At 42.7% G+C, this 248401-nt stretch overlaps 1 protein-coding gene across 1 annotated transcript; it reads right to left on the bottom strand.

Annotated features, from left to right (window-relative positions):
• Positions 1–5481: 5481 nt before the first annotated feature.
• LOC126188322 (neuronal acetylcholine receptor subunit beta-3-like) lies at positions 5482–131516 on the bottom strand. Its single transcript, XM_049929916.1, has 9 exons — positions 131423–131516; positions 117718–117869; positions 106428–106472; positions 106220–106323; positions 88689–88893; positions 72342–72498; positions 37007–37159; positions 30784–30959; positions 5482–7248 (listed from the first exon to the last, which is right to left on the bottom strand). Exons 1-9 carry the CDS (start codon positions 131475–131477, stop codon positions 7090–7092), a joined length of 1206 nt encoding a protein of 401 aa, XP_049785873.1. The 5' UTR covers positions 131478–131516; the 3' UTR covers positions 5482–7089.
• Positions 131517–248401: the final 116885 nt, after the last annotated feature.

Genomic DNA, 248401 nt, shown 5'->3' with positions numbered 1-248401 from the left:
AACTTCCTGTTCCAACAGGACAATGCACGTCCGCATGTATCCCGTGCCACCCAACGTGCTCTAGAAGGTGTAAGTCAACTACCCTGGCCAGCAAGATCTCCGGATCTGTCCCCCATTGAGCATGTTTGGGACTGGATGAAGCGTCGTCTCACGCGATCTGCACGTCCAGCACGAACGCTGGTCCAACTGAGGCGCCAGGTGGAAATGGCATGGCAAGCCGTTCCACAGGACTACATCCAGCATCTCTACGATCGTCTCCATGGGAGAATAGCAGCCTGCATTGCTGCGAAACGTGGATATACACTGTACTAGTGCCGACATTGTGCATGCTCTGTTGCCTGTGTCTATGTGCCTGTGGTTCTGTCAGTGTGATCATGTGATGTATCTGATCCCAGGAATGTGTCAATAAAGTTTCCCCTTCCTGGGACAATGAATTCACGGTGTTCTTATTTCAATTTCCAGGAGTGTAGTTCTGTGGAGATTCAGCGTTGTTCACGTGTCTCGTTATACTGGCAGCCAGTATAGCACCGAAGTCCTTAAAGACAACTATGACATCCCTATATATCTCTGTTCCGATTCGGACGAAGGAATATTACGACTATAACTTAAGGGGAAATATGTCAGCGACACTCGCAAGCGATTTACCTGCTGTTTTTAACAGCAAGTTTCGCTACATGGGTATAAACTCTGGATATAGAGATCTAACGGTTCCTATTACGTTTTAGCTAGCGAAAATAAACGGTAGAACTCTTGAATACGAAAATTTAGTTGTGTGAAAAAACGGATTAAGGTAACTTACGCGTGATGTTCACTGCCGAGTAACGAAGCTCGATAAAACTTGTACCACACATAGAAAGTCCTGCTACAGCAAATCGTTGAATGTAACTGAAAGAAATACGCTACGAGACAAAAAGGAAATGACATATTGATTCACAGACAATTCTTACGCTGAAGTAACCGCTCTTTATGATGGTGTCAAATGGTTCAAATGGCTCTGAGCACTGTGGGACTTAACTGCTGAGTCCAGTAGAACTTAGAACTACTTAAACCTAACTAACCTAAGGACACTACACACACCCATGCCCGAGGCAGGATTCGAACCTGCGACCGTAGCGGTCCCGCGGTTCCAGACTGTAGCGCCTAGAAACTCTCGGACTATGATGGTGTCCTGGATATGGTTCTTGATGGGGAGTGTGATGACCACGGACGACAACGCATGCTCTGCGTTGTGCTCCTATGCTGGCAGCAAGCTGGTAAGGCGTTCTTTTGGTAGGGCGTTTCGTTTCTCGACCAGTGCGGTTGACAGATGCTCGATGGTCTTTAGTGTATGTGGACGTTCTGCACCAAGTGTCCGCAGCAAGTGTCTCATCTGCTCGATGGGATTTAAGTGGGGCAGAATGGGCAAGCCATTTTCCTAATATCCTCTCGTTCCAAGAGCTGCTCCACATACGTAATTCGATACGTTTGCAAAATGTCATCCATAAACGCAACCTTGCAAAGAAGCACGTGGGGAAGAAGTGAAATGTGCATGAACATCGACCGGTAAGTTTACCATGTACAAAAATGTGGAGCTCAGTACGCCCATCCAACATTATGCCTCCCCATACAGTAGCACCTGGAACACCAGAAGGATCATGTTCGACTATGTTCTTGGTAGCATTACATGTCCGTCCAGCATTGTCGAACAGCATAATTTCGGTAGTTAAGGTGTTATTAAGGTGTTACAGTGTCAAGAAACATAATGATGCGTGGTCATACTGACCTTCAAATGTTTGAACATGCTACACTCACTGGCCAAAGGTCTGACTCTGTGACCTTTCCCCCTGTGCGTATTTTCAAGTGTACATTCGTTCCTTACTCAATTTTTATGGATAGCAATGCGCGATCGCATCGAGCTGTGCAGGCTGACAAGCTCTTTGGTCGAGAGGAAATTCGGCGAACGGACAGGAAAATTCTTTCCTCGACTTAAATACCGTCGAGGACGTGTGGATTGCGTTGGGGCCACATATTGCTGGATGTTCACATCCATCAACGACCATCTAGCACTTGTCAATCGCACTGGTGAAGGAATGGAACTCCATACCAATAAGAACTGCATACCAACCTTTTGGTCAGAATGGGAGAACGCATCATATTAAGTACCATGTTCTGCCTTTTGTAATGACTAGAGGAAATTCATGTGTGGGAACTTTTGTGAACAAGAAATTAATGAAAATAAATTCCAGATATTTGAAGTAGTCTCAGTCAGAATAGCAAAACATGCTTTAAAAACAAAAGTATACAAGTACCTAGGAAATCATTCTTATATACGTAACAAAGTGGTCAAATTCAGATGGCGATGTAGAAGACGTCTATGAAGAGTTTCGAAAGTTGATAATTGACAGAAAATCCCACCACAAAATAATAAGAGTGGAGATTAATACGAATGCAGGCCTTCAACCAAAGCATCATTATTCTCTGGAAAATGCTGATAAGATGCAGGAAATCTCGGGCGATATACGATTAGTATCTCGCAATGCATTAGCGTTCATAATTCACTACATATTTAAATATTGTATTTGAAAAGTAGGACTCGAGATAAAGTTTACGATTCCATGAACGCCTGCATCCGTTCTTGAATGTTCAGCAGTCCAAATGTATGGTAATGATCTGGATAGAATACGAACTTTATTTTGACTCTACCATATTTACATATGTTGGGTCGATGTGATCGAAAGATTGTCTGTACTCGGAACTGAATACAGTCAATACTGAATGACATATGCCGGATAAATAGATAAAAATGTCTTCACTGAATCACGGTGGACTGTGACGCAACTCGTGGAGTGAGTGTGCAAGCCGGTATCTGAGAGAAAGCTCCATCTTTAAGGAAGTAGCGAGTCAAATTACAAGAACAAATGTAAACACTAGTAAGGGCCACGAACTTCAAATGGTATAAAAAAGTCAACTTAACTGCCATCATTTGTAAATATACAAAGCGTAACTGAACTGATTTTGAATCTGTTTTCATTTTATTCTCAGTGAGTAGAGTTCTTCCCGAGTTCGGACGCACTGTAAAGCAAGCAGGATATTTTCAGCAAAATAACATACCGCTTGTTCAAATGGTTCAAACGGTTCTGAGCACTATGGGACTTAACTTCTGTGGTCATCAGTCCCCTTGAACTTAGAACTACTTAAACCTAACTAACCTAAGGACATCACACACATCCATGCCCGTGGCAGGATTCGAACCTGCGACCTTAGCGGTCGAGCGGTTCCAGACTGTAGCTTCTATAACGGCTCGGCCACTCCGGCCGGCATACCGCTTGTAAGTGAATCATAGGGAGTCATTAGGAATACCTGAAAGGAGAATGCAGCTCCGGTATTTGATTTACAGCTTAGTGATATCTGATATCATTTTTTTTTTCGTGGCAACAGTTATGTCGCAGTTGAAAATTAAAATTTCCATAAAATACTCCTGAGCAAGAGACTGCATTACCAAGGATCCGGTCACTATTGCAAGTAACCTTAATCTGGTCATTCATTGCTACATGTTAGACTCCCCAAAACTTTGGTACACATTACAACATGAAACGATCGACAACCTAGAAGATTTTAACGGAAATTGCCTCGTACCGCGAAAGAATCGTGCTCATTTCGAGCCGGAATTTATCAGTGAAGGCAATCCACGCCGAAGACTTGAGATTCAACTGCTTGCGTTCGAGCTTTCCAAACCCAACAATGGCTAGGAAGGTCGCCGGATGTCTCCCCTATTGGGAACGTTTGTAGTATTTTCGGTAGGGCCATCCGACCAGCTCGAGATTTTGACGATCTGACGCTCCGATTGGACACAGTTTGCAAGATGTCAGTCAGGCGGATATCGAGCAACGTTGTCAATCAATGCGAAGCTGAATAATAGCTTGCATAACAGCCAGATATGGACCAACGCGTTATTGACTTTCTCAATTTGTGAATCTCTTTCTCTTCATTACATCATTAAATTTTTCTGAAATTGCGATCATTTGTTTGTCTCAACTTCAAATCTACAGATTTCCCAGTCACGTTCGGATAATGCATTCCTTTTTTTTTATTTTGGGGGGATGGGGATCGTCGGTGTATACAGAGACTCGCTCGTCGATTCTGACCAGCATTGCGGCTCGCACTCTTGCCCCACCTCAAACACGTGAGGGGGTGAAGTCACGCAGTTTCTCCAAATGCTTGCCCACTGCAACTGTCTCTATCTGTGGATGATGCCGCTAAGGCAGAGAGCATAGTGTGGTGGCGGTAGGACTGAATTACGACCCTTGAGTATTTTGATGTGTGACGAGTTTCCTTTGAGTGCGCTTCCTCTGTCTGGTGCCTCGGCCTGACATAGTTTCGATGGCCGACTATTTTGGTCCGCCAAGCAGCATTTTCAGCTGACTACCCTTGCTACGCTGAGGTCCATCTAAAGGTGCGTTTGAGTCTGTGTAACTTGCTATGCACATAAGGTGTACAGGTATGCTGACCTAACACTAAGAGGCCTAACGTTGTTGAAAGATTCAATTTTTGAACGTATTCAAATTTGCCTTCTTGTTACATGTTAGTTCTTGGCTTTGTCCAATGAGAAACATTTGCAATTTGAAAAGTATTTTTGTGGATTTCCTTGTCTGTGGTTGGTTTCATGCATGAATAGCTAGCGGCGACGACAGCTAATAAAATAACGCTGAAGTTGTTCTCATTATAGGAATACCTGTTTATACTGTTATATGGGAACTCCGTAACCAAATTTTTGCTGTTAGCAGACTTCAGGCAGTGCGGAAAATTCCACTTCACTACAAAATCTCGCGCGACATGCACCCACTCTTTTCTAGAGTTCGGAAGCTGGAGGTAGACAAAAAAGGAACTAAAAGTCTCACTTAAAAGCCTTTGACATCCATCCCACACACACACACACACACACACACACACACACACACACACACATACACGCCACTGACGGGCTTTCACTGACATATGTGTAAATGGACATGAGTTACCTCACAGCGCTTCCTTTCCATACCTCAAATTCAGAAGTCAACTCATATTCGCATATTCTTGTGCTGTTCACTGTAAACGTTAAGCTGGAAGTAAATTTTTAGTTCTGCAGAGAAGTAACGTTAAATGGTATTCAACCTAGTCACACAGGCTGCTAGCACGAGGTCACGATGAAAAGCGGTATTCGACATACAAATTGGGTTAGAGGTTACTGTCACTAAGTGCAACACGTTTTCTTCTCGGATACCACTGATATTGTCTAATACAGTTTGCCTAGAAATTGTGTTCCAGGTGTAATACTGTCAGATCACTTTGTCATATTGAATAATTGCTGACTCTTAAATAACTTCGGTGTTTCGAGAGCTGTGGAATCAAGTAACTTCAGCGAGAAAGTGATTCGTTTTACCTAAAAAGTACAGTAATAAACACAAATATTTACGAAACAAGAATGAACGTACAGTATACATATTTTCGTATATTCTTCTTTTTTGCAGTTCACAGTTAAATTTGTCTACGTGTGGAATATGATTAAATTTGCAGCTCTGTGAATGAAGTACAAAAAACATATAAAAATAATTGATGGATGTCCATCCTACTGCGTGGACGAGAGACGTCAACTGATGACATATATGAAAAAAAGTACTACCACAGCTATATATTGAGACTCTCTTTATTATCTCCCACGACTAGTTGCGGCGGCACATTACTGCCGTCCTCAGGTTGCATCACTGCCGAGAAAGTAATACATTTCTTTGGCGCATTTATTGTGGAGTCCTAGTCCTAGTACACATGGGCTATCTTTCCTCAAAAGTCTCTATTCGACACCTGGCTGTCTACAATGCCCGCATGTACTAGTACCAAGGGCTCCACAATAAATGGCCCAAGGAAATCTGTTACTCTTTTAGCAGTGATGAAATCTGAAAATGGTGGTAATGTGCCACCGAAACTAGTCATGTAAGACAATAAAGACGTTATCAAGATACAGCTGTGGTAGTACTTTTTCTCATATATTCAAAAATAATATGAAGATTAAGAATTTGTCTTATACAGAGGCGCAAATGTAATAGGCGGAACACAGAAAACACTTTGGAACAAAGATGGAATTACATTATATTAACTTGATTACCTTTTTCAATTTTTTTTATTTTCATTTTCACTGTGAAGGACATTACTCTGACTAGATGATATGGCGTGGCAGTCTCTAATTTCCTTGTGATTATCAATTAATGAAAGTAACAAGTCGATGGATTAAGACCGTGCTACGTTCAAACTTTTCACTTTTTTATCCACTGTAGGCCCAAGATTATCTATATGGCATCCAGCTTGCCACCAAAACTGTAACTGGGAAACAACGATGGTACCATAACGCTACAAACCTGTAAGGCGGTTCTTCATGGCAGTGAAAGAAAGCTGTCCCAGTAAGATACTCAGACTTCTATAACAACTGAAGAATATCTGTGCGTCACTGATAACAATAGCGAAACGTAAAGGATCCTTTGACAGGCGAAAAAAAACGAAAGCGATGCAAAAGTCCACAGTGACGGAAAGTGGACGGGAGACCGAATTTCTCGATGCTGATACACTGAGTACACGAAGTTCCAATCGTGTTAAGGGAGTTGAATTGCTCTACGGAACGGGGACTCGACAACAGGTAAGGTTTTTTTTTTTTTTTCGCATACAGTAATTCTCCCACAGAGCCACTTGACCATTTAAAGTAAGGCAAATTCACATTCAAATTGCCACCCCTCCGTTTGTTCCACAGTTCAATAAATACTGGCCCTCTTCGACAATTCAAAAGGTAGTGGTTCTCTCATCTGGTAGCTGTAGCTGTTGGTTGATGACTGGTCTGAACTTGGAATAGCACTGACAGCAAAGCGTAAGTGTCGACCCTTTGCTTAAACGATCTGCTCAACAACGTAAGACTCACCAAAAGTAAGACAGTTTGAATTCAGACCTGAAGAGGGACCCTTCTCATTGGACGGAATAGAAGCACTTTTCATTTTAGACGTCCGTAAATGCAAAATTATTTTAGGAAGGCAGTCGACGTCCACAGATATCCATATGGGTGGTTAGTATGTGGCAGGGAGGTGAGAGTTAAGCCATGAGTCTGACGGAGAGGGCGGCGACACAGGTGGCTGTCGACGCAACCAGACCCAGGCGGTTGATCAGCAGCGCCAGGAGCGCCGCTGGAGCGGGTGTGGCAGCTGTCACTGGCTCCTCCTCGCTCACCAGGCCCTCAGCATCGTCTTCTTCCTGGAAACAGACCAGCAGGGAATAGGCATTCCAAGCAATATCTGTATAACTATGTACAAAACGGTGCTGAAAAAGGACACCACACACAGAGAAAAGAAGAAAACTATGCACCACTAAGGAAATATGCGAATGGGAAGGAAATCCGCAGATGTGAATTACCTACAGAGAACAAAAATTATTACAATATCAGAAAAACTGGATGATATATTCAGGAGAAGGAGCTTCGCAAACTGAGCAAATCAATAACTCGTTGGCCAATTTCTGACAGTCGCTCTGCTTGACACTGATTGGTATAGTAATTGTATGTCCTCATTATAATTATGATGTCAAATTATGTGCACTTGATACGTTAGATGGTCAAAATCCCGAGCTAGTCGGAGGGCCCTGTCCATAGTGTTACAATCGTTTTCCACTGGGGAATGATCTCGAGACATGTGCTTCGTATGTGATGTGGCAAAACGAAGTTTGTGATGGCAAGTAGTCGACATGGTGTGTGGGGGAAGTTACGAAGGCAATCTACTTTGCGAATCTGGTAACTGTGTTGTCTGTGAGCAGGTACGAACAAAGTCGTTGTGACAATACAGACAAAAGTTCTAACAATGAAACTTGGCGACGACACAATCTATAGCAGCAATTTGTAGTTACAAGAATTCTGCTAACGATTAGTACACTTCCCTATACCAGTGTTACAGTGATACTTAGCAATAATATACAATAAATTCCAATTTATTCTCTGAAGAGGTTGAGAACAAGCTAGTCGATGGAGTGCTGCACAGTAGAAAGACTTGCTCCAGGTCATTCAGCAACAGAAAATTATTATATAAACTTAATTATGTTTGTACAGAACAGTCTTACTCGCACTTATCCGGAGTTCCTTGTTCTGATTAGAAAAATATTTTACCACGCCAAAAATATGTGTTGTACACGAAAATCTACGTAATCATATGGGTGATGCCACATGACACATTGACCGTCAGGCTCTCCCACAGACTAGATCTTAATGTGTTTTCTCCTTCACTTGCTGCTCAAAGAGAACTTCATCAGTCAATCAAGGACATATTCAGGGATGAATAAATGACGTATCTGTCTGTCTATCTGCTCTCGTAACTGTAATTCTTACATGAAGGATTCAGTACGCATGCCAGTGCTAAGGAACTCGTTTACAGAAAGCGTTGTTGCAATGGAATACGTGTCCTCTATGTTGTATGACCTAATTGTCAAGGATCTTACCTATAATTTTATCATATAGAACAGAGTCCATAAGTCCAAGCAGATAGATTTTATTCTTCCGCAAAATCGAGGTAATGTAAATACTGTGCGGCTGATCCCGGCGGAGGTTCGAGTCCTCCCTCAGGCGTGGGTGTGTGTTTTTGTCCTTAGGATAATTTAGGTTAAGTAATGTGTAAGCGTAGGGACTGATAACCTTAGCAGTTAAGTCCCATAGGATTTCACACACATTTGAACATTTTTTTAATGTAAATAATCTCGCTTAAAACGTAACTACTCTAACCAGGCAGCACGAAAAGCTATTATTTCACTTCGATGTTAGCACAATAAATGAGTTTGCAGGTGCAACATGCCGCTTTTGGACAATCAGATAGTAGTCTATTTCTTCTTGCCCTACTAAGACTTCCTCCAGTGAATGTACTAGTCAGCACTTACATTGTGCGTTGCTTGGTCTCAAGTACCCCGCTGACATAGTATCTGGGGACAACAAATACGTTCAAAAAATGCAAGATAAAGCTACCTTTATGAGACGGATACCATATAAGATAGAGAGAAGTCGGTAACCATATGAAAGCAAAAAATGTAACAAAGAGGTCTGTAACGGAAGCAGAGTTTTTGATCATTTGGAATCGTCAGATGGAGAGATGGAAAGACATAGATTTACCTAAGAAATGAGTTGCAAATATACTGTAAGTCATTAAAGAGAAAAGGCACAACGTGAAAGAATTATCCGAATGGGATGGAGGTCTGTAGATGTGATGTACAAGTACAGAAAAATAAATGATTACAGCTTCAGAGGCCGGCCGCTGTGACAGAGTTCTTCTAGGCGCTTCAATCCGGAACCGCGCGACTTATACGGTCGCAGGTTCGAATCGTGAATTGGGCGTGGATGTGTATGATGTCCTTACGTTAGTTAGCTTTAATTAGTTCTAAGTCTAGGAGACTGATGACCGCAAATGTTAAGTCCCATAGTGCTTCGAGCTATTTGAACAGCTTCAGAGAAGCTGAATGATCTATTGAAGAGAAAGAACTTCTCAAACTAAGCAAGTCAATAAAGCGTTGGTCCACCTCTGGCCCTTATGCTAGCAGTTATTCGGCTTGGTATTGATTGACCGGGTTGTTGGACGTCCTCCTGGTAGACGCGTTAGAGCGTCAAGATATCGATATAGTTGGAGGTCCCTGACCATAATGCTACAAACTTTCTCAGTTCGAATATAATGAATCTCCTTGAGACAGAGAAGTTGCTGTCATGCATCAGCACGGCTTTAGAAAGCATCGCTCCTGCGAAACGCAACTCGCTCTTTTCTCGCATGATATCTTGCGAACCATGAATGAAGGGTATCAGACGGATGCCATATTCCTTGACTTCCGGAAAGCGTTTGACTCGGTGCCCCACTGCAGACTCCTAACTAAGGGACGAGCATATGGAATTGGTTTCCAAATATGTGAGTGGCTCGAAGACTTCTTATGTAATAGAACCAAGTACGTTGTCCTGGATGGTGAGTGTTCATCGGAGGTGAGGGTATCATCTGGAATACCCCAGGGAAGTGTGGCAGGTCCACTGTTGTTTTCTATCTACATAAATGATCTTTTGGATAGGGTGGATAGCAATGTGCGGCTGTTTTCTGATGATGCTGTGGAGCACATGAAGGTGTCGTCGTTGAGTGACTGTAGGAGGATACAAGATGACTTGTACAGGATTTGTGACTGGTGTGAAGAATGCCAGCTAACTCTGAATATAGATAAATGTAAATTAATGCAGATGAATAAGAAAACGAATTTCGTTATGTTTGAATACTCCATTAGTAGTGTAGCACTTGATACAGTCACGTCGATTAAATATTTGGGCGTATCATTGCAGAGCGATATGAAGTGGGACAAGCATTTAATGGCAGTTGTGGGGATGGCGGATAGTCGTCTTCGGTTCATTGGTAGAATTTTGGGAAGATGTTGTTCGTCTGTAAAAGAGACCGCTTATAAAACACTAATACGACCTATTCTTGAGTACTGCTCGAGCATTTGGGATCCCTATCAGGTCGGATTGAGGGAGGACATAGAAGCAATGCAGAGGAGGGCTGCTAGATTGGTTACTGGTAGGTTTGATCATCACGCGAGTGTTACGGAAATGCTTCAGGAAATCGGATGGTAGTCTCTGGAGGAAAAGAGGCGTTCTTTTCGTGAATCGCTACTGAGGAAATTTTGAGAACCAGCATTTGAGGCTGACTGCAGTACAATTTTACTGCCGCCAACTTATATTTCGCGGAAAAACCACAAAGATAAGATGCTAGTTGTGGTACGAGGTACCCTCCACCACGCACCGTTTTGTGGATTGCGGGGTATGTATGTAGATGTAAATGTAGAAACATTCTCAGTTGGGGAGAGGCCCGGAGATCTTGCTGGCTGAGGTTGGGTTGGCAATCACGAAGAGTCGTCATGTGCTCGAACAAATTGTGCTGTTCAAATGTGTGTGAAATCTTGGGCTTAACTGCTAAGGTCATGAGTCCCTAAGCTTACACACTACTTAGTCTAAATTATCCTAAGGACCAACACATACATCCATGCCCGTGGGAGGACTCGAGCCCTCGCCGGGACCAGTCGCATAGAGCAAATTGTGTTACTGGAATGTAAATACAGGGTGGCTTTTCTTGAAGGGTAACAAAACGCGTCGCAGAATACCGCAATGTTGTGAGAGTTGCGCGGATGACAACGAAAAAGATTCTGCTATGAAATGAAATGGCAGTCTAGACCACCATTCTTGGTTGTCTGGCCGTACAGAGGTCGATATTCAGGTTGGTATACCACTGCTGTCCTGGGCATCTCCAGGCACGTCTTCGATCTGGAATCTTATTGACTGGAGTCGAAATGTCTTCAGTAATGAGTACGACTTCGAACGGATCCCTGATGACCTGCGACTCCTGCCTGGGGTCATCCCAGACTGTTGTGGGATCCCAACCTGATCGTCGCCAAGAGTGATAGTCTGAAGAGCCATTCCATTTCATAGTAGCATTTCTCTGGTTGTCATTCGAGGCAGCAGTACGTCGACGATATTATGCAACCCTTTTGTTGCCCTTCATGGTAAGCCATATCAAACAATCATCAAACGTTCTGAAAAAATGGCTCTAAGCACTATGTGACTTAACTTCTCAGGTCATCAGTCGCCTAGAACTTAGAACTAATTAAACCTAGCTAACCTAGGACATCACACACATCCATGCACGAGGCAGGATTCGAACCTGCAACCGTAGCGGTCTCTCGGTTCAAGACTGTAGCGCCCAGAACCGCACGGCCACTCCGGCCGGCAAACGTTCTCATGTGGAATATGAATTACATCTAGGGAATACGCACATACTTGAAAAATAAAACTAAACATGGTATAACTTCCAAACAATTTTTCTGACGTTTGAACTGCATCATCTTTGTAAATGGATCAATGTTTCAATGTATAACTTCACATTTTTTTCTTCTGTATAAATGGTTCAAATGGCTCTGAGCACTATGAGACGTAACTTCTGTGGTCATCAGTCCCCTAGAACTTAGAACTACTTAAATTTAACTATCCTAACGAAATCACACACATCCATGCCCGAGGCAGGAATCGAACCTGTGACCGTAGTGGTCGCGCGGTTCCAGACTGCAGCGCCTAGAACCGCTCGGCCACTCTGGCCGGCACTTCACGTTATGTTGGGTATTGTCTATCATTACATACTCTGATCAAAGTCACAAGCAGTAGTGGCCGAAACGGTGGCTTAACAGCACGACACGGTCTGTAAACCATATTAATTTTAGGAATACTCTATTTGTCCACTAAAGCCTACAGACGTACCAGAATATTCAAATCCCGACAATTTAAGACTCTGCTGACCAAACAATAGATGCCACTCTAAGTTACAATAAATTTAAAATACATTTCGGGGTGACACATTCGGTACTTGCCAAGGCCTTTCCGCAGTGGTAACATCGGTTCCCATCAGATCAGCGAAGTTAAGCGCTGTCGGGCTTGACTAGCACTTGGCTAAATTACCATCCAGGTCTGCCGAGTGCTGCTGGGAAGCAGAGTACACTCAACTCCTATGATGCCAGTTGAGGAGCTACTCGATTGAGAAGTCGCTACATCGGTCACGAAAACTGATAACGGCCAGGAGAGTGGTGTGCTGAACACTACATCTGGTGACGCCTAAGGGCTTAGGATGACACGCCGGCCGGTCGGTGCGGTTGGGTCTTTGACGCCTGTTGGGATGGTGTTTGTTTCTATTCCGCTTAGATGGATATAGGAAATGCGATGGAATGCACAGTTTCACATCATCAGCAAAGCACATTTTTAATGACCCAACCATTTCATCGTACTGATATGACTATGTTTTCTCACAAGTTCTTAGGAGGTTTCTTTCTGCCTGTGAGTGGCACATTCTCGCATCCCACTATAGTGGCGTCCACCCGTCACATCTGCACCTGGTTCAAAATGGTTCAAATGGCTCTCAGCACTATGGGACTTAACATCTGAGGCCATCAGTCCCCTAGAACTTAGAACTACATAATATCGCACACACATCCATGCCCGAGACAGGTTTCGAACCTGAGACCGTAGCAGCCGCGTGCTTCCGGAATGAAGCGCCTAGAACCGCTCGGCCATCGCGGCCGGCTATTCATCGTACTACATGTGATATTTAGATTGATTCCGTTGAGATGGAGAATATTTTTGGACTACATGTGGGGCTTTTGTCCTCTAGCATTATGCATTTGCTTTTCCTTCTCTTTGATTTATGGCCCGATCTCTGATAAACTAGTGCAAAATAGGTTCCATCAATAATTCAGTTAATAAAGTCTAACTAAGGTACTGTATATCCACATCATGATAACACACGTAAAATGAATTTGGTGCTCTGGTGCGCTCCCTCGAAGTCTGTACTTCAAATCGTTCTACTTATTTGTGAATAAAGTGTAATAAAACGGGCGGGAAGTATAGGTACAATTATCACAAAACAGAATCATCTTCGAGACAAATGCAGGTCAAAACATAGTAGTACTTTATATACCTTCCCTCCTCTAATCATACGAATCGTTATTGTGATACATTTTTCTATACATCGCACAATTAAGAAAGCGTCCACGTTAAAGAGTAGCGCTGTTCAGGACAATTCTTAAGAGTGTGACCATCATACGAGGTTAGGTAGATACATTTTGTGGTATCGATAGCTACGATGCCACAGCGTCGGTGCAAGCTAGTAGGTTGGCACTACGAGAGCGGACGATCTAGACCGACGGCAGCGCCCCCTAGCGGACGCTGTGCTGCTCTACGAGCGCCGCTCCACTTTTGCCCAGCTCACCAAGAGCTTCACTTTAATCTAGTTTGCTATTGAGACTGTGTACCATCTACGACCTTGCACCTACGTCCTCATCACCTAAAGTTATGTAGTATGTTTGCACATGTTTATACACTAGTAAAGGTACTTTAACTGTATTTGCAGTACCGAACTGCTTTACCTCACGCGCTCCTACTCGCTTCCTTCATTCGGCTTATGTTACAGATAACAAGAGGAGACCCACGTGCCCGGAAGGCGGGATACAAAACATTTAGTAGTAGGCTCCATAGCTGTATTCATTTTATGCGTCGGACTTTCAAGCTCATCGGTGCTGGTACTTATTCCTGCCGCCTGCAGTGCTTTACGAAGACGTAATCCAGCGATAAACGTATTAACGGTAGCGGAATTTCCATATCGGCAATCTATTGGAGATAGCCATTGCAGCGTCGCCACAACGCCTCGGGGAGTCCAATAGTAATATCTGCAGACGCCGTCGGACACCTCAGCAATATTCACGCAGCCTCGGGCAGCTCCAATAATGGCTGCCTACTACAAGTGCAAGAGTAGCTGTGTGCCTCACTTCTTTGCGCTGTATGGCGTTCGACACAGCAGCAGCAGTAGCAGCAGCAGCATGTGGCAGCTACAACTTAACATTCTATGTCTTTTGTGCAGAGTATTTATTTCACATAGTCACTGATCCTTAGACAGTATCAGTTTTAGTAACGGGAGTTGTCTACTACCTAATGGCCTTTGTTTTCCTGTCTTGAACATTTGTAAGCTTAAGGATTTCATGGGTGCAGCTAATCACACCGCATTCTCACATTATAAGAATGTTAGAAGCTACGTGACACACATATGTAAGTACAGCAACGGTAAATACTCCATTACAGTCGAGCACTGTATACAGTGTCGCCATAATTGAGGCCATTTACAAACAAAAACTCCAGAATACAGAAAAAATTGATTTCAACGAATAAATGTTTACAATCGGCAATAAATTTTCAGCTATATTTAATGAAATGGAACTACATGATTCCAGAGACCTTTCCAACTCGCCACCATCTGTTATGTATCTATGCAGACGAAAGAGACCAATGAAAATTTGTACCAAGACGAGATTCGAACCAAGGAATCCGGTTTTCTGGGCAGATGCACCAATCACTTCTCCACGCTGACCTAGCACAGTGGCCTAGAGAGCAGAAGACCCATGTTGAAATACTGGCTTTACCACAAATTTGCATTGTTCCCTCAGTTTGCAGGCATGCATCACGAATGTCTGAGACTTGGAAATGTCTCTGAACTGTATGTTTACATTTGATCAGTGCATCTATGTTTGGGTTTCGGGCAGGATCTCACGTTTCGTTCAATGCTGAGTTACTATTCCAACACAGTCAGAGAGCATGTGCAATATTCTTTGAATGTTGGGGGAGTATCAAGTCGGGTGAAGGGAGAATACGAATTTGATGTGCGGAAGGAATCGTTTTAGGGTAGCCTGTGCAGTTTTGGAAAGCCACTGTGCCAGGGTGACTTAGTGATTATCGCACTTGTCTAGTGGGCTGGAGACTCAGGTTCGAATTCCAATTTAGTACAAATATCTTTCGTCGCTTCAGTCTGCATGTTATAGTGTCACTATCCGCTATTTTAGGTTAAAGAATCAAACCTTTAGTGTCAGTGACTGAAAGTAGCACGGAGGCCGCCTCAACTACTGCGGAACAGTGTTGGCTGTCGGCTAAGATACGTCAACACGAAGAGCACAATAACAAATACGCAAGTGAGGTACGAAGCAACCGGCCGGAGTGGCCGAGCGGTTCTAGGCGCTTCAGTCTGGAACCACGCGACCGCTACGGTCGCAGGTTCGAATCCTGCCTCGGGCATTGATGTGTGTGATGTCCTTAGCTTAGTTACGTTTAAGTAGTTCTAAGTTCTAGGCGACTGATGACCTCAGATGTGCTCAGAGCGAGGTGCGAAGTGGGGACAGGATAGTTATCTGGTCGTGACCACCACCCTCGAACGAATCTCTTTGATATGGGCGATGTGACTAGAGACCAGGTTTTACAGAAACAAACGGACATAAAACGAGGCTGAATTTGAGGAAAAGACGTAATTCGATTCTGGGACTGAGTCATAGCCGAGTAGCCGCATTAAGAGACGGGAGCAGAGGCAGACTGCGAGATGATTGGCAGCGCCAGCAGCAGTAGCCGGTTCGAGACCAGGTTGCGTCTGCCACCGCATTGGGTCCCTCGTGAGACTTGGTGCCACACCACCGCCAGCATGCTGCCTGTGTCTGTTGCTGGTGAAACTGAGGCGCAGAGAGGGACTTGGCGTCACAGCGTTAAGACGCTGTCCGTCGCCTGTACGACCTGCTGTCTCCGCCACAGAGGAACGAAGAGCTGCGGGACCACCACCTGGCGTGTTCCTCATCTGAGAAGCGGCACTGTCACAATTGGCCGTGGCCTTGACTTCGCCGCTGGGTCAGAGTCGTGACACAGCATCGCCGGGCGTCGTCCTAGCAGCCAACGCCCACTGCACCGTCCAGAGGTCACGAGGAAGGGCGTGCATACCTCATGTAGAACTGAAGATTTTTTTTAATCAGTCTTCCGAGTGGTTTGATGCGGCCCGCCACGAATTCCTATCCTGCGCCAACATCTCAGAGTATCACTTGCACCGCCGTCCTCAATTATTCACAACTGGATGTATCTCAGGTCTTCCTCTATAGTTTTTACTCTCAACAGCTCCCTCTAGTACCGTGGATGTTATTTCCAGATGCCTTATAAGATGTCCTTCCATCTTGTAAGTGTTTTTCATACATTACTTTCCTCGCCGATTCCCTGGAAAATGTCATTATTTCTCACCTTATCAGTCCACCTAATTTTTAATATTCTTCAGCAACAACACATCTCAAATACTTGGATTGTCTTGTTTCCGAGTTTTCCTACAGTCCTTGTTTCACTTCCTCGCAATTCTGTGCTCCAAACGTACATTGTCAGAAATTTCTTCCGCAAATTGTGAGTTGTGTTTGATACTAGTACACTTCTCTTGACTAGGAATTATTTTTGTCACTGCTAGTCTTTTTTTATGTCCTTCTTTCTCCGCCGTCATAGGTTATTTTGCTGTCTGGGTAGTAGAATTCCTTAACCTTTTCTGTTTCGTGGCCATCAATCCAGATGTTAAGTTTCTCGCTGTTCTCATTGCTGCTACTTCTCATTACTTTCGCCTTTCTTAAATTTACTCTGAATCCATATTCTCTACTCATTAGAATGTTCATTCCATTCAGCAGATCATGTAATTCCTCTTCACATTACTCAGGATAGCAATGTCATCAGCGAATATTATCATTGATATCCTTTCACCTCGAATTTTAATTCCACTCCTGAAACTTCTTGAACAGTCAGGGCGAAACACTACATCCCTGTCTTACACCTTTTTAATCCTGGCACGTCCTTGGTCGCCCACTTCTGTTATTCCCTCTTGGCTCTTGCACTCGTCTCTCCCTATGGCTTACCCCTATTTTTGTCAGAATATTATTCTTGTCGTCAACTTGGATGCACGAGCTGTTAAGATGGTTGTGCGATAAATCTCGTACTTGTCAGCTCTTGCACTCTTAGAAATTGTGTGGATGACATTTTTCCGAAAGTCAGATGGTATGTCACCAGACTCATACGTTCTACACACTGACGTGAATAATCGTTTTATAGCCTCTTCATCCAATTATTTTAGAAATTCTGATAGGATATTATCTATACCTTCTGTCTTATTTGAAGTATTCCAAAGCTCTTTCAAATTCTGATTCCAATACTGGACTCCCGGTCTCTTCTAAACCGACTCTTGTTTCTTCTTCTATCACATAAGACAAATATTTCCCCTCATAGAGGCCTTCAGTGTACTTTTTCCACCCATCCGTTCTCTCCTATGTACTTAACAGTGAAATCCCCGTTGCACTCTCAATATTACCACCCCTGCTTTTAATTTCAGCGAAGGTTGTTTAGAATTTCCTATCTGCTGAGTCAGTCTTTCCGACAATCATTTCTTTTTCGATATCTTCACATTTTTCAAGCAGCCATTTCAATTTAGGTTCCCTCCAATTGCTATTTATTTCATTCCTCAGAAACTTTTATTTCTGTATTCCTGAAAGTCCCTGAACGTTTTGTACTTCCTTCTTTCATCGATCAGTTGAAGTATTTTTCTGTTACCCATCGTCTCTTCGCATTTACCTTCTTTGTACATATGTTTTTGTTTCCAACTACTGTGACGGCTCTTTTTAGAGATGCCCATTCCTCTTCAAATGTAAGGCCTACGGAGCTATTTCTTATCGCTGTATCTACAGCATCAGAGACCTTCATGCGTGTCTCGTCATTCCTTAGTACTTCTGCATCCCACTTCTTTGTGTATTGATTCTTCCTGACTAATCTCTTAAACTTCAACCTATTATACATCACTACTACATTGTGATCTGAGTCTGTATCTGCTCCTGGGTACCCCTTACAATCCAGTATCTGAGTTCGGACTCTCTGTCTGACCATGATGTGATGTAACTGAAATCTTCCCGTGTCACCTGTCCTTTCCCAAGTATACCTCCTCCCCTTGTCATTCTTGAATAGAGTATTCGCTATTATTAGATGAAGTTTATTACAGGATTCAATTAGCCTTTCTCCTCTTTCATTCGCATCACCAAGCACATATACTCCTGTAACTCTTCCTGCTACTCCTCACCCTAAAACCGCATTCCAGTCTTCCGCGTCTATTAGATTTTATCTCTCACCAAGTACTGAATTGCCATTTAAATGTTCTCTCCTCGTACTTTCCCTGTTTCTTCATCTTCGGCTTGTGATGTCGACATGTACATGTGAAACATTGTTGTCGGCGTCGGTTTGGTGTCGATTCTGATGAAAAGAACCCTATCAATGAGCTCTTCAAAGTACCTCACTCTCTGCCCTACCATCCCACTCGTAATGAATCCTACTTTCATTACACCACTTTCTGCTGATTTTGATATTACCCTGTACTAATCTTACATGAAATCCTAGTCTTATTTCCATTTCAATTTATTGACACCACATTATATCTAGATTGAGCCTCAGCATTTTCCTTTTCATTTTTTATAGTTTCCTTACCGTTTTTAAACTTCTGACATTGGTTCTTCAATTTTTTTTCCTCATGGTCATCTCCCACTGGCAGTCCTCTCCCACAGATCCGAATGGGGGACTGTTCCGGAATCGTTTGCCAATGAAGAGATCATCATGACATTTTTTTCATTACAGGCCACATGTCATGTGGACATACAGCATGTGTCCTTAATGCAGTGGTTCCATTACCTTCTGCATCCTCACGCCCTTGACCATTGCTGATTCCGCCTTTAGGGGCAGTTTAGCACCACAAGGGCCTGAGCAAGAGAGTACCCTTTTTGGCAAGCCCGTTGGCAGGACGAGGGCGATTTCTTATCTCTGACGTCGGCCGCTGTTCGTGACGATTTTTATTCAAAGCTTAAATGGTGGCGTGGTTCGAACCTGCGACCAAGGGCCGTTTCATTAGTAATCAAACACACTTCAGCTGTTGCAAAATTATCCTCAATATTCTGCCCCCAGAATCTATTCATTTCCTTCTTAAGCTCCTAATCTCGTGCGGAACTACTTCTATCACCTCTTGCAGATGCACCTTTAAGTGAAGTAGTTACGCATGAGATTACGAGCTTAAGATGGGAGTGGATAGATCCTGGGGGCACAATATTGATGATAATTGTGCAACAGTTGACACAAGAGAAGTCATCAAATTGAATGAAACGGCAGAAGCCGCAAGGAGGTTAGCAGAAGCGAATAAGGCGATTATAGAGCGGCATTAAACCTAAATTATGAACTTGAAGAGCGGTTTGCTGAACAACACAAACACACAAACACACACACATACATACATGCTCCGCCAACTGATTAGGAAGTCGAGGATTATGCCAGGACTTAAGCTAGTAATCTGAACAGAAATTGTGAGTCAGTGCAAGCACGTATGCAGGTATCAGATCCAATGTAAACTTTGACAAGTTTATTGCAGTCATCTGGGACGCAAGGGTTAAACTAACAAATTTGCAGGAGGCAGTCAATCAGGCACTACATGGTCAATTATGTCATGTATTGCTGTCACCAGAGTAATTTCGGAAGGGGTTGAGATAGGTGCAAGAAGAATAGCCATCTGTTGGAACCGAGTAGCCAGAACTTACCAATTAGTACCATAGTGCAATAGTGGATGTAGATACAGATAGGGCGCGATTATACGTATCAGAAAAAAATACCAGCAGCCGGGAAACACGCAGAATTTAGCTACTACACAATGCACACTTACCCGATGAAGATGGCGACAGTTGGGAAAGTTATGAAAGTATAGGAAAAAGGGGATCGGTACGTGAATTTGAGCACTTTTGAGCTCCATTAAAGTCAGAACGGGGTGGTCACAATGAGCCCAATTCGCGGAGTTGTAACGAGTAGGGACTGCAAGTATTTAAGGGAAAAATGGGAGTACGTCTTTTTCGAAAGTAGTTGATTGAACCAAAACCTTATTTTTGGAGAGCAGAGTTCCGCTTGGTCTATTGAGTGCACAATGCCACTGTGGTGGTCGCTAGTTGTTATGAGCAAGGGAAACTCACGGGGACGAAACGTTTGTAGCTGCGAGGCAGTGGACTACAAATTAACGGGACTAGATATGATATAGTACACACTTTGGAACTCACCGGTGATTACTTGCACTGATTTCATGCGAAGTTTCGCCACCTCCTTCCGCAATGATCGATGGTACCTGTCCGTCAGTACAAAAGGTCTGTCTAGTCTTGGTTTAGCAGTGGTTGTTTCTTTGCGTTTGCACTTCATAATCACATCGTCAACAGTCGCCCTGGACAGCTTTACAGAGGTTTAAATGCTCCTGATGGGTTTGTCACTCTCGTGAAATCGAATGACTAGTCACTGACCTCCTTTCTTTTGTTACTACGAACACAATATTCCCTGCCTCATTTCACAATAGTGGGTCCGCCTCTTGTGACTTGTAGTTATGAATGCCGCATTATACAGTGGTGATCTGTTACTTTTGATGGGGTAGGGATTCGGAATTCAGTGTACAATTCCTCCAGCGAGTTTACTATACAACCATGAGACAGCTGACTCATCCATGAAAAGGATTCTTTCCTTAGATAATCCTAACTAGCACCAAAAATGATTCCTCACATCCTCATAGGGAGTAATGCCTCAGTTCTAGTAAACACCTCTACTCCACTGATTAACACTACACATTTAAACATCTTTACTACTGGACTGACTTTCCAGTGCCACAAATTCTGTTCATCGTATGTTGTGGAGCCAATATCAATTAATTTCATCATAATAGGTAACCTAATAGACGTCTAGCTTCCACTTCGGAATATCAGCAGTTGCTTTTCTGCAAAACAGTAACGTATTAGTGATTATTAATTGGAAAGCTAATTAATCTCTTGAATGTTTCATGTATTTTACAGTCTTGTAACCACATTTGTGATTTATACAAAGAATACTGCAGCAGGAATTTGCAGCTGCCCTTCATTATAATTTCTATTCAATATTTCTCATCAGAGTCACCACAGCATCACAAACAGTAATAAATCTGTGCATTCGAAAAATTTGTTGGAAAACTTCCTACCTGTAGTTCATAGTGGAACGGAATTCAGTATGGAAACTCTCAGAATTGCGAAATATATTTATGTGAGAACATTGTTAAAATTGAATGCGTAACTAAGCACACCTTTCACATCACGGATCGATAGGTAGCTTCATTCACTCATTCATTTATCGTCTTCAGTTAATCGTATCAAATAGGACAACTCACAGAGATTGGCAACAATTTACAGTAGACATTAACAGAAGCCAGGAAATATTAGAAAGTTACCTATATTGCGGTACTACGCGGCCAAAACTTCTGAACAATGGGGTTCCAATTAAGCCGCACCTTGCTATCGTTAGGCATCCACCAAAGCCTTAGAAGACTGACAGGTGCAATTTTCAACTCCTGTGCTTTGGTCTGAAAGGAATATTCCATCTAAACAATGAGTGGCAAAGAGAGATGCTGCCAAGCTCCCGAAGATGCGAGACATATAAGGAGAGTCGTTTAGAGGAATTCCCTTTCCAAATAAACAGACGTGCTGTTGAGTAACAGCCTTTTATGTAACTTAGTAATGTGGAGTCTGCTCATCTGCCTGCGTATACGGACGGTTCTCGACAAAATCTGGCACATTAGCTGATAGGGAACTTGCAGCGTGCAGTGGCTGGCGCACGTTGATGTCTTGGGACTGCCACAGGGACGTTGCCGTGTTCAGTTAGAGTGTGTTCGTCACTGCTAAGGGATTTTTCGAAACTGGATCGAAAAGTTAGTACCTAGTAACCAAGGCTAGCAGGGTGGAGTAGCCCAACACTGATGAAATTGTACACAGGGCCGGACCGGATCTGGGAAGGGGGGGGGGGGCAGTAGGGGCAAACCTGATTATCTGCCCCTTGCAGGAATATTGGGGGCTCCAATTTCATGTTCTCGAAGAAAAAAGCCTTGTTTCACGAAGCATCCAGGGATGTTGGTCTATCTATTGTTCATATGATTTTCGAAACACATTCCTGTTGATTTTTGATTATTTTTGAAAACATTGTAGGGTGTCATCTGAACGAATCATAAGTTGATTTTTCAATGCGTAATGACTCTGCCAGGGGAATCCCCGTCGCATCTAGAGAAAAAAAAAAACGTGGGTCAATCCTAGTGTCCATCCCACACGTCGGCTCTGAGCAGTGACGTCAAACCTAAGACAAGACTCTACACAGAGGCAGTCTTTGAAAGCAACCATCATAATCGTAAACAAAGGAATGTAGCATACGATAAATTTACAATCACAGTTCACGTGATTAATTACTCAGCCACGAATTATCTCGAAAAGATATGAAAGTAAGAAAGTAAATAAGAATAAGAAAGAGGAAGATACGTGTCTGAAATAAATTATTGTTGTAATTTATGCGAGTGAGCAAAGTACAGAGAACCTTTATAGCCATTACAGTGTATACATTGTGAATTCGTAATATTTTGAAATAGCGTTAATTTATTATTAAATAATTATTGAATTAATAGAACTACTGAGGGAAATTGGGGGCTTTGGGATTGGAGAAACTAAAATGTAACACAACAACGGGAAAGATGAAATAAATGATAAAATGTAAGAAAAACAAAAACATAACAGGAGCGTGAAATGCCCAGAAACCGACCCAGAAATCCTAAACGAAACGCCAAGAGACAAATAATGAAAATGCACAAAATAAAACAAATATTGGAATCGGTAACTAGAATTAAGCTACATAGGTCAAATCTAGTTACCGATTCCTACCATCCCACGATTTGTGATTTAGACCATTTCTGCAACAAATGTGTGCAATATAATGCTACATATTTTCTACATTCGGTATTACTCTCTTCACTACTTTTGACTTTGTCGCAGTAGTTCACCGATAAATAAGAACTCTACCAATCCTACAAAAACCGAGTTCACACATTTACTGCAAACGTGTCCAAAATTATGAACCATCGAATGGATGGAATCGGTAACTAGAATTGGCCACCTGTATAGGTCAATGCTCGTTATCGATTCCAACAATTCCATGGTTCATTATTTAAATCGTATATCTAGCAGATGTGTACACCGAAATTTAACAAGATTTCTACGTTTGTAATTCTCTCTAAAATACTGGGAAAAGTGACAAATATTACAATCGGTATCTAACTTTATAAGAGGTCAGTTCTAGTTACCGATTTCAACTAGTGCACTGTTCGTTTTTGCAGCAGGTGTGTGCACTGGAATGTAATAGAATCTCTGAATTCCTGCTCAAAAGTAAGTAATATTGGAATCGGTAACTGGAATTAATGTCAATTCTAGTTATCGAGTCCAACATTTGTTACTTTTTGTGAATTTTGTTGTTTGGTTACTCGCTTTTGTTTTAGGATTTTTGTGTCAGTTTCTCCGGATTTCATGCTGCTGTTTCATATACGTTATTATTTATTTCATTTTCCCGTAGTTGTATTACATTTTAGTTTCTCCCCGTCCTAAACCCCCACTCGTCAGCGGTAACCCCGTTAGATTCAATAAGTATTGTTATAAACTAACGCTGTTTTATAATATTACGACTTCAGCACCCGCTATGATGTAATGAATATTATTTAAAGGTTCTCTGTGCCTGTCATACTCGGATAAATTACAGTACAGTGTTGTACAGTAGTTTATTTCACGCATAAGTATTTCTCTTTGGTTTTACTCTCATTTATCTCCGTTATCTTCAGTCCGTTTCGATATAATTCGTGCCTAAGTAAATAAAAGCTTGAATTGTGACTGTAATTTTATCGTGTGCTACATTCCTTTGTTTACTACCATCATCCGCTGCTTTCAAATATTGCCTCCATCTAGCGTCCTTGCCTCTTGTATGATGTCATTTCTCAAAGCTGACCAGTGGAATCGGACACTAGAATTTATCCAAGAACTTTCCCGCACACAAAAGTGGACGGGGCTATACGAGCTGCCTCGAATAAACTCGAATCGGTTAATGCCAATCGCTTTTTGTTTATGTGGTTGCTTGGGTGTGCGAATGATAAGCGTTGTTATAATTATTTGTGAAATCCGTAGATTCTGACTATGAGAGAGGGAAAACGATTAACAGAAATAACAGGCAAGAAACATTACGTATTATCTTCTCGGTGTATGGAAGAAAATGAAATTTTGATAGAAAATTTTTAGCAGATCACTGCACTAGTAAGGGTCAGTTGTACGGTCCCCGGTTAGCAGCCGCTCAGTTCTATTCTTAGAATAGCGTGGAAAACGCGTTGCACGAACACGTAATAACGCACAACCGGTAAAACAAACGCGGGATAACAGAACTGATGATTCTGACATAGTTAGTGAAGTTAACCGGAGAATACGTTTTGACAATAGTAGGAACAATTATAGAATCAGTGATTCCATGATTGTTAAAACGAGGAAGGTGAAGAAGGGGGGATTTTACACAAATTATATGGAAGAATACGACGATTCCAAATTTCTGTAAAAATTTCGTACTAATACTACTTTTCGATCTCATCCTTCAGAAACTGGAGAGTATGAATGTAATGTGAAACTGTTTCCAAACATAAAACTTTTTGCTTGCAGTAGGCTTAATTGGCATTTGATATTGGTACTTCCCGAATCATATTTTGTAGTGTTATTTATGTAAATGAGATAGATAAAAATGACCATTTGTGCCAAAAAAGTCCCGCTTATTAGTCGTGTCTTACAACTGTAATTTTATAACGGGCTGCTTCGTTTTATCTAGCAGTCCGTGACAAAATAGGCGTAATCAAACTGAGAAACCACACCTGTCCTGGGTACTATTCCTGTTAACAGCTTTTTTAGTACTGGACAATGACATTTTGATTTTTCATGTAGCAAAACGTTTGACGGACATTCACGGGGTAATAGATGCTCTTGCAGAACGAAAAGCACGCCATGTAAAACTGTAGCAAGATTAGAGAGAAAAAATTCTGGGACCTTAAGACTGAAGAAATGTGCACTGTCGTGCTTGTGTCTTGTCTTTACTGATTCTATGTTTTCTGTATTCAATTTTATGTGACACAGAAAGAAAGTTTTTAGTTAATCGGCAGTAAAGAGTGCACATTTTCTGAAGAATTATCATTCTCCCGGTCAGAAGTCATCACACCGAGTATTAATTGTGAGGTTTTTTTTAAAGAAAGTGGGGCTAGGATGTCAAAACGACTGATTGGGCGCAGTAGAGGCACCATAGGACATTTAAATTTTTACTGTCCTGGATATGGGTTTGGTGGCTTCCATTAAAAAATACACACATTTGAATTCCACAGAGCGAAATACGGTGACGTGCTATAAAACAATGCTGTGTGAAGGGACGTGCCACTGCACCTTGGTACTTTGGCGCACTTAAGACAAATAACATGTCTTCCATTTCCTCGAATATATGTTTTATACATTAAACTCCTCAGAAAGATATGTGCTACAAAATGAACACATTTTTAGACATCGATTTTTTTTTAATTTTTGAGGTCCTATCTCAAACGCTCGAGAGGGAGGGGGGCGGCTGACGCCACTAACAAGTATGCGTCCCGGTTCGGAAACATCGTAGCTCCGGGACCGAACAATTGTAAGACAATAGGATGATGAATTGGGCATCCTGAGGGACAAGGGAGGATGAATAAGAAATAAAATTCGAAACAGTGACGTTTGAGAGACTAATGTAGTCGACTGGAAGTCTCTTTAAGCTACGATGTTATTCTGTTTCGAATAGGGTATTCTGATTTTGCGTTCGTGGTGCATGTTCGTCTGTCTTATTCTTGGTCTTCAGACTTCGAGTGTGATTCATGTATTGATTTCGAAGTCTATTATTATTTACTGCCATTCTAATTTTACAGTCCATATTGGACGGTTTTCCTTCTGTTCGGAAGTTCGTCCATGAACATTCAACTGTGTTCACGCTACCTGGCCTACACATCGAAAAATAACTTGAACTCAACTTCTACAGTCTAATTACGATAGACGAAAGATGCTGCATGAACACTGGAGCACGGAGAATGTCCACTGCAGCTGGAATAACAGGGGACCTCTGACCTCCAGGTGGCGGTTTAATTGGAGAGCAGTTAAGGAGGAAGCCGTGGACAGTCTTAGTTCAGCTGCTCTAAAAGTCGCCTCTAAAACCACTGTTACATAGAGATGTGGAGCTAACGACAGTGGCTGTCAATAACGACCACACGACACTTTCCTAACACTCTTGAAGGATTAACATGTCGCTGCACGTCAGACATCTACAAATTTATGCATCACTGATTGCATCATGAGGTGGGATACATTCATCTCTCTATTTACCTGCCAAATACTGAGTCACGTCTACGTCCAATCTAATCACCCCAATGAAATTATTATATGCCGATTGCGCCTCCTTAGAGTCGGCAGGGGCATTTTCTCTCGTGTTTCAGCAGATATTTGCAATTTCGTTTCTGCATTGTGTAACTAGAGTGAGCCAAAATAAATAGGGCTCATCACGTCTTTCATGCGACGCCCCGTATCGACGGATAATGTAGGTTTATTTTCCGTGACAAACAAAATGGTTTTTCAATCGAAATTTTACGTTCGCATTCGATAGAGCGGTCCCTAATTAGTCTAGTTCGGTATTCCTATCCTCGATATGTATTAACAGGGACTGTAAAACACGAAGAGTAAACGGAAGTCCAGCTGCGACTCACTGTCGTTAGTGCTGCAGGGCGGTGTCGTTGCTGCTGGAGCGCTAGTAACTCTTCGAGTTACAAATCCTCTATTAACACATAACGATAAAACAGATATCGCACTGGACTAAGCAGGACCGCTCTATTGAGTGGGTGCGTAAAATTCCGATTTAAAACTCATTTGTTTGCAAAGGGAAACAAAAGTAAACTGGGCGTCGCATGAAAGACGTGTTGAGCGCTGTTTATTTTGTCTGACTCTAGCTACACAGTGCAGAAACAAAATTGTAAGCATCTGCTGGAACACCAGAGAAAACGCCCCTGCCGACTCTTAGGAGAGACACCCTATGTAATCTATATGTGGGAAGCAAAGAAATAAACATAATTATGTTTTATACCCTGCTTGTGTCATTTTATTTGAATTTACAACGTAAGAACGTATCACTACTTTTGCATACTGAGTTATAACAGTATACTACATTAAGAATAAACTATAGCAGTGCAGGTTAGTGCAGTACATGCTTACACAGGCTATATTTAATCTAGTTAACTAGAAACAAAGCTGGTACTTTTAACATATTTGTTGTCTCCTAAGTTATTGCGGGTGGACTGTTTATTTGACGTTAGCAGTGTAATATTACTTGATTAGAATTGTGTTTTTCAAAGGAAAACGTGCATCTGTAAGAACTGAGACCTATTTACAGTACATAAAGCCGCGCAGTCTTAAGAATAAAACTACCACTTGCCAAATAGCTAACTTCATTTTTGAATCCTTCGATCTACATATACAGAGAATTTTGTCGGTTGGTTGATTTGGGAGAAGGGAACAAACAGCTAGTTCATCGGTCCAACATCGGATTAGGAAAGGAATGGAAAGGACGTCGGCCACGCTCTTGCAATGGAACCGTCCCGGCGTTTGCCTGAAGAGATTTAGTGAAATCACGGAAAACCTAAATCAGGATGGCGGGACGCGTGTTTGAACCGTCGCCCTCCCGAATACAAGTCCAGGGTGCTAACCACTGCGCCACCTCACCCGGTCAGAGAATTTGTAGACTGAATGATGTACGTTCTCAAAAAAAATTTCTGAAGAGTTACGGAAGCAAAATTCTATCTTCATATTAGTTGAAAGCTTGTTGAACACCTCTGAAAGTACGTAGCTCCATTCTGAGACCCAGATAAAGATGCCTGTCTTCTATTGGTCATGTGTAAATCAGCTGAAATTAATTTTCATTATCAACGATAAAACTGCTAATCAGTAACTGTATTGGGAGAGGAATGTAAGAAGCCCAACACCCTTCTAACAAATGTTGTTTGTATGTGCTAAATAATGTTAATTACGAGTACTTTTCTCCAAACCCGAGAAAATATGCAAAGTAAGACAAAAATATTGTCTTTATGTCAGCAGAATGGCCCACGCGTGTAAGTGAAAAACTCAATGAACTTAGCTTATTCTTTAATTTATATACAGTCGAGTACACTTTAACTTATCTTACTGGAACGCATTGAACTTTAAGTACAGTGATCCACTTGGCAATGTCTACTTCTGGTGTCTGCTCCTCATAGTAACAAGTCGTTATCGCTTGTCTGAGACCGTGTGATCAGCTTCGAACCACTTGAAGGCTTTTTCAGCGGTCATCTGACTTGTGCCTCCCAAAACTGAGTTTGCACTCCTGATTAACAAGCGTGTGTCATCATCAATCATTGCAGTTGAAGAACCGCTTTTTAAGGACATTTTCTGAAAACGTATCTAGATTATGATCAAGAATGGACCCAATAGCGATTTTTCTGTGACCACCACATGCTATGTTCCTTCATTTTAAAATTAGCTCCATGCATGCGACAGTGTGTCAATGAAACCCTCTGTTTACTGTTCTGAATGTAAGACCCCATACATGGAAAAGAATAGTAAATAATGCCGTAAAACTTCGCTAAGTACAAATTTGTGATTCTCTTTTTGGTGAAGTTATAAAATATGGTTACAGGAATTTTTTTCTTCTTTAGCTCTGCATCGGCCCCATTTGAGGGATCGTGTTTTGCTTTCACTTTCGAGAATCATTCACAAAAGTGAAACGGAGAAGCAGTTAATCGTTCTGCTCATTTAAATGAGTCCATTCCGTATTGTAGGTCACTTTTTCAGTTACTTTTCAAATGACTGGGCGGAATGAAATAAGTCTGTAAACAGAAGTGGGATGTTTATCTTCCAGTTTTATTGACAAGCGTCATTACATAATACTTAAGTCTGTAGGGAAATGTGCTGTGACTCACTCATTGAATACAAAGGGAACTTGAGGGTAACTGTGCCAATTTAGCACAAGCTTTTGATGTTCTGATAGTCTCCTCAAGTTTGCTACCGGATTCTAACGAAATTTCGGCGGTCTATCTATCCGCCATCTTCAGCTGAACGTTGCTGCTGCTTAGTCTCGCTATCAGCTTCCAGTGGCACTCATCAGCAAAGCAGCATTCCCTTAAAGATGGCGGAAAGATGGATCACCTAGATATCGAATCATGTTGATATCACGATCCGGCAGAAAACCTGAGGAAATTATCAGGAATTATTTCGCTGGGAAAGTCTAGGAAGTCATTTTTAATATCCTGTTAGAAACACCACTACAGCCATCCCGTAAGTGATCTGATGAACTTTTTTAACACTTTCGCTGCCATGCGGCTTATACGACTGTTGCACCCCAGCCCAAGAAAGCCAGAAAAAATATTTTTTTGTTTCTAACCATGTACTGAATATTTTATAACGTTGCGAAGTGCACCCCGAATGTATAAAATCTCGAAATGCTACGAATGTAGTGTTGTGGACATGTTGGGAATGTGGATCTCACGGGGAGCGTGCAAGGGATAAGTCCCTGCAGACGCAGTATCCTCTGTGCCCGCGGTGGCTCAGATGGCTCGCCGGCACGGTAGCTCAGCGTGTTCGGCCAGAGGGTTAGCAGCCCTCTGTAATAAAAAAACTGAGCTAATCGATCAACAACGAACTAAAACGGATGTCTTACGACGTCCGCCACGAGCAGATGCAACGAACAAAAGCGAACAAAATGAAATTAAAAGAAAAAAAAAGATGGATAGAGCGTCTGCCATGTAAGCAGGAGATTCCGGGTTCCAGTCCCGGTCGGGGCACACATTTTCAACATGTTCCCAATGAAGTATATCAACGCCTGCTTTCAGCTAGGGTGTCCAATTAATCATCATTTCATTTCTAGCAAAGCTGCATGGTCATTGACGGTAACTGTTCTTTCGGGAACAGATACTACCGTCATATATAGTAATTCATGATGTTCGAACACAATATATGTTCTAAAATCCTACAACATATCCACGTTAACAGTATGGGCCTGTAATTTAGTGGATTACTCATACTACCTTCCTTTTATATTGGTGTGACCTGTGCCGGTTTGCAGTCTTTGGGTACGGATCTTTCGTCGAGCGAACGGTTGTATATGATTGTTAAGTATGGAGCTAATGCATCAGCATACTCCGAAAGGAACCTAATTCGTATACAGTCTGGACCAGAAGACTTGATTTTATTAAGTGATCTAAGTTGCTTCACTACTCGGTGGATATTTACTTGTACGTTACTCACGTTGCAGTTGTTCGTGATTCCAATTCTGGAATATTTACTTTGTCTTCTTTTATGAAGGCATTTCTTGTCATACAGATTCCACTGTGACGGGGTCCGACACTAGTGTGAGTAGCAGTTTTAAAAATGTTAATAAGGAGGTTGGGCCCTGTGAGGTTTACAGTATAGGGAGCTCACCTGCAGCCTGAGAGAGCCATGGGGAGAGCAGAGCAGGAAGCGCGCGGGCCCGGACTCCAGCAGGGAGGGCAGCCACACGGGGGTGTCCAGCGTGCGCAGGCTGCCCAGCCTCCGCAGGCCCACGGCAGCCATGAAGGACGCACACGCCACCACCAGCAGGTCGCGATACATCAGCACTGCCCAACACACGCAGACTCAAGCGTACACTATAATCACAAGTTAGAACACAAAACAGTGGAGATATCAGTGACGTTGTAAAATAACCTGATGGAAGTGGAAGCAAATTATGAGCAAAAAGGCGAAGAAGCGCTACAAGTGATGGACAATAATTTACAATCATCAGTGTCAACTAAGCGGTTGTATCGTGCCTCCTTGCATCTGTAGAAACGAGATGTCATCCTTCTAACTCTACCTCACATAGGATACGTCATTATGATGCACGGATTCTTCCTCCAGTGAGAGGACTCTCCAGTGTGTTGTGGTTGTGGGTTAGACAAAACGATGTCCCTTAGTTCTCTGTGTTATATTGTCGAACTAGAGGGAAATGGAAGATATATATATATATATATATATATATATATATATATATATATATATATATATATATGTGTGTGTGTGTGTGTGTGTGTGTGTGTGTGTGTGTGTGTGTGTCGATGTATAATTGGTTTGTTTTGTAAATATTATTTGTATTTGTACGCTGGATCTGGAATAGGGCAAACTATGCTACCGAACGATTACATCGATAGGTCGTGTGGAGAACCAAAGTGTTTAGGATCATTGGTAGTGTTAACTCTGCCGCATGGCGCGCGAGCAGAAGGAGTCTGGCTGGAGTAGGGTGGTGGAGCAGGTGTGTTGAGTGACGCTCCCGCGAGTTGCCGCGCTTCCGGGGTTTGGAAGCATGTAATTGAGCTCGACTTGCTATGATAGTTTCTGACACGGTGTCGCGGACGGGAAGCATTAGCTGGCGCACATCAAGAGCCCATTTCGCCTGGTGACAGTGTCGAGAAGAAGGCGCGCCAACATCCAGCTTCTGCAACAGCGACGGCCGACAATGGGTGACTGTCGCCACCTACTCGATCGACGACTTCAAACCTTCAATCAACCAACAAGGAAGACTGGAGTCACGTAAAGTTTTAGAACTGTATGGCAGACCTCAGCTTTTAAAACTGTTTCATTTGCCTCACAAAATTACAGCAACTTATCATGAACCTTTGTTGCTCATTGTACCAATTGCATTACCAAGCAGGGTCCCTTCCTTTTCCGGAATGAACCCGAGTGTCGTTGAAATTCAAACGCCAGCATGAAAGGTCGATAAGTGAGGGGGAGGTTACAAATGGGCAAAGAAAGGGAAAAGATGAGAGGGAATTCATGACTTCCAACCACACAGGGCACTTTGGTAATGCAATGCCGAAAGATGAAAATTTGTACCAGATCAGGAATCGATCGCATACGTACTTCTCATGAGCAGTTACCTCAACCGCTCCGGCCGGCCGTACATCGTCCCTGACCAACTCAAATTTGTAATACTGGAATACATTCCCCCTCATCTATTAGCTCTCTGTTCCCAAATTATTGATTCCTGTAAAATTCGCACGATATTACTGTATCCGAACTGAAACAAATGTCAAGGAACTGTTGCGGTCTTACAGGTATTTGAGTGGTGTCTGTTCCAACAGACCCTAACGACAGAACACAAACCACTGATATACAAACATTTCAGCTAACAATAAGAACGAATGTGGTATTATTTTCAAGACTCTTTGAATTGTCTCAATTGCTCCCTAAAGTACCACAGAGGAGTTCGTAATCAGTCAGTATCAGTGTGACTAGCCTATCAATGTGTTTTGCAAGTGACCGGTTAACCACATGTATCTTTGTAGATATTTTAGACACCTTCTTGTACCATCTGTGTTTCAATAGAACGTTTTAAAACATTTTACGAAATTTGTAATATTCTGTAGGATTCGTCAAAATATGATTGTGCTGGTGAACATGAGTGCGTTCGGGAAGCAGTGAAAGCGGTTTTAAATAACGTTATCTTTTCTCTCTTTGTAATTTTTCATGCATTTTAACGATATTCGTTTCTACTTAATTATGGCAGGGGCTTTGATAACACCATCTCTGAGCACCTGCGACTGCAGCGAATATGTTCAGTAGTGCCTCAGCGCACTACCAACCTCTCTGCACGCCTGTGACGTTGTTACACACCAGTGAAGGTTCCAGTTTTCGTCACGTATCCAACTATGTGACTGTGTGTAAAATAAGGAATTTTCTCATTAACGTATCAACTTTATATGGATTCGGCGTCCTGCTAACAGGTAAATAACATGAAATTTATTATAAAGTATGAAGATAGCTGTGTATCTAGTCTACAAATTTGGACAATGGTTTGTTATCTCTCTAGGAAGCTCACTGAGCTCCAAATTCTGTATCTGCCATCCATTATTGGTGCTGGTTTACACTGATGGAAATGGGAAATGTCGCACCATGACCATCTTGACCAACACTAGCAAACTGGCAATACTATGCCTCTGGGATATTTTAATTACAATTCCATTCTTATTTTCAGACTTTTCAGCAGAGGGAAAAGTCATCCTACTGGTTAAGAGTGGTGAGAATACATGGTGGCTATTAAATGTGTCTAAGAGCATGGGGAATTTTCAGGTTGATTCTGAAACACAGCGTTCCTGGAGAAAGTGTTAATTTCGGACTTTTAGAATGATAGAATAATAGGGATGGGGAATATAGGATCATCATATCAGCAGATCACATAGATGGTTGGTTATAAGGCAGTGACGGCAGAACGACTGACTGATGACGAGATGGAAGCAGGACAACAGTTTTGACCCATACGAGTTTGCGTATCGATGGTCATAATGCTCGCTTATCTTTTCTGAGGAAGAAGTGCGACTTCTCTGGCCTGGCGAGAAGGGTACTGATGGTGAAGGCAATTTAAGCGACTACGCCTATTAGCAAAAGGGAGTCTGGCACTGCAGCGAGTGTGATCAGTTTTCTTCAAGACTTCATCACAACATCGGATGGCGCCTTGGGTGGTAATCGTGCGTATGGCCGCGTATCGGCCTTTCATCCACTTACCAGTTGATATTCAAACTCCGCTGGTTATGTGGAATAGTTTTCGAAAGGAAGGCAGACAGGCTTCATTAATCTTGGTCTACGTGTATTAGGAATGTGGGTTGGGTACCATCGAGGAAAACTGTATGTACCGGTCTGTTTTGTGGCTTTATAATTACCGTTGTTTTGAAGGTAATGATGGCCTATTATCGAAGTCCCAATCAATTTCATGTTGGCAGTGTGGGTAAGCTCATGAAAGGCTACTGGATGATTCATGAATCCGACTGAAGATTTTGGATTGTCTGTGAAAGGGGAATTCCAAATTATGCTGAGTGCGTTCTGAACGTTGTTAAAGAAAAAATTATAATAGTTTTACTATTCATCTTTACTTGTTATGGCATTTTCCTTTCAGCTTGCTGCAATTTGGTATTTCGCATAATTGTTTAGTAATTATGCTACGTTTCCTTGGCACTTTCTCTGCACACCTTGTAATTTTGCACCTAACCAAATTTGTCTTTTGAAGTATTGTTTATTTTCTTAAATAGCATTCCTCGTTTACTTGTTATTGCAATTCCAGTGCTTTCTTTCTCATTTGATAGCCTTCAGCGTAATCAGTTATTGCTTATTTTTAATTTTCATTAGCTGTTTAATTTTTTAGATTATTGTTTTTTTAATTTTTTATAAATGTATTGGAACTTATAACGATAGAATCTTGTATGGTGTTACTGGCAAATAAATTTATCCCTGACAGTACCCACTCCAGTTCTCTTCCCCTCTGCCCTTCGCCTTACGAATGATAGCAAGCGCTTATATAACAGACCATACCAGGAAAAGCACGGGATCTGTGATAATTGATTAAAACAAATTGTGATTTTATATTCGACCGTAGAATTGGGTTCACAGGTACGTCTTTTATCATGTAGGCTCATAACACTGAAGGACTTGGGCATCTCAGAAGAGAACAAGTGGCCTATTAATTGAAATTCCTGGAGTGTAATGTTGCCAGAACCATTGCTGAAATGAGTGAATATTTAAGAAGTGCAGTCAGCCGTCTGATACAATGTAGTGTCCTGGCACTCGGCAAGGTAAGTGACACAGTTCTTGTTTGCTGGGAGTCTCTTGCTGGTGGCCAGGCTTATCTAGAATTTTTACATAGTAGTTTCATGTCAATTATTCAGTTTGTTCAGATTAAAGGACGGCTAGACTATATCTACATTGTGTATGAGATATATGAAGGGCTTATTTCAACAGTGGTACAAGTCCATTACCTCCACTTCACTGTCTGTAATTAATGAGCCAAACAAACAGAAAGAAACGTTCTTGTGTAGCAAGAAGCCGCATGCTTGAATATTTCTGGTATCTCAACTGCAGATTTTTCAGCGCTCATTTAACTTTAGGACTCTGTATCTCAATATGAACAAAAGTGGACTGGTACCACTACTGAAATAAGACCTTCATTTAGTAGATTACTGGCGATAAGAGAAGAAATTTCTATAGGCCCATTGAGTGGTCCACGGGCAGTGGGATATAGTGATGTTGACTTGTGGCAGGAGTGTAGTCTTAGAATAGGTTCCTCATGTCAATTCTGCAAGGGCTCCATTTATGTATTAGTGGATATCAGCTTGTTCTTTTTATATTTATCAGTGGAGATGCAGCGAATTTCTGGTTTTGCGTAGAGTGTCTGACGTTCTTTTTTTCTTTTTTTATGTTCTATATATTTACTTCGGCTAAAAGGCGTTTATGAAATATTTTAGAATAGGTAATTGGAGATGAAGGTAGCTTGAAGAAGTTGAGACAAAGTATTGTTAATATAATTTGTCACACAGGTTAAGAAATCAGCTTGTTAATAGAAAAAATCTTTCATGTGCAAGATTGCAAAGAATATCTTTTTCGTTGAGTGTACAGTTTTAAGAAAGCTCATCTTGCCTTTCACATTGAGGCTAGTGAGAGGGAGATGGTTGACGCTGTTCATAACATGCGACATGAGGGTCGCTCTTGAGTGGTATTTACCAACAAACCTACAAGCTTCACTGAACGTAATGAAATCCCTATTGATATTGATAGCATTCATTTTTCTGATCAAGCATAGTAAACATTGACACCTATTGGAAGTATTCCCCAAAGTGAATCTCCGGTACGACAGGAGAGCAGAGAGGATTTGGACAGATTCATGTGCTTTGACTGTGATCTGACTCGTCATTTTGCACACAGTTGTAATACGAGCCGACAAGGACCAAAGAAAGTGTTGTGTACATAGATCCGCCTAGTCAGCGCGTACACAACTTTCCCACTAGAGCGCGCCCCGCTAAGCACAACAGCGCAGGCGCAGCGCTCGTCCGTCTCCGCACTACGAGATGGCGCTGCCATGGAGACGGAGCAAATTCTGCTTCCGCCGATTCGTGTATTAATATGTAACGCAGCCAATGAGACTGCTGCTAACGTAGAATCTTTTCTCCCCGCGGATCACACTGGCGCAGTGATACATGAATGCACGAGGTATTATAACGAGTGTACAGGCCTCCAATTAACCAGTCTGCATTTGTCTGCACCAGTCTGTACCAGTCTGCGTTAGAGTACCAGTCTATAATCAAGTTTCATTCTGCGCCTAATAAGATTACCATATTCCTGAACATAGCCATGAAGATAAATGTATAGACACTTTTTTCAAGTCTCAGAGATATGTGAGAATAAGATCAACGTACCAATACCAAAGGAACTTCAGATTGTCAATTGTAAATAGCATCCAGAACCAAGTTAAGTAATTTTTATGCTTGTTATTATTTTAATAAATGTGTGTGAAAATTAATCAAGTTCTGTTTACAGTTGGTCACCATCAATCTGTTACTCTAAGCTTGCAAGTGGCATTTCTATCGTCTGACCTAACGGCAGAAGATAAACACGCCACGATAAGACCAGGAGACACATTGCTGACACTCGCCTGCTTCGTTAGAGCGACAGGTCAAATAATCTGATGGTGTGTGTACCGAAGATCTTACAGTAGGCACACCACAGAAAGTTCGGCGGTTTCGGAAACGGAGCCTAAATAGAGGGGCGCACAGCGGTTGTAATAACCGTACGGAAAACAGATGACGGTGACAGTACACCGGTCTTTTCCTGTGAAGCGGGCTGGGAACTGCGCTGCGGTACTCACCGACCTGCGGCGCGCTGCGTCCGTCCTCTGGCATGGCGTACGACAGGCTGTCGATGACGGCGCAGTGCAGGAAGACGGAGAGGGTCGCCAGCAAGAGGCGCTCGTCGCAGCTGATCGGCAGGAACCAAGTGCTCACCGTCAACAGGACCAGCACTGTGGACACAACACTGTGAGAGACTTCTGTGTCACGACTTACACACCTCGGTCCACGTATTACTGTAAATTACCTATAGTTTAGGCTGCATTGTTTATAGTTGCTTATTCATCACGTTACTGCCTATTGTCTAACAAACCAACGTACGTTATGTGGTGTCACCGCCAGACACCACACTTGCTAGGTGGTAGCCTTTAAATCGGCCGCGGTCCGTTAGTATACGTCGGACCCGCGTGTCGCCACTGTCAGTGATTGCAGACCGAGCGCCGCCACACGGCAGGACTAGTCTAGAGAGACTCCCTAGCTCTCGCCCCAGTTGGACAGCCGATTTTGCTAGCGATAGTTCACTGTCTACATACGCTCTCATTTGCAGAGACGACAGTTTAGCATAGCCTTCAGCTACGTCATTTGCTACGACTTAGCAAGGCGCCATATTCAGTTACTATAATTACTATTTTCAAGACTGTATTCTGAATAGATAATTTTGCGAACCATGTACCGTCAAGAACGACGTTCATCATTAATGGATTAAAGTTAAGTATCAAACTAATTACGTCCGCTTTCTGAATTCTCATTCCCTGTCATGTTCCAGACCTCACGTCAGTGTAGTTCTTCCCTCGTCACGCCAGCCAGGGTGAGCTAAAACACGTGCATTTCGGCCTCCACTTGTAACACGGTGTTGGCTCTACTGCTAACACAAACCGTTATACAACTCACATTTTTGTGGATGATAATAAGTGTCCATATTAATTATTTATTCCTGATCTTTTCAAACAATGCGAAGAAGAATAGCTAATTCTAGAAAATGGTTACACAACTACATCGTACAACTACAAAACTTGACTAAAATCGCTTAAACACTTACTGAACTACTACTGTTAGTACTATTGATTTTGTTCTGTTTATGTTCATTTATTAGAGTGCATATTCATTGTAGGTGGTTTATTTCCGTTAATTGATCCGCGCTAATACTATCCTACTGCACAGCCATTGTCTGGTGCATTCCTTGAACACAGGACAGCACGTCAGCGGCAGTTATTTCAAGTACTCTGTAACGCCCCAGAATCGACATTCCGGCTATCACTTGCAGCAATCCAATATAAACTCTAAAATACCATTTCGTTCAGTGGCCGCTGACCTCAGCTGCCTCCTCTCCATTTACAGAATGCACTGAGGTGACAAAAAGTAATGGAATACCTCGTAATGTCGTGTCGGAGCTCCTTTTGCCTGCGATAGTGCAGCAACTCGACGTTTAATTGACTCAACAAGTCGCTAGAAGCCTTCTGCAGAGATACACACCGACGATGCCTCTATAGCCGTTTTAATAGAGACAGTGTTGTCGATGCAGAACTTTGTGCACGAACTAACCTCCAAATTGTGTCCGACGTATGTTCGATTGGGGTCATTTCGAGTGATCTGGATGGCCGAATTATTCGCTCGAACTGTCCAGAATGTTCTCCAATTGCCAACATGTGGAGCCCGTTGACACGGCGCATTGCCAGCCATAAAAATCGCATCGTTGTTTGGGAACATGAAGTCCACAAATGCAAATGGTCTCAAAGTAGTCGAACGTAACATTTGCAGCCACTGACCGGCTCAGTTGGACCAAACAACCAAGTCTATTCCATGTAAACACAGCCAAAGTCGTTACGGAGCCACCACGGTGCCTTGTTGTCAACCTGAGTCCGTGGCTTCGTGGGATCTGCGCTACATGTGAGCCCTACCACCAGTTCTTACCAATTGAAAACGGGTCTCACCGGAGCAGGTCACGGTTTTCCAGTCGTCAATTGTCCAACCGATATCGTCACGAGCCCAGGAGAGGAGATACAGGCAATGTCGTGCAAAAGCACTTACATCGGTCGTCTGCTGCCATTAACCATTAACGCCAAACATCGCCATTCCGTCCTAACAGATGCGTTTGTCGTTGATTTCTGCGATTATTTTACGCAGCGTGGCTTGCCTGTTAACACTGACAACTCTACGCAAACGTCGCTGCTCTCTGTCGTTAAGTGAAGGCTGTCGACCGCAGAGTTGTCCGTGGTGAGACGTAATGGCCGAAATGTGGCATTTCCGGTGCATTCTTGACACTGGACTATTGTATTCTCTAACTATTTACGAAATGGAGTTTCCTATGCATTTAGCTCCAACTACCCTTCCGCGTTCAAGGTCTGTTAATTCCTGTCGTGCGGCTGTAATCAAGTCTGAAGCCTTTTCACACGAATCACCTGAGTGCAAACGATAACTGTGTCAATGCGCTGCCCTTTTACACACTGTGTAGACATTACTGCCGCCATCTGTAGATGTGCGTTTTAATATTCCATTACTTAAATCACCTCGGTTTGTAATGCCTAGCTGGGACGGCAGCATGCTGACGTGTAAAGTATTTCTTGACTTTCCTGGATACTGCGGCTGCAGTATCGTCCAAGATGCACCAGGTTGACTCGTTCCTCAGTGGAAAAAAATGTTCAAATGTGTGTGAAATCTTATGGGTCTTAACTGCTAAGATCATCAGTCCCTGAGCTTACACACTACTTAACCTAAATTATCCTAAGGACAAACACACACACCCATGCCCGAGGGAGGACTCGAACCTCCACCGGGACCAGCCCCACAGTCCATGACTGCAGCCCCTAGACCGCTCGGCTAATTCCGCGCAGCTCCTCAGTGGACGTTTGGGATCCAGCATCTTTAATGCGTGAGGACCACTAACCGCTCCGTCTTCGTGCGGGATTCAGTCGCATAGTTTGTGCTATGGTTTGTCCACACTGCCGCAGGCGCAACGATCATTCATGTTTTGACTTTGTAAAGATACATAGCACACGGGTTACAACCGGTCAGGTACTCTATCGGTCCACTCGACGGGTAGAGAAGTCTCGTTTTTAGTGTTCTCTGGTGCCTGTAGGGACCCAATCATTTTTCCTCGGTTGCCATGTGTTATCTTGCATTAACTGAAAATGTTATGGGTGAGACAAGCGTAAAGGCATGTGTAAGACTACAGTACATGATTCACAAAAAACAGAAACAATATAGGCTTTTCATTTTACCTAAGTATCGTTCTGTTTTCAGGTCGTAAAAAGAAACTCAGTCAATGACTAGATCTTGAAAAAGACGATGGCACGTAAATGAGAGAAATGTAGATGAAGCGGCGTAACAGCTCAACCTTTCACGTTGGTAAGGAGAATAATATACAGAAGTGTGAAAGAACATTGAGGATCTGCTAGATTGGATATTTAATGAAGGTCCAGGCACCAGAGGAAAAGGAATTGAAACTCAGGGAGAAGGAAAAAAAACTTTGAAATCTGCCAGTGACATTATAATTTTACCAAAGACATAAATAACTTGGAAGAACGGTTGATCGGAATGGACAGTGGATGTATACGGCCCAGTCACACCGATGTGATGCATGCCACCATGCAAATAACCACCACTCAGGTCGGCGCGTGGTAGCCCTAGCAGTGGAATAGTGCACTCATTGCAGAAAGAGAGCGATTTATCTAACAGAGGGGCATGATCATTAGCTTTCGGTCCAAGCGTGGGAGTATTTCCAAAACAGCTACCGTACGTACGAGATACCGTGCATCGCGGAAATGCGCTATACAAACCGACTTCCAAGCAACTGTGGTGCACCAAGCGCTATAGATGACAGGAATAAACGACGTTTGCAGAGATGTGTACCGGCGAACAGACGTGCAACTGTTGAGCATCTGACCGCACAGGTGACCCGAGGAGGTATCAACCTCAACGACCGTTCAGCGAACGCCTGGTTTACGCACCCATACTGACTGCTATTCATCGGTGACGAAGCCTTTAATTTACAGGCCACTACCGCAACCGAACTTCCACTTAGTGGCAATAGGTGACCTTTTCAGACGAACCGCGTTTTGTGCTTCATCGTACATGTGGCCTTTGGCGTGAAAGACGGGAAAGTCTCAAAGCCAACACCCAGCATTTGGTATGGCCTGGGGAAGGCTTTCGTCTATTCGTCGGGTGATCTCACTACTCTGGAGCCGGCCGCTGTGGTCGAGCGGTTTTAGGCGCTTTAGTCCGGAACCGCGCTGCTGCTACGGTCGCAGGCTCGAATTCTGACTCGGGCATGGAAGTGTGTGATGCCCTTAGGTTAGTTAAGTTTAAATAGTTCCAAGTCTAGAAGACTGATGACCTCAGATGTTAAGTCCTATAGTGCTTAGAGCCATTTGAACCATTTTTGCTACTCTGGAAGCTACAACGGTTCAATAAAAATACGCGTGTCTCCCAAGGGACCATGTCCAACCTTACATGCGATCTGTTCTTCAGCACGATAGCTTCTACCACAGAACACTGCAACATGTCACACAGTTCGCAGTGTACGTGATGGTTCGAAGAGGCACAGGATGAGTTTACCGTACTTCCTTGGCCAGCTAATCCGCAGATATAAATCCAGTCGAGAATCTGTGGGAATACCGCGATCTGGTTGTTCGCGCCATGGATCTTCAAACCAGAATCCCAGCGCAGCTGCAGTCGGCTGGGCTCCACTCCACATGCCTGTCGGTACCTTCCAGACCCTCACTGACTCTGTTCGTGCACGTCTCTTATACAACTTCGGCCATTTCGGCAGTAAAATAATTGATGACGGCCGAAGAAGAGAGGATAAACTCTAAGACTAGCTATGGCGTTTCTGAAGGAGGGCAAACTGTTAACATCGAATTTAAATTAAGTGTTGGGAGGTCGTTTCTGACGATATATTTAGGTAATATAAACCGGTACGGAGGTGAAAGGGGGACAATAATCAGTTTAGACAAGGAGGATTAGAAACGTGGTGCTGTAGAGGAGCGTTGAATATTAGATGGGGAGATCAAGTAACTAATGAGAGGGTACTTGGTTCAAATGCCTCTGAGCACTAAGGGAGTTAACTTCTGAGGTCATCAGTGCCCTAGAACTTAGAACTACTTAAACCTAACTAACCTAAGGACATCACACACATCCATGCACGAGGCTGGATTCGAACCTGCGACCGTAGCGGTCGCGCGGTTCAAGACTGTAGCGCCTAGAACAGCTCGGCCACCCCGGCCGGCGAGAGGGTACTGAACAGAAAAATGCAGGAAAAAAGGCTTTTGTTGCTAAAAGTAACTATATGAAGGGATTAGTTGATAGAACTCAGTCTGAGACATCTAGAGATCATCAGGTTGTTATTGGAGTGAAGTTTGGGGGGAGGTGGGGGTTGGTACAAACTGTAAGGGCGACCAAACCACGAATGCAGTAATTTGGTTCAAATGGATGTAGGTTGTGGTAGGTATTCCTGATGAAAAGACATGTGCAGAACGAAGTAGCCTTGACATCTGGATCAATGTCAGACTGAAGATCACAACAACATGACCAACAGGGAACAACAGTTATACGGCATGAAGAAAGAAGACCAACGAACACAAAGAAAATCAGTGTTTATATTTATGCAACTGAAACTTCTTCCTAAGGCTTCCCAGTAACAATGTCATACGATTTTATTTTAATACTTCCTAGAAAACTGAAACCGAGAATCCTAACGGGCTCGAACGGGGAACATCACTTTTCCCTGTGTAACGCTCAGAACTGAGCTATCTCTTATAACATTTTTGAATTGTCAACTCTATTTACTGTAATTTTCTTGTTTCCCGATTATTTACAGATCAGAAAACTATGGAAGCGCCAGCTCCCCTAAGGAGTCCTCGTATTCACGCAAGGCATATATTAAATAAAATGTTCTGAAATCGGGTTTGCGACTTCCTGACTGAACAAGTAGGTACTATCTGTAGTGCTAAGTCTCCGGCTCGTCCACAGATAATGCGCAGGGTATAAAATGCCCAAGCATCCATGCTGACATTACGTTTGGATGATGAGCAGAAATCACACCCTTTAATTAGTCCATCATTAAATGATATCTTCTGTGGCGTTGACTTACTAATATGAAGGAGTTATTTCTGGTTTCAGTTCCAGCTGTTTTATTTACTTAGTGAAAGTAAGACTATGGGATAAGGGTGCTACCGTATGGCATGCCTCGCAGTGTGGGGATGTCGTTATGAGGAGTCCAGAATTTTTCTCCTTAGTAGGAATTGTGCCTCTGAGCACTTTGTACCAAGTGGAGATGGCAGCTGCCGGGAGTCCTTTGTGATCAACACTCCCTCAGATTCGGGAATAATTACGTATGGGCTCTCACCACAGTAACGGGTATGGAGTAAATGCTCCACGATCTAGTTATATTCGAAATTCGAAGCGTTTGTTGTCGTATGTAACTCACGACGAGATAGTGATACTATACATATTAGAAAAAATGAACTGACAGTCTCACGTTGACGGGCCGACGGGGGCGAGCACCTCGAAAACATGCTTAGGTATCGAAACCTCTACGCTTTCTAAAATCTTATACACTCGCCTTATGTATGGCGCCTCGTAATATGTGCTCGTGGAGTTTAGTCAAAGCCCACATATGCTAAGAGACGCAGTGGTGGTGACTACTTGTACTTTATAAAAGCATTTACAAACCAAATCTGCCAATTCTTTGGGTAACGGGAAGAGAGCGTCAGTATGCTGAAATCTCGTGCGTACGTGGTGGATACCGCGGTAATTTCCCTGCAAGTTGTGTGATGCCATACTGTAGGTCAAGTGTTTAGAACGATCTGTAAACCCACCCGCTCCTGTAACTCCACCGTTTTCAGCCAAGACTCATTGTTGAAGTTTGGGTTCCTCTTCATAGACAAAATGATTTATCCTTGTTCTGCATCTCCTCAGTGACATGTACCTATTCCTGAATAGTCTTGTTTGTTATTTTAATATCCTCTTGGTCTGCGTGGGCAGATACAACCAACTTCATTCCTTGAACTGATAACCCATTTATTGTAGGTCCCAATTTCTTCGTTAATGGATGCAAGGCGATCTCTTGTAACGTGGCTGATAGGGAGCAGCCTTGATGCAAATCTCTCCGGACTGATGGAAGAAAATTTGGAAATTGCAGTCGAGTTCATTGTAAAGATCTATTGAATACACTAGGGATTTAATATACGGCATGTGGGCTTAGTTACAAATCCGCTGTGCAAATAAAAAACGAAACTGATCATTACTGTGCTAACAATTCCGTCCATGATCATTTAACAATTTCTAGCCTGAAAATACATTTACCAAGAGAGAATAAAATATTCTAAAAACAGCATTTTCTGTCAAGGAATAAAACTACACAATAAAATATCCAAAGAGAGTAAAGAGATTTTTAAAAGAGACTTATTTCTAAACGCAATTAAAAAGTGTTTGGTGAGCAATGTATTAAAAATAGTGAAGGATTAAGTAGCTAACATAAATCTGGCGTCTGGTAAAAGAAAGTAACACAAGTGAATAAGATAATCGACAGCATTAATTAAACGTCTGTCATTTCACACAACACTTTCAGAATACCTTTCTTTTTTAGAAACCCTTATTCTCAAAGCTACACATCGCATAACATAGGATAGCGCAGACAAAACTAGCTTGTGTAAGTGTAAAGAAAATGCAGTGAAATCGCAGAAACGAAGAACTGAGGTAGACTTACGATTTATTTACAATGAAAAACACAGTGAAAAATACATTTATAGAAGCTGCTGAACGTGATCCCCTGCAACATCAATACACAGCTGTGCCCGTGTAAGCACAGTATGCGGATACACCCAGCCTAAGTCCGGATATCGAGGGCGGAAACTTCACGGCTGATGTTGTTGTCTTTGAGTTGCTGTATTGTGTGTGGATTTGTTTCATGGGCCTTGCTCTTCAAGCGTCCCTATAGGAAAAAATCATTTGTTGTTAGATCCTACGAACGTGGTGAACATAAATGTTTGCTGACAGTTCGTTCCTTGCCGATAAAATCAAGGACTCGTTCTAGGGAGGCCTTAGACGTGTGGCACGTTGCTCCATCTTGCTGGCAGAAGCAGCGTTGCCTTCCATATTCAGTGAGTTAAGCACAAAATCTATCAAAAAGTTCTATATGTGCAACTGTGTTGAGGGTAGTTCCAAAACATTATCGGTTCAATGACGCGCGTTCCTGTTACAGTGAACCTAACGCCGATTTTTTCATCAGGAAGTACGCTGCTGACACACCATGTTCTGGTGCCTCGTTGCCCAGTATCTCGCGTTCTGTGAATTCAAATGATTCGAAAGATGACAGCATGCTTCATCACTCATGATCCAATAGAAACGGTCTAACAAAAGTAATGTAGAATAATCTACACGTTTTTGATAGTCACCTACCCATTATTGTTGCACAATCGTCAGACGATATGCCTTCAAATTAAGACTTTTCAATATCTGCAGGCAACTCTTCCTACTTACATGCGCCTGTCGGGCCAATTTACGTGTAGACTTCTACGGGCTCTGAGTAATTCTTCGGCGAATGTCTGCAGTAACATCTGGTGTGTGAAATGAAGGATTTATTTGTTGTTTTACGTTTTGCACAGATCAATAGGAGCGCCAGTTTTCATTGACTCTATATTGCTCTCTTTGCTGGTAGTCTTCTATCCGGATAATTGGCTACAAAAATTCCGCGATTTTACTTAATCTAATCTGTTCTTCTATCGAGAAAGTAATTTTGCAAACTGCAAAGAGAAACATCTAAGTTCACTAATTAAATAAACTGAAATGCTGACAAAAGAATGCTAACAATCAATTATTGCATAAAACTGCCTATTGTGGTAGCTTTTACTCTATTTCAGAAGTCGAACTGTTGTATTCACATTCAAAGGGCAGGCCGGCTATTTTTAACTGCGCCACCCTGCATAAGGATACTGATCTAATTTTTCAGGCTATTAAATGGTAAGCTGCATTACGAAAAATGGGAAGCAAACAAGAACGTTATGATCCCTATATCAGCTGACAGTGTATGTAGTGTAACATAATTAAAGAATGTGTGTTTAATGTGTGCGGTGAGTGAGAGTGAGAAATGAATGAAAGGCGTAGTACTAGACTTTTACCCGTGTATCCTCAGTGAAGATCAGTATTTTTAGTGAGGGACAAAGCAAACTGGGCTTGTGTTGAGGAAGCTAGAGTTTCCAAATCTCTTCCAGCCATGTAGATCCAGGATTCCAATGATTTCACTAAGTTACTTCAGTGAAATACAGATAAGGCTTCTACAATAAGGCCACGGTTGATATCTCTCTCTTCCGTGCCAAGTCGTGTAAATGGCTCCATGTATAAAACACGTTTTTTTTTATGGATCTGAAATCATAAAACCACGAAATGTCTATTATCCTTGTAAAAGTGATCTATATATTAGTGAACCTGTCACTACTGCTATTAGTATTTCTAACACCACTCCTGCAGCGTAAATGGAAATGACTGTGCTAGAAACGTAAATCCGTACGACGTCAATACGGACTGCTGCAAACCCAACGCATTCAAAAACTCTGAGACGTTAGGATTTTGAACGCTCGCACAATCATTTTGCAAGTCTAGATAATCCAAGCTCAGCAGGGTGATGATTGTTCAAGACACGCAAACCGGTTACCTAGTGTAACAAAATGAGTTTAACATTCATCCACCAGGAACTGACAGGCAGTCATGACGGAAGAGGTAATTCTCCTCATTCGATTGTTGTTTAACAGTATGTAATACTTGAAGTCAGCGTTCAACAAAGTTATTAACCTGCACGTTTTAGCGATCTAGGTTTTGCCACTAGTAGGTCAGCGACAGAAGTTCATAGCACGTTATGTGAAATCAGTATGCCCAAGTATTTTATAAAATTCCACTAGAATACTATTTATATCATAAGAGTCATTATCCGGCGCAACTATGATACTTTTCAACAACTCTTATGACGTAAACGGCCCCGTGATATCTGCATTTGGCTGCTGCTAAGTTGTTGAAGGAACAACTCCGGATTTTTATTCTGACATGAATAGTTCTGACACACCCTAAGCAAAAAGCTATGTAACATTTTGCTAGGAGGCACTCACCTGACATAACCGTTGTTCCATCCTTGGAGAACAGGGCATGTGGAAGAAATAGTATCGGTAGATGAAGAGTAAACGCAAAATTGTTGTAACTAATTAACTATGGCATACCGTACCAGGTTCACGACCCATCAGCATGTGGCGAAAATTAAGGACTCACGTCCTGTCGATGACGAGGTCGTTAGAGCTGGAACACCATCTCAATTTGCAGAAGAAAGCCGGCAACTTTCTTTACTAAGAACTCTCCCTGGGCTTCCTTCAAATAGTTTAGGAAAGCCATGGCAATCCTAAACATGGATACCAGGACGAGAGTAGCGACCTACATTATTCTGGCATGAGCCACCCATCAACAGCAGCTCATTATCTGATACGTGTTGTTGTTGTTAACTGCAGAATGACCAGTTGCGCTCATATTTTATTTAGTAGTGCTATCGTCAATAATTCTCACTTTAACTCTTTCTATAAAAACTTCAAGGTTTATTCGAAATAATAAGTGTTTATGACGAAATTCGAAAATGTGAAAAACGTAAGCCAGAAATGTAACTGTTTCCAAAACTTTACGTGTCATTTCCATTACAAACGACAATGAAGTAAAGTGTTTTAAATACGTTAACGGAAGTTAATCATTATACATTGGAACAGAATTACGTTTCGTATGAACAGCTATGTTGTTGTTGTGGTCTTCAGTCGTGAGACTGGTTTGATGCAGCTCTCCATGCTACTCTATCCTGTGCAAGCTTCTTCATCTCAATGTACCTACTGCAACCTACATCCTTCTGAATCTGCTTAGTGTATGCATCTCTTGGTCTCCCTCAACGATTTTTACCCTCCACGCTGACATCCAGTACTAAATTGGTGGTCCCTTGTTGCCTCAGAACGTGTCCTACCAACCGATCCCTTCTTCTAGTCAAGTTGTGCCACAAACTCCTCCACAATTGTATTCAATACCTTCCCATTAGTTACGTGATCTACCCATCTAATCTTCAGCATTCTACTGTAGCACCACATTTCAAAAGCTTCTATTCTCTTATTGTCTAAACTATTTATCGTCCATGTTTCACTTCCCTACATGACTACACTCCATACAAAAACTTTCAGAAACAACTTCCTGACACTTGAACCAATACTAGATGTTAACAAATTTCTCTTCTTCAGAAACGCTATCCCTGCTATTGCCAGTATACATCAGTTATTTTGCTCCCCAAATAGCAAAACTGTTTTACTACTTTAAGTGTCTCGTTTCCTAATCTAATTCCCTAAGCATCACCCGACTTAATTCGACTACGTTCCATTTTCCTCGTTTTGCTTTCGTTGATGTTCATCTTATACCTTCCTTTCAAGACACTGTCCATTCCGTTCAACTGCTCTTTCAAGTCCTTTGCTGTCTCTGACGTAATCACAATGTCATCGGTGAACCTCAAAGTTTGTATTTCTTGTCCATGGATTTTAATGACTACTACAAATATTTCTTTTGTTTCTTTTACTGCTTGCTCAATATACAGATTGAATAGCATCGGGGATAGGCTACAACCCTGTCTGTCTCCCTTCCCAACCACTGCTTCCCTTTCATTCCCCTCAACTCTTATAACTGTCATCTGCTTTCTGTACAAATTGTAAATAGCCTTTCGCTGCCTGTATTTTACCCCTGCCACATTCAGAATTTGAAAGAGAGTATTCCAGTTAACATTGTCTAAAGCTTTCTCTAAATCTACAAATGCTAGAAACTTAAGTTTGCCTTTCCTTAATTTTTCTACTAAGATAAGTCGTAGGGTCAGTATTGCCTCACGTGTTCCAACATTTCTTCGAAATCCAAACTGATCTTCCCCGAGATCAGCTTCTACCAGTTTTTCCATTCGTCTATAAAGAATTCGCGTTAGTATTTTGCAGCTGTGGCTTATTAAACTGATAGTTCGGTAATTTTCACATCTGTCAACACCTGCTTTCTTTGGGATTGGAATTATTATATTCTTCTTGAAGTCTGAGGGAATTTCGCCTGCTCATACATCTTGCTCACCAGATGGTAGAGTTTGGTCAGGACTGGCTCTCCCAAGGCTGTCAGTAGTTCTACTGGAATGTTGTCTACTCCTGGGGCCTTGTTTCGACTTAGGTCTTTCAGTGCTCTGTGAAACTCTTCACGCAGTATCATATCTCCCATTTCATCTTCATCTACATCCTCTTCCATTTCCATAATGTTGTCCTCAAGTACATCACCCTTGTATAGACCCTCTATATACTCCTTCCACCTTTCTGCTTTCCCTTCTTTGCTTAGAACTGGGTTTCCATCTGAGCTCTTGAAATTCTGCAAGTGGTTCTCTTTTCTCCAAAGGTCTCTTTAATTTTCCTGTAGGCAGTATCTATCTTACCCCTCGTGAGATAAGCCTCTATATCCTTACATTTGTCCACTAGCCATCCCTACTTACCCATTTTGCACTTCTTGTCGATCTCGTTTTTGAGACGTTTGTATTCCTTTTTGTCTGCTTCATTTACTGCATTTTTGTGTTTTCTCTTTTCATCAATAAAATTCAGTATCTCTTCTATTGCCCAAGGATTTCTGCTAGCCCTCGTCTTTTTACCTACTTGTTTCTATGCTGCCTTCACTATTTCATCCCTCAAAGCTACCCATTCTTCTTCTACTGTATTTCTTTCCCCCATTCCGGTCGATTGTTCCCTTATGCCCTCCCTGAAATTCTGTACATCCTCTGGTTGTTTCAGTTTATCCAGGTCCCATCTCATTAAATTCCCACCTTTTTGCAGTTTCTTCAGTTTTAATCTACACTTCATAAACAATAGATTGTGGTCAGAGTCCACATCTTCCCCTGTAAATGTCTTACAATTTAAAATCTGGTCTATAAATCTCTGTCTTACCATTATATAATCTATCTGAAAACTTCTAGTATCTAGATGACGAGCTACTGCACTACAATTACCGCACCCAATAATTTATTGGCAAGCACGTTTCTAATTCCTTAAGCAATCACTAAATGTGCACGTAACTCAAATTATTGAGTACAGGATCTCAAAAGTACTAGTTACAATTTTTTCCACTTTCGTTGGATATGCAAGGGCCTGCTGGTTCAAAGACAGTAATAAATGAAGCTATTCAAAAGAGACATTTAACTTCGGTCGAGAGGAGAATATGTTATTCGAGAGTGAACGTACCTTGTTTAGGCATGACAACTACATACTTGACAATGAGTCACAACTATTTCACTAGAGTACTTGTTTTTTGGTCAAGAGATATCGTAGTGATGATTCCATGAAATAGAAGGTCATTAAGGACTCTTCTTACTTTTGAGGGAGTCACTTTCGAGCTGCAAGAAAGTTAATTATTTATTCAAACACCAGCAGTGAGGTACGGCTGCGGCTACCTAGATGTAAATTCCAACTGTATTAGTCAAAGTAACTGCCCGTCTTGATCGCTGTTACATCTATTGTCTTCCAAGACACGTTTTAATACACAATTCCTCAGATGCATTCATGCTAGGATACAAACATGACGTTAATGGTAAATGAATGTATCCTACGTATAGGTACATAGTTAAGATAGTTTGCAAAAATCCTGAGCCTTGAACTTGGGTTTTGAAGTACGCAGCTTGCCATATACAGCCTTTGTGTCATACTGAAATCTGATGAAAGTATAACACTAGAACGTTCTCCAACTGGTGTGAAACAAAATAAAACATTTATTCCTCAAACTAAGAGCAGTGCTGAATAACAGATGAACTAATTTAGTGCCACTGTGTTAAAGCTTCTTAAGCTAGGTTGTTCTCAGGCAGTGCACTAAAAACAGCATTATGGTGCGCTTTATAACGTATTATAATCAGATTTGTTCTCATTACCTCTAAATTTTGTTTCATGCTGATATATTCTGTGTCATAAATCATGAATCATAAATTCTTTTACAAGAAAAACATTTAAAACATCTAGATACAGGTAACCTGTCTAATGTTAAATTGTTAATTATTGAAGTCGTAACTGATGCAAAAAGTAATAGTTGAACAGACCAGTGCGGAAACTGTCTCATATTTATCTCTTATTAGTATTCACATATAGTTATCTCAGCTGCCAAAACATACAATGAATATCTTAAGGTTTATATTCTCCAATCGCTCGTCCAACTATCGCGAAGGGCGGACGACCTAGCCTCTTTTATAGATCTTTAAAATTCGGAGAATCACAATATAGGTCAGTGTGCTCTCTAGCACTGAAGCACTATTTCACTGTCAGCCATTAAACAAAAATTACTTCCAGAACGCTAGGCTCTTCTTTATTGCTCTGCAATACAGCTTGATGGTAACACATTAAAAGTTTTACAGAACTAACAGAAGAAACTGGGTCTCAAATGACAAAAATATATGAGTCGAGATCATTCTCACTGGTCATTGTAGCTGTGCGTCTTGACTGCTACTACATCTTTCTTTAAAAAAAATACATTTTAGCGCTTTATGTCCACAGTCCTAATCAGAATTACATTTAATACACTCGATACACTATATCTCGTCCGTCCTCACGTACAGCTATACCATGATTAGTCACTGTACAATTGTATGTGTGTACTGACCAGAATATTGCTTTTACTTCGTTGTCCCTGCTTAGCACGTGAGGACAACGTTTTCTGCAATTTTGAAAGTACACTGCACTTAATCCAATCCACTGCCACTACTGCATTTCGATAAAAAAAGAGTTGTGTCTACAAACATAAATGGTGTGTCAGGTACCCAACGCGCATCGAAGCGATTGCTTCACTAAAATAACACTGTATTCGTACTCCATCTACATTGTTTGGAATTTCGTGAGAAGATTCTGTCGCAACGAAAAATGCTTTTCTTTTAATGATGTCCAACCCAAATCCTGTATAATTTCTGTGATACTCTCTCCCATATTTCGCGATAATACAAAACTTGCTGCAATTCTTTGAACTTTTTCGATGTACTCCGTCAGTCCTATCTGGTAAGGATCCCACACCACGCAGCAGTATTATAAAAGAGGACGGACAAGCTTAGTGTAGGCAGTCTCCTTAACAAATCTGTTGCATTTTCTAAGTGTCCTGCCAATAAAACGCAGTCTTTGGTTAGCCTTACCCACAACATTGTCTAAGAGTTCCTTCAAATTTAAGTTGTTCGTAATTGTAATACCTAGGTATTTAGTTGAATTTACGGCTTTTAGATAAGACTGATTTATCATGTAACTGAAGTTTACGAATTTCTTTCAGCATTCATGTGAATGACCTCACACTTTTCGTTATTTAGGGTCAACTGCCAATTTTCGCACCATTCAGGTATCTTTTCTAAATCGTTTTGCAATCTGTTTTCATCTTCTGATGACTTTATTAGTCGATAAACGACAGCGTCATCTGCAAACAACCTAAGACGGCTGCTCAGATTGTTTACCAAAACGTTTATACAGATAAAGAAAAACAAAGGGCCTATAACACTTCTGTTTTACTCGATTACTTTCCGTCAATTACTACGAACTGTGACCTCTCTGACAGGAAATCACAAATCTAGTCACATAACTGAGACGATGTTCCATAAGCACGCAATTTCACTACAAGACGCTTGTGTGGTACAGTGTCAAATGTCTTCCGGAAATCCAGAAATACCGAATCGATCTGAAATTCCTTGTCAATAGCACTCAATAGTTCATGTGAATGAAGAGCTAGTTCTATTTCACAGGAACGATGTTTTCTAAACCCATGTTGACTGTATGTCAATAGACAATTTCCTTCGAGGTAATTCATAATGTTTGAACCCAATGCATGTCCAAAATCCTGCTCCATATCGACGTTAACGATATGGGCCTGTAATTTAGTGGATTACTCTTAGCACGTTTCTTGAATACCTTGTGACCTGTGCAACTTTGCAGTGTTTCGGTACGAATCTTTCGTTGAGCGAACGATTGTATATGATTGTTAAAAATTCAAATGGCTCTAAGTACTATGAGGTCATCAGTCTCCTAGACTTTGAACTACTTAAAACTAACTAACCTAAGGACATCACACACATCCATGCCCGAGGCAGGATTTTAACCAGCGATCGTACCAGCAGCTCGGTTCCGGACTGAAGCACCTAAAACCGCTTGTCCACAGCGGCCGGCCTGTGATTGTTAAGTATGGAGCTAATGCATCAGCATACTCCGAAAGGGACCTAATTGGTATACAGTCTGGACTGAGGAGGAAAGGTTGCTGGAAATTCTGGGCCTTCCCTGGTATCCAAAATAAATTCGAGTGCTTGTTATGTGCATCACCCGCTGTCTGTTTCACAAATTTGAAAATAACATCATACGAAATCACTTTGTTGTTGTTATGGTCTTCAGTCCTGAGACTGGTTTGATGCAGCTCTCCATGCTACTCTATCCTGTGCAAGCTTCTTCATCTCCCAGTACCTACTGCAACCTACATCCTTCTGAATCTGCTTAGTGTATTCATCTCTTGGTCTCCCCCTACGATTTTTACCCTCCACGCTGCCCTCCAATACTAAATTGGTGATCCCTTGATACCTCAGAACATGTCCCACCAACCGATCCCTTCTTCTGGTCAAGTAGTGCCACAAACGTCTCTTCTCCCCAATCCTATTCAGTACTTCCTCATTAGTTATGTGATCTACCCATCTAATCTTCAGCATTCTTCTGTAGCACCACATTTCGAAAGCTTCTATTCTCTTCTTGTCCAAACTATTTACCGTCCATGTTTCACTTCCGTACATGGCTACACTCCATACAAATACTTTCAGAAATGACTTCCTGACACTTAAATCTATACTCGATGTTAACAAATTTCTCTTCTTCAGAAACGCTTTCCTTGCCATTGCCAGTCTACATTTTATATCCTCTCTACTTCGACCATCATCAGTTATTTTGCTCCCCAAATAGCAAAACTATTTTACTACTTTAAGTGTCTCATTTCCTAATCTAATACCCTCAACATCACCCGACTTAATTCGACTACATTCCATTATCCTCGTTTTGCTTTTGTTGATGTTCATCTTATATCCTCCCTTCAAGACACCCTCCATTCCATTCAACCGCTCTTCCAAGTCCTTTGCTGTCTCTGACAGAATTACAATGTCATCGGCGAACCTCAACGATTTTATTTCTTCTCCATGGATTTTAATACCTACTCCGAATTTTTCTGTTGTTTCCTTTACTGCTTGCTCAATATACAGATTGAATAACATCGGGGATAGGCTACAACCGTGTCTTACTCCCTTCCCAACAACTGCTTCCCTTTCATGTCCCTCGACTCTTATAACTGCCATCTGGTTTCTGTACAAATTGTAAATAGCCTTTCGCTCCCTGTATTTTACCCCTGCCACCTTTAGAATTTGAAAGAGAGTATTCCAGTCAACATTGTCAAAAGCTTTCTCTAAGTCTACAAATGCTAGAAACGTAGGTTTGCCTTTCCTTAATCTTTCTTCTAAGATAAGTCGTAAGGTCAGTATTGCCTCACGTGTTCCAACATTTCTACGGAATCCAAACTGATCTTCCCCGAGGTCGGCTTCTACCAGTTTTTCCATTCGTCTGTAAAGAATTCGTGTTAGTATTTTGCAGCTGTGGCTTATTAAACTGATTGTTCGGTAATTTTCACATCTGTCAACACCTGCTTTCTTTGGGATTGGAATTATTATATTCTTCTTGAAGTCTGAGGGTATTTCGCCTGTTTCATACATCTTGCTCACCAGATGGTAGAGTTTTGTCAGGACTGGCTCTCCCAAGGCCGTCAGTAGTTCCAATGGAATGTTTTCTACTCCGGGGGCCTTGTTTCGACTCAGGTCTTTCAGTGCTCTGTCAAACTCTTCACGCAGTATCGTATCTCCCATTTCATCTTCATCTACATCCTTTTCCATTTCTATAATATTGTCCTCAAGTTCATCGCCCTTGTATAGACCCTCTATATACTCCTTCCACCTTTCTGCTTTCCCTTCTTTGCTTAGAACTGGGTTTCCATCTGAGCTCTTGATGTTCATACAAGTGGTTCTCTTATCTCCAAAGGTCTCTTTAATTTTCCTGTAGGCAGTATCTATCTTACCCCTCGTGAGATAAGCCTCTACATCCTTGCATTTGTCCTCTAGCCATCCCTACTTACCCATCTTGCACTTCCTGTCGATCTCATTTTTGAGACGTTTCTATTCCTTTTTGCCTGCTTCATTAACTGCATTTTTGTATTTTCTCCTTTCATCAATATAATTCGGTGTATCTTCTGTACCCAAGGATTTCTACTAGCCCTCGTCTTTTTACCTACTTGTTTCTATGCTGCCTTCACTATTTCATCCCTCAAAGCTACCCATTCTTCTTCTACTGTATTTCTTTCCCCCATTCCTGTCGATTGTTCCCTTATGCCCTCCCTGAAACTCTGTACAACCTCTGGTTCTTTCAGTTTATCCAGGTCCCATCTCCTTAAATTCCCACCTTTTTGCAGTTTCTTCAGTTTTAATCTACACTTCATAACCAATAGATTGTTGTCAGAGTCCACATCTGCCCCTGGAAATGTCTTACAATTTAAAACCTGGTTCCTAAATCTCTGTCTTACCATTATATAATCTATCTGATACCTTTTAGTATCTCCAGGATTCTTCCATGTATACAACCTTCTATCATGATTCTTAAACCAAGTGTTAGCTATGATTAAGTTGTGCTCTGTGCAAAATTCTACCAGGCGGCTCCCTCTATCATTTCTTAGCCCCAATCCATGTTCACCTACTACGTTTCCTTCTCTCCCTTTACCTACACTCGAATTCCAGTCACCCATGACTATTAAATTTTCGTCTCCCTTCACTATCTGAATATTCTTTTATTTCATCATACATTTCTTCAATTTCTTCGTGATCTGCAGAGCTAGTTGGCATATAAACTTGTACTACTGTAGTAGGTGTGGGCTTCGTATCTATCTTGGCCACAATAATGCGTTCACTATGCTGTTTGTAGTAGCTTACCCGCACTCCTATTTTCCTATTCATTATTAAACCTACTCCTGCATTACCCCTATTTGACTTTGTGTTTATAACCCTGTAGTCACCTGACCAGAAGTCTTGTTCCTCCTGCCACCGAACTTCACTAATTCCCACTATATCTAACTTTAACCTATCCATTTCCCTTTTTAAATTTTCTAACCTACCTGCCCGATTAATGGATCTGACATTCCACGCTCCGATCCATAGAACGCCAGTTTTCTTTCTCCTGATAACTACGTCCTCTTGAGTAGTCCCCGCCCGGAGATCCGAATGGGGGACTATTTTACCTCCGGAATATTTTACCCAAGAGGACGCCATCATCAATTAATCATACAGTAAAGCTGCATGCCCTCGGGAAAAATTACGGCCGTAGTTTCCCCTTGCTTTCAGCCGTTCGCAGTACCAGCACAGCTAGGCCGTTTTGGTTATTGTTACAAGGCCAGATCAGTCAATCATCCAGACTGTTGCCCTTGCAACTACTGAAAAGGCTGCTGCCCCTCTTCAGGAACCACACGTTTGTCTGGCCTCTCAACAGATACCCCTCCGTTGTGGTTGTACCTACGGTACGGCTATCTTTATCGCTGAGGCACGCAAGCCTCCCCACCAACGGCAAGGTCCATGGTTCATGGGGGGAGGAAATCAGTTTATCTTATTATTATTAGTATTTTGTATATAGAATGCGTTAAATACGGATGTATGTTAGATGATCATTTGTAGATGTTACTGTTATTCTGTCATATAAAATATAAATCCATACACATAAAAGTAGATGCGTGTGTGTATGTATGTATGTACGTATTTTCCACATCTCTTCTTAAGCCACTGACTTGAGTTCAAACAAACCTGGTTCACATATACTTTACTGTCAGGCATCAATCGCTGTGGGGATAAGGACCACCAAACTTTCAGAGGGGTGTAGGGATAGGGGTGAAAAAAAGGAGCGTGTCCCACGAAGTGTGAATTCCCAGACTTCAGTAATCCATTATCGGAGAATGACAGCATTTAGCTACTTGTAACAAAATTTACACGTAATTTTAAAATTTTAAATTTTTTTTCTCGCTGACTACCCCTGCAAAATGATGAAAGGAAAAATATTTATGACTTACTATTTTTCCGATTTTCATACAATAAAAGTACCACATGATTACTTCTTGAGGCATGATGTTAGAATTTATTACTTCTTAACTAATATTTTAAGTTGTGATACATTTCACATACCACTGAATGTAAATCATAAATCACATCATTGTACGACACATAGTTCAGGAGGTATGAAGTGATGAAGAAATAGATGCGCGAAAAACTGACACATCATGCTGGACGTTAAAATTTATTCCTTCTTCGCCGCCGCTGAATGTATCTACAAAATTGTATTTTTGCATAACTGATAGTTCGAGCGATATGACGTCATAAACACCAAACACATGGCCAGATTTTGCGTGGTATACTGGTAGATGCACAGCTACACATAAATGCCTGGAAAACGCCGTGTTTCTGCGCTACTATACCAATAATCTCGCAGCTGATAACGTCATTTCAGTTGCAGGAGAGGCTGGCCGTTGTGGCCGAGCGGTTCTAGGCGCTTCAGTCTGGAACCGCGCGACCGCTACGGTTGCAGGTTCGAATCCTGCCTCGGGCATGGATGTGTGTGATGTCCTTAGGCTAGTTAGAATTAAGTAGTCCTAAGTTCTAGGGGACTAATGACCTCCGCTGTTAAGTCCCATAGTGCTCAGAGGCATTTGAACCATTATGAACCAAGTTACTGGAGAGAAAGTAATGAAGATAGTGGTTTAATGTATAGTGGGACCACAAGTTTGGGTAGGATAAATACGGGGAAGGTAGTCAGCCATGCCCTTGTGAAGGAACGTTACCGGCATTTGCCTTCAGCCATTTAGAGAAATCACAGAAAACCTAAATAAGTTTTGCCACACTGGGTCGTCGGAATGGTTGCCTTCCCGAATACTATAATCGTATCACTGCGGCCCGTCGCTCAGCCATTTTGAAGTAAAGTAGGAGAAATAATCAAGTTACATTTTCTTGTGATGTATGGTTCATGGAATAGGTGGAGGAGTAGGAAGAGATTAGTGTTAAATGTCCCGCCGACAACGAGGTCATTAGAGACGGAGCACAAGGTCGGATTAGGAAAAGATGCAGAAGAAAGATACCACACCTTTTATATGGCACAGTCCCTGCATTTAGCTTTAGCGCTTTCGGTAAATCGCGGGAAACCTAAATCAGACCTCCCGAATGCGAGCCCCGTGTGCTGACGACTTTGCTTTTATAATTTAAGAGACGAGAGTCCAAGAAATCGACAGTTTTAGACCAAGGTGTCTCAGTTAGCACAGACTGAGCGACCTACTGCATGAATTTGAGTATTTGTTGTCCTTTTCAAGGTGTTTTCCCCTTCAGCTACAGTCATATCAAGGCTTTTCTAACAGGTCCTCCTGAATTCCAACATATCCAGAGTACGTTAAAAGCACATTCCGGAACGAATTCAGATTCCAGTCCGGCAGACCAGTTTGCAATTCACTAACACAAATCAGCGCTCTCTCTGCTATTCTTGGAAAGATTCATTCTGGAAACAACCCCATGGTGAGTGAAAAGCACGTCTCCGCGATATAGTTTCTTCTACAAGTTTTAGTCTAGCCGTTCCACCTCCGGTAGATGAGTGGTCAGCGTGACAGGATGTCAATCCTAAGGGCCCGGGTTAGATCCCAGGCTGGGTTGGAGAGCTTCTCCGCTCAGGGACTGGGTGTTGTGTTGTCCTACTTGTCATCATTTCATCCCCATTGACGACCAAGTCGCCGAAGTGGCGTCAAAGCGAAAGACTTGCACCTGGCGAATGGTCTACCCGTCAGGAGGCCCTAGTCACACGACATTTTTTTAGTCTAGCAGTGTACGTAAGAAGCCTTCTGTAAAGATTGGAAACTAGGAGATTGCTACTGCCAGGCTTGTAACTTCGATAGGGAGGGAGTGGGGTCGTCTGGTGTACCTGGATAGCTCTGTTGGTAAGAGTATCGCCCGCGGAAGGCAAGGCTCCGGATTCCTCTTCTGCTGCCGCACGTACTTTAAATCTGCCACAAGGTTTGGAAATGGCGCACAACCTGCTGAAAAATGATATATTCATTTTCACTAGGTATCCAAAGCAAACATTTTCAACCTCCCGTGGACGATATTCATTTGGGTACTATTGCTTTCGTCCGTGGAGCAGGTCTCGCTGCGATCTAGCCAGACCGAACATGGTAATTAACATATTCTTGTTGTTTTCATGTACCGAATTTAACTAAATGTTTCCTGTCGTTCTACTGTGTCTGGAAACGAATTAAGAACTACCTCAAAAAGAGTAAATGAAGAAAAAATCGCGTTAAACGATTAAACTTTTAGAAAGAAGAGAGATTTCTGTCTTTGTTCCGAACAAAACTATTTTTTGCTACATCGTCAAAAAATATATTGTTGGACGCACAATATAGCCAGCATCGGCAGAGGCAACGTGTATGAGAAAGTCTATACGACAGTGTCTGTGGAATTCGTAAAAGTAGGGCAGAGGTGCGACGAGGTTGTATATTTACTTCATACAAGCATGTCAAAGAAATTACAGGTATTCCGAGTGAACTTCTGGTTTAGGTTACAGCAGGTATAGATCATCTAGCTTGCTTATATTTAGAACAAAGTAATGTTCTTACAGTATTTTGCTTTTAAACTACACTCCTGGAAATGGAAAAAAGAACACATTGACACCGGTGTGTCAGACCCACCATACTTGCTCCGGACACTGCGAGAGGGCTGTACAAGCAATGATCACACGCACGGCACAGCGGACACACCAGGAACCGCGGTGTTGGCCGTCGAGTGGCGCTAGCTGCGCAGCATTTGTGCACCGCCGCCGTCAGTGTCAGCCAGTTTGCCGTGGCATACGGAGCTCCATCGCAGTCTTTAACACTGGTAGCATGCCGCGACAGCGTGGACGTGAACCGTATGTGCAGTTGACGGACTTTGAGCGAGGGCGTATAGTGGGCATGCGGGAGGCCGGGTGGACGTACCGCCGAATTGCTCAACACGTGGGGCGCGAGGTCTCCACAGTACATCGATGTTGTCGCCAGTGGTCGGCGGAAGGTGCACGTGCCCGTCGACCTGGGACCGGACCGCAGCGACGCACGGATGCACGCCAAGACCGTAGGATCCTACGCAGTGCCGTAGGGGACCGCACCGCCACTTCCCAGCAAATTAGGGACACTGTTGCTCCTGGGGTATCGGCGAGGACCATTCGCAACCGTCTCCATGAAGTTGGGCTACGGTCCCGCACACCGTTAGGCCGTCTTCCGCTCACGCCCCAACATCGTGCAGCCCGCCTCCAGTGGTGTCGCGACAGGCGTGAATGGAGGGACGAATGGAGACGTGTCGTCTTCAGCGATGAGAGTCGCTTCTGCGTTGGTGCCAATGATGGTCGTATGCGTGTTTGGCGCCGTGCAGGTGAGCGCCACAATCAGGACTGTATACGACCGAGGCACACAGGGCCAACACCCGGCATCATGGTGTGGGGAGCGATCTCCTACACTGGCCGTACACCACTGGTGATCGTCGAGGGGACACTGAATAGTGCACGGTACATCCAAACCGTCATCGAACCCATCGTTCTACCATTCCTAGACCGGCAAGGGAACTTGCTGTTCCAACAGGACAATGCACGTCCGCATGTATCCCGTGCCACCCAACGTGCTCTAGAAGGTGTAAGTCAACTACCCTGGCCAGCAAGATCTCCGGATCTGTCCCCCGTTGAGCATGTTTGGGACTGGATGAAGCGTCGTCTCACGCGGTCTGCACGTCCAGCACGAACGCTGGTCCAGCTGAGGCGCCAGGTGGAAATGGCATGGCAAGCCGTTCCACAGGACTACATCCAGAATCTCTACGATCGTCTCCATGGGAGAATAGCAGCCTGCATTGCTGCGAAAGGTGGATATACACTGTACTAGTGCCGACATTGTGCTTGCTCTGTTGCCTGTGTCTATGTGCCTGTGGTTCTGTCAGTGTGATCATGTGATGTATCTGACCCCAGGAATGTGTCAATAAAGTTTCCCCTTCCTGGGACAATGAATTCACGGTGTTCGTATTTCAATTTCCAGGAGTGTATTTCAGAAGCGCAGTTTTGTAGAATAACGTAAAGACTGTTTTCACTTACGAAAAGTTCTGGGATAATCTATGAGGACTAAATAGGCAGAAAATCTATAACATTTCCCTCAGCTATAATAAGCAAATGAATATATGTTTAATCTTTGGTGCAGTTTGTAAACAGTGAGTGGAGATAACAATCAAATGCTGCCCGCTCGAAGAGACCTTTCAAAGTAGATACAAAGGAGCTGCTGATATCTGCCGTCAGATGACTGCAAGAGCATACTTCAGCATTATGACATCCGATTTCGGATGTACTGAGCTAGTTTCTTATTTTACGATTCCGTTATATGTTTCCTTAACTCCACAGATGTGTTTATTAAAGTGCTTCATTATTTTTAACATCGTTGTTTTCCTGGTATAACACGGCTAGCCCATCGTAATTACCGAGCATTTATGTTTACTAAATGGCTGCGGAGCGTTTATTTTATTTGTAGTTTGAATACACATACAACCTATAAAAAAGTTACGTGGTAGCTTCCGATATGATAAGTAGAAGCACATTCGCCCTAGAGTAGTGTGATAAACTTCGGGCGTAATTGGCTTCATTCGCCTTAGAGCCTTATAAACTCTGAGCGTAATTGGCTTTACGCCCTTTTTCCGTCAAAGTGCTTAATCGATACCTCCACATTTGAATTACTCGCTCTGAAAATTTCAGCTGGAAGTCTTTCATGTAGGCTAATAAATCATCTTAAGAAGTCAGTGGATGACAGGCAGTTGTCACCTTGTTTACTTCATATAAGTTATGTTTTGACTGTGAATTGCGCTGCGTGTTACAAAGAGTGAAGTGAGTGTTAATGAATCTGAACATAGCTTTACAGACAAAATGAAGAGAAGAAATGGCGAGAAAATTGGTAGAAACAAGAAAGGAACGGTTTTGCGTGCAAAAATATTTAAGCCTGTACATCGATGTTGCCCAAAAGAGTGTAGTGCAATAGTGACAGACGAGATCCAATGAGATCCTGGCGCACTATTCAGTCTCTTGGGGTGACAAATCTCAACAAGAAGCATTTGTCTCAGGATGTGTGGAGAGACAGGATGTTAAAGAAATAAAGAAGATGCCCAAAACTAAAAACACAGAAAATGTATGGGTACATTCATTTTTTAACCAAGGTTGTTGAGTGACTGTGTGCAGAAATTTGCTCCTTAGTGTGCTGAACATTTCTTAATGGCGCTTAAGAAATGTGCAGAAGATGGTTCAGCTAGGTGATAGCTCTGAAGAAAGAAAGCGCAAGTATGAAAATAGACCCCATTAAATAGATAAGGAAATATGGGAGTGTATTAAGGAGCATTTAGTAACAATTCGTCACGCAAATTTACATTATGTAGCATAAAAATTGAGCAAATTGTATTTTGAGAACCCAAATTTAAATATCAGAGTATTATTAACCCTCATTAAAGAGGCCTACCGGGCAATATATGATAGTCAAGTTAATATGAAGTATCATGCATTGAACTTTACATTCGGACACCAAAGGTCAGACATTTGTGACATTGGTTCTGAAACTACTACAAGACTTGAATGTGAAGAAAACAAGGAACTCGAATATCGTTTAGAGTAGCACAAACAACCTTTTGAGGCCTATTATGTAGATAAAAGCAGGTTATTGGACATTGTAAATCAGATGACAATATGCTGTGCTTAAAATTTGATTATGCACAGAGACTTCCACTACTAAAAGTGATGATGCACGCACAGTTTTGTAAACTCTCATCTGGATATACGTTTTTAATGCACACTGCCATAATGATGGTTCAAGTGCTCTTTATTATTTTATGGAGTTCGAAGATAAGAAGGATTCAAAATCTGTCTGCTCATTGCTCCATGACTTTACATTCAAGAAGCTTTAATACTTAAAAAATATTAGGAAAATTAGCAAAAAAACTTTAAATATGATATCATTCATTTTCCAAGTAGGGAAACTGTACATTCAGTGGAAGAGTATGTCCTAGTCCTTAAACAATACAGAGAGAAACCAGCAAAAACACTTGGAATATATCATACATTTTCCAAGTAGGGAAACTGCACATTCAATGGAAGCGTATGTCCTAGTCCTTAATCAATTCAGGGAGAAACCAGAGCCATTTCAAGTCATTGATGAAAGTGAGCTTATGTAAGATTTGAAGAAAATTTTAATGCACTTCTTCTCATAAGGGCCACATGGGAAATTTCCTTTCCAGTTGCAGTCATTTATGAGGATGCACTTCGGCCGTGATGGCACAATCGGAGATTCAAAATCATATTTTAAGGTCTGTATGCCCTTTAAGTTCATTAAGAAGTCAACAAAACTCTCTGAAGATACTTAATATTTGTCATTAATAGAGAAACCAGCTGTAGGAGCAGCAAAGCTGAGGGACATTCAAGACCTTTTGCGCTTATTTCCTGATATAGTAAAAGGCTGGTATGAAGAACTTCTGGAGAGTGTAAACAGTGAAGAAGCTTCTGATTCTGAACAGGAACATTTGCTATAATGGTGTTGAACATAAAATTTTTTATTATTATGCTGTTTAACTAGATAATAAAGTAATAAAAGCAATACTTCAATTCAATTTTCATGATACTTTGTAGAGGTATCATGGTTTCATGGAAAAAGGACGTAAACCGCTCATTACATTTTGGACAATATATCAAAAATAGAAGAAATATCTTCAGTTGTAAGGAATGATTCTGGATGTTAAAAGTATGGCTTAAGACAGAATTATTACATCATTGAAATATCGTTGTTCTTGAATAAGATATAAATACGCAAAGTTTTAACTCAATCTTACCGGAAACGCATTTTTCGGGCCTATGCCCACAGTCCACCAAATTCCTCTGAAGCTCGCTCACGAACAGAGATTTGTATTTGGTTCTCTGTGCATTAAAACTGTAAATATGTTCGGAAAATGTAGCTGAAATACGTATATTACACACAGATGACAGCCAATATATATTTAATAAACTGTTATTAGCATGGACTGTTATTAGCTCTGTAGCTCTATATAAGGCCCTATTATGAAGCATTCCTGAAATTCTCTAAGAGAGAAATTGGTTGTGAATTAATCTATTTACGATTTCGCTTTTAACTACCAAATTTTACTAAACTGCATTAGCGATATATTTAGAACGAAATACAATTTGTGGCAACTGCCTCCACGATGGATACTCTTCAGAGAACAATTTAAATATAGTGTAAAACTAATAATTTTAGTTAATTAGTTCGGCAGTTGAGGAGTGTTTCACCGTTGAGAACTTCAATCTAATTAATTTTTACTGAATCTTTTAGGTGGGAAATAAAATTGGCGTTATTTGCTGCGAATAACTCACAGGCTCCAGATTGACATTTTCACTCTACAGTGGAGTATGTGCTGATATGAAACTTCCTGGCGGATTAAAACCGTATACCGGACCGCGACTCGACATCGGGGACTTTACCTTTCGCAGGCTACCCTCGGAGGACGCACTATCCATCCTCACCACTATACTTCCGCCAGTAACTCGTTTCCCATCTTCCAGATTTCACAGAAGCTCTCTTGTGATACTCGTGAGACAAGTACTCCTGAAGAATGGAAGGTGGGAGATGAGGTAATGGCAAGAGTGAAGTTGTGAAGACGGGTCGTCAGCCGTTGTTGGGGACCTAAGTCCGGCTGTCTGTCTTCGTCGGCGAAGCGATGAGGACAGGGCTGTTTACGTCCTCGCTGTGGCGCGCAATATCAAGTTGTTTAAGTGATACGGTGGGTTTAGCGCAAGTGAGTGTCTTTCGTTGTAAATGACCAATTTACATCGAAATCAACGCTGAAACTCAACTTCCCGAACGAATGTGCACATCCCAAACATCTCGATGTCGAGCGATTTCTTCGAGGCGACTTGAAAATCTCCGTACTGATCTTGTTGAAATCCTCCTCTCAATTGTGAGAAGCATGGTTTACGTTGATTTAGTGACACGCTGCGTGCAACGTGATTTTAGAGAAGGCGAGGGATGGGTTCAACTTCAGATATGTGGAAGGCAACACTGGTCCAGTGGCTGTGGATCATGTGATCCTCGGACTCAGGACAATTTGCATACTCTAACTCCCATTCGAGGTGCCGGTGAACGATATTGTGGCTGCACTCAAGTCCTAAGGAAAGATTCACAGCCATGCCGCGAGAACAATTTACCACTTCCAGTGTGCAACAGGTATGCACTGAACTAAATGAGTCGTGGTGTCTCTGATCTTGCCGGTATGGCATTCCACTGGCGCCAGTAACTACTTAGTTTGCCGATATCGGTTCGATCGTCTGTCGCGCGCTAAGGTGTTCGTGTGGTGTCACCGCCAGACACCACACTTGCTAGGTGGTAGCCTTGAAATCGGCCGCGGTCCATTAGTATACGTCGGACCCGCGTGTCGCCACTGTCAGTAATTGCAGACCGAGCGCCACCACACGGCAGGTCTAGAGAGACGTACTAGCACTCGACCCAGTTGTAGAGCCGACGTTGCTAGCCATGGTTCACTGAGAATTACGCTCTCATTTGCCGAGACGATAGTTAGCATAGCCTTCAGCTACATTTGCTACGACCTAGCAAGGCGCCGTATTCAATTGATATTGAGATTCTATTAATGTATCATCAAGAGCGATGTTCTACAAATGTGGATTAAAGTTAAGTATTCCAGAAGCTACGTACTTTTCTTTATAGCATTTATTACGTATCCGGTTTCAGACTCCACGCCAGTCTGCGTGGGTTTAAGCGCGCGCCTTTCGCCTTCCTCTCATTGTGTCTAGGCTGTCTTGTCTAGACACAACATATTTGGCGACGAGTCTAAAAAGGGTCTTCTTCTTCTTTCTACTTGCTTACTTTACTTGTGTAATGGCTTCGCCACAATCTCCAGATGTACTGTCCGAATTTTATCGCTTTCAGAATCAGCAGACGCAGGCCTTATTGGATGCCCTTGGACAGCTCGTCCAGGGTCAACATGCACTGCAAAACGATGCGGCCGCCGCCGCTCCACCGCTACAGCAGCCACAACACGCCGTTGCACCACCTTTTCGTCCGTTCATGGCGGAAATGGAAAGCTGGACGGAGTGGTCACGCCAATTTGGATTCCATCTCGCCGCCTACGGAATTCAAGGTAACGAGCGGCAGCCACATCTCCTTTCTTGTGTAGGTGTGTCCACCTACCGTGTGATAGTGAAATTGTTTCCCCGTCGTGACGTAGCAACTCTGTCCTACGACGAAATTTTGTCTGCTTTGATGCCTATTTCAAGGAATCAGCCAATGTCGTTGCAAAAAGGTATACGTTCTTTCGTACAAAACGTACGTCCGGTCAGACTAATCGGGAGTGGGTTGCAACTTTGCAAGGTCTTACAAGGGATTGTGCTTTTGAGTGTGAATGTGGACTCCCTTATTCAGATACTATGGTGCGTGATGCAATTGCACAGAACGTTTCTGATGTTCGTATCCGGGAACAGATTTTGAAACTAGTCAATCCCTCCCTTCAACAAGTGATAGACATATTGGATCGGCAAGACACACTTGACTTTGCTCAGGAATCATTTGCAGCTTCGCCAGCTGTGTGTCACATTAACCGGCCCACCGGGCGAGCCGCACGGAACTGTAAACAGCCCTCGCGCCCTTCCGGGCAGCCACGTGTGCCGCGTAAGCAAGCAACTGCAGTGATAAAGTCATGCCCGCGGTGTGCTACTAGACATTCGCATGAGAATTGCCCGTCACGCCAAGCTATTTGCTTTTTCTGTAATAAAAAAGGCCATGTTCAGAGTGTTTGCCAGAAAAAGCTCCGATCGGACACACACAACAATTCCAGGCCCTTTGCTTTGCGCCGGAATCGGAATCGAACCAAGAATACTCGGGCTCGTGAACCTTCGCATATGGAAATTCATGTAGTTAATGCCACTCCGCCCAGTGCTTCTCCCTCTAACAGTGACTGTGTTCGTCCCACAAAAAGTGTGCGTCGACGTCGACGGAAATCCCGTCAGGTCGCAAGTGATTCTGTACCAGTGTCAGTTCACGTTGCACGAGACAGTCGCTCTTGTTGTCAGCAGGACAATAAACTTTTTTAGACTTGGAAATTAATGGCAACGTGATACCATTCCAGCTCGATACCAGAGCTGCAGTTTCATTGATCAATAAAGACACGTAAAAACAACTGGGCACACCTCCCTTGCGTGCCGCAAATGTTAAGTTACATAGTTATTCAGGACAGCATATCCCTGTGTTAGGACAGTGCAGCCTTCTTGCAACATACAAGGGACAAACTAAACTTGTGTCTTTTTACGTCCTTTATTCTTCTTCTGCAGTGAATTTGTTTGGTTTAGATTTATTTCAGTTGTTTAACTTGTCTATAGTCAATCAGGTCCTAACAGTGAATCCACAACTAGTGATTGCAACTTATCCTTTACCCTGCCCAGAAGATCTTTTTGACAAACTGTGCCCCGGTAAATATTTTTCTAAGTTGGACCTAGCAGGTGCGTACTTGCAAATACCGGTGGACGACGAATCCCGGCGCGTCATGGTGGTTAACACGCATCTTGGTTTGTATCGATTCAAACGACTGCCATTTGGGTGTGCATCCGCCCCTGCATTGTTTCAGCAAACTGTTTGTGCGTCGGTCCCTACTGCAGCAAACTATCTGGACGATATTGTGATCTCCGGAAAGACGGAAGACGAACATTTAGCCAACCTCCGAACATTACTTCTGGTTTTGCGACAAAATGGTCTTCGCTTGCGGAAGGACAAATGTGTGTTTTTTGCTCGTGATTTGCCATATCTGGGATATGTACTCAATGCCCAAGGCATACATCCCAGTCCAGAGCACCTTCGTCCCATCCAAGACTTGCCTTCGCCGCAGAATTTGAAGCAGCTACAGAGTGTGCTGGGTAAAAGAAATTATTACCATCGCTATGTCCCCCATGCCTCTTCCATTTCAGCTCCGCTACATCGCTTACGCCGTAAAGGTGTTCCGTTCGTCTGGACGACGGAATGCGAACGCGACTTTCGCCAGTTGAAATCGGCGTTGCTTTCCACTACTTGCCTTACGCCATTCGATCCCCGGAAACCCCTTTTGTTGATGGTAGATGCATCGGATTTCGGGATCGGTGCTGTGCTTGCGCACAAAGCTGGCTCGCATGATCTCCCTATTGCCTTTGCGTCCAAATTGCTCTCGTCTGCGCAAAGAAATTATTCACAGATCGAGAAAGAAGCATTGGCTCTCGTATTTGGTGTTACCAAGTTTCATGATTTCTTGTATGGTCGTCACTTTACCATCATCACAGACCACAAACCTTTGACTTCGCTTTTTCACCTTCCGACTTTCATCTGTTCGGCCCAAAGAAGGGTGCATCCACGGGAAGCAGTACGTGGTTGATGAGGTTACTGATGCAGCAGGACGTTGGCTCCAACAGCCACCAGTAGAGTTGTACAGGCCCTCCCAGTAACGTGGCGTAAGGACGTTGCATTGAATAGAAATTATGTTGAAAAATAGAATTATTTAGCCAAAAGAGTGGGTGATAGTATGGTATATTGGAATCCTGTATGAAACCAACCTGCTTTCAGAAAAGAAAATGTGTCGTGTTACTTATTGGACGCCCCTCGTATACCTTGACAAATCCCGCAAGTATGAACTGGAGCATTATTATCTCAGTGAGCAGGTCTTTGACTGGGAAACGCAATTTACAACATTGGTAACGTTGGCTGAAGAGGTCCAGAAATTCTGAGAATAGCCATCGAGGAGCAGAGGCAGTGAACCCCCTCCCACAAACACCCACTCTCCCCCAGCCCCCCCCCCCCCTCCCAATTATCTAGAAGCCCGAATCCTACCCGCCAGCCACAAGTGTACCTTCAGTATCTGTTTGGTCACAGTTATCACTGACTAGTCGTAAATGTACTCAGAGCCAATTGTCGTGAAGTATCAAGACTATTTCGCCTTTCGCAGCGAAGTAGTCACCCCATTCTCGTCCCAGTTCAGATCCTGGGTAGGCAACTGCCCAGAATCATGACATAATCAGGCCATCTAGTCTGCTCTTCCAAGTATGATAAGACCACGGTGTACCGGATCACTGATCCCCAGGTATACTTATCAGTGGGACAAAGATACTCACTCAATGCTCCATATTCTTTGTGGGTTTCTACAACGGTAAAAACATACTTTACTTGGGAATAACGTACGTGGAGTGTCTATAAAATAGTGAGACGACAGCTGTAAAGCATTTCATTGCAAAACCGTGCATATTTAGTTATTGTCACCCTCAATACACTCCCGTCTTCTACCTTTACAACGCTCCATGCCAATTTTCCATCGATGGAAACAGTGCTGGACGTGTTCGTCTGTGAGCACCTTGTCGGCGCCTGGCGCTTTATCTTTCACTGTTTCATCGCACTGTAATGTTGTTCCTTTTAATGCAGACTTGATCTTGAGGAACAGATAAAGTCACATGGTGCTAGGTCAGTCGAATAAGGTCGGTGGTCTAGCACTGGTATGCTGTACATTGCTATAAACCTCTTAGCAGACAACGCGCTAGGAGCGGGTGCGTTGTCTTGATGAAGAACCTCTTACTTCTTCTTCCTCAATTCGGCTTGCTTTTTCTTATTTTCTCACGGAATTTAGAAAGTACGGCATCGTAGTAATGATGATTCATAGTTTTCTTTCAGGAGCCCAGTGAAGCTAAATAATTTCTTGACTACCGGAAAAACTGTCATCAACGCTTTCAATCTTCATTTGCTCAATTGAGCTTTTCTCTCGCTCAGTGAGACTGGGCTCCTCCAGTGCATGGACCGGAGCTTAGTTTCTGGATCATAAGTGGAAAAAATGGGAAAACCAAGACCAGTCATGTGTTGTCATTCTTTCCAAGTAATTAGAATCTTTTCACGAGCTGCTTTTTGTTCGATAGTGACAATTTTCGGCACCAGCTTCGTAAACGCTACCCTTATAATAAACTTGTCACGTAAAATTTTCCATTAAGATTCTCTATCAATTCCTAAGGTTTCAGCAATAGATCTAGTAATCGACCGACGGTCAGATCGAATCACATTACCTACTTTTTCGATAATTACTTACGTTCTCGATGGTGAAGGGCGTCCCAAGATTGAGCATCTTCAAAATCTTCAGAGCCTTGCAGTGAACGCTAGAACCAGTCGGAAACTCGTGTACGTGATCAATAGTCTTCAGCATACATTTCTATTAATACACGATAGGTTCTTGTAGCAGTTTGTCTAAGTCTCACATGAAACGTCACGAAAATTTGTTGCTCTTTTTTTTACACTTACCATTTTTTCGGAGAAACAAAATAACACCTCTTACACAAACAAAGGCCACGGCCACAATGATTTGTCGACAGACACCAGAGATGGCGCATTCGACTGATAATGCTTCACGCTTCCCAGCCACTGGTCTTTCATCTTTGGCGTATGTGTACTCACTCTGTGACAGCATCAGTCCCGTTGTTTTATAGCCACACCTCGTAAACGATGAGTCGCCCGACCAGGTAATATTCTCTCAGTCATGAAGTACGCCATTTATATGCTCTTAGTACCAGTCTTGTAAAGGTATTGTGTGGTGTAATCAATAATTTTTGATGCTGATGCTTCGCCATTAAATAATGTCACATTTAATTCGCATAATATCTGTGTTATAGATTCCTGAAGGAGTGAATTAAACTCATTCGTTATCTTAGATGCTGTTGTTTTGTGCCATCTGTCCAAAATCCGCTTCTAACAACTCTTGACATTATCAGCCAGATTCGATTTTCGAAAACTGGCGCTTGGCAGATAATATTTTCCCTTTTAGATGTAGACTATCTTTTAGTCGTTTACGTTACTGACGCCATAACCAAATCTTGACACAACAGTATATTTCGCTTAGACGCTGTCACTGATGATTATGAACTTACGCTAACACATTCTCCTCTCTAGGGAGCAAGCTTGAACACCAGAGAGACAAAGAGTAGGCAACAGATTCTGCAACAGATTTTCTTCGAGTTAGGATCAGTACAAGAACACTGCCAAAATCTCCAACCCCGAAAGGGGAGAAACGGCTTCGTAATACGGTAGAAATACGTAGGGGATGTAGAATCCAGCAAAAGAATCTCGACAACCACAGCTCAGAAATGCACCAATGTGGAGCTTAAGTCATAAAACAACAGCCTATCGACGATGAAGGTGTGGAAGTTTGTGCGTTTTAACTAGCATGTACCAGTTATTCCCTGCTATATTGAAGGAAGCAGTTGCTGGTTAAATTAGTTGAAGTTAATGGCGTCCACTGAACAGTCAAAAACCTAGGCGAAGTCCACTTTCTTATCCATGGCTTATTACGTGAGATACGATGTTTCGGCGATGTTTACCAGGAAAAGATTGACTATTAAATCACATACGCTGGAAGTACAGCAATAACAATAATTTGTTACGTTAAGAAGCTGCACTGCTGAAACAGCAGTGAAAGAAGACAGTCAACTTATGGTACCTAAGGTGAAATTTTATTAACAATCAAATATAATGGCTACACACTTCAATTTTGCTAATGAACCGAGACCATTAACGAATTTTTGTTCTAACAAAAACAAACAGACACCGTCTGAACAGGCTATGATGGATCAAAGGTGCCGACTGGGCGCTTGTCGTCCTCGGCCCGCAGGCGTCACTAGATGTGGATACGTAGGGGCATGTGGTCAGCACACCGCTCTCCCAGTTTCGTGAAAGGTGCCGTTATTTCTCAGCCAAGTGGCTCCTCACTTGGCCTCACAAGGGCTCGGCATACCAGGACGGTGACCCATCCCAGGGTTAGCCAACCTGACCGTGCTTAACTCTGGTGACCTGATGGGACTCAGTGTTACCACTGTTGCAAGGGCCGTTGGCTTTGTTCTAATAAGGCCGGTAAGTAAGGAGCAGTGGAGCACAACCACAGCAGCATACGTTTCTGCAACGCCGTATCAACAGAGCGGTACATTTCGGTTCTGTAGTTTACCTGGAAAATTTTGCTCATTTCGACACCCCCTACCCTCCTCTGTTTTCATGATTAAGTTGTTTTTATCCAATATATGTAGGAATGAACTTTTTGATCCTATTAATTACAAAATTACAAAATATGTAGAATCCTAGTTAAATACGTAACAAATAAAAACACGTTTCTTCAAGTAGCTTCAATAAGAAAGCAAAGTTAACTGTACGTATTGTACATACCAAATGCTGGAGCGACGAAAGCTGCTGTCTGTATCAAGTTATGCCTCTTTAGTTCAAACGATACTACCACGTTAGATCTCCCTCCGACTTCTTCGGTGTATGACGAAAGTTGAAAATTGTCCCAGTTCCGCGAAGCAAGCTCGTAAACGAAAACCACCTGGAATACATAATAAATAATTTGTGACAAGTGCTACGTGTAACAGAACACTGTAAATACAACGAATTTCAGACTTCAGTGTGACTCTAAACAGGAAATGGGAGTAATTAAGCTCAGTACTTGCTGTCCTTCACTGCATTTGGGAAGAACAACTTGCGAGAGATTCACCTCTTTCACTGCATTTTGGAAGAGCAACTTGGGAGAGATTCACCATCACACTTCAGAACGAAAGATCTATCTGAAAACCAATAGAGTTCTAATGTGCTGTTAGTATTAAGTATCTAATTTTTTTCCTTCTTATAACGTTTCTTGCTTTGTATTTGATTACTGTCACTTAATAAGTATAGTGCTGTAAGGAAAGCTTCAAGTATTATAATTCCGAGGCTCATACACATGTAAGATCATCCACATGTTTTTCATCACTGTAAAAGCCATATCAGATTTATATTTCTCTTGGTATGATGTTCACGTGTCTCTTTAACATCAATGTGACCACGAGATTTTTCACGCTTTTACTAATTTCCGCACGTACTAGATCAGTAAATGAGTTGTAGATTAACTTCATATTTTTAAAAAAAGTCAGTAGAAGTTTTGAATGATCGGTCACGAAGTCGTAATCGTGCCTTAAATTCAAATGCAGCAGCGATTACTGTATCGATAAGAGGCCAGAAATTCGTATGCTTTTCCCACACTTACCAAAGTCTTAAATCGCCTTACATTATACGACTTCTTTTGCTGGGCAAATTGATTACATTTAATGGTAAGCGTTATCATATAAACAGACAGTTTACAGTTCATATTGGGAAACTGATGAGTTTTTGCATTTTTTGTAGAAGATTTCAACACGACACTAAAAGTTGTCACGTGTGTTGCATTTATGAAATTTCTGAGTATTGGGCGGTTATAATTAAGGCGCAGCTACTCAGAGAGATCCTGTGTGGGCTGTACATATAGTACGGCAGTGAACCTTGGCAGATGTTCTGATGTGTTAATGCGAAATCGGTTTACGATAGAAAAAAATTATTTCCAACTTTGACCTGAAGATATAAATCTGGTGCTGTCAGTTCAAGAAAGAAGCATAGAAATATACTGTGCTCTTCTTTTTAAAACCAAATCATTTGACGAGATCGCTTTGTTAACACAATTATTGGGTTACTAGTTTCGGTTATATGTATTGTTATCCTCAGATACATAAAACCAGACTGATGTAGCCACTTCATACAATGGTTAAGTACTATACAATATGCATAGAAAAGTCGAGGTATTACAGTGACATGCCACGTGTGCCAGGTGTCATTCTAATGCCTCGACTATTTCATGCATATTGTATAGTACATACGTGACAGAGCCGTGTAAGCATTATATGATATAACCTCCACTACTCGGCTTAATAGACCTGAAGATGGCAATACATACTGTCGAAACTAGTAACCCAGTATCTACAGTAACATGGCAATCTTCATAAATAAATTGGTTTCAAAAAGAAGACTACAGTACAAAATTAAGGATCTCCTCCTGCACTTGCCATGTAGCCACAACGTAAAGAAATGTTTCCACATGCAATGGATTAGGAACTGGACATGGGCAGAAAGGCGAGGAAGACATAAAGTTGGTTTGATTAATAAGCACCGCTTACACAGTTTGTACAGTACGAGCACCGGAAACGACGACTAGACGCTGCATCCGCAAAACAACTTTATCAACAATTGCTCATAGCGATTCCTATACAATGTGAACAACGTGTTCCTGTGTCCCGTTCTTAAAAAAAAAAAATGGTTCAAATGGCTCTGAGCACTATGGGACTCAACTGCTGTGGTCATCAGTCCCCTAGAACTTAGAACAACTTAAACCTAACCAACCTAAGGACATCACACACACCCATGCCCGAGGCAGGATTCGAACCTGCGACCGTAGCAGCAGCGCGGCTCCGGACTGGAGCGCCTAGAACCTCACGGCCACCGCGGCCTGCCCCGTTCTTCAGATGAGATAGAAAATAAACGTGTTCTTTTAGACACCAAAGCCAAGAGTCACATGAATTTAGATCAGGTGATCTTGCAGGTCATACATCTGGAAAACCTCTGGAGATAATGCGTTCTTGGAAGTTAGCGTTAAGGAGATCTTACATGAAAACGGTGGTTTCCACACAGTTGCACTCTTGCAAAGCAGAAATCAGATTCTGTACGTGGAGGTCTCGATAAAGTGCAGATGTCGCGATACACCTGAGAGGCTCTCTGGATGTGTTCTCTTTAAAGACGAACGTGCGAGAAGAGAAGTGCTTGTGAATCCACATCACACAGTCGCATACGGGCAGTGCAATGGCTCGTCATGTACAACACACGGTATAACAGTGTAGCATATTGGGTAGTTCCGTGTATTCACTGCACCCTGTATTGTAGAATTTGCCTCGTCAGTCCATGGAATATTGCCCGGCCACGTGTCATCAAAGTAGACCCGTGCCAGAAACCGAAGAGCAAACTCTGAGCGTTGCTGAAGATCCTGAGGTTTCAGTTCCTTCACTGTCTTAATCTCGTGCGGGTACCAGTGTAAAATAGATCCCTACCCGGTGCCCGTGCTGCATCGCCAGCTACAGCAACGACAACCTCGTCAGTAGTTTCCACCGGGATACGACGGCTTCCTCTTCCGGGTACCACTCCATGCTCACCCGTCTTATCGAATTTCATTATCATCTTCTTTAAACCCGTTAATAACACCGGGAGCGTCCTCAGGTCTTTCAGTCGGCAATACTCTCTCAGTGCAGCACTGTAAATTCTGCCGTTCACAGTAATAAATTTCACTAACAGCCGGCGGCCTCTCTCCTCGATATCCATGTTGTTCACTCACGTTATGGCATGTCAAATGACAGCGTAGATGTCATACAGTCATACAAACTGTGTGCAGTGCCAGATTTGCACCTGGTGGCCCCAATTGAAACTGATTTGTTCTGCAGCGTAAATCTGTTCCGCATTAACGGATCAGCGTATCTACCAGTATTCGCTGCCATTTGACAATAACAGCACAAATTATACCTCCATGCATGGCAGCACTTTAATTATAACCATTCGGTGTTTAAGAGCGTCCAATAACTTTAAGTATCATAAATCTTCTGGGATAACTAGAATATCTAGTACGTAGATTGTTGATGCACATTCGAAGCGAAGCTGGAAGCATAATTAACGTTTCTTTGCAGGCTAGTCTTTCCCTGTTTCAAGAGAAGTTCAAAGAAATCGAAAACTGATTGCCCGAAACGTGATGCAATTTTTACATATAAATACATATTCAAACTTGTAGTGCTCTCAGTGGCCTGACTATCCTGGTGCAGCCGTTCTTACGTGATTAAAAGGAGCACTGGCAGCAGAATATCGGACATTTTTTTTTTGGTCATCAGTCTACTGACTGGTTTGATGCGGCCCGCCACGAATTCATTTCCTGTGCTAACCTCTTCATCTCAGAGTAGCACTTGCAACCTACGTCCTCAATTATTTGCTTGGCGTATTCAAATCTCTGTCTTCCTCTACAGTTCTTGCCCTCTACAGCTCCCTCTAGTACCATGGAAGTCATTCCCTCATGTCTTAGCAGATGTCCTATCATCCTGTCCCTTCTCCTTATCTGTGTTTTCCTCATATTCCTTTCCTCTCCGATTCTGCGTAGAACCTACTCATTCCTTACCTTATCAGTCCACCTAATTTTCAACATTCGTCTATAGCACCACATCTCAAATGCTTCGATTCTCTTCTGTTCCGGTTTTCCCACAGTCCATGTTTCACTACCATACAATGCTGTACTCCAGACGTACATCCTCAGAAATTTCTTCCTCAAATTATGGCCGGTATTTGATATTAGTAGACTTCTCTTGGCCAGAAATGCCTTTTTTGCCATAGCGAGTCTGCTTTTGATGTCCTCCTTGCTCCGTCCGTCATTGGTTATTTTACTGCCTAGGTAGCAGAATTCCTTAACTTCATTGACTTCGTGACCATCAATCGTGATGTTAAGTTTCTCGCTGTTCTCATTTCTACTACTTCTCATTACCTTCGTCTTTCTCCGATTTACTCTCAAACCATACAGTGTACTCATTAGACTGTTCATTCCGTTCAGCAGATCATTTAATTCTTCTTCACTTTCACTCAGGATAGCAATGTCATCAGCCAATCGGACATTACAGACCACTAAGTGATATGATGATCACAAATTTCAGAATTCGAATCAAGAACAGTTGCCAACTTGAGTAACGCAGAAGCAGATACCCTCAGAGTAGAGAAGCAACTTAAATCACTTAACAAGAGCAAGTTTTTATCTCCAGACTGTATGCCAGTTAGGTTCCTTACAGAGTATGCTGATACAATAGCTCCATACTTAATAGCCATATACAACCGTTCTATCGACTAAAGATGCGTACCTAAAGACTCGAAAGTGGCACAGGTCACACCAATATTCAAGAAAGATAGTAGGAGTAATCCACTAAATTACAGGATAATATCATTAACGTCGATATGCAGCAGGATTCTGGAACATATATTGTGTTCGAACATTATGAATTACCTCGAAGGAAATGGTCTAGTGACAGACACAACTAGCTCTTTATTCACACGAAGTGTTGAATGCAATTGACAAGGGATATCAAATTAATTCCGTATTTATGGATTTCGAGAAGGCTTTTGACACTGTACCATATAAGCGGCTTGTAGTGAAATTGCGTGCTTATGGAATATCGTCTCAGTTACGTGACTGGATTTGTGATATCCTGCCAGAGAGGTCACAGTTCGTAGTAACTGACGGGAAGTCATCGAGTAAAAAGAGAAGTGACTTCTGGCATTCCCCAAGGTTGTGTTAGAAAGTATTGTGGGGAAGGTTAACCGAAGGCTGAATTTTATTGGCAGAACACTTGGAAAATGTAAAAGATCTACTAAAGTGACTGTCTACACTACGCGATCACCACAATAAAATATGGGAAACCAAGGTTCGGACGGAAAGATATGAGTGTTCGCTTTCTCCGCACGCTGTACGACATTGTAATAACAGATAATTATTGTGAAGGTGGTACGATGAATTTTCTGCCAGGTACTTAAATATGATTTGCAGAGTATACATGTCGATGAATACTTTCTGAAATATCGCGTTGATGCATAAGTTCGTAGCGTTTTCCCATAAACTGATACACGCACCAGTCGTCAGTAATACTTTCTCCTTCACTGTTTTCAGCAGTCTGACAACGCCGGGGTAACTTTCGTATTCGGCGACTGTAAAAATCACATGGGTTTGAGGCGAAGAACTCGTCAAGCCGTGTTCGGAGAGAGTTTTCATCCGGAAAGGAAATTCCTTGAAGGATGTTCGATAGAGAGCCTAAAAGGAAAAAAAAATCTTAACACGCAAGATCATGTGAATAAGGTGGCTGTGGAATGACCTTCCAACCCAGCTCCTCTGTGATGTTTTATGTCAGTGTAGCAGAATGCGGGCGGGCGTGACCGTGTAGAAACGTCACTTCAAGCAGTCTTCCTGGTCGCTGTTGTCGGACTGCGTCTGCGCCTGCAAGACGTCTTAGTTGTTGACAGTACTGTCACCAGTGAAGGTCACGTGGTAGGGACGCAATCAGAAGTACACCACAGTCTCGCTGTTTGACGAAACGCATAACACTGTCTTTTGTTGACGCTCGCAGGTCTTTGTATGGGGAGTAACTGCTTTTTTTGGGTTTAACCATTCCTTTCTTGTTCCATACGTTAGCATAAAGAGACCACTTCTCTTCACAGTAACGATGCAGGATGTGAATGATCTTCCTCCTTCACGAGCCAATTGATGACGAACAAGCAGAGACGCACACATGGGAACCCGCAGATTTTTCATTTAGGCTTAGACCACGTGATACTCATACACCCGACTTTTGAACCATCCGCGTTGCTCGCATATGATGAAAAGATCACTGATAGCCACATTTACCAGCTCTTTAATGCACCAGAGTGGATCAATGTGTAGTAGTGTGTTTAAACTATCTTCTTTAATCCATGAAGGTCTTCCTGAATGTGGAGAGTCGCTAATGCAAAACGATCATTCTTAAGACGAGAAAAGCATTTTCTTGCCATGCTCTTTCCAATAGCATTATACCAATACATAACGAAATTGTTTCTGACAGCCTCCACTGCTGTCACCTCTCTATTGAACTCAAACAGAAGAATTATCGGGAATGTTCCGATTTATCCATTTTCCGCTCAATTTTCTAGCGTCCACGGCTCCATCCACTATTTCCGAATGAGAAAATGATATTATTTAAACTCAAATCGTAACAGCGAATTACAAATAAAAATAAATGATAATTTATTGAAACCTTCAGCTGTCGGCAGGTGTTGTTGATATACCTCGATGGGGACAGTTAAAATGTGTGCCGCCACTGGGACTCGAACCCGGGATCTCCTGCTTGCATGGCAGACGCTTTATCCATCTTTTTTTATCTTCTTCTTTTTTAAGATTTTGTTCGATATAGTTCGTTGCGTTTGGTTTAGGCGGACGTCACAAGACATCTGTGCAAGTTGGTGGTTGATTTCTTGACTCAGTTTTCTTATTACAGAGAGCATGCAGCCTTCTGACCCAACACGCTTTTTTTTTTTATAAAACCTTTCTTAAAAAAAACAATGTTACACATTCCAAATACATACTAGTTATACATATAACAAGTTATTTAAACAAAACGGTTTGATCATTTCAATTGCGCTGACATTAAGGAAAGACAACAGAAGATTGTGTTACTGACTAAATCACCAGAAAGAATTAAGTTAAACATAAATACTTGAGAATGGCGGAAAGGAGATATATAATAAAGTTGACTAGCCTTCCAACTACACTTTCTGGACATTAATTGAATCTAAGTATTTGAAGTGATCAGATCTACATAATCAGTCTTTCACTGCAATAATGAACAGGGCAATGTGCCAGCCATTGAATATTACATTTATCAGATAGAATCTTATGGTTTTAACCAATCGATAAGGAGATTTCTATAAAAACTGTCTATTTCCAAATTTCTAGTATAAGTCAATAATGCATCTTTCATGTTTTGTGTTTGGCACTATTAGACACACAATCTCTATGTCACATAAGTTCTTTACATTAGCTTATAAATTTCAAAAAACTACTCTCTGAAGTAGAAAAAGCACACATCATAAATATACTGTAAAATCTTAAATAGTATCCTTAAGGTAACTACAATACATCACTGTCAACACAGTGTTCTTTTTTATATTAACCAATGCCCATTCTTTCAAATACAATTTTTAGCATATTACCGAACTTTTTCTTGTGATTCGAATAGCTTTTAATTTTGTGGAACTCACACAGCATGTGTACCTTGAACTCTATGATGCTATCGGATCCTAATTTGTTAAGGACGTAGTTAACAAAATTTCCCAGCAACCAGTACACAGCGTTATTTTTTGCTTCTGGGAAATAGCGTGCTTCAGGCCTGTGTATCAATGACAGCGATGTATACTCAGGGGATGCTCTTGTAATCAGAGCTATTTGCTCCCGGATCCACTTCCAACTATTCATGTGGCCACTGCAATTATATCGATGAACTACTGTGTCAACTAGATGGCATTGTTGACATAAATTTGTTTCACAGATTCCGATTGCGTGCAGTCTTTCATTGGTGCTAACTATGTTGTTAACTGTCTTGTACCATGACGTTTTTATATTAGACGTAAGCACATTAGAACTAATGTTTTTCCAAATCTCAGTCCACTCAATGTTTGGAAACTGTCGTTCGACACGGACATAACTAAACTCAACATAGAAAATCCTCACGTGCTGTAAGCGACTGTTGATATTCTGCACGTCAATCGGGGGAAGCAGGCTTGGAGGTTTAATGATCTCGAAAAGTTGTCTGGTTATGCTTTCTCGCGAGTCTCTTATTAAATTAACTTGCCTTTTGATAAAAAGCGCAGAGGCTTTATCCGTTATATCAGTTAATCCTATTCCACCATTTTTAGGATCTAAAGTGGCTACTTTAGCAGGTACTCTGAACACTTCACCTCTCCACAAAAATTTTGTGATTTTGGACATTATTCTCCTCGCTATCATTCTCGGTATTGGAAACAGCTGGGCAGTATAATAAGCCTTAGCAAGGATGCATGAGTTGATATACTGTGTTCTTTGAACTTGGTTCATATATCGAGTTAAATTCTCTACAATGGCTCCTTGCACTTTATCTGCTGCAACTTTCCAATTTAAAGCCGTCATTTTCATAGGGCATGCTGTCAGGGTGATCCCAAGTGTTTTATGTTGTCGGACTAATTTTGCCCACTCGACGTTGATATTATCAAAACCTCTGAGATTTAATATTTTACTTTTTTCCATTTGCATTGGCTCCAGATGCTCTACAGTACGAATCAATCACTGTTGCTAGCGTGGTTACCGCGTCATTATTCCTTATAATGACCCCTATATCGTCAGCATAGGCTCTTATAACTGTTTTGTTTCCTGATAATGTTAAGCCTTTTAATGTAGCATGGACATGTCGGAGGAAAGGTTCCAGCGAAATTGCGAAGAGCGACATGGACAGAGGACTTCCTTGAGGAACACCTCGTTGTATTTGCATCGGCCTGGATTGTTGACAATTCACCGCTATTTTAGCATTTATTCCAGTTGCTACGTTCTTAATCAACTGTATAACCCTATCGTTGAAACCTATTTTCTTCAATGTCTGTAGAAGATATGCATGGTTTACTACATCGAACGGCTTATAAAAATCTAAGGACAATAAAGCACACTTTATGTTTGTTACAGAAGTTATTGCAATGATATCCCTGAATTCCGCTAGATTTTGAAAAATGGTTCTGCCTTGCGCACAGTTCTGATGTTGACTAATAAATTTATCTGTAAGGCATGAAATTCTCTTGTTTATTATTCTAGCTATTAATTTATAATCAGAATTCAGCAGTGAAATTGGACGAAAATTATTTAAATCTTTGTTTCCATTTTTTTTTGGAACCAGAACAATTTTACTCTCCTTAAACTCAGCCGGAAACATTTTACCCTGAATAACCTCATTTACAATGTCCGTGATTTTCGCACCTACTATTGGCCAGTAACGGATGTAAAACTCTGCTGGCAGACCATCCGGTCCTGGTGATTTTTTTGGTGTTGAGGCGCACAGAGTCTTATACACGTCTTCTTCACTGACAACCTCGAGAAAATTTTCGTTGTCATCTTCCGTCAGCTGTGGGGCTAGGATGTCAAGAAATTCTTCCAAGGAAGCATCACTACTTTGATGTACAGAATATAGCTCGCAATAATAGCGATAAATCTCGTCCATGATATCCTGCTGGGTTCTGAGAATCGTACCGTGTTTTGTTCGAATTTCTTCAATAAAAGTCCTTCTCCCGTTTTTCGTATGCTTCACTAAATGATATAGGGAAGTAGTTTCATCTGCTGACACCGAATTTGCCTTCGATTTTATTTTCAACCCTTCCATTTGACTTCTCTTGATATTAAGTAACTTGGCTTTGACTTTTTTGATGTCTGCTATCCGAAGTGAGGAACCTGCTGAGACTTGATCATATAGATCTCTCAAAACGGAATAGTAATACTCTATAGTGCATTTCATTTCCCTGGCGCTCTGGGCACTGTATTGAATAAGAACTTTCCTCAACTTTGGCTTTGCCATTTTAACCCACCAGTCAATAGCAGTGGCATATCTACTACGGGCTCGCAGGCATATTGCCCATGTTTCTTTAATCAGATCTTCTAAATCATGATTTGCTAACAAGGAAGTGTTCAAATTCCACTGATTCTTGAATCGGCGAACCGGCTGTCTTGTTAGATTTATGCAAGTTAAGACACTTGAATGGTCTGAAAAGTACGTAGGAATGGTTTCTACTTTTGTCACGGAAGTTATAAGATTTTTAGAAATATATAGTCTATCAATCCTGCTACGTGATGTTGCCGTGACATAAGTGAACTCAACAGTGGAGGGGTATTTGATTTCCCATATATCCTTCAATTCTAAATCAGTAACTAATTGTTTTAGTTCACTTGAGCAATTAAAATTAGGTAACTGATCTTTTCGATTTAAAACACAATTAAAATCACCTCCAAGTAATAACTGTCTTGGTGATTTCCTTAACAAGTATATCAAGTCATCTTTGAAGAAACGTGCCCTGTCAGCTCGATGAGAACTTTTTGAAGGGGCGTACAAGTTGATGATAGTCACATCATAGATATTTAGTCCTATTCCCGTTCCGGATTCCAGTCGTTCCACCTCGCTTACTGTAATCCCTTCCCTTACCAAAATAGCTGTTCCAACACTTGTTTCGGGAGACACATTTATGTAACTGACAAAACCGGGAATTACCAAATCCGAAATTAGAACTTCTTGTAACAGGGCAATATCAGTCGCGGATTCGTACAAAAATTCCTTAAGGGCCGATAATTTCAAACCGGTCGTGATTTTATTTATGTTTATAGTGGTGACAGAGTAAGATTGCGTCATTGTGCTGTCACTATGTAGTTGTTTTGTTGAACTAATTTAGTTTACTGTGGTTCAGGGTTCAGTTAAGCTGGAACAGTTTTCTCGGAAGGCTGAACATGGAATAACATTTCAATCAGTTTATTAGTTACTGTCCCGTTTTTTTCTACTTCTGATGTTTTCTCTTGTACCGCAAGCAGACTGATTTCCTGGTAAACTTTCTGATTTTTCCTCCAGTGATTCGTGTACGACCGTTTCGGACTGAACATTCGTTGGGCTTGGGTCGCCCCTATTGGATTTTCCCTTCCCTTGGTTACGAGATACATTCTCATTTGGTTGCGTCGGTATTTTACTTCGCGGCTTATCTGGAGCAGCAGCAGACGCTTTAGCAATTTCGGTTGCCGGCGCCTGCCCTGAGGTGTTGACCGTGATTTCAGTTTGGCCACCTCTTCCTCGTTCTTTATTAATTTCACCCACTTTCTGATCGAGGGAAACAAATAGAGACTGCAGTTTTGCATTCTCTCCCTGAATTTGTTAATTAACAGATAGATTCTGATCTTTGCAATCGGCTACTGCACCTGTTGTTTCTTGCAAATTAATGCTGCTTACACCCCCTTCATTTTCTGGTACCGTATGTGTATTATCTTTCTGTTCATTAGTTTCCATTCGCATTTTGCCTTCAGGTTCCTCTGCCTTCTCATCGCACTGTTTTTTCTTGCGAAGTGAGGGAGTGGGACAAGACAGCTCGTCCTCTGAACAACTATCAGTTATCTCCAGAGGTCGTTTTTTCGGTTGCATTTCAGTTTCACGAGTAGTGGCAACGGGGTTTCCTTTTGTTGTTAACGGGGGAAATTGACTGTTATCGTGAAGGGAGACAACAGCTTGTCCCGCTGCGTTAACATCCTCAACCAGTTGTTCCGGGCTATTCTTTGGTAACAGATCATTTAAGATAAGCTTCTGACGCTGTATCAAATTACTTTTAAGCACAACAGTTCGCCGCGGACATTCCTGTCTGAAGTGGCCGGTTTCGTTACATATATGACATGTAGCTTCCTGACCTGTATAAACAATTTGTGCCTTATACCCACAAACAGTTATGTGAGACGGAATATTCGTCTTAACGTCCATCTCTACACAGCGGACCCCGTTAAAACACTGCAGTATAAAGCGAGGCGACCATCTTTCATTTGCAATTGATTTAACGTCTCCGTAGTTTAAAAGAGCTTCCTTAATCTCATCATTTTCAATTTCAATGGGGAGATTCAAGACACGAACGGTTTTGTAATGAATGTCCGCTCTATAGATGGAAACCTTACTTTTATAACCATTTCTATGCACAAAATTTACTTCATAGCCCCATTTTCGTAACACTTTATCAACAGTCGAAGCACTGATTAACTTGACAAAAACACAGTATTTTTCCTGATCCAGTTGCCAGGTATGAACGGTTTCAGAATTTAGACCAATTACCTGTGTAATCCAGTCATCGATTTCCAGGGATGTCGGCTGAACAGGACGGGATTCCTTGTCAAAAGCAAATACCAGAGTATTCTTCCTGAGGTTTGTAGCCATGGTTAATCCAGCGAAGCAATTTCGGTTAAACAACCGAAATTCCAAGTAGCAGCAGCAAGACCAGAAAGAGCGATCAGATCACAAGGAACAGGAACGAACACGGAAATTAACGGACGGACGGCACTCGGCGAAGCACAAGTACAGCGATGTAAACACGGAAGTGCAGCGCAACAGTTAACAGCGGCCACTCGCTAGCGCGGCTGAAACGGAACTGCTCTGAGCTACCGTGCCGGCTATCTGAACCACTGAGGACACAGATGAGTAGGGCAACTGCAGGGACTTATCCCTTGCTAGCTCCCCGTGAGACCCACAGTCTACAGACGTAATGTACGTAATAAGATATTTGCCCATCCACTCATTACTCGCGCACAACTAAGGTGACCAGTAATAGTTCGGGCAACCTGTGCGCATTCGCACTGACGAAGGTCAATGGCCGGGTAGTCTTTAACTATATATGAAGATAGCAACTGTTCCCTTCATATATAGTTAAAGGCAACCCGGCCATTGACCTTCGCTTGTGCGAACACGTACAGGTTGCCCGAACTATTACGGGAATCTTCACCTTAGTGGGCGCGAGTAATGAGTGGATGGGCAAATATCTATTACGTACATTACGTATGTAGACTGTGGACAGTTGGGAATCTGGTACTCACGGGGAGCGTGCAAGGGATAGGTCCGTGCAGTCGCCCTATTCATCTGTGTCTCGGTGGCTCAGATGGATACAGCGTCTGCCATGTAAGCAAGAGATTTCGGGTTCGAGTCCCGGTTAGCGCACACATTTTCAACTGTACCCATCGAAGTATATCAACAACACCTGCCGGAAGCCGAGGGTTTCAATAAATTAACATATATTCTAACGAAGCTGCACGGTCATCAATGGTATCTGCTCGTCTGAGAACAGTTACTGTCTTCATACCAATAAAAATGACAATCAATCAATAAACTCATGGTAACCAGAAAACCAACATGCAAAACAAAAACGCGGTGATTTTATGCATCAACCTAACATACCACGTACAGAGAAAAGATAAGGGGGAAAAAAACTTCTGATTTTTCTATGCCGCTTTAAAACACACGATGAAAACTACTCGTAATTCGAACTTAGGTTTCCCGGTTACCAGCCGAGTCGAGTATTTTCCATCCATCCACAATATTTCGTCAATTGTCACAGTCTTCTTTCTCAATCTCTTTGAGCGGTAGTCATTTGAGACTTTGTTAGTGTTACGTCCGATTTTTAACCGATCCGAGAGTTTTCGCTCCTGCAACGTCCATTGATGCGAATGTCTTTTTCTGTTACCCCATTATTACTACGTGAACCGCACAACATCTCGATGTTTCCAAGCTGTGACTGCGCGAAAAGGAAATGAAAGCTAGTTACCAATCCGCGCTTTTATTGGTTTTTAGTGGACCTGAAGATGGCATAAGTGTTGATCCGATTCTAGTTGTCTGAAATGAGTTTCTTCGATGATCTGTCTGTGGTAGTGCGTTTTCTTTATTTGTATCATCAGCCGCCGTCCCACATCCGCGAGAACGATGGATTTTAAGAAGTACTACAACAATCATTGGAAGGGTCCAGGCCCCGAAAAAGCCTTATGGTTTGGGGAATTATTACGTAGCTTTCCGCGGGTTATCTCATTATTCTGGATGACACAGTGGATCTACACAAGTACTGTCCTTGCAGACGATGTCCACCGCTGTATGTAGTTTGTTTTTTCTGGTACGACGGTATCTGCCAGGGGAGCAATGAACTCTGTCACACAGGTCGCAGTGTACGTGCGCGGTTCAGAGAGAACCAGGATGAGTTAACTGAACTCCCCTGGCCACAAACTTCTCTGACTTAAGCCCTCTCTAGAATCTGTGAGACCACCTCGATCGGGCTGTTGGCGCCATTGATCCTCAAAAGAGAAATCCAGTGCAGCGGATGACGGCGTGGTTGTCGGCATGGCTGCACACGACTGTGGATCGTAGAATGCAAGCTTTCACGTCCGGAGATATCACAGTTAACGAGCCACGGTGTGAACAGGACACACAAATAAGCGGCGATCTCTACTGAAAATGTCCTCCGCAAATTGGTATGAAACGTAGGGTTTTAATGTGAAACCCATATAACCACGGCATAATTACTCGGAATATTTCATTAACAGTCATGGCTGTTGAGTACCTTCCAGAACCTCACTGACCATCTTCCTGCGCGTCTCGCAGTAGTCCGCGCTGCAAAAGGTGATTAGTCAAGTTTTCCAATCGAGAGTGTAATCGATGTGTTTAAGCGGGCAATACTCAACGCCACTCAGAATCTCAGCGCTTGAACGCAACTTCCACCTGAGAAGAAATACTGTTTGCTCATCCTTGCAGGACATAGCACACCCGTCACGTACCTTGAGTCAGGGGATGTACTTGTTTGCGAAAAGGCAAGTTACCATTTGGGAAATGCGAAGACGTCATGGCATTGCGGATTGTCAGCACGGTGACCATTTAAGTGAATAAAGCCGTATAGATGGCTTCCTGACAAGCAACATGCAATGACCGCACACTCTCTTAGGACAGTTTTTTACATAACTAATGTAGTGACCACTGTGCGGCAGCAGGCAGACGCGCATCGTCACTGCTGCGCCTATAGACGACACAGGCCATTGGGTGCCAGTCGAGTCCCTGATGCCCTTACAGCATCAACACTGAAGTGAAGGCTACGAGGAGACCGAACTTTATAAACTGTATTTGTTATCATTATAAACGCCAAGTGACATGTGTTATGGTGCAAGTTAATATCTCTTCACTTTGTCACATACGCAGAGGTGCGTCGGTGCATGTCAGGGTACGGTGCAGCGAGTCAGTGTGCACATGTTTTCAGACGTTCTAATGGTGACTGTGTGTTGAAAATGGCTCAAAGAACACACATTGATGACGTTATGAGGGGTAGAATACTAGAGCGACTGGAGGCTGGTCAAACACAGAAGGTCGTATCACGGGCCCCCCGTCTGCCACAAAGTGTGATCTCAAGATTATGGCAACGATTCCAGCAGACAGGAAACGTTTCCAGTGGCTACAGTACCGGCTGTACAACACCACAAGAAAACCGATATCTCACCAGCAGTACCCGCAGACGGTCTTACTCGGGACCATACTGCAGCCACTGGAACAGTTGTCTCCAGACACACAGTCTACAGACGACTGAAGAGACATGGTCTACTCGCTCGTAGACCTGCAAGGTGCATTCCATTGACGCCTGGTCACAGGAGAGCCCGTAAATCCTGGTGTCAAGAACACAGTACATGGTCATTGGAACAGTGGTCCCAGGTTATGTTCACGGATGAGTCCAGGTATAGTCTGAACAGTGATTCTCGCCGGGTTTTCATCTGGCATGAACCAGGAACCAGATACCATCTCCTTAATGTCCTTTGAACCTGTATGGAGGTCGTAGTTTGATGGTGTGTGGGGTGGGATTGTGATTGGTGCACGTACACCCCGGCATGAGTTCGACAGAGGAACTGTAACAGGTCAGGTGTATCGGGACGTCATTTTGCACCAGTATGTCCTCCTTTTCCGAGCGCAGTCCCACCATCCTCCTGATGGCTGATAACGCACGGCCGTACCGAGCTGTCTTCGTAGAGGAGTACCTTGAAACAGAAGATATCAGGAGAATGTAGTGGCCTGCCTGTTCTCCAGACCTAAACCCGATCGAGCACGTCTGGGATGCTCTCGGTCGACGTATCGCTTCACGTCTTAAAACTCCTACGACACTTCAGGAGCTCCGACAGGCACTGGTGCAAGAATGGGAGGCTATACCCCAGCAGCTGGTCGACCACTTGATCCAGAGTATGGCAACCCGTTGTGCGGCCTGTGTACGTGTGCATGGTGATCATATCGCACACTGATGTCGGGTTACATGCGCAGGAAACAGTGGCGTTTTGTAGCACATGTGTTTCGGGACGGTTTTCCCAACTTATCACCAATACCGTGGACTTACAGATCTGTGTCGTTCGTGTTCACTATTTGCTTATGCTATTGGCGCCAGTTTTGTGTAGTGCCACGTTGTGTGGCACCACGTTCTGCAGTTATCTTTAATTTATGAGCATGAGTGTAGGACAATAAGGTGAAAGTGTTTCCACATTCCCTTATAGCCTTCCAGCAGCTAGCGAAGTGCGAGCACTACGTAAATGGCGGAAGTACTGACCTCCATAAGTTCGAACTTGAGCTTCTGGATCGGCAACTTGGAGGCGAGCCGCAGCGTGCAGTTGTGCCTGCTGTAGGGCCAGCGAGAATTGTCCGGCTTGCAGTGCGAGCGAAAGTAGACAGGCGGCATACACTCCACGTAGCCAGTAGACGACAGGAAGCACCTTGTGTTGACCAGAGACGATTCGTCTGGGTCGTCCTGCCACCTGCAAAACACACAGTTCCATTGTCGATCAATGTTACAAGCATAAATCACACAACACTCACACGGAGCCCTTCACGGTGGCATTCTGGTACCTCATGGACAGCTTCGTGAATTGGCTGCAAACGTCCTCGTGGAGCTGAAGTTAGTCGTTCAGACCGAAACCGGTTACTGTAATTAATAAATAAGTATCTACTGTGATCTGCCCTGGTTCTTTTCATTTAACCTGTTAAATGCGATCGCTGTCGTTCTGATATGGCATCAGTACCTGTACGTCATTTATACCAGGAACCTTTTTTTTCTGAAAGTAGGTTGATTCCATTCGTGATTCTAATAGAATCAATTTTCGTGCATATGGAGTGTCGTGGCATTGTGTGACTGGATTCGTGATTTCCTCTCAGAGAGGCCACAGTTCGTAATGGTAGACGGTAAATCATCGAGTAGAACAGAAGTGATATCTGGCGTTCCGCAAGGTAGTGTCATAGGATCTCTGCTGTTCCTGATTTACATAAATGATCTAGGTGATAATCTGAGCACACCCTTAGATTGTTTGCAGATGATGCTGTAATTTACTGTCTAGTAAAATCATCAGACGATCAATTCCAATTACAAAATGATCTAGAGAGAATTTCTGTATGGTGCAAAAAGTGGCAAATGGCACTAAACAAAGAAAAGTGCGAGGTCATCCACATGCGTACTAAAAGAAATCCGATAAATTTTGGGTATACTATAATTCGCACAAATCTAAGGGCTGTCGATTCGACTAAATACCTAGGAATTATAATTACGAGCAACTTAAATTGGAAAGACCACATAGATAAAATTGTGGGGAAGGCGAAACAAAGACTGCGCTTTGTTGGCAGAACATTTAGAAAATGTGACAAACCCACTAAAGAGACAGCCTACATTACACTTGTCCGTCCTCTGCTGGAATATTGCTGCGCGGTGTGGGATCCTTACCAGGTAGGAGTGATGGAGGACATCGAAGAAGTGCAAAGAAGGGCAGCCCGTTTCGCAATAGGGGTGAGAGTGTCACTGATATGATAGGCGAGATGGGGTGGCAGTCACTGAAACAAAGGCGGTTTTCTTTGCGGCGAGTTTTATTTACGAAATTTCACTCACCAACTTCTCTTCATAATGCGAAAATATTTTGTTGACACCAACCTACGTAGGGAGATATGATTATCATAATAAAATAAGAGAAATCAGAGCTCGAACGGGAAGAGTTAGATGTTGCTTTTTCGAACGCGCGATTCGAGAGTGTAATGTTAGAGAAGTAGTATGAAAATGGTTCGATGAACCCTCTGCCTGGCACTTGAGTGTGAATCGCACAGTAGCCATGTAGATGTAGATGTAGACCATGTAATTCCCACGCACTCTTTGCTACCTTACTTTATTTTTCAACATAATCTCCGTTCAATGCGACGATGACACATCACCTTACGTGTAGGGCACGTATGCTCACACGGTGCCACTCTGTTGGTAGATTTGGTAACCAACGTCTTGCTGCATCAGTAATTTCTGCATTCCCGCGGAATCGCTCATTCATTGGGCCAAACAAAGGCGAACGGGAGGTGCGAGATCCGGGCTGTAGTCCAGTTAAGTTTTGTGAGCTCCCATAGGAGTGCACAAATTTGTGTGACGCCTTGCTTTCTCATGGAGAAGAAGTTTGTTTGCATTTTTGTGTTGACCAACACGCTTCAGCCGTTTCTTCTATTTCATGAGCATATCACAGTACACTTAAGAGTTGATCGTTGGACCATGAGGAAGATCCAGAAGACCGTCGCTATGGCTTTACTAGCTGAGGGTGTGAGTCTGAACATTTTCTTCTGATGGGAGATGATGTGGCACAACTCTGTCGACTGTATTTTTGTTTTCGGTTTGAAGTGATGAGCCCATGTTTCAGCGCCTATGACTACGTTAGACAAAAAATTGTCACGATCAGCATCGTGACTACAGATGGTCTTTCGCTGCCCTTTATGGTCTTCTGTTAGGCAACGAAGACTCCAGCGGGCACATGCCTTTCAGAACCCCAAGTGGTGGACGAATTTGTGAGCACCGCCAACAGAAGGAAGGAAGAAAGATTGGATTTAACGTCCCGTCGATATCGAGGTCATCAGACAGAGACGAAACACAAGTTAGGATTGTGTCAAGGATGGGGAATGAAACCGGCGGTGCGCTTTCAAAGTAATCATCCCTGCATTTGGCTGGGGCGATCTAGGAAAATCAGGAGAGACCTATATCAGTATGGCTGGACGCTGGTATGAGCCGTCGTCCTCCAGAATGAGAGAGCAAAGTGCTAATCACTGCGCTACCTCACTCGGTTATTACCAACAGGGACGTCCAGCAGAGCAGAGAGGAGCTTGATTGTGAGCCGTTGTTCACCTCGAATGAGAGTGTCCGCCCGCACTTTCCAGTACTGGGGGAGTCACAGATGTGTGCAGCCGGCAGGCACGCGAGAGTAGCGACAGGTTTGCGCGACGTGGTTGAGGTGATGACAGGTGCGTCGAACAACGACTCGCCGTGCTTTTGTTCACCGCCAGATCTCCGTAGACATTCTCCAAGCGCCTATGAATATTTTCAGTGCTCTGGGTTCCGCTAAAGGAAACTAAGTGATAGCACTCTGCTTGGAACTCATTCTTTGTTGCAGACGTCATTTTGAAAGCAATGTACAGTGTCACCAATTATCGGAACTTCGTAAAACTCTACGGGCTGAAGCTGGAATACTCCATGAGGTTCCACAACAAATTCCGCAACTTTTCAGCGAAAACAGGCCGAAAAAATGTATTCCATTCTTATTAAACGCCCCTTGTTACCTTATTTATGTGTAGAGTAATACCTTCTCATCACATCAATATTAAAAAGTCTTTTGACCTAAAAATGCAGTTACTTTTTAGGTCTTTCTGTTTGGTAGCCCCATCAACGGTCCACTAATGCCGACGTGACGTTCGATGGAGAAAAGTGGCCACACACCTTGGCCATGTGTAAACCAGTAAGAATTAGTTACTTCTGTACACCACATATAATACTACAGTGCAGACTGAGCTCTAACCCCTTCCGTAAAGAAAGGTATCATCCATCATTATAAATCTCTGTGACAGTTTTAATTAAATTATTTATATTTATTTTATTTAAAGCTGTTTTTTTTTCTGTGGTATTTGGTTTAATACCAAATTCCGATTGGAAACGATCTGCCGCTTGGAATGGTTTCAGATATGAGGGCATCAAGATTAGTAGAAAATATGTCAGTGAGCCATAACAGCAGACGTGGGATGTAGTGTCATTGGCTGTTACCATATCACTCGCCCTAGGAAGGAAAAAGTGGCCACTATGTAAGCATCAGGAAAAATGGATATTGATCCTGAATCTGCATCAGAATAAATACTCCGCAAGCCGCCCGGAGGTGTGTATAAGAGAGTACTTCTGCTACCTCTAACTGTTTACTAGCGAATGGAGCGTGAGAAGAATGACTGTCCATAAGCCTCTGTATTATCTTTAATTTCTCGTCATGATCACTTGGCGAGACGTATGCCATTCCCCGTTAAATCCTTCCTTTTTGACTTACAAAAATTTTATGCAATACATTGTAATATGTAAATTCAAAATGTGTAAGGGGAAATATTCTACTAATAACCATGATTTCGTAAAATACGACAATGGAGAAAAATTGCTTACATGGAGGAGACGTCACCCAGATACCGTGCAACACCACCGCTACCCTTTATAATTGCGTCAGTTATTCATTTCACCGAGACAAATAACGACCAATTTTCTACAGAGCTCAGATACGTAGAATACAGTGAAGCTGGTGGTTCATGATTAGATTCCGTAGAGCTGCCACTTTGCACGTATGTTGGCTGCTGCGTTTCACCCGTACTTCCAAATTTCTTGTGTTGTTAAGGTTCAGTGATTTAGTGAGCCAGTCAAGACGGTGAAGTTGGCTCTTATCATTTTGAAAAATACAGAAACAGAGCGACACTTCGTTTCTCAGAATTGTTTTCAAACGTCCTGGTTCATATTCACGATAACTTAAATAAGTATAAATGCAACCTGAATAAAGCCGCAAACACCTGTTAACTGATGATTTATTCACGGCCTGTTTCGTTGCCTCAAAGCAGCCTCTTAAGGCGGGCCTACGTCCAAGTCTATATGTATATAGGAAATAAATTAAGGTCAGACAATAAAAAATAAACCCAAATGAAAAGTATTACGGTAGTGTCAATTATACCAGAGAATGGAGACACTCTCAATTTTCGTAGTCACAAAATCAATAGAGGACACTAGCGCCTCCATTCATATGGCTTTACACGTCAGTTTAGTATGCAGCTGACCACCTCCAATGGTCTGATCACGAGACAAACCACTACAGAATTTGTAAATTTCCTGTTGTATTTGTGTATTGGAACGTTCAGGTTATGTTAGGCGGTTCATTAATCGGTTCTTCTGGTTTCCTAGGTTTGCCATTATAAATGGGGTCTCTTATCTGATATTCACTCTCGTTTCTGACTAGTTTGTTGCCGGTAAGTTGCCTGAGATAATATTCATGGCCTTAGAAGATTTTTTAAATATTTTTCGTTATTCATCTGCATTCAATTAGTACATGGATGTACATCTAGGCCCAACAGCTTAATCAACTTCTTGCTTCACGATTTTTGAACTTCTATAACTTTTTCTTTCTTGGGGTGGCGGGGGAGGGGTCTTTTAGATTTGTAGTAACGAGGATGTTTAATTGGTTACTTTTCTCAGAAAAACGCTCCACTGACGGTATTTTAATCAAATATATAGCCCTGCATTCTATGACGGGAGGCCTTTTCGGACAGTTCGGTCTCATCCAGTTGTTGTTACTTATTTAGCACCACCCAGGAGGCACGTGTGACTTAGGGTATGTCACGGACGCGAGTAACATTGCCCCCCCCCCCCCCCCAGAGCTTCAGTTTCGCCACTACTGAAATCACATTAACTGCCGACATGGAAATCATGGACACATACTTCAGGAAATGGTGCCTCCGTCTAAACCCTCAGAAAACTGTTACTTCAGCATTCCACCTACGGAACAGTCACTCTGACTATAAACCAGAGGTTAAACTCAGAGGACAAACCTTGAAGTACTGCAGCACACCGAAGTACCTCGGAATATCACTCGATGGGTCGCTAACTTTCTGACAACATCCCTCCAACGTGGCCGCAAAAGTGAAGACCCGTAATAATATCATTCAGAAGTTTACTGGTACCTCCTGGGGTTGCAGCGCTCAAACCCTAAGATCAACTGCTTTGGCACTATCATACCCTGTCGCTGAATACTGTTGTCCGACTTGGATAAGCAGTGCTCACTGTAGCAAGATAGACGTGCAACTCAACCAGACAATGCGACTTATCACAAGCTGCATATGTAGCACTCAAACTGCATGGCTTCCAGCTCTACGAAGATCAGATGCTCTCCTGGAGATCTGGAGAAAAATTCAGAAGAACCCCCCAGCAGAACATCAGCGTCTGAAGTCAAGAAAACCGCCTTGGCGAACTGCACGACATCTTGAAGCCTCCGACTTTAACATCAACGAAGTATGGAGAAGTCAGTCGGAAGAATCGTCACTGTTCAACTGTCATCTGGTTGAAAACCCTTCCATGAGAGTTCCAGGTTTTACACTCCCCAGAAACCAGTGGAGAACCATCAACCGAATCCGAACAGGACAAGGGAACTGCGGATATCTAAAGCACAAATGGAACTAGGCAACATCTCCAGATTGTGACTGTAGAGTTGCCCTGCAAACAATGAATCACATTGTTGATGATTGCCCGAAACGAGCCTTCGGGGATCAATAAATGACATCCACCGTGCATCACCTGAAAGGCCCAACTGGATCAACAGATTGGACTTAGAAATCCAAGAACTTGTGTAATGAGTACATAATTCAGCATAATACTTTGGACATTTGATTCTGTACCTGAATTTTGCTTGTCATTTCTTACACTGTATACTTCTAAAATTATGTATTTGATCCAAGTTCTGTATCATCATACGATAAATAAATAAATCAAATATATTACATTAACCACGGTTATTTTTGCCACAGTGTCTCATTCCCCGCCCTGTACGCCCCAATGCTCTGCCGATTACCATTTTTTAATCACTTCTCCTCCTCGTGGGGTTGGATCCTGTGACAACAAACGTTGGGGGCGTCTCTGCGTTATAATCCACGTGAAACTACTGCAAGTAATTTCATTTGCCTTTACTTCTATTGGCTGTCCTTAATTTGCTTTTTTAAATATATAGATTACAAGAACTTTTCCTTTTTTTGTAGAATCATCTAATGATGCTGCTTTAATGCAGCGAAAACGGTGGTGACGAAACCATCAATTAATACCTATTATTGGTTTTATTCAGGTTTACCCCGAATTTTAATGAATGTGGCTGCCCATATTACAGAGTTGTATGTTAAAGGATTGTGTTCAAGTTGTGATACTAAATGTACCCCTAACACTCATGTACCTACATCCAGCGAGAAGTAGACCCCGTACACACTGCAACACGAACGTCTCATTTGGCCGTCTCTGCCTTCGATGGCTTTCAGCATTTGGAAACACATATATTTACGAATCGCCCGACCTCACTACATGTCTCCAGACTCGTAACGTCCACTTCGTACATTTTTTTTTATTCATACAAGTCGTGCAGTATTGTCTGCTACTGTAAGCAATAGCCTTTTACGATATTTCCGACGTCTAGTGTGTGTAGATCCCATCCCAATGTTCGTAGGGAAAATGTTTGGGCTGGACATACCTCCATTGACAGCAGCAGTTCATCTGATGGCTCGAAACTTATTGCCTTTCAAAAGCTGTTTCCAGTCTCTTCAGTGAGGAGCCATTTACGATATCTTTTCTTACGCAGTTCCACACTGAGGCGAGTGACACACTGTGGGAGGGGCGTTGGAAAAGTCCGTGTAAAAATAAGAACTACTTTCTTGTTTGGAGTAATCCTTTTTTATTTTCGACATAGTCTCCCTTTAGACTTATACACTTCGTCCAACGCTGTTCTAATTTGTTGGTCCCTTCCGAATAATATGAATTGTCCTAATCTGCAAAATAGCTATTAGTTGCTGCAATCACCTCCTTGCTTAAATAAAATCTTTTTCCTGCCAGCCATTTCTTCAAATTGGGGAACGAATAGTAGTCCGAGGGAGCCAAATCTGGAGAATAGGGGGGATGTGATACGAGTTGGATCCCATTTCCATTAATTTCGCGACCACAACTACTGAGATGTGTGCTGGTGCATTGTCGTGATGGAAAATGACTTTTTTGCGGTCCAATCGCAGTCGTTTTTCTTGCAGCTGGGTTTTCAAACGGTCCAATAGCGATGAGTAATATTCACCTATAATAGTTTTACCCTTTTCCAGATAATCGATGAGGATTATTCCTTGCGAATCCCAAAAGACAGTCGCCATAACCTTTCCGGACGAAGGAATGGTCATCACCTTTTATGGTACAGGTTCTCCCTAGGTAACCCATTGTTTAGATTGTTGTTTGGTCTCAGGAGTATATTCATGTATCCACGCTTCATCCACAGTAACAAAACGAAGCTTAAAGTCCTGCGGAATCTTCCTGAACAGCTGAAAACCATTCTTGCAACGCTTAATACGATTCCGTGTTTCGTCAAGTGTGAGCAATCGCGGAACCCATCTTGTGGATAACTTTCTCATGTCCAGATGTTTATGCAAGATACTATCTACCCATTCATTCGAGATGCCGACAGTACCAGCAATCTCAGGCATCTTAATTCTTCTGTCATCCATTACCATATCATGGATTTTATCAATGATTTCTGGAGTCTTAACCTCCACAGGGAGTCCAGAACATTCAGCATCGCTTGTGCCCATACGACCACTCCGAAAATTTTGGAACCACTTATATACTGGAATGAGATATTCACTCTGCAGCGGAGTGTGCGCCGATATGAAACTTCCGGGCAGATTAAAACTGTTTGACCGACCGAGACTCGTACTCGGGACCTTTGCCTTTCGCGGGCAAGTGTTCTACCATCTTTTTTTTTTTTTTTTTTTTTTTTTTAACAGTAAGGAACTGAAAACTAGTAAGTGCACTCGTTGCGTCGAGTTGGGGACGCACATGACTTAAACCATGCTAATAGTTTGTAACCTCCCCACAAAAATGAAAGAAAATAGTTAATTAAATGTAAATGGACATCGTGCTCAACGCAACCTCCCAGCAAATTCTTACCAGACAATACAAATGTTAATGTGAATAGAGCCAAGTGTGACTTCGCAGCAAAAATAAAAGGAAAAGTCGATGATAATGAAAACGTGCCAAAAGTTAGTTCCCCATAAGATTACTGAATAATAATGACACAAATGTTGTTGAGCTCCCACAAAACATCATTAAATTGAAATAAAAGCGACTGTACCTTCGCTACAAAAATATTGAAAAATAATGGCCCAATGTAAATTCGACACAAAAATTGAGAAATGAACATTCAATTGTAATGATTTTTTTCTTTTTTAATAACGATTGCTTTGAAAACAGAATTATTATTGGGGCATTTCTTGAACAAATTACCATACATTATTAGCTGAGCGCAACGCTGCTTCATTACCTTATTTAACAATATACCTCGTCCCGAACCTTGACCAGAGACCCATGTCGACGCCCGCCGACTCCTCACACACAACTGTACTGACTGACTACTGCAGACAGAGTGCCACTTGCAACTTAACTACATGCTCTCGCGACTCGCTACGTACCACAACTGCTTCTGTCGGCTCGCTACACGCAACTGAACTGCACACTCACGCGGTTAAGCGCAGACTAGCAACGATAAATAACTCTCTGGTCAGAGATTCTGTCATGCCTCGCCATCGCTGTACTGAATACACTGAACACATACGTGTTTTAAGTTGTAGAACAAGGCATAAAGAAAGAGAGCAAAGTTCGGGGCGAAGGAAACCATGAAACAAAACTGAAGGGAGCAATGCATTCCATCCATTAACAAGTGCTACGTCTTGCACCGGATGGGAAACAAAAACTGCGAAGACCTTTTCGCACCGGGGACAAAAAGAGGAAATGTGGCAAATACTGCTACAGAGTGTGAGGTTTCACAACGAAACTCTCCATCTGCTGTATCATCCAGGTATGACTGCTCGTAATGATGAAAGTAGATCCCACGTTGTACCGTGTAGTGTTCTATCATCGTCTTGTAATTTTAGCTTCTCTTACCTGTGATGTTCCAGCTACATGGAGGGTCGTGGAACGCACTCCAGAAAAAATTGGAAAAATATTGTCGATACTTTGGGTTACGGAGGATCTTGCAATGTCGTTCCTGCAAATAGTTCCAAAAGTCTAAAGTGTCCTTAGTGCCGCCTTGAAACAAATAATCCACTGCATGTCCACGAAGCCACGTCATTACATTAGCTTTAGTGCGTGGGTAATACGTCTCATCCGGGAATAAGATAGTCTTGGGGTCGATATGATTCGGCGTTACCCGAAGGAAGTATGCTGACATTTGCCTCACTATGTGCCACACTGTCGTAGACTCGCCACAGCTAAGACGGTGTTCATTGTTGTCTTGAACGCCACAGCTCGTGCACGTGGGTGAGTCTACCATGTGGATCGCATGTAGCCTTGATCAGGCCACCCACCTGCTTACCGTTGACAGTGATATACCACATCGCCGTGACGTCAGTGTCCAGTGTTGCGTGGTGAACTGTCCTCCACACTACTCGCCAGTTGACGTTCGGGTGCTTCCTCTCCACGACGTTATCGGGTCGTCCACGTTGCAGAACCCTATAAACCGTCTTTGCCGTCGCCAGTTGAGTCGCTGGTAAGGCATGTCGAACGTAACTGAGTTCGAGGTAAAAGACACCGATGTAGAAGAGCGAGGAGGGGACGTGGTGTATTGGCACAGGTGGCAACAGGGAGGGCGGTGCTAGTTCTTCTATTAATAAACTCGTCAGACTGTCTGGTCGGCGGTGCCATAGTTTGACTAATGTGCTCACAAATAGGGCTACCGCCCTGTCATGAACGTGATAAAGGCCAAGCCATCCCCGATCCGGGGGAAGGGTGAGAGTCTCATATTTGATCTTGAAAAGCATTCCTGAACTCACGAAGGACCCAAAAGCCGCAAGTACACGGCGAGCTAACATCACCGGTATGGGTAATGTCTGGGCGATGTGCGGAATGCGTGACGCCAAATGTGTGTTAACGTACTGGGTCCTTTGGACGATGTCCAGGGCTCGTAGGCAGTTGTTGGCAATTACAGTCCGAACATTTCGTAAAAGCCGTCGAAAGTTGTGAGCAGCGGTCCGTCGTATATCGTCTGTAAAATCAATGCCGAGGCGTTTCAAACTATCTCTGAGCTGTAAGGAGGTGACACTGTTCTCAGACAATCCGACCCCGATGTTCATCGCCACAGATTTTGCGACGTTGATACGACTACCAGTGGCCATGCCATATTCCGCTATCCAATTCAGTGCGCTAGCGGTGTCGTCACCGTTGCGGATGACAATCACCAGGTCGTCAGCGTACGCTTTACATCGGAAAGTGTGGCCTCGTAACGTCATACCCGTTAGTCGTTGGCGCAGGCCGCAGAGAAGTGGTTCCATGGCCACAGCGAAAAATAAAGTGGACAGAGGGCAGCCTTGGCGTATCGATCGAGAAATGGTGAGGGGCTGCGAAGGTCGGCCGTTGACGATCACCGTGGACGGAGCAGTCGCATGACGACAGTGACGAATGGCTGTGGGTACCGCATATGTTGGAGGACCGCTTCCAAATAGTCGTGGTCCACTCGGTCGAAAGCTTGACTAAAATCGATTGCCGCCAGTGCACCCTTCAGACGACATGCTCTCGCCAGTGAGATCAAGTCACGATATTCACTGAGTGCTGTTTGAATATTATTGTCGCCTCCTAATGACGTTTGATCAGGTGAGACAACATTTTGTAAGGTCTGGCGTATCCGCGCCGCCAACAGTCGAGAAAAGATCTTAAAGTCGCAGTTCAATAGCGTCCACGGGCGGTAGTCCTGCAGTCGTGATCCACCGGACGGTTTGTGAATAGGAATAATCATCCCTTCCACAAGGGCCGCAGGGAGCGGCACGTCCGGGGATAGTAGTTCGCGACAGATGTCCGTCCATCGGGAGGCTAATAAATATTGAAAAGTCCGGTAAAATTCCAAGGGGAGGCCATCAGGACCCGGAGACTTGTAGACAGATCCTTTTCTAATGGCGTCGATCACTTCTTCTTCTGTAATTTCGTCCATCAAGGCCGCTTCCATTGCCGGGCAGACGGTGCCGTAAATCGTCTGAGAGACGTACTCCAGTGCTGTCGGATCAGGGGTCTGAGCGGAATAGAGTTGGGAATAATGATTGTAGAACGCTGTGTTTATGTCTAGTTGCGTGGTGAGGCGACGACCGTCCTCCGTGTCGATGAAGCGTATCAGCGCTCGTTGGCGTCGTTTACGTTCACGAAGGACGTGGAATATTGATGGGCGTTGGCTCGGAATCCGATCCTGCGTCCTCGAGCGGATGACTACCCCCTCTAGGTGGCGTCGCATATGAGCGAGGATCTGAGCCTTAGCATGGTGGACCGCCGTTTGTCGTTCCGGAGACGGCGCCGTAGCATCGCAGTCGCGCAGGACCAGGAAGTAAAAGTCGAGTGTATGTCTTCGCCAAGTAGCGTGGTCGCGACCGTAGGTTATCAACGTTCGCCTCAGTGCCGGTTTGGCGCAGTCCAACCACCAGCGGATCGTTGTGGGATATGGACGGAGGCGATTTTCACACGAATGCCACGTATGCTCAACGGCTTGGCGGCAATCCTGGTACGACAGGTGAGCGATGTTTAATTCCCACGAGCTGCGGCTTCTCCACACTTGTTGCCGCCGCAGGGTGACAGCATAAATGTAAGCTGAGTGGTCCGAGAATGCTGCAGGCCAGAGTTCCGCATCCTGTGTTCCAGCGGCGAGAGAGCGTGAGACATAAATCCGATCGATAGGACTGGAAGAGTGACTCGTGAAGTGCGTGAATCCCGGTCGGTGGCCGTGAAAATGTTCCAAGTGCCCACCATCTACAGGTCTCGAATTAGTTCCGGGCACGGATTATGTCGTGGGAGTTGGTATCTGGGTGCCAGTACGCAATTGTAGTCACCTCCAAACACTAGGTGGTCGTGGCGGCCTTGGAAGAGCGCGGCGACGTCTTCCGCAAAGAATCATGAACGTTCGCGACGTTTGTCCGTCCCGGAAGGTGCGTAGATATTGATAAGACGGACACCCAGTACTGTCAGTGCCATTCCTCTTGCCCCAGGCAGAAACAGAACATCGTCCGCCACTATCCCTTCCCGAAGAAGTACAGCGACACCGCTGCCTGTTGGGGAAGCTAGAGAGACGCAAGCATCGTAACCGTACATGCCTGGGAAGTCGTCGACGTACACTTCCTGGAGAAGGGCTATATCGATGGAAGCAGAGTTCAACATATCCTGAAGCAAGGATAACTTAGCGCGCGTCCGTTAGAGTTGATGTTTATAGTTGCAACACGATAAGTTTGAGGTCTATCCATAGCATCCGTGTTGGCCATCAATACCCTTGCAAGGCTGTCTCGTCACTGTAACTGATGGCGGGAAATGATCAACACTGGTGGGGTAAATTTCCCCCCGTGTCGTCAGAAACGTTGGGCAAGGAGTGTTCCTCACAGTCGTCCGCCCAGTCGCCATGAAATACCAACGGCTGTTGGTGGCTGTTAGTGGCTGCTGCGGCACTCGGTGCTGACTCCATCGGCTCTACTGGCTGGGAATCGGCCGCGGCTGTCTGCTTGTGATACTGCTGTTCTGTGGGGTCGGAGGGGCTGAAGCCGTCACCACGGCGATCTGTTGAGTTTGATGTTACAGCAGCCTCTGTACCGCCGGTACCGCCGTCGGAATTTCCACAGTCCATGTCAGACGATCGCTGCAAACACTCGTCCGATGGAGCACGCCGCCGTCTCTTGTGTTTTCGCGGGGAACGCTGTTTACGGACGTGTGTTTCAGTATCGGAATGTGGGTGAATTTCTTCAGCTGCTCCGGTGTCTGGAAGAAAAGCCGCTGTCGGTACAACCCGTGGGTCAATGTCCATCCTGGCATCAACGCCTCTTGCAAGGTCGGTCGGTGATTGTCTTCAGATGGGGGCGCCGTTGTAGAGGCCGGATCCTGTACTGCAGAATCCATCATGGTCTCGCTATCGGGGGCGGCTATCGGACTAATCTGGTCAGCATCGAAAAGGGTTGCTGCCCGCGTAACTTCGACGTAATTGAGAGGAAGGGTCGTCACCGTAGAAGGAGTCATAGATTCACCTGTCGGGATTTGAGGAAGCCGTCGTCGGAGACAATCCGACCGGACGTGCCCTTCTTGGCCACAACCAGGGCAAGTGTGTGGCTGACCGTCATACATAATGATCGCCCTACATCCGCCGATGACAAGATATGACGGAACATGTTTGGTCAGTTCAATTTTAATCTGTCGTAACCCGTCAAGAACGGGGTACGTTGTAAAGGTGGTCCATTTTTCGGCCATGTGGCTGATCACTCTGCCGTAGGGCTGGAAAGCCGTGGTGACTACGTCCGGTGGTACTTCGAAAGGGAGTTCGAAGACGCGTATCGTACGGAGGCCAAACCCCGCGTGATCGATAGAGACTGCCCCAATATGGCCATCAGAATGTTTGAATTTAAGATCGGTCGCATGTGCGCGCACGATTCTGTTGCACACCTCGTCACGTACTAGCTTGACGTAGACAACACTGCTCGTAATAGAGAGATGGATACCAATTATGTCTCGCGGTTCAATTTTAACGTCGTCACGTAGAAAACGTTCCACTTAAAATGATCGCGGTCGTTCACGATCGGGTTGAAAACTGATCTTGATGTTAGTTTGTCTGTATGAATGTGCCCGGTTGCGTCGGTAGTAGTGATGGACTCTAAACTAGCGACAACGCAGTAGTAAACAACTACGGGCACTCGCGACCGCGCGGACGGGACGTAAACAAGACGTCCTCGCCGCAACGCTGCGGAAAGCAGACTAACCATCTGAGCTACCGAAGCACGACTCACGGCAGGTCCTCACAGCTTTACTTCTGCCAGTATCTCGTCTCCTACCTTCCAAACTTTACAGAAGCTCTCCTGCGAACCTTGCAGAACTTGCATTCCTGAAAGAAAGGATACTGCGGAGACATGGCTTAGCCACAGCATGGGGGGTGTTTCCAGATTGAGATTTTCACTCTGCAGCGGAGTGTGCGCTGATATCAAACTTCCTGGTAGATTAAAACTGTGTGCCCGACCGAGACTCGAACTCGGGACCTTTGCCTTTCTTGTGTTTCACCAGAACGATGTTTTCTAAACCCATGTTCGAACACAATATATGTTCTAAAATCCTGCTGCATATCGACGCTAACGATATTGGACTGTAATTTAGTGGATTACTCATACTACCTTTCTTGAATATTGATGTGACCTGTGCAACTTTCCAGTCTTTGGCTACGGATGTTTCGTCGAGTGGACGGTTGTATATGATTGTTAAGTGTGGATCTAATGCATCAGCATACTCCGAAAGGAACCTAATTGGTCTACAGTCTGGACCAGAAGACTTGCTTTTGTTAAGTGATTTAAGTTGCTTCACTATTCCGAGGATATTTACTTCTTCGTTACTAATGTTGGCTGCTGTTCTTGATTCGAATTCTGGATTATTTACTTCGTCTTCTTCTGTGAAGGCATTTCGGAAGGCCGTGTTTAGTAATTCTGCTTTGACAGCACTGTCTTGGATAGTATCTCCATTGCTATGGAGCTTTCATTAGGAAACACAACAGACCTCTACCCCGCCCTCTAATGACCTCTCGCTTGTGGAATGTACGCTACAGGCAGTCTGGCTCGGAGTGGTCTTTGAAGTAACTGATTTGTAACAGTTCGTTGTGTCACTGTTGCCGTAACTGCTGCTCCAGATACACTACGATGCGCCAGAACGATACGCTGAACACTGTAGTGCCACGTGGGAGTCCGGAGCCTGGTCTTCTGCCGACCGTGTGTTCTCGTGATCACCGCTGTCAGCAGTCATGTACAGTCGCTACATTCCTGCCAAGGCTGTCTGCAGTCTGAGGTTGTGGTGGTCCTATTACACAATCTTGTTCAAACTCTGTGAGGTGGTGGTAATGATGTATTTGTCACCTTAAACGCATTCACGACTAACATCAACTCATCAAGTGCTGTATTAAAGATAATTAATGCACACAACCGATACAACATGTATTTTAAGGAAAACCTGATTTGAGTCCCCATAGTGGCGCTACTAGCGCTGAACTGGGATAGACATAATGTTTCAGAATCAAGAACACGCCTACATACTTTTATTTGTGTCGCACAGCTTCTTCTTGGAGTTGCGATTTTTTTCCGTCAGTGTATTTCTTTGGTTTTGGGTTTTCGTTTGGACTAAGAATAGGGGTTAAATGAGGGCCTAGAGCAGGATTAAAATTCGAAGTGAAAGGATATCAATGATATGATTCGAAGATAACGCTGCTATCTTCAGTGAAAGAACAGAAGAACTTCAGGACGTGCAGTACTGAATGAACAGTTGAACGATTCAGAATATGGGTTGTGAGAAACCGAAGAAAGACGAAAATAATGAGGAGTAGCATAAATATGACTAACGATAGAGTTACAATCAAAATTGTGACTTCGAACTAATGAATTCGGCAACTTATGCAAAATTCGTCATGACGGCTGAAGCAATGAGGACGTAAGTGGCAAATTAGCGCAGGCAAGGAGGTCACTCGTTGCTAAGAGAAGTAACAAACACCGGCCATAATATGAGGAAGGTATTTCTGAGAATGTACATTTTCAGCGCAACATTACATGGCACTTAATCACGGAGTGTGGAACGTACAGGAAAAGAGAAAATCGAAGCATCTGAGAGGGGTGTTGCAAAATGATTTTCCAGGTTTTGTGGTCTGGTATGATAATAAAACAGGAGGTTCTCCACAGAACAGGTGAAGTTAGGAACATTTGAAAAACACTGATTAGAAAAAGGACTAGGATTATATCACATGTGTTAGAATTTCCATGGTACTAGAGGGAGCTGCAGAGTATGAAAACTGAGTGGTGAGACGCATATTGGAATATCTCCAGTCAATAACTGAGGCTGCAGGGTGCAAGTGCTACTCCGAAATGAAGACGATTTAATGCGTCTGTCATCACCATCGCGGTCCACGTGAACCTAATTTGTTTCATAAACTGAAGAGTATATTAGGAGAATTGTTTCAATAAGTGACATCACACTTAGGAAGGAGTTTGTTTCTGTATAGATAATGCTCGTAACGAGGTAAATATCCTTGTCCACGGAATAATATGGTTACTAACGTCAATTAGTATCCTAATGAGAGAAGTGTTTAGTGGTACGATGCAGCTGAAGTTCATAATGGAAAATTTCGCAGGAAGGACAGGAAACGTGCTAAATATGAAGTCGAAGACTCCTGACAGCACATCAACACGCAATGCTATTCTAGTCAAGAATTTGAATTTTGAAACTGCACGGTATTTACAATTCGAACTTTCATATTTAGCAAATATTTCGATTTCGTTTTAAAGACAATAGAAGAAGTAAATAACTAAACTGGTTAATACTCTTGAGAACACTGTATTTATACATTTGGAAGATGTAGTGGAGTTTTTGTTAAACTTTGGTATTAAGTTATAATCGATCAGTTTGTGCGTATGCGTGTGTGTGCGTGCGTGTCCGGGTTCGTATCTGTGTGTGTGTGTGTGTGTGTGTGTGTGTGTGTGTGTGTGTGTGTTTCCTTACTTTTGATTAGTTTTATGCCACTGTACCTATATAGGTGCTAACATGATTGTCACTGAAATTTAACTTTGAGATTATTTACAAATTTGTGGAAAAGAAACACTGATTCCTTCTGTCGAATGACAGCCCTGTACGTTTTAACGGTTGTAGTGATCTACCAAGAGGCCAATAAAATAAAATAAAAATTGAAGCTCTACAGTTACTCCAATACTTCAAACGATACAAAGTTCCAAGTAATTACCATGCTGTAAAACAGTAACGCTTAAAATTTTAACATTCTTTATTTACTTATTGGCTCATTAATGCTGTTTTTTTAATGTCTACCAAGTTGTTAAACGCGGGTTCAGTGAAGCAGTATTGTGGTGCTCACGACTGGACAACATTAACTTATTCGTCTTAAATACGTTTTGATGGTGAGAAGGGTGCATTTATTTTCTACTAGAAAGAGAAAAATACAAGAAATTTTGGAGAAAGGGGATGCACTTAAAGAATATTGTTTTTAGTCCCTCTGTCATTGTACTCACTTATGTAGAACTCCTAGGTCAGGTGTCCAGATCTCGTCGGTATAAACGTAAACATTTTTTACTACGTCACTACCTGTCCAAGATAAGCGTGAGTCCGTCCAAGCCTGTGGACAGAAGTAGTGCACTATTACTAAATCTAACTATGATTTGGAAATGTCAAATAATTACTTACATAATTGAAGATATAAATATTACATGTTCTACTCACAATGTAAATAAGGCCTTCAATCTCCATTACCCGCGCGTATCCATACTGAAACATTATTACAATAAGAAAAATCTGTGGAAAAATAGGAGACACGTCTTAAAATTTACAGCAATTTTATATTATTCTTTATATTTCGTTGTTTACTTTTTAATGGCTACATACTTATGATCAAGACAGTAGATCTACACCGAATGAATATAGCAGAAACATACAACAAAAACCGCCAAGAGCCTATACATACATACTACTTACATGAAATATCGCAACTCTTATTTAAATATTTTAAACAATTTCTTCATACTGAGGGCCAAAGCCTGCACAATATCGTTACGTCACAGAAAATTTATTTGGGTTAACCAGATAAAAATTAACATTTCTTCCCTGGTAATGCAAGAAGTCTTATAAAGGATAAGTGTTAAGCAGTGCCCTAGCGCAGGACGTTGAACTGTCTAGCGCCAGTACACCAAAATGATGTCACAGGGAGAGAGGTTCCGTCACTGCTGTGACAACGCACTCTGAAGTGAGAAAACTTATTCAGAAGTCTAGTACTCTCACTGAGGAAACTGATGTAGCGGAAGAAGCTAGCTAACGCCTCTGAAACGTGTAGTTGTGTAATATTACAGCTCTGGCTTGTTTCCCTCATGAGCTGACGAAACAAGAAGAGCAGAGGTACTTAGGTCGTCGACAGTCGGTGGTGAAGACTACCTAGGTCGACGTACTGCTTTTTCGAGGATGGGGGGTGCTGCTGTGTAGGGGAACTGGCCAGCAGACACTCAAAAATATTCCCCAAATTTCTCATTCTCTGTTTCACTCAGAAGTTCTCAGACAGTCTCCAGGTGTGTTCACAATGCCGAAGTACGCCGCCTGTGCCAGACTCTGAGTCGAAGACCATGCACAATGCATAATGATACAGCCAGTCACCTATTCCGGATTTAGTCTCCGGAAGCATCAGGCATCCACCTGAAAAGAAGATTGCACGCAGACTACGTGGCGTCGTCGTACTGTCAGGTCACCCACTGGCTCACTGTTTCCTGAGAGTTTACGCTCCCTGGTGGAGTGTGTGTTCTGATCGAGACTGATACTTGCCTGCTGTTATATCCTAGCCAGTAATGCCAACCGAGCCCGCTGCCAAAAGGTTGGCAGCATCGAAGTCCGGACGCCGTCCGCATAAGCAGCGCCAGCGATACAGGAAATCGCCGCAAGTCAGCGCGCGCCACCGCTGGCTTCTGGCTTCTTAAGCGCTGGAGTCGCGAGCTCTAGGACAGTTCTGTATTCGCCGCTCAGTTGTATACTCGCCACCGATTTGTGTACTTGCTAGTCAGTTGTGTGTTCATCGCAGCAGAGTTGTTGTTTGTCGTCAGCCGACGCTGACCTAGCCGCTCCGACTCGAACTAGACAGACTTCTGTAGACACGGAGTTCACTACTGTGTTTCTGTATCTTCGTTAATAAAGATAAGTACCGACTTTATTTAATCAGAGTGTTTGGGTTTTTATCTTTCTGTTCACTGTTCCAGCGGACCGGTCGGCCCGCTATTAAAAGTGTGGCGGTGACTTCGTAAGCCATTTCTACAGCGAAGTGTTTGTCGCTACGAACGCCTCCACAGAACCTGCTACCTTTCGGTTTCCCTCCATTCCTGGTGGACCCCCTTGTTGCTGATCTTTGGCCAGAGCAAGCGCACGCCTTCGAAAATGAGGCTGTAGAGGTCGACTGTTTGAATCCTGAGTTGGGCCGGCACTCTGGCCAGGGCTGTTATGCGTCGATGCGCGTTTTGTGCCTCCGTCGGCCTTCTGACGACTATATCGTATGCACGCCGCTGCCCAGGCGTCTCTGTTGACGAAGCCACGCTGGGCTGTCGAGCTCACTACGGCGTCATATCCTCCTGCAGTGACTCTCCTCTGTATCTCGCATGAATAAATGTCTGATTCAGTCACTAATGTACTAGCGGCTCGACGCTCCATTCCAGTAACCACCACTCGCAACCCGTATGAAGGAGCCAGAGTTAGTTCATGACCTTTGCTCAACCGTTTGATCACCATCTGCGGCCTCTAGAATGTTACTCAGTCATCCCATTGGTACTTTACAGGATCTAGCTTAATTGCATGCACTGATTGGTTCAAATGGCTCTGAGCACTATGGGACTTAACAGCTATGGTCATTAGTCCCCTAGAACTTAGAACTATTTAAACCTAACTAACCTAAGGACAGCACACAACACCCAGTCATCACGAGGCAGAGAAAATCCCTGACCCCGCCGGGAATCGAACCCGGGAACCCGGGCGTGGGAAGCGAGTATGCTACCGCACGACCACGACCTGCGGACTACATGCGCTGATCATTTGAAAATCGACATAGGAATTTAAATCAGGTGAACGTAAGGTGAAGGTACTTCTATGTAATAAATATAATAAGATAAACAAGAAATACCACCACCAAACAATTTATTATAATTCTTGCAAAATTTATCTGGATGTGAGAAAAAATAAAACAGCGAAAGGATAGCGAGAAAATATATGAATAGCACCGTACAAAGGTGCACAGCTAAGTTGTCAATTACTGTGCGTGTTACGTTAACTGTCCGAATTTGCTTTAAACTCAGCACGGATACATCGCCACTGTTATCATTCCACAGTTAAAAGACCAATGGCCCCTCACGAGGGGACGGTTAAATCTCGAGAGGTGCAGAAAGTGAGTTTCAATCTTTTCCCTTAATAATAATGCAGCAGTTGATTATCTATTTCATTGAGTAATATCTGTATTGATTCCATCTGCAGCAGTCCAGTACGCTAAGTACAGGGTGTTTCAAAAATGACCGGTATCTTCGAAACGGCAATAAAAACTAAACGAGCAGCGATAGAAATACACTGTTTGTTGCAATATGCTTGGGACAACAGTACATTTTCAGGCGGACAAACTTTCGAAATTACAGTAGTTACAATTTTCAACAACAGATGGCGCTGCAAGTGATGTGAAAGATATAGAAGACAACGCAGTCTGTGGGTGCGCCATTCTGTACGTCGTCTTTCTGCTGTAAGCGTGTGCTGTTCACAACGTGTAAGTGTGCTGTAGACAACATGGTTTATTCCTTAGAACAGAGGATTTTTCTGGTGTTGGAATTCCATCGCCTAGAACACAGTGTTGTTGCAACAAGACCAAGTTTTCAACGGAGGTTTAATGTAACCAAAGGACCGAAAAGCGATACAATAAAGGATCTGTTTGAAAAATTTTAACGGACTGGGAACGTGACGGATGAACGTGCTGGAAAGGTAGGGCGACCGCGTACGGCAACCACAGAGGGAAACGCGCAGCTAGTGCAGCAGGTGATCCAACAGCGGCCTCGGGTTTCCGTTCGCCGTGTTGCAGCTGCGGTCCCAATGACGCCAACGTCCACGTATCGTCTCATGCGCCAGAGTTTACACCTCTATCCATACAAAATTCAAACGCGGCAAACCCTCAGCGCCGCTACCATTGCTGAACGAGAGACATTCGCTAACGATATAGTGCACAGGATTGATGACGGCGATATGCATTTGGGCAGCATTTGGTTTAAAAAATGGTTCCAATGGCTCTGAGCACTATGGGACTCAACTGCTGAGGTCATTAGTCCCCTAGAACTTAGAACTAGTTAAACCTAACTAACCTAAGGACATCACAAACATCCATACCCGAGGCAGGATTCGAACCTGCGACCGTAGCGGCCTTGCGGTTCCAGACTGCAGCGCCTTTAACCGCACGGCCACTTCGGCCGGCCATTTGGTTTACTGACGAAGCTTATTTTTACCTGGACGGCTTCGTCAATAAACAGAACTGGTGCATATGGGGAACCGAAAAGCCCCATGTTGCAGTCCCATCTTCCCTGCATCCTAAAAAAATACTGGTCTGGGCCGCCATTTCTTCCAAAGGAATCATTGGCCCATTTTTCAGATCCGAAACGATTACTGCATCACGCTATCTGGACATTCTTCGTGAATTTGTGGCGGTACAAACTGCCTCAGACGACACTGCGAACACCTCGTGGTTTATGCAAGATGGTGCCCGGCCACATCGCACGGCCGATGTCTTTAATTTCCTGACTGAATATTTCGATGATCGTGTGATTGCTTTGGGCTATCCGAAACATATAGGAGGCGGCGTGGATTGGCCTCCCTATTCGCCAGACATGAACCCCTGTGACTTCTTTCTGTGGGGACACTTGAAAGACCAGGTGTACCGCCAGAATCCAGAAACAATTGAACAGCTGAAGCAGTACATCTCATCTGCATGTGAAGCCATTCCGCCAGACACGTTGTCAAAGGTTTCGGGTAATTTCATTCAGAGACTACGCCATATTATTGCTACGCATGGTGGATATGTGGAAAATATCGTACTATAGAGTTTCCCAGACCGCAGCGCCATCTGTTGTTGAAAATTGTAACTACTGTAATTTCGAAAGTTTGTCTGCCTGAAAATGTACTGTTGTCCCAAGCATATTGCAACAAACGGTGTATTTCTATCGCTGCTCGTTTAGTTTTTATTGCCGTTTCAAATATACCGGTCATTTTTGAAACACCCTGTACATTCCAAAGCAATTTCAGGCAGTTACTACCTATAGTCCCTACATACCACACTACTGGAATAACCACAATGATCACATAGCGTCTTTCCAACTGTTTAGTGTTTTTTGACGGCCCAGAAGCCTTATCAAGGTCGATTAATGGAAGATTCAAGTAAGATCTGTGCACTTCACAACGTCTACTTGCAGTCGGCATGAGATCGACATCTAGAGTAATCTTAATCATCTAAATCCAAGGGATGAAAGTCCAAAATCATTCAACGAACATGTTAGTGTCATCGACGTACATCACACGTTATGTCAATTGTGGCTTCCGTAGAGGGATAGGAGCTCCGTAGAGGGAGCTGTGTTGTGTAATGAGCGTCCGGGATCGGACGCCAGTGCTGAAGTCTGCATGTGGCCCTCGCCAACGTTACGAGCTTGCAGTAGTAAGCGAGGCACAGTACTGGTTCAGGACTATGGTAGCGAGGAAGAGCGGTACAGCAAGTCAGAGTACAGACTTCGTTGGCAGCTAGCTATGCCGACACTTACAGGAGTCGGCTGAGGTGCACACCTGTGGCTCAGCACTTCAGTGGCTGGCGCTCACCTACGATTCAGAAAATAAAACTTGTTTTTGAGTCATCAGTCTTTCAACTGGCTTGATGCGGCCAGCCACGAATTCATCTCCTGTGACTACCTCTTCGTTTAAGAATAGCTTTTGCAACCTACGTCCTCAGTTATTTGCTGGATGCGTTTCAACCTCTACCTTCCTCTCCAGTTTATGCCCTCTACAGCCCCCTCTAGTACCAGGGAAATCATTCCCTCATGTCTTAACAGATGTCCTACCACCGTACCCCTTCTCCTTGTCAGTGTTTTCCACATAGTCCTTTCCTCTCCTATTCTGCACAGAGCCTCCCCACCTTATCAGTCCAACTAATTTTCAACATGCGTCTGTAGCACCACATCTCAAACCCCTCGACTCTCTTCTGTAGCGGTTTTCCCACAGCTCATGTTTCACTAACATACGATTCTGTGCTCCAAACGTACATTCTCAGAAATTTCTTCCTCAAATTAAGACCTATGTTTGATATTAGTGGCCTTTTCATGGTCACGAATAACATTTTTGCCATTGCTAGTCTGCTTTTGGTGTCCTTCTTGCTCCATCAATCATTGTGTATTTTGCTGCGTAGGTAGCCTAATTCCTTAACTTCATCTGCTTTGTGACCATCAATCCTGATGTTCATTTTATCGCTGTACTCATTTCTGCTACTCGTTAGCTTCGTCTTTCTTCGATTTACTCTCGGTCCAAATTCTGTACTCATTAGATTGTTCACTCCATTCAGCAGCTCATGTAATTGTTCATCACTTTCACTCAGGATAGCAATGTCATCAGTGAATTGTATCATTGACATACTTTCACCTTGAATATTAATTCCGCTGATGAACCTTTCTTTTATGTCCATAATTGCTTCTTCGATGAACAAGCTGAACAGTAAGGGTGAAAGGCTAGTTTCCTTACAACCTTTTTAATCCGAGCACTTCGATCTTGGTCGTCCACTCTTTATTTTCCCTTTTGGATGTTGTACGTATTGTATATTACCCTTCTCTCCCTACAGCTTACCCCACTTTTTTCTCAGAATTGCAAACATATTGCAGCATTTTACATTGTCAAATTCCAAGTCGACATATTCTATGAATGTGTCTTGATTTTTCTTTATTCTCGCGAGTGTCCCTCTATAATATGTTAGATTTTAAGCACAGAACGAGGATAAGGTGTTAGTATTACAGATTTCAGAGCTTTGGGAGTAATGTTTTCCACAAAACTCTAGAGCGCGAAAGTGTAACGTGGCACAAGAGAGATTTTTTAACTGTTTACGTGTGTAAAATTTTTCACCAAACCTGCAATCTTTGTTATCCAAGTAATTCTTTGTTGTATAGACTGTATTGCTTAACTGTAAGTTGTTAACTGACTTTTCAAATAACTGTTTTGATAACCTCTTCCATTTCCTTGGTCAATGTACTGTTCAGCTGTGTTCCGTGGCAGAAAATGCTGTTTTTAGTTTCTATTCTCTCTTAGTAAATGTAAGTTCAGATTGTATGCTGTTCCATGGTCATGGACAGGGCTGGGTGTGCAGTAAATGTCGAAGTTATCTTGGTGTTCACAACTGATTCATAGATCTATCCCCATGATGTGATTAAAGCACTTATGTTTTGGGAATATCCTTACAGCGATATCGATTAACATTTTAGGTTGTTACTCTGATGGTCCATATCTGTATATAGAAAACTGAGTTCATATTTTGTGCATTTTTGCACTCGAAATATCATTAGCACAGTATTGACTGTACCTGAATAGTTTGGAACTAAAAGACACTAAGACACTGGTGCCACAAGGCTAAGGTGTAACATGTCTGTGACATGTGTGACTTCAGACCACTCAAACTGACAGTTTGTATTCATTCCTAGAACTTCTGTATTCGTTACGATGTATTTGTCATTTTATTCTTGAACATTAAATTAATGGCTTTTTTTCTTACATTGAATATAATGTTATTGCATATTGGCTGATTGTAAACTTCTTTGAGAGTTTCAGTTCCCTTCTTTGCAAGGAGTTCTCCAGTTTTCTCAAGTACCACAATATTACCGCCATTAGCGAAGAGAATTTTCTACCACTGTACTGTAAGGATGCTCTGGTTGACAACCTCATGTGTCCTGCTATGAAAAGAAGTGGCACCCCAGCCAACCACTGGTGGTTGTAGGGCCATAGCCCGCCACTGTCTGGGGTGTCTCCAGAAACGTCTTCGCTTCTCGTCAGGATTCATTTCGAAGCGGGACTCATCACCGAAGACAATTCTACTGCAAACAATGACAGCTCGTTATTTTGACGATCTAACGCGCCACTTAGACAGGATGATGCACGGTATCCCTCAGGAAGACATCCAACTCTTCCGAACGAGAAATCGATAAATATAGTGTAAAGTTAGGAACATGGTATGCTGTAGTATACAAAGTACAACGGGTCCAGGATGGCTGGTGTGTGCAATAATCCCATTATAGACTGGGATGAAAGACAGGTTGGTTGATGAGGCAGCTGGTACATTGTGTCAGTTGGATGGCAATCGTAAGTCACAGACGTACTGAGGTAACCATATGGTCTTTTTTGCTGACAAAGAGCAGTATGAGATTAGTTGAAGTGATGTCTCGCTGCAGTCAGCACCTAAAAAGTGGTATGTGCTTACCTCACCATGCGACCCCAGACGGTGATCGGCTAATGGAGTCACTCTGGCAGACATGAGCACTGCGAGGAAGTCTGGATGTCAGCACTTCAGTGAGAGTGGCACAGATGCAATCCGGCAGTAGCAGAGTGTACGTGCGCAAGGTTACGTACACTTTGTGATCAAAAGTATCCGGACACCTGACTGATAATGACTTACAAATTCGTGGGGCCCTCGATCAGTAATGCTGGGAATCTGTATGGTCTTGGCCCACCCTTAGCCTCGATGACAGCTTCCACTCACGCAGGCATACGTTCAGTCAGGTGCTCGAAGGTTTCTTGGGGAATGGCAGCCCATTCCTCACGGAGTGCTGCACTGAGGAGAGATATCGATATCGGTCGGTGAGGACTGGCACTAAGCCGGCGTTCCAAAACATCCCAAAGGTTCTGTGTAGGATTCAGCTCAGGACTCTATACAGGCCAGTCCATTACAAAGATTTTATTGTCGTGTAAGCACTCCGCCACAGTCCGTGGATTATGAACAGGTGCTCGATCGTGTTGAAAGATGCAACAGCCGTCCCCGAATTGCTCTTCAACAGTGGGAAGCCAGAAGGTGGTTAATACGTCAACAGCCTGTGCTGTGATAGTGTCACGCTAAACAACAACGGGTGCAAGGCCCTTCCATGAAAAACACGACCAGATCATAACACCACCACCTCCGAATTTTACTGTTGACCCTACCCACGCAGGAAGATGACGTTCGCCGGGCACCCGCCGTACCCATACCCTCCCATCGGATTGCATATTGTCTACCATGATTCGTCACTCCACACAAGGTCTTTCCACTGTCCAATTGCCCAATATTTACGTTCCTTACACCAAGCGAGGCGTCGTGTGGCATTTACCGGCGTGATGTGTGGCTTATGAGCAGCCGCCTGACTAAGAAATCCAAGTTTTCTCATCTTCCGCCTAACTGTCATAATACTTGCAGTGGATCCTGAGGCAGTTTGGAATTCCTGTGTGATGGTCTGGATAGATGTCTGCCTATTACACATTACGACCCCCTTCGACTCTTGGTGGTCTCTGACAGTCAACAGACGAGGTCGGCCTGTACGCTTTTGTTCTGTACGTTTCTCTTCATGTCTCCACTTCACTATCACAACGGGAAACAGTGGACCTAGGAATGTTTAGAAGTATGGAAATCTCGCGTACAGATGTATGACCCAAGTGACACTCAATCACCTGACCACATTCGAAGTACGCGGGTTCCGCGGAGCGCTCCAGTCTGCTCTCTCACGACGTCTAATGACTACTGACGTCGCTGATATGGAGTACCTGGCAGTAGGTGACAGCACAATGCACCTAATATGAAAAACGTATTTTTTTCAGGGTGTTCGGATACTTTTGATCACATATTGCACCATCTATACAGTGAGTGACGCCCAGGTGCGAACCCCATGAAGGCTCAGACGCGCCGCCTGATGTAGGTACTGGTCAGCCAGCAAACGATCCCCAGCTGAAAGGCTGCCATTCTTTTCCCGACAGCGTCATGCATAGGCGCAGTCTACAGTTTCGCAGGCCGCGGAGGCACCATCTATGTAGTAACCGCTTGTTGCAGCACCAACGGTGGGTTGATAACTGTCGCGGAGTACATCTGGGAAGTGATTTCAGACAGTGACAACACTTATAGCTGCGGCGTGCAGTGTTTATGGTCACTCGTGCTGACCCTTTTTTGACAGGACATAATTTCTAAACACGTAGGTCATGGAAGCGGTATAGGACCAAACACGTATGTTGTGTAATACAATTCGGCACTGCGACAGTCTGATTCCTCACACTATGCTTTGGCGACTATATTCCCGCCCTGGAAACACTATCAAGGCTGTATATGAGGTAACCACCCTTTCTCTAGTGCAAGGGTGGTGCCTTCAGTCACAGCAACTGTGTACCATGTTTCCGCCACACAATATTCTCTATAATCTATTTCACATATTCCAGTCCTTATGTGCCACTCTACCTGCGTCTCCTATGCCCTCCAAGTATGACTTCCAAAAGGTTCCAGTGTGTTTTTCGTCATAAGAAAGTCAGTATATATAAGATATCGGGCACTTTCAACGCATTATTTCAATATTTTACTTGACGTACTCTCTCCTAGTGCGTACACCGTTTTTTACCAGTATTCATCACTTTAGAATGATTATCATATTTATCCTCATGTTCTGCAATCACGGGTATTAAGACCATTCATGGCCCTAACAAGCTGCTTTTAAGCCTCTTGTTTTACTGCACACTACTAACATCCCGAAGAATCCCCTGTGATGTCCAGGTGGGTCGTTTTATGAACCACCCCACCGAAAAACCTTGATATGCGAAAAGGAGGCGATTTATATGTCTGTCCTTCTTTTAAACCTTGGTATACCAGGGAATTCCTCACCCTTAAAACACTGTTTCCCCTTCTTGTGTCTTATCAATTTAATCCAAGTTAAATTCAACGGCTATGGTATTTCTACACTGGTTTTAATCAGCTTAGTACTACCTGTTGGCTTGATAACGACACGGTCTCCGTCTTACTTACACTGATCCACATTTGCAGCTTGCTACATCGTGCCTTCTGTTCTTTCCACGCTTAATCAAAATTTTGTAGACTTTATAATTCCCTTACATATATTTCTCCTCCACGTTTTTCATACTTCCGCACACAATGACTATCCCATCTGTTTAGGTGAGAGCCAGTCAATGTCATCGTCGCGAATTTAATTCCATTGAGACATACTAAGTAAATTGGCGCACAGAAAGAGAATACCACCTAATTTTATATGTGAAAACTCTTAAACCATTTTAAATTTAACGAACGTTGTTAGCTTTCCCTATATGTATTACTGATGTCTACATATGTATTTCTCAACATTGTCATCCTGGTGACTAACACATTTCTCCCAACGAGAGACCAGTTTTTTGATACCGTCATTATAGAATGTTTGACTTTGTTGACGAAGCTACAACCTAACCTGAGCTTGCGTCGCTTCATCACTACCGAACTCAAGTTCTCGAAAGCGGTCTTTAAGTTTTAGAAACAAATGACAATCGGATGGGGCAAAGCCTATACTGTACGATGGATGATCAATGACACTAAACCCAAGACTTCAGACTGTTGCAGATGTTGCAGGGCTCGAGTGTCAACTGGTATCTGCCACGCTGAACAAGAGGGTGCTCCAAGCCTGGAGGAACGCTTCACATTCGAATCTCGGTTTAAGCGCGCCATTTCTCAAGCAACGACAAAGTTACATTGCGCACCGGTATGTTACAGCTGCAATTTGTAACTCTCTAGCGGAAGAGATCTGTAGATATCTAGACATGTTAACAACGTAAGTTTTATTTTTTAAAAAAAAAACTTTAAGCGTTTTCACATTAAAAACTCTGAGACATTACTTTGAGCGGGCCATCGTGTTTATGGGGGGAAGAAGAGAAACTGAGAAATGCAGGATATAGTGATCACTACACTGATGTTCCTTAAGGGAGCGATACGGTCCATTTGCAGGGAGCTCACCAGATCCACGTTGAGGAGGTCAATGATGAGTCTCACTTTCAGCTGGTCCCCAGGCGGCGGCAGTGCGCGATCGTAGTTCTTGAATAAGGCAGACCGCACTGCCGCTATCTGGGACGCGGAAGCCGAAACCGCTTCCACCGCACGCCCTTCACCTGTCAAGGAAGGAGTATCATACACTGCTGTGTAAAACATCCCAACAGGTGACATCAATAAGATTAACACATACATAAGCAACTGAGGTGTGTAACGATTTCTGCAAATCATAACGCGAGGAAGGTGTTACAAAAATAAAGAACACAGAAATAGCACCTACATTATTTGATAAATTCTATCTAGAACAACAGAAACAAATTGCATCTGTTTACATTTAGACCAATGTAAATAGGAAAGAACACACTTGTGGCTCCGTGTATGGAGTAGGATAAAGATGGTTAATGGACCTTTTGAAACTGACGGAAAACAAAGAGGGAAAATTAATGTTTAACGTCCTGCCACAGATTAATTGATCAAAAACATGGCAAAGGTTGGTACTGAACACGGTTGGGGAAAGAGATCAAAATGTCATTTTCTAATCAACGCTCTCGGAAATTAACTTACAAGATGTAGGGAAAACAAGAAAAGTGTACATACTGATAGCTGGACGATGATTTAAACACCATTGCTACCTAGCATTCGAGCCTATCTATGACCCCACATCTCTCACTGGATTAGAGTTTATGTTACATGTGTGTCTTAATGAGCTCCTTGTAGTTGGTGATCAAACTAAAGTTCGTTGGGACCAAATTTTTGCAATACAGTGAATGCTCGTAAACAGTTGTAGTTTGTTCGTGAAGCTATGTTAAAGAATCTCAGCATGAAACGAGGATATGTTCGTGCTGATGACTCTAATTTACTGTGTAGTATTGTTGTAATGGAACAGACCACAGATAGTGCAACAACCGCACAAAGTTGCCACTAATAATCTGATGCCGAGAATTTGATATTTACACTACTTACCAGTATTTTCACTGTTGTTGTCAGTCAGAGGGGGTTTAACTTGACTTAATGTTGAACTTTGAGAAGCGTGTTCGTTTGGGACCTAACGAGTCCGGTGAATGCCACTCTAGAAATTATTGCTCGAACCTAGCCAGTTAAGAGTTTTATCTGTAGTAAACACTAATATCATTAAATGTGGCAAAGAAATCTACTGCAAGTATCGTCCGTATAATATTCTGCTTGTCATAAAATTTGTGAGGTGCAGATCTCAAATAGATCTGCTTATCCTAAATCTATTTATGATACTGTTAAAAGATCTCCTCAGGTAAAATGTGTTAACGATAGTGATAACATTACATATCTCATCGATAGTAGCTGATTTAGTACCACCATCTGTAGCGCTTGTTGCTATCTGTTATTCCGCTCGTTGAAAGTGAGTAACGAAATTTTACACATCAGTCGTCAACCAAAGAAGTCAAATTGCGCACAGCAGATACGACTCCACCGAGCTCAAATGTATCTCTATGCTTGCAACAGATAAAATATTGTTTCAGTCATGACCCAGAGCTTTGATAAACAGAAAATTTTATATAACTAGCCAAGATACTGTTAAGAAGTTCATTTTTCTGTAACTAGTTTCGACTATTGCCTCATCATCTGGCAGACTTTACAGCATTAATCAGAGTAAAGCTTACGTATCTGTAGGCACAAACTGTGTTATATTAACACCTAATTTTTTAGAAGCAAGTGATCGCCCCTTTTTTCCACAACATTGACTACAAATTCGGCACATTTTGTGAACATGGATACTGGCATAAATTTTGATTTAAGCTTTAACGTTTTCCAGATAATGAGACATTTGCAACAACAAACAAAAAGACCCAGTAAAGTGCAAGTATGTCATTAACAAAATAAGTAAAAGTTTTATGTGGGCAAATTTATAATTTCGAACGTGTTGTTATTGTAATGTTCTGGAAATATGTGGTGTCAGTTGTATCCTCATCAACAGGGACACCGGGTTTCAACTTATCAAGGCCTGGAAACCATTGTTAAACACTATCAAAGAGCTGCGGCACGAGCGGACGCGAGATCCTTCCGCCACGGCGGACGGAGATGAAGTGCGCCTACCACCGGGCGTGGCTTGTGCTACCCCCACCCCTCCCACCACGCGGCGCCCCGCCGGCCGTCCGCGCCGGGGTACGACTCGGGACCCCGCGGACATAAATACCACGGACACAGCGCCGGCAGATCATTGCATCAGCACCACCTGATGATGGCGGAACGGTTATTCGCCGAAATATCGTGGAACTTCGACGATCGGTTCCGGCTGGACACCCGAGAACCTTGGATACAGCACATTCGCCGGGAAAGCCTCAGATCACATGTGTGTCTGTTACTGATGACAAGCTATTCACTTCACAATTTGTGACGGCTAAGTCATCCTTCCCGAGAATGTGGATGACAGGAACTACATGGTTAAAAGCTGCACACAGATTATCTTAAATGGAGTTTAAGCATTAACTTATAGGAAATGGAGTATTTGTTTATTGAAAGAGTGGGTCAAGTCCTGACGTTATGTTTCCAACCAGTGAGGTCTGTGAAATCTTCTTAATGTTTGGAAGTCATTAGTAACAGTGATGGATCCAATTAAATCAAACTTAAGAACCATACTGGTGAAGGCATACTAGCAACCAACACCTTCAAAATGCCTTCTCCATTGCCAGTAAGTTCATTTTAATTCTTTCTGTTACTTCGTATGTTTCTGCTCTGTACATTGCTATACTTTCTACAATAGTTTAAATATCATAACTTCGTTTGTGATGTAATGTGTGTGTGTGTTCCATAAATCATTGACGTCGTAATTAAGAGAACAGGAAAGTCAGTAAAATTGGAGTAAAACTTCCGCTGTTAAATCTAGTAAAGAGAGCAGATAAGTGAAATGAATACATTGAAGGTCTATACGAGGGGAGAAATTCCTCATAACGTGACAGAAGAAGAAACGAAAATAAAGTTTAAAAATAAACGGACTCCAGTTTTACAGTCAGTGGTTGAGAGAGTTTTGGAAGACTTTCTGTCCAATATAAGAGAAAGTGTAAACAATATTCATTCGAAATTTCTAATTCAAAACAAGCGTTATTCAAATTTGTGTGTAGAACCTGCCAGTCTGTTGTAAAATTATGTCCCACACAGTCCCGAAGGTATCGAAGATCGATAAGTGTGAGAGCTCTCACACAATATGTTTAACAGGTAATGTTTGCATGTTGACGATAAGATTAACATACAGAAAAATGGAAAACAAAATTCAGGATCTGTTCGACAATAAATAGTTTGGCTTTAGAAAAGGAAATGGCAACACAGATGGATTTCTGCCATTGCACTCGGTAACGTGAGCAAGTTCAGGAAAATATAAAACACATTCATAGGACTTCCTGATTTAGAAAAGAGCGTTCAGCAGTGCAAAATGGTGCAAGATGTAAATAATTCTGATACAGTGTTAAACTATAGGGTAAGACGAGTAATATGCAATCTGTATAAGCCCCAAGAGGGAAAAATGAGAAGGGAAGACAAACAACGAAATCCTTGGATGAAAAATAGGGTTAGAACAGAGATTCGGTCATTCTCTGTTACAGTTCTACCTAGACATCGAAGAAGTGGAAACAAACAAGAGGGAATTCCTGGCCAACACAAGTCTACTAGTATCAAATCTTGGTCTTAATTTGAGGAAAAAAAGTGTGAGAATGTATGTTTGGAGCACATTTCTCTATTACAGTGAATTCATGGTGAAAGGATAGCAACAGTGAGATCTGCTGATATCACTGCTATCATCAGTGAAAATGAAGAAGATTTCCAGAACTTGTTGGATTAACAGTCCAATAAATGCAGACTGTGGATTGAGGATAAACAAAAGAAAGGCTAAATTAATGAGGAGTATCAGAAATGAGATATGCTATGAAATTACAGTGACAGTAAGCGACCAAGAAGTAGAGGAAGGAATGATGATGCCTTGGGAGCTAAATTGCACAACGTGAACGAAGAAAGTAGGGCATAAAAAGCAGACTAACACAGGTAAGAGGTAATTCGTGCCAAGAAAAAGTCTGCTAGTATCAAACATTGGTCGTAATATGAGGAAAAATTGTATGAGACTGCGTGTTTGGAGCGCATCGTAGATTGAGTGGACACCAGAAAAGAAGAGGATCGAAGCATTTGAACGGTGAAAATTGAGATGACTAGTATGGTAAGGGATGAGGACATTCTCCACAGAAGAGGTGAAGAAAGATTTAAACGGAAATCACATGACAAGAAGTAGTTATTTGATGATGGGACATGTTTTGAGACATCAGGAAATAACTTCCACGGCTCTGGATGGAGCTGCAGAGGGTAAGAAATTTTTGTAAAGAGAGAGAGACAGGAATAAATAAAGCAAATAGTTGAGAATTTATATTATGAGTGCATCTCTGAGCTGAACAGGTTGACACAATAACGGAATTTGTTGAGAACTTCATCATTCCGTCAGAAGACAAAAAGTTCATCTACGGTCAGTACCTTTAGTGTGACTAGAAGAGTATATGATGTCTTTAAACTAGTTATCCATGGTTTATTTTACATAATGAATTGTTGTTAACGTATGTTCATTATATTTCAAGTACATATAAGTAGTGTCAATATTTTCAACTACAGACTGAAGCTACAGTAAAATTTTCTTTAGGCTGTGGTTCCTGAGTGGCTGAACATTTGATAATGCCATGCTAATGAGAATCCAAGTTAGAGATTTTAGAGCAGGTGACTTACTGCAGTGGTTAATCCAAGCCAAATTAATAAACCACTGAGCTGTAGCTCTCGGTACCCTTCGTCTAATAATACCGTTTTGACAAGAAATCGTATCGATATCTAAATATTAAAAAATCATAGAATTAATTAGTAGCTTTAGTGATAATTCAGCACAAAGTTTCCAGTTAATCTCTGTGCGTTCTTGTGCCTCTCTCATTTTTAGGATTGAGATGATGTCACTGAAGTTAGTTATAGTTCATTGGTTGGAAGCAGTAAGATGGTCATTATCAGATGTCTGCCATTACAATATGGCTGATTTCAAGGTTTCCTTATTTAGTAAATAAATAATTAATAACGAGTTTGTAGCAAAATTTTCCCACTGAAGCAGAAAGATATTTGTGTACCTTATATCCCAGTCACACATCACAAAAGCTAGTCAGCAAGCCAGTTTAATATGTATACGACGAAGCTTTCTTGGATCATTATTGTGACTGTACCATTTTTAGATAACATGCCACCTCGATATTGTTAAGAAACTGTGTCTCTCAGGGCTGAACATGGTCATTAGGGACCGAAATTAATATCCATATATATTTCTAAAAAAGTTTAGACCCGCCAGGGTAACCGAGAGCGCTAACGTGCTGCCTCCTGGACTCGGGTAGGCGCGCTGGCCCTGGATCGAATCCGCCCGGCGGATTAACAAAGACGGCCAGTGTGCCAGCCAGCCTGGATGTGGTTTTTAGGCGGTTTTCCACATCCTACTAGGTGAATACCGGGCTGGTCCCCACGTCCCGCCTCATTTACACGACTCGCTGACATATGAAACACATTCACGCTATTTCACGATTTACGCTAGATGCAGACAGTTGGGGTACACTAATTCCGTCCTGGGGGTATGGAGTGGCGGCAAAAAGGACATCCAGCCACCCCTTAACATTAACATGCCAAACCCAGTTAACCATGGCCGACCCAGCGTCACCGCGGGACAAGGTGCAAGAGATAGAGAAATATTTCTAAAAAGTTTAGTTTTTATGATACGTAAGTGAATGTAAAATATATAAATGGTACACGTGATAAACGATTCACAGTAAGCCTCAATCTGAGCTAGAAACTTTTCAGTCTCCTTCTTACCGTCAATTCGCGAGTTGTGCTATGGAGAAGGTAACAAGTTGCTTCCCTCTTTTTGAGATGCATGCTGTCGGAATTTTAACAGTACACCTGCAGGCGATCCACAGCGCCCCCTTTTCTACCTTCTATCAGCGGAATCTGTAGAGGATCTCTGAGATGTTTCGCAGTTATTAAGAAAAACTGAGAGAATATACCTTTCTCATTTGAGTCAACTCTGTCTTCTATTAATCGTACTTGGCAAGAGTTCCAATCTGACGAACATTCCTTAAGAATCATTAGCAGTTGAATCTTGCAAAACACTTTCCGCGAGGGTGAACTACTTTTCCTTCACGATACTTAGAATTAATCGCATCCTGCCATCTGCTTTTACTACAGGTAGTTTGTATATGGCTGTTCCACTTCAGGTCTTTCGTGAAGAATACTCTTCGAATGATTACAGTTTTCAGTGTTTCTAGCGAGTTGTAGTCTAGGTTGTAATAGAAAGGTAATAGGTAGGTTGCTCAATACGTTACATTTTTGTATGTAGAGGGAAACTGCCAATCCAATCCCAGCACGAGATGTCAACCTTCTGAAAGTTTCCTGTATTTCTTTACGTTTTCCATGTGTTACGACTTTCCTAGATGCAAAAATAAGCGAACGGCGACATGGGGCTCCAACGTGTTTGTCGTCTTGCAGAAAGAAAATGTATACATTATAAATTATATTTGTTTGTCAAATATGTTGCTTCATTGTCTTGATAAGAAAGCTTGTACAAATCACTGATGCACAAAAAACATTCTTACTCCTACCGGGAATATCATTTGCAGAACTCAGTGTTTTGATGTTTTGAACAGTTTCAGAAAACGGTGGAGATATACGTTGCGCAAAGAACATTGTGTTTCGAACAATATTTACTGTGAAAATTATGGCATGCCAAAGAAATATTTACTGGAAATTACGCTAAATTCAAAACAGGTGTTTTGGTAGTCCTACAGAGACCACACATCCGATTTTTCCCTGTAAGTCACATATTTTAAAGCCAGAGAATATGGAAATATTGTCAACGATACGTTTAAATATGGGATCACTATTTCGCCGTAGGAGATCGATCTTCATACGTGAGGGTGGAAAAGAAATTAAAAATCCCAAACCAGTATTGTTAAATTTCACACGTCTCTGCTTTCGTGATTCTCATTGAACCGGATGCAGATAAATCACACTTGATGATAAGAGATTTAGACAGAATTATGTAAATAGAGAAAACAATAGAAGTTTAGAGACGTAGATGAAAAGGTAATTATTTAACAAATGTACTTAGGTTTATGCAAACAGCAAATCCTGGTTGAGAACGAAGAAAGCTAATGTAAAGGCATCTCAAATCGAACAAGCCAGCTGTTCAAGAAAATTCAGGATTTCACAGAAATAGCTTCTACAACATCTTACAATGTGTAGCATTAGCCCAGTTTATTCGTTAATGTCTTCGAGAGAATTTGATAAGATGTAATCAAAATACGGTCAAGAGAATCAACTGAAAACTATTCAAGTATGAAGATAAAAGGTGTGTTGAACATACTCTACATTTCTTCACATAAGATAGCAGATGGCCGAGTAATTAAAAAATGGGAAATTATCCCACTATTTTAATTTTATTTTAAAATGTTTGTACAATTAAGAGATGAATCAGAAACATTATTAGTTCATCACGACTGTTAAGCCATTCCGGAAGTAATGACAGGTGATGGGCGTGTATCTATTTGCGTTGTGAAGAAATGAGACCCCCAAAAGATAATTTCAAGAGAAATACTTAAAGCCAGAGGAAAAGTATTACAAAAAGATCTCGCTATGAACGATATTATACATTGGAGCAATGAATATTAACTGAATTACCAATTTCGCCAGAAATTCATAGAATTTCAGAAATATTATGATTCGTCTTAAATCAAATCGTTACAAACGGTATTTTAAATACAAGGCATTGACTCAACTTGTGTAAACATACAAAATTATATATACGTCGATACTACAGCTTGCATTACACTTCATCAGTGTAACGAAAATTTTGTTACTGACAGAGGAGTAAGGGAAGAAGGTTCTGTTTCCTTGTAACCATTTCCACTGAACCTAGAGGAGCATTTTTATATCCTTCAGCTCAAAACTCAAAGAATAAATACCTTAAATGTGAAATCCCTGAAACACCATCGTTTTCATGACATTATTTTATGTTTCGTTTCTAGTTCAGCTATGCTTCAACGACGAGTCGTGGAGCTGAATAGAGCAAGTTCTAAAGCGGGTATAAGATTCAATTTAATTATATAATATGTACTGTTATATAAATAGTACATTATCAATAAATGGGCAAGAAAATAGTAGAAAATACTAGAATCACATAATTAACTTTGTATTAGCAGCAGCTGTAAACAAATGGTTCAGATGGTTCAAATGGCTCTGAGCACTATGGGACTTAACATCTATGGTCATCAGTCCCCTAGAACGTAGAACTACTGAAACCTAACTAACCTAAGGACGTCACACAACACCCAGTCATCACGAGGCAGAGAACAGCTGTAAACAATGGCAGACTGGATGGCAAAAGAAATAGGTAGAAGAACCCTAATAGCTCTGTGCCCTTTTGGTAACATGAAAAATGATTGAAAAACTAAGATCTCCGTGTATCTAAACTGAAAGTTTTATAGTTAGTTCGTATTTCTAGTTCTGACTTACAGGATAGACACTTTAAGCTGAACACAGTGGGGACTTTTCAAAGAAGAATGTAGATACGCAATCTCGGAAATTACTGGAAGAAACTTAAAAGAAGCGAAACTTAAAGCAAGCGAACAGAGTAGTTGGGAATACGTGATTGTGGCTGTAATGAAAACTAACTGGAGGTAAGAGACATGTATTCAGGCAAAGGGATGGTACAGTTCATTGCCGCATTCCACAAGACAGGGAAGGACAGAGAGACAGACCTAACGGAAGGAAAGCAGGTGACCTTGTAAAATATTGCAGGAGCTAGATGATGGATGCTTTTCCATGTCGAATGGCTGACACTGGTGGTGATGACAGCTTAAGGACTAACTAAGCTAAGACAAAGTTGATGAAAAATAGTAAGAGCTGTTCACCAGTAATTTGGAAAGTCCTGAGGCAAAAGAGGCGGAATAAGTAGAGTCAGATGATCATTGGTGAATGTGACGTTCCTTCTTGTCTCAGATGTACGTTTACACAGAGGGGCCAAAAAATACTAGGTATCAGAAGTAGACTCGAGCAGGAGGAGAAAGTTCTCTTGGGTCAGGGAAGGTCCTTTTGTATCACATCCCGCTGTAGTATCTTTTATTTATTTATTCTTAACTTCTGGTAACGTGTGTGAGTGAAAGTTTTTCTAGTGGATGCCACTTCAGCTACTTTTGTGTCCGTAACCTAGCCGTGTTATCCTACCGAGGAAGTGAACACATAGTTTGATGTGGAATGCTAACCACGTGTTGTTTCTGGCGGCTTGTGAAGGCTACATTAAAGGCAGCCATATTCGATCCCACAACCTCTAGGTTTCCAGGCCCACACTTCATCGCTAGACCACGAAGTTATCGAAAGTAACATGAGGTTTCAGAAGGTGCACGTCATGAGCACAGCACTTAAGGAAAGTGAAACGAAAACTACTAGAAATCCAGCGAAGAAGTGGCTGGAAGCATGTAAAACATAGGGCTGTCAAATAATGTTAGAAAAGAAATGGACAGGAAATGTACGGAAAGATGATGTACTAAGGCTAATACAGGAGAAAGAACTCAAAGGAAAATTCATAACAGAGGAGCTGACAGATTGGCAACAATTATCTACTGGAACCAAGGAATAATTAATTTTTGGCTATAAATAGTAGTAGACGAAAATAATTGGGTTCAAAGACTGAAACAGACAAAATAAAATACATGGAACCATAGGTATAGTAATTTCATAGAAATGAAGACATTTGTTCATGGCAGAGATAGGTGTATGACTAACGAAACCCGTCGAAAAGCTTCAACTAAACAAAAATTAAGGCGAATAAAGGGAGCTGTGCAGAAAATGCTCATTATTTATGACGAAAACCACATCTTAGAAAGTTCATGGCGTTTTCCAATGTAGATATTGCACACTCGTGCTCACTATTGTACAGACACGCAAACTATAAGTCTGCAGTAGTAATATGAAGGTTTCTGGAAAAACTCAGTTATCCAGTTGTATCTTAGTTGAGCATTAATCTGATCCACCTCAGATAGTTTACGATAGTGTGGTCCATATCCTTTACTGCTTAACCTTATTGGATCACCAGTACTGTGCCATACACGTAAGCTGCAATTTAATATTCTTTTGCTGTCATAGGAATCTGAACAGCTGAACTGCAAAGGAAAATAAAACACAACACCATAAGCCTTAATCTATTCCGGAAAACCTAAAGCACATTAATCAGGACATACGGACTTTCTTCAAGGAGTTCAGAAATTCCCGTTACAAACTTCTAGGACTTATATTGTGCTAGGACTTGTAGAGTGGAGTGAGTTCATAATATTTTGAATAGGAACACAAGTCTGGGAACGTAACGTTTCCGACGGTTTGATTTCAGATGTTCATCTCACCACCTTTGATTTAGGAACTGAATTAGGCATGACCCAATACAGTTATTAGGTAACAATTCGAAAGGACACATGAACCATCCATTTATCACTGAAGCACATTTTTTAATAATGTTGCCTCCATTTGACAGTAAAAATTTTTATTTTATTCTCATACGACCCAGATTTCGGTCTTAAACCATTTGCAAATACAAAAATTGCCTAATCCCGAAATCTGAATTGTATAACAATAAAATAGAAATTATTACAGTCAAAAGGCGGCAGCGTCTTAAAAAATTTTCCATGACTGCGACTCCTACCAAAATAAAAATGAAGCACATTTGTTTGTATTTACACTTTAACATTTCGTGTTTACATTATTCCAAAACATAAACGGACCCAGCATACTCTACATACAGATCGGTACACGTGCATTGCAGCAGCTGCTCTAAGTGTGGCCACCAACTTCGTTACAGACATTGTACCTACGAAGCATGTTCTGGTGCACACTCTCCAACCCACGTAGTTTCTCTTCAGTTTCTAGTACAACGCCCAGAACTCATATCGGAGATCTTCCTCGGTCTCTAAAAGGGTCTCGTAAATTAAACTTTCCGCACGACCCCACGAGAAGAAGTCCAAGGACAAGCAACTATGAGACTTTTCTGATTCTCTCAGTAAACGTGAACGCATTACACAGCTAAATCGAAACCGTCACAAAAGGAAACGGCACATTTCAGGATATGTGTTCCTATTGTTAATGTTATTTATTCACCCTCTCTATAAGTCCTAGAAGTTTCTAACGGGAACATCCGAACACCTTTTATAGTGATAGCCCAATGCGCACACCAGTGACCCATCTCGCTCCGTGAAAATACCAGAACGTTTAGGGTGTGGTACTACACTTCAGTTATTTGAGAACATTGCAATTTACGTACGGAACGGTAGGTTTCACTCGTCTGGAGCCTATATTTGCACTAGGCCGAAAACATTGTATTTCGTTCCATATTTTAAATTACACACTGAACACCTCATTGATTTCAGTGAGATGGCGAAGTGACTGGAGCACTGGATTCGGGGGAGAGAGGTTCATATATTGGATCTGTCATCCTGATGTAGATATTTCATTGTTCCACACCTCTGTTCTGCCATGTTAATTCTCGGTCTGTAGGAACTTCCTCACCGAAGTTACGTTAAACGCTAATCACTCTACCTTGACACCGTTACCTCTAGATGACAATCAAGGTGCACTAACTAATTAACATGGCACGCTTCCAGAGAAGACTTCAGTATAATTGTTATTGTTGTGGCGAGAGAGTCTTTAACAAGACGTATGATCGTTATTATTTTGCCAATCATTACTCTCCTTCACACTCGTATTTTGTACGGAACAACCGTTTGACAGGCGGGTAAAGGTGAGTCTAACTTCGTATTTATTCGTAGCGCAGTGAAGGTCACGTGCCTTGTGCTGCCGATTTATTCAAAAGAACTTGCTCCCATTCCAGATCCATACTGGATGTTCCGCGTGAGAGCAAATATTGCCCCGCCTTACAGACAGATGTTACTGAACTCGCACTGCTGTGCCTCACAGGCGTGCAATCCAACGTATTTTTTTAAGTTATTTCACATTACATTTTTAGTTACCTGACTCTGCTACAGCTTAATTTACGTTTTGGTAAGGGATCTGGAGTAAGTAACTTCGATCAGAAAATCACATCTACCGAAGAACACATTTTTAAGGGCGATTTCATTTCATTTCATTGCATCGCGGTTTCCTTTCTTTACCAACTACAGTTTTAGTCGATCGAAATATTTTATGTACATATATACACTGAAGAGCTAAAGAAATTATTACGTCTGCCCAATATCCTGTAGGGCCCCCGCGAGCACGCAGAAGTACGGCAACACGAAGTGGCATTAGACTCGACTAATGTCTGTAGTAGTGCTGGAGGGAACTGACGCCATGAATCCTCCAGGGTTGTCCATAATTCCGTAACAGTACGATGGGACGGAAATCTCTTCCGAAAGCGCGTTGCAAGGCATCCGATATATGCCCAATAATATTCATGTCTGGGGAGTTTAGTGGCCATCGTATATGTTGGTGGCCAGCGGAAGTGTTTAAACTCACAAGAGTGTTCCTGGAGCCACTCTGTAGAAATTCTGGACGTGTGGTGTGTCGCATTGTCCTGCTGGAACTGTCCACGTCCGTCTGAATGCACAATGGACATAAATGTATGCAGGTGATCAGACAGGATGCTTACGAACGTGTTACCTGTCTGAGTCGCATCTGGACGTATCAGGGGTCGCCTATCACTCCAACAACACACACCCCACACCATTACAGAGCCTACACCAGCTCGAACAGTCCCCTGCCCATATGCAGGGTTCATGGTTTCTTGAGGATGTCTCCATATCCGCACACATCCATCCGCTCGATAGGATTTAAAACGAGACTCGTCCCACCAGGCAACATGTTTCCAGTAATCAACAGACCAATGTCGGTGTTGACGGGCCTGGGCGAGATGTAAAGCTTTATCTCGTGCAGTCATCATGGATACAGGAGAGAGCCTTTGGCCCCGAAAGCCAATATAGATGATTGTCGCACGCTGACACTTGTTGATGGCCCATCATTGAAATTTGCAGCAATTTGCGGAAGAGTTGCACCTTTTTCACGTAGAACGATTCTCTTCAGTCGTCGTTGGTCCCTTTCTTGCTGGATGTTTTCCCGGCCGCAGCAATGCCTCAGATTTGATGTTTTACTGGACTGCTGATATTCACGATACACTCGTGAAAAGGTCATACTGGTAAAACCCCACTTCATCGCTACCTCGGAGAATCTGTCTACCATCGCTCGTGCGCGGACTATAACACCACGTTCAAACTCACTTAAATCTTGATAACATGCCATTGTAGCAGCAGTAACCGATCTAACAACTGCGCATGTTGGTTCATACAGGCGTTGCCAACCGCAGCGCCGTTTCTGGCTGTTTACGTCTGTTTGTATTTGAATATGCATGCCTAAGCCAGTTTCTTCGGCGCTTGTGTGTGGCGGCAACGGCCTTGCCGCAGTGGGTGCACCGGTTCCCGTCAGATCACCGAAGTGGCCGAAGTGACCGGCACTTGGATGGGTGACCATCCGGGCCGCCATGTGCTGTTGCCATTCTTCGGTGTGTGTGTGTGTGTGTGTGTGTGTGTGTGTGTGTGTGTGTGTGTGTGGTAAAAAACGATTTCCGTCTAGCCTCAGAGCCTTTCCAACGGTCTTTGTATTTAGCAATTACCTGAGAAGGTCACGAACAACAGCGTCATCACGAACAGCGGCGACGCGGTGTCCATGGCGATGATGCGGCAGCCACTGTATGGAGCTGGCGTCCGCCGCTATCCGTCCGTCCGGCTATCTTATCCCGGAGCCGGTGACGCCCACCGGGCGGCCCACCGTCGCTCCATTCTCCTGCACGCCGCGCGGGTAACACGAGCTTCTGACAGCTACCGCTGACAGTGGTAGCGGCAACATGAAAATGATAACTTTTACACTACTATCGGGTGGCTATAATTAAAGTGCAGCTACTCACTGAGGTCCAGTATGGGCTGTAATTATTGTATTTCAGCGATATTTGGTTGATACGATAATGCGTTAATGCGCTACCGACTTACGATGGAAAGAACAGTTGAAGTGTTCCCTACTAGGTGCAAATATGGATCTGTACTGTTTATATGACGGTGTGACACACACTCTGTCATTTTAGAAACCTTAACAGCGTGACTGTCGAGATGACAGACTTGCGCTGTTAGTGAAACTGTTGTAAGTAAATAGTATCAATTACAATGCTGCACTGAGAGAGTACCGCTTACTGAAACGTCTGAGTAGAGGTCAGATGTCATTAAATGGTTTAAAGAGGATCATAGCGATATTCGAAACCACGGGTGCGTTTGGTCCGGCAGCTAGCGTCCTATCCCGGTGTAAGTTTAATGACGAAATTACTGTTTCTCGAAGTGACCATGCAGCACTCGCCCCGGGAAGTGAAAGTGCTCGTGCAGCGTTACGAGAGTCGTCTATCACACGGTCGACAGTACGAAAGGTTTGCGGTCTATTTTACAGTGGTACCAGGGGGTGCAGTAAGTAACACCTTGAAAGCCGTGGCAATGTTCTGAATACGCTCATCGTTTTCTGGCATTCATCGAAGCTTGTGACAAGTGGACGGGCAATATCGTGTGGAGTGATGAGGCTCATTTTGCTCTTCATTGTGCAATGAATACACAGAATTGCCGGGTTTGGGGCACTGTTAAACAGCGTTTCGTGTGCGGAGAACTGTTTCACTCGCCAAAGTGATTGTGTGTCGTGGATTCACGACCATCTTTATTCTCTGCCCGTTCCTCTTTGAAGAGAATGCACCCATAGTGCGTGTCACGTATACCGTGACGTCAGCGCGTTATAGAGACGACCCTGTACAACACGTGACTTTTGCTTTGGAAGAGCAGAGTTGTGTGGAAAACACTGTTTTTATGCAAGGTGGGGAAACACCTTATGTCGCTCGCGCACTGTAAGTTCTGCTTAATGCGACCTTCCACGAACATGTTATCACTTGAGGTTTTCCAGACACCTGGCGTGCATGACCACCTGATCTAAATTCCTGTAACGTCTTTTTCTGTGGATATCTAAAAGAATGCGTTTGCAAGGCAAATTTTCGGTCTTTAAGGCCAGTGGGCAGGAACACATTCCTCAGATTTCACCGGAAGTGCTGCGAGCAACTGTTGATCATGTAACTAACTTTTTACACCTGTGATTCACAGTCATGTAGAACTTCATAAGACATCATATTTACGCTAGCGACTGTAACTCTTTATCTCAAGATTTCAACTTCGGCCTTAGGCCATTATCAAATGAAGATGTTATAGCTATGCCATTTTCCCGAATCGGCATCTCTTTGACGTTTCAGGTGCAAAGTTGAACAAATTGTAGTTGATAACAAAATCAAAATTGACTTTCTCATTGTTTGACCTTTTCTGACTATATCCAGTGGCACAGTATGTAAGCTTCATTGTGCAACAAGGTAGTAAAAAGTTGTTTCAACACCATGATAATACGCAGTCTCGCGTTGGAAGCTGCATGGCCTGGCCACTGTCTGGAGTACAACCTGATATACAAGGTGTACCGGGTATAAGTGCACATATTTCTATTGGTGGTGCACTGAACAAAATTACATCGTTATTTACGTCATCTGAAGATTCATAATGACGTCTATGACAAGTCGTATATTTTTAGGTTGGTTGGTACCTCCAAGTACATTTTGCAAGAGCAAGCTGTTAATGCTTATTTTTCCCCTGGGCAGCAGGTCCGGTGTTGAAGAGTGGAAGCGTGGACGCAAAGCGATTGGTCTACACTGACAGACGTAGTCCACTTGGCGGTGCAGATACGGTCATGCAAAAAACATCAGGTCGTGAAGTTTGTGATATATTTGTGGGACGACACAGAGAAATAACAGCGAACACAACTGATAAATGCACATATTAAGGTAACACATATAAAAAGTATCTGCACTTATATCCATTACGCACTGTATAAAACTAGTCCTTCCGAACAGGCCATGAAGGCCCAAAGGTACTGACCGGCCGCCGTGTCATCCTCAGCCCACAGGCGTCACTGGATGCGGTTATAGAGGGGCATGTGGTCAGCACACCGCTCTCCCGGCTTCCGAAACCGGAGACGGTACTTCTCAATCAAGTAGCTCCTCAGTTTGCCTCACAAGGGCTGAGTGAACCCTGCTTGCCAACAGCCCGGATGGTCATCCACCCTGACAGAGCTTAACTTCGGTGATCTGACGGGAACCGGTGTTACCACTGCGGCAAAGCCACTGTTGTATAAAACTAGCCATACAAGGAAAATTAATTTTTTGACGTACAGTCCGAACCAAGGTGAAACGTCATATTTTTCACGCATGCAAATCATTGTCTATTGAACTAAGGGGTATTGTTTCAAGACAGCCTAGAAAGGGCTTTTTGACATCACACGAAACTGCTGTTCGAATATTCAATGTTTGAAGGTTTTGAGATTGTTACAAACAACACAATACAGCCACCGAATCAGCAAATTTTGTAGTTAGTAATTTTCATCAGACAATCCTAGACCTCACCCACATCTTCCCTGACAGGGATACATTTAAATATTGGTTTCATAATCACTAATACGGATCCTTCAGTGTCATTAATCTTTCGTGTTGTAAAAGCTAGCAAATGACAGGATGAAATTCTCCATTTTCTGCCTGATTTATAGTGTAAACGCACGCATTAAGAATAGTTAATTTACTCAAGTCGCAGTCTGATCATTGAGCAAAAGTATTATGCCAAACACAATGACATAGTTTAGCGAACGATAAGGTATTGTCGGCGTGTTCTTCGAAACATAGATCAAATATTTTATCGTGCTTCATAATGGTAATGCTTTATTTTACTTACGAAATGTTTCAAGCCTTAAATAACAAAAGAACTCTCAAATAACCACGTTTTTACGTGATATATAATGGAAAAAATGTGATAATTTGACCTATCACTACTCATGACTGTTCTTGGGTAAAAAGGTTTCTTAATGAGCCAATGAATAATTTACTAAACGATGTGCTGTGTATTAGACCACCCTGAACTCGATAGTGTTCTTTGGTGAAAGGAAAAAGGAATCACACCTATGACTCGTACATGAGTGGTATCTAAGGGGTTTTTAAGTAATAATCAACTGTATTTGTATATCTTACAAATCATTTCGAAGTATTAAACGAACTGTAGTTCACAGATTCTACTACTCAAATAATTGTACCTAGCGTGAAAAAAGTACGGGTAGAAGTATTTTGAAGGAAGCGTGTGTGTGTTACATTGATGGATGTCTCAACCAAATTTTGGGCACATGCAGGTATATTAATTCACTATCTGCATAGATTCTGCTGAAATAACCAGCAATCAGTCTAAAGTCTGTATATAGCGAAAACAAGCACATTCGCTAAGGATATTGATATTCTATCTACGATTTTAATGTCCAGAACGACATGGTTCAAATGGCTCTGAGCACTATGGGACTTAACAGGTGTGGTCATCATCCCCCAGAACTTAGAACTACTTAAACCTAACTAACCTAAGGACATCACACACATCCATGCCCGAGGCAGGATTCGAACCTGCGACCGTAGCAGTCGCGCGGTTCCGGACTGCGCGCCTAGAACCGCGAGACCACCGCGGCCGACCAGAACGACTTGAAACGTAGCAATTTTGCAAGAGCTATATCGTGGATAGAAACGTGTTTCGCATTCCTAGTGTTGTTTCTGCACCCTGCGAATGTTTCCTTCGGCAGGGTTCATATGTGTTTCCGCCCCAGAATGTCATAGGGCCTGGGTTAGCGAAATTTACTCTTGTGTGAGAATGTCCTATTATTCACTCTTGCCAGGGTTAGCGATATTTCCTCCTGTGTGAGAATGGCCTATTATTCACTCTTTCCAAGTGTAAGATAATTTTGAACTATTTAGCACAAAATTTTTCGTTTTTCATCAAATATACTGACGTACGGAGGGAGGGTAGACAAAAAATACCTCGTGATGACTGGGTGTTGTGTGCTGTCCTTAGGTTAGTTAGGTTTAAGTAGTTCTAAGTTCTAGGGGACTGATGACCATAGATGTTAAGTCCCATAGTGCTCGGAGCCATTTGAACCATCTGAACAAAAAATACGGGAACACAAATTAAACAAACAAAATACTTACACACGTATGCGGTGAAGAAAAACCGACGTCATTCAAAGCGGCTTCCAGTTGTCTCGGAATGGATAAATACAAGTGCTTTATGTTTTTAAATTGAGTCTTATGCCATTCGCCCTATAAAGTAGTGGAAAGTCCAAGCGACAGTGATGGAGGGCGACAATCCTGTTCAAAGATGGCCGCAAAAGCTCGCTAATATTGAGATCTGGCGGCTGTGGTGTCCAGGGGAGATGCGAAAATTTATCCAGGACGATGAAAACCGTGTGAACAGACCCCTGTCGTCGTGGTACACAGCTTTATACTGGGGACAAAAATCGTACCGTGGCATGGACCTCATCAGGCTAAATGGTCACTTAATCATCAGCAGTAATGTGACCTTGCACTGTAGCAATGGGGCCGTGGAATACCACGATACGGCTCCCAAAATCATCACCGAACCCCAGACCAGTTTCACTCTTATCAGCAAGCAGTCTACATCATAGGCTTGGGGCGGCGTACGCCACACGTGAACTAGGCCAGAAGTTCGAAACAGTATGAAACAAGACTCGTTCAAGCAAATTAATTTCTTGCATTGTCCGTAGTCCGTGTTTTTTGGCTTCGTCACCAAGTTTTCCTGCTACGTGCATTATGCATAACCGATGGGTGGCTTCAGAATTCCACCTCGCCCTTCATTTCCCAGCTTATAGAGCTCCGTTCTTGCTGTTTTGATGTTGACTGGGTTCGCGAGTAGGACACTCAATTTTTCAGTGACTTTTGAAGATGTAGTATTCTTATTATTCGTCACAATCCTCTTCAATGACCGTCGGCACTTACCACACACTTTTATTCACGTTGTCACTTAGCGGATGATGTTCTTCCGCCTGCCGGCATATGGTATAAATCTTTGATATGGCGCCTCGTGAATCACCTAACACGTCGGCTACCTTGGTTACGGAAACAGCTGACATAAAAGCACCAGCAATTTGGCCAATTTCGAATCATTTAGCCCCAGCACGATGCACTCAAATGTACCCAGATCACTATTCAGATCAAGACCACCATTTGCAGACTTGGCTAGCATCTACATAATTCCTTGTGCATTTCTCTTGGTGCTTCCATATTTTTTTCCTACCTGTGTACTTTTCAAGTCATAAGTTTTAATTCCTTTCGGACACAGTGTCTTCGCCTGCTACATCAATTGCTTTGAACAGTTTTAACAAAACAGAACGTGGCTATGCTCTATTATTTACGGCCAGCGGTATTTGGTGAGTAGATGCTTAAATGACAGTACCACTCAGTTTGTTGATTAAGCGTTTCTGATCTTTCTAAATGATATATTCAGTGTAAGTTTATACTGACTGTTTGTCGTATTTCATCGAGATATGTCTGTGCTTATCCTATTAATGCTCCTATTGTTCTAAATCATCAACTGCCTAATAAAACCACTACAATTTAGGAAATACGATGATTGGTCAAAATTCCAGATACAGAAATGCAAATTGCACGACGTGTACACCATTCAGTGACACCTGTTTCACCTTTTCTGAAGTATATCTTAACAAGAAGTGATGATCCGGACGACGCTCCAATTTGTGGAGAATAACACAGAGCCTTTACGACTTTTATCCACTTTTCTGCCACGCTGGAATCTGGAATTGGACTTCATAGTAATATGGAGCAACTTGTCTTGCCGTATCCCTGCTTGGAGTTCATAGTAATGTGGAGTAACTAGTCTTGCCTAATTCTTCCTACACTGTTAGACCAGCTGTTGCATTGTTTGATAATAGTATGTAATTAATATCCCTTTTGTATATAATGCCTGTCAGTAATGTACAACTCTTTTTACCTTTACGAAACTTGACAAGTGTTATTTTAACCCTCCCTGCTCATTCTTTTTAGCCCCATTAGTAACAACCATACTATAGGTCTACTAGTGATACAGTTGTCGTTATATAGAAAGTGAAGTTAAAAATATTTCTAAATTTCAACCGAGTTTTGATTTTTTTCTCTATACGTTTTTACAATTGTTAAGATTATTTATATACTACAGTAATATTCTGGAATTAATCTAATATTACAAGTAGTTGATGTGCAAAATAAATTTTCGCTTTTATATCTTTTTCAGTAGTTACAGGTATTTACAAGTGAACTATTATTCCTTAGTTTTATGCAAAGATAGTATCAGTCCATGGATTTTCCACGTCTTATTTTACTGAGTAAAACTTTAACTTTCTTTATCTGTATTGCGGTAGTTACGCTTGTTAATCTGTATTGTGGTAAACGATTTTTTCTGTCATTAATTATTCTTCTTCTTATATTTATGGTTTCATAAAACAAATACAAACTGGTAATTGTAGTGGCGCAAATGAACCTCTTCCAGCTCCAGCAACTCGTGCCACAGTTAGCCTGTATCTGTCACCAAAAACGGTAGTAGTATGATTACTGCTGAAATCAAAAGCCTTTCTAAAACCAGTTACGGTACATTTAAAAACCTGTACGTCATTCGTTTCTCTTCCCTTTCATTAGTTTACTTAGTGTGTGGAATGTGTTGTACGACAACCAGTAACCGCATGATTTTTTAATAATGGAACTCCCACGCATAAAACAGTGATAAACGTCTGATTGCCTTATAAATGACTAAATGTGTTAAGACCCCCCCCCACCTCCACCCCATGAACCATGGACCCTTGTCGTTGGTGGGGAGGCTTGCGTGCCTCAGCGATACAGATAGCCGTACCGTAGGTGCAACCACAACGGAGCGGAATCTGTTGAGGGGCCAGACAAACGTGTGGTTCCTGAAGAGGGGCAGCAGCCTTTTCAGTAGTTGCAGGGGCTACAGTCTGATCTGACCTTGCAACACTAACCAAAACGGCCTTACTGTGCTGCTACTTAAAACGGCTGAAAGCAAGGGGAAATTACAGACGTAGTTATTCCCGAGGGCATGCAGCTTTACTGTATGGTTAAATGATGATGGCGTCCTCTTGGGTAAAATATTCTGGAGCTAAAATAATCCCACATTCGGATCTCCGGGCGGGGACTACTCAAGGTCGTTGTCAGGAGAAAGAAACTGGCGTTTTAAGGATCGGAGAGTGGAATGTAAGATTCCTTAATCGGGCAGGTAGGTTAGAAAATTTAAAAAGGGACGTGGATAGGTTAAAGTTAGATTGAGTGGGAATTAGTGAGGTTCGGTTGCAGGAGGATCAAAACTTTTCTCAGGTGAATACAGGGATATAAATACAAAATCAAACAGGGGTAATACAGGAGTAGGTTTAATAATGAATAAACAAATAGGACTGCGTGTAAGCTACTACAAACAGCATAGTGAACTCATTATCGTGGCCACGACAGACACCAAGCCCACGCCTACTACAGTAGTACAAGTTTATATGCCAACTAGCTCTGCAGATGACGAAGAAATTGATGAAATGTATGATGAGATAAAAGAAATTATTCAGATAGTAAAGGAAGACGAAAATTTAATAGTCATAGGTGACTGGAATTCGGTAGTGGGAAAAGGAAGAGAAGGAAACTTAGTAGGTGAAAATGGATTGGATGTAAGAACTGTAAGAGGATCATAGCTAACACTTGGTTCAAGAATCATGAAAGAAGGTTGTATACATTAAAGAAGCCTGCAGATACTAGAAGGTATCAGATAGATTTATATAATAGTAAGACAGAGATTTAGGAACCAGGTTTTAAATTGTAAGACGTTTCCAGGGGCAGATGTGGACTCTGACCACTATCTGTTGGTTATGAACTGTAGATTAAAACTGAAGAAACTGCAAAAAGGTTTGAATTTAAGGAGATGGTACCTGGATAAACTGACTGAAACAGAGGTTATACAGAGTTTCAGGGAGGGCATAAGGGAGCATTTGACAGGCATGGGAGAAAGAAATAAAGTAAAAGAAGAATTGGTAGCTTTGAGGGATGAAATGGTGAAGGCAGCAGAGGATCAAGTAGGTAAAAAGTCGAGGGCTGGTAAAAATCCTTGGATAACAGAAGAAATACTGAATTTAATTGATGAAAGGAGAAAATATGAAAATCCAGTAAATGAAGCAGGCAACCAGGAATAGAAACGTCTCAAAAATGAGATCTACAGGAAGTGCAAAATGGTTACGCAGGGATGGCTAGAGGACAAATGTAAGGATGTAGAGGTTTATCTCGCTAAGGGTAAGACAGATACTGCCTATAGGAAAATTAAAGAAACCTTTGGAGAAAAGAGAACCACTTGTGCGAATATCAAGAGCTGAGATGGAAACGCAGTTCTAAGCAAAGAACAGAAAGCAGAAAGGTGGAAGGAGTATATAGAGGGTCTATACAAGGGCGATGTACTTTACGACGATATTTTGGAAATGGAAGAGGATGCAGATGAAGATGAATATGAAATGGGAGAAATAATACTGCGTGAAGAGTTTGACACAGCGCTGAAAGACCTAAGTCCAAACAAGGCGCCGGAAGTAGACAACATTCCATTAGAATTACTGACAGCCTTGGGAGAGCCAGTCCTGACACAACTCTACCATCTGGTGAGCAAGATGTATGAGAGAGGCGAAATACCATCAGACTTCCAGAAGAATATAATAATTCCAATCCCAAAGAAAGCAGGTGTTAACAGATGCGAAAATTACCGAACTATCAGTTTGATAAGTCACAGCTGCAAAATACTAACCGAATCCTTTACAGACGAATGCTAATACTGGTAGAAACCGACCTCGTGCAAGATCAGTTTGGATTCCATAGAAACATTGGAACACGTGTGGCAATACTGACCCTACGACTTATCTTAGAAAGTAGATTAAGGAAAAGCAAACCTACGTTTCTAGCATTTGTAGACTTAGAGAAAGCTTTTGACAATGTTGACTGGAATACTCTTTTTCAAAATCTGAAGGTGGCAGTGGTAAAATACGGGGAGCGAAAAGCTATTTACAATTTCTACAGAAACCAGATGGCAGTTATAAGAGTCGAGGGACATGAAAGGGAAGCAGTGGTTGGGAAGGGAGTATGACAGGGTTGTAGTCCTCTCCCCGATCTTATTCAATTTATATATTGAGCAAGCAGTGAAGGAAACAAAAGAAAAATTCGGAGTAGGTATTAAAATCCATGGAGAAGAAATAAAAACTTTGAGGTTCGCCGATGACATTGTAATTCTGTCAGAGACAGCAAAGGACTTGGAAGAACAGTTGAACGAAATGGATAGTATCTTGAAAGGAGGATATAAGATGAACATCAACAAAATCAAAACGAGGATAATGGAATGTAGACGAATTAAGTCGGGCGATGCAGAGGGAATTAGATTAGGAAATGAGATACTTAAAGCCGTAAAGGAGTTTTGCTATTTGGGGAGCAAAATAACTGATGACGGTCGAAGTAGAGAGGATATAAAATGTAGACTGGCAATGGCAAAGAAAGCGTTTCTGCAGAAGAGAAAATTGTTAACATCTAGTATAGATTTAAGTGTCAAGAAGTCGTTTCTGAAAGTATTTGTATGGAGTGTAGCCGTGTGTGGAAGTGAAACATGAACGATAAATAGTATGGCCAAAAAGAGAATAGAAAAGCTTTCGAAATGTGGTGCTACAGAAGAATGCTGGAGATTAGATGCGTAGATCACATAGCTAATGAGGAGGTATTGAATAGAATTCGGGAGAAGAGGAGTTTGTTTAACAACTTGACTAGAAGAAGGGATCGGTTGGTAGCACATGTTGTGAGCCTGCACGGATAAAAAAAGTGCAATCCGCATCCGCACCGCATCCGCAAGTTCCTTATCCGCATCCGCATATATTTACGTTTTGAATAAGTAATTAATAGTAATAGACAGTAGTACTTAGAATCATGGTATGTAATGACATAGTTATTGTTAGGATGCTATTTCTGCGAAAACTTAACTACTTTTGACTTCTTAAATCACAGGAAATGCTCTATACCTACTATAAAGCAGACCATTCCAAACAGGAAAGCATTGGCGCTCCGGAGCACACACAGTAGCGGCTCGGATCTCGTGAGACTGGAAACGATATTTAAAATAATAAAATTAAATGTAATAGTATTAAATGATGAAAATATGGGTATAGAAACAATTATATTTCGCTGCTCTTGTGCCAAGGCAGCTGAAAATGACGATGGTTTTAAACTGTTACTAGCACATTGCATCATTTATCGACAGTTTTTTTTTTGTACTCACTGCTTGGATGTGTCAAATTTTGAATCCATTCATGTCAGCTGATGATTATATTATAGCTTATGCGTTCAGTTCTCGTCATTTTCAGGTGAAAATATTTACAGTATTAGGCCTACACTGCAAAACGCTGGCGCAGCTGTGAAAAAGTTAAACTGCAAGCAATAATTGACGTTGTCTGGAAGAAATAACTCGTCTTCCGAAGAGTGACAACAAAATCACTGGTTATAGAAATTAGGAGTCCATTTAGCTTCAGCTAAAAATACGATTGAAATCTCGAACCTCACCTTTTGGCTGATTCCTCGAATTAAGACCTAGAAATAAATGAAATGTCTGTTTCATTCTCAACTAAACAAAGTTTTTCACACATTAAAATTCCTCAACATTGGTCTAAATTACTAAGACAAAATTTGCAGTAGATTTCGCTGTTAATACTTTCAATGTTAAAAATAATTTTTTTCAGAGTTTAATGGAACTGCAATCGATTTCAAGATGTCTATATAAAAACCACTGTCCCATAATTTCTAATGTTAGGCACTGTTCCCTGTTAAGCAATACCGAGTTACAGTTAAAATGTTCAATTTCGTTACGAATTTCAGCCTTATCCTTACTAATTGGCTGATAAATTAAAAGACACATTATTATTTTGGATGATTTGAATATTTTGTAAGTTTTCAGTGTGATCAGAATAATCTTTCACGGGCTATCGCAGTCACAGCTTGTTGGTGGTAGTGAGCCGTAGTTTGAAGTCCCAGTTGTAATTAATTACAAGGCCCGCCGTGCCACCGCTCCGGCCGGGCTGTTCCACTGTTCACAAAGAGCGACAATTGTCGGCGGCTGCAAATGTTACTGTAGTGCACGCTAAAATTTAGGTAGGCACTTGTGAGATCATCATTATCTAGTTTAATAATATTGACGTGTTAGCTGTTGAATGTTCTTGTTGGGAAGAGTAAAAACTTAAAATTGAGCTCTTTAATATGAAAATTACAACAAAATAATTTGCTTGTTAATATTTCCTTCTTTTACCTAATGCTACTTAAATGTTCTTGTTGGGAATAGTAAAAATACTAACAATGTGTCGAGGAAATTCTTTACTATAAATATTACAATAAAAACTCACAGGCTTCAGATTAAATATTTTCATCTTCTGCTTGCTTCTGATTCAAATTCTGTAAAAGAAAGAATCAGATGATAAAAGATTGTAACTAATTCAGATAATCCCAAAAAATACAGTGATGTAAGAGCAGTTGTACAAGTACCCTTTTACTTTGGTAGATTACTATGCTGGAACATGATGTCATCAATCATCTGTGGCTTCAAAGACGTGCGTCGGTCCTGCATTATTTGTCCCGCAGTAGAGAAGCTTCTCTCAGATGGCGCGCTGGACGCTGGAATGCAGTGCACGAAGTATGCGAGTTTGGAAAGACGCGGATAGACGTTTTCACATCCATGCCACCAAGCTATCAGATCGATGCCTTCCGAAAATTGGACTTTATCATTCGTATATCTGAGAATTTCATCTGACGCAAAGTCCTCTCGCCGATTCATCTTCTGAAGAATCTTCAAATTCATTAAACAGTGCGTCAGACTTCTGTTTTTTTTTTTTTTTTTTGTTTTTGTTTTTCTGCAGGATTTCCAGATGTTGTATCCTCCTTATCTTTTAACTGTGGACAATTTCTCGCAACATAATTTTTCGCTTCCTTTACAACTTTATCATTTTCGGCATTGCTAAGAAATTTTAGGTTTTTATGTTTTGGATTCAAAAATCTTGCAAGTTTATGGGTTACTGTTATGTCCCATTTGCTGATTAAAATAGATTTGGCTGTACTCTTTAAATCTATCAGAAATGGGCTGTCGCCATCATTTTTTTTTTCAAGGAAGGAGAGAAGTTTTAATTTCCACAACACACATAAACAAAGCGTAGGGGTTTTGGAGGATTCGAGATCACAAGAAGCTATTTTAAATGGTGTTAGAAAGGTTATTATATCTTCCAACATCCTCTTGTCTATAGAATCAATCAAATTATTTTGATTTTTCTCTGACAAAATGACAGAACTTCTAACCATTGTGAATTAATAGACTCAAACATATCCAATTTACTCTTCCATCGTGTGTCTCTATCCCCTTTTAATGACTTCTGAAGGCGATTCTGAAGACCAGATCTTTTAAAGAAAGTTGTGACAGCACAACAGGAATTTATTAGTCGCTGTACGTCACTCTTCTCATCATTCGCGTCTCCTCGAGTTGTGTGCTCCAGCACAGCATTAAGCAATGTGTGCTGAGCACGATAGCCTCTTGTATTGGCGAAGTGCTGCCACAATATTTCGACCTCTATACGTAACGAACACGATGTTATTCACAGCACTGAATAAATCGAACGACCGTAGTATCTTAATTTCAAATTTAATGTTTTCTCCTGTTTTTTTTAATCTCACTCTCAAAATTTCTGGTGCACAACACTCGATCCTCAAGTTTCACTTCGTCATAATTAACATAATGTGCAGTCACTCCCATATAGTTAATTTTACGGTACGAATCAGTCCATATATCGACAGTTAGTGCTCCACCTATATCTCTGAATATATTCTATCCCATCTGCAGAGACAGCGTCACGCAGACGATCGGCCGTTTCCTTCAAATTTCTGGATATGGTGGTTGGATGAGGTAGCAGTTCCTTAGCGCTCACTGCACCGTACTTGGCCCCCACACCAATAAGAAACTATTCTGTCTCGAGAAACCCATAACCACACGCAACTTCGAATGGTAAAATGTCTTTGCTGACAATATTGATAAGTTTTTCCGTCGCGGCTGTCTTCAAATTTGGCGGAATGTCAGGAACTTTCACGTCTCTTTTGGTATTTAAATAAGTAATTATGCTACTTTGTCCAGCCTCACGGGAATGTTTTAGCAAATTTGAAGTTCCACTTTTGTGTCCAGTGTAGGAATATACTTTTTTACATGTAAAACAAGCCACTATACCTTTTATCTTTTCGTTGCCATCAAATACGTATCCGAATTTTTTTCCAAATGGGCGATTTCAATTTGTTTTCCTTCGCTAATGTAAAATCACCTTTTTTCACCTTACACGAAATTGTATCCATCGATATGGAGTTCATTTGAAGAAAGAGCTCACTGGTATTTGCTACGATGCGCGTTGTCACTCGATCACTACAAAGCGCTAACTGAAGGCAGGGGAAAATTGCAACGGCCACCTGTCTGTTAGACAGTGGGCAGGTTTGCCACCCATAGAGCACTTCACAGGCCACACAAAAGACACGGCCGCGGAAACGGATTAGACGCAGGTCTCCTGGGTACAGCTACGTCGGTCGTAGCCAGGGGCTGAGGACAACAGACATCCGCTCTACCCGGGCCCTGCAAGATTCCAAGAATGTCAACAGACTTGAAGTTTTCAACTAACATTGCAACATACGTACTGGGCAGAGGCCTTGCTCATTATCCGCAAATGACCCGCGGATATCCGCGCCGGTCGCGATTTTATCCACCGAGTAACAAATACCGCCGATGTATCCGCGGATATCAGCATCAGCACAGACCTCTGTTAAATCTGAGGCATGAAGGGATCACCAATTTAGTATTGTAGGGCGGCGTGGAGGGTAAAAATCGTAGAGGGAGACCAAGAGATGAATACACTAAGCAGGTGCAGAAGGATGTAGGTAGGAGTAGGTACTGGGATATGAAGAAGCTTGCACAGGATAGAGTAACATGGAGAGCTGCATCAAACCAGTCTCAGGACTGAATACCACAGCAGCAATGTGTTAAGTATTTGACATCAAGCTTGTAAGCGAGAAAAAGTTTCCAAAAAGTCTGAAATATGCGTAAAGTTTGTCGAAAGTCACTAATTGTTCTCTTTATGAAACACTGGATGAATATAGTCAGGGTAATTTGCGCTCCATTTTAGGTAAAAGCTAGGGTCCTCTCGGATCTCAGTGTTTAAGGCATCATATTTCCCGAAATATGTCATACATTGGCCGAAACATAACTTTCCGACTGCCTCTATGTTGTGCCTTTCTGCGACTCATTATCTCCGCTGTATGTCGTACATTGATATAACTATACATTTACAATCAGATATATATGTAAACACTGTCTGGGAAGTGTGTTGCGAATACAATTAGTAATAAGTAAGTTATAAACTAAAGTGTAATTCCTCATGAAGTTTTACTGCCGCCATTTGAAGCAGCAGCTAGTTTCTTACGCATATTAATATCTATGACCTCCTGAACTAACAGTAATACAGAGATATAATTTTGCAAATACATTCAGTGATAAATGTGGATACGATCTGCTAACGGCGATGCGAATAGCGCTGGTAATGAAGAGGAAATAAATTAACATGTCATGTCTGATAGCTGAAGTTTTACTGCATGAAGAGCGAAAATATAGTAAGCGATAAACATCCTACGTCTCATCATTTTGTGGAGAGGGGGGCGTCAACAAAAAAACTTCGTAGGGGTTTTCAATTATGTGCAAAGTTTGTTATAAGTCTTTAGATGCTCTTACTCTCAAATATTGGATGAATAATATCCGCTAATTTGTGCACCGTCAGTTACACTGCCACGATACAAACATACGGTTTCTAGTTGTAATACTTGTTTTATTCTGTTAAACATTTAACATGACAATATACATCTTAGCGAGTACATTATGACAGCATTTCAGATTTTTTAACTTGGCCAATAATTGCGTGAAATATTGAAAACATAATTTCTGTTGCCCGTGTAAGTCGTTCGTTATACAGGGTTGTCCATTGATCGTGACAGGGCGTAATATCTCACGAAATAAAGGTCAAACGAAAAAACTACTAACAAGGGAACCTCCCCATCGTACCCCCCTCAGATTTAGTTATAAGTTGGCACAGTGGATAGGCCTTGAAAAGTTGAACACAGATCAATCGAGAAAATAGGAAGAAGTTGTGTAGAACTAGGAAAAAAATAAGCAAAATATACAAACTGAGTAGTCCATGTGCGAGATATGCAACATCAAGGAGGAAATTAGCTCAGTAGTGCCGTGGTCCCGTGGTTAGCGTAAGCCACTGTGGAATGAGAGGTCCGAGGTTCAAGTCTTCCCTGGCGTGAAAATTTTAATTTTTTATTTTCAGATAATTATCAAAGTTCAGCTTCGCTCTCCAAAATTCCAGGACATGTTTAGATTTGCTTGGGCATACACAGGATTTGACGGTCTACACACAGAAGAATTTGAAAACGTTAAAAACATATGTTTCGACAGAGCGCAGGGAAAACTGTGAGACTGTGAAACTGTTGCATTCATTTATTGCAGTTTACGTGACAAACTCTTATGATATCATCACTTTTTTGGGAGTGATTATCACATCCACATCATAACCTAAATCGGACAAGGTAGAAGAATATTTTTACCCATTCGCCAAGTGTTCAAGTTAGGTGGATCGACAACATATTCCTGTCATGTGACGCATATGCCGTCACCAGTGTCGTATAGAATATGTCAGACGTGTTTTCCTGTGGAGGAATCGGTTGACCTATGACCTTGCGATCAAATGTTTTCGGTTCCCATTTGAGAGGCACCTCCTTTCGTTTACCAATAGCACGGTTTTGCGGTGCGATCGCAAAACACAGACACTGAACTTATTACAGTGAACAGAGACGTCAATGAACGAACGGACAGATCATAACTTTGCGAAAATAAAGAATGTAAACATTTCACTCGAGGGAAGACTAGCACCAAGGACCTTGTAACCTCCCCACAAAATTCTTTCACATCTAGTGTAACCTCAAAACAGAAAAATTCCTAAACTTCTCAACATTAAAAAATTATTATTATGTCGTTCACATTCAGTGTAACGTCCCAACAAAATAATTAATTCAGTAACCTGGTAATATTACAATGTAACTAACCTCTCAATTAAATTGTCGCGCACTTATAATTTTTCAATAATTGACTGTGAATTTAACCTGATAAATTTTGGACGTCAGTAGTGCTGCGTCATGGCCCTGAAAGATCTTTCAGAATAAAAAAGAAAAATTCTTACCTCAATGAAGTCGCCGGATAAAGCATATATATCTGCTCTTACAATAAATTTTTCTGGCACAGCCCTGTGCAATGCTGGCCGATGGATTTGTCATTTATGTAAAGAAACAACTGATTTTTCTTTTGCAATAATCGGGATGATCATGGATTGGAGAAATTAGTAAATACTTTAAATTGAAATGAATTGTTGTTAAAAGTTACTTTTTATGAGAAAGATTATTATTAGGACATTTTTAAAACATTTACATGGGACTTGAGATAACAATACTACATATGCGCGAGGCTGCTTTTACCTTATACAATAATGCTCAGGCTCCAGCATCATTGCACCACGACCGGCCTAGCCAACACGATACACCAGACCAGACTGCTCGCTAGCAACAACTTACTGCTACTGCTACATAGTTCCTACTGCAGTCAACACTGCTCTCTGGTCTGAGATTCTCTTATACCTAACATATCGCAGGCAGCGCGTGAGCAATACATCGAAATTACATCTGTTAGAGTGCGCTAGCAACAAATTTCTTAATCATGGACCTCTTACATAACCCTCCACTGGGGGGGGGGGGGCAAAAATTTGGCAGCGATGGTGAATCAATTGGACATGCCATGAGCAACAAATTTTTCTATAATCTATTTAGTTTACTAAGGCTACAGCACAGAGTACATACATTATTGATAAGTGCAGAACGTATTAAGAAAGACAAAATGTATACGCAATGAGTACAATATATATTAACAAATGACATAAAGTGCACACGCACTGTAAAACTCTTTAGCATTTTTACAACAATTAAACATATCGTGGAGTGAAATAAAGTGCACATGCACTGTAGAAGTCTTTAGCATATTTAGGACAACTGATCTTATTAACAAATGAAATGAAATGCACATGCACTGTATATGTGTTTATCATTTTGCAAAAATTTAAACGCACCGTATAAGTCTTTACCATTTTACAAGAACTAGGAAAGGAATGGGAAGGATTGCATCATGGTTGTAGCACAGTAGGTTGCACGTAGCTGCACCGAAATTCCATATCTTTCTACAGAAGCTCAACACCAAGTGAGACAATCTGAAGTTCTCTTCCCTGAAGTATTTATCAGTGTAGCCAGGACACTGAAATGTTGTATTAATATTGTATGTTACCATTTTGGTAGTACATTAGGTACACCAAACAGTAGGACCATAATGACATCTCCATCATTCAAGGTGGTGGACAGCTTGATACGTCAACACCACATTCTTGTAGAATCCATACTCTCATATCAACGTAGAATTAGTGCAAAAACCAACTATACTGCTCCATGATCATGAGAATGGACACGACAAACAGATATTGCAGTAATTTCTGGTGATTAGGCCAGAAGGTGAAGGACATTAAGTCTTATGCTAGTCATAATTGAGAATTACACTAGTCTATCAACCGATTTGAGTAATTATTGGCATTCATTGGCTATTTACACAACATTTAAGTAGTATGTGAGGAGTATTACAGAACATTATTCATACGTCATCTCAATATAGTAATTATTGGCACTCATTGGCTAGTTACAAAGCATTGTTTTATGCATTATTCAGAAGTCATCATTCAAAACAAGAGTTAATTATTGGCATAGCACTTATGGAGTATAACAAAAATATTATTAACACAAATTACTGACATAGCATTTATGCATTATTACAAAACATCATTCAGTATTACTCAGAACTCATCATTCAAGTGACCTAGGACATATTTAAAACGTAACACACTGTAACTATTACTCAAGGTCTGTGGTCCAATAATACATAGATATAATGCATTCAATACATCTGAGAAATTTGCATTATATTTAGGACTAGAGATATATCCTAAACTGGTAGCATTATTTGGTTGTATACTGGTAATAGTTGGGACTGGTAATAAATTATTTTTTTTGTTTTTTTTTTTTTTGTGCTAGCAATGCATTGCGTTGGGATCGATAATTAATTGCTGGGGCATGAAAATATATGCTTTTGACTTACTGCTGGAAATAAGGATTAATAACGTCACTCGTCATGAGTCAGCTGTAGCAAGGTTATGAAACAAGTAGAGTATATGTGATCACATTCATAAACAATAGACACAACTGGGTAAAAAAATGCAAGTACTAGAACATATTTAATAATTAAGTGCTTATAGCATATTAGTATCATGAAAAGCTTCTCCTGGGAAAAATACAAAGTGGATTATTGGCCTGAAAGAAAAAATGTATATTTTGCTGAAAAGTAGTAAACTTCGAATTAACAGGTAATGAAACATGTACTCAATATGTATGTACTCTAGCTATCTTTCCCAAAGCATTCAGTCATTATACTATGCAACATAAGACATACTGTCAAAAGGAACTGCAACAAATACTTAAATAACTACATAACATTTCTTAACTAATAGTAAATATTTAAACTTAATCATTATTCTCATCTGCAAGGAAAAACGTCATTATTCATATTATAATAACTTCATCATTATCATCATCTGCAAAGAAAAACTTCATTATTCATGTTACCATATTCTTCATATAACTATTCATCATCATTTATTATCATCTGCATTAAATAGACACTTTATTATTCGCTATTCATATTACCATTTACTTCATACAACTATTCATAGTATAGAGTTTTTTACTTCTAGCATATTTCATCACTAAAATGAAGATGCGTAGTTCTGTCTGACAGCCTGCATCAATCGTCTCGTATTCTGAAAGAAAAATAATTAGTCAATACTGCTATCATACGATGTGTATAGTATATTCTGGTTAATGCTTGTTAATTCTGACCCATTTATTCTTCATGACAAGATATTGCATTTTCTTTCGTTCATTCCAATGGTAAAATTTCTATTTCAGAGTAAACCACTGTGGTTTTGTTTAATTTATTTCTTGTACACGTTATTGCTTTCTGAAAATGATGAATAAGGGCTAATATCTTGCATTTAAATCATATACCCACTAGATAAAAACTTGTTTCCAGTGATACATCTAAGCATACAGCGTAGCATGACAGACAACGTATTATGTGAAAAACATAGATAGTTTTCAAGTGCAAAAAATGTATACACAGTATCATATTGCAGTAGCAAAATATGTAGAATAGTCAAGATATTGAGATATCATAAGAAAAAATGTCAAAGTCAACTGGTGTTTGTTATGTATCTTAAAGATTACATAGTGCATACAGACAAAAATTCTACTTTCGATAGGAAAACAATCATACATACACAAAAAATGAAAAATGTGCGCGGTCTGATATATAACAAGAAAAAAGGCCTGCTAACCTTACCTTGCCGGGCACTTGCCAAGAAAAAATATGATAATCATCAGTAAATAGTCACATAGATAGAACTGCATAAGTGGTCATAGAATATGTAAGTTTATCTGGAAAAGTGTGCACGGTCTGATGTGTAACGACAGGAAAAGCGACCTGCTAACCTTACCTTGCCGGGCACTTGCCAGAAAAAAATATGATAATCATCAGTAAGTGTTCATATAAATATAATAGCATAAGTGGTCATATAAAATTTAGGAAATGGCATTACAGTGTGATAAATCATAACGTATATTCATTCAATAAAGGGTTTAATATTGGAGACATGGTGATTGCCTTTGCTTTTTCTGGTTCTCAAAGTTTCGACGTGTACTACATTGGGGTGAGGAATGCTGCGAATTCGATATGGACCTGCGTATAGAAGCTCAAATTTACTGCATCTAATCTTTCCTCTGTTGGATAAATAGTGTGTACGTACTAATATCTTCTGTCCAATGTGAAGGTCAAGGCGTGTACAAACCTGTTTTTGCTGTCTTCTCCGGCGCTCTGCGGCACGTTTGATGTTGTTGAGTGCAATGTCCATTATATTATGGTGGCGTAGTCGACGAGATGTAGGAAAAGATACTAATTCTTTAATTTTGTTGGGTGGTTCAACATTTTTCAATATTACAGTCGGAGATAGCATAGTAGATTCATTTGGTATGGAGTTAATTACATCCTGGAATGAGAGTATGTGTGTGTCCCAATCAAGATGTTTTTTATGGCAGTATATTCTACATGACTTACCAATTTCTTTCATCAGTCGTTCACAAGTGTTCGAAGAAGCGTGATACTTGGATATATAGATCGGAGAAATGTTTCTTGCTCGTAACATACGTGTCCATACAGCAGATCGAAATGTGGTCCATTGGCAGAAATTACTTTCAATACATGTCCTACATGGAATAAAAAATGTTTTACAAATGCATTCGAAACAGATTTAGCAGTAGCTTTGCGTAACGGAGTGAAGGTAACAAATTTCGAAGTGAGTTCAACAGCGACAAAGATGTAACGAAAACCTCTATTAGATCTGGGAATTGGACCAAAAATGTCTACAGCGGCCATGTGTCTCAATTTAACGGGTACAATAGGATGTAACGGAGGAATATGTGAAGTCGTGTCTGATTTAGCTTTCTGGCACATTTTACATGACGTTAAAACTCGTCGAATACGTTTCTCCATGTTGGCAAAATAACAGTTCTGTCTCAGTATAAGAAAACATTTTCTGGCTCCATAATGTGCGTAACTTAAATGAGTATACCAGATTAATTTGTTAACAAGCTCGTCAGGAATGCATAGTAACCAATTGTTGCTGTCAGTGAGAGAGCGGCGAAACAGAATGTAATTGCGTACAGTTAATGATTTCTGATGGTAACGTTATTCCTATCTAGCCAAAGGTGTTTAATTTCTTTCCACACGTTGTCTTTGCTCTGCTCTTGTGCTATGTCTCGTAATGACGATGAAATGAAGTTTTGAAATGCAACTTGTTGAATATACATGACGCTAAAATTTGCTTGGCAGAGGTTGGTTGCGACGTCTTGCTGATTGCTGCTGAGAGAACGGGATAGTGCGTCTGCTACAATATTTTGTGTACCGGGAATGTGAACAATTGTAAAATTAAATTCGTGTAAATAAAGTTTCCATCTGCTTAATCTGTCATGTGTAAATCTAGCAGAAAGTAAAAACTGTATAGCTCTTTGGTCTGTGTAAACGGTAGTATGTCTTCCATAAAGAAAATGCCTGAATCTCGTAAATGCCCATACAACACATAATGTTTCAAGTTCTGTAACAGAATAATTGCGTTCAGCAGGTGACAGAATGCGACTTGCAAAGGCGATGTTTTTAATTACTGTAGTACCGTCTACCTCAATTTCCTGAAAAATGTGTACGCCTAAAGCGGTGTTAGAACTGTCGGTGGCAATGGAAAAATTTCTGGTAGGATCTGGGTGTGATAAAAGTGGTGCATTCAACAAGGCATGTATCAAATTAACAAATTCAGAATGTGCTTGGCTATCCCAGGACCAAATAGTGTTTTTACCCGTCAATTGGCATAATCTAGGGGTGTCTAAAGCAGAGTAATGAATAAATTTACGGAAAAAGTTAATTAAACCCAAAAAGATGCGTAGTTGTTTCTTCGTCGTAGGAACAGTAATGTCACCTAAAGCTTGAAGTTTTTCCGGGTCAGGCGCAATGCCTTCTGCTGAAATTACATGTCCAAGAAATTTTATAGAACTTTTGCCAAAGTGCGATTTGTTAAGATCAACTGTGAGTCCTTGCGCACGAAAAGTTTGCAACAGTTGTTCCAGAATCAAATTGTGTTCCGACCAGTTAGCTTCTGCAATAAGGATGTCGTCTACATACGTTGTGATTCGGTCTTTAAGTTCTGTCGGAAGTATAGTATTCAAACCGCGAATAAATGCTGCTGAAGAAATTGTTAGACCGAACGGTAATTTGCAAAATTGATAACAATCACCAAAACAGAGAAAAGCTGTGTACTTTCTGCAGTTCGGATGGAGCTGGATTTGCCAAAATCCCGATTTCAAATCTAATGTGGAATAAATAGCAGTACCATGAAATTTCTGTAGAAGTTCTTCTAGTGTTTGAGGGCGAACTGTTTCATTAATAGTAATGTCGTTGACATGACGCGAATCAAGCACGGGTCGAAGTGAACCATCCTTTTTCTTAACAATATGGAGCGGGTTTATGTACGGACTAACTGCCGGTTCAATAATACCTTGGTCAAGCATAGCTTGCAATTCTTTCTTAACTTGTTCTCTGTGATTATACGGAATGGGATAATGTTTGGCTTTAAACGTGTCGTGCTGTTTAACTTGAAATTCATACATAAAACCGGACATAGTACCGGGGATGTTGTCAAAAACTTGAGCTTGCTGTATAAGAATTTTGCGTAGTTGCTTACGTTCGTCGTCTGTATTTGCACTGCTCTGTTTAACCTTATCAGAAATCATTTGTATAACGTCACATTCGGCTTAGTCTGGTGTATTATGGTTGTGTACGTACGTATCTGTGAACAATGTGGAATGACAGTCCGTGTTACTCGATGTAGAAATGACCTCTGTCCGATTAATTGCTTGTTCTTCTGCAGATAAAGCGTGCTGAAATTCTAATGCCAGTTGTACATTTTCATCCTTTAACATTAAATAGGAATTTTGCAAGTCAATAACTGTTCGTGTTGTACCAAAAAACTCGTACCTAAAATAACGTGTCTTGTCAATAAGGGAACAATACTAAAATGTGAGTGGAACGTATGACCTGCAATACGAAACGATAAGTGCGTCTGTAATTTTACGTCTACTCCTTTACTAGATACTGCTCCTTTTACTTTATTTTTGCCTAATGGTAAACGTAGGATAACTATTCTCATTGTTGCATTCGTTGAAGGTTTCTTCATTTATAACTGACATAGGTGATCCAGAATCGATTACTGCTGAAAATGTGGATGTTCCAATCTTTGATTCAATGACAGGGTGGGAAATTGTTTTTTGAATAACAGTTTGTTCATGCAAAAGAGTGTCTCGGATGTCGTCAAAAATAATATTTTCGTGAACGAGAGTCTGTGTGTCAAAAGTATTGCTTACGTTGTTGGAAGATGCAACCTGTACTGTATCTAGTCAATTTCTTTCTGACGTGCTGTTATTTGCGGGAGGATGCTGTGGCATCTCGACTACTCGAACTGTTCTGTTATTTCTTCCTGTCGTATTACGTTCGGGATGATACCGACTGTCTGGTTCATTCATGATAATCTGTTGTTGCGGATGATTCTGCTGCTGGTAATTACTGTTATTAAATGTACACTGAAAATTGTGCTCACTACTTTTACGTCTGTCATGATAATCATTGCTATACGGCGCGTTGCGATAGGAGTTGAAGTGATGTGTTTTCTGTACGTACTGGTTTCCTTGTTGCGGTGCGTTACTACACTCCTGGAAATTGAAATAAGAACACCGTGAATTCATTGTCCCAGGAAGGGGAAACTTTATTGACACATTCCTGGGGTCAGATACATCACATGATCACACTGACAGAACCACAGGCACATAGACACAGGCAACAGATCACGCACAATGTCGGCACTAGTACAGTGTATATCCACCTTTCGCAGCAATGCAGGCTGCTATTCTCCCATGGAGACGATTGTAGAGATGCTGGATGTAGTCCTGTGGAACGGCTTGCCATGCCATTTCCACCTGGCGCCTCAGTTGGACCAGCGTTCGTGCTGGACGTGCAGACCGCGTGAGACGACGCTTCATCCAGTCCCAAACATGCTCAATGGGGGACAGATCCGGAGATCTTGCTGGCCAGGGTAGTTGACTTACACCTTCTAGAGCACGTTGGGTGGCACGGGATACATGCGGACGTGCATTGTCCTGTTGGAACAGCAAGTTCCCTTGCCGGTCTAGGAATGGTAGAACGATGGGTTCGATGACGGTTTGGATGTACCGTGCACTATTCAGTGTCCCCTCGACGATCACCAGTGGTGTACGGCCAGTGTAGGAGATCGCTCCCCACACCATGATGCCGGGTGTTGGCCCTGTGTGCCTCGGTCGTATGCAGTCCTGATTGTGGCGCTCACCTGCACGGCGCCAAACACGCATACGACCATCATTGGCACCAAGGCAGAAGCGACTCTCATCGCTGAAGACGACACGTCTCCATTCGTCCCTCCATTCACGCCTGCCGCGACACCACTGGAGGCGGGCTGCACGATGTTGGGGCGTGAGCGGAAGACGGCCTAACGGTGTGCGGCACCGTAGCCCAGCTTCATGGAGACGGTTGCGAATGGTCCTCGCCGATACCCCAGGAGCAACAGTGTCCCTAATTTGCTGGGAAGTGGCGGTGCGGTCCCCTACGGCACTGTGTAGGATCCTACGGTCTTGGCGTGCATCCGTGCGTCGCTGCGGTCCGGTCCCAGGTCGACGGGCACGTGCACCTTCCGCCGACCACTGGCGACAACATCGATGTACTGTGGAGACCTCACGCCCCACGTGTTGAGCAATTCGGCGGTACGTCCATCCGGCCTCCCGCATGCCCACTATACGCCCTCGCTCAAAGTCCGTCAACTGCACATACGGTTCACGTCCACGCTGTCGCGGCATGCTACCAGTGTTAAAGACTGCGATGGAGCTCCGTATGCCACGGCAAACTGGCTGACACTGACGGCGGCGGTGCACAAATGCTGCGCAGCTAGTGCCATTCGACGGCCAACACCGCGGTTCCTGGTGTGTCCGCTGTGCCGTGCGTGTGATCATTGCTTGTACAGCCCTCTCGCAGTGACCGGAGCAAGTATGGTGGGTCTGACACACCGGTGTCAATGTGTTCTTTTTTCCATTTCCAGGAGTGTATTTGGTGGAGCCGACGCTATGCGTGTAGGCGGCGAAACATTAAAGCTTGGTTGACCTTGCAGACTACATTGTTGGTTAGGTATGCTAACGGGCTGGTTTTGTTGTTGTGGGGAAAAACGTGTATTGTTACCAAACTGTCTGCGGTTCCTGATTTTTATGACGATACAGATGATTAAAATTTTGTCTGTTATTAAAATTCTGGTGGTTGTCATTCCTGGAGCGTATAATAACTGTCACTTTCAGTTAAACCTTTTCGTATCAGGTTTATTTACTAATTCATAATTATAGGTAGATCGATAGTTGAAAAGCTGGTTTGATAGAGATAAAGGATAGTAAAAGAGAAGGCAGCAGTGCAGAAAACTAAAGATGAAATACTCTATTTTTTATGCTGTGTGTTGGTGTATCTGCATTTGTTGCGTTTTTTGTATCCATTAGGTCATTGTTTGGTTCACGAAAAGGTTTGCAAATCGGATGTGCTCTATTGGTCACTCCTCGAAATCAAATAAATCTGACGCGTTTGCACTACATTGTTCATCTTCGTGAGAAAAATTTATCTGTTCAATATGCAAATTTTGCAAATCCGGTGTGTCAAACTGGGCAGCGTTCATTGTAACGGAACGTGCCGCGTCATCAATTGTTACATTTACTGTGGACATAATTGAATTTGTTTGTTCATCATTAGGATCAACATCATTACTAGTGATCGGCACGCACTGATTATCTGTAACTAGAGGATTATCACTATTACACTGACTGTCGTTAGTATGATCGGTCAAATTATTCGAGTCGGCTATTTCACTCGTTGCACATCACGATATACTGTTAACAGTTTTTCGTGGCATTTTCACAAATCAAAATTAAGCTCAAAACGAAACAAAGACAAAGCAAAAATGGAACAAATACAATTACAACAAAGAGCAATAAATTGCCGATTACCTGTGAAAGATAGTGACAAGTTAGTAAATGCGTTGCGCCAGATGCAAACTACATTTAAAATTGAGTAAATAAGAGCAGATATATAACTGACTACTTCTCAGAAATTCACAAAGAAATACGATCCTGGCCGGTTGTCGCCAAGTGAAACCTCCCCACATAACTCTTTCACATCTAGTGTAACCTCAAAACAGAAAAATTCCTAAACTTCTCAACAGTAAAAAATTATAATTATGTCGTTCACATTCAGTGTAACGTCCCAACAAAAAAATAAAATCAGTAACCTGGTAATAATACAATGTAACTAACCTCTCAATTAAATTGTCTCTCACTTATAACTTTTCAATAATTGACTGTGAATTTAACCTGATAAATTTTGGACGTCAGCAGTGCTGCGTCATGGCCCTGAAAGATCATTCTGAATAAAAAAGAAAAATTCTTACCTCAATGAAGTCGCCGGATAACGCATATATATCTGCTCTTACAATAAATTTTTCTGGCACAGCCCTGTGCAATGCTGGCCGATAGATTTGTCATTTATGAAAAGAAAAAACTGATTTTTCTTTTGCAATAATCGTGATGAGCGTGGATTGGAGAAATTAGTAAATTCTTTAAATTGAAATGAGTGGTTGTTAAAAGTTACTTTTTATGAGAAAGATTATTATTAGGACATTTTTAAAACATTTACATGGGACTTGAGATAACAATACTACATATGTGCGAGGCTGCTTTTACCTTATACAATAATGCTCAGGCTCCAGCATCGCTGCACCACGACCGGCCCAGCCAACACGATACACCAGACCAGACTGCTCGCTAGCAACAACTTACTGCTACTGCTACATAGTTCCTACTCCAGTCAACACTGCTCTCTGGTCTGAGATTCTCTTATACCTTACATATCGCAGACAGTGTGTGAGAAATACATCGATACTACATCGGCTCGAGTGCGCTAGCAACAAATTTCTTAATCATGGACCTCTTACAACCTGTCGTTCCCCCCCCAGGGGGTCCACAACTCTTTTGTAGATATGTGCGTAGCGAGCACGGGACCCCGAGCTAATGTGGCCTTCCTTCCTTTCTGGGCTGCATACCTTCCCTTTCCGCATCCTTCCCCATCCCTATCTTCGCCCCTCCTCCCCTCACCTCTGGCTCTTTCCTTCCCTTTCTCCCCATCTGGGAGTATGGTTTGTGCCTACGTCCGGAGACGGACGCTCGTAAATGTACTGCATTCTTCGCCTTCCTTGCTTTTATGTCTTCTTCCTTCCTTTGTCGTTCTCTTTTCCTTACCTCTTCTCTTTACCCTTTTCTCCGCTGCGGCATTTGAGACCTCTCTTCTTTCCTTTCCCTTTCTCTTTCTTCCTCCCTGTGCGTGTCTGAAGGCCGACCCACGCCTTTTGTGCGTAGCCGGTGACGGGGTAACGCGTAATTCCCCGCCCCGGGTAGACAGGTAGGACACGTACGTACCCCCTGGTAACGGCCAGGCCCAGGGAGGGGTGATTACCCGAGCTGATACCTTCCGAAAGTGCCGATTGGTCCCTCCGTCCGTTTGTCGGGAGGTGTGACCTGAGGTGTGAACAATCACCTAAGGCGGGAGTGCCCTCAGAGAGGGCCCCCACAAGGGAGGAGCGCGCCATCGGAGACGCCGGTAATCATGGGGGATTCTTCCGCAATGGTTTCCTCACCTTCCACTATGTCTGCTCACAAACGTAAGTATACTGAGTCTCAGCCACAGACGATTCTTCCATCGTTGCCACAGTTCCTTGTTGTTTCTCGGTCTGACGAAGGTCACGACTTCTCCACGGTCAACCCTTTCATTATTCAGAAAAGTGTCGACGCAATTGCAGGTCCTGTAAAGTCTTGTTCCAGATTACGGAATGGCACCCTGTTGTTAGAAACACACAGTGCCCTCCAGGCACAAAAATTGCTGCGTACTTCTCTGCTCCACACCTTCCCTGTCCGGGTGGAACCGCACCGTACCTTAAATTCCTCGCGTGGAGTCGTTTATACACGCTCCCTGGATGGATTGTCTGACGAAGAAATTCAGCACTATCTGTCTGACCAGGGCGTAATGGCTGTTCATAGAGTTATGAAACGGGTTGACACGAACATCATCCCAACCCGCACTGTCTTCTTGACATTTGACAAAGTTCAACTCCCATCGAAAATCAAAGCAGGCTATGAGATAATTTCCGTTCGCCCTTACGTCTCAAACCCTACGCGTTGCTATCGATGTCAGCGGTTCAATCACACCAGCCAGTCCTGTTCCAATCCGGCCAAATGTGTTACGTGTGGCAAGGATGCCCATGAGGGTGCTTGTCCACCTCCATCCCCTCGCTGCATCGACTGAATGGGTGACCACCCTGCTTCCTCTCGAGATTGCCCCGTTTTTAAGGACGAAAAGCTCATCCAGGAAATAAGAGTGAAGGAAAAGGTGTCGACCTTTGCTGCTCGAAAATTATTCGCCAGTCGACAGCCCACCATGCCTCAGGCAGGAAAATACAGCACTGTCCTTGCTTCTCCTCGGCCAACAAAGGAGGTGGCCACGCAAACTTGCGACCTCACGTTTAGTGCCACGGTCGTCAGATCGGCCAGCGCAAAGATCGCCCGTTCAACCTCACCACTTTCGCCTGCCCACTCTATGGCTCACCCTTCATCGGGTTCTGCTAAATCTCGAGCCCAAAAGTCAGACACCAAGCCTTCCAAAAAAGAGCATACTCGTGAAGAGTTTTTACATACCGCAACTTCCCAACCATCGGTTCCTCCTTCATCTACTTCTAAGAAGGCTCAAAAGAAACCCAGTTCCTCTCCTTCTCCGCCAAGGCGTGTCCCATCTACAGCACCACCTGGCGGAAATCGCCCTCGGCCGTCTTCTGTGTCGCCGAGGCGCACTGCTGGTGGCCGGTCAACCGGCCGATCGCTGGTGGCAGGAGCTGCTCCTGACCAACCTATGGATCAGGATCTTCTGCCTTCAGCTGAATGCCATTCCATGCTGTCGGTCGCTAGCTCCGAGCAGCCTTTGAGTTGACAGCAACTTTGGTCACATTCCTCCATTTTCTGTTCACCCCATGTCCTTTATCCACTGGAATATCCGCGGCATTCGAGCCAATAGGGATGAATTGTCGATCCTCTTATGATCCTACTCGCCGGTCATCTTCTGTCTTCAGGAAACAAAGCTGCGTCCCCATGACCGCTTTGTTCTCCCTCATTTTCAGTCCGTCCGATATGATCTCCCCTCTGTTGAAGGCTCTCCAGCCCATGGAGGACTCATGATTCTTCTGCATGATACTCTCCATTATCACCCTATCCCCTTAAACACTTCCTTCCAAGCTGTCGCCGTCAGTCTTTCCCTTTCCGGATACACGTTCTCTCTTTGTACTGTATACATTCCATCGTCCACACCAATGGCACGAGCTGATCTCCTTCATCTTCTTGGTCAGCTTCCACCCCCCTATTTGCTGGTTGGGGACTTCAATGCCCACCACCCGCTTTGGGGATCTCCACATCCTTGTCCACGTGGCTCACTATTGCTAGACGTCTTCCACAAAGCGCATCTAGTTTGCCTCAACACTGGGGTCCCTACATTTTTGTCTGCCTCCACGACACATTTATCTCATTTGGACCTTGCGGTCGGTACTGTTCCGCTGGCTCGGCGCTTCGAATGGTTCGCCCTTAATGATACTCACTCGAGTGACCACTTTCCATGTGTCCTTAGACTGCAGCCTCGACTGCCATATATGCGTCCGAGACGCTGGAAGTTTGCCCAGGCCGACTGGACACTTTTTTCGTCTCTAGCGACATTCGAAGACCGTCACTTTCCCAGCGTTGACGATGAGGTCACACACGTTACCGACGTTATTCTTACAGCTGCGGAACGTTCAATACCACGCACCTCCGAATTGCCCCGGCGCCCCCCAGTTCCTTGGTGGAACGAGGCATGCCGTGACGCAATACGTGAGCGGCGACGTGCTCTTCCCATTTTCCGTCACCATCCTACTTTGGCCAACTGTATCCGCTATAAGCAGCTCCGTGCGCGATGCCGTCGCGTCATCCGCGATAGCAAGAAGGCAAGCTGGAAATTCTTTATTAGCTCATTTAACACCTTCACTCCCTCCTCGGAAGTTTGGAGTCGGCTTCGACGGTTCTCAGGCGCGCCTAGTTTCTCCCCGGTCTCTGGGCTCACTGTCGCGCATGATACCTTAGTGGACCCCGTCGCAATTTCTAACTCGTTGGGTCAGCACTTTGCTGAGATTTCGAGCTCTTGAAATTACCCGCCAGCGTTTCTCCCGAAGAAACGTGCAGCGGAAGTGCGACATCTTGCTTTCTCCTCTCAAAATCACGAAAGCTACAATACTGTTTTCTCCCTGCGGGAACTCCAACTTGCATCTCTTCTTCTCGCTCCTCCGCCCCAGGACCGGATGGTATCCATGTCCAAATGTTGCTGCATTTATCAACCCATAGTCTGCGTTACCTCCTTCGCCTTTATAATCGAATTTGGACCGACAGTACCTTTCCCAGACGGTGGCGGGAAGCTGTTGTCGTTCCCGTTCCGAAACCTGGAAAGGACAAACATCTCCCCTCTAGCTATCGCCCCATTTCTCTCACGAGTAGTGTCTGTAAGGTTTTGGAGCGTATGGTGAATTACCGTTTAGCTTGGTGGCTGGAATCCCGCAGTCTATTAACACCTGCCCAATGTGGATTTCGGAAGCATCGTTCTGCAGTTGACCATCTTGTTGCTCTCTCCACTTATATCATGAACAATTTTCTCCGGAAACGCCAAACGGTAGCAATATTTTTTGATCTGGAGAGAGCATACGATACCTGTTGGAGGACAGGCATCCTCCGCACACTGTTCTCTTGGGGCTTTCGAGGTCGGCTGCCCCTTTTTCTTCGCGAATTTATGGCAGAGCGCACTTTTAGGGTGCGGGTCAACACTACTCTCTCCCGTACTTTCTCCCAAGAAAACGGGGTACCCCAGGGATCCGTGCTGAGTGTTGTACTGTTTGCCATCGCCATCAATCCAGTTATGGATTGTCTCCTTCCTGATGTCTCGGGCTCCCTCTTTGTGGACGATTTTGCGATCTACTACAGCTCTCAACGGACCAGCCTTCTTGAACGGCGTCTTCAAGGATGTCTCGATCGCCTCCACTCGTGGAGCATCGAAACCGGCTTCCGTTTCTCACCCAGTAAGACCGTTTGTGTCAATTTTTGGCGGCGTAAGGAGTTTCTTCCGCCCTCCTTACATCTAGGTCCTGTCAACCTTCCGTTTTCAGACGTCGCTAAATTCTTGGGTCTTATGTTTGACAGAAAACTGTGCTGTACCTCCCACGTTTCCTATCTTTCGGCTCGCTGTCTGCGATCGCTTAACACCCTCCGTGTCCTGAATGGTACCTCCTGGGGAGCGGACCGAGTGGTCCTTCTCCGCCTCTATCGCGCCTTAGTGCGCTCGAAATTGGATTATGGAAGCATAGTCTACTCCTCTGCTCGGCCTTCTTCGGCGTCTCGACTCTATCCACCACCGTGGATTACGTTTAGTGTCTGGAGTTTTTACACTAGCCCTGTGGAAAGCCTTTATGCTGAGACTGCTGAACCTCCGCTGTCCAATCGGCGAGCAGTCCTCCTGAGTCGTTATGCTAGCCATCTGTCTTCCATGCCTGCTAATCCAGCCCATGACCATTTTTTCGACGCCTCCTTTGATGTAGGGTATGCAGGCCGCTCCTCCTCCCTACTACCCCCGGGAGTCCGCTTCCGTCAACTGCTCCATTCTCTTTCCTTCCGCTTTCCTAAAACCACCTTGACAACTTGGGGTACAGCACCGCCTTGGCTCCGTCCCCGGATCTGCCTGCTCCGTGACCTCTGTCAATTTCCCAAGGATGTTACCCCTACACTTGTTTATCGTCGGGCATTTGCTGCTCTATGTGCACAAATAAGGGCGCCACATTTATTTACACCGACGGCTCGAAAACATCGTTAGGTGTAGGGAGTGCCTATATTGTTGGCGACACCCCAAATCGCTTTCGGCTTCCCGACCAGTGTTCGGTTTATACTGCGGAGCTTTACGCTCTTCTACAGGCTGTCCACTACATCCGCCGCCATCGGCGGATACAGTACGTTATGTGCTCCGATTCTCTCAGCTCTCTCCTCAGTCTCCAAGCTCTTTACCCTGTGCACCCTCTGGTCCACCGGATTCAGGACTGTCTGCGCTTGCTCCACCTGGGGGGCGTCTCGGTGGCGTTCCTCTGGCTCCCGGGACACGCTGGTATCTGTGGGAATGAGGCGGCCGATGTAGCGGCCAAGGCTGCAGTCTCTCTTCCTCGGCCAGCTATTCAGTCGCTTCCCTTCACCGATCTACGGAGCGGTTTATGTCGCAAAGTTGCTCATTTATGGCATGCGCATTGGTCGGCACTTCCCCGTAATAAATTGTGGGAAGTGAAAGCCCTTCCTTGCACTTGGACCTCTTCCTCCCGAACGCGTCGTCGGGCGGAGGTAATTTTAGCTAGACTCCGGATAGGGCACTGTCTTTTTAGCCATCGACATCTTTTAAGCGGCGATCCTCCCCCACTCTGTCCCCACTGCTCTCAGCTGTGGACGGTACGACACCTTTTAATTGAATGCCCCTATTTTAATCCGTTACGCTCCCGTCTCCAGCTATCGCCTGATCTATCGTCGATTTTAGCAGATGACACGCGCTCAGCCGACCGCGTTCTCCAGTTTATTAGTGACAGTGAAATGACGTCAGTCATTTGAAGCTTTTTTTGGGGACAACCACCCCCTTTCTGTAGTGGATTTTTAAGCATTGCTTCTATTTTTAGTTTCTCCAATTTTATGACTTTGTTCCCATTGCTGCTGGTTTTCAATTTCGGTTTTTTACTGTCTTAAGTCACGGGCTGGGCGCTAATGACCATAGAAGATTTGCGCCCTAAAACCACAAACAGAAAAAAAAACCTCTCGTTCCGCAGCTGCTCACGCTAACCACGGGACCACGGCGCTCCTGAGCTCAGACTCTCCTTGATGTTGTCTATCTAGCCCATGGACTACTCAGTTAGTATATTTTGCTTACTTTTTTCATAGTTCCACACAACTTCTTCCTGTTTTCTCGATTGATCTGTGTTCAGTTTTTCAAGGTCTATCCACTGTGCCAACTTATAACTAAATCTGAGGGGGGTGCGATGGAGAGGTTCCCTTGTAAGATCGAAACTTGTCTAACCTGAAGGGAAAACCAGATGGCGCTATGGTCGGCCGGCTAGATGGCGCTGCCATAGGTCAAACGGCTGTCAACTGCGTTTTTTTAAAAATAGGAACCCCATTTTTATCACATATTCGTGTAGTACGTAAAGAAATATGAATGTTTTAGTTGGGCCACTTTTTTCGTTTTGTGACAGATGGCGCTGTAGTAGTCACAAACATATGCCTCACAATTTTAGGCGAACAGTTGGTAAGAAGTAGGTTTTTAAATTAAAATTCTGAACGTAGGTACGTTTGAACATTTTCTTTCGGTTGTTCCAATGTGGTACATGTACCTTTGTGAAATTATTTCTGAGAACGCATGCTGTTAGAGCGTGATTACCTGTAAATATCACATTAGTGCAATAAATGTGCAAAATGATGTCCGTCAACCTCAATGCATTTGGAAAAAAGTGTAACGACATTCCTCTTAACAGTGTGTAGTTCGCCTTCCGTAATTTGTCGGTGTATCACGATAGCAAATATCCTTCAACTCCCCCACAGAAAGAAATCCGGGGAACGTCAGACCCGGTGAATGTGCGGGCCATGGTATGGTGCTTCGACGACCAATCCCCCATCATGAAATATGCTATTCAATACCGCTTCAACCGCACACGAGCTATGTGCCGGACATCGATCATGTTGGACGTATATCGCCATCCAGTCATGCAGTGAAGCATCTTGTAGTAACATCGGTAGAACATTACGTAGGAAATCAGCTTACATTGCACCATTTAGATTGCCATCAATAAAATGGGGGCCAATTATCCTTCATCCCATAATGCCGCACCATGTATTAGCCCCCCAAGGTCGCTGATGTTCCACTTGTCGCAGCCATCGTGGATTTTCCGTTGCCCAGTAGTGCATATTATGCCGGTTGACGTTACCGCCGTTTGTGAATGACGCTTCGTCGCTAAATAGAACGCGTGCAAAAAATCTGTCATCGTCCCGTAATTTCTCTTGTGCCCAGTGCCACGACGTTCAAAGTCGTCGCCATGCCATTCCTGGTGCATAGAAATATGGTACGGGTGAAATCGATATTGATGTAGCATTCTCAACACCGACGTTTTTGAGATTCACGATTCTCGCGCTGTTTGTCTGCTACTGATGTGCGGATTAGCCGCGACAGCAGCTAGAACACCTACTTGGGCATCATCATTTGTTGCAGGTCGTGGCTGATGTTTCACATGTGGCTAAACACTTCCTGTTTCCTTAAAGAACATAACTATCCGGCGAACGGTCCGAACACTTCGATGATGTCGTCCAGGATACTGATCAGCATACATAGCACACGCCCGTTGGGCATTTTTATCACAATAACCATACATCAACACGATATCTACCTTTTCCGCAATTGGTAAACGGATACCGTCCGCACTGGCGAAATGTTGCGTGGTACCATGTACTTATACGTTTGTAACTATTACTGCGCCATCTATGACATAGCGAAAAAAGTGGTCCAACTAAAACATTCATATTTCTTTACGTACTACACGAATATGTAATAAAATGGGGGTTCCTATTTTAAAAAAACGCAGTTGATATCCGTTTGACCTATGGTAGCGCCATCTAGCGGGCCAACCATAGCGCCATCTGGTTTCGCCCCCTCAAGCTGGATGAGTTTCGTTCTTTGCTGTTTTTTCGTTTGATGCTTATTTCGTGAGATATTTGACCCAGTCACTATCAATGGACCACCCTGTATACCCAACTTGCAACTGATTTTGAATTCAGAAGAGATCTCTGACCCCCCCCCCCCCTCCCTCTCCACCAATCCCCGTATTCCTACGGATTTATGACAGCCCTGCAGGATTCATTGCGTCAATTCCCTCGAGCACTACTTCAGACATTGGTCGAGTCAACGCCACGTCGTGTTGCGGCACTTGTGCATGCTCTTTGGGGCCTTATATGATATTAGATGTACCTGTTTCTTTGACTCTTCAGTGTATGTCGCTAGGGTGTACATAATTTCATTGGACACAACTCGTATGTAAAAATTCTTTGATCCTGTAGGAAAAGTTTCCACTGCGTTATGTTTCTGCTAAAGAGGAAGCAGCAAGTAAAACGATGCTGGGATTCTTAGTGTAACAGCGGGCGGACAAGAAATCTTGTTTAAGTAGTTAGAAGAGCGGTAAAATATAAGAAAAGAGGGCTGTTTTACTGATATTGAAATTCAGAAGGTTTTAAGAGGAGAAGACACTTACAGCTGCAGAATGCACTTAAAGGACGCGGAGGTGGGCAAAATGCAGAAGCCCTTAAGAAATTATTGTATCAGCACTGGTGCAGTAAGACATCAAATCTTGAGATGAAATTCGATTCTGATATTTCCACGAAGAAGAGTTACGTGACAGGAAGTGTGCAAGGGAGAAGAAAAGAAAGATTTCCAAGAACTGGAATTCAACCAGAGACCAAAGTAGAAGAATGAAATTATCAAGGCATAGAAATACAGATAAGAAACATTCATCTTCACAAAACGCAAGTGCACGATAGATACTATGACACAGCGTACTAAATTGTTGTCAGCTTTACTTTGGTTGACGAGAACCCGCTATTCTCAACTGTAATATTGACTGTGTTACGAAGTGCGTCATTTTATAGATTTTCTTATTTAACGAAGTGATCTGTGAACAGATTATGTAACTGTTAATTTACTTGCTGGAAGAACCAAAATGTTCACCATGTTTATCAATAGAAGTGTTAATAAAATTATCGCCACACTACTAACATACATTATATATTATGTGTTAGTTGTTATATGCATACAACAGTGTCCATAACTAAGCCCTATCACATTCCAGTTCCATATGCTATGTGGAGAGTTGAGACAAGTTTCAACAGTGAATTCTACGATGGGATGATTCATCGAAGCAACAGCGGAATCATTTGGTATTTTTTAATAATAGTTTTCACTGACAAGATAGTATCCACCATCTTGTCCATTTACCATGGATGGCTAATCATTTGCTATATAACGACGCCAGCGAATTGTCAGTTACAGCAACAGCATCCAAGCTTAACCAAGTAGTCATTGTAGTTATTCATCTCCGGCTTTGAGCGTTGTATCACATCCAAGTAAACATTTATCTCGTAGCAGCCTACTTTAACTTCCGTAGACAAATGCAGAGGGCAGCAAACATTGAAAACTGTGATCAACTGGAACAGCAATTAAATACAGTATACTTGGTTGTCGTTCTGACTTAAATTCTCTTACAGTTAAATGTTGTTGTCACACCGTTTAAAGTGACAGTGAAATCAAACTTACTCGATTGCAAGTTCCAAGATCAGAGTATCGATCTATAATAGTATTCAGTTTGTGAGTAAATCTATTTGTGATACTTCAGGACTAAACATAAAAGTAACCATAACATGGCTGGCTTAATACGAGCGCAACCACAGGGAAATATTATCAGATGTTCTATAAACAATCTCTGTTGTTGGATTAATATGAGCGCAACCTCAGGGATATATTACCAAATTTTTCATAAACAGTCTCTGTTGCAAAATCCACTAAAATTATCGTATATAGCACAGATCTGTTAATAGAATTTAATAATCCCCTTGCGTCTATACACTCAGTTCCAAACACATCAAAGTGCAATAAATATATCGCTACGTAGCTATTCAGTGGAATACTGAAAAACAGTATATCTTTTCAAGAAGTTATATTTACATACTGTGCCACTGGAATTTCGTATTTGTATCTGTTGTCATATAAGTGTTAGTCTTTGTATGTACAGTCGTGGACAAAACGAGCGAGACCCCTCGCCTTTTCGTCATGCTGATCCGCACAGCCTTAAAGTCTGCTACACAGCATAAAATGCAAGGCGACGAAGTGCTACCAGCATACTATGCACAGGTGTGAAATTAACAAACTATCCGAATTTTCTCAGACTGTTTTCAATCATGTGTATGACTATATTAATGCTGATTAGTGTGTTAAACACAACACGTAAATATAAGATATAAATGAAAGAAGAAACGCTAATTAGTATGAACTGTACTAATAAAAATTAATTTCAGCTTATCGAGATAACATAACTGTATTAGTAAGACAAAGTACCCCAGATCGTTACGAATTAGCAAAACGGCTTTTAAGGTCTGGGTACACAGATGGTCAAGAAAGTGAGACTAGTAGGGTTCCATTTTTACCTATTTAGGTGACGAAATCCTAACAACGAAAATAGCTACGACAGTTACTGAAGATGAGGGCCGCATAAATAACCCCACTTACTCTTTATTGGAAATGTTCTAGTTGCAGTCGATACATCAGTATATTACTCGTAGCTACGCTTTCGATCCAAATCACGTTTACAGAAATGCAAATAAAATCCATTTGCCTATACACGTGCTAATTCAGATCCCAGTATTAATGCCACTGCGTTTTAGAAGTGCGAGCACTCCCATTGCTAGCTAGCTTAAAAAGCACTTCGGCTAATAAACGTTATCTGGCTGTTGCGAGTCTAATGGAGAATTCGAAACATTGTAGAATACGTTTGGCAGCTATGTCACCGTTTATTCCCTGGGGTGGTGCAGAATTGTCCTACTAAATTTACTAGATAATAACAGTATTTTGTTATTTCGATAAATATTCCGCATGATTGTCGCATTAGTGGTGACATAAAGGCAGAAGATTCATGTTTTTGAGTTCAGAAAGATCTATGCAACAGAAACTGCAGATCATTTTGCCATTTTCATTGCGAAATTGCCGGCTTATTCATGTCTGGGGTAATAATAGAGGGCTATTTGCTGGGTTGTCCGCTAGCGTATAGTGAAAGGTGCTTGCTACTGCAAGGGAGGTCTGGTTTGTTTTCGGCTCTAATCTCAATGGAGGCAGATAGACTATCGGTAAAGCAATTTTAAGAAATTCTCGTGCCCCCAATACGTTTTATTGCTACATTTATTCGGTACCGGTGCCCTGTGGATGTAAATATGAAAGTCTTGTAGAATTTCATACTTGTTATTGCCAAATTTTTCCGCTTCTGTCAATACTTGAATTGACTTAAGTGTGGCACTGAATGAATTTTAATTTAATTTCGTTATGAATCTTCATTCATTGCTAAATTTGCACACTTTCATGGTAGGTCACCAACGGTAATCCAGTATGACTGGTCTGAACGTTGACACAGACCGTTCGCGGCCGAATGCGCATAGTATTTTGCTAATTCGTAACGATATGGGGTGCTTTGTTTTACTAAAACAGTTATATTATATCTCGATAAGCTGAAATTCATTTTTATTGGTACACTTCATATTAACTAGCGTTCCTTCTTTCATTTACATCTTATTTTTACGTGTTGCGTTTAACACACTTATCACCATAGTCATACACATGATTGAAAACAGTCTGACAATTTAGGATAGTCTGTCAATTTCACGCCTGTGCATAGTATGTTGGTAGCACTTCGTCGCCTTGCCTGTTATGCTGTGTAGCAGACTTTACAGCTGTGCGGATCAGCATAACGAAAAGGCGAGGGGTCTCGCTCGTTTTGTCCACGACTGTACATGTCTAACGTTGACTCCCATGGACAAAAGCAGGAGTGAGGTACGTGCTGTATGACTTTAACTAAAACGTCAAATTATTTTAAAAGTAAGTCATATTTTAATCGTATCACTTACTATCAGTATAACAACAAATTATATACTAACGGAAGAAAATCTCAACACCAAGGAGGAGTTGTGAACAATAACTAAAACTGGTGCGCTTGTTTCTCCATCTGAAAGATGAAGCCTATTAAAATTGCGCATAAGAGTGGTTCTAGTAGCGCCACTATGAGGGGTAAATCAAGTTTGCTTTAAATACACGCAGTAACGGTCTTTATCGTTAGTTACGTCTGAGATAGGACGTGGTGAGTTCATGTTAGTCAAGAATGTCTTTAAGGTGACAAGGACGCCAGTATTAATATCTCTGGGTTTTAACGAGGTCGTGTAATACAGCTCCGAGCTAGACGCCTTGTACCGTGCTTTCCACCGACCCCAAACCATCGCCATTGACGACTTCAATAGTGTTAAGAAAATCTCATTGGAGGGCGAGAGGCCTGCTCTGTGTTCTGATAAAAGCTAGTGCCGCTCGTTGCCAGTGATTGCCGTCAGTTGGTTAAAAGAGGGCCTACAACCAACTTGTCTGCATGCTAAACACACTGGACCTACACCTTGGAGTTACGGTATGTAGTGAGATTTCATATGACAACAGGAGTACTCTCACGGTGATCTCAATCACCCTGACTGCAAAATTGTACATCTGTCTGGTGATTCGACCTGTCGTGCTGTCATTCACGAACACCATCCAGAGGGTGCTTTCCAAGAGGATAACGCTCGGCCTCATACCGCTGTTGTAAACCCACAAGTTCTACAAAGTGTTGACATGCATTGGGCTGCTGAATCCCCAGATCTGTCCTCTGTCAAATGGGACAACATCGGACGACAACTCCAGCATCATCCATGGATAGCGTTAACAGTACCTGACTTGACTGATCAAGTGCATGGAATTCTATTTCACACACTGACAACCAGCACCTGTGTAGTGTAAGGCATATATATCTGCATGCTTGCATTCAACAATCTGGCAGTTATATAGGGTACTAATGTACTAGCACTGCAGTTTTGCAGTGGCTTATCTTGCGCTTACACTCACCTGTGATCTTGCAATATTAATCATTTAAATGTGTTAACTAGACAAATGCATTCCCAAAATTTCATTACTGTAGAGCTCTATGGTCATTACAGTTGTGCTGCGATTTTAATTGTCAGTGTGTATAACTAAACTGGGACGCTAAAGAAACTGGTACAGGCATGCGTATTCAAATACAGGCAGAATACGGCGCTGTGGTCGGCGAAACCTATATAAGACAAATGTCTGGCGCAGTTGTTAGATCGATTACTGCTGCTACAATGTCAGATTATCAACATATGAGTTTGAACGACACAGCGATGCGACACAGAACCTCAGAGGTAGCGATGAAGTGGGGATTTTCCCGTACGACAATTTCACAAGTGTACCATGAGTGTCAGGAACCCGGTAAAACATCAAATCTCTGACATCGCTGCAGCCAGGACAAGATCTTGCAAGAACGGGACCAACGGCGACTGAAGAGAACCGTTCAACGTAACAGAACTCCAACTCTTCCTCAGATTGCTGCGGAGTTCAGTGCTGGGCCGTCAACAAGTGACAGCGTGCGATCCGTTCAACGAAACATCATCAAAAAAACATGGCTCTGAGCACTATGGGACTTAACATCTGTGGTCAGCAGTCCCCTAGAACTTATAACTACTTAAACCTAACTAACCTAAGGACATCACACAACACCCAGTCATCACGAGGCAGAGAAAATCCCTGACCCCGCCGGGAATCGAACCCGGGCGTGGGAAGCGAGAACGCTACCGCACGACCACGAGCTGCGGACGAAACATCATCGGGATGGGTTTTCGGAACCGAAGACTCACTCATGTACCCTTGATGACTGCACGACAGGAAGCTTTACGCCTCATTTATGCCCGTCAACCCCGACACGCGACTGTTGATGACAGGAACCATGTGGCCTGGTCGGACGAGTCTCGTTTCAAATTGCATCGAGTGGATGGACGTGTAGGGGTATGGAGGGAACGGCATGAATCCATGGACCTGCAGGTCAGCAGGAGACTGTTCAAGTTGGTGGAGGTTCTGCAATGGTGTCGGCCTTGTGCAGTTGAAGTGATATGGGAACCATGATACGTGCGTGAGCATCCTGTCTGATCACCTGCATACATTCACGTCCAATGTACATTCCGACAGACTTGGGCAATTCCAGCAGGACAATGCTACACCCTGCACGTCCAGAATTGCTATAAAGTGGCTCCAGGAATACTCTTCTCAGTTTGAACAGTTCCATTTCAGACTATCTAGGATACCATGCAACGTGCTGATCGGTAGAGATCTCCACCCCCTCGTACTCTTACGGGTTTATGGACATCCCTGCAGGGTTCATGGTGTCAATTCCCCTGATCACTACCTCAGACATTAGTTGAGTCCATGCCACGTCGTGTTGCGCCACTTCTGCGTGTTCGCAGAGGTCCTACACGATATTAGGCAGGTGGACCAGTTTCTTTGGCTCTTCAGTCTCTGTATATGTAAACATAATGTTTGGGTGTTAGGTCTGTAAGGGCAGACTCTTTATTGGTAACTGAGAACAGTGTGAAGACTAATAATTGTAGTTATTGGGAGTATCACTATAGTTATTAAGAGCAGCACATATTTGGGTTGTTTTGTTCCCCCAAGTATATGTGGCAAACGCAAGTCATTATTGCTTATTTATCCCTGGGCAACATGTCACGTCTTGAAGTGTAGATGCCTGGACACACAACGGTTAGTGTATACTAACTGGCGTATTCCACTGACAATGATGCAGTTACCACTGTGCAGAAAACATCAGGTAGTAAATTATGTGGCGTGTTTGTGGGAAAACAGACATAGAGCAAAAACAACTAACACACTAAAAAGGGTACGCATTGAGGTATCAATGATCACAATATTTGCACCTATACCGCTAAAGCTAAATACGGGACTCAGCCGCACCTTTCTGGAATTTCAGTACATATTTGCAGCTTTGTTCTTGCAATATGTAGCTGGAATCAGTCTGGTCAAATAGTGCTCGTTAGTCTGCGACGCCCAGTTTTGCCAGAAAGCGCCGGTTTGTTTCTCATTACAAAGAAAATGATTGTTAAATCGCAAATTTACAGTAAGAAATTAGTCTAGTACCATATTCGTTTTACCGATGTGTATTAGCAAGGACAATAAGACATGAATAATAACCTAGCATTCCTGCAGCGACGGAGCTGCCACATGGAGGTAGAGGTCATCGCGGCCCAGAGCGCAATTGTCGCTTCTGATGTCCTGTTTATTCATCGTGTTTTATTGAACTCAGTCCTACAAAGATACTTGCATAATGAACAAATGTGTATGAACAGAATACAGTAAAGAATCACGATCGTGAACAGTTCATGCACGCGGGACGCAGCTGCTTCACGTGTGTACATAGAGATTTGGTAAACGTCCCGAACCGCAGTGGTTAGCACACTGGACTCGCATCGGAAGGACGACGGTTCAATCCCGTGTCCGGCCATCCTGATTTAGGTTTTCCGTGATTTCCCTAAATCGCTCCAGGCAAATGCCGTGAGAGGGCACGGCCGACTTCCTTCCATAATCCTATGAGACCGATAACCTCGCTGTTTAGCCTCTTTCCCCAAACAGTCAACCAATCTATTGGTCTGTAGACCGCTGTCGTTTCCGCCTACAACCGTCAGCGCTTCGCAGCTGAAAGCTCTCAAAAGCGCTGCCGAGGTTCAGGAATTTTCTTAATTTGACTTCACTGTAAGAGTGTCTCGACAGTAAATAATGCACGTATTAAATATTCAAACATGAAGCGGCTTTTTTTCACGTAATATCTCTTGAGCTATGAGTCGTAGAATGATAAATGTGTGTAGCTACATTCAGTGTTATATGTGGTTACTGTCAGCTGTTGGTAGGAAAAGAGTATCAAATTTTAACGTCACGCGTGATGCGGCAGTTTTCACGTATCTCAGTGTTTATGGCGTCACTTCTCCTGAACTATGATAGGTAGTTAAATTACAATGAAATGAATACCCCTAGCTACATACAGGCGTTGATATAAGTCAACGGGGACAGTTGAAAATGTGTGCCCCGACCAAGACTCGAACCTAGGATCTCCAATTTACATGGCAGACGCTCTATTCATCTGAGCCAGCGAGGACACAGAGAATAGTGCGACTGCAGGGACTTATCTCTGGCACGCCTCCAGTGAGACCCACATTCTCAACTTTTGTCCAGCACTATATTCATAGTGCCCTTGACCATTATAATCATATTCGCTGCTTTTTTGCCGATTCCCGTAAGAGTTCGGGCACTGTTTGCGCATCCGCACAGAAGAAGATGGTAAAATGGTCTGTGAGACTTAACTATATATATATATATATATATATATATATATATATATATATATATATATATATATATATATATATATATGAAAATGGTATCCGTTTTTTCGGACATGTCCGAAAGAACAGATACCATCTTCATATACACTCCTGGAAATGGAAAAAGGAACACATTGACACCGGTGTGTCAGACCCACCATACTTGCTCCGGACACTGCGAGAGGGCTGTACAAGCAATGATCACACGCACGGCACAGCGGACACACCAGGAACCGCGGTGTTGGCCGTCGAATGGCGCTAGCTGCGCAGCATTTGTGCACCGCCGCCGTCAGTGTCAGCCAGTTTGCCGTGGCATACGGAGCTCCATCGCAGTCTTTAACACTGGTAGCATGCCGCGACAGCGTGGACGTGAACCGTATGTGCAGTTGACGGACTTTGAGCGAGGGCGTATAGTGGGCATGCGGGAGGCCGGGTGGATGTACCGCCGAATTGCTCAACACGTGGGGCGTGAGGTCTCCACAGTACATCGATGTTGTCGCCAGTGGTCGGCGGAAGGTGCACGTGCCCGTCGACCTGGGACCGGACCGCAGCGACGCACGGATGCACGCCAAGACCGTAGGATCCTACGCAGTGCCGTAGGGGACCGCACCGCCACTTCCCAGCAAATTAGGGACACTGTTGCTCCTGGGGTATCGGCGAGGACCATTCGCAACCGTCTCCATGAAGCTGGGCTACGGTCCCGCACACCGTTAGGCCGTCTTCCACTCACGCCCCAACATCGTGCAGCCCGCCTCCAGTGGTGTCGCGACAGGCGTGAATGGAGGGACGAATGGAGACGTGTCGTCTTCAACGATGAGAGTCGCTTCTGCCTTGGTGCCAATGATGGTCGTATGCGTGTTTGGCGCCGTGCAGGTGAGCGCCACAATCAGGACTGCATACGACCGAGGCACACAGGGCCAACACCCGGCATCATGGTGTGGGGAGCGATCTCCTACACTGGCCGTACACCACTGGTGATCGTCGAGAGGACACTGAATAGTGCACGGTACATCCAGACCGTCATCGAACCCATCGTTCTACCATTCCTAGACCGGCAAGGGAACTTGCTGTTCCAACAGGACAATGCACGTCCGCATGTATCCCGTGCCACCCAACGTGCTCTAGAACGTGTAAGTCAACTACCCTGGCCAGCAAGATCTCCGGATCTGTCCCCCATTGAGCATGTTTGGGACTGGATGAAGCGTCGTCTCACGCGGTCTGCACGTCCAGCACGAACGCTGGTCCAACTGAGGCGCCAGGTGGAAATGGCATGGCAAGCCGTTCCACAGGACTACATCCAGCATCTCTACGATCGTCTCCATGGGAGAATAGCAGCCTGCATTGCTGCGAAAGGTGGATATACACTGTACTAGTGTCGACATTGTGCATGCTCTGTTGCTTGTGTCTATGTGCCTGTGGTTCTGTCAGTGTGATCATGTGATGTATCTGACCCCAGGAATGTGTCAATAAAGTTTCCCCTTCCTGGGACAATGAATTCACGGTGTTCTTATTTCAATTTCCAGGAGTGTATATACAGGTAGGTAGTCGGTTCGTACCTCCACAGCTATTGTTGCCTTACAGTAAGGAGTATATGTACCAGGTTTTGTTGAAATTGATAGAGTGGTTTAGGAGGAGATGTGGAACACACGCACACACACGCGCGCGCACACACACACACACACACACTCACATACACATCGAAACATCCATTTGCATAATATATACGGATTCCACTAAGCCGTGCTCTTTTGTAGAAAAACTTCACTTTCTGTGTACCACACATCAATCTGTACCACTTCACATGTACTGTGCTTTAATTTATACATTTCGAGCAAATATCTGCTTTTCTTTTATTTATAGGAAGCAATGTACAGCAAAGACAACGCGTACATAATGAGAAACGATTGTGCAGATATTAACTTCCCTGACTTTCGTATCGGAATCTCTTTCCGCTTTTACTCTACTTAAGTCAACGGTTTATTAAAAAAGGCGCATATGTGAAAATCTCTGTCATTATCACACTCACCATATAATCGGTTGCTTAGCATATTCCCGCTTCATCTTCGATTTGAGTCATTCAGAATAATATTTACTGCTTTTACCCTCTGTATGACGTATCCTTTTACGAGCAAATGTTCTGAATTATGCTTTTATCCATTCCTCGCAACGGTCTTCGTGATTTTATCGTATTTTTACCAGCCCCTACACATATCGTCTTTATTCACAACATTCACGCATCATCCGAAGGCTTAAGCCGCTCCGTAGATTGAAAATCCGGATATGACGATAAGCTGAATAGCTTAATTTCTCTGCCCAAGATCCTATGCATGTAGGTTGCGGATCAGTTATCGAGTATAAGCGCCATTGGTTTGCCATATCAGGCTTTAACTTGTTAATGAAGCCTTAAACCTACAGTGCACTAAAGCTTACTAAGCCATTCTGGCGACGAAGACCCACTAATTGTATCCGATGATCTCCGTCCATCACAGAGTAAAGCTTAATAACGACAGCAACAAACCACTCTAAATTAATAAACATTTCGTGAACACATTATAAACATGTAAACAACGGCATGAAGGACCTACCGAATTCGACATCTATAGAGATAAAGGGTGGATCACTTATAACGTACACTGCAAATATTTTGATAATGGAAGATGCATTTGATATGCGGATTTCACAGACTGGAATGTTAGGCCGGGGCCCTTCTTTGCATCCCACATGCGGCGTATTATGAGTTTAAAATGTGTATATTTTTATAAAAGATGCAAATATTTAGAGTGGAACAATGCCCATTAAAAGTAACACAATCAAAGTAGACTAAATTAGAATGTCAACGATGTTTGTTGCAGGTGTCCAATGCAATAAGTTTATGAGGATTGGAGTTTAAATATTGTAAATACGGACAGTTATGTGTCCCATGTGGTAGCACAAACGATAGTGAATTTCAAAAAAAATGGTTCAAATGGCTCTGAGCACTATGGGACTTAACATCTATGGTCATCAGTCCCCTAGAACTAAGAACTTCTTAAACCTAACTAACCTAAGGACAGCACACAACACCCAGCCATCACGAGGTAGAGAAAATCCCTGACCCCGCCGGGAATCGAACCCGGGAACCCGGGCGTGGGAAGGTGAATTTCACATTGGTGTGTATGTTCAACCCTGCACAAATGTTGATACGTCTCTGGGGGGTGTTGTGTAGTTCAATGCGACATTGGCTAGATCAAACAGAAGACAAAGGTGAATGCAGTACTTCTGTGTGGCGTGACACGTAAAGTACCAATGTACCCTCAAAGCAAGTGCTCGGAATGACCAACACCAGCGTCAATACAAGCTTGCAGTCTTCTCTGCAATGTTGCTTCACAAGTTCTAGCACTTCAGATGAGATTACAGCGCAGACAGCAGTATTACGCAGTTCCTTTTTCTCTGTACTTACTGAAGAGGGTGAAGTGATTGAAGAGACGTTTATTAAGATACGCTTCGGCGTACATGAACACTAACGAACGGCACATTTCCTACATTTACCATAAACCATGGCCATATCCGCTTATTTCGCTTTGGGATATACCATCTTCCAAGAACGTCCTACTACGTCCACTTTAACACAACTACTGACAAGACTGTTGCTGCAGTGCAATAGCTGGGCACACGGCAAAATGTAAACATACCGTCGTCGCCCAGCATCTGAGTAATAGGATGCAACAAATAGCTGTCAGTGTTTGCCGTGTTAACAATATGATGATTCGTACTTCCAGTAGCTTCCTGCAATGAACACCATTGACATTCTCATTCAAGCTACTTTTAGGATTTTACTCTCAGTAGACACCGTCCATTTTTAAAATCTATAAATTTGGGAATTGACTATAAGTAACATGAAGCTAAACATTGTCATTAAAAATTAATCAGCAGGAAGGACACAAAATTTATAAATTATTCTTAACGAGTGTGTATCTTGTAGTAGGAAGATTACATTTTCAAATCTGTGCGTGATTTGATGGTATGTAGGACGGTATTTACTACATAATGCTTTACCATCGCTGGACCTCAAGTAGCTTCATTGATAATTAAAGATACATATTTTGATGCTGCTTAAACTCTATTCCAGAGTATATCGATCGCTGTGGTCAGCAGGTGGTACATTACCATGTCCAAATGGTTTAAATGGATGATATGTATAGAGTGCTGCTGGCAAGAGTAACAGTCATACGTCCTCCGTATTGAAATAGGTCAACACAGCACGGAAAACATGTAACCTACCATTGTCGCTTCGATAGGTAACGTCACAGAGACCTCGAAAATAAAGCTTCTGTCCAAGACACCAGCTTAAATAACCAAAGATCATTGTTGCATGCACCCTATGGTACCCATATCACCATGCTTAGTGCTAGGCCCTTTCAATGTTAAAGAATGCTATCTGGCAACGTTCGTTGTGCACGGTGGCCCCACATATGGATACATCCATCTTCATGCTGTATACAGACATGAAACTTCTCTGAAAAGATGACTTGGAGCCAGTCCTGTGCCCAGTGACATTTCTGCGTGGAAATGGGTAAATCAGTTGTATTCTGCGATTGGATCAGAACCACTCACCCACTGGAATCAACTAACTCTTTGTCATGACTTACCACTCACCATCCATTAAATTAAATAAATGTAAGATATATAACTTTCCTTTTTAATTCAGTGTCATTGTACTTGTATTTTTACCTTATTTTAATCTTTTTTCAAAGAATATAGGAAGAGGACTAACAATTTTCCATTACGCCCCTTGTAATTTTAAGTTTTATTGAAACTGTTACATTCCTTCGTCAGTAAAAACTAGAAATTCTGAATAAGGGTTTGGAAAATTATAAGAATAATTTGTTCTTGTTACTTTTTCAAAATTTTACTGAGAACAAAAGTTCAAATAAATACTGATATATAATTTAACTTGAGCTTCTACTTCATAAAATTATTTAGTTTGATAATCACTGCAGCTCCCAGGTTGTGGCTTTCTTGGAGCTCACTGATGGTCCCATGAAACACCTTCCAAATTGAATAGTTCCTAGCCTTTATGGGTTTTATTGGTAATTGGTTTTTCTTTTCATTTCCTTGTATTTCAGCGAGTTCTCTTAAGGCAGGAGCAGACATACTAAAAAATGTAATTGGTTTTTTATCTCATCAACAGTTTTCTCTATTGACTTTGTAAGGGGTCCGTAGGCCCTTACTATAAGTTTGCACTCGGCACAGGTCGATAGGGCAAACAATCGATAGTGTCGTGTTGCGAGAGCGAGTGTGAGTTGAGTCAGTCCCATGTTGCGAGCCGAGCTGTGCGGAGGCCAGTTGTTGTAATGCAAGGCTTTACCGACAAAGGGAGTGGCCATCGCCGCGGTTTAACCCCTTTGTGCTAGAATAATACCGGGAAAGTGAAGAAGTATGATTGCGAGAGTGATCAGTGATATTACTAGTGCCGATATTTTGGTTTCGCGTCTGCCGCGCCGGCATCATTTTGGATTGCAGTGTTGGATTGCAGTGATTGGATTAGCGTGTGACGATAATGAATAACGAAGAAGCCTGTGCTGAGATTAGCCGTAATTAGATGTGTATGACGAAGACAGTGGCTGTCTCCTTCTTTTTGTGTATTTGAGTCGAATATAGGTTATTGATTAGTGAAACTGTGTTGGTGTTCTTCTTGTTACCAGACATTTCATTATTACAGCATTCGAGAAGGACAAACTGGAAAGTAACAACTCCGTAGCAGTCAATTCCGATTGCCAGCCCCATTAGGTACACGGTCACATTAATTAATAATTATTGGGCTGCTATTCGATCAGATCAGGTCGGCTAAAATATAAATCGGAGGTGTTACAACTTTCATAGTATATGTTGCACAATATGATGTAAAGAATGCACAAAACATGGGACACATCGAAGGTTCCAAATCAAGGCAGTAGACTTCATTTTTTAAGTATTGTTAGTTATTATGACAGTAATTTTAAACTTGAAATTATATTTGGTTGTAAGAGCCTATACGCAATTTCAAATATTTTCTACAATGTGTCTACTTCAGATGAGTTCCGGTCCAGAAATTATGTTTTTAACTGAAACATATCGTCAACAAAACATGCTCTGAATGCATAAAAACTAATATTATTTATGTATTAACCGTTTATGAAAAAGAACCATTTAAGGGATACCACAATGTGTTTTCAAGGCAAGCTTCCAATTATATATAATTACTTTACAGTATTAAAGTCTCAGTGATTCCACTACACTTAATAAAATCTTACAACCTCTTTCAGTTAAAAAACAGGAAAACTCTCCATGGTTAATGTATTAACCATTTAAAAAGCAACCCTTTGTGAGAACCCCGTACTGTGCTTTCAAAGCAAGTGTCCAGTTATGTATAATTGTGTTAAATATGTGTCAGCGATTCCATCACGTTTATTAAAAGCTTACAATTCACTTCACTAGTCCGCCTCTGTTAGCTGAGTGGTCAGCGCGACGGAAAGTCATACTTAAAGGCCCGGGTTTGATTCCTGGCTGGGTCAGAGGTTTTCTCCGCTCAGAGACTGGGTGTTGTGTTGTCCTTATCATCATCATTTCATCCCCATCCACACGCAAGTCGCCGAAGTGGCATCAACTAGAAAGACTTGCACCAGGCGAACGGTCTACCTGACGGGAGGCCCTAGCCACAATGCATTTCCATTTTATTTATTTCACTCAAACAAACTACTAAATTCTCAAAGAATTAACCGTTTGCGAGACAATTTGGCAAAGGTGTATAAATTGATTTAAGTAGCTCTTGACTTGGTGAGCCATTTGCAGAGCTGTTTTCCTCTGGTTGTCGCAGGTCCGAGTGTCCTTCCACCCTGTCAGATCAGTGTCATCTTCTGCAAGGTGTGGCCCTCATGCCACAGAAGAAGAAGACACGGCGGCGTGTGTTAATGGTCGGTTCAGTACCACTTGTCCAGAAGTAGTTTTAATAAATACACTCCTGGAAATTGAAATAAGAACACCGTGAATTCATTGTCCCAGGAAGGGGAAACCTTATTGACACATTCCTGGGGTCAAATACATCACATGATCACACTGACAGAACCACAGGCACATAGACACAGGCAACAGAGCATGCACAATGTCGGCACTAGTACAGTGTATATCCACCTTTCGCAGCAATGCAGGCTGCTATTCTCCCATGGAGACGATCGTAGTGATGCTGGATGTAGTCCTGTGGAACGGCTTGCCATGCCATTTCCACCTGGCGCCTCAGTTGGACCAGCGTTCGTGCTGGACGTGCAGACCGCGTGAGACGACGCTTCATCCAGTCCCAAACATGCTCAATGGGGGACAGATCCGGAGATCTTGCTGGCCAGGGTAGTTGACTTACACCTTCTAGAGCACGTTGGGTGGCACGGGATACATGCGGACGTGCATTGTCCTGTTGGAACAGCAAGTTCCCTTGCCGGTCTAGGAATGGTAGAACGATGGGTTCGATGACGGTTTGGATGTACCGTGCACTATTCAGTGTCCCCTCGAGATCACCAGTGGTGTACGGCCAGCGTAGGAGATCGCTCCCCACACCATGATGCCGGGTGTTGGCCCTGTGTGCCTCGGTCGTATGCAGTCCTGATTGTGGCGCTCACCTGCACGGCGCCAAACACGCATACGACCATCATTGGCACCAAGGCAGAAGCGACTCTCATCGCTGAAGACGACACGTCTCCATTCGTCCCTCCATACACGCCTGTCGCGACACCACTGGAGGCGGGCTGCACGATGTTGGGGCGTGAGCGGAAGACGGCCTAACGGTGTGCGGGACCGTAGCCCAGCTTCATGGAGACGATTGCGAATGGTCCTCGCCGATACCCCAGGAGCAACAGTGTCCCTAATTTGCCGGGAAATGGCGGTGCGGTCCCCTAAGGCACTGCGTAGGATCCTACGGTCTTGGCGTGCATCCGTGCGTCGCTGCGGTCCGGTCCCAGGTCGACGGGCACGTGCACCTTCCGCCGACCACTGGCGACAACATCGATGTACTGTGGAGACCTAACGCCCCACGTGTTGAGCAATTCGGCGGTACGTCCACCCGGCCCCCCGCATGCCCACTATACGCCCTCGCTCAAAGTCCGTCAACTGCACATACGGTTCACGTCCACGCTGTCGCGGCATGCTACCAGTGTTAAAGACTGCGATGGAGCTCCGTATGCCACGGCAAACTGGCTGACACTGACGGCGGCGGTGCACAAATGCTGCGCAGCTAGCGCCATTCGACGGCCAACACCGCGGTTCCTGGTGTGTCCGCTGTGCCGTGCGTGTGATCATTGCTTGTACAGCCCTCTCGCAGTGTCCGGAGCAAGTATGGTGGGTCTGACACACCGGTGTCAATGTGTTCTTTTTTCCATTTCCAGGAGTGTACATATGAGAGGGGAAACCAGAGTCACTCAGTTACTAGGGGCTCATACAGCAACAGGCAGAAGCAGAGGCCTGCAAACAACACATGGCCATACCAAACCAAAACACAGTAGAGACGCTACAGGGACCCAGAACAACTCAAGATGTGACAGATGGATGCAGAGGTTAAATCACACAGTTGCTCAACTTAGGTGAACCCCAGAGAGAAAAAAAAAAGAAAAATACTTGCACAGTTCAAGGGTGGTGTTTAAGGATACACACACATTACTTGGAAGATGTCAGGAGAAATCTAGAAAATAACATGGTGAGGATGGGGGGCTTCAGATTAACTAAATAAATATAATACAACTGCCACCAAGGTGTAACTATCTGTGCTCATTCTTTTAGGCATGCCATCAGTCAGAGTTTTGTACCTATAATCACAATTTGTGTCCAGAATTATAGCACTATAGCCATTCCACTGGGTACGAGAAGCTAAAGAAGAACACTAAGCAGTGGAAAACAACCATGGTGGATGGTGATCACCTTGAACCTGTGGTCTTCTTGTCCGGAAAACCAATCGCGTCCCGTTCTGTTCGTTTTAGCAGTCACATGCTAACTCCAACCGCCTCTTCCATCCGGCAAGAGCCACTGCACCTGTCTGCTTTGCGTTGGTCATTCTGTGCGCCATACTGCCAATTAAACCCTCTCACGGCCACTCTCGCTGAAACCGAGCTGTTGCCATGCGGCCAGCACCTCCACCTGAACAAGAACGTCTCAGAAGCGAACAAACAAAGGACAGATAGACTGCAGGAATTCGAAGGAAACTGAGCTGCATACCCATTTTGTTGACTCTAGATCAAAATTTCATGCTTTGTATGCAAAATCAATAACGTAATGTATTTACCATTTTTGTTACAGTGAACAGCAGCGTCATCAAGCTGAATACAAACGAAGAGCAGTGAGTCAAAGAGTAAGTCAAACTGCAAGTTGAACCAGTGAACATTGTGACTGGACTATGACCGTGTATAGCCGGCCGCGGTGGTCTAGCGGTTCTGGCGCTGCAGTCCAGAACCACGGGACTGCTACGGTCGCAGGTTCGAATCCTGCCTCGGGCATGGGTGTGTGTGATGTCCTTAGGTTAGTTAGGTTTAAGTAGTTCTAAGTTCTAGGGGAATTATGACCTAAGACGTTGAGTCCCATAGTGCTCAGAGCCATTTTTTAACCATGTATAGCATAACTAAACCTATATGAGTGTAGTTACTTCAGGTAGTGGGAATACACCAGAAGCAACTATAGCTTACAGATCCTCAGAGCTAGTCTGATGGCCACATCATCAGAGCAGTGAGCCCACCAGGCTGGGTGATCTCTGCTGTCCCCTCCCTGCGGCACGTTCTATGACTGCAGCCTGTCCAATCCGAACGTTTCTGCCCCAGCGCAACATACTCAAGTGAGTACAACGACCTCCGATCTGTGTGTTGTCGCCTTGCATTCCACTCTGTGCAGAGTCAGGAGCAGTCCGGAACCGCGCGGCTGCTATGGTCGCAGGGAGCTGGGAGGTAGTAGCTTGGAGCTAGGCGCTCAGAGCCAATTGCTGGGAACCAGGCACTGGGAGCCAAGAGCAAAGTGTGTCATAACTCACTTGCGATTTTCTCCATGCTGAGTCAGGACGGGTAGGGGAGCCAAGTGCTTCCAGTGCACAGAGCGTCTTCTCCCATGGGAAAGTGGTGAATGGGCCAAGATGGCAGCTCTTTGAAAACTGTCTTCTTAAATCAAAGCAGAAATGAAAGCGAAGAAGCGTTTTCTTTGTTGATGAATGCTTCTAAGTAAGTGTACTTTCTTTGTTTTCTGTTTGGTCTACAGCTGACAAAAACTGTTCACAACGGTATACAAACATATACATAACACAATGTTTATAGCGTATTTTTTGCAGCTCAGTCTGAGTTGAAGTTACTAATTCAGCATACTGGGTGGGAAACTATTGCGGCAGCCTGTCCTAGAATTTTAGTTCTGCACACTGGTGTGTCTGTATAGGCTGTTCGGATCACAAGAGCTACCACTTCTGAGTCACTGAGTGCTCACTCAGTGAAAGGATCTAGCTCTTCGAATCAGTTCAGGAGTGGCTCACCCATCTCCTCACTGGACACTGTTTCCGTAGATGTGTCAATGGTAGCCTTAGTAAATGCCATCCTGATGGTCATGGTGCTCCGGATATCCTCACACTGTCTGAATGGACATTTTTCCTGCTGCAAAGAAGTCCATTTAAAGACTTAATGTACATGAAATGGTTGTTGACTGAGCAAACAATATGTCTATCCTCCTGAACATTGGTCATACATGATGTTGAGTATGGCCCTCCTGAGCCCATGGATGCAATTTTCTCACGACAGTCATGAGATCCCGACCAATAGTATGAGCAATAGCGTGCAACCACAAACCACAGTCTTGATAGGCCACAACCTTTCGAGTGAAATGTCTTGTAGCAAACACCCTGCAACCATCGTCGAAAGGGTCCATGCCGCAGGAGGGAGCGGTATGGCCTGATCAACCTTTTCTTCTCATTCCCTAGGTAGTGTCATCATTCTGGATAGCACAGTGGATTAATGCAAGTCTGCATCTACCTTGCAGTGGGCGTGTGTGGATCTAAGAGCTAAGAGTAGCAGGATGAGTGTACTCTACTCCCTCAGCCACAAACTCCTCACGTCAGGAATCTGCGAAACCACCTCGATCCTACTGTTCGTATCATTGATCTTCAACTGAGAAACGTAGCAAAGGTTGCCACGGCACTGGAGTCGCTTCTTAATTCTCTTAGCTGCTGCAGGATCGATGTGTTGCGTGGACTTTACCAGATGCAGCCTTGACTACAACTCCCAGGAACTACTTAAACTACATCTATAACTAGCCATTCATTTTAAATCCGGGACCTGGGACTAGATTGATGGTGTTACCTGGGTGACTGTCGATTCTGCACATAAATATCTAAATTCTCTCGTCTCTCTAACAAACCATCGCTGGAGGCCCCATTCAATACGGTCAGCAATCTCGCGGACATTGATCTGACTGGGGATGTAGTTTCTGTCCTGGAGGAGGGACTTAATTTTGCTCCCATACCTAGTTTCACGCCAGCAGCGGACATTGTCAGTGGAGTTGAACAGGTTGCTGCGCGACTGCCGCCTGAAGCAGCTGAAGAAGTACGCCGGGAAACCTGCCTTGCTCTCACGAGAACTAAACCTATGAAGTCGAATATTACCAGCAGGGAGAGGGCATCCTTTCGAGACCTGAAACAGAGCCCTGAGATTGTGGTCTTACCAGCTGACAAAGACAATGCTATGGTTGTTCTTTTCGATCAGGACTACATTGAGAGATGCAGAGACTGCTAAATGACGAATCTTACAGGAAGATCAACGCTGACCGCACAATGAAGGTGGAGAACAAGATTAGGGCAATTCTCAAGGACCCGGATTTACCAGAGGGTCTCGCCAAGAAATTGACACCCGAAGGACCTGTACAGCCAAGACTTTATGGACTCCCTAAAGTCCACAAAGAAGGGGTGGCATTACGCCCAATTGTCAGCAGCATTAGGGCACCTACGTATTTGCTGGCCAAATACGTGGCAGTATTACTAAGCCCTTATTTGGGTAAATGCCCTCATCACGTTCGTAATGCTGTGGATTTCGTAAAACGTCTCGACAACTTCAAGCTGAAAGACTCAGATATCCTGGTGAGTTTTGACGTTGTTTCATTATTCACCAGGGTGCCTCTTCGTGAGTCAGTTGAGCTTATTGCACAGAAATCTGACGAGAAGACGTCCGATCTTTTGAGGCACGTTCTGACCTCCACGTATTTTCTCTTTAATGGAGAATATTGTGAACAAACAGAAGGAGTCGCAATAAGGAGCCCACTCTCGCCTGTGGTCGCGAATTTCTATATGGAGTACTTCGAGGAGGAAGCTTTGGCGTTATCCACATGGGAACCTACCTGTTTTCTCTGTTATATGGATGACACGTTCGTTATCGTGTCCCATGGAAGGGACAAGCTCCTGGCCTTCCTTACACACGTAAACTCCATACATCTGAATATCAAATTCACTATGGAGAACGAAGCAGAAGGAAGTTCACCATTCCTGGACGTCATGGACACAAGAAGAGCGGATGGCACCAAGGGCCACGGGGTATACAGGATGAAAACGAACACCGACCTGTATTTGCATGTTAATAGCTGCCACCAGCCTTCGTAGCGGAATGGGGTGCTAAAAGCACTGGTGCACAGGGCGTGCACCATCTCTGACAAAGAGAGTCTGCCTCATGAGCTCGAACACCTCAAAACTGTATTCCTGAAAAACGGGTACTCTGAATGGCAGATCAGACGCGCTCTGCGCCCCATCTCTACAGTACAACGTGTGGAGACGGAAGATGTCACGGAGGAAGAGATATCCACTGCCTATATGTCTGAATGGCAGATCAGACACGCTCTGCACCCCACGTCTACAGTACAGCGTGTGGAGGCGGAAGAAGCCACGGACGAAGAGATACCCACTGCCTATATACCGTATACTGGCGCACTATCGGGGAAAATAGGACATATATTGAGGAAATACCGAGTAGGAACTGTCTTTTACCCACCCAATAAAACACGAGCATTATTGGGAAGTGTCAATCTCGGTTTGCGGAAGGCCGGCATATACCAGATTCCGTGTCAGTGTGGGAAGACTTATACTGGACATACAGTGCGCACCATCGAAGATCGTTAGGGAGAACATCAGAGGCACACTCGATTTGTGTACCCCGACAAGTCGGCGGTCGCAGAGCACTATTTCTCTGAAAATCACGAAATGGACTACCAACATACCAGGGTCTTGGCACAGACAGCTAAATAGTGGGACAGCGTCGTTAGAGCGGCTATCGACATTCGTACCAGGCCCGGACTCATCAACCGAGATTGCGGCTACAACCTCAGCAAGGCATGGGGACCAGCATTGAGACTAATTAAAAAGACACTCAGCAAAGGAAACGAACGAACGACCAAGACGGACGAAGCAATTACACCGACCCCTCCACAGACGCCCACGCCAGCGTCCCAGCAACCGCCCACGCGCGACCCCGGGCGCGAACTGCGCAGACAACGCAACACAGTGGGAGGGGATTTAAGACGGCAGCCTGCCCTCAGGAGCTGAGTTCGTCAGCACATCTGACGATGGTGACGTGTCTGATCGCCGAAATATTGTGCCCGTTAGACACTATGGACCAGCAGTATATCTGATGACTGTTCGATTAGAGTAGAATTGTGTTCAGTGATGAGTCCCGCTGAGAAATGAGCCCTGATGGCCAACGAAGCTGTGTCTGGAGATCACCGAGAAAGCGGTGGGATACCGACTTGACTGTTACCCGCCATATGGCCTTAGAACCAAGAGTTATAATCTGGTGTGCTATGTCTTTCCTTAGCAGAACCCCGTTGGTTGTCATCTGCAGCACACCTACAGCACAATGGTTCGTCGACGATATTCTACTCCCGCACATAGTGAGAGTTTCTACTGCTCGAATCGTGCTTCCCAAAGTCCACCTTAGCCAGCGAGGTCACTGGGTCTCTCCTCAGTTGAGATAGTTTGGAGCACTATGGGCAAGGCCCTCCAACCAGCTCAGGATGTTGACGATCTAAAGCAACAATTGGACAGAATCTGTCACAGTATCACTCACGAGGATCAATGCCAAGCTGTATAATTGTTTGCATCAGGCCCATACATGCTGAATTCGTGAAGCTCTTTCTGTTCATAAATTCATCCAACGTTTCGAAGCTGTCATTCTTATGTCTGCACATGTACATCACATCTAATGATTTCCGTCCCATTGATTTCTTCGTAGTACGTCGTTTCTCTTTTTTTTATATAGGCCTGTTTTTATCGTTAGTATTTCGTTTTTCTCTCCAGCGGTGTTTGACATTTCACTGAAGAAGCGCTAACTCCATCGGTTTTTTGATCGCGTCACTGATGCGTTTGATAACTTGCATTTACCTGTGAGAGAATATAGATTTCAGGACTACTAACTTTTTTAAAATCATTTTCTACTTTTAGCAATATTTTACTAGCAGTAAGGTATGGTTTAAAACACAGCGATCGGTAAGCTTCATACTATCACTTTTTCAACAAAATATTTGTGAATCAAGGGTACATTCCTGCCAAATGGGGTCGTTTCATAATGACTCTAACAAATTATTGGAAGCCAAATGGTTTATTAAGAAGTTAAAAGATTCCACAGTACCATGTGTGATAAAATCAATTTTAAGTGTGTACATTCTTCAAACTGTATTGAGAAACGTTAATGGAACTAAAAGCAATGAGAAATGGAAACCAGAAGTTTGTCTATCACTAGGAAGACAGTGACGAAAAAAAATCTCAAAACGGTAGTCCATAGTCCTTTGTACCTTCAAGAATCTTAAAAGAGAGAACAAAGTGCTTTATTCCTCTTTCCCGGAGTGGGAGGTCGTGTCATTCGAGGATGGGATGCTGGAATAAGCGTGAGGGAAGCTGAATGCAGTTGCTCCCTGCGTGCAGAACGAATACATTGACATCTGCCTTTCATGGAACTACAAGCACAGAACAGTTCTATTGAGCATAAACGCCAGATGCTGACCTCCGATGCAGATGTAATTTCTGAAAGGGAAATCATTTGTGGAACTTTTTCTCGTAAATAGAATCTAGATAGTATTATTTCTACCTAGTTCGTATGGTTGTGTGTAAATAATAATTATTTACACATTCAAACATGTAGTTTACTTCATTACAACCTAATGTATGTTAAACGCCCGTCATGGTGTTGCAAATTTAATGGTTCGCAACATAGAGATGCTACAGAGGATGAGTAACGCGTTTGACTGTTGTCTTTTCCACGTGCATTCAATTGCATTTGAATTAAACGCATCAGAAAAATCACAGCACAAACACATCATAATATCTGAACGTAGATCTGTGCGGTACAGATCCTGACTGTGACCTCACCGCACATCGCCGACTCATTTCGTTTTAATTTCAGATGCAATTTCGTGATTCGTAACACTACCTGATCAAAGGTATCCAGACACCCATATGCAATGCGAAAATGACAGCTAGATGTCGTGAGATGCGCACCCATCAGTATACAAGAAACAGGGAGTATTGAGTACTCAGTAAAACAGCTCTAACAGCAGAATCGATCGGTCAGGAAAGAACAGCGACTTCAAACGTTGACTAGCCAGTGCATATCCCCTTTCAACGTTTCTAAAGCTGCCCAATTCGCCGTTCATGATGTGACAGTGAAGTGGAAACGTGAAGGAACAACACAACTAAACCAAGAGGGGGACGACCACATGCAGTTTACTGACGGAGCGGGACCGTTGAGCACTGGGGTGGATGTCTATAAAAATGGCATTAAATCAGGAGAAGAAATCGCTCGTGATTTCAAAAGTGTTACCACCAGTGAAGATCGGGCGAAGAATGATCACGCGGAAAAGATCAAGCAGCTCCTCATAAGCCACACATTTCTGTAGTCATTTCGAGGTGGTGTAATAACTGACGCCACTGGACAGTGTGTGGCTGAAAACGAAATATTATGAATGACGAATGAAACTACACCCCGTGGCAATCCATGGAAGGATTTGGGTTTTGCACATTCATGGAGAATGTTACCGGCCCTCATCCATATTGTCAGAAGTGTTGTACAGAAGAACGCCAACGGCCTTGCCGCAGTGCTATCACCAGTTTCCGTCAAATCACCCAAGTTAAGCGCTGTCGGGCTGCCCTAGCACTTGGATGGGTGACCATCCGGTCTGCCGAGAGCTGTTGGCAAGTGGGGTGCACTCAGCCCTTGTGTGGTAAACTGATGAGAAGTAGTGGCTCCGGTCTCGAAAACTGACATATGGCCGGGAGAGCGGTGTGGTGACCACACGCCCTTCCATATCCGCATTCAGTGACGCCTGTGAGCCGAGGATGACACGACGGTCTGACGGCCCCGTTGGACCTTGAAGGCCTGTTCGGGAGGAGTTTGGTTTTAGTTGTAGAGAAGAGGTGGTGTTACGATATGAGGGAGTTTTTTATTGTGAGGGTGGTGGTCCCTTTACTACGCTTAAGGAAACGCTAAACACCGAAGAATATTAAGATATTTTACAGTATCGTACACTGCGTACAGTACAGGAAAAGCACCGAGACGATGATTACACCAGTCTCACAATGCATCTTGTCAGAAAGCAGCACCTGCGAAGCAAAGGTTTGTGGGCACCAACATTCCTGAAAGGGACTGGAATGCACGGAGTACAGACGTGAACCGAATGGACTTTCTTCACTTAAAACTTCCGGGCTGACAGGCAGTGGTCGAAGTGTAGAACTCTCCCCTGACGTTTCGCCTCCGACATCCTCCGAGGACGTCTCCAGCAGTCGGAGACGCAACGTCAGGGGAGAGTTTTATACTTCCACCACAGCCTATCAGCCCGAAAGTTTTAAGTGAAGACAATACCGGCCGTAAAAGCTTACATCGTAAGATCGAATAGACTTCCTTTTAGTTGAGTTCGAATGTCGTATTTGCTCCAGACCCCAGTGTCCAACATCACTGCCTTTCCTGGTTTTAGCTCTTGAGGAAGAATGGACTGCCATTCCTCCCCAGACATTCGGCCACCTTATTGAAAGTGTCCTTGGCAGAGTTCAATCCATCATAAAGACAGAGGGTAGACACATCCCATATTAGTGGCCGAACGGTTCTAAGAGCTACAGTCTGAAACCGCGCGACCGATACAGTCGCAGGTTCGAATCCTGCCTCGGGCATGGATGTGTGTGATGTCCTTAGGTTATTTAGGTTTCAGTAGTTCAAAGTTCTCGGGGACTGATGACCTCAGAAGTTAAGTCCCATGGTGCTCAGAGCCATTTTGAACATCCCATATTAATGTCAACTGATAGGTGTGTGAATACTTTTGATCACATAGTGTAAGTTCATCGAAGGTAAACACTAATCAGACGTCTAGTAACGCCAGAGATTTGATTTTAAGGTGGCTAGATCATAAACACCTATGATGAAACTGATAAATTAACATTGCATACCGTACCGACTATAACTGTTTACTTATTTGACCTCAATAATTTTACTATAAGTGTGTACGTTACATGGAAACAGAAGATGCTTTGAGGAGAATGTCTTTTTATAGAAATACATTGTACGTTTACTTCAAAACGAGCACCTACTTTTCGACCTTATCACCCCCGACACTAAACGTTTATTAAGTCTGATTAAAATTTTGTTAATACTATAAGGTTTCCGCAGTCCCCTTGTTAATTAACGTACACCAACACCCTGTGTTGAGCCGTCAATGTATAGCGCTCTTCTTCTTGCAGTTTTCTCGCGAACGTAGATCGCAATTCAGGGTCTGATAAATGAGGAAAATGTCTACACTGTACAGTACGCCGAGATGAAGTTGAGTTGTGCAATAATTCTTATATGTGCTGCCGTTCACTTCAGATGTACGCATGTAAGTAATATGAGGCGGACCGACCTTGCATACCAGTGAAGGCTGTAATTACTACATATAAAACTGAATGTGTCTACGCATGTATTTTCCACCCCTCTCATATGCGGGCGTAAGAAGTATCATAGCCGATGACGCACAAATAGCCGGACTACATTCATCCACAGCTTGAGAGTGAGAAAGTTTAGCCCCTTGCAAGAAATTATTTTACTTGTAATATCCAATGTTTAGGAGACTTTTTCACACTAACACCCCCCACCCCCCAACAAAATGAAGAAAGGAACAAAGCTTGTCGCTTACTAGAATTTCGCTGTTCGTGCAGTAAAACTGCTGCATCAGATAAGGCGTTTTAATTTATTACTTCTTTACTAATAACTCTATTTCCACCCCATTTCACAGACAGTATTCACTTATACCACTAGATGTACCTGCTAAATTATGTTACTGTGTGGCATATAGTTCAGAAGAGATAACGTCGTATGTCGTGAGCTGTGTTAAAGCGGAACTGCATCACAAAATGCGCGCGAGAGAGACGTGTGAAAATGTATACAAGTACAAGCATGATTGTTATACGTTTAATGTATCTGCCATGTACTGTATGTGACAAATGCATAAGGGACCTAAACAGTGTGTGAAAAGCGCATAGTAAATTCCTGAATCGATTTCAGCCAATCTTGGTACACATATTACTTATGGAAGAGGAGGTAATGAGCAGAGACAGGGGGGAAGATTAGGTGACGGAGAAGGAACAGAGGAGGAGATGGGCAGAGAAAGGGGAGGAGCCGACGGCAAGAGAGATGGGAAGGAGCAGATGGACCGAGAGGGAGGATAAAACACAACACACACACACACACACACACACACACACACACACACACACACAGATGGCGAGTTGACAGGGGGAGGGGGGTAGGAGGAGGTCAGAGGCACAGCGGAGGAGGAGACAGAAAGTGTGACGAGGAGGTGGAGGAATATTGGGGACATTCACGAGGGGAAGGGGGTGAGATGAAATATAGAACTCGTGGTCGATGTAATGTTGAATGCAGTAAGATTTATTATACTAAAGCAAGGATATTTGATGTATCCGCATACTTGGAGATGCGTAACGTCACTACTGGCTTTAATATCTGGAAGTTTAGCTGCCACTAGAACATTGACATTATGAGCTATAAATGTTAAACATTAAAAACAATAAAATTTATGGCGTATCACAGTACGTATACCCAACTGTGATTCATTGTGTGAATTCAATACTAGCAATGCATTTTAGCAGTTCGTCACAGATCTCAGGTAAAGGCATGAATCCAAAAATTTTTAATACCTAAATCTCGTAATAACACATTGAAAAATATTGAAATAACAATAGACCAGTCTTGGATTTAGGGGATGCGGTCGTTAAATATCTGAACAATGTGTTACCATCTCTTTCGATACCTCCTATCCAACAACATTATAGGGAAAAGAAAAAAATGAGGTGATGGGCTTACACTTTTCTATCAAGCGTTGTGTCACCTGCACAAAAACCTTATTGTCTTCCAGGAAAATTTTCTTATTCAGTTACTGTTTCAGCTTCAGAACATAGGAACATATTTTAGTTCCTATTTACGACCATTTGTTTTCTGGTGATCGTAAGAGTTTTTGCATGACCACATTGCTCTCCGTTTATACTCCGTAACCCAACGCTATTTTTGAGACGTTCTGCTACCGCTGACTGTCCTCGGTCCAAAACCTAACCCTTTACTGTTTGTCATTTCTCCGAGATAGTTCTGACACAAATTCAGATATTTTCTCGACGACTGGTGCGTCTGCGTTAATATCAATGCTTTACTGCTGATTCCATGCAACTATGTGACCAAAAGTATCCAGAAACCTGGCTGAAAATGACTAACAAATTCGTGGCGCCCTCCATCGGTAATGGTGGAATTCAATATGGTGTTGGCTCACCCTTAGCCTTGATGAAAGCTTCCACTCTCGCCGGCATACGTTCAATCAGGTGTTGGAAGGTTTCTTGGGGAATGGCAGCCCATTCTTCACGGAGTGCTGCACTGAGGTATCGATTTCGGTCGGTGAAGCCTGGCACGATGTCGGCTTTTCAAAACATCCCAAAGGTGTTCTATAGGATTCAGGTCAGGGTTCTGTGCAGGCCAGTCCATTACAAGGATATTTTTGTTATGTATCCACTCCGTCACTGGCCGTGCTTTATAAACAGGTGCTCGATCGTGTTAAAAGATGCTACCGGCATCTCCGAACTGCCCTTCAACAGTGGGAAGCAAGAAGGTGCTTAAAACTTCAATGTAGGCCTGTGCTGTGATACCACCACGCAAAACAACAAGAGGTGCAAGCCCTCTCCATGGAAAACACGACCACACCACAACACCTCCGCCTCCGAATTTTACTGTGGGCACTACACTCACTATCAGGTGCCATTCACCGGGCATTCGGCATACCCACATCCTGCCATCGGATCGCCACATTGTGTACCGTGATTCGTCACTCCACACAACGTTTTTCCACTGTTCAATTGTTCAATGTTTACGCTCCTTACAGCAAGCGAAACGTCGTTTGGCATTTGCTGGTGTGATGTGTGGCTTATGAGCAGCCACTCGACCATGAAATCCAAGTTTCTCACCTCCCGGCTATCATAGTACTTGCAGTGGATCATAATGCATTTTGGATTCCTGTGTGTTGGTCTGGATAGATGTCTGCCTATTACACATTACGACCCTCTTCAACTGTCGGCGGTCCCTGTCAGTCAACAGACGAAGTCAGCCTGTACACGTTTGTGCTGTACGTGTCCCTTCACGTTTCCACTCCACTATCATATCGGAAACAGTGGACCCAATGATATTTACGAGTGTGTAAATCTCGCGTACAGACGTATGGCATAAGTGACAGCCAATCACCTGACCACGTTCGAAGTCCGTGAGTTCCCCGGAGCGGCCCATTCTGCTCTATCACGATGTCTAATGACTACTGAGGTCGCTGATATGGAGTACCTGGCAGTAGGTGGCAGTACAATGCACCTAATACCAATAACGTATGTTTTGCGAGGTGTCCGGATACGTTTGATCAGCTGCTCAGCCGCTCAGTTTTATTTTTTGTCACAGCGGTCCCCATAATACCGTATCATTGTTTCTTTACTTCGTGATTTGGACAATCTTCTGAATGTGGAAGTCGATGTAGCTAATTTAAACTGCTATTTCTGAGGCATGGCGTGGTCGACCAGGCTCCAGCTTCGATCGGGGTTCGGTATTTTGCGTTAAATTGCATCTCGAATGATAGAGAAACCCTGGCTTGGCTAGTTGTAAAAGGGCGCGGACGGTGGCGCTCGAGAGAAGACAGACAGAGAGACAGAGAAAGAAGACAGGGACAGGCAGTGAAAGAGAGAGACAAAGAGAGAGAAAGAGCTACCATAGAGTGAGTGCGTCTTGTAGTGTGGTCTTGTAGCGTAGCAAATGTGTGTTAGAATGGTATTCCAGCACTATCGAAGATGGACAAATTGAAAGTTTTACATTTGGTAAGCAATTTTCCTGCTCTAACAATTTGTACTATAACAAACCTGTGTGAAATTCGACATACTATTTACCGGACATAGATTTAATTCCAGTTAGAACGTATTTACACTGCGCAAAGGTCTCTTTAAATTTAAAGAGTGTAGTGCACCAAGCAACTGAGGTTCTTTTTTCTTGTTAAGTAATTTTCTGTTAATTTGCATTCCTTGCTTTAAATTGAGATATGTGTTTGTTTTAACATTAAAATTTGTCGTTATGTTTGGCGATTAACATGTCTAGCTGCTTCTCCAGTTAAGTAACATATTTTGGTAAATTAAAAGCTTCAGGTCAGCTAATTACAAACTGAAGTTATGAAGGGCCAAGGTATTTTGAGTGCTTGGTTACTATAAGTGCTTAAGAGCTGTTGTGTCAAACCAAATGGTTCAAATGGCTCCAAGCACTATGGGACGTAACATCTGAGGTCATCAGTCCCTTAGATTTAGAACTACTTAAACCTATCTAACTTAAGGAGATCACACAGATCCATGCCCGAGGCAAGATTCGAAGCTGCGACCGTAGCAGGCGCGCAGTTCCGGACTGAAGCGCCTAGAACCGCTTGGTCAAAGCGGGCGGCAGACGTTGTGTCGCAGGAGCTGTTATTACTATGTTCGAAAATTGTGTTGATGCGAGGCCAAACGAACAATCGCGGAGGTGGCATGTCGGAGTGGTACCAGCCCACTGGTCGCTCTATAGATAAGTCACCATGTAAACGAAGTCCGTTTCGGAACGTCGCGCTTGACGTTCACTTATTGTCAGAGAGATTGGCATACTTTTCATCTCATTGATTACCGCTCAAGTGACTTAACTTGTTCACAACTATGAATATTTATTTTCTTCATATTTATTTTAGAGTTAACCTAAATAAATTTTTAACACTGATGAAAGTTACGGGAATTTTAAAATTGACGTTTTAACTTGTTGTAAGGTTATTTAATTATTTTTGTTTGCTTTTATTACATGGTCTTGCGGAAATATAAATTTAAACTGTCATTCCTTTGCGGATAAAAGCAGTCCTTCCCTATATGTCAGTAATTGTGATTTGAAATTACCAGCCTTTAGGTATTTAGTAAAATAAATAATTTTTTTAAAAATTATGTTTAACATTTCTTGTAGCAGGATCTCTTCTACTCCACAAGACTGGAACAATCCGTTTGGTCTAAAATTAATTAGCCTTTGCCTAATTTAAACTGTATGGAAGAATTTAAATTATAATTTGTTGTCTAAAGCACGGCGCCGGACCAATTTCGAGTGCCACACTATTGCACTACTTCACATCTATTGCACACATTGATCTACACTTATGATCACAGTATATGGTGTGTTTGTATCAGTTAGTCTCTGTTCAACCGATCAACCCACATGTACTGTCAGGTACGCATAGGTGGTGGGAAGTTACTTCATCTATTGCAGGGGAATCTTGTTATCATAACAGAGCTTTATTTCTAAAGATCCACGATCGTCCGAATTCAACGTAGCATGTGTCAGTACTCCTCGTATGGGAGAATCACAGTAACTAATTAGTTAGTTGCGTCATAGTAGTTTTAGTACCTCATCCGGAGCTACAAACGCTGCCGTATCATCCCTGATAATATTTTGTGATGTATCTTGCCTGCTCAAACCTACACATCATCACAGACTTTAAGCAACAGTTTCGACACAGCAATTTTGCAATACACTGAATAACTGAGAGTTGGCGATTTCTTTAATAGCCTTATTACTCAGAAACCTAATGTCTTGAATCTTCCACGTTCCTATTTAGGGTATATGACAGTTGAATGTCAAATGGTGCCTTCGTTTTTTTTGTAACGATGACTTATTCAGTGGGAATTTCTCCACTAGATAAGCATCAAAGGAACTGTGAAGTTTGATAGTACAATTGTTATGTCCCCTCACTTCACAAGAACCTGCCGATGATTTGTAATTTAACTCAAAATATTGTCACACATTCTGGTGATTAGTTAAAGTACGACTCCATATATTCTATTTGCCGCTCAGATATTGGTGGTGAAAATTGTTTCCACCACCGGGATTCGAACCGATCACTTCTCACACTGTATCATTCTACTAGCATGCTTCATTAACTACGGCCACCAAGGCAGTTAGAGAGCTACCAGTAATTGATGCACTTACGTAGCTCGGAACTATTGTATCAAACCCGAGATGCAATCATATCATCAAAGTGCATGCAGTACGAGAGAGAAAAATAGAATTTTTCGATTGAGATGAAAGTTAATTTCCGCGTGGACGTTGTAGTAAATGACCTACAACGAAAGCACAGCTATGGCACGTTCTCGATTCGGCCAATAGGTCATTTAGTTGGTTACAATGTTACCATGACAGTGACTGTTACTAAAGTGCTATTGACAACGGCTCCGACTGGCGTTATATTGGCATACAGCGCAGGGGAATATCGTTCATTTTAGTTGTGGAAGTGATTTTTCAGCGCATCTGCAAAAAAATTATTTTCCATTCTTTTAAAACGTCGTTTATAGCTGCGTTTCTGTGCTCATGGCCACTGACTGTGCCTCCAATATAAAACCAATCTTTATGTAAATGGTTTTCCCTTCACGAACGCTCGTTGTATTGGAGAGAAGCTTTCTCGCTCAATTAAAATTCTGAACGCTTTTATGTGAAATGCATTCCATTTTATTGAGTCCGAAATCAGTTTTTATAAATGTCCGTTGTGAAAAGGTGAATATAGGAAACGATTTGTTGAATTACTCTTCCTGTGCCCTCGGGCGAGGATAGTGGCAACGTCCGTAACTTTTGAATCTCCTATAGGGCTTTACGCTTCTGTTATTAAATAACGTTGGATATCAACGTCAGAAATTCAATAGACGAATACGTACGCTTGCAGTACGCTCGGCGCTTCAATTTATCGCATGAGGTGAAGCAGCGATTAAGGAAGTAATTGAAACGTTTGGAGTTGCATTCTGGTGGATGGCGTTTCAGATTCCCATTCTGTACTAAATATTTAGGGCTCTTTCTCCTTTTTCCACATCGCGTCAGAAAGCTATCGAGATGACTACATTTTCAACGGCACTATCAGTTTCCTACCCTTTTCCTCAAGTATTCCGAGATTGTTCTATGTTACTAACGACATCGTCATCGACAGGAAGTAACAGGTTGGTGCGTAAGTTCGTACCGTTTTTGATTTGCTTGTTGATGTTCCGGTTGCTTTAGGTTTATGTATCGATTGTCATCTTTATTCGGAGTTCACTGTTGCCGTTTGAGTTTACATATTGTCATTATGTCATTTTGAGATAGGGAGTGGTGCTGTGGACGCTATGAAGTGGAGTGCAAACGGAGAAATCGGAACATTTCCGACGTATTCTTCGGTTTGAATTAGAGGAGTGACAGCAGCGGAGGTCGTCAGAAACATTTGCGCCTTGTAAGGGGATACTGTCGTTAGACAGAGCACGTCAAGAAGAAAAAAGGGTTTTCTCGTTTTGAGGGGGATCGTTCTAACAGTAGTGACACTCCGTGGTCAGGAAGAACCACGGGGTTTGATGTATGTCGTTGAAAAGGATTAATCCAGAATAATACACGTCAGTGTACTCGAGAATGTGATGAATTGTGATCGTTCCACCATCGTGCGACGTTTGCATGCTATAGAGAAGGTTCAAACATCGGATGTATGGGTACAGCGTGCCCTAAGACCAAATAACAAAAGTCATTTATGCTTGCTCGTCATCAATTGGCTCGTGGAAAACACCGACCATTCTTATCCTGCATCACCACTCGTGACGAGAATTTGTGTCTTTATGATTAAGTCAAGGAGAAGAAAGGAATGTTGAGCCCAAACAATGCAGCAAATCCCCCTACAAAGACCTGCGCGAATCCACGAAAGATAGTTATGTACGTGGTGGTACAGCAACTGTGTGTTGTGCAACGAATTGCTTGCCTGAAATGTAGCCATCATTGCTGACAATTATTGTCAACAACTGAGACGTCTTGCAGACGCAATCCAGGAACAACGACCAGGAAGAGTGCGTGAAGTGATGCTACTCCATGATAATACTGTCCGCATTTTGCTAGACTGACTGAAAAAGCTATAAACGAGATGGGTTAGGAAGTCATTCTGCATCCACTTCATTCACCTGGTCTTGCATCCTCACATTTCCAACTTTTGCACTCTCTTCCTATAAATCTTCGCCGGCCTGTGTGGCCGAGCGGTTCCTGCCGCTTCACTCTGGAACCGCGCGACCGCTACGGTCGCAGGTTCGAATCCTGCCTCGGGCATGGATATGTGTGATGTCCTTAGGTTAGTTAGGTTTAAGTAGTTCTAAGTCCTAGGGGACTGATGCCCTCAGATGTTAAGTTCCGTAATGCTCAGAGCCATTTGATTTTATAAATCTTCAAACATTTTTCCTCCCGGATAAAAATGCGCACCGAACAAGGCTCAACGAGTTCTTCGCCTCAAAACCACGTGACACATACAGCTGCAGAATCGAAAAGTTACCGCAGCGTTGGCAGACTGCTGTAAACAGAGTAGGACGATTCATTGTTGATGACTAATGTCTCTGTTGATTTTATTAAACCTATGGAAAAACGCTGTGAAATAATGAACCAAACTAACAGAATCTTAATAGCCCTCCTTAATTTATTTCCAATATCTGAACGAGTCAACTGTTGTAGAGGGAAGAAAGATTAAATTATAACGTTCTGTCGACCGTGAAATTGTTAAATATGAACCGCCCGGTCTTACTGGACAACTGTTTTAAGTGTATCACCGACTATCTGAATCTAGGTGTGCTCTTAGGTATTCAGCCAGGTAGCCTCATCTGAATGATGCGATATTTCGGCAGACTGGTTTGTTACCACCCTCAGGCGGTGGTGATTACTGATTGCAGTCATCATCAGATCCTGATGGAGCCAACGAGCTTTGGCCGAAATTTGCTACACCTGGGCTACGCCACGCTGTTAAATATCCGAGAGCAGCACAGGCTCATCTTATGCTGAAAGAAGCCAAAGGTCCTGTGACCTAAATCCACGTGGCCCGTCGCGGATTTGACTCCTGCTGCTCTTTAATCCAAGTCTACTGTCTTACCAACCACACTTTCTCTAGTGTTTTCTAGATCACTGCGTTGCAGTAATCATTTCACTATAGGTGGTGATTCTTCTACAGGGAGAGACTGCAGGAAACGAATCTGAAAGATTGAGAAGCGAAAATGATCATACGAACATACGGGTAGAGGTACATCCCAATGGAGGTAGACCACTTGAAGTGAGCCTTACTCTCCGCCATACGGTGCGTGGCGGAGGGTACCTCGTACCACAACCAGCATCTTCTCTCCCTGTTCCACTCCCAAACAGAACGAGGGAAAAATGACTGCCTAATCTCTCTTATCTTATCTTTGTGGGCTTTCCGCAAAATTTAAGTTGGCGGCAATAAAATTGTACTGCAGTCAGCCTCAGATGCTGCTTCTCTATATTCTCTCAGAAGCGATTCACGAAATGAAGGCCTCCTTTCCTCTAGAGACTCCCACCCGTGTTCCTGAAGCATTTCCGTAACACTCCCGTGATGATTAAATCTACCAGTAACAAATCTAGCAGCCCGCCTCTGAATTGCTGCTATGTCCTCCCTCAATCCGACATGATAGAGATCCCAAACGCTCGAGTAATACTCAAGAATAGGTTGCACCTGCGTTCTATAAACATTCTCCTTTACAGATGAACCGCATCTTCCCAAAATTTTACCAATGAACTTAAGACGACCATCCGCCTTCCCCACAACTGCCATTACATGCTTGTCCCACTTCATATCGCTCTGCAGTGTTACGCCCATATATTTAATCGACGTGACTGTCAAGCGCTACACTACTAATGGAGTATTCAAACATTACAGGATTCTTTTTCCTATTCATCTGCATTAATTTACATTTATCTATATTTAGAGTTAGCTGCCATTCTTTACACCAATCACAAATTCTGTCCAATTCATCTTGTATCCTCTTACAGTCACTCAACGACGACCCCTGCCCGTACACCACAGCATCATCAGCAAACAGCCGCACCTTGCTATCTATCCTATCCAAAAAATCATTTATGTAGATAGAAAACAACTGCGGACCTACCACACTTCCCTGGGGCACTCCAGATGGTACGCTCACCTCCGATGAACACTCACCATTGAGGTATCTTGTAATGGTTGTGGAACTGCTCCAATGACGTATTGTATATTCTGGAAAGCTAGGCAAGGAACTAGTTGTTCCCTCTAGTTTGAGTGTTACGTGGCAGTACTCCAGACAGTCAGTTTCCGGACTTGTGTTTTGCTTTTGACAATCCTTTTAATGTCAATTCGTACCGATGCTGGTAAAATTGTCTGTCGTGCTCCAGCAATCGCGCAGCATGTTTAGCGAGCTGATTGCCATTCTTGTAACTCTGGTTTCTTTGCGTTATAGTAAGCGGACTGTGTCGTGTGTGTGTGTGTGTGTGTGTGTGTGTGTGTGTGTGTGTGTGTGTGTTTGGATCTTTCGGCAAGGTCGTTAGGACCCTTATACTTATAAAACACAAACTCTAAACTGTTGCACACTCGTGCACTCGAAATAAATTACGAGGGAAAGTCAATTATTATCCGCAAATTAGTTATATTTTTGTTTATTTTGGTATTATTGTCGTTTTACGTTGATGAATCATGCTTTGTTTATTTGTTGTTATATCTCTGCAATTTTCAAGCTGCTAGGTTAATTTCGTTTTCGCTGCCGTGCTGTTAATCACGGCTGCTCCGCTATCTATTTGCACCAAAGAAGAGCAACGTCCAGTGATCCTTCTTTTGTGGATCGGAAGGCGTATCAGTGGCCGAAATTCATCGAAGAATTTCGGTATAGTACGGGAACAGTGTTTTGTCACAACGGAGTGTCTACGAATGGATTGAAAAATTCCGAAATGGTCGCACTAGTGTTACACACGATGAAGGAGCCGGACGACCGTTTACCGCCACAAATGAAGAAACCATTGAGCTTTCACGTGAAATGATTCTCTTCGGCAGACGATTAACTATTGAAGAAGTGGCACATCGTCTGAAAATTAGTCGCGGTTCTGCCTATGAAATTATCCACAACAAACTTGGATTTCATAAAGTTTGTGCAAGACGGGTCCCAAAACTACTCACAAAGTTGCATAAACAAACGTTCTTGGACATATGCAAAAAGCATTTGTATCGCTATGGTAACGAAGGGGACAACTTATTAGACAGGATCATTACTGGGGACGATACATGGATCCACCATTACGAGCCGGAGAATAAACGGCAGGGTATGGAATGGAAATATCCAAATACGCCGTGCAAGGAAAAGTTCAAGACACAACCATCTGCAGGAAAACTGATGCTTACCGTTTTTTGGGACGCACAAGGTCCAGTACTGGAACATTATGTGAAAACGGGCACAACCATAAACAGTGTACGTTACAGTGAGATGCTTACTGCCGGGCTAAAGCCTGCAATTCGAAGACACGCTGAGGATTGGTGTCAAAAGATGATGTGTTTTTGCACGACAATGCCCGTCGCATACTGATGCTCACACTGATGAAAAGCTCCAGAAACTCAAATTTGATGTACTGGAACATCCTCCATACAACCCCGATCTTGCCACTTCTATCACTTGTTTGGTCCACTCAAACAGGCATTAAGTGGCCCTTGATTTGCCTCGGACGAAGCAGTGAAAGAAGCGGTGCATTCCTGGCTCGTGAAAGAAGCGGTGCATTCCTGGCTCGCAGCTCAACCGAGAACCTTCTTTTATGAGGGCATCAGGAAGATTGTACAACGATGAACTAAGTGCGTTGTAACGTATGTAGAAAAATGAAGCTCTTTTGAATTTCGTATTTGATTACAATGAAATTTTATAAATACTTTGCGGATAATAATTGCCTTACCCTCGTAGAAAGAGGGAAAGTACCTAAACATGAAATTAAAACATAGTAAAGAAAAAACAAAACATAGAAGAGCTAAAATGAAACGCACGAAATGTGAATGGCTGGTCACTTACAAAAAGCTTGGGTGATCCAGTCATCCTGTTAACACGTTAAAAATATCTCCCTAAAATCATTTTAAAAATTTTGAACAGTTCACAAAACTTTAAAACCTGAACCCCATTCGTTTGAACGTTACTTAAAATAGGGGGTAGATACATCAGAAAATCGACAGCTGCCCGCCGGTCAGACAATAAATCACAGCCCAGTAAAATGTGGTGCATCATTACGAGCCGGAGAGTAAACGCCAGGGTATGAAATGGAAACATCCAAATTCGCCGTGCAAGGAAAAGTTCAAGACACAACCGCCCACAGGAATACTAATGCTTACTGTTTTTTGGGACTCACAAGGCCCAGTACTGAAACATTATGTGAAAAGGGGCACAACCATAAACAGCAAACCATAAATCAAGCAACACACATTGGAGGGACCTCTCGCCGGAGTAAGAATCCATGCGTCACAGAGGTGTGGCCTATGTGGAGACGAGTAGGAGGACCTCGTCCCATCGGCTTGGCTCGATGGAGGTACGCCACGGCCGAGTTGTGAGCTATACTACACGGAGCTTACTGTCGGTCACTTCCAACCACTGGTCTTCCCATCGACGCATAACTTTGTATGGTCCATTAACAGCAGGACGAGCGTTTAAGGTGCGATAAACGGAAGGCCATTCCAGCCCCAAGTACGGTAGCCATTTCATTCGCCAACTTGGTTAATGTATTCTCGTCAAATATCACTACACGTAACAGAAGCACTTTCTTTTTTAAAATGTATCAAAAATTTAGTGTTTAAATTATATTCGCATTCAATTGAAGGAAATTTTCTTCAGGCATTTAAGATATATCTGGTAAATTAACTTTTGTGTAGGAGTCTGTTTCCACTAATTACGATAGACGTTTCTTAGTTCAATGACCTGACTTTTGGGAACTTAATTAAAAGGTTTGATAAGAGCAATTCGAAGAAATGGATTAACAACAGCAATCCGTACACTTGTTTGGCAACATAATTATTAATAATTCAGGCTTGCTTTAATACAATGTCTGACACTGGCTCAGTTTCCTTTATTAAGAATGACGGCTGTGGGAAATAACTGTGTTGAAACTTCTTTATTATATTTTTACTTAAACTGAAATAACTGAGATGATGAAACTTCCTAATTTAAATCTGAAACCGGTGAGCGTACTGTCTCTTTGTCTGTCTTTATCATTTCATTTATGACCATCAGAATTATTCCTGAGAAATACAACTCCAACGCAATCTGACTCCTCAAATAATTAACACAAAACAATGGCCCTGAATTAGAACAAATCCTGACAATAACCTATAGTTTTTCATAACTCACTTACCTCACAGAAAATCTCCATTACACTAACTACAGCGATATCGCAAACACCAATACAGCCAGCTAAATAATAGATTCTAGCTACTCTAGGCTCGGACTACTAATAGGCATGTGATTTGTAAAGGAAAGATTTTGCTGCAGAGCAAACAATGTATTTAGCAAATTTTACCTTAATAATGTGACATCCAGTTCAAGAAATTGTATAATCGTCCGTGACATCCAGTTCCAAAAAATTATACGAGGCCTATTCGGAAAGTAAGGAACGATAGGTGGCGAAATGGAAACCACAGTGAAAATCAAAACTGTTTCATTTGCTACTTCTCTACACAGTCGCCGCTCAGACTTAGGCATCTGTCGTGGCGTTGTACCAACTTTTCAATTTCCTCGTTGTAGAAGAGAGTCGCCAGTGCTTTTCGACAATTTTCTACTCTGGACTGCATCTCGTTGTCTGTGTCAAAATATTGTCTTCATAGCCAGTGGTTCATTTGAGCAGAGATGAACCTCAGGGGTAGCCAATTACGGGCTGTATTGTGGGTTATCAAACACTTCCCATCGAAAACTGTGCCGGAGCATCTTCATTTCCCCTGCAGAGTGCGGCATGGCAGTTATGTTATGTAGATTGCATAGCTTCAGGCGAAATCTTTCGCCAGGCCCTCATACTTGGCGGAAGACGCTAACTTCTAGCCATATTTACGTTCTCACTTTGAGCTCAGAACTGAAAAGAGCGGCATGATGCGATCGAAGGGGCGTACTAGCTACAGTGCCTAACGCATCTGTGCAAAGCTTCATTAGATTTTCACTGTATTTCCCATTTCGCGAGCAATCGTTCCTTACTTTGCGAATAACCCTCGTATAATCAACAATATTAAATTTCCATAACGCATGCGTCCAGACTATCCGCTCGCGCTAACACTTCAGACCTCTAACCTCCATTATTGCAAACTACTAACTTCCAACCTCCATACTGCTGGTTATTCACCTCCAGCTGTGAGTCTCACCAGCCACAGAGAGTCTCTTACACAGGACGCACAGGTGTTACAGATGTGAACAAAAACTGATATGGGTAACCAATCGGTGCCACTTCCAGGCCCGAGCCTTTGCTATTTTCCCCTCCCTCTCCCCTACCCCGGTCTCCCCCTGCGATAAAGATGGAGACCGAAGAACTTCGGTAGATCATCTCCAGATAGGCGGACCGCTACCTTAGTATACCCCAAAGAATCGCGCGGAACGTTCTCCACGAACTGCGACTATCCCCATCATTTACAACGCGTGGTGGCGGAATTGGCACCACATCGACGGTTCTGTCGCTGGACCTTTGCCCACACCCAGGGGGCTGCTGGGATATCGGTCATCCATCCTATTCATAGATAAGGCGGTATCGTATCCCTTGATAATACCGGCTTGTGGTCTACGGAGAATCCCCATAGCGATCATCGTACCAGTTCAGCATCATTATATGGGCGCGGATCACTGGCGACTGCCTCGTGGGACCAGTCACCCCTCCACAACACATCATAGGTGAGGCAAATCTGCACTTTTTGCGGGTGACTGCTGCAAGACGTGCCTTTTGTGGGACAACGTGTAGTACAGGTACGAGTACTAAATGATTGTGCTCCAGCTCATTGCACTCTTGAGTGTGAAGCTAAAACACTAGTACAGACGGAAGTTGCCCCCGTGCTTGGTGTGTCAGGCCTGCATGCAAACCTACAATCTCCAATCTTCTAATCTCCATCTTCTAATGGTTGTACCTGGATCGCATTTGCGGCCAGTTGCAGATGCAATTGGTTTGCTTCTTTTATTCCTAGGGACCGTTTCCTGCAGTTTTCCTACGTTTAGCAAAATCACCCTATAGATTCTGGCACACAGTTAGTTTATTTGTATTCTATTTGCGTAGCTCCTAAAATTAAAAGTTTTACGCCGTCCATTTACCACTAGCTATCTTACACAGTGTGACCAAGTGCCGTTGCGGCTGCTTGTTGAAATTCTACGTTGCAATGCTATCTCGTGGCGAATTCTGACGTGACGATCCATGAAGTTTGAACAGCAGCTGTCTATCTTCTCTGCAGCAGGTATCTGGTCGCGAAAGCAACTCTACGTGTCCGACACTCGTCGGGAAATGTCGGCGAAGCAGCGAGGCAACAAAAGTTTCGTATTTATGGGTGATAATTCGCCGAATTTAACCCAAGTGGCGAGAGGCAAGTTCCTGATTGCCCTCCACGTCAAAGTCCCAGCTCATAGAGTGAAAATTGTCCACGAGCTTCTAGCCAACCAACCATTCATCGTTCTGGATAGGCCACCGTATTCGTCGAATTTGGCCGCAACCGACTTCTGCTGTTTCCCCGAATTGAAGTAGTCAAAGAAGAACACCGTTACGATGTAGTTAGGAACACCCGAGAAAATTGTACAGTAGTACTTAATGCAGTTCCTAAGTAAGACTACAGTGACTGCTTCAAAACACTTTTAAAACGATTTCGGCTGCCTACTGATTCAGGGGGATATTATTTTGAATAAATACTTGGTTTTGTGAACATAATTCGTGACTAATATATTTCATAACCACGGAACTGGGACGCAGTGTGTATTCCTGTTCACCCAAAAATGTTCTCTTTCGTTTTTCGTTAATTTTACGTTGCTGCGTTACCAACAGTATCTTCACCAAAAACAAGCCCTACACAAGAATTAAAGTTACCTAATTTAATCGTTAATGATTCCTGGTTCCTGGGCTCTGAGCACTATGGGACTCAACATCTTAGGTCATAAGTCCCCTAGAACTTAGAACTACTTAAACCTAACTAACCTAAGGACATCACACACACCCATGCCCGAGGCAGGATTCGAACCTGCGACCGTAGCAGTCCCGCGGTTCCGGACTGCAGCGCCAGAACCGCTAGACCACCGCGGCCGGCCGTTAATAATTGTCCTACTGCACTGTCCAGCCTTGTCACACACTATTCTTTTCACTAAATAGTACTGAATTCCAACATCACTTCTTAAATCCAGGCAGTTACAGTCCAACAGCAGAAATAATATTTACAACAGCTTCAAAAACATGCTTCTAATCTGGTGCGTTAAGGAGGGAAGTTGATGAAAACACAAACTATTTCAAAAATGCACCAAATCCACAATTTTGGAGATATGACAATGAAATTTTTTACCACTCTTTTCATGAAAGTAACAAATTTACATATAAAATCCTTTGATTATATATATTCAACTACTTTCGAATGAAAATCGAAGATTTATTTTCAAAAAATAATGTATGTTCCTTTTTCTCAGAAAGTATTCAAGAGATTTCTACAAACATTTCTCTGTTTCATCTCTTTATATGTAGTAAGCTTCTCTCATTAGGTGTTTGGAATAGGTCAAATAAGAGAATTTTCAAAATTTTTTAATTATATTTCTACAAGTACATTTTCAAATTCATACAAAATTCCAAGCACTTCGCCCCACATCTCAGCTTGAAATCAGAATTTCAAAATTTTCTCTTGAGACAACGTTTATTAGGTTAACAGAAATATGAGTACAAAATTTCATAATTCTAGCGTTCATAGACTCTGAGGAAAAGGTACGTAAACATTAAAAAACAAACTTTTCAGGAAAAGCAACTTAAAGTTCAACCTAACTTTTTTCTTTCTCACTTCTTCGGAAGGCACCACATTTGTACTCTGGATCGTGTTTCCCCTCAAGGTTTCTCTTCTGGTTTCTTGGTGTCTGTCTTCTTTCCTCTACCAGGTCTTCAACTGACTTTTCAGCTGCCGAGACGCGCTGTAAATCTATTTTTCTCAGGATGTCTTGAGTAAAATTTCCTATCTTCAAGACCATTCTTTCCAATACCTTCATCCTCCAGACGTTCCCATCATTCACTACAATAAATGCATCATAAGTTGTAATTCTGACAACTGTATCAGAGGCAAATGTGTTTTTAGGGCATCGTTTCCTTATGAGTTTAGAAGATACGGAACAGAGTCAAAGAAGATCTATAAAACCAAAGAGCATGTATCACGGCCTTCTATATGTATCCCACACACGTTTGGTTGAAAGTAATCCACAGAATCGTTGTTCAGTGAGCTGGTATTGAAGTGCTGCTTCTAAACGTGGGCGTGGCACGGAGGCCGCGTCACAATTAATTTTCAAGCTCTTCGGATGCGATTTCAACATTGAAACTTTGAGAACTTATTGTCCATGAGTTTTACTAACATTCCCGTCATGTACTACAACTCTCCACAAAATCCACCTGGTTACATGCAAAACCGGTGCTATTCCCCGCCTCGCTCCAATGTCGCCTAAAAACGGAAACGTTCTAGGAGCCAGCAGCATATGTGACAACGAATACGTGTTACGCAACACTACCCAAATCGTATATCTGATCGTGAAAGACTACCTGCTGAACGAAGAAAAAAGATGATTACAAAAATAATTCGTATAACACAGTGATTGCAGCCAAAAAGAGAAACTAACAACAGAAGTGTACTGCCGATTCTTTCGGAATCAAACAGAACAGCCTGGATCGAAAAAGAATAAGAGAAGTATGTCATAGGACAAAAATTTTATTCATTCAAATAAAAAGCACTGAAGATATTAGAATTTTCTACATCTACTCTACATCTACATCCATACTCCGCAAGCCACCTGACGGTGTGTGGTGTGATATTATTGGATTTCAGACATTTTGCATATGAGAAAAGGACAGCCATCGAGCTGTTGTTTGTAATGATACTAAGCATGACAATGCGAGAGTAAAGAAACGAAATCTGTTTATAACGTGCGCCTATACCAAGACGCGCGGCCAGCGTTTAAAAGGTACCTTTAAACACTATGACTCGCTGGGCGCTGATATTTAAAATCATTGCCGCAGCGCTTGATAGCAAGAAGCTGCGAAACAGAAGAAAGAACAATTTATCATTTGTTAGGAAAATTCTAGAGTCTTTATAGTTAGTTGAACTTCTGGTCGCCGGTATGTTAACATGTACTTCATTACCTTTGATGTATAGTCGCCGACTTGTTAAGACGTGTTGTGTAGCACCGCTACAAGTTATATTTCATTTAGTGTGAAAAACCACGTTATCACAAAAAAAAGGCTTTTGTAAACCTTGTGACGATAAAAAATACTTACGCGCACGCCAGGACATTTAATTTTTACAAAATATCACACATACAAAAGCAGCGATTGTTGGACTGCTCCATGTATGAGAAAAACATAAAAATGTTAGTTTTGTATTCATTGTAAATTTGTTAATGTTTATAGTTTAACGCCTTTGTTCTTTGAGAATATATTGATGCTTCACTGTACAGAAAATCTATGCTTATTCTTTTCTTTAAATTAACCACAAATAATGTTTATGTTTAAATGAACTTTGTTACAGGTTCGCTCTTTATCGCGGTGTCTAGATTGTATTTAGGAGACCATTAATGTGTTCAATTTCCGATCTGACAACTTTTTTTACAAAATTTCACTGTTTTCCATTTATTTCCAATTTTTTTTATTATTCAAATAGGTCTCTTAGGTAATTTCATTGACAAGTCCGATTGCGTGAAAACAATCCGGGTTAAGAGGTCATTTGAGAAACTATTTTCGCGCAATCAATCTGCACGTTTCCTGAACACAATCGAGAACCGACGCATCGGCGATCATTCATTAATTTTTCTCTCTTTCCAAGTCGTACCAAAAAACGGCCAAGGAGAACTGCCGTGAGTACGCAATCTAGTGCTAAAGGTTGCATTCTTTATCTTGTCGGCAAACATTGCCATAAATTATCATCATCAATGTTACATTTGGTTAAATCTGAAAAGCAAAATACCTTTTAACGCTAGATGTGGCGCCGGAACAGGGACTCGACTAGAAGACTAATTTATTTTCATGCTACCATCTGGAGAAAACTGGAAGCCAAAACCGGTGATAAAAAAAGGACGCATATGCAGAAAATCGCAGTAAGAATCCACAACAGCAATAAATAGCAGCGCGCAAGACAACTAATGTGAGTACGATTTTTCATTACGTTTGAAGCTTTGCGTACCGAGCATTCAGTCGGCTCGTGACATTCACTCTCTACGCTTTTTTCCTTTTCCTCAAGCAATTTAATTTCCAAATTTCTGTTTCCTTTTGCCATTAGATCCGCCTCTATCTCATCATTTCGCTTGTAATAGTTAGAAATAGTTAGCAAGAATATCCATTGTTGTGCATTTTAGTGAATCACAATGGCCGCTATCTGTGCCAGTTCCAGTGCTCTATAAGTGTTTTTCATTTATTTCATCACTCCCGTTGCCATATTGGCATTTTCGTGTGTCAGAGTTTCAATTGATTATAACGCGCAAGCAATATCTGAGAAATCAGGACGCGAAATCCTTGGCGCACCTGACAAGTGAAAATCATAATTTAAAAAAAAATTATCTTTTCTAGCTCGTGCAGTGTAACTACTTTAAATTTACGATGGCTGATGAGCAACCAAGGCAACTTAGACCGCGCGCGGGTGTAAACAAACCTGAATCTCGTAGTGAGGGAACAACAGACGACGAAGCGACACGTGAGCTGTCGGCGCCACAGACCGTGTCGCAATCACGTGAATGCTCGCTGTCAGATGTACTAAAATTGTTTGCTGATATGAAAACCTGTTTTGAAGCAAACATGGCACAGCTTACAAACAAGAGTGATAACATTGAAGCTCACATGGGTAATCTTGACACTCGAATGGTACAGTTAACACACCAAAGTGACAATATTGAAACGCAAATCAGTCACTTAGCAAATCAAAGTGACAGCAGGTTCAACAGTTTAGAATCAAGGATAGAGGATATACAAGCACAAATCAAAAATTCGAATGACACCATGGAGGAAAAAATTAAAGCCATTACCACTGCTTACGCAAGCGAGCTAAACGCAAGCGTACACACAAAAATTGATAGTGTTCTTTCGATGGTGGAATCCGCCGAGACCAATATTGGTAGCAAGTTCACAGATATGCAGGCCCAAATAGATGTGTGTAAATCAATTGCGAGTGACTCTTTGAAACATTACAGTGATGTTTCAAAGAGAGTAAGCCAATTGACAGAAGGTGTCAACCACGTTGGCGAGCGAGTTGAAGACCTTGCTCAGCAAATATACGATGTCAATATTGACAAAAAGATCGCAGATGTCAACACTGGTATAAGCAATACACTTAATAGGGAATTTGAAGAGTGGATGCAATCCAAAGAACAGTACACTGTCAGCAAGGTACATGCTGAACTAAAGTGTACGGTTAAATCTGCTACAGCAGAAATCTTAACCGCTCCAGGTACTTCTGGTGACACTTTAACCAGTGAATTAGGTGAAATCAGACGAGCATTTAGCCACGATCTTACGGAATGGAAACGTCAGCTAAGCAACGATATAGATCAACTGAAACAACGAGTTACGGAATTGCAAGGTGACAATCAAAGTGAGTATTCGCTACCGCCAGAACACGATAATCGTCAATATCCCGCGTGTCAGGTACAATTCTCACCAACAATAAATAATACGCGTGACGAAACTTCTACGTAACGTAGTCATTCCGATCAACTCGTTGAACTAATGCGAGACGAGAGTGTGCTAAAACAGAGTTTTTCAGCCTTTTATACTTGAAAAACGAAATATACATCCCATGGTATTTCTAAAATCATTCACAGGTGCTTTTCCAGAATCATGGAAAGACAGGCAGCGGATACAGTTCATCTTAGGCTATGTACACGGTGAAGGATCAATTTGGGGTACAGAAATAATTGACAAATGTCACACCTATGCAGATTTTGAAAAGCATTTTTTGAATAAATTCTGGAGTTCAGGTATACAACAAAGACTCCGAAAGGAGGTTTACAACGCCGAACCTTTCAACACCAAAGGAGGAGGTTTGAGACGTTATTTCGAAAAATATCTACGTAAAATTCAGTATTGGGACACGCCCATTTCAACCAAAGATGTAATCATGATCTTAAAGTCAAAACTTCCTGTGTCAATAAGAGAAAAACTAGTTAATGCGAGTGAAGAAGACCTAGAAGCCTTTCTTTCTGTTCTTGACAATTTGGATATGATCTATGAGGATGTGCGTGCGAGCGCGCGGAATGATTATAATAATGGACCGCCCGCTCCGCAGCAGCACATAACAAATTGCGTCAATGGTATGTCGTACCAACATAACAATGGAATGTCGTACCACATTAACACGGGACCACCAAACGCTCAGCCTTACGGCAAACGGCAATCATAACAGTTTCAACCGCCGTAATGGAAAACAATATAACAAATATCCGCACCAGAATAGATACAATCCGATTTATCAAAACACACAGCAACAATACGGTAATTCACCGATAAATCACAACGGTAATTACCAGTACCAGAACAACAAGACGAATAATGGAAATCGTCACAAGGGAAAGAAATGGAACAATTATAACAGACCACAACAGTACAGTCAGCCGAGTCACTTCACTCCCTCTCACCAAATGAATTTTGCACAGCCGAAAAATGCGACATTTTCTCACCAACCCAACCAACAGTTCAGGAACAATAGTCAGGACAATCCGTCGCATGCTTTTCCTGACACCGCCGGTCATAATAGCCAAGGAAATCCGACTATTTTCTACACACAGGCGAACCAAGCACCAAACGCGATGTCAAATAACACGCAATCAAGAGATGCACAAGTCGTATGGGATACGAACGCAAATTTTCGACCTGGTATGTCGCAAAATACTAGTCAAGTAAAAATAACTGACATTTCAGCTCCACCCCAGTCGGAAAACCATTAGCAGCTTCTTTAGGCCTCCACGGAGAAGCTGCGGAACCAATAAGCTCTCATATCTTTAACCACTCATGCCAACCTAAGAAAAAAGGCGCATGGCAAACACATTAGCAAAGTCTTATCGTATCGTATAAATGAACGAGTGCTGTTAAAGACCCACTTCAAACCATCTTTGATTCATCATAAGAATCGCAAGTGGCAGCACTTGTATGAAGGACCATATATTATATTAAGAAAGCCGCACATTGGTTGCTATCTATTAGCTGACCCTGTATCTGAACGAATAAAAGGATTGTTTCATCACGCAGACTTGAAGAAATACCATTGAAAATATCTGTTAAGTTAAGCTGCTAAAATAAAATATACACACACTATAATTTGTCATAGTATGTGTGAAGTACCAACGTATGTAAGAGTAATGCACAAGACTAACACCCTGTTGACCTGCCACAACAAGATAAGTAATTTATATGAGCACCTTAAGTAAAACACATTTATTGTAGGAGAGCAAGATTTGCCTTAGATATAAGTTAGTTTTAAGTTAATTGAGCCATGAACGGCCACAGCCGAAAGAGCTGACAAATAAATATTATAGTAGGGACGTGCTAAGTGCTACCTGCTACCACTAGTTTTAAGTATAGCAAAGCTCTCTCCTCTTGAATGAAATAAATTAAAATGATCATTCAGACCAGAATGATTGCTCGTAGGTATAAAAAAATTGATTAAGGTCGCTTACTCTAATTAGGTAAATGTCATGTTATGCATAAGGAGTGTGTGACAACAAATTTTATGAGGCCACCTATGAAACGCTGCAGGCAAAAAGCAGCAGCTTAGCATATAAGAATTAAGTAAGTCAATAACGATCCAGGTAGCAGGAAAGAAGTGCGCAACTCAATTATTTTATTATAATACGGAGAAAACCGTATACGCTCATAACAATTTTACGGCACAGTGCAGCTGAAATACTTACAAAGATCATTTATAAATAAACTAATTTAGTACTAGAAATATCTATTTCAGGTCCTCGAGATACTACGATTTTTTTTAGAAAACCAATTTTACGATACATGGAACAGAAGATAGTTAACAGACACAGTTCACTGCTAATGCATGGTTTAAGTAATTTTAGATATGCATAGAAAATTCTTTAGAGAGCTGCATCAGACGACACTGAAACTACTGTATCGATTTAATAATACTATTTGTCATGAAGAACTAAGGTGATAATTTATGTTAAGCTCATCATATCATACATCATTAACACTGTATCTTCATATCTCTTCACTCGATAAAAGTCTTTCGTGTTTTCCTCTAACCAGTATCCTTACCATCCTACCTTATCCAGTAGAGAAGTGAATTTTACGAGCTGGTTGCATGATTGGTACATACAGGCTATACGAATGGATAGTCGTGACACATTGGTTGTCGACGGGCTATGCTTATTCTCCGCAAATTGCGAGTTCAATTAAGATTTGTTATGTGCAGTTGCACGACAAGGAACACCAATCTTCCCAATTTCACTAAAGGTAGTTTGAACACGAACTGTTTATCACGTAAACGAAGCCACATTGACTATGTCTTCAAACTAACAACGTAATAGAGAGAAAATAAAAGAGCTGAACTTGAGAAAAGAGTAACTACTCTAAAAAGAAAAGAATAACAAGATTTCGAACAAAGTGTAAACCTAAAGTGCCTTGGAAGCACAAACTACGAAAAAGAGACACGCTTTTCGTCAGGCCTTGTAGTCACAGAGACTAATATTTCTTTGTAAATAATTTTTAGAGATGATATGTATACTAAATGTTAACTGTACTTTGTAGTAATAATGCTGTCAGTAATAAATGGACACGTATATGCTGCTGCGTGTGAACCGACTATAGACAAGTAATTAATGGACACGTATAAAAGTGGTGCGTGTGGACCTTAACATGACGACCAAATAAATGTGAACACGAATTAATAATAATGTGTGAACTGAAAAGGTGATAACTCCAAGGACACGTGTGAAATACCGCGTGCGAAGTAATGTTATTAAGTACTTGTACCACGAAACCACGATGTAGAAAGCCGAAGAGTGAAAGTGAACCTTTCCACGGACACATTCTTCGAAACAGCTGCGGGAGTCGCCGCATCTGGCTGCTTCCGTAATCCAGAGTCGATGAAAAACTTGTGTAAAAACTCACACCACGGCTAGTATACACCAAACGCTCTGCTTCTCGCAGAATACTGCTGCTAGCGTTGTGGAACTGTCAAGTTATTATCACGTGATTGTGACCAACGGACGTAACACTGTGTACGCTGAGCGCTCAACAACCAATTTTTCTTTGCACAACGAGCGCAGATGCCAAATGTGTTTGAAATGCATTCAAAATGCAATGAATTAATCACTCATGTACCTTGTGAAATTATAAAGACACTAATCGGAAGAGTCTTAAGCTCGATTTTGACAATTGCTACCGAATTTACTGACCAGGCCGAGTAATGACGAAAACGTGTCGAACCAAATAAAACCAGAAAAATAGATAAATTTGAGAACTAAGCATTCCTAAGAGAATGAGACCTTGTGTACATAAACAATTGTTATCCTTACCTAATCCCATTTTCTTTTAGACTAAGTTATTAGTAAGCAAGCACATTCTAACATAGATTTTTTTCTGTATTTTTCATGTACGAAAACATAAATGGAAGCACGGATATGTGTCAATTGAAATAGAGACCGCCACCATACGGCTCAACATGTTGCAGAACCAATCTTCCAGTTCCTGACACACGACGTATTTCCAACGCAACATCACACCCCGGTAACTGCTCCAACTTCCACAGTGAAAGTGATGCTCTACTTTTCCTCCACTGTGAAAGTGTAATCAATTTCCCCACTCAAGTACAGTGCTATCATTTATACCCGAAGTTCTACCACTCACAGTGCAACTCATACCTACCCAAGTGTAGTGAACCATTTTTTTTTTTTTTTTTGCAGGTCATGAAAGCCACAAATCAGTAATGTGCTACGTATTTACTGCAAGAAATCTTCGACGAAACAACGACAAAAATATTGCTGTAATATGTCACTGTAAAACAAGAATGTCAATTTTTTGTAACATATTTTTTCCACGAGTGCACACAGCACCCAGACTTCCTGCAAAGTCAAGCAATTTATTTCTTTGTTATTTTTTTAATATTTATTATGCCATGTATAATGTATCTATGTATGGGTATCTTTATCTTAATTTCATTATCTTTTACCGAGAAATGAACATTTGTTATCCTTGTACAATACATTAGAAAGAGCACAGTTCAAATGTCATGTAGTTACCCTATGGACAAATTACTATCAATTTCAGTCGTACGAATATACTTACCTGATACTCTGTATGTTAACCACTTTGCCTGATGTAGTGTGTAAAATCTATTGTAAAGAATTTTTGCAAGTAATACTAACTTGTTTCACGAAAGCAATAACATCACGACTACGCCTGAGTCGCGATGATCCTGACGGAGTCATCGCTCCTCACGCGGGAAGCAACGTGATATTATTGGATTTCAGACATTTTGCATATGAGAAAAGGACAGCCATAGAGCTGTAGTTTGTAATGATACTAAGCATGACAATGCGAGAGTAAAGAAACGAAATCTGTTTATAACGTGCGCCTATACCAAGACGCGCGGTCAGCGTTTAAAAGGTACTTTTAAACACTATGACTCGCTGGGCGCAGATATTTAAAATCATTGCCGCAGCGCTTGATAGCAAGAAGCTGCGAAACAGAAGAAAGAACAATTTATCATTTGTTAGGAAAATTCTAGAGTCTTTATAGTTAGTTGAACTTCTGGTCGCCGGTATGTTAACATGTACTTCATTACCTTCGATGTATAGTCGCCGACTTGTTAAGACGTGTTGTGTAGCACCGCTACAAGTTATATTTCATTTAGTGTGAAAAACCACGTTATCACAAAAAAAAGGCTTTTGTAAACCTTGTGACGATAAAAAATACTTACGCGCACGCCAGGACATTTAATTTTTACAAAATATCACACATACAAAAGCAGCGATTGTTGGACTGCTCCATGTATGAGAAAAACATAAAAATGTAAGTTTTGTATTCATTGTAAATTTGTTAATGTTTATAGTTTAACGCCTTTGTTCTTTGAGAATATATTGATGCTTCACTGTACAGAAAATCTATGCTTATTCTTTTCTTTAAATTAACCACAAATAATGTTTATGTTTAAATGAACTTCGTTACAGGTTCGCTCTTTATCGCGGTGTCTAGATTGTATTTAGGAGACCATTAATGTGTTCAATTTCCGATCTGACAACTTTTTTTACAAAATTTCACTGTTTTCCATTTATTTCCAATTTTTTTTATTATTCAAATAGGTCTCTTAGGTAATTTCATTGACAAGTCCGATTGCGTGAAAACAATCCGGGTTAAGAGGTCATTTGGGAAACTATTTTCGCGCAATCAATCTGCACGTTTCCTGAACACAATCGAGAACCGACGTATCGGCGATCATTCATTAATTTTTCTCTCTTTCCAAGTCGTACCAAAAAACGGCGAAGGAGAACTGCCGTGAGTACGCAATCTAGTGTTAATGGTTGCATTCTTTATCTTGTCGGCAAACATTGCCATAAATTATCATCATCAATGTTATATTTGGTTAAATCTGAAAAGCAAAATACCTTTTAACGCTAGAGTGGCTGAGGGTACCTTGAGTACCTCTATCGGTTCTCCCTTCTATTCCAGTCTCGTATTATTCGTGGAAAGAAGGATTGTCGGTATGCCTCTCTGTGGGCTCTAATCTCTGATTTTATCCTCGTGGTCTCTTCGCGAGATATACGTAGGAGGGAGCAATATACTGCTTGACTCTTCGGTGAAGGTATGTTTAACAAAAGCCCGTACCGAGCTACTGAGCGTCTCTCCTGCAGAGTCTTCCACTGGAGATTATCTATCATCTCCGTAACGCTTTCGCGATTACTATATGATCCTGTAACGAAGTGCGCTGCTCTCCGTTGGATCTTCTCTATCTCTTCTATCGACCCTATCTGGTACGGATCCCACACTGCTGAGCAGTATTCAAGCAGTGGGCGAACAAGCGTACTGTAACCTACTTCCTTTGTTTTCGGATTGCATTTCCTTAGGATTCTTCCAATAAATCTCAGTCTGGCATCTGCTTTACCGACGATCAACTTTATATGATCATTCCATTTTAAATCACTCCTAATGCGTACTCCCAGATAATTTATGGAATTAACTGCTTCCAGTTGCTGACCTGCTATTTTGTAGCTAAATGATAAAGGATCTTTCTTTCTATGTATTCGCAGCAGATTACACTTGTCTACTTTGAGATTCAATTGCCATTCCCTGCACCATGCGTCAATTCGCTGCAGATCCTCCTGCATTTCAGTACAATTTTCCATTGTTACAACCTCTCGATACACCACAGCATCATCTGCAAAAAGGCTCAGTGAACTTCCGATGTCATCCACCAGGTCATTTATGTATATTGTGAACAGCAACGGTCCTATGACACTCCCCTGCGGCACACCTGAAATCACTCTTACTTTGGAAGACTTATCTCCATTGAGAATGGCATGCTTCGTTCTGTTATCTAGGAACTCCTCAATCCAATCACAGAATTGGTCTGATAGTCCATATGCTCTTACTTTGTTCATTAAACGACTGTGGGGAACTGTATCGAACGCCTTGCGGAAGTCAGGTAACACGGCATCTATCTATGAACCCGTGTCTATGCCCCTCTGAGTCTCGTGGACGAATAGCGCGAGATGGGTTTCACATGACCGTCTTTTTCGAAACCCATGCTGGTGCCTACAAGTAGATTTCTAGTCTCCAGAAAAGTCATTATACTCGAACACAATACGTGTTCCAAAATTCTACAACTGATCGACGTTAGAGATATAGGTCTATAGTTCTGCACATCTGTTCGACGTACCTTCTTGAAAATGGGGATGACCTGTGCCCTTTTCCAATCCTTTGGAACGCTACGCTCTTCTAGAGACCTACGGTACACCGCTGCAAGAAGGGAGGCAAGTTCCTTCGCGTACTCTGTGTAAAATCGAACTGGTATCCCATCAGGTCCAGAGGCCTTTCCTCTTTTGAGCGATTTTAATTGTTTCTCTATCCCTCTGTCGTCTATTTCGATATCTACCATTTTGTCATCTGTGCGACAATCTTGCGTAACACCACCCCTTTCAGGAATTTTTTCGGATTTTCAAGTGCTGTGGTCTTTCACATGTTTATTGGGTGTAATGTGTGCGTGTATTTTGTTAAACCTCTCTTTCCTTGTATTAGTCATTTTATATTCTCTTCGTCACTCAGAGCCGCGCGGGACAGACGCGTGGTGTAGGGCGCCTTGCCACGGTTCGCGCGGTTCCCCCTGTCAGAGGTTCGAGTACTCCCTCGGGCGTGGATGTTTATGATGTCCTTAGCGTTAAGTTCGTTTAGGTTATATTAAGTAGTTTGTATGCCTAGGGACCAATGACCTCAGCAGTTCGGTCCCACAGACACTTACCACAAATTTCCGTCACGCACAAATTGACGCACGCGCTACATATGGGTGTTTGTTGAGTTTAATCGTAAGTATGACAAGACACAATAAATGGAGAACATAAGGAGACGACAGTAGAGAGAGGGAGCGGAATAACACACAATCGTCACGTCCAGTTCTGATGTAAGCGGCCACTACGCTTGAAAACGGGAATAAATTCTCAGAGCAGTCAGTACTACGCTGGATGAATGCAACTAGCGTAGCCCTTTACTATGTAAATCATCATTAAAACAGTTGCAGTCTTTCAAAAAACATAGTTTGTGACCGACTACAATATATATATACATTCACTCTGGAAGTGGTGGTTCCATATGGTAACATACATTTCATCAAATTAATATAACATTGTTACTCCAATAGATAATCGTAAGCTTTAATAACAATCTGTGACATTGAAACAGCGATCTAAAACACTTACCTACGACAGGTTCATATTATTCGACCACAATATTATTGCGCCTGCGAGTGAGGGCTCTTGGATTGGCTATAATGAGTTTTTATCGCGATATTTCACGACGCACCCACTTGATAGTATATGCACAACTGTCCCGAAAGGATTGACCACAGTAATTGTTTAGTTTACTATAACGTCACAACATGTTTCCTCTAACGGCTACTGGAAGCCAAGTGCAATATCATGGCCGGCTCGTAACATGCAGGAATTCATTCGACTTGTCCTCGATATATACACCATCTTTCCTTGCGATAGTATGTAGAATACATGTTTATACAATAATCGCTGAAAATAATATTTTAATCATCATTCCTCATTTTTATCCAATATTCCACCATTTAATGATAAGGATATATTGACTAATTACAAGTGATTTAACGAAGTACACATTAAAGTCAGTTGGAAAAAGAATGGATATGTTCAGAGAAAAACTTAGTCAATAATTGATGTCAAAGATTTCTGTTCATACTACCGAACAGTGCAAACTGCATGTAGCCGGAACAGGGAGCCGCATGCGGATGTCTGTGTGGTGTATCCCAAATTATGACCTTATTGTTCTCGGTTCATTATTTAAATTCTTCGTACTTCTTGTAGCCAGCGCGTTTCGTTTAAACGAAGCAGTGCCACGAATCCTTTGTAGTGGAACAGTTTTGTTTAAGAATTAATTTTATATCTTTTGGACTTGTTATTTGTGATATATACTTCATGATATTATTTTATATTACAAGTTCTACATAACTTTCTGGTTCCGTATTGTACTATCTGTACGTCGTCTCACTTTCTTTCAACGTCGTAAAGTCATTCTGCATAAAACTTACTTTTTTTTTAGCAAGACTGCAGGATATCTTCCATTGTACAGGTTTACCATTTTCTGCACCCATTACATTATGGAAATTCTATTATTTGTTAGTTATATTTTTCAGTAATTATTCCATCATCACATGAAGCTCTTACAGCAGCTGAAGTTGCTCTTTCTCAAACAGAAGAGATTTTTGAGAATCCGGAAAGTTTAACTAATCAGCTATTAATTTCTGATAAAACTTAGTTTCCTTAAAGGCAACGCATCACACGTTAGCACCGTTCAAACCTATATTTATCGAATGTAAGAATAATCAGCGACCATTAAACTCGAAAATTTTTCACTAAAATTGATTCTTGTAATGGGACAAACTTTCAGTAGCCAAGACCGCATAAGTTGGTTTTTGTTATTGTCAACCGGTTCCGACTGTTCAGAACTTTCGTCCTCTGGTCTTCAAAACCTTTTTGTTATAAAACGTGTTCCTTTGTGACTTAATACCTCATGCCATGTTGTTATTATGTTGCATAAAATGCAGCACATAGTACACAAATTTTCCACAATAAAACCATGGGAATGTTCACATACGTAGCACTCACCAGTGTATAATGTGGTGCATGTTATCCACCATTACGACGACATGGCATGAGGTACTAACTCGCAATCGAACACGTTTTGAAACAAAAAGTTTTTGAAGGCCAGAAGATGACAGTTACAACTGTCGACATCGGTTGTCAACAATAAAGACTACCTTGGCTATTGAAAATTTTTTTCCTAGTCCTTCTACATTCTCAACATAAGATAATTTAGTCAGATTCTTGTAATAATGTAGCTAAATGTTGCTTTCAACACATATCTTCCATTGTACAGGTTTACCATTTTCTGCACCCATTACATTATGGAAATTCTATTATTTGTTAGTTCTATTTTTCAGCAATAATTCCATCATCATATGAAGCGGCTGCAGCTAATTTCACAACTATTAACTCGTATCCTTTAAGAATTATTGGACCGACATCGCTCACAATACAACTATTCCGATCTGAGGCTAAGCCTAAGATATGTGGGAAAAATAATAATTAAATCTAGTGTTAATGAATACTCCTAAGATCATTACATATATTAAAGCATTAAATAATTTCATTAGTGACAGGTATTAGTCAAACGAATATAAGGTTGACAGCTTGTTTTACCAGAGGAAAAAATTGTTTTTATCTACGTTGCCAGAAAAAGAAAACAACCATTTTTCTGTATTTTTTCCTCTTGGGTGGAAGACAGACTGCCCAAATATGATTTCAGAACTCAGGAATATATCTGAGTTAAACAGGTAAGTATATCTTTGTCACGCCCCCGACCCCAGCTCCTTCCAGTATTACCTTCAAAATACCGTGGCAGTCATAAACCAGATAGCCGAGCACGGTAATACGCCGCTTCCGAGGTAGTGGAGGCGAAACTGCCACTGATCTAACCCGATTTTCGAATTAACGACGAGGACCAGTGGACTGGTCACACTTGATGTGGCTTTTAGGCTGTTTCTCACATCCATCTAGTTGAATTGCTGGGTGGTATGCAATTCCCGCCTCAGCTACGAACCACGCAAATATTTCGAAGCGTTCTCACACTTGAATATGAGATTCAAGCTAGACACCGAATGATGGGATGCACGAATTCCGTCCCAGTGGGACTGCTGGCATGAGGCAGGATATCCGACCACCAGCTGTGAATAACAATGATTCTTCCCATACAGGCTAGCAATACTGACCCAGTGGAGGAAACAGGAAACAGAAGAAGAAGAAGTACAACTAGAAGTAGAAGAAGAAGGAGACTATGGCAGTGAAAGGACATATGACAGAAGGACAACGTCCTACAAAAACGCAGCAGTGAATGTAGTTACTATAGCTCTGTACGAACTACCTGTCCAAACTTTTCGATCACTTATGATAAAAACTATGTATTTTATTTCACTGTACAAACAAATCATACAGACTAAATAGACCAACAAAACGAATATTTCCTCCCTCTCTCATTAAGTACAATACAATATGGTTTATATTTTAGCTTCTTTGCCCTCAGAAAAGCTGCACAAACTCTTGGCATTCTGGAGATAAGATTTTACACTGTTTCTGCAGCTATTGCAATCCAACGCGTCCACAAATTATTCCATAGGTCTTCGACATAAGATGACTTCAGTTTTCTCACCACCCTGTCAAGTTCATCTCTAAAGAATTCAATGGGATTTAAGTTAGGTAATTGGCTTGCCAAGTTCATATTCTTCAGTTGCTCATATTTGTCTTTTCTATTGACATGCCCTCTGCACAATTTAGAAGTATGTTTGGGATCATTGCCTTGTTGCAGAACGAGCCCACGACGCATAAGTCTCTTCCTAGATGGAACTGCATTATTGAACAGTATCCTGTGATATCTGAACCGTGAAAATTTACTTTTTACTTTCAAAATCTTTCCTTAAAGAATTTACTTTATTTAGTAGCGATTCATCAAGAACATTAACACACTATGTGAGCGTGGAAGTAGTTGCCGAGGAGTAATTGATGGAAACAAATTTCAACCAATGGAAATTATATTCCTAAAAGCTTTTTCAAAACAGATTGAAAATTATAAGCAGAAAAGCACCCTCGAAATATCAAGTTACAATTATTCAGAGGCAGAATAAAAACTTTTTTTTTTTTGTTACAGTAGGAGACTTCGGGCTGAGAAGCTTCCGCTCCCTTTCAACACGGCCGTAGTCACGACCGCTCACACCGACCTCTGAATACTACACTGGTGCAAATCTGCAACGCACCAGATTACTTTAAACTAAACATTTTAACAACTCACACAAACACATTAACTATGCACCCCGTAAGAGGGATGGAAATTGTACAAACACTCACACTAAGAAATTATTTTCTACCAAAAGTGCTATTTGTGTTTAAAAGGTCTCTTACGGTGGAAGGGTGGCAACTTTATAAAAATAACTAAATAAAACCCATGAAATTCAGACTTAAATAAAGTGTACAACATGCTCGACATTACACATATAACGCCTCGCAAGATGACAGGCAAGATAAAAACATATTTCAGGAATTCGGCCTTTACCTTAATTCCATAAATTCGTTAGCATCGAATCCGACAAACATGACAGAGGCAGCTATTACCGTATGGCATACCGACAGACAGACAGACAGACAGACACTAACTGTCTAGCAAATGCGGACGAGACAAACGAGCAAGCTGGGGATGAGAGACTGACCAACAACAGCCGCTTCAACGGACGCAGGAAGGAGCGCCGATCTCCCGTCTCACGGGGTCGCAGCTCACACCGGCCAGACCGATGTCGTGGGTTGACTCCTGTTGCTCTCGTGTCGGTCGCGAAGCCACTAAGCCTCGCTATACGGCGCGGCCACTGGACTCATATGGTGACCTCACATGCGCCGACGCTCCAGACGGACAAGTCATCTTATGTCCCAGTGTGCGACCGACCAACGAACAATCCAACCGCCAATGACTGTTGCCCGAGCAACTCGAGCAGACTGGTGGCTTAACGCGCAGACTCAGATGCAGGAACTCAGCCCCTACCGGGCGACCACTGGCTGAGTTCTGTTACTGGCGGAGTGGCAAGACTCATTTTCTGGCATTAAGATTTGATCCAAACGACAGACATACGAGCACTCCGACGACAGACACACACTAACTGCCGCACAAATGCCAGACCAGCAACTGGTGACACGAGACTGACTTAGCCGCACTCCGACTGACCGACCTACTAGACTTGTCGAGACTGTCAGGCTCCCCCTGGTGAGCTTATAGCGTCGCTTAAATGCAAGTGAACAGGCAACCTTTTCCCTTTTCCACCAGAGGGAGACACCAAAGCTGCGATTGCCACAGCGGCGCCACCGCCAGAAACGGAGGGCGACTGCTTCACACTACGCGCTGCGGCGCGCTCTTCAAAACAGCAAATTTTACTACGGCTCAGTATCCTGCCTTACTTAATCTTCGATTAATTGCCACGTTACCAACCGCAAAACAACCCCAAACTACGGCAGATCTTGCACCATGATTCACCGTTGGCGACACACGCTCACTCTTCATACCTCCTCCACAAAATCGAAGAACAAACATTCGACGGTGGCTTCCATACATTTCAAGCTTAGATTAGTCCATGAATAACATTTTGGACCATTACTGCACGCTCCAGTTTTGATTTTGCTTTGTCTAATGCCTCCTTTCACCTTGTTTGCTTAATAAAGGTTTTTTCAACGCGGTGCGCCCCATTAAATACTGGTGGTCTGATAGAGATTGGAGATTTTCGCATACTATTGACACCCCTGCGTATTACAGGGGCAGTACGAATCCTGTGACCTTTACACTGAAAACATATGACCCGATCTTCTCTGTATGATGTTACCCGAGGACTTCTGGGATCGTAAAACACTTGCATTTGCCCCGGTTTGCTCGCATCACCGTAAACCGGGTTACGCCAACTTTTATGCCTTTTGTCCTACTAGAATAGTCTTTCTGATGCGGTGCTAAAATTAAGCACGTTTTCCAAATCCAGTCTTCTGGTCCCATCCCATTAGGAGCTAATGTGTTATAAACCATTTTAGGTATAGTAGCACACTGCTAGTTGCAAAAAGCGTACTGAAAACGAATGTGAACTAATTGCTCTAAAGACAGATGAAGGGCTGACGCCTATTCGAACGGAACTGTCTTAGGTACAGGCGTATCACTGTTGTGGACGTCACCAGTGCCCCTCTATGAGAACAACGAGTCATATACACAAGAGACACTTATACTTGTTTAACAATCAGAAGGGGTATATAACGGAATATTCAAAACGAAATCCCTCTTTTAACCACAAATCCATACTTGGTAGGTGATAGTAAACTTCTGACCTATAGTGTATGCACAGCTGTTTATCGGTGCAGCAAGGGATCTCCAGAACTACACAGCACGGGCCATGTAGGAATACGTTGCTCTTGTAGCGGATCACACAAAGTGAATAAATAGACCTGTGTGAAATTATTAGTCATTGGTCAAGGAGTAATGTTTTCCCGAGGAGAAAAAAAGCAGCTCATCCACTGAGAGCGGATCATTGCACGCAAGAGTGAGTGCATATGCCTATTCTGGGAGACCTTTTAAGGCTGCCACGATAGTGGGAAATTCTATGCATAATGACGAGTAGTGGGTTGGTATCGCTCTCTTATGCATCTTTTCTAGGAGATTTTTCACGTCAGTGTCAAAATATTTTCGTATCTCTAGAAAGCGTACATTGACTCGTTCTTTCTGTGCTTCTGTGTGCCTTAATGTTTCAATTAAATGCAATTCCAGATATCGATCCAAAAATCAGTGCTGTCGAAATTTGTCTCCATAGGATTTCTCAATCAGCTGTCAATAAAACGTTTTATTTATCCTTGACGAACGTTGTACTGTTGTTTCTATTATTATGGGTCTGGGAGGCTGAATTGCTCTGTTCGAACGCAAGGCCACGAAAGTCTTCTATCTACCCACTTCCACGCATCGTATACTACTTTTATAAGAAACATGAGCAACGTTAGTTACAGTAATATCGTGCACAATTATTAAATGCAATCACATATCGTAAACCTATTACGGCTACAATGTATAATAATGACCTTACAATGTCCGGCCACGGTAGCTGAGTGGTCAGCGTGACGGAATGTCAATCCTAAGGTCCCGGGTTCGATTCCCGGCTGGGTCGGAGATTTTCTCCGCTCAGGGACTGGGTGTTGTGTTGTCCTAATCATCATCATTTCATTCCCATCGACGCGCAGGTCGCCGAAGTGGCGTCAACTCGAAAGACCTGCACCAGGCGAACGGTCTACCCGACGGGAGGCCCTAGCCACACGACATTCCATTCCATTCTAGCTTACAATAGCAAACCTACTAATGTTTCAACATGCCAAGCATGAGATGTGGAATAGGTCCCCATCGTAGCTGTCAGGCGTCTTTACACCTTCATTCTAAAACTATTTCCTCTTCTAGTTATACTGATGTGGCTCAAACGTTGAAAAATATAGAGACTTTGCTTCTCTTATAGATCCGTTGTTAGTACAGATTGAAGAACTTCATGTGACTTGACGCAGCTACAGTTCTGTCATTCTTTGAAGATATTCAATACATACTGTTTTTATAACTAACGTTACAAGTCGATGTGCAATCATACTCGTTGTATATACTGCCTCCTGGGCAGCTGATATACGTATGGAGGTGTAATACATCGATGCCCGCACCTTTTGACTGAGGATGAAGATATGTGCCTTTGATTTATTGATGGTAGCGAAAATTAATAAATATAGCTACAGATGAAAATATGGGAATTTTTATTCAGAGTGATCAATAATATTCTCAGAGTACTAATTATTATCGCAGGCTTCCTGTGTGTCACTTACCTATGAGTTTGAGGCATAGGGATCATTGGCTGATGGAAATTTAATGGGGGTGCTTCAGTGCATCTATTACCGGATGGTGAGTGATTGGTGTATGGCATCAAGCAATTCTACGTAGAGGTACACGATACATGGTACCTTCCGTCACGCACCATACAGTGGCCTGCGGAATATGTTTGTAGATGTAAATTCGTGGTTTAGATGTTTTATGCATGAGACGGCAGCACTTGTGAGTACTGGTTATTGCTCATAAGTGTCTGTGACAACGTCCATATAGACGAACTTTAACAAATGTTTCTGTGACTATCATCCCTAACGGTCGTGTTTTCCCAGTACAAGCCGGAATGTTTCACATGAGGGGTAGCAGAAAATTGTTCCCCAACGAGGAGTGTAATGGTATTCTGCAAAAATCGCCTTGTGTATGTCTTTACTGATGAGGACTAGGGACTAGTGCATGCGTTAATTCCTGTATTTAAATTTGTATCTTAACTAATATTAAGGAAATTATACGTTCTCTGAAAAATAAAAGCTCATCTGGTTTTGATGGCGTTTCCAACAGAGTACTAAAAATTTGTTACCCATTATAAGCCCAGTCTTATATGAAATATGTAACCAATCAGTAACTCAAGGCATTTTTCCAGAGAGACTGAAATATGCCATGGTTAAATCCCTCTTTAATAAAGGTGATAACAGAGATATCAATAACTAAAGACCTTTTTCACTGCTTACACCTTCTTTCAAAATATTTGAGAAGGTGATGCATTCTAGAATAGTATCTCACCTTAGCAAGAATACTATCCCTAGCAAATTACAGACTGAGTTCCAGAAGGATTGCTCTAGTGAGAATGCCATTTACACATTCATTTACTAGAACTGACAAGCATTACATAATAAAACAGCGTCGGTTGATATTTTCTGCGACCTCATTAAGGCCTTTGACTGTGTGAATCACAGTAGTCTCCCAGATAAATTGACGTTTTATGGGATTGATAGTATAACCAACCAATGGATCAGGTCATATCTAACAAAAAGAATGCAGAAAGTGGTACTTAGTAATTCAAGCAATATAGTCCAGGACATAATATAACTGTGGGAAAAAAAATCACTTGTGGGGTTCCCCAGGCTTTAATCTTAGGTCCACTACTGTCCCTCATATATGTAAATCTTCCATCTAGTATCAAAAAACAGAATGAGTTCGTTTTGCAGATGACACTAGTATTGTAATTAATCATCTTTAAGAAAGAAAGTCTTCACTGCGCAAAAACGTGCGGTAAGAATAATATGTGGTGATCACCCACTATCATCTTGTAGACATCTATTTAAAGAGTTTGGTACTCTGACTGCTGCTTCACAGTATATTTATTCCCTTGTGAATTTTGTTGTAAATACTCCACTACAGTCCAAAAGGAACAATGGGGTAATTAATTACAATACCAGAAGGAAAAATGGCGTTCTTTACTCCTCATTAAGGTTGTCTTCAGCGCAAAAAGGGGTGCAGAATGCTGCAACTAATATCTTTGATCATTTACCCCGTGATATAAAATATCTGACAGACAGCAAAGTAAAGTTTGATAACAAACTGAGAAAGTTTCTACTCTGTAGAAGAATTTCTATTACTGTATTACTGTAATGTGTGAAAGAGGTGATGGGTAGGAATTACTAACTCTCATCTGTATATCTTCTTTTATTTTTGTAAAGAAAAGAATATTAGAAGTATTCAGAATGTAACTGTATGTAATCTGCGATGTGAATTTAAGCTGTCTCGTTCCACATCATTACGATCTGTTGCGCAAAATGGTGCATGGAACATGTAACTAATTCACTAACTCCTCTGGAGTAGCTCTCAATATCCTAAATTTCCTCCAACCTATAGACAAACACTTGCCAAAAATTGTTCTTTTTAAAAGTACTGGTACCTCTCCCACCAGGTCGTAAAATTGTATGTCCTGTGTACTGCACTGTTCACTCCAAATCGGAAAGCCTGGAAGAATTTCCTGAAAAGCGTTCTTGAGAAATTGAACTGTTCTTCGGAATTTGAACAATTATCAGTATGTCTGGAAGCGTTGTTGCAGGTTTTTATTATTATTATTATTATTATTATTATTATTATTTAGAGATGATATGAATTAGTCATTTCACACTGGAGTCAAAACTTCACATCAACACAGAGAATTGTTGAAGGCTAAGAAGGACTGTAAAACATCGGAAACGGTGTCGGCGGAGTAAATGATGGTCGAAGGTTTTATATCAGGTTTACGGGATACTATCATATCTGGCTATTTGAAAGAGAGTAAAATGGTAATTCTTTTTAAGTTTCGTTATTTTACAGTCTGCATACATAGCTGACGCTCAAAGTGTTCTTCCTCCAGGTCATAGCACATCCTCACACATCAGCCTTGGTAATGGCAAAAGTGAATTACATGTAAATACCTTACCTTCTAAGCCCTAAATTTAGCACCTGTTGATTATTTTGTCTTTCCTAATTGTGAAATCTGTTTAAAGAAAGAAAGAAACATCGAATACAAAACCTACTTGTATTCTAATACAGTAAAGTTCAGAATTAAAAACAAATGTCTTTTCTCAGGGAAAAAAGGAATTACACTGAAAAAAGTGCTAGTTGTTCCATTGAACAATTATTTTAAGTATTCAGCGATTGGTTTGAATTTTCGTTAGATTTTCTGTCTCTCCAAGTGCTACCAGATCCTACAGAAACAAAAGTGTTTCCAAGAACTATATTCTTCATTATCCTTCTCAGCATGCTCTTCACCCAGTGGCCGATATATATGGGGACCCAGCGCCCCCCCCCCCCCCCCCCCCCCCCCGTTGCAAGGTCGACCGCATTGCCACCTGCGCCGTCCCCGCCAGTTGCAAAGTTACAAGTGTGAGAAATTCACTTGCCACTATTGAAGAAGAATTATCGTTCTTTAAATCGTCTAGCAAGCGGTTAGCAACATTAAAGAGTCACCTAAAACACTGGCAGCAGTCACATTGTCATACGAGAAGGGTTGAGCGACATGATGTTGTTATTCAATTCGCAGCTGATCTCGGAAGAATTTGGGAAGTCCTTAAAGAAATACAGTGTTTGAAGGATAGAACAGCGGCTGCCAAAGCCAATATTGTCCTTCTAGCTATCTCTAATGGCGAGTTCAAAGAAAATGGTTCAAACGGCTCTGAGCACTATGGGACTAAACATCTATGGTCATCAGTCCCCTAGAACTTATAACTACTTAAACCGAACTAACCTAAGGACATCACGGAACACCCAGTCACCAAGAGGCAGAGAAACTCCCTGACCCCGCCTGGAATCGAACCCGGGAACCCGGGCGCGGCAAGTGAGAACGCTACCGCAATGGCGAGTTCATTATCACTGTGTTTACACTGAGTGACATTGTGAGCATAACATATCCAGTAAGCAAAATCTTACAAGACCCTAGCTAGGACGTCGAGATGGCAAAAGCAAAATTAGATTCGAGGCTCAAGGTGTATGAGAGCTAATGCTGATTGCCACTTTGCTCGTATTGCTGAAGAGGCGAAGGCAGTTATGGAAGAGTTAGACGTGCAGATGAGTGTTCCTCGTCTTACAGGCAGACACAGGCACAGGGAAAACTGCGATCACAATGATGATGCTGTGACATATTGGAAAGAATTTTTTTTTATTCCAACACAGGACCATGTTACAACAGACATGAGAGAAAGTTTTGTGAGGAAAATATTTATCATTTAAAATTCAACATACTTTTGCCTTCACAACTACTGAAGCATGACGGTAATGATCTGCCACAGAAATTGAATCAGTGCTAAACTGAACTACCGTTCTTTGAAGAAGAATCACTCTTTGTGATTAAAAAGAGACTAATGGGAGAGATTCTTCAATACAAGGAAACGAGCATAAAAGCCCTTAATGATAGTGATCTGCTACGCAGTTATCCCTAGATCTGACTAACCTACCCTGCACACACTCTACTAAATATTTGCTTGTCTACCTGCATCTAGTGCTACAGTAGAAAGACTTTTTCAACATTGCGGCGTACAAAGAAATGGCTGAGGTCGACAGCGAAGGAGGATCGACTTAATGGCTTAGCTCTGTTGAATACTCACCCTGACATTAATTGTCCTATTGGCGATGTAATTAACCAATTTGCCAGGAAGAATAGGCGCATAAAATTCATCATTTAAGATAGAGAACCACAACTGCAAATTTTTATATCATAAGATGGCATTGTCCTGTATATGTATATAATCAGTGTAAATAAAACTTTCTTAAACTTTGCATGTGACTTTATTTTTTATTACGATAAAAGTAAAGGTAGCTCAAGATATCTTTAGCGCTCCCTCCTTGAGGTTTTTCTGTATCCGCCACTGAGCTCACCAAGTACACTTACGTTGTGATGTTTCAGTACCGATTATTTCCTCTTATTGATTTACCATTCTACACTCCTGGAAATTGAAATAAGAACACCGTGAATTCATTGTCCCAGGAAGGGGAAACTTTATTGACACATTCCTGGGGTCAGATACATCACATGATCACACTGACAGAACCACAGGCACATACACACAGGCAACAGAGCATGCACAATGTCGGCACTAGTACAGTGTATATCCACCTTTCGCAGCAATGCAGGCTGCTATTCTCCCATGGAGACGATCGTAGTGATGCTGGATGTAGTCCTGTGGAACGGCTTGCCATGCCATTTCCACCTGGCGCCTCAGTTGGACCAGCGTTCGTGCTGGACGTGCAGACCGCGTGAGACGACGCTTCATCCAGTCCCAAACATGCTCAATGGGGGACAGATCCGGAGATCTTGCTGGCCAGGGTAGTTGACTTACACCTTCTAGAGCACGTTGGGTGGCACGGGATACATGCGGACGTGCATTGTCCTGTTGGAACAGCAAGTTCCCTTGCCGGTCTAGGAATGGTAGAACGATGGGTTCGATGACGGTTTGGATGTACCGTGCACTATTCAGTGTCCCCTCGACGATCACCAGTGGTGTACGGCCAGTGTAGGAGATCGCTCCCCACACCATGATGCCGGGTGTTGGCCCTGTGTGCCTCGGTCGTATGCAGTCCTGATTGTGGCGCTCACCTGCACGGCGCCAAACACGCATACGACCATCATTGGCACCAAGGCAGAAGCGACTCTCATCGCTGAAGACGACACGTCTCCATTCGTCCCTCCATTCACGCCTGTCGCGACACCACTGGAGGCGGGCAGCACGATGTTGGGGCGTGAGCGGAAGACGGCCTAACGGTGTGCGGGACCGTAGCCCAGCTTCATGGAGACGGTTGCGAATGGTCCTCGCCGATACCCCAGAAGCAACAGTGTCCCTAATTTGCTGGGAAGTGGCGGTGCGGTCCCCTACGGCACTGCGTAGGATCCTACGGTCTTGGCGTGCATCCGTGCGTCGCTGCGGTCCGGTCCCAGATCGACGGGCACGTGCACCTTCCGCCGACCACTGGCGACAACATCGATGTACTGTGGAGACCTCACGCCCCACGTGTTGAGCAATTCGGCGGTACGTCCACCAGCCTCCCGCATGCCCACTATACGCCCTCGCTCAAAGTCCGTCAACTGCACATACGGTTCACGTCCACGCTGTCGCGGCATGCTACCAGTGTTAAAGACTGCGATGGAGCTCCGTATGCCACGGCAAACTGGCTGACACTGACGGCGGCGGTGCACAAATGCTGCGCAGCTAGCGCCATTCGACGGCCAACACCGCGGTTCCTGGTGTGTCCGCTGTGCCGTGCGTGTGATCATTGCTTGTACAGCCCTCTCGCAGTGTCCGGAGCAAGTATGGTGGGTCTGACACACCGGTGTCAATGTATTCTCTTTTCCATTTCCAGGCGTGTACTTGTTCTACTTAGTGGTACCTGTGTATCAATATCAGTGTATACCACAAGTATAAGAGGTCTTCTTCAGAGAGGACAAGCCGAAAACCATATAAAAATCTTCAGTCTTTGAGGCAGATTATGAAGTTGGTAATTTTCAGTTAATTTGGGAAAACAAGATTTTAATATCCATCCCGCGAAGAGGAGATTACTTAGTGAACGTATGTTCTGATTGGACAAGAATAGGATTGGGAGTAGCGTACTATGGTTTTAAGGGAATCATCCCAATATTTGTATTTGGTGTTCAGGATCAGAATGGAAGTTTGATTCTGAGATCCTTTTCGTTACGAATGCTAGACCTCCGTCTTCATCGTGGAGCAACGTCTTGTTTTTGCTAAGTGGGCCGATTGCTCACACTACTTATGAATTCGTTCTTGTGTAGAAGCTCCCTAACCATGAACGATTAAAACCTAACCTGCGGCCACGAATGTCTTTCTTCAGGGCTCTAAACACATGAAATCGCATGGAGAGAGATTAGGATTGTAAGGTGAATGTGTAAGGGCTTCTCAACGAAACTTCGGCAACGTAAAACTTCGGCAACGTACTCGTTACAAGCTATCAACAAGATTACCGTCCACACCTTGCGTAGGTTGTCTTAACTACACTCCAGAAGTTTCGCTTGGAAACTCTTACACATACTGCAAACACTCCCGATATCTTCGTACGCCGATTTCCATATTTTAGGAGCTCAAAAGGAAGACACTAATGGCCCTAGATTTTCTTCGGTAGAGGAGGTGCACGCCTGCGTGCAATCGTGGTTCTGCAGGCAGTAGCAGACGTTTTTCCAAGACCACCTTGTCTCACAGTGGTGTATATGTGTAACAGTTATGGCGAATACTTACTTTTACCTTCTGTCTTGTTACCATTTGACTGCCGCGCAGAAGTAGGTGCTACACACTGGCATTCAGCGGAAGAATATATGAGTCCTTTACTGAATTGTGGTGATCGATTTCGTCATGTAAACATTTGTGCTTGTTGGGGGCTTCTGATACACTCTGTACTCTAGTGTGACCTATTTACTTCCACGTCTTTGAATGGAATTAACCAGTGCTCCTCTACTTCGATAGTGAACTGGATATCCTTGAGCACCTTCTTCAAATATTCGTAAAATCAATGTAGTTCTGTCTCGCCATGGGAAAATACGGAGAACGTGTTGTTTACGTATCTAAAAAGGAGCATGCGTGCAGCCTAATGAGGCCAAACAAAGTGCCGTTACTTAGAAGGACTACGTTCAGCTGTGTGGGCTGCTATCGACCATGTTTTACGACGGGAGTTATAATCTTTGACTGAGAGCCACGACGGGAAAGCTAGAGGGCATGTGCAAAGCATTCAAGTGGTGTAAGAGGAGAATGTTCGGTCCGCCAGGGCAGTCGCGGACACACGGGTTGGCCAGGCGCCAGGAAGTGAGCAGCAATATGGAGGGCAAGCGCGGCGAGCCGGGAACAGTGTGACGTTGCTGCGGGATTGGATATTAGGCGCCTGGCCGTCGGGGACCGAATACAGATTCACATGTATGGTTATTGGGGTGTATGGGGCGGCCCTGGTCGTTGGAACGACTTTCTCTGGATTTCATGCACCTTGAAGTCAACTGCTGGTACTGGGCATGTGTTAATGCACCTGGGTGTCCTTCAACGCTTCATATGATTTTGTGAGAATTTATATTGTTTTTGTAACATGGCGCTGCAGCTGGTCGCTGGCGTGAGACTCAAATATGTCGTTATTGTTGTTGTGGGCTTCAGTCCTGAGACTGGTCTGATGCAGCTCTCCATGCAACTCTATCCTGTGCAAGCTTCTTCATCTCCCAGTACCTACTGCAACCTACATCCTTCTGAATCTGATTAGTGTATTCATCTCTTGGTCTCCCTCTACGATTTTTACCCTCCACGTTGCCCTCCAATACTAAATTGGTTATCCCTTGATGCCTCAGAACATGTCCTACCAACCGATCCCTTCTTCTAGTCAAGTTGTGCCACAAGCTCCTCTTCTCCTCAATTCTATTCAATACCTCCTCATTAGTTATGTGATCTACCCATCTAATCTTCAGCATTCTTCTGTAGCACATTTCGAAAGCTTCTATTCTCTTCTTGTCCAAACTATTTATCGTCCATGTTTCACTTCCATATATGACTACACTCCATACAAGTACTTTCAGAAACGACTTCCTGACATTTAAATCTATACTCGATGTTAACAAATTTTTCTTGTTCAGAAACACTTTCCTTGCCATTGCTAGTCTACATTTTATATCCTCTCTACTTCAACCATCATCAGTTATTTTGCTCCCCAAATAGCAAAACTCCTTTACTACTTTAAGTGTCTCATTTCCTAATCTAATTCCCTCAGCATCTCCAGACTTAATTCGACTACATTCCATTATCCTCGTTTTGCTTTTGTTGATGTTCATCTTATACCCTCCTTTCAAGACACTATCCATTCCGTTCAACAGCTCTTCCAAGTCCTTAGCTGTCTGTGACAGAATTACAATATCGTCGGAGATCGTCAAAGTTTTTATATCTTCTCCATGGATTTTAATAACTACTCCGAACTTTTCTTTTGTTTCCTTTACTGCTTGCTCAATATACAGATTGAATAACATAGGGGAGACTACAACGCTGTCTCACTCCCTTCCTAACCACTGCTTCCCTTTCATGCCCTTCGACTCTTATAACTGCCATCTGGTTTCTGTGCCAATTGTAAATAGCCTTTCGCTCCCTGTGTTTTACCCCTGCCACCTTTCGAATTTGAAAGAGAGTATTCCAGTCAACATTGTCAAAAGCTTTCTCTAAGTCTACAAATGCTACAAACATAGGTTGGCCTCTCCTTAATCTTTCTCAAATATAGATGCACTGTAACACCTGCAGTAGGAGGTTGCATTATAAGGAACACTACAATTTTAAATGGGGTTTCCTCCGCTCATGATTGTGTATGGAGAAGTTGTTCGCTTGCATGAATGGACCACAAGCCATACGCGTAGTAGCCTTTGAGGGTTTGGTATTTCGTAATAAACTTTTGAACGTGAACCGAGGACAAGCTGCTGAGCCAACCTTATAAGTGGTTGTCTCTCTGTTTCATTGTACTGGGTGGTTATTATTAAACTTTTCCTATTTAACACTTTATAACTCGACAACTAATTAACGTACGAGTACCAAACTTGGTAGCATTAATGCCAATGGAGAAAAGGAATAATGCAGAATCAGTTCAATTGAAACACTTTTAATGTGTTGCTACGGTAAATCATTCCGGAACTGGTCCTGCTTAAACGACGTCAGCCGATAGTTCGCTGACTAGGACCGCACCACGACAGGAGCGGCCTCTAGCCGAAGAGAATACAAACCCCGCTCCTGCCAGTTTCGGCCGTACAGTAGTAGACCAGCACTAACAGACCCGTACAGTAGAAGACAGACACGTGTACACACAGACCTAGAAGAGAGCATCCGTAGTGCTGTTACTTGTGATCCATATCCATTACTTGCACGGAAATTCCAAATAGGGAAGGAAATTGATTATTTGCATGTCGCCAATAGCTTGCAACACGACATTGTAAACCAAAGTTAAGTACTGTCAATCTACCTTATTGTAATAAAAACCATTAATGTGAGTTACTTGAACTGTGGTATAGCTATCCGAGAAAGCAGCATCCAATAGGCACCCCATAAGAGACGAGTGGGCAGGACACCACAGTTACCATTACTGCTACAAAAGGGGCTCGCTGTGGCGCCCATCAGTGTCCAGAGGAGTTCAAATGGCTCTGAGCACTATGGGACTTAAAATCTGAGGTCATCAGTCCCCTAGAACTTAGAACTACTTAAGCCTAACTAATCTAAGGACATCATACACGCCGCCCGGGTGGCCGAGCGGTTTTAGGCACTACAGTCTGGAACCGCGCGACCTCTACGGCCACGATGTCCTTAGGTTAGTTAGATTTAAGTAGTTTCTAGGGGACTGATGACCTCAGCAGTTAAGTCCCATAGTGCTCAGAGCCATTTGAACCATTCTTTTGAACATCACACACATCCATGCCCGAGGCAGGATTCGAACCTGCGACCGTAGCGGTGGGCGGTTCCAGACTGAAGCGCCTAGAACCGCTCGGCCACTCCGGGCGACTGTCCAGAGGAGTCTTAAAGCGCAAGATTGCATTCTTCACAGCAGAACGAAGCATGTCTGTAGGTATGCTGGCTACCTGTTTTGATATGCTGCGCTTCAGATCAGCCCTTTTGTGAATGCCGACTTAGTAAACCCTATCCTTCAGGTAGACCACAAACCAGAAATCACAGGTAGTGAGATCAGGTGATAGTGCCGGTCAGGCATAAGGATACGATCGGCTGATAATTCGATCGTTTCCAAATGGTTTTCGGAGAAGTAGGTGAACACGATCGATGTCGATGGGGCCCCATCTTGCATGAAAACTGCAGAGTTCAATGAGTCTCTCTCCAGTAGGGCGGGTATAACATGCTGGCGAAGCACGTCGCAGTAACGCTGGCCAGTCACACTATGGGTCTTTGGTCCTTGAGCGCCAACCTGTTCAAAAACGACTCCGTATGTCTATCTTTTTAGTGATGGTTGCGAGACTCTGCTGTTCGTTACAGGATGTCAAAGTAAACGCCTTTCAGCCGTCGATTTTCAACCTTATTTTATTGGGCTACCAGTTTCAGCGTTTTACTACGCCATATTCAGGTCCCTGACCGACGTGTAGGAATTTTCTACCTCGCTTGTGATCAAAACAGGGGCCACAAATACTGGTATTAGTAGATATTTGTTGGAGTGATCACTTCAACCATCACCTGCCTACAAGTCGGTAAGGGGCCTGAAGATGGCGTGGTAAAACGATGAAACAGGTTGCCCGATAAAATGAGGATGACAACTGACAGTTGAAAGGCGTTTCATTTGACATCCTGTTCAAAAATGAATGGGCCAATGATGAACCTAGCCGTGAAGCTACGGAATATAGTGAATTGTTCACCATACAGAGGAACTTCATGTCCAGTGACTTGAAGAGAGGATTCCCAAATTCCTCAATTCTGAGTGTTCACCTCACCCGTCAGAGGAAAATGGACTTCGTCTGTCCGTTGTCAACTTGAGTCCTTGCGACGGAATGGAGAGCGAAGTCTACACGTCGTTGTGCGTCCTGTGGTGCAAACTGCTGTACGTTGTGGATCTTCAACGAGTACCATTTGAGAATGGTTCGAAGCACCAAAATTATTAGTTCTGAATGTGATTTACGTATGTTTTAGAAAAGTTTTACAAGCAAAATTTACACAATTTAGTAGCATCTGCTACGTAGTTCTCACCAGCAAGCGACTTTATCATGATCATTGATGGTATGCTCCGTGTGACGTCTGTGATAACAAATGAGTCGCAGCTGTCAAAGCAGCGAAACACTTCAGCAACTGATTTCTTAAATGGTTTCATATGTTCCATGATTTTTCTTTCTGTGATTACATCTGTCAGTTTTGGTTAATATCAAACAGCTTCTGCACTCACGCCACTTACTCGGTTTCGTTATATATCTTTACCTACTTTATTTAATAAAGTTTATGAACATTGCGACCTCTGTTATTTTTATAAACTTTTTTTTATGTCAGTGTACTATTACATAGCGTCACCGGTTCGGATCCGGTCCAACTGACTCGGTGGGCAAGTGAGAGGAGACTCACAGCAACGGATGAATAACAGTCCAGCATACTTACTTACTTACTTACTCACTGGTCATACCGGACTCGAGAGTCCATTACCGCAGCAACGTATTTTCGCCATCTGTCCCTGTTTTGGGCTATTTCCTTCCATTCACCTTCAATACCTAGGCTCCTCAAATCAGCCTTCACATTGTCCTCCCATCTACGCCTCGGTCTCCCCACAGGACATTTTCCTTCTAGGTGCCCTACCAGTACTCTGCGTGCTGCCCTGCCCTCATCCATTCGAGCTACGTGACCCGCCCATCGCAGCCTACGTGATTTAATAATACTGATTATGTCAGGGCTTGAATAGAGTTCGTGAACCTCTTCGTTATCCAGTTTTCGCCAGTCTCCGCTAGTGTCATCCCTTTTTGCTTCGAAAATTTTCCTCAAAATTTTGTTTTCAAATACTCGAAACGGCTTTTCATTTTGCCCAGTGAGAGACCAAGTCTCCGACCCATACGGCATAACTGGTAGAATAACAGTTTTGTATTTTCTAATCTTTAAATTCCTAGACAATATCCGTGATGAAAATAATCTATTCGAAGATAAGTAGCACGCATTTCCCGCACGTAATCTCTTCTTCCGTTCGGATTCAATCTCATTTCTCAAAGTGATGTCCACGCCTAGATACTTAAATGTGTTCACTTTTTCAAACTGCATGTCTCCAACTCATAACATTTCCTGATCTACTGCTGTTGGCATTCTAGTAGTAACCAAGTATTTAGTTTTGTCTTCACTTATCCTTAGACCTACATCTTCACTAGCCTTGATTGACGCATTCGCATATGCTGCTACAGATTCTTTCCTATCGCTAATGATGTTTAGATCATCTGCATACCCTAATATCTTAATATTTCCATTTAACTCCACACCCTCAGAATTATTTGCTGCCATTCGTACAATATATTCTAGGGCTAAATTAAAAAGTAGCGGAGACAGTGCATCTCCCTGCTTAAGTGCGTTCTTTATTACAAATTCTTCTGACTCCAATTTCCCCAAGCGTACTCTTACCTTTTGTGTTTTTCAAACTCACTTCTATAAGTCTAACATACTTCTTTGGCATTCCAAGTTCCAAAAGAATTCTGTACAATTCTGATTGCAATACTGAATCATATGCTTTTGTAAAATCTATGAAAAGATAATGAACTGGTTTATTGTATTCCCATTTATTTTCCAAAATTTGACGCAGGGTGAATATTTGGTCTATAGTTGATCTGTTCCTCCGAAAGCCCGCTTGGTAATCCCCCTCAATTTCATCTGCATTAATTTTTGGAACATACTGCTAATAGCGATATCCCTCTGTAATTACTACAAACCATTTTGTCACCTTTCTTAAAAATTGGGATCAGTATCGACTCCTGCCACTCTTCAGGTATCATCTCTGAGTTCCATACTTTAGTTATCACTTTGTGAACTACTTCCACCAATTTTTGTCCTCTATTTTTATCTAATTCTGCAGTTATGCAATCTGATCCTGGTGCTTTATGGTATTTCAATTTGTTGATTGCATCTCTTACTTCCTTTAACGTTGGCTCGGGTATCTGGGGTTCTGCTGTATATATTTCCTACTCCTGCTCATTTCCTGCTTCCTGGTGTACATTTAATAGATACTCAAAATACGCCCTCCATTTACTTAATATAGCACTGGGGTCTGTCAGTATTCCCCCAGCATCCCCTCGAAGCCCTTCCTATACCCATTTATGTCTAGGTAATGTTCCCTGATGTTTTTTTTTTACTGTTTGTTTCCATTTTTATAATTTTATTGTTCAAATAATCCATCTTCTTTGCCCGTAGCCTACGACCTACTTCCCTTCTCAAGTTCACGAACTCCTCTCGTTTTCCGTATCCCATTCTATCCCAATCTAATCGCGCTCTTCTCCATTCCTCTACCAATTTCTTGCATTCCTCATCAAACCACAGTTTCCTCCAGTTCTTCTTAATTGTACCTATTGTGACCTTCGCTGCCTCTTTGATATTGTTCCTCACAGTGATCCACTGTTTATTTACATCCTCGTCTTGATCTTACTGTGTCCTGAGAGCACCAAACCTATTTGAAATTTCTATCATGCACCTTCTTCTATAGTTTTCATCATTTAGCTTGTCTGTGTCGAACCTAACAAGTGCTGCATTGTGACACCTTGATGTTGCTGTAGATAGCCGTTGGTGAACTTTGGCAACTACAAGAAAATGATGAGAATCGCAGACTGCTCCCCTGAAAGTCCTAACATTTTCTATACTAGGGTGCCATCTCCGATCTACAAGAACATGATCAATTTGGTTTGGGGTGTGTCCATCCGGAGAGACCCAAGTTGCTTTATGAATGTCATTCCTTTTGAAGTATGTGCTCTCAACAATCATGTCTTTTGAAACAGCAAAATTAACCACCCTTGTGCCATTATCATTCGAAATGTTATGCAAACTTTCTTTCCCAATTGTAGGCCGGAATGCTTCCTCCTTCCATATCTTCGTATTGAAATCAACTATGATTAATTTTGTATCGTACGAGGAGAACTCATCCCACAGTTGATCTAGTTCTTCATAAATGCCGTCTTTAACAACCTTTTCAGTGTCCTCAGTTGGTGTGTGTGTACATTAATTACTACTAGTCTTTTCCACCTGCCGCACAACACTGTGACTGATAGTGTGTCACTAATGAACCTTATATCTTTGATTGCGTGAAGCACTTTTCTCTGTACTGCAAAACCTGTTCCGAAACTGTGAGCTTCCGCACCTCCGTAGAAAAACGTATAGTTACCCCTCTTTATGCTACCCTCCCCCTGCCACCGAGTTTCTTGAATAGCTGCAATGTCTACATCGTATCTATCTAATTCGTCTAATAATGTCTGGAACGTTCCTGGCCTGTTCAAACTTTTAACGTTCCATGTTCCCAACCTGAAAGTTCCTTTCGTCCTGAATCTCTTCGAAGTAGGTTCCGCCCGGAGATCCGAATGGGAACCTAGTTTACCTCCGGAATATTTTACTTCAAAGGGACCCATGCCCATTAATGTTGCTGATTCTTGATGAATAGATTTGACAGTAAGAGAAGAAGAAACAGGGATGGTTCATCACGCCATCGCCTGCTCCCCACCGGCTGTCCGCGACTGCTTATTTTTTATATTCGCAGCTACCCTTCATATCTGAAGGCCGTATCCCCTATCCGCAACCTGGGGACGCGCTGTGCCGTGGTGGTAGGGGCCCACGAGAATGTGTGGCCATAAAGCTTTTAAATTCCATTTTGGTTTTCGACGTTGGGGATACAGATAAGCGAAGTTTGCATCACGTGTTCCAATCCAGCCCAGCTGACTAATGAGCAGGTAGAAGCGGATTAACAGCAAGTGTTGAATAACAGTCCAATCTGACATCGACAAAGAAACGGCAAAGCCTCGAAGTTCCATATTGTTCTTTGTTATACGCAGGGTTAGAACATTTCACCTGCGAGTTAAACGTTCGGATTCATATTGGATTCATGAGTAACCGCTTGTCCAGTCTGTTCAGCGGATATTGTTACCACGATAATTAATTTTGTTCCGTTGAAGCCACGAGACTAAGCTTTGTTCACGCTAAGCAGTGGTCGGTTAGCCCAAATCGCACTAATCCTGGAAAGTGGTGAGGCCGAAATGAACTGAGCTGAAGAAGAAGGTTTAGCGACTAGTATGGAGTTTAATATCGTGCATGATACAAGGGCACCAAATGTGTGTAAACTGGCGGTAAGCTTAACTTCTTTTTGGCCGAACAACTCGATCGCATGGTTACCGTACTAGAATCCAGTTTTCGCTACGCAGGAATTACGGCCGACTCGACAAAATTCGCCCTGGTCGTGAGCCTACCTGATCGTATCTACGCTGCAGAGGTACTACACTCTTGATCACTGCTCTGCCGCACTAAAATTCAGATGGAAAGCTAATCCTCAGTGTCAATGCATCACTCGAACAGCGACTCAGACATGTACTGACGCAAGAAGACACGGGTGACCGTAAGGTGTTGTAATATCTGCGGAGCAAAGTTGATACAGTTATTGTCCCGGACAACCTGCTATGCTCCCTGTCATGTAGCAGACTATTAGCACAAGTCAAAACGATAGTAGCATCGCAGATGGAAATAAAAGAGTTCTGAGGTGGTACCAACAGTCGCGTTCAAGGAATTGGATTCGCTGGTGACGAAAGTCTACACGTTGTGCACACATACTAACGCACTACTGTGCCACGGTGGTGCTTGGAACGGCAGAGTAGGTAACTGCCAGAGATCCAGAAGCCATACATCTCCCAATTCTGTATCGTCGAACGGGGAACTGCCTATATGGTGGTACCAACGTAGGTTCGGTGAACATGCGGGTAAATGTACAACACCGAGTTTTTACAAAAACAGACATAATTTCTGATGGGATAGGAGCAATCAGTGATTGTATAATATTACTTATAATCCGTCTCGATTGCAAAATTTTTTATTCATATGACCGGTTTCGGTTCATTCAGAACCATCTTCAGATCTGTAACGATAATGATACTATTTCACGAAAGCAAATCTTTTTTATCCTATCTAATCAATATCGAATGTACCAGAACGTACCTGACATTTCAGTTACAGGAGTAACCCGTCCAAATCCAGCAACTTTCACATGCTGCATCACATAAAATTGGTTGGCAGAATGCACGTCATTTATATTAATTATAACACTATTACCGACAGGTTGCATCTGGTACATTTGTTACATTCAATTTGCACATATTGTATTCAATAGATTGTTTTGATTAACTTTAATCTTCAAAATAATTAAAATCTGTAGATGTCAAGGTTAAAATCTGTACTCATCAAAATTAAAAAACAGTAAAATTATCATTTTTATACGATCTAAATAACATAGGGCGATTTCTATGGCGGTGATGTAGACTTGTTTTCCTCTACGGTCTGCTTCCGTGGTTCCCGCCATTTCGGTGTTGTGCCGCGATCCGCTCAGTTGTCTGATGTCCATCACCGTGTGCAAGAGGGCCGCGCAGGAGGGCCCCGTCAGCGACGCCAGGCGCTGTACGCATCTTCCGGCTTCTGCACCACGCACCATCTCTCATCCCTCGGCCTGGACCTCCACACGCAAGGGTTGTGATCTTAGTAAATCGTCATAAATGCTAAAATAGGCGTTATGATTGAACTCGCTTTGTTCGTTGAGGATTAAGATGCGTGCAGCGCCTGGCGTCGTTGGCAACAGTGTTAATATATCGAGGCCACATTGGTCGCTAGACATATAAACCAAGTCACCACAGTCATTAGAGCAACAATGCGTGTGTGCCCGTTTACGGCTGCACAAGTGATAAAGACGTAAACAAAGTCCGCCCAACAGGCGACTTAAAAAATGTTCAAATGTGTGTGAAATCTTATGGGACTTAACTGCTAAGGTCATCAGTCCCTAAGCTTACACACTACTTAAACTAAAATATCCTAAGGACAAACACACACACCCATGCCAAGGGAGGACTCGAACCTCCGCCGGGACCAGCCGCACAGTCCATAACTGTAGCGGCCTAGACCGCTCGGCTAATCCCGCGCGGCCCCGAGGGAGGACTCGAACCTCCGCCGGGACCAGCCGCACAGTCCATGACTGTAACGCCCTAGACCGCTCGGCTAATCCCGTGCGGCAACAGGTGACTTAAAAATGAATGTAAGATGTAAACTGGATTTCAAAGTTCAACAGTGTAGCATCATAGACCCAGCAATGAAAACCCGTCAGTAAGAAAAGCGTAACTTGTGATATACTCCTGACAGCCAAAAGTGACATGAAAAAGAAACATTTTTAATTATTTTGTACAGTTAGAAATTCATACTCCATTGGACTCGCAAAGATTGACCATTAGATTATTCTTAACTCAGATGGGAGTAATACAGAAATGTGCAAGTTTTAGGAAGCATTCCTCACACATAGAGGAATGAAAGGTGTTATATGGACGTGGATTTATGTGGACGTGGGAACAAATACGCTTTTATTTTCCATGTTAGTTCTCATTTTCTACTTCTCTTCATAATCACATTGATCCTGGGAACCACACAGGAAAAGAACATATACGCACAGTATGAAACATTTTCGTGTAGGATATGTTCAAAAAGACCTCCGTCAGAAAGGATACATGCAACATTCCTACGTCGCACTGAATCCCTGATATGCTTATGTGGCCCGCTGAGAAATACGTATTGAGAGTGAGATTTTTCACTCTGCAGTGGAGTGTGGGCTGATATGAAACTTCCTGGCAGATTAAAACTATGTGCCGGACCGAGACTCGAACTCGGGACCTTTGCCTTTCACGGGCAAGTGCTCTACCACCTTAAAACGTATTCATTTACAACCTTTTACACTAAGGGCACGAAGACAGTATATTTTATATCTGGGATTTCACCCACAAGAGCTTTGAAACGCCACCAAAAATAAAAGCTGGCGAGTAGTTCCGGAGAGTGTAGAGGCCAAGGAATTGGTCCACCTATACCTGTACATTCGTCACCGAATCTGTTCTTTAGAAGTCTACCTGTAAGGACATTGAAATGAGGAGGAGCTCCGTCGTGCATGAAGTACAAGTTTTCTCCCACTCGTGAAAGCACAAGTTATAACAGAACAGGTAGACTATTCTCTAAGAAAGCATTATTTCTCCGTTGAGCCTGAATGAAAGAACGTGAGGCCCTTACAGTCTCCAACAATGCCGGCCCATACATAGACAAAGTCTTTCTTGACGATGTGATTGCTTAATTTCGTGAGGATTCCCTACAGTCCATATATGCTGCTTGTGAAAATTTAGTCCCATCACACTGAAACAAAAGCTCATTCGTGAACAGCACATTTCCACTGAACTGAGTGTTAACACATTGTTGAATGAATCATTCGCTGAAGTGTACCCGTGTAGGAATATCAACTGCTGATAGTGTTCTTTTACAGTGTGTTTCCCATGATTTATATGACTATGAAAACAATTACAAAAAGAGCTCGAACGTGGACATAAAACGCTTACAGCCCGTACAACAAAGTTTATCGCTCTACTTGTAAAGAATGTTTCCAGAGATTTCGGTCGTACTACACTCCTGGAAATGGAAAAAAGAACACATTGACACCGGTGTGTCAGACCCACCATACTTGCTCCGGACACTGCGAGAGGGCTGTACAAGCAATGATCACACGCACGGCACAGCGGACACACCAGGAACCGCGGTGTTGGCCGTCGAATGGCGCTAGCTGCGCAGCATTTGTGCACCGCCGCCGTCAGTGTCAGCCAGTTTGCCGTGGCAAACGGAGCTCCATCGCAGTCTTTAACACTGGTAGCATGCCGCGACAGCGTGGACGTGAACCGTATGTGTAGTTGACGGACTTTGAGTGAGGGCGTATAGTGGGTATGCGGGAGGCCGGGTGGACGTACCGCCGAATTGCTCAACACGTGGGGCGTGAGGTCTCCACAGTACATCGATGTTGTCGCCAGTGGTCGGCGGAAGGTGCACGTGCCCGTCGACCTAGGACCGGACCGCAGCGACGCACGGATTCACGCCAAGACCGTAGGATCCTACGCAGTGCCGTAGGGGACCGCGCCGCCACTTCCCAGCAAATTAGGGACACTGTTGCTCCTGGGGTATCGGCGAGGACCATTCGCAACCGTCTCCATGAAGCTGGGCTACGGTCCCGCACACCGTAGGCCGTCTTCCGCTCACGCCCCAACATCGTGCAGCCCGCCTCCAGTGGTGTCGCGACAGGCGTGAATGGAGGGACGAATGGAGACGTGTCGTCTTCAGCGATGAGAGTCGCTTCTGCCTTGGTGCCAATGATGGTCGTTTGCGTGTTTGGCGCCGTGCAGGTGAGCGCCACAATCAGGACTGCATACGACCGAGGCACACAGGGCCAACACCCGGCATCACGGTGTGGGGAGCGATCTCCTACACTGGCCGTACACCACTGGTGATCGTCGAGGGGACACTGAATTGTGCACGGTACATCCAAACCGTCATCGAACCCATCGTTCTACCATTCCTAGACCGGCAAGGGAACTTGCTGTTCCAACAGGACAATGCACGTCGCATGTATCCCGTGCCACCCAACGTGCTCTAGAAGGTGTAAGTCAACTACCCTGGCCAGCAAGATCTCCGGACCTGTCCCCCATTGAGCATGTTTGGGACTGGATGAAGCGTCGTCTCACGCGGTCTGCACGTCCAGCACGAACGCTGGTCCAACTGAGGCGCCAGGTGGAAATGGCATGACAAGCCGTTCCACAGGACTACATCCAGCATCTCTACGATCGTCTCCATGGGAGAAT

Source organism: Schistocerca cancellata, chromosome 5, assembly GCF_023864275.1.
Source record: "Schistocerca cancellata isolate TAMUIC-IGC-003103 chromosome 5, iqSchCanc2.1, whole genome shotgun sequence".
NCBI classification, from domain to species: domain Eukaryota; kingdom Metazoa; phylum Arthropoda; class Insecta; order Orthoptera; family Acrididae; genus Schistocerca; species Schistocerca cancellata.
This window is presented reverse-complemented; position numbering and strand designations above follow the sequence as displayed.

What these genes read in the sequence shown, in the direction of transcription:
- LOC126188322 (XM_049929916.1), bottom strand. Translation starts at nt 131,477, where the DNA reads ATGGACACCGCGTCGCCGCTGTTCGTGATGACGCTGTTGTTCGTGACC. An exon ending in TTGAAGGCCTTATTTACATT is followed by an intron (nt 106,324 to 106,427) that starts GTGAGTAGAACA and finishes TTCTGTCCACAG; the next exon opens with GCTTGGACGGACTCACGCTT. An exon ending in ACGCAGCGCGCCGCAGGTCG is followed by an intron (nt 30,960 to 37,006) that starts GTGAGTACCGCA and finishes TGTGTTGGGCAG; the next exon opens with TGCTGATGTATCGCGACCTG.